Below are 288,358 nucleotides of genomic sequence, written 5' to 3'. Positions count from 1 at the left end.
ACAACTAACCCGGCTGCCTGCAAATTAGATTCTCTGCTTCCTCCACTGCTGGGAGGATAAGATCATTAATGCATATGCAGCAATGTACTTTATTGAAAGGCTTATTTACTTTTTCAGAAAACAATTATCTTAATGGATTCCTTAGGCTTCTGCATGAGACAAAACTGTCAGTCTAGTTTCCACACGGGTTTAGAGGAATAGTGATGGCAGGTTATTAGTGAATAGTGAATAGGAATAGTGATGGCTGTGCGTCTTGGCGGGTTCCTATAATTCTATAGGAAATTATGGCATCTCATCTCATCTTCATCATTAAGTGGGGACACACTGCCTGAATGCACACTGGTACTGAAGTGCTGTATTTTGAGGTCAGTATTTTTTGACCTGCGGAGAATCGAGCAACTCAAGGATGAAGGACTATGTCAATAACTGCTACAATGCTCTGACATTAAATCTGGCTGGCATCTAACACTTCTCCACTGGAGTAAGTTGGATGGTTACTATTGTTTCTGTAGTGACAAGTACTTTGGATTTAGAATTATTCTGTCCTCCTCGCAGCTCACTTCAGTTCATGGGATAGAAGTGTGAGGAGTTGGTTGTTTTTGTGCAGACCCAAGTTCTAATTAATATTTCTGTAGCCCAAACATGTTGTTCTGATTAGAGGCTCTTTGCCTAGGCATTTCGGTGTAGCCTGCCCTGTTTGAAACCCTGCCTTTTTCTGACTTCACTTCCTGAATCCGCTGACAGCACTCACAGCCAAACAAAATACATGCTCACAATGCTGTTATTTGCAAAATATTCCCTTGTGAGTACAGCTGGGGCAACAAAAAGAGTTTCTAAATCTCAAAGAAAATGGACTTTTCCTTATAGAAGTAAGGCACACGACGCATTAGGCAATTTTAATCTCAAGTTAAGTAGGTGTGAAAACTTTGCATTTCACCACATATAAACACATGCATGTCTTTCAGTACAGTCATGCTTATTGATCACCAAGTGATCTGGTAATACACTAGGAGTGCTGGGCTTTAATCTGTTCTGAAGTGCATCAGACAGAAACAGGCTCACATCCCACCACACTGTTTACAAAACAGACGGAGGTGGAGGTAATGTAAACTTACTTTGCTCCATGTCAGGCTCGATCCTCAGACATGGGATATAGGAAAGGATTCGTGCTACGTCCTCGCTGTCTCCTTGTGAACCTGTGTGACTGGCACTGAATACCACAGCACCTCCTGGGCTGGGCCTGGGCAGGTAATTCCGTGTCTGCCGAACCAGCAGCGCTGTTACTCAGTAACTTTTTTTGCCAGTGCTTCAGAATGTGGAACTGGAGAGAGAAAACTTCTAACTGCGGTGCTGAGTGCCTGTGTGCGCGTAGAAGGATAGGGTGGAGCAGACTGTCACTCAGCTGTATTTAATTAACATAGTATTTTATATAATGTATTTATTTTTTGCGTAATTAGGTGATTAAGCAAAATGCTTGCTAGTAACATCTATTCCATAACCCAGCACTATGGAGAGTTGAACAGGCACCTTTGCAGGTAATTAATCTCCTTGCCCTGCTTATTTTGCTAGTTGGCACTTGCTTAAATCCCTGTAAAACCACACCCAGAAGTGCTGTGCATTATCCCTCTGCTGTCTATTCCTACATATGGTCAAAATCAACTTACCTTCCGGGTTGCTGACATCAGCAAAATGTGCTCTTGGCAAACTACAGTATCCTCCTAGTAACCCTTTGTTTGGTTGGTGTTGTTACAAGAATTCCTCTGACAGCAGCAAACAGCATCTAAACAGTGCTGGCCCCCATGCTTGGGTTACAATGTAGGATACTGCCACAATATCACATTCTACCCATTAAAACAACCCTTCTTATCATTAACTCCATACAATTTGGGCACAAGAAAAAAAGAGTCAAAAGAAAGATAATTCCGTGCTTCCTGTGAGGAACTGATGTTTGGATGCACATCAGTTGGAAGTTTCAGGGTATCTCTATGCTGACAGTAAGTGGTCTGCTCTCAGCAGTCTGTGATGCAACCTTACACACGGCTGTCACTACAGATAAACATATTTTTTTTTTCCTTAGAATATGGATTAGGGTTGTCTAAAAAACTTAATAACATGACTTTACTAGTAGTTAGTCTGTAATATTTTCTGCTTCTGCTCTTTGCTGTTTGGCCATCAGCATCAAACAGAACATCTGCTCTCTCCTCATATTTGTAGCTATTGAAGCAAATGAATTGGGTGCCGCATGTTGGAAAGCGTGGCATCAAAATAATTCCCCCCACCAGTTGAGTAGCATGTCTCTAAGGTAGATGTTTACATTGTTGCACTAAGAAACAAGATTATATTAAAAATACATGGGAAGCACCAGAAAAGTTGCCATCATGTCTTTTCACTTCCTGCTACGTTGTTTTCCCAGTTTTCCTATTCCTAAACAGAACCTGCAGTAACAGCTGAAAGGATTTCAAAGACAACAAGTTTTCTGTTTTTGTTTTTGTTTTTTTTTCCTCACCGACAACAGCATTTTCACAACTATAAACAGAGATTGCCTTTTACTGTGGAAAGAGAACACAGGAATGAAGGTGAATATTTCTATTTTTGAAGTCTAGAGCACTTTTGTTAAAAAGAAAAGCAAACAGCCTCTTGCCTGATCCTGCTTGAGGGCATTAGCTTAATAAAAAGCATGCAAGAGCACAGGCAGCCAGCTACAAGTGCAGAGCAGTCTCACACACAGGCTTCCTACCATCTAAAGCCTGCCTAAAGCCGAAGTCAGCTGCCCCAGCAGGGCCACTACAATACACAAGCACTCCTCTCAGGTTAAGGTTAGCAACTGCAACTCCAGGACAACTCAAAAAGTTCTGTTTGTTCAGTGCTCAGGATCTGGTTTCCCCCCCTCCGTCTCCTCCTCACACGTTCTCCAGGACATGCCTGTAGTTACAGAGCGAGTTTAACATAATCCCTGCCCTTTAGAGTTCAACATAAAGGGCGTTTTCCTAACCCCCGTACTGGCAAAAATAATAATAAGAAGAAAAAAGTGTGAGGAGGAAATGCATTTTAAGTATTTTATTTTTCTTAAATATAATAGAACCTTCTAGATTTTTTTTTTTCCAGAAACAGAAACATTAAAAAAATTATACTTTATTACAAATGGTAAACTCAGAGTGCTAAAAAAAAGCCTCTTATTTACAAACAATACTGGGCAGTACCCAAATGAACAACATAAAAATAACTTACAAAGTCATGAAGTAGTTTATTGACATTAATCAACTTTCATAAAATAAAATAAAAAAGGATATGTACATACACCATTTACTTGAAGGCAGGCAGAACAGTTCTTGTTTGTTTATCAGCCTCCCACAAACCTCCCTCCCGCCTTTTTTTTTTTTTCTTAAGGAATACTACATAAAGCAATCTACAGTTTCTATTGCAGTTTAACCTTTAATACTGAATGATCATCGAATGTTAGGTCCATGCAGGTCTTGGTCAATGTTAAACGAAGATCTGACGCCTCATCAGAGCAGGAACAGCACTCCTCGGAGCGGTGCTGGCTGCTTCACCAACTCAAGCTGAAGGCTCGCCAGTCTTTCCACACATGCGCTTTGCAGCACGCAGGCAGGACTCGCAGCCTCTCAGCTTTTACCGTGAGCTTTACGCGGCCGCCGCTTTTGGTTTGTTGTTTAGTTATACCACAACATCACAGTTCCTATTTAAGTCAGTCTCTTCAAAACGTTTGCAACTGTTGTGTTAGCATTAGCTGGCACCCGCTGTTGACATGGTTCATGACCTTCTGCTTAAGCTGTGCAACCTGTTCTCTGAGCATGTTGGCAGTGGATGCCAGCTCTGAGTTCTGGGCTTTCAAAGTTTTCACTTTTTCTTCCAACCTGGCAATCCTTTCCAACTTCCTTTTCCGGCATTTGGACGCCGCAATTCTGTTTCTCATGCGTTTTCTCTCGGCTTTGATTCTCTCCTGCGACTCCATGTCAATAGGGGACAGGGGAGGGGTTTCCCCCGGCATTTCAGGTACAGTCTGAGGCTCTTCTTTCAGAGCCTGAAGCCTGGGATGCTGCACGGGTATCTGGGGGTTTATGTGATGCTGCGGCGCGTAGCCCATGCCGTTGGCGTTGTAGTTGGGTGCGGAGTTGAGCGCGTTGGGGTTGAAGTTGCTGAGATTGGCGTACACCGGGGGCTCGCTGTGCAAACTCGTGTTGAAGCTGCCGCCGCCGGCCATGGAGGACACAGGTGCCATGCCACCGCTGACAGGTTGGGCGGCCGAGGTGACGCTGGGCAGCGTGTTCTGGTTGTGCAGTTCCGCCAGCGCTCTCACGAAGCCTTCGGCGAAGCCCTCTTGCTCGTCGGTAACGTTCTTGGGACAGAGGAACTGCGTCGGGGTCGGCGTGGTGGTGATTAACCCGTTGCTGGACTGGATGATGAGCCGCTCCAGCTCCGGGGAGGCCAACTTCAGCAGCCCCACGTCGGGGGAGGTGAGGATGTCGGCGTTCTTGTTCCTCAGGTGCGGCTTCAGGCTGCTGGCCGGGTCGGACAGGTTCAGCGTCATGCTCTGCTTCAGCACCTTGGCGTTATTATATCCATAGCCGCCGCTCTCCGGCGGCGCGAAGCTGGCGTTCAGGGCATCCTCGTAGAAAGTAGGCTCCATCTTTGCACTCATAGAACAGAGCCCGCGGAGTGGCGCCGGGAGCCGCGGCAGCGCGCTGGAGCGTCCCGGCCGCCGCCCCACAGCGCTCCCGGCCGCGCGGGTTGGGGTGAGGAGCGCGCGGAGCCTTACTTCTAGCCGGGACGCCGCCGCTCCTCCCGGCGCGGGCCGGGCCCGCCGGGCCTCGCCGCGCTTCCCGGGCCGCCTCGCCTCGCCGCGCTGCGCCGCCGGGCCGGGCCGCTCCTGCCGCCGCCGCCGCGAGTACTTCCCGGCTCCGCGCTGCCGCTCGGCCCTGCCCGCTCTGGCGGCTGACTCAGTCGCGCTGCCGCCCGCCCGCCCCGCGCTCTGAGCCCGCTCGCGGCGTGCAGCCCTTCACTTATCAGCGACCGGGAGCCCGCTAAAAATAGCCCATGATGTCACCCCGCGGGCTCCCCATTGGCTGCCGCCGCCTCTCCCGGGGGAGGCGGGCCGCTGGCCCGGCCCGGTGCATAGCAGCCGGTCGCCATGGCCACCCCACCCCTAGAAGCTTCTCAGCGCCGGCGCGGGGCCTTGTGGGATGAGGTAATGCTGGCGGCGGCCCGGGGCATTGTGGGCTGACGTATTGTTTTTGAATATCTGGTTACCGCGTCCCGAGCTCGAGCGGGGTTGGCCGCCGTCGGCGCCTCCTCACGGTCCGCGTACCGCCCGCCCGCCGCCGTGCCGGGGTGCAGCACTGCCGCCCCGCGCCGCGTCCCCCGCCCGCGCATTGCATTGCATCGTGTTGCGTTGCGTTGCGTCGCGTCGCGTTGCGTTGCGTTGCCGCACGGGGCCGAGGTGCGACGTGCGGGGGAGGGCGGGCCGCGCTCCTCCGTTCGACGGCGCAGTTCTGCCCGCCGCCCCTCCCCTCCCGCCTCCCGGTGGTACGACCCTGGAGGTGGCGCTCCGGGGAGCCCTCACGTGATTTCCCCTCCTCGCCGCCGCCGCCGCTTCCAGGCAGGGCCGGGGGGAGTTGCGGCGCTCCGGGGCGGGAGCGCAGCGCTGTGGGGCCGCCCCCGCACCGCAGAGGGGCCCAGCGCCGGGCGGGCGTGCCCGAGGTGGCGGCGGCTCCACCTCGCCTCCTCCCGTCCCGGGGAGCCCCGGCGGGCGAGGAGGGGCCGCCCGGCTCCCTTCAGCCCCGGCTTCCTCCAGCCGCCGCGGTGAACGGCGCGTCCGTTCCCAGGGTCGGGAGCTCCCCGGAGTAACGGGAGAAAGCTGACGGGAAGAGAGCCGGGTTCGGGATGGGTTTCCCTACAGTCATTCTTTAAACTCGGGACGGCTTCCCGGTTGCAGAGCGCTGTGCTGGTGTTAGTGCGTGAGCGCAGCTTGGCATGGGGGGGAACGGCGGGAGATGGAGGGATCCGGTCGGGGAAGGAGGTCTGTGCTGCCGCAGAGCTGCGGGGCGCACCTCCGGACCGCAACGACTCGCAGCTCAGCTGGTACAGCTGCCCGCGGCGTGCCGCCGGGACGGGAACCCGGGGCAACAAGTCCTGCTGCTGGCTGCCGGGTTCCATCGCTCTGTATGATGTGCCAAGCTGACAAGCTTAAGTCTTGGTTTAAAAATGCGCTTTAAAATTCTCCGGTGCTATTTTTTTCTAGACGTAATAACATAATTACCTGTTACAGCATGGGAAGCAACAATGAAATAAACAACAACAAAAAAAGCTGTGAATTAAAAGTGAATATCTGAATGCACTGATAGAAGTTACTATTCCCTTTTCTATAGAATCTCCTCCCGGTCCCCCCGCTGTGCCCACCTGACTTCAGTCATTGTATTCATTTCACCCATGTGCCCATGTGTGCTGGAATCACACAGCCAATCCACGCACCCCTGTAGGTTTGTGCTAGCAGTCTGTGGTGTACGGTTTGCCCACGAATGTGGGACTTGGTGTGTGCTGCAGGTGTGTGCACAGCCTTCACGTAGGCAATGAGCACCTCTGTGCGGGTAATTCAAGCTGCCCGGCTGCCTCTGTAGCTTCAGCAGAGGTTATTGCATACGCGTAGGGAAGTCTCTCAAAGTCATCAGTTTTAGAAGCAGCTTCCTAGCTGCTTTACATAAAAGATAGATAGAGGCCAGAGCCTGACTTCTGCCACAGGACACCGAGCAAAGCTGGCAGATGGCAGGTTCAGAATGAACGAGAGAAATTGCTTGCAGAGCTGTCGGGCTGTGGAACACCTTGGCAAGAGGGTGCTGTGCAGACGGGAAGGGTTTTAAAGTGATTAGATGAAGTCACAGGAGAGAAATCTCTCAAGGGCTATTGAGTGCAGTGAATCTCTGGCTCTGGAAATCCCAAAGCTGCAAATGGCTTGTGTCTGGGAGAGCATCCCAGGGCAAAACTCCTGTGTGCGTGCCTTGGTTTTGTGTGCCTTAGGACTGCAGAGTGTCTCATTGGGCCTGATGGGGCTGTCCTGATGTTCCTGCTGTGCCCACACTCCCACTTAGACAGCCTGTGAATGATCCGGCTCTGTTGTGTCAGCATACCATTTTGATCCATGTAAAGGGCTTGTCTGTGCAAAGAAGAAATTCTGGAGAAAGGCAAGACGTGAATTTTAAACATTATGTTGTCTGGAGGTTTTTATTTTAAAATGATTTTTAAACTGAAAGGCTTTTATGTGTGTGGCTTTTGTTACGTAGGAAACCATTGCAAGTCTTTTGCTTTAGTCAGTTTTCTGTATAAACAAATAACCCCGACAAAGGATGTTCCAATTAACTGTTGACATATTTAATTTGTCAAAGTGTTGTCCTTTTGTTTCCTCTGCACATCTGTTTTGTCCTAGAAAGCCGCATTCATTCTGCATATCAGGGAGCTTGGTCAGTGTAGCTCTAACCACTCCAGCCTGGTTAAGTGGGCCCTTACAGCCTGTCCACATCATCCCCACCCGGATGGGTGCAGAATTTTCATTGGCCTCAGTGAGTGCTGGATCGGGCTGGAGATATTCACTCAAAGTCATTTAATTTCTTTGGTCTTTTTTTATCCCCAGCCCATTTTAGTTTTACTTCCTTCCTTTTACAAAGGTGCAGTTTAGGACTAGACATTCCAGTTTGCCAGAGACGTGTTGCTACTGAGGCCCATAGCTATAGGGGACACCCATCAGTCCACTCATTATGTTAATTACTACTCGCTTAAAGGTTACCTGGTAATAGACAGCCGGCTTGCCCATAAAGGTTGCGCGTAGCAGGAGAGCTCTGAAACCCAAGACCAACGCTCTTTGGTGCTCTGAGGGGATTTCAGCCTTCTGATCCCAACAGGGAATGAGTGCCAGGCGGGTGCTTGGCCATGGGCAGGGATCTCGGCTCAGCTCTCAGCACAGCGCTGGGCTCCCACCTGAGTCATTGAGCGCTGCTCCCCGTGCGTGCAGCGACAGTGATCCTCCATGGCCATCAGCAGAGGGGCTGGAAGCTTGGGGCTGTGCTCTGGTCTGTTAAACAGCTATTACTTGAGGGCTTTCCCCTCTTTCCTGATGTCCTTAAGCAAATACTCCTTTAGTAGAACGAAAACTAAACCCGTGGGTAGGGACTGGAAATTAGCTGCATATCTCTGTTGTTGTGAGAGGCAGATGCTCTGACCAGCATAATGCAGGTTTTGATTTATAAATTTCTCTAATCAATCAATATGAGATTGACTGAGGCAATCAGATAATCTGAATAATTAAATGGCTTTTCAAAGACAAATTAAAATTTCTTATACGTACTCCATCCATCTGCACTATATTTGGTGTCCCGGAATAAACAGGTTGGTTGGTTTGTTGCAGGCCTGCATCCCAGGTGCTTTTTGCTTATTTCTGGATTATTAGAAAAAAGAAATAGTAGGTTTTTACTGTTTCTGTATTGGAAACAACGCTGACAGAAGGAAACTGCTTGCTTGTGTGCAGAATAGATATATACATATATATATTAAGCTTAGATATATTATGACAAGGAGTTTCTGCATTATTCTTATAAATGCTCTCCTTCATTTATTTGCTTTTTGACCCCCTTCGTGCTTTCCAACATGATACCTGCTTCACCTCTGCATGAGGTAAGGCTGAGAATCCATGGACCTTCTCCAGCAGCTTCTTTTTTTGATGAACTGCTACAGAGCACGTCTGTCCTGCTGAGGGAGGGGAGAGTTGGAATGGGCAGAAGGAGCAAATGTATTTCTTTTGTGTTCTGTATCAGAGCATGGTGAAAGAGGCCAGGGGTGCGAGGGCACAGGGAGCAGAGTTTCCTTGGGGTAAGTGGAAGCAAAAATAATTCACAGCAGTTCCTCAAGGTGTGTTGTCAGGGCCGGTTCAAATCCACCTCAGCCTGCAGTGCAAGAGGTGTGGCAGAGCCGCCACATCGTCCACCCCCGGCTTCCGGCCCCACGGCCGCTCCTTCTGCTCTTTGCCCTCAGCAGGGCTCACGTGGCCTCGTGGGGATCCAGGAACTGCGTCTGGCTGAGAGCTGAACTTAAAAAATCATCTCTGAGGGTCCAAGGGAGAGGTGTGAATGCGCAGGAGGTCTCTGAGCTTGATGTGAAGAATCCTGAAACCAGATCTGTAAGACAAGGCGGAACACTTGGTCCTGAGCTAGCATTTGTCCATGAAAAGGGTTCCTCGGAACTACAAGCACTTGTAAATGAGTATCGTGTCCATCTCCTCCACCCTCAATTAGTCATCGCATAACCAAGCTACATGCGTTTAGTCCTTTTCATCTTTCTTCTTGTCAAGCCCTTTAGCCTGTCCCCCTCACCTACTCATCCCACCAATCATTTTAATTAATCTGTGAATTTCTTTGAAACTACTACTTTGTGGAATGGAGGAAAATGAGTAGGTTACAGAGACAAGATTGTGAATGATGGAGGTGGGGCAAAGTTAGGAGACTTTGAAAGACCTGTTGGGTTACCTCTGGGGCATGACAGCAACGCTGGATGTAAACAGAGTATAGAAGTGAAGGAGGAACCACTAGAAACAGTTGTTGGGTTTTCTTTTTCCATTTTATTATGAGTACTGTTGGAGAATTTCAAACCTTGGGTGTTTTATGTGCACCATAAAAGGAGTGAAAGATGTAATATGATTGTCTCTAAAGTGGAGAGGATGACCTTCTATTTAGTTATTCCCTTTTTTCCATTCCTTGCTAGCTTTATAGAGGCTTTGAGTTATCGCTGCAGTTACTCAAAAGTATATTTTCAAATCATTAATGAGCTGTTTTTTGTTATTCAAACAGCTGTATTTATTTGCATAATTTTTGATGAAAAACCTGGGTGAATAGAAGCTAGCTACATTGTTTAGAGGTGAAGAGATCCCAGGGTATTGCTCCCCTTGGAATTTTAGGGCTTTACAAATCAAAATATCATGCTGTTAATGCCTCTATGTTCATTATTCCTATCCCACAGCATATCCAGTGTTCTAAGAAACAGAGAATTGGGCAAAGTTCCTATCCTTTGGATCTTACACTTCAACAATCCCCAACACACGACCAAGGCTGGCAGAAAGGCAGTTGATCAACAGTGGGAGCCCAGAGAGTGAAGTGAGTTTGAAGGTAAGCTGTACAGGAGGCACTGGAGGACATGTGGCATATGGGAAGCAGAAGGCAGTGCTTGGTTGTGGCTAGCAGTATGAAAAAAAAAATTAGCATACAAATAGAAGAATACTAATGCTGAGTGCTGGAGAGGCAGATGAGCACCTTTGAAAAGATATTTACTGTGTTTGAGGACAAAGATCCCAACAGAAGTGTGCATTTTTTCAGATACAACCAAGGCACGATTTCACTGTGCAGAAATGAAATGAGCTTTCTGGCATTTTGGTATTTTGATAAATCTTTATTAGAGTAAGCAGGAACAACAAAATGCACAGAGTTATGTTGCCAGTTGTGACCCAATACCTCAGAATAACCAGATTTAACTGTTGGGAGCCGTCGATAAAATAGTTTACTTTTGATTAGTGTCTCAGAATGGATACAAAATGCCTGGCTTTTTAATTAATAAGCAATCTGGCATCTCGTCAAAGTTGACACCTCACTCTGTCTTAGCAGCTGTTGGAACAGTAGGCTTCTGGCAACCTGGGATAAAGGAGTGCTTGCAACAGGAGAAGGAAAGGAAGCAAGTCAGCATGACACCAAAAATGCCTTGTATAGAGCACCACAGAGCATAGGAATTTCCAATGAGAAATCAAGCTCCCCTTCCCTAAGCTACGGGTTCAGGCTTGCATGGACAGCGAGTTTCTGTTGCTGAGTATCACCATGGTTGGTGGCTGACAGATGTAAGGACTCCTGTGTGAATTTGAGTGATGTTTCTGGTTCTGACAATGGTAGCAATAAACAGAGAAAGCATTGAACAGTGAAAGTAGGTCCTGCAGGTTGCTTCTTCCCAGGGATTATAGTGGCAGAGCCTGTGGGGAAGTTTACCGAGTGCCTGCTCATGTCATTCAAATGGAAACATTCCCTCTGGATGACAGTCATTTGAGTTGGAGTCATGGTGTGGGAGCAGTGAGGGTTGCCAAACAGCTAAGGCAGGCACTGTAGGGAGGAAAGGGCACAGAGGAGGAAAGGTAGGACAATAAGCAGAGTTAAAGACTTCAGCTGTGGGGAAGATGCTGCTGAACTGCTACTCTTCCTCAGTCCCGTCTGATGAATAGTAAGCAGGCAGATCTCTGAGCACAGCTGACGTGTCACACAGTCCCCACTGTGCTGGCTGCTCCCACTTGAAGTGGAAATGTCCTGGTCTTGTCCACTGCAGCTTCTCAGGGCTTCTGCAGGAGGAGAATCAGGCCACTTGAAACCCTGAAAATTGCACTTACTGCCTCTTTTCTTCAGTAAAAAATCACGTGCACTCACTGACACTGCAGTATTTGTACCTTCCCTCGTTTCAGAGATGAGGCACTGACGGAAAACTCTGCCCAGGTAGTACTGATCCTTACCTGTGTTCATTTTACCTACAGTGGCTTCAGGAGCACAGCTCACATATGTGCTAGAGGAAATACTGCATGAACAGCAGGCAGTGCATTTGGCAGACACGTTGGTCAGCTCGCAGGACTGTTTACACAGTCTGTTGAGAACATATGAAACATATAAAAAACCATAATATTTGAATATATTAGAAACAAGCTCATGAGATCAAGGAAAATTTTGAGGATAAAAGGGCAACAATAAAGCAAAGGCCTGAGGGCTGTGATGGCTGCTAATTGAAATTCAGCTGGTTTTTTGGCTGTTGTTTTTTTCCAGAGAACATAACTAGAAAGACATTCCAAAAAGGACTGCATGGTATTTAGAGGTCTGGGTACCAGCTGTAATGTGCACATACTTGCAGAGGCTTCTGTTCTGCCAAGGCTGTGGACTCAGGTGAGTCACATGAGAGAGGTTAAGCACACATATTGTAGGAGCTAATGGTACAAAGTAGCCTTATTCTATATAAGCATGTTTGGTGCTGATTTCTTCCAGCCACTGCGTTCCTTACAGTCAGTGTAGGAAAAGATGTGTGGCTGGCAAATCTGCAAGCCCAGGCAAAGATGTTCTGGGTGTGGATGCTTACAACCTATTGCCAAGTGCTTCAAATAGGCATTTATGTCAAAGATCTGAGGTCAATTCAATGATAGCCAATTTCAGCCTCGGATGATTTTACAAATATTAATAAGAACAGTAGTGTATTTCACATTTATGTTCTTGGCCTGCAAAACACCTACCTAACCCTGTACCATTAGTGGTTGGGAATATACATTCAATTCAAGGCAACCAAAAGAATTTACAAGGTGAAGCAAAAATATGTTCACCTCTTTAATGTCACCTCACAAGTATAATGAGAAGTAATTTTATTTTCTGTGTGGAGAAAAAGCAGGAGAAATGAGTAAACTCAAGTGGGATACAACCACAACCTCCCCTGCTTCTGCCTCCCCACTGAATGACCTTAAGTTACTTTTGCATTTCTCTGGCTTGCTTTGCTTGCTTGTAAAACAGTCATAACTGAAGTTGTAGTAAAGCATGAAGATCCCCTTTCTGTGGGGAAAAAAAATGCTATGCAAGTGTCATGATCTACTTTTCTTTCTGAAAATGCAGTAAGGAAATAGGTACAGATAAGGGATGGAATTTCATCTGGAAGAATACCTAGAATTAATTTATTGGTATAAAATATTTGTTGGTGGTCCTGTTTGCTTTTAGGATATCAACTATTGACATTTTTATTAATTCATCAGCCTTGTAATGCATTTAGAACGTGTAGAGCACATCCTGGCACTGAGATTTATGCCATTTTCACTCTCTGACACTTTGCCCAAATATCTTCCTGCAGTTGCTGTGGACTCTTTTTTGTTGCTGTTGGGGGAAGCTGGAGGGGGAAAGCAGAGGAGGGGAAAGGTGTTAATGTATTTTTTTCCCCACCACTGTCAGAAGTTCTGACGATGATTTGGAGTTGTTACTGTCAAAAATCTGGGTAGGGGAAAGTAATACTTTTCAGTTTCCCAGTATGGGGAAGCTGGGGCACAGTGCTCGACACCTTCCCAAAATCACACAGACCGTTTCTTTGAATACAGAGTTTTGATACTTAGTCCAAAACATTGACAAGAAGATACCACGTGAAACACAGGAACTCTTCTGCATTTCACACCCCTTGGGGAAGAGAGTGAATGCAACAGCCACTCCCTGCTCGCATGAAAGGGCATTGCTGCAAAGGTGAGGCTTACAGTCCCCCTGGACACTCCGCCTAGCAAATCTGCCCCTAAGCTTTCTTGCAAGCTTTTACATATATCTATGTTTTAAATTGCACAGCAACAATTTTTAGGAAAACCAAGGAGCAGATGTAAATCAGCACAATTTACCGTGTTGTTAGCTCCCAAGTGCTTTTGGCTTGCACTGCTGACAAAAGAGGCAGTCCTGTCCTCTTCCTGCTCCCACGCTGTCCCCTCCCTTGTTCTGACACAACCATGAGGTGAAGCGTTTTGGGAAATGCATCCAGTTCAAATCTTATCCCAGCAAAAAGCCTGAATGGCCAGGGAAGAAGGAATTTCCTTCTTTTCCGAGTGTCACCAGCATACGCTGGATTAAAATCCTTGTAGAACCACTGCCTTAGTGCAGTTCCCTGGTCTGTGAGAGCCAGGAGCTTCTCTAGTTTGTCCCAGCAGCTCTTGGCTAAAGGAGAATTGTGCTGCATCTGGAAACTCAATCAAGCTGCTTTCAAAACCTTTCATTCACACGTGGTCCGCAGTTGGTTCTTAGCGCACCTTTGCTATAGGCAGTAGCGCTCCACGAGCCTGTCAACATTGTAGTCAAACAAAGGCTCGTCTCAAGACTTTGTGTTGTGTAAATAAACCTTGTGCCTAGCAGGGTGTCACTGAGTTAATGTAAAGCCTGAAGAGGGGAGGGCGTGGGAGCAGCATGCCAGTGTTAACTTTTCTGCTCAGGATTGCAACAGGATTGCAACAGCCCAGCCTATCTGAGCTGCCGCACGTACTGTAAACATGTCTGTGCACTTGAATTTGATATGGGCGGTGATAGAGCAGTATACCTTTCTGGGAAGTGCTAATGGGCAGCAAGCTTTCATTTTAAGGAAATTCTGCATAAGCAATAGCAGTTTTCTTGCTAGAGTGCTGATTCTGTCCATGAGGTCCACAGAACAGATAAACAAAGGCAATATATGTGGCAGCATTCACCAGCAGGTTGAAGTCTCAGGGTAAGAAGGAGAAATGCAGAAAATCCCATAATCATCAGTAGTTATGCTTTTGAATCTGTGGTAGCTTTGAGTACTTTTTGTGCTTCTCACAGATCAGTAACCAGGGGACAATTGACAGCAATAACCACAGTGGTAAAAATACACAATTGTTTTTTTGAACCAAACAGCGCTTCATATGCAAAGCTGCCTATGTAAGTGTGCCCAGGGTGCTTTTTGAGGCCTCATGGGAAGTTTTGCAAAGAGTTAGCTACCTTTTATAAAGTTTTATCAACCAGAAGCTTTTCTGATAGTTTCAAAATCTTCTGTTGCTTTTTCTAGGCTTACTTTTTCTTTTCCCCCCCCTCACAAAGGGTGATACAAACTGTAAGAAAAGTTTCAGGAGAGCCTCCTGTTCCCCCATTCCCTTTTCTCATCCTTCTCCCTCCCCCAAACACTGGGAGCTCTCAAAAAATATTTTAGTATCCTGGAGATTAAAGGCAGTGTCTTTAATTTGTATTTGTCTTGTAATAGCTCTGATTGTCACTGCCTCGTCCTTCCCTTTGCTGGGAGTACATTTGAATGCTCCTGCTATGTTATTTGTGCACTTGCTGTCAGGTTCAGTAAGCAGTTTCTTAGCAGGGCACCTTCCCACATAAAGATGTCTCCAGTTCTTGTCTTACCTCTCTCTTCCTCCATGTGCAAGGTCTCGACAGCAGAGAGCAACAGAGCTGAGTGTCAGGGTGTCAGTAACTCCTAGCTGATAAATGGAAATTAACTCCAGAACCTCACAGATCCACTGGCAGCTGCATACAGGGCACTTTATACATGTTCCAGTTATGCAGGTTTTGCATGGTGCCTATTTTAAGTTTAGGCATTTTGTTATTGTTGGACCTGTTAAAGTTCAGAACTGTAGCACGCCAGTGAACCTCTTAGGTAATACTGAAAATGTCGTGGTAATCTGCTTAAGGATTATCTGTGTAAATAGGAGTATCGATAAAGAGAATTGAAGTTACACGTTAATCACAATAATTGCTCCAAAGACAAACTGGCAAGCAGCTGGCTAGAAGCTAGAAATGTAGCTAGCTTTGTACCATAGATCCTAAATGGTACTGCTGTGGAATCCTGTGTTTAGTCAGTGAGTGACAACCCCCCCTTTGAGGCGTAGCACCGAGGATTTCCCCTTCCTGAATGGGTAAAGGTGAGTAAAATTTCCCAGCGCATAAAAGCATGTTACAGAAGTGGCCAGATTTTCAGTTTTGAATTAGAAGAGATACTTTCATTTTCAGTATCTCCATTAGTGCTGCTTTTTGCAAGACCAGGAGCGTGAACTCCTGTATCTGAGCCAAAATTCCAACCTAAGCAGAATGTACTCATCTAAAGTTCCCTTTTGGTTTCATTTGGACAAGATATTCTTCGGTGTAGAGTTGCTGTGTACTGTTTCAGCAGTTGCTGTGTTGGGAGCTTGGGAATGTGCTCCCTTGGAAGAGGTTACGTAAAAACCTAGACCATAATAATCTCAGAGAAACCCCCGAGTGTGGTGATTAAAAAGACCAAACGATTAGGGGAAACACATCAAAGAGTCTCTGTGAGAGTCCAAAAAGGAAAAATACTGATTATATTTGTTTTGATTTTGTCTTACATGAAGTAAAAGATGTGTGGTGTGTCCTGGGTCACCACCCTAAGGGGTGTGTACTTAAAGACAACAGAATCAGGCTCCAAGACTTGTATGTGGTTTATTTTGGTTGCAGGGCTGGGAAGATAAGATACCATTGTGCCATCTACATAGTGGTGCTATCAATCTGATAGATTATACTTTCCATACACCTCTGACCACCTCACCTGCCCTCTGCCCACTAATCTGTTTCTAACAGGGTGACTCCTAGCTTTCTGGCCTTTTACAAACTTTCGGCTGTGATTTATTTAAACGGCCACAAAAATGTTTTTCTTCTCCAAATGTGTAATTCTTTGTGATGAAAGCAGCCAGAAGCGTGAGATGGGTAACACTGATTACTGAAGCTATTGTGCTAGCTCAGGCTCAGTAAATTGTGAATCTTAGGGGCCAAAATTGTTTAGAATTCCATCCAAGGTCTGGGAATAAGAGTAGATACTCATTGATTGATAGCCTTGTTGTTCACACTCCACCGGGTTCTAATGCTGTTATTTTAGAACAGTGTTAGATTCATTTAAAAAGTTTATTAGACTTGGTCTGCCCTGGGAACCAGGTTAGAAAAGATTTGAGCTAATGAAATATGCAAAATGTGGTTTTAGGGCTCTCCTTTAATGTGGAATGGAGAAGAAAGGTTTTAGTCGGCTACAGCAAATCCAGTAAGGGAACTGTTTACTTAAGACTCTCACAGTTATTTTTCATGTGCATTTTCAGAGCTTTTCAGCTGGATTTACTTCATGTAGACTAGCATATTAATCAATATTTTCTTCTGATATTTGTTTTCCAGTTGGTATTCTGACTTAAGTAGTCACAGTCGTTTTCTTTCTGGGAGACTGGCATAGCAGATTCCAAAAACCTATGGGAAAATAACTGAGCTCAACACTGGAAATGGAGGAATATAAAATATAATCCCAATTTAGGTAGGAGTATTGCATCTGAGTTTATTTTCCCATGTGCAAAGTGATGTGGCAATAAGAATATTACAGATTCTTGATGTCAAGGCTTGCATACACGTGAGTGATGCAGCCATCCTTAGAAAATGGAAGTCAGCAAAGCCTTTGTGCTATCCTACTGCAAATATCATCTCTCTTCCCAAGTGCTCATCTGTAACAAAAAATCGTACCAGATCTACATCTGAAGATGACACAGAAGCAGCCCCTGGGCATCTGAGAGGTTCCAGTGCTTCCCTGGCTGCCTCATGTTGATGGTCATTTTAGGATTTCATATGAAGAAAAACACTGGCAACAGTGCATAATATTTTCTTACATAAACAAAAAGAGATTGAAAACAAAAATCACAGTGCAGGAACATATTCTCTTTGTGCCAATTGGGTGATATATTGACTTTGCTGGTTATGCATGTTTGGCTTTGGCCTCTTTAGAACACTCCCAAGTTTGAGTCCAAGCTGCTGATGTTGCCTTGTACTTTTTTTTAATGAGTTTTTTGTGAGTGTAAATGAGGCTGCTTGGAGCAGAATGTTTCAGGTGAAAGATCCTTGCGTTTTTCTAATCTTCTGTCATCTTGATTTGATGACATGGTGTAAAATCTACCTGTTTGTTTGACTAATCTGGGACTCTTGAGAGTAAAAGGTGAGAAACAGAATAGAGAAATGAGTAGAGACAGCAATACTTTCATTCAAACCTTGAAGGCTGTGAGACATTTTCTACATCTGGGATGTCTTGCTCTTGCACATTAGATAGGTTGTTTTTTGTCCAGATCAGGACTCAGGTCTGTTTTCCCTTCTTAAAAGAAAGACTGAGAAGAATCATTCTGTTTATGTTAGCATTTAGTTTCTGGTAGTCATAAAACCTCAGATATGTTTGGAAAGCAAATAGAGGTGCAATGGCAAAAGCAGTGGTGTTGGTTTTTGTTTTATTTTAATTTACTTAACAGCAAAACTAAAAATGTGATGCTGATTTATATGCAGTAGTATCGATTCCTATATTGTTACAGCTATGTAATCTAGAGTCTAGCTGAGCACTGAATGTTTTTTTCCTGTGTACTCTGTCCTACCTTTGTTATTCAGCACATAATGCTGCATTAATGAAAGCAGCACTGGTGTGCTTCTCATCATTTTATTCTTCCAAGTCATAGCAGCGATGCTGGAAGGAAACCATTGTCTATAGAAAACATTCTTAAGTTTTTTAAAGGCTTCCATCTAGAAAAACTTTTTGGTAGAGAAAGGCTGATGCTGTAAGTACTCATTCCACTAATGGTCTCATTTTGATTACACTCTTTGCAGGTTGCATAGTCACATTTTGAGCGAGCTGCAGAATATATACTGAATCCAAACATGACATGCTTATTTTAAACTTAAGATTTCTCTATCTGTGCTTAGGATGCTTAATTGAAGTGGTGGCTCAGAAGCAGGCTGTTCAGTCTCCAGTGACTCAGAGAAGTGCAGTGGGTAAGCACTGTTAAAAACCAGGTGCATAAATTTGAAAATGTTGATCCAAATCACATTATTATAAGTAGTGGGGAAATGTCATGACTTACTGAGATTAAACAAAGACCTGCTTAGAATCTTGTGACTTCAGCTCATAAATGGATTTCATCACTCATTACAGCTGCATAAACAAATGCATGTGGTATATATGCATGTTTTGTTTTTGGAAGTTGTTGTTTTTAAAATCCCCTCAGAGGTGTTTTTTGTTGCTTTTTTTTTAATTGCTCCTAATGAGCCAATGTTCCCCAGCTCTGGAGCGATGCCTCGTGTACCTGAGCAGCGTAGCACGGTCATTGCTTTTAAGGGAATAGTTTGCCTGCTTTTCTCCCTTTCTGGCAGCTGAGCTGCATTGGCAAGCAGGTCATTTTAAAGGAGGAATTTACAATATGAAGCCTGCTGTCAAAACTTTTATTCCTTTTATGCAAGTAGCCTTAACCTAGTGCTCACTTATGTAGTCCCAGCCCCATCAGCAATTGGAGTATGTCCTACATGATGTCTCAGCTCCTACTGAATAAGTTTATCATGTATCTAGGTATTTTTTGGTTGGTTAACATAACTTTTCCTGTTGTCTGTGTACCTGTTTCTCCCGATGGGCCTCATGTAAAGAATCCTAGAAACCAATGCCCTGTGATTATCCATGTGTAATTAGTAGTTCACCCATGTTTTCTTGCCAGTATGTTGCAAGTGGGATGTGGCAAGATTAAGCAAAGTTTTGGTCTTCCTGCTGAGACTATTACCTGAAGGCACTAATGATGACAGTGGTTTGTGATGTACAACAGGTGCTTGTCATCTGTGGCTTTAAAATGTGGCATAGATAAAAACTATTAAATCATTCACATGTCTCTGGTTTAAAATATGCCACTTTTGGTTAAAAATCACACTGCTCAGCATGTTGAGGCAGGCAATTATCAAAGATTAACCTTGAGAAACCGAGAAGACAAAATACAGGGGTAATTCCTTGAATTCCAGTTTGCCATTTCATACTCTGAACTGAGATGCTGCATTATTCCTAGGTGGGCAGCTCCAGTTTTACTTGCAGCCTCCTCTTTTTACTCCTGAAAGCTAGGCAGGAAAATAAAAAGAACAACATGGGACAAGTCGTGTTTGGGGCTCTTATCCATATATCCTAAATAGATGGATTTGGCCTGAATTGGATTACTTTGTTTTACTCCCCAGAAGGATAAAACTCATAATAAAAAGAGACGTAATTTAAAATGGATAAACCCCAAATCTTTACACTTTTCTGTCCAGTAGCACTAATTTTTAGGTAACTAGGAAGGAGCCCTAATCAGATGTGATCCTAAAACTTGCTTAAGCAACCTGCTGAATGTGTGAGGCTGTGAGTATCCTGCCTCTTCTGTTGGAGTCTGAAGAAAATCCAGTTGCTCATCACCTCTGAAAACCTGCCCTCTCATTTAGGTAGTTAAAAAAACTCCTGACGCACTCCAAGTTGTTGCCTTGAACGCCTTAAAATGTCACATTAAAATCACGTACAGTTCACCCACAAACCATCTGGCTTTGCAGATCTGAAAACGATTAATTAAGCTTCTCGCCTTCCTAATAAGGCCTATTGGAAGTGCCACACGGCCAGCAGTGGGTCTGCAGTGTGCAGGATGGCCGTGGCCGAGGTTCCCTGTGCCCGGTGGCCGGCAGAGCCTCGCCACACTTTGCTATGCTACCTAGCACAGCTCTCACAGCAGGCTGGACAAATACCTGTGTTTGTCCTTAAAAGGCTCTGCCTGCTGCTGCAGGAGCCCCAGCGCTTCCTGGCTCTGCTCAGCCACGCTCCTAAAAAGGCAGTTCCTTGCTCCCACTTCCCGCAGCCCAGCTCCCCGGGGAGGACGGCCCTCCCAGGACCAGCGGTTCACTTACAAGGAAAGCCTCCCTTACGGCTTTTGCTGTTGCTTCTCGAGGAAGCCGTTGTGTTTACAAGCACTGCTGGGGTTATCCTCTCCTCAGTGAATAATGGAAAGTGTAACAGAGTGCAGTGCCTGAGCCTGCAAGCGTCCCAGCACAGGCACGTTTCTGCAGCAGCATGCAGCCTGGAGGGCTCTGTGCAGGGAAGGAGATGCGCCGTGGGAAGCAGTTCAGAGCCGTAGTCTTGAAAGCGTATTAGGTTATGGTTTTATAATAGAAAGTAGTCAGCAGCAATATGAGCTCAAAGCAATTCATGTCCTTTTTCCTCCTCCCCTGGCTGCCATTCCTGCGCTGCCTCTTTGCTTGTGCTTGCGCAGCTCTTTGTGGGGCCATGCTGTGTTTTTGGTTTGATTTGTTCTGAAAGCCAGAAAAGCATTTTCTGCTTAGCTTGATGGTGTGGCTTCACAAAAAGCTGTGCAAGTATTAGCTGAGTGAATAATAGGAAAGAGGGGCAACAGGACTTGGTTACCAATGCCCCATAGTCTTCCTAACATGAAACCATAGCTACTGTATGCACCTTCTGGAGAAATACTCTCCAACTGCTGAATGTTTTATTAGATATTTCTACAGATTTAATTGAACGGCTCTGAAGGATCTGATTACTGGTTTATTTATTTCACATGCCAAGTTACAGGCTTAGTTACAGTCTGGTAGATTTTTAAGGACAAGTTCTTTACTGAAGCCAGATTTTGGAAAAGGCTTGAATATACCAATTCAGAAGGGGCTTTACACAGCCTTTTTTTTTGTTGTTTGTTTTTATTAAATTAACAAATCATCCTGGCTCAATTTGAAATAATTACAAAGAGAATTTTTCAACTTTAAGATCTGTGAAATTCTGACATGTGCAGCGCGCTAAGTGCTCTCGTACTCATTTCAGAAAGGGACTTAAAATAATTCATTTCCAAGGGGGTTGTTTGGGAAAGGCCAGCACCAGAGGTGCCCCTCACTGTGTTCTTTGGGGCGTGTGGGACATTGCGGTGCAGCTCACAGAGGTTGAACGCAATGTACTCAGGCACAGCAGTTTGTCTCTTCAGAGCCACACACTTCCTTCGTTTATCAGGCTGCTCCTGGCAATTCTGTTCAACCTTTGGACTTTATGGCCTCTCTCAGGATGTAGCATTGGTTCCCTAATATCTCTTCTCTCGTCTTTCGCCAAGTTTCCAGCAGGCAATGAGGCCATGGCAGGCAGGGTCACAGGTGTTAAGGGAAGTCAGCAGCACAAACAATTATTGTTACAGAATCGGATTCCGCACTTGTAAGGATGAAATACTGCTTTTCTTATTCCTGTCTTTTCTTTTTCTGAGATTACAAGGCATTTCCTACCTCATTCTCCTTTTACACCAGTGCTAGGTTAGCTCCCATGGATTATGTAGTTGAGGTTAACAGTACTGATGGTGTGGATAGAAGTAATGGCAGTGACACGCACCTTTTTAATGCACAATGTTAGCTGAGGTCTGTTATGTATTTTCTAGTATTGCTTTTATAGCTGCTGGTACTTTTAGTATGTCTGTCGTGTAAAATATGATGTGTTTGAATGGTAGTTAATGAGGTACATAGGAAGAAACAGATCAGACAATAAGGAAGAGGGTGATTAGATAGAAACGTTGATCGAACAATAAGGAAGAGGGTGATTGACTGTTGGTCTGATGCAGTGGGAGGTGGCATGTCTGACTAACAGCTATGGAATTTGATAATTTGGCAGAAGAAAAACACGCACAGCTACAGGTTTGGGGCTGTCTGGGGACAGTGGTCCCAATATACAGCATATGTGAGATTTGGAAGTTGTATGTTGTAGGGAAGATGCACACATGAAAAGGTAGTGAGAGGACTGCTGGAAACACAGCTGTTAATCTGAGTTCAGAAAGTGCCTGTATGTTCTTTTAATGTGAGCAGTAATTTTGGTGCAGAGCAACTTGTCCCCAATACAGTGTTATTAAGGGAGGCTGAATTGTCCAGATCTTAGCAGTTTCAGAACACTTTTGAATTTTAGAAAAGTTCTTTATGTACACAAAGCACTTTGATGCAACACTGCTATATGATCAGTCTGAATTAACAGCCCCATCTCACGCTTAGTAGCACCATTCTCAACCCCTGATTGTGTTGCTTTTCTTAGTCTACAATGTAGCAGCTCTGCATGGGGCTCTCACTGGTCCTTGTTTATGTACAAACTTGTAGCAGAGCAACTCTGTCAGTTTTTGTGTTGTTAATATTTTTATAGACTGCTCCAGCTGTGTTCCTTTGTGTGAGCACAGTTATAGTCAAATCAAGGACATATTCCCCTTCCAACGTGTGAATTAAGTAGGATTTTAGAAGTGTAAATCTACCCGACTTAGGAGAATTTACTGATTTACCTCATTGATAGAACAGATAAAATGTTTGAATGTTTCAAAGGGGAAATTTAGAGAAGCAGGAGCCCTTTCAATCACACAGGTGCTCTGAAGTCCCGGTGGCAGCCCATGTTTGAGCCCTGAATGCAGTCTCAGCACTTTGTTCATTTTCTAATAACCAATATCCAGTTGATGCAATGAGACCTGTAGAAAAAAGTAACTAAAAGTACCTGAATTTTCCCTTTAACCACATGAAGAATGCAAGTGCAGTTCTGATAATGCAGAATAAAGTACACTATAGAACAAGCTGGTGCTGTTATAGCCATGCATATTAAATGTAATTGGTGATCATAAAAGGAACCTTTATCAGGAAACGTCACTAAAGTTAAGCAACCTTTTACAAATAGATTATTACTTCCTGGGATAGGCTCTGTATATAGTTTATAGAAAGCTAAGATATTAGTGCTACTGTCTTTGATTAATAAGCAAATTCATTGTAGGAAGTATATTTTCATAGAATCAGAGAATAGAATCACAGAATGGCTTGAGTTGGAAGGGACCTCAAGCATCATGAAGCTCCAGCCCCCCACCACCACATGCAGAGCCACCAACCTCCATATCCAGTACTAGACCAGGCTGCCCAGGGCCCCATCCAACCTGGCCTTGAACACCTCCAGGGATGGGATATCCACAACCTCTGTGTGCAGCCTGTTCCAGCACCTCACCACCCTCTGTATGAAGAACTTCCCCCCATGTTGATGCAAACAATACAGCTCATGTATTATGATCTGTCAGTGTCATTGCTATTTAAGAAAATCAAACTTTCAGAATTTAGAATCAACCATCACAGCACGGTTTACTTGTTTCAGTGTAGTATCCTTTAAACACAGCTGCTCAGATGTGCCACTTTGCACGTAAGGCAGTGCTGGCTTCAAAAGGCACTGAGGATCTAGGTTTTTTGCACAGGCCTTAAAAGTAACCTATGCTAATACTGATAGAGTTCACCAAAAAGGCATTTTCTAGGGCTCTGCTCAGAAGAAGATGGTGCTTTCTTTTGTCCCACCTTCAGTTGTCTTTGTTGCAGTTTATAGCCCAGCTTTTAATGGTACTAACCAGAAATACCTTGAAGCGCTGGGCTGTAAACTACAGCAGACGAGCAGCTGTTGTGCAAGCTCTTTGCTTCTTGTGGTGAGGATGGGAACCTTAAAAATTGGGTAGGGTCAAGAGCAGGAAATGGGAGCCATTACGACTGTTCCAAGGAAGTGGTTCTACTTGTGAATCACAGTCCTGGTTTCTCCATGCTGTGTGGGAGTGGCGTCCTGTCCTGGCTGCTCTGCCACTGGGGAGGAGGGAGAAGGAGATGTTGGAGTTCCACCGCCATCACTTCTCAGGCTGCTGTCATTTGGGCAGCTGGAGCAAGGAAGAATCTGAACGGTTGGAGTACTCTTAAGCTTTTATGCAGCATGAATTGAGGATTGCATTCCATTGCTAGTTAGATGATGATCGGAGAGTGACAAGGAGTGCTGTCCTTTACTGGAGGAATTTGACCAAATGCCACAAACACCTGGGTTATCCTGTAGAGAACAAAATCTGCTATTGTGTGAGACAACCAGGGCTGCCAAGTCTTGCCCACCTCTCACCCCTCCCCCCTTTTTTTTTCCTGCTGTCATGAGTCACACAGCTCTGGCAGCGCCTGGAGCCAGTCTCGTGGTAGCACAGGAACCTCTTACCCTCACTTGTTCTCCAGTCCTTCCCAGAGGAAAACGGCTGCGTAGGCTTCTGCTCCCTTTCTTGCTGCATTGAATTGCTGCCACACCTCAGTTTCTTCAGGCCTTCTTGTCAGGGCACCATTGGCTTACTCATAACTGATACAGACATCAAACTCAAGCAATCTCTCCTCTGCTCTCCAAGCTCTGTGGCTCTGTAGGCCTTTTCAGTGCTGAAAGGACTGTGCACTTTGCCTGGTTTAAAACCTCACCCAGAAGCTGTTTCTGCCCGTTCTCAGGAAGAGAAGGCATAGAATATGAGAGATCCTGGCAGTTGAGTGTTGCTGTTGTTGATCCTTTCAAAGCCCACTCGTGACTAGATGATCTTGGGTGTCTTTTCCATCCTTGGTGATTCTATTAGATAAATCCCCAAGATTCATTACAGGCTTGCTGTAGCAGTACCAGCAGTGCCTGTGTGTTGGTAGCACAAGTCTTTTATTTGCAGTTTGAAAGGCAGTGGTTGCACACAATGAATGACTTGGAGAAAGGACGGACCTTTGTCTTTATCTTTGCACTGATTAAATGCATCTTCTTCCATCTCTGAAGCAAATGGACAGTGGCACAGATGAAGGAAGAATAGAATTAATAGAAAACAAGCTGTTCTGAAAGAATTGGTTTTTTAAAAGAGAGTGTTGGACCTGTGTGGATCCTGTATCCTCATAGAAAACCTGGTATAGCCCAGAGAATCTGCTAGAGGTATAAGCAAGCTGTGATATATAATGTGCACAGAGATGATTTCTGGGTTTTATAGAGGAGTTCTGCTTCTATTTCTAAACTCACTGCTGCTCTGCTTTGCTGCATTTTCACTAACATACAGCCCAACAGAACTGAACAGTAAACTGGGTGCTTCTCCAGATGTGGTTACAGGGAAGGATGTGTGCAAGGAACTCTTTGGGGTCAACTTAAGTCTCCTGGGTGAAAGAATTGGACTTAATTCTAGGAAGGGGCAGCGGAAGAGGATCCACAGTGCGTACGTAGAAGATTGAGGCTTGGTCTTTGCTCCTTCCACAGAGGCTTATTGCTCACATGGGTTCCGAAGTCAATTTACGTGTTCAGATATAAGAATATTTGCAAAAGTTGAATGTGTTCATACGGAATCGGTGTCAGCTGGGGACATCAGGTAATAATTTCTGCAGTCAAATCCAAATTTATTTGAGAAAGCATGAAAAGATTCTTCTGCTTTAAGTTAGGCTGCAAGTAACTGAAAACATTGTCTGCCTCTCACTAATTACCATTTTCTTAGATAGCTGTAGTGTCTTGGAAGTTTGTGTTTCATGATAAAAGGGTGTACCTTCTAATTTCTACCTAAATAGTCTCCCAGAGTCACACTAGGTTTACACAAGATGTGAATCAAATGATGTACCTGAACGTAAAAGCCATCGGTATTACAGGTTATTTTGTATTAGCTATTTATTCTTTTGTTAAAAACAAAGTAGTCTGTAAAGTCACAAGGAAAAGTGCTGCAAGTTCTAGTTGTTATTTTAAACGTAACAGTACCTGTTCCTGGCTGAGAAATATCCATGAGGTGACAGGTGATGGAGCATTAGGAAACATGGAGGTTAGATCAGGCCACTGATATCAGGAACTGAACAAGAGCTGTGGCTAGGATTCCTAGTGAACCTTCAATTAGATAGTCAAGCTAATGAAAGGGAGGCTTAACCTTAAAGATATCCTCTTCCTAGTGGCTTCTTGTGTTCCTGGTGCCAAGGCTTGTGGTGATATGAGTACAAATCTGCAAGTGTAGTCTTAATTAAAGGAGCTTATACATCTCAGCCATCTATCCAGTATCACTGAAGGGCTCCACAGTGCACACAGGCTGAATTAGCATTTCTGATTAACCTCTGCTTTTTGCACAGATGTTCTAAGGTGTTAATCCTCATGTCAGTGTAATGAGCTGGAAAAGCTTTGGGTTGAAATCTGAGCAGCGTCTAAAAAACAACTAATGTTTTCGCCGTTATCTTGACTGGCAGACAGAACCCAAACTGGTTGGATTATTAAGTAAGAAGTGTGCACAGACTGACAGCTTGTACATTGTTTTATCTTTAGAAAGAACTTTTACAGTCTCTAGTTATAAGCTTCAAAAATAGTAGAGGTTTATAACTGAAAGGCTGGCAGTTGTTTAGCTGTTGCAGATAAAAGTGAGGTTTAAATACAGTTATTAATTTCACATGCTGCTATCATGGAAAGCAGTGAGTAAATGTGGAAGACCAATGCGTTATAGTTAGCTTTTACGGATACCAGCACCCTAAAAAATTGTTTATATGTCTGCTGCTTATTCTTTGTAACTCTTTGTAATGCTTCCAGTGACTACAGTGACATACTTAGATAGAAGAGCTGATCAACTGAAGCCTTACCCTAGAAATGAACTCCACTAATCAACTGCTCATGACTCCAACAGATGTTTCTGTTTTTCTGACAATTGAAACCTCATGTTCTGCTGTATTTTTTAAATATATTTTTTTCTTTTCGTACTAGCAGCAAATGCCCCATTACATATGTGAGCTTCAAAAACTTGTCACATGATACCAGGAACAAATTGTTAAGTCAGTCAGCACAGTTAAGGCTTGAACTGGTGGTCCGCTGAAGGCAACTGGGTCTTAAAAGCTGGAGGAGTGCTGTATGAAACTACTGTACTGTGGTTTTGTTGTAAATGCCAGTACTCTATTTCAGCCTCTTGTACGAAATTTGGCAGTGTTAGTTGAACTCAGATCAAAACTCTTTTTTCAAAGGCTGAATCGTTTTAGGATGTGCAGATAAAATTAAGCGATACGTCTGAGGATATGAGTATTGTGCTCTTGAAACCGCAAAAACGGGATGAGAATTGTTTATATGATGTTATATAAGGACTTATCTCCTGAGGCAGATCAGAATTGGTGAATTTTCAGACATAACTGAAATACAAATGTGCATAATTTTCTATTTACTTTGATTTGTTTAGCCTGTTGCATTAAATTTACCACTCCAGGTTTATTCTTTTTGGTAAGTGACTGATGGATCATTGATCAATCAATATCTTTGTGTGATTTGGGCAGAAGGAAAAATAATGAGTGGAAATAATGATATATCGTCAACCCACAAAGATACAGCATGCTCTGCTGTCAGCAAAATCAGAGCTACTTAGTGTAAATGAACCACCTGTTTAAAGACTACAATGGAACAATTAGAACTGCAGGCAGTGGAGACACCCTTTGAGATTACAGCAATTCATTTGCAAGCCATTTTTCTGTTAGCAGTGAGCAAGTCACGGTGAGCTTTCCCCTGCCCTCATCTACCCACACTTGGCTGATTCAGGAGCCATGGCATAGCAGGGTTGAATAGGCAAGGTAAGACCAGGAAGCTTATCAGTATTCACACTTTGTTTGCTGAGTGAGATCCTAACCAAATGTGGGGAACCTTAACCACGACTTGTTCTTTTACCCTTTCCCAAGGTAAATACATTAACTTGCTGCCGTTGCTGGACTTGATTGTCACGATAAACCCAAGGACAAAGAGCAGAGTGAGTTGCAAACTGCTTGATTAAGTGAGTGGAATGAAGGTGAAAATGAAAGTATGGGATGCACTGTCTGCCTCTGCTGCCACTGTTGAGATGCTAGGTTATTTGAAACAGTTCTGTCAATGTCAGGAATTTTGTAGTAAAAAGGCATCTGGTTGATGAATGAGCCCAACTACATTGCTATCCGAAGCATATGTATCGGCGTTTCAATTACAGAGCTGCAGAGGTAGGATTTAATCAGTTAAGGATATGGGATCTGGCAAGCTCGTAAAAGGTGAATAACAAAGCCAGCAGATGATCCCCATTAGAGCATGTTCACAGACTGATCAGAGTGGGAGGAGAGGAATCGTTAAAGGAAAGAATCCTCTGAGCCAAGGGATGACAGGTCTCCGAGAAAAGCTTGATTAGAAGTGCTGAAGTTGGCTGACAAGTCACGGAGAGTGAAGAGTATTGATTTGAAACTTTGGCAAGTGCCTTTTCAAACTGTGAAGAGACAAGTACAGGAACAGAAGGAAAGTGATGAACAGAGAAGAGTTAAGGCATGGAGAAAATCAAGCCAGTCATTGTTAGAAACGAACAACAAACGTAGGGAGAGAGGCTGGAACTGGACAAGGTGTCACTAAAGTTAATTGGTAGGAGCAGATGCAAGATCACTTTGTAGTGACCCTTTTGAAGCAGTTGCTTCTCAGATTGGCCTGCTAGATGGTGATTGAGATGTTCTGGAGCCTACTGAAATAAGTGCAGAGATTCCAGCTGGTGTCAGTAGTACTGGATCAGTCTGTAGCTGATAAAAAAACAACAGCCAAAAGATGCATTGTCAGGCTAAAATAAGCATTGCCCCTACCCAGTATGAGGAGACATAAGACAGTAAACCAAAGCTGGCTGTGTCTGGAACCCTAATTACGGAGCTCTCTTAGATCTTTGGAATGGCGTAAGAAAGCACTGTTACCCTTTGCCCTGCTTCCAGGCTTGTGGCAAGGGAGATGCAGAGATTTCTCCTTCCAGGGAGGATTTCCAAAAGACTGAAGTCTGCTGTGTGATACGCTCGCAGTGATCTTGTGTGTGTTTGTGTGTACATACTGCTCCCAGTGAGAGGGCAGTGATGGCAGATGTAGTCTGCCAGGAGCCGGCTGCAGCTGTGGAACTACCCAGGGGAGTTCAATCCCTGGGGACGTTCAGTCTGGCACCCCCCAGCACCACGTCCATGAGCTCGCTCACATCCACAGTGCCAGCAGTGAGTAGTCATCTGCCGGCTGCACGCCCACGGAGCACATCAGGAAGGAAACGGCTGGTCTCTAAAAGGCAGGAGTGTTTTGAGAAAAAAAAAAAAGAAAAAGCAAGCAGCAGGCAGCCTGTGTACCAATTCCTCCCGGACTGAAGGAATCCTTTGCCCCGTGATTCATGCTGAGCTGTCCGGTCCATCCGGCAGCAGCCGTGTCAGGCAGCCACCCACTTTTAGCTGGGTGCTGGTGCTGTCGCTGCTGGCACAGGAGCCTGCAGCGATTCAGGATTCTTTTGTTAGTCAGAGCACTGGCACTTCCTTTGGCATTTGTTGGTCTGCAGGAAGGCTTGTGTTCGAGTAAAGGCGTTTTTGTTGTTGTTGTTGTTGGTTTGTTATTATTTTGTTCATTTACACATTTGGACCCTGAAGGTTTGATTCAGACATCTTCCTTGCTCTCCACTTCCTGTAGGTTGAAGTCTCTGTTTTCTGATGATTAGCCAATACCGGCTGTTCTGGCAATGAAGATGTCTCAAATCAATCCTATCCTGTCTGGCTCTCAAATCAATCCTATCCTGTCTGGCTTTCCAGGAAGAGCCACCCCTCCCCTCTCGCTCCACAGCCCCTGTCATCCAAGATTGAAATTTATCAGAGCTGCTGTGAGCAGGAAATTAGCTCCTTTACAACTTGTTCTCCACTGCTTCTCATTCATTTTATTGTTTTAACGTTTTCCAGAAAATAAGGCAGAAAACAAACCTGCTTCCTCTTCAAAAAACTTGTGCTGTTAACCTGTGAAATGCTTATTTCCCTGGCAGGCTGCTGCTTATCTTTATAGCAGAATCACGAGATTAAAATCAGTTAAAGCTGAACCGAGATAAAGAATAAAACACTGGAAAACATTTAGTCATCCTTTAGCATCCTGAAGATAAGAATTTCTGCATATAGGCATCAAAGTGGTAATGAGTGCCAAGGGAGGGATTGGCTCAGGAAAAATGGAGTGAAGGGTGCTACCTACAGACTTAGGAATGTGCCTATGAGGAACTTACTTGAAGCTGTGGGTCTTTGACACCTATGATAAATGGGCTTGATTTTTCTGAGGAGTGGAGCACCTGCTAATTCCATTCATGGGAAACTCTCCTTAGAACTGCATTCAGATAGCAGAAGGGTGTCTTTTAGCTTATTCTGTGTGTGACTTTTAACGTATGTATATTCATGTATTCTGTGTGTCTTTCCAACGCAGCACTGGAAGATTTTTCTTGAGATATGTAGAAGGAAAATACTGTCTTAATTAATGTCAGACATTTTTTGTGCTATTCAGCATTAAAAATAAACGTCTGCCCTGCCAGAAGTAAATTTGGCAATTGTGTGCTCCCTGCTGCAGGAAAACAATGTCTCTCTTCAGAGCTCAGAACCAAGCTTTGGCAATGAAATGAGGACCGATGTCCATTGATCTCAATGGAAAATCTATTATTAGAAAGATTGCTGCAACCACATCCTGCCATCATTTTGTACTGAGAACCACCACTGAGGTCAGCAGGATTTTTGTGCAAATATTTATGGCAGGATATGGCCCACTTCAGGGCATTCTCAGGGCTGAGAAGCCTTCAGATGAATTGTTCCTTCTTCTTGTTGATCCTATCGCTCTGCTAAAATCTGATCCACAAACACTTCAAAATCCCACCATCTAAGTTGATGTTGACTGAAACTGAGTAACTCAGTTTGTGCTCTTTGAAATCAGACATGAGGCAAGAGTCTGGCATTGCACAATGTCCTGACTGGTTTTACTGTGCCTTCAACACTGAATGGGCTGCATCCTTCTAACTTCTCAAGAAAGCAGCAAGGACTAAGTTGCTGTGTCAGATAGACCTGTGGCTACAGCAAGTGAAAACTGTTGTTAATTGGGTAACTCAAGAGTTTCGTATTCAGCAAATGCTTTGCATGTGTGACTAGTGCAGCTAATTTCCTGCTTGCCAAAGTCAGTTCCATCAGTGCTTATTGGAACCACGAGCTTGGATAGTAAAGGGAACGCACTCTCATTTATCCTTTTGATATGGGGAATAAATGAATTCTTTTCAGCTTACTTTACATCCGTATTTTCAATGGACAGCAAAAAACTGTGTCACTGACTCATTGTTTGATCTTGGGTAAACCATCTAATCCAGCCTATCCCGGTACCCCTGTGTACATAAATAATGTAATGACTCTCATCTGTCTATACAAACTGTTAGATTAACTTCGTTTTATAAGGTTTAGCTTTCCTTTAGTCTTTTCTGGAGTGCTTTATTGGCCAAAGAAGGCTTGTACCTAAGTCAACCCAAAAGGTTTTGTGTCCTCATCTCTGTGCTGAAACCATCAGTATCCACAAGTTTTTGCAGTCTGTGTGAATAATGCTATTACAGCTGGAGTAAATGTTTCTGGAACCTGTTGGACCAGGCTTTAAGTTTATAGCAATTTGGCACTGCAGTCATTGTTCTGATAACAGGACAACACGGCGTTCTCAGCAACACTTTTTGGAGTCTATCTGGGTTTTTGCAAGCTGGGAACATACCTGAACCTATGTTACATCTGAGCTCTGTACAAAGATTGCCTGTGAAAGGTGAAATAGGAACGATGATCCGATGCTCCCCTGAAAGAGGAGTTGTGCTCTTTCCTGGTCTTATGAAGAAACATGTTTTAATTTGCAGCCTAAAATCTATAACAGAAAATCTTAATTTCCTTGTGTGTCAACAGACATAATGAAAAAAAAAAGCTGTAATGTGACCCAGAAAGTTAAGTGAGCCATTCCACATTAGCATGCCTGCAAAACATTTTCAGCTATAGACTATGCAAAATAATTCTTTGCGTTATCATCTGTATTTTGAAGCCCAGGAATTGCATTTGGTTGATCTAGAATCTACATTCTTCTCATGTAGATTTCTGGCTGGAAAAAAAATGTCACTTGAGTGCTGGGAAAAAAATGCCTTGCTAATAAAACAGCTGTTGGTGGAGGTGTATTAGTTCCAAAGAAACTTGTTCCTTAAAATTTCTTCACTTGGAGATGAAAGTTCTGGAGGGAAAACACTACAGGATCTGAGGATCAGTGAGTCCAGGGGATGTGTGATATACCCAATAAGAGCATTTCAAATGAATGTGAGAGATAAAAATTTCCATTTTTCAATTTCAGTATTATCCCAATGCAAGAATAAAACTGAATAGTATAACCTCAAAAATGGATGCAAAATGGAATTCTTGTTTTCCAGCTAGTTCTGAACCAGAACAACTGCGTGCTTGTGGAGGGTGCTGGAGAGAGAGATTTCCTCTTAAATATTCAATGAAAAACGTAATCCTGCTACTGCATCGTGGTCAGAGATGTCTGGCTCCTTGATGGAGCTCCTGGGGAAGCAGCTTGTGTTCAACAGCACACAGCATAAGCAGTAAGAGCACTAACAGAGGCAGCTTTGTGATTTATATGCTGAGTTGTGACTCAGACTACATTCAGCTCCACCTTGCCCAGAGATTTCTTTCTTAATCTTGGGCAATTCATTTAATCTCTCTGTGCTTTGGTTTCCTGTCTGTGAGAGTTTGCCTGCATGAGGCATCAGTGAACTACTTTAAGTGAGATATTAGGATAATGCAGCCTACTGAGCAAGCTAACTACTTTAAGGTTAGCTTAAACCTATTCTGACAAAGTTCAAATTGATCTGGAATAGATAATTTTAACTTTGAGTTCCTATTTTGTTCAAATGTGTCTAAAAATTGAATCAAATCAGGATAATGAAGATGAGAGGTCCACATACTGTGCAGCAAAGAAGGTTTTTTTCTCTAAACCTTGTCTAGAAGAACAGAAACTACCTATTGTCCAGCTCCCTACAGAAGTGATCAGATAGCTTTGAGGCCTTGTGTGGGTCTACCAACAACCCTGTTAGCTGGGGCCTTTATCCTATGGGCTGCCTGCCTCAAAAGGCTTTGGATTCATCTGTGTTCTGGTGGAAGAATGAGATAGCATGACTTCAGCAGAGGCATGAACCTTATGACTGAAGTTTCTTACAAGGTTGTAATAGAAAGTGAAGGAAGTGACAGAAGTCTAGATGTGGTTCTCCATCATTGCAAAGCCTAAAACAGTGGGAATCTTCAAAATCCAATAATTTTATTGATACCCTTTGAATGAAAACGTGCAGGTTCAGTTTGTACAAAGAATTCACATCATTGAAACGAAAGGGAATATTTTAACTGCTTCCTTCTATTGTCTCGTCTTACTCTCTGCTTTACCACTGATGTTCTTTTTTTGTTGGAATGAACACCATGGTTTTTGTTCCGGAGAATAATAATAGCTGTAATAGAAAATTACCACTTTGCAAATCATTTTGGAAAGTACATATGGAAATCTTTAAGAGTGGAAATAGTTGCAATGGATGATAGTTGCTATTAGCAATAAAAATGTTTGGCTTAAGGTATTGGGAAACAAAAAAAGCATTGGAGATAGTGAAATTTCATCTAGATAGAGTACAGGCCTGCACTGAGCGTGTGATCTTTTCAGACACTGGAAGAACGGAGGGGAGATTTTGAATACCCTGAAGTCCTGACCTGCCTTCCTCAAGTCCTCCCAACCACAGGCACTAAGTGTTCTTTAGTGCAAGTCAAACCCTCTGAACAAGGAAAGAGAGAGAAATTAGTCTGAACAGGAAGCTTCAAATATTGTAAGACTAATTGAGTTTAGATAATTAAGGGGTTTTAGAGCAGTAATTCAGGGGAGAATGGGAGGGGAGGACAGTTTAATTGAGATTGCCTGTCCATCTGTGAATTCTCTGTGCAGCCTTCTGTGGCACGTCCCGATTGTCATTCGTTCTGACCTAAAGCAGTTGATGCACTTTGTATTGACCTTATTAGTTGGCAACACTGCAGGCTTCCCTTCCCTTCGCTTTGTTGCTATTCACATTCTGCCTCCAGAATGGGGCATGTGTGACGGTTTTTTGTGTTGTCCTTGACTGGAGGAAATGCCCTCCCCTGTCTTGTCTGCCCTTTTGGGACCTCGCAGAGTGCTCTGGGGTCAAGCCAGGAGTTGGAGGGATGAGGAGCAGGGTTTGAATGCTGCTTTGTAGTTCAGGAGAAGCTGTTAGCAGTTCCCTGTGTACTGGAGCTAAGTCTTCATCCCTGCCACAGCAATGGAGCCAAAATTGGAATCAAACCCTGCTGCTAGGAGCAGCTTGATGGTGATGATAAGCCCATCTGGTTCAGTAGGTGAGAGGAGATGGCAGCCAAGTCTTATTGCTTTCCAAGGGGAAAGGCTCTGAATAGCTTTGCACTTGCTGCCATTAAGTAAACAGGTTTTTTAGAGGATGTCATTGTATATTCTGGATCACAGGAACAAATAGCTGCACTAGCTGCAGTGCAGAACCATGGATCACCTCCAGCTGTGCACCTCCACGTGCAGCTGCTCATGTCTCAGGCTCCCCTGCGTGGAAGAGAGAGATCCTGTGAGGTTTGGACACCATCATCAGGAATCAGACACTGAGCCTGTGCTGCAGTGCATGAGGTGGGATTGTTGTTGAGGAACAGTGCTGAAGTGCCCACAACTGAGGCCTGGTTGCTGTGTGACAGCTTGGGCGAGCCTGGAGTGCTGCAAGAATGGTGTTGACGTCTGAATTTTGATTTATTATTGAATGAATGGAGCTGTGTTCTGCTAGAGTGACCCTCTCTTTGGCCATGTCCGCCCTACAGGCAAGGGGAGTGACTTCCAATTTTACACACATGGGTGCCCATAGACACTGCAGTGATTTACATGGGAGCACCATGCCAATGTAATCAAGATCAAAACGCTGTCGAAACTGTAGCTCCTTAATTTAGAAAGAAGCTGGCAGGTACTGGGAGGAAAGGCCTGGAAGCCTGTCAGAGCAATGACAAATCGTGCTGAACTTGTGTTTGTAAATGCAAGCAACCAACTTGGTGCATCCTAAGGACCTCTGAGAAAATAAGAAGGCACCTGGATGTGGCTTGTCTACTGTTTGCTTCTTGTCTCCTGCTCTCCTATGAGAGCTTCAGTGGAGCAGTTGCAGAAGAGCACAGTGACCCAGCTGTGTCAGAAATCTGCTTGTCAAAAACCGGGGATAACTTGAGGATGTTTTCATATGGAGAGCAGCGCTAGTGCTGTGTGCTAACCTGCTCTCATCAGGTGTTTTCCTGGTGATGTTGTCATTACTGTTCCTCTGGGACTATTTGGATATGGGAAAGTAGAATAAATACTCAAAGAGGATGTTTCTAGCTGCTAATTTTCAGTCCAATTTGATATAGGTCCAAGATTTAACACTTCCTTTCTCTGCCAACCACATACTAAAAATAACATATTTTCAGGATATTGGAGACCACTGGTAATCTGTGGTATTTGGCACTTGAACATTCCCTTTCATCTGGAGATCTCAAGGCAGAAAGCTGGAGTCTCAAAGTGTCTACTTGAAGCTGGGAGAATCTGAGACGTTATTAGGCTTGTTTGGCATGTAAATGACCAGGAGGCAAAATCTCTGAATGACTGGAAAAGTCTGAATTTTCTCGTTGAGTGACATCTATTTGAAAAAAAAGGCAGTTTTGCCTTAGCACTCTGTGCCTTGCAGCAGGGAAGATCCTTCACAGGGCCAGGGGTGGCTGCTAGCGGGGGAGCATGGATTGCCCAGCACTTACAGCCCCCATGGAGGTTGAGCAGGAAATAATTCACATTTCATTTTCTTTGTCCAGTGAAGCAAGGCTTTAAAGTAGCTTTCAGTAATCAGATTGTTAACTAACACTTCTGGCATGAAGAATATTTTTTTACAAAGTTTTTATTGACTTTTCTGTTTGTTTTTTTTTTTTCCTTCTCTGTATTAGGATTATTTTTCACTTTGGTCCTTGTAGTCAGTAAGATAGAACTGGTGGAAGCAACTTCTGAAAAAAAAAAACAAAAACCAAGAAAAAAAAAAACCATTTGGCTGGAAGGAAAGCCAAAGATTAGTTCTGTTTGTGTAGATTTATTGTAATGTTACCAAAAGTCAGGAGTGTCTGCACTGCCCAGAATACAGCAGTTCAGTGTATCAGAGGGGTCTTCTAAGGCCTTGGGAAAGCAGCTGCTTTTCCTCTGCTGGGAAAACAACACATAGGTGGTGGGATTCAGCCAAAGGCTGTGAGTCCAGTGAAGGAGCTCAGAGGCTGATCTAACAGACAGGCTGAGAACAAGATGCAGGATTCCCAAGGAACAGAAGATTTATTTGGATTCCCTCTCTGAGTGGTTGAGAGCTTTTCTCCCAAGGCTCGGGGTAGCAGCAGAGCCTCTTCTCTCCTGAGCTGAATGAGGGCTAATGATTTCTTGTGTTGAATAGTTTTGATTGCTCTGCTTATTTTGATAATTTGCTTAAGTCTCTCAAAGCAACTGTAATTTAATCAAGCTGGCAGTGGTAGTCACTTGCCTGGACAGCAGCGAGACCGTTCATCCCACAGTGGTGCAGGCAGCTGGCTTGTCCTGGCCATGTGCATCTGCTGAGAACAGAGCAGATCCTGTGGGGAATGAATTACTGCCTCCAGCACGTCACGCATCCATTGATTTTCATTTTGTGCCACCTATCCCAGAAATGGTGGGCATAGGTTGATAGCCACTGCAGTCAGAGCCTACAGACAGTGACCCACATCCTGATAATAAGCAGGGACAAAACCATGCCATTACTTTATTACTTTTGAGTCGAGAGAAGAGCAAGATGTGGTGTGCCATTCAGGTAACCTGGCCAGGCATGCACACAACATCCTGCCTCTGGTCAGTGTTACTTGTTTCCCTTGGAGGCACTTTCAGCTCCAGGTTCCAAAAGCTGCTGCAGCCAATTGACACTGTTTGTATTTGTCATTACAATGAGTTTTTATATCCTGTGTTCACTTAGCCTTCCTGATCTGCATGGACCTTTTCAGTAAACTACCACTTACAGCCTCTCAGGAGGCTGTAACAAATTTTTCTGATCAGAAAAGGCTTTTCTCACTCAGATGCTCTGTTTGCCTTGTGGCTCAGCTTGACAGGTGTCCCTGACCAACTCTGCCTGTGCTTCTCTGGGTGACTTGAAACACTTGAACTTTGTGGGATCATAGAATGGCTTGGGTTGGAAGGGATCTCAACGATCACGAAGACCCAACCCCCCTGCCACATGCAGGGACACAAACCTCCATCCCCAATACTAGACCAGGCTGCCCAGGGCCCCATCCGACCTAGCCTTGAACACCTCCAGGGATGGGATATCCACAATCTCACTGTGCAGCCTGTTCCAGCACCTCCCACTGTCTCTATAAAGAACTTCCCCCTGACGTCCAACCTAAATAAATATTCCCTCCCTCTTAGCGCCTTTTGTTACCCTACTTGGGAGGCAGAGCAGGGCTTGAAGTCGTGCAGGTACTGAAGCACTTGCCATCTCTGGGAAGGAGGATTTCTTACTTTGCAGTACTGGTAATGTGGTGGTGTAGAGATGGCTGGTGTGTGAGCGTTGAATTGTTTGGTTGGCATACGAAATGAAGTTTCAAAACTTCCCGCAACTATTTGGCCTGGCAAATCTCAGGGAAGTTACTGTTTCCACCCTGATTGCAAGAGCTCTTTTTGTTTTGTTGTACTATATTGTCTATCTGACTGTGCACTGAAGCAATTTCTTAACCCCTGCTGGCCTCATCTGGCCCCATCCTGACAGATGTGAAGGAGCACAGGTAGATAATGGAAATTTTTTTCCCTGGTATTGACAGTGAGGTGCAAGTACCAGGTCTCCGCAGAGATATTTCATGCCTGACGGTTGCATCATGCTTGGTGACCTTCAAACTCTTGCTTGTGTGGAGGCTGTGAGGACCTTTTGATTTACAGCACTGCTATTTAAGTGGTTGTACACCTTGGCAAGGGCCAAATTACTATTTCAGTTCAAGTCTGTGGGTGATGAGTGAAGAGACACATTTTGCACTCCTGTCACACGGCTAAAAGATTTATTTATTTTTGAATGTTGCAGATTTCATTTGAAGTTAAAAAAAAAAAAAAAAAAAAAAAAAAAAAAAAGACTATTGCCTAAAGAAGAAAATGCCTTGATGAAACATTTCTTTATTTCTTGCTTTATTTCTCATTTCTTGGGAGCTGCGTTGTGAGGGAACCTATGTTCTAGCTTTGCCTCCAACTTCTGATTGTTCTGGGCCTTTCTCTCCACATTAGTCATTCCTGGCTCTTGCTTGGGTTTGTTCCAGTACCCTTCTCTTCATCTTCACTTAAAAAAAAAAATAAAATCTTTCCTTTGCATCTTTACTCTCTTTTCCCTTGGCAGGAAACAAAAGGGAGGCACTGCTTGTGGAAAAATAACCACTTTGAAACCTATGAACACAAAATGAGGCTGAGAGAATCAAATGCGTTTCTGGAGGTGCTGGTGTAGAGATGGAGAGATAGTGGATGTTTTGGGGGCACCTGCACTGCTCCTGGGCTGGAGAAGCAGAAGTGAAAGACAAGACAGCTGTGGAGGAGCAGAATTCATTTCCAGCCCTCGCTGTCTGCACTCTTTGCCCTTCTTGGACGATGAACAAGCAGGTGCCTGCCCGTTCATTGCAGTGAATGTTGCACAAGAAGCTGTAGGCTGGTGGAAAGACTCCAGGGAGCCAGCTTCAGCCTACGGACAGTAGGTTTGACTCCCTGAGTCTAGACACTCTCCCAGGCACTACGTCAGCAATAATTTGTCAGTCTCTTTATTTTCCAGTGGCATGGTTATTATTTACTAGTGCTGAGATTCTCCTTATCCTCTTCCTTACTCTTATCATACAGGGTTCACTTTGAGCAGAGGCTACCAGAGATACAAGTTCCATGCTTTTTTTTTGTGATAGTAGTGATACTCCTTAGCAGAGGCGAAGGCACTGAACACAGCTGCATATCTAAGGCCCACAGAGAGGCAAGGAGAAGACCTTTTTTGAATGTTTTGTGAATTTCCACTTCCAACTGATGACCCAAGAGCCTCAGATATTTTAATAAGATTTGTGCATATTCAGATAAGTGTATCGGGTTTGGGAATAAAGGTATGACCATACGTTATTGTGACATAAAGAAAAAATTCTTCAATCTCAAAACCACTGATGCTATGACTGTCATGACTGCAAATTTTTACACCACAGATCTTCAACTTTCAGATGGGGGACATCTTCAGATGGGGACATTAAATGCAACCCATCTTTAAACATTAAATTAGATGCCTAACATAAGAGGGCAACGTCTCTGGATCCCTTATGTAGTAAACCAAAAGCTGCCTTTGCAGAAGCTTTTCAAGATAACTTCTGGTCTGACCCTCTGTCGGGGTTTTCTTGCTGGAGAGGAGGTCTGGATTAGGTAGAAGGACATTTTAAAGTAAAGCCTTGTGAAAACTGCCTTTTTACTTCCTCCTTTCTTTTTGCAACTGGGATTAAAAGTTTCAAGTGCTGACGTTTTGCACCCCAATTTCTGGACTCTGTTGCTCTCCAACAACATTACATCAGGTCTCCAAAACACAGAGAGAAGGTGATTGAACAACGGCGTGTGTTAAGGGTCTGAGAAGAAGTAAGCTACATCTACAAATACAGACTTCTTAGAATGTTTTTTATACAGTGCTTGGTTTTATAATATGCAGCAGGATAATACAAGTTTTGCAAGACTTGTCTTTAATGTTTTGGATCCACTCCCAATACTGAAAGGGCATTAAACTGTGCAACTTGCTGGTTTCGGGGAGAGGGGGGGGAAGAGAAACCCATGGAAAAATAAATCTTTAACTCAGAAGAAAAATCAAGGAACTCTCTTAAACTCTGAGGATCAATGTTGTTTTATTATTAAACCACTGTGCTGTTGTTCCCATGGAAACAAAGAAACAAATATTTGGAGCTCTGTAACACCTTCCACCAAAATTCCAGTAAAAATGTTTTGGAAAGCGTTTCTGTCAATGTGAGCCCTCCTGTTCTCTGAATGAAAGCTTTGTGCAGCCGTCTTGAACTCCGGCACAGGCGACAAGGTGAAACTGTGCACTCAACCTCACGAACATTACTTGTCTTTACAATTCTTTACAAAGAATTAATTGCATCAGGAGCTCTTTGCCCAGTACAAACGATAAGTGTGAGGCTCCAGGAAAACCCAAATGAAATGTGTGACAGCAGTGACATTTGGACATTTGCTATTGGTTTGGGTCTATTTTTTTCTCAATCCATCATTTTGTACAGATCAATCCTAGCAACGTGCCAAATGATTTCCCCTTGAACTCAGAGTGATCTGTTCAGAGATGGAAGAAAACAAAGGATGAAATACACCTGAAATTTTGGCAAAAAAAATCATATTTACTTTGTTCAGACAATATGATCCATCTTTTCATTACCATTGGGAAGAAATCTTTCCATGCTGCCAGATAGCTTTTACTTGAGGCACCCCATCTGTTTATATTTGCTGTTTGGGGTGAGGGAAGGAAATCTGATTAAACTTAGCAGGTACTCTTTCTTTTTGTTTTAATAATTAAAATGGTGCTGTTGTCTTCTTTCTGTCTGCATCAGTGCTTTCATCTGCAGGTCGACTGCCATATTTTAACAGTTTAAACACCAGCAAGTTTTCTTGTTACCTTCATATCTAAACAAGGAGTTTTGTCCAAACAAGATATGATAAAATATACAGACTTTGGTTTTCTGTATTGAATATTTTAGTGAATGTAAGGTCAAAACTGCAATTAAATATCTCACCACTGGGAAAAGCATCATACTTCTCATTTCCAGTGTGAAAAAAAATCAGTGATGTCTCATGAAGTACAAGTCTATTTTGCAACCTTTCCCTTGCTGGAAGCAGACATCACTTTTTTTTTTATCTACCCACTTAACCTGTTTTCACACCACTGATAGACATTTAATATCTCAGAAATCTCTTCTGCTCTGGTAAATATCTTTGAAATCTGCTAGTCGGTTCAAAAGCGATTAAGGATTGGTGAGGGAACGTACACATGCACGTAATGCTTTTGCACATTAGGCTGATAAGTTTCTGATATATGAGGAGACATCGTGATGAATTTGGCTCTCTTCTAAACTCAAGTTCATTGTGCCACGTTTACTGTGTAACACTGCCCATGCAAGGATGCTGAAGCCCTGCAAACATGCAGTAAAACAAATACAGTTGTCTAAAACTGTATAAATTCGAATGGATTTTTTCTCCTATTTCCTTCCCTAATGAATGTTGACAGCATTGTCCAGAAACTGTTCAGAGTTGGAAGGTTTAAATTGTAACCAGCTCTAAAGTCACTCTTTTCAAATTACAGGCAGGGTCGACTGCAGCAGCATGGGGAACCTTCCTCAGCTGTAGGGTGAATGAACACTTGGGATGCCTTTGATGGACCACACAACTGTAATACCTTTCAGTATTATCAAATAATAACTCAGAAGCCCTTGAGCCATATGCAATTTGAACTGAAGTCAGAGGGCATACTCAGCATGTGGCTTGTGGCCCTGGAATATATCATGATGGGTGGAATATACTTACATGAGAAGCTAGGAGGTAGTGCTTCTTATTTGTAAAATCCTGCTTAAGATAATTAAAGTAGTGTAGAGCAGAAGGAAGTCCTTTGCTTAGGCTAGTGGTTATCTGCATATCATGGCCTAGCATGTCTCCTGTCTCAAAGGAGTATGTAATTCAAGAAGTGTCCCCATGAAAGGGGGAAGTAGCTTTTGTTCTCAGAGCCCAGCGTTGTCGTGATTGAGGCCACATGTGCCTTTATGGTCCCTAATCAGTGTGAGGCTGATTCCTATTTCATTCCTCTCAACCACTGTTATTCCAGCTTTATGCTATTGTAAGTTTGCCTGTTCTCATCAAGTTGTACCGGAGTGACTCGACACGTCAGGCTCTAGGTATATAGATACCAATACTCCATCTAATGGCCTTTTACTGCCTTATACAAGGGAATATTTTTCTGGATGTTTGCAGTAACTGTGCCTTGAGCACTGGCTTGAGCTAGAAGCTTATGCAGCAAAGCTACAATACTTTAAAATAACAGTTTGGGCTTTGAAGAAATATGTGAAGAGGGAGGGCTTTTTGTACCAAAGGTAGTCTGCATGTTTTGAACACGTTGCAGAACTGTGAAGGATGACCACCCATCACTGAGAGGGACTCTAAGGGCTCCCATCTTCTCCTAAATGAAGATCCTGCTGCAATTGCAGAATTGCTAGAGGAGACTCTCAGCTGATCGAGATGTCTGTGTATTGATGCTTTAAACTATAGCTTGTCTTTCAGAAATGTTAATTTTTCTAGACAACACAGTTCTTATTATTTCCAGTTTAGTTCAGCTTTTTAAAAATTTATCTAATAATTGATAATCATTTATTTCTTGTGAATGAATCACTGTTTTATCAGACATTAAGGATGAATTTATAATGCTTAAAAATAACAAGTCTAATAGCAAGAGTACTTACCCAGGCTGTAGGAAAGCTGAGTTCTAGTCCTTTTTCTCCAGAGGGAACTGAAGCATCCTATCTCCAGCTTCTGGGAATGGTCTTAACCACTGCATTTTAGGACTGGCTTTTCATTTTCAAGAGAAAAAACATCGTGTTTTCTGGATTGCTCTCTGGAACTGGTCTCTTGCCCTTGTGGAGCATGTCAAGTTCGTAAGGCGGCTGATTTATAGGTCGTTCTCTGGCTGGCTTGGTGCTTGTTGAGGTTCTTCAAGAACAAGAAGGGGCCTACAAGCAGAAGGGGCTTACTGGTGCTCTAGCCCGGAATATTCTGTACTGCCTGCTTGGGAAACTGGTCCAGATGTACTTTCTGCATGTATTTGGATTCAGAGGCAAGCAGCCAATTGTCAGTTGTTTGCTCCACTGAATTTAAAAGATGAATTTGTCTGCCAAGGAGTTTTTTCCCAAGTCTTCATAGTACTAACATGAACTAAAATAATGCACTCCACAGTTGCTGTTATTAAACCCAGCATGACTGTATTTCAGCCAATGTATTTGTATTTAAACCAATGAACTAATGACCAAATCCACAACTTCTAATTGCAAGCAGTACATGGTGTTGTAAACATCACGCAGATGGCCGTGCTACTCTGCTAACTTCCAATCAAGAAAAACAAACCAAAAAATTTATTGGTCACTTCACCCTGTCTGTGTACCACCCTGACATCATTAATGTGTATTTGTTGACTGGAGGAAGGCACTAGAATATTCCTCTCTGCACTTTTCCTTCAATTATGGTGATCATTTGGAATTTGGTGTTGGCTACAGAATTTGTTGAACCTGACCATGTCATTTTAGGGAAAAAAATGAGTAGCTAGAAGTAGTAAAAATTATTATTCCTTCTCTGGCCTAAGATACTCACCTAGCAACAGTCCTAAACGCTGTCTGCTGGGCCTAAACTGATGCTTCTGTCTGGTCATTTGCCTGTTAGAGAACATACAAATACTTTTATTCTTTCAAGGATGCTTGTAGGATCTTTGTTGTTTGATTTTGATGAAGTCAGAATTTCTCCCAGCTAATGCTTTTCCTGGACTGATCCAACTGATAAAAAAGCATATGGCTAAGTATAGGAGCCTGAGTATTACCAGTAACTGCAGTATGATTCCTCCTGTACCAAAAGTTAAGGGATCATGGATATTTTGGTGGATCATAGAATCATAGAATGGCCTTGGTTGAAAAGGACCTCAAAGATAATCTGATTTCAACCCCCCCTGCTGTGTGCCAACCAGCAGACCTGGCTGCCCAGAGCCACATCCAGCCTGGCCTTGGATGCCTCCAGGGATGGGGCATCCATAACCTCCCTGGGCAACCTGTTCCAGTGTGTCAGCACCCTCTGAGTGAAAAACTTCCTCCCAGTATCTAACCTAAACCTCCCCTGTCTCAGTTTAAAACCATTCCTCCTTGTCCTATCACTGTCCACACTCACAGATGCTTATGACCTAGTTAGTGCTTTAATATGATTTTTTGTTTGGACAAGTGCTCCCCTATGGCATCTCTTATTCCAAATATAGTGCAGTTGCACTGCTTTCTTTTTTTCCCGAAGTGGAGAGTTAGGCAAAGAAAAAGCAAGCAGTGGCACGTAGGAGGAGAAGAGATGCTAGAGTGAGCAGGGCAGCTCTGAAAGTCAGGCCACCTACACAGGGGTCAGAACCACTGCAGGAGTGCAAGGAAGAAGATACGACACGAGCTGTAATTGTTGTGCTGAAATATCCCTTCCTAAAATGTGCTTTCAGATTTTGAAAGTCTGTTTTAGTTATTTGTTATGCAGCACCTGAAACACTGAACACTGACCTCTGAGTGGGACTTCTATGATGTAAACAGTGAAAAACATGGAGAGAAAAAAGCTACTGGGACAAAATGTGAGATTCCCCGTATTAATGACACTGCAAGGCACAGGAGTCTGAGTACATGTTTGACAGTCCGTCATTGTAACCACTGAAACCTTAAAAGTCCAATTAAAACCTCATAAAGAGTAACTCAGTGATGTTTGCGTATGTAAAATAAAATGCTTCGTGGCTCAGCTTTATGAGCATGTATGGACTCTAAGAATTCCGAAAACTTTTGTGTATTTTTATAAATGTCATGAACTCAAAATTATTTAGCAAATTTTGCCACGTTTTTTCTCCACAGGCTTTCACCATTGCTTACAGCCCAAACCACAAATAAAGTATTAAAATTATTGATGTGAGCTAAGCAGGAGGGCCCTTGCCAAAAATAGCAGTGTTCACTCAGGCTCATTCTATGTAGCACTGGAAAAATTATTCCCAAGCTACAGCAAAGATCACATTTTTTCCTTTCTTCACTAATAGCAAAAATATTACCTTTCAAGTGGTCTGTTATTCCTGCAGCTGGGGGATAAGCAGGTTGGATGAAGCTTAAGGTAGCTAAATGAGCAGGGCTTGCTGATGCAGCCTCCTGCTAATACAGGGAATGATTTATGAAGCTCTGCTCTCGTGGTACCTTCCTAGCCCATATTTGTGCCTTCAAGATGATGGCAAAATGAGCCAAGCAGGCAAATGAAACCCTATGTTTGATCTAGCTGAGCTCTGGAAGCATTGCTTTTGGTTCTTGCCACTTTAATGAAGGGCATGGGAGAAGTTTTAGTATACGGTTGTGCTCTCAGAGCACATTCAAAATGTTCTGCCTTGCCATGACCGAAACAAACATGTTGAAATGTGTCAGCATCCTTTTGGGCAGATTCAGCCCAGTAATGGAAAGGTACTTCATTCCTAAACACATATCTCATGTGCTGCACTCTCTTACAGCTGCTGCCCTTGGTTTGGAAGGCCTTGTTCCCCTGCATCAGCACACAGGAGGCCCTGACTTTCATGAGGATCATCCATGTACACACAGCACATCATGTTCATTGCTGTGTCTTTCAAGGCTCCAGAAGTGAAGTACCTGTTTTATGGGGTTCCAACTGCAACCCTGGGAATTGTAGTGAGTTGTTCATGGTCCCAGGGTGTTGCTGCCATTAGGGAAACCTCACCAGTGCTGCTGCTGGGGGAAGACAGGAGACTTTGAAAGAGAAGACTTTACAGAGAAATAGAATCGATCCAATAAAGTGCTGACAAAGAAGGTGACACACGTAGAATAGTGTTTTCTAAAAAGAAACTGGTGATCCCAAGGTATGTTACAGTGTTGAGGGGCAAAGAATGAGTAATGTCCAGTTTGCTAAGTTTCATTCCATAGATGCAACTTTAATTGCACTTTTCTATTTCCTCTGATCAGTGCGAGTTCGCTTTTGAGCTCGTCAGTGCTGTTTTCTGCACTGAGATCAACCATGGCATGGAGGTTCCATATCAGTTCCTAACTGATGCCCAGGTTTATCTTTTGGCACATCTGTAACTACCTCCCTGTCTGCAGTACAAGATGAGTGCAACTATTTCTAATCTTTATGATGATTTGAAGGGCTAAGTTTCTTGGTGTAAGAAGGCAGAGTTTTGAGATATTAAAATAGACTATATGAGTACAAAGAATGACCGCTGTCAGTTTTAAGACCCATCCTTATGTCTGTGCTTCAGGGATAAAATGATCATGAGCAAAAATGAGAAAGAAACCTGCAAAGCAGCAAAAAAATGCCCGGGGAGAGCAAGTAAAGGGGGGGGGCTCCAATGGCCACACATTGAGAGCAAAAGGGAAGGATGCAGGTGTGGGGCTGGGAGAGGGAAAAGCTTAATGAGCTGAGAGACCACTGGCAATAAGGGTGAAACAAACATGTAAGTCTGGGAGAGATGTGTTCCTTCAAATCCCACTGCTAAATAATACAGAAAGAAACACATGCACATTGTTGTAGGAGTTTTTCTCATTAGATCAGAAGGACAACATCACAGCAATCTGTTGCTTCTGTAGAAAACAGCATCCAAGAGGAGGAGGAGACACATGTGGGCAGCCAGAAAGCTCTTGAAAAACAACTGAGGAGACAGCACGAAGAAAAAACAGCTTATGGGGTGGTGTCAGAGCAGTCCCAATGCAGTCAGAAAGGAATGAGAAGGCAGCTGAGTGGGTGAGGACAGACACCCTGGTGGATGTTGATTGTGGCTCAGCCTCCACGTGTCCTTCCTTGGTGCACCCACTCCTAGGGCTAGGAATAACCTGTGATGCCATGGAATCAGATTGCTCTTTGTAATGGTAAAACTGCTGCTGAGAAACACAGTCTTTGTTTCCTAGTGAATGGTAATGAAACAGTAATACATGGGATTTATGGGGCCAAGTTTATTCTTCTTTATAGCAGTGCTTTTTTCCTCTACAAAAGGTTTTCCCTGTGCCATCACAGACTGGGGACCCCATGCACTGCCTGCAGGGCTGACTTACCTTCCTTAAGCTCCAGTGATAGCTGGACTTAGACACCAAGTATCCTTTGTATTCAATAATCACTACAGGAGCTGATGCTAGTATAGAGTTACGTCCACACGTTAATAACTTTCACCCCGACAACTCAGTAGAGTTTCAGCATTTGTCAGCTTCCTGTTGTGAAGATTATCCTCAAGGACCGTAGAGAAAAATAAATCTAGGGTCTGCTAAACTGCGTATTCCAGAGGAGACATCGATCTTAAAATGTAAATGACTTCCAGAAAGTAGAGTAACTTCAGTCTTGTTTAATTCTTGATACATCCATTAAAAAAAACTTTGTTCAAGCCCCCATTAAATTACATTTTTCCATGAAGAAACTGGACAGGAATATTGGATGAAAAAGATATATTTTTCTTTCCTTATTTGTCTATTAGAGAGTTTGTAGGGAGAGGACAGAATTGTTCAGAATCAGTGGTACTGTGCTGCCTCAGCTACAGAGCAAGTACTCAGATGTCTGCATAACTAGTGCATTATGAAAAGCAGACAGAGAGGTCAGGCCAACTTCCACACCCCAGGTTTGCTGTTAGATTAATTCTCTCTTTGACTTGTATGCTTGACACTTTCCTTATGACTGCATGGTACTGAGGATAGCTCTGCAACTCCAGGTGTCTGAGTTCTGTGCTGTTCGTAGAGTCCTGTCTCAGAGAGCAATCTTCTTAAAAACCTGAGAAGCAGTTGCTCTAAAGGGTAGTGAAATGTCAAAGGAGAACAAAGAGATGTGCTTTTATTTTGGTGCTGAAATTCCTTGCCTGTGCTCTCCGCAGGGCTGCAGTACCTGAACTTGGGGGTTTGCTATAGGCTTATTGAAGGCGAGAAAAAAGAAACCCACAGAAAAAAATAGTCAAATCTTTCTGTGTGTTTTCTTTTAGCAGCAGACACCTGTCTGGGGTAATGCTTCATTGCACACATTCATGAGAAGTAGGAAAGCTGCCCTGTTTAGTTCGACTTCATTAGTGGCAGACCAACTGTTCAAAAGGAGCACAAAGTTTCTTTTATCTTCGCCAGCTCCAAACAGGTAAAAATATTAACTTGGTAAAATCCATATAATCTTTAAGGCTTTCAATCACAGCAGCAAATACTACTGTACCCCAGCTCCTGCTTTTACTGAATGGTATTGTAAGCACCTTAATTATAGTGCGTGATGTCTGATGGGCCACGGAAAAGGTCGTCTTCCAAAGAACATGATAACAAGGGTGGAGCAGTACTGCTTGGTTTTTTAACTGTTGGGAAACAAGGAGCTTTGCAGAGAAGATTAATAGTAAACAGTGTTAATCTAAACATATAAAATATCACATTCTTTCAGGCTTGTCTTCTCGGGGTGCTGCTGGCACTGTGGGGATAGCTGCACAAGGACGTGTTCCTCCTGCTTGGCTCACAGCTAAAAGTGAGGAAGGCTTTGTTGTCACAGCACTACAAAGAGGGCTCGCACTCGCACTGCTTTTAGCTGTTGAGTTCAGGGCTTCCAGGTTGGGATCTAGTTCAAGGGCAGAGAAGTGAACAGGAACAAACGCAGTGACTTCATGGTGCTCTGAGCAAATTCTTCACGCCGCTGCAAAACAGAAGAATCAGACCTGGGCCTTACAGATGGATTAGTCTCTCATTATAGCCCATGTCTGCCTCTGTATATATTTAATTATTTTCATAGGTCAGATCAAATAGAAGTTGGAGCCAGTCCATTTTTAAAGTCTTAGCTGAACTCAGTACAGCAAAGCATCTGGCAGGACAATTTCATTTCTGACTCCCACTGTTAATGGCACGGCTTTGGGCCTTTGGGTAGGCAGGCTATCCTTATCGCCTTGGCAGGCTTCCAGTTCCAAATAATAATCCATTAATGTCTGCCCCGCTGGCATTCTTGCCAAATACAAGGGATATCTTTTAAATAAACATTGGCAGTTCCCAGTCGGAGGAAAGAGAAAGGGAGTAGAGGAAAAACAATCCTTGACATTTCGGTGACTTTGCAGGGCTAGCTGACACCTGGTACCACCCTTATCTGCGAGTGTTTATGCAGAGCTGCAAAACACAGCTTCTCATGTTGGCTCCTTTGCTGTCTTTAAATAGAACTGGACAGACTTATAATGATAGGAGTAACTTTCTTGGACAGGCACTCTTTTCTTTGCCTTTTTTTCCAGGCTAGGGAGACCCTGTGTTAATCCGTGCTCCTGTTTTCCTCTGAAGTTCAGCAAGCACAGTGTAGCAACCTTGTTTGTCTCATATAGTTTTCTTTCCCAGTGGATTAGATACACTGCAGCTTTACTTTCATGGGGGCATTTTTCCGCCCAACTTTCTTATCACTTCAACCAACAAATCCAACAGCCACATTGATCTGCTGGGAATCAGGGCCACCAGAGCTCACTCCATTCTTGGCGTTTCTTGGGAAGTGCCTTTTCTCTTTGTTTGCACCGTTTTGCTTTCTTTCTGTACAGCTGAATCCTCATGGTAGCTTGAGGTTTATTTTTCCAGCTGTTACATTTTGCTTACTAGCAATAAAATTACTTGTTTGGATATTGGACTGTATCAATAAATGAGCTGTCTAGATTTTATTTTTGCAGTCCAGTTAAGGTGTGGAGTAGGATTCATTCTTTCAGAATGTGACGGGAGACAGTAAGATATTTATTGTTCAAAAAACAACATAGGGTCAAATGTAGAGTTTGCAGAACGTGCCTTTGAATGAATCCTCATTTAAGGGCACTTAGCTTTGATGTCTCAGTACATCCCTTTCTGAAGTAGGGTAGCATATAAATATTTGAATGTGTTTTCAACGAAGATAACTTAATCACCATCACTGGGAACTTGTGTGTCTCCTAATTAAGACACAACCAATCTGAACGTCCTCAAACCAATCTTTGCTTTATTTGTAGTTTGGTTTATTGCTCCACCCCTACCCAGCCTGTATATGGTAAACCTTCTGCTATTTCCTGCACAGTTATTTAATGCTGGAGCCAAGCTACTTGCAGTTCCTGAAGCATAACCAAGTAAAGCAAATGTGGGTAGAATGGATTTGACTGGAAACATTCCTGAAAGATAGCAGATCTCATCCCAAGTGCATACTGGTCCACCTACAGTAGAAACAAAACATCATTACCTCTTCACTCTGTAGGCTGTGTCCTGGCTTAAGGACCTCTCGTAATAGTCTGCACTTGAAAAGAATTGTGAAGAAATGTTCAGTCCAAATGCTTGTGGCTCTTTCAGAAGCAAACTATAATTGAAAATACTGTTAAGCATCTTTGCAGTAGAAGTTATCCCCCTTAGTTGTTGAAATACAGCAGAAGTTCAAAAAGGAGACAAGGAAAGAAGCGTGTAATACTGGGAGAGTGCTTAAAATAGGCAGATGCATATTAAACAAATGTAGGTCCCTAAAGTGGATTAAGGTGACACATCCATTGCTTTTATTGTTTTATTAGTCTCTCCAAACACTCACTGCTGGAACATGTAATGTCTCTAATTTTGCTGGCCAAGAAGATGCTAAGTGCAAGTGTGCTCAGGTAGGAAGGAAAGAGGCAGCTGCAGCTGCTGTGTAGGCTAATAAAACACTTTGACAGGCATATTTACTAGGCAAGAATGCTCCTTAGTAGCATCCATTTGAATCCAAACCTGGAGCTGTTAACTGAGCTTAGGTCAGTCTATCAGAGTCCTCTCCTGTGGGAAAAACAGTGTTGTTAGCCCCTGTAAGTGTGAGGATGCAGGGTGAACAGACAGCACTGCTGCTTTTAGTGGGGAGCTGCTGGTTTGTGCCACGTGAGGTCTGTATTCTACTTTACTGAAAGCAATCCTTCTAAAAAGCGCTGCAGAGTGCTCCAGTGGAGCACTGCAAAGCTGCTGCTGGCACATGCCTCTCTTGGATGATAAAGCAGGAGTGGCACAAAGAATATGTGGCATCGTTTGCTAAAGAAACACCTGTGTTTTCCCACCAGCAATTTGCCAACCTGTTCTTCAGTTTCAAGCAAATAAGCAAAACGGAGGTGCTGATAATAAAAAAATCCTGTTTTGAGAAAATAGGAAACTGAATGCAGAGCCATGCTGAGGCCCAATTTGTGTCTCCCACTGTGGTGCCTTCGTCTCTACCCAGGTGCTGATGGCAGCAGAGGTGAAATGCTTATTAACACTGGGGAATGCACCTAGGAATTAATCTCGAGGAATAAAATCAGCGGCAACTCTGGCTTCTGTAACTCTTCTGCTCATAGAGTTAATTGTTCAAACAAGGCGTGCAGTATGGGAGACACTTTGCTTCAGGCCTTGCTCATTTAGAGACTTAAGTATTTTCTAACCCAGATTTCAAGAACAACAGTGTGTAACTGTGCTGGAACAAATGCTATTTTTAAGTTTCCTGTGGTTTGAGAAATTTTCAGATTTCTCTGTCTGAAGGATTGAGGGATCCAGAAAATGAGTTCTGAGTTTCTGGTATAAACACTGACTGAATTCATAAATGAATCGTCACCGATTTTCTGGATTGCAGTAGGTGAAAGAGGCTTAAAGATTTCAAGCTCTGCTAATGTCACTCCAGAGCAGCTCCAGCAATTTCAAGCTTTCATTAAATATTATTTAACTTACTTCAGGAAAATCCCTCTGCTACTACAAAACAAGTTTTTCCACTCTTACAAGCCATGACCCATACGGAAGCAGCCCACGCTGATAACCTGTTGCATAACTGATACCGAGTCGGTCTGCAGTGAGAGAGGCTCTGCACCTGCTGACCTGCCCAGTCTGAGCAATGTGAGCTGCCACATCCTCTGCCATTCATTGCTTGTGCATCGTTTTCGGTGCAAGCAAAGGCAACTCACATGCCGATATCTGTATGTATTTGTGAATGTCTCGATGCAGGAAGACACTTGTCCATCTTTCTGCAGAATCCATAACCGTAACATCACAGAATTGTTTGAGTTGGAAGGGACCTTTAGAGGTCATCTGTTCCAACTCCTCTTCAATGAATATCCTGGGCTGCATTAAAAGAGAAGTGGCCAGCAAGAGAGGAAGGTGATTGTCCCCCTCTACTTGGCTCTTGAGAGGCCCCATCTGGAGTACCTCGTCCAGGGCCTGGAGCTCCCAGAACAAGAAAGATAGAGCTTTTGGAGCGGGTCAGAGGAGGGCCACTAAGATAATCAGAGGGCTGGAGCATCTCTCCTGTGAAGAAAGGTTGAGGGAACTGGGCTTGTTTAGCTCGGAGAAAAGAAGGCTCCAGGGAGATCTCATTGTGGCCTTCCAGTACTTCAAGGGCTCTCCCTTCAAGTATTAGCAGGAGGGGGAATGGCTGTTTACGAGGGCGGATAGTGATAGGACAAGGGGGAATGGTTTTAAACTGAGACAGGGGAGGTTTAGGTTAGATATTAGGAGGAAATTTTTCACTCAGAGGGTGTGAACAGGTTTCCCAAGGAGGTTGTGGATGCCCCATCCCTGGAGGCATCCAAGGCCAGGCTGGATGTGGCTCTGGGCAGCCTGGTCTGCCGGTTGGCGACCTGCACATAGCAGGAGGTTGAAACTGATGATCATTGTGGTCCTTTTCAACCCATTCTATGATTCTGTGATGATTCTATGAACAAAGACATGTACACCTCGATAAGGCACTCAGAGCCTGGTCCAGCCTCGCCTTGAATGCGTTGGCCCAGCTGCCACTTTGTGGTCTTTCTTATGGAAGAATCTCTGGAGCCTCACTGGTTCTCACTGGTAGAGCTGCTTTATCAGACTTGATATAACAGGTACTGAGGCTGCACAGTAAAAATACTTCCAATTTTCGTTATTATAACAGCATGTGTGTTATTCCTGGATTTGACACAGTCCCTCTGACAGAGCCAGCCTATGATGTGCCTATGAGCCTATGAGCACATCTTCTTTGTCTCTGCTGTAAATGTGTTCCAAGCTCCATAAATATCAATAGTTATGATTAAATATAAAAGTCACTCAGTGCCAGTACTTCTGTATTGGCATTAAGGGAAAAGAGATAGCAGAAGAAGTAAGAGTTTTGTTTTTGCTGACTGAAACATTGCAGCAGCAGAAATGATGACGCTTACAGTAAAGTCACAGTCTACCAAAGAATATAATTCTATCATTGCCTGGAAACTTAGCACTTATGCAGGGATATTTTTCACTCTTGAGGAATATTAAAGTATGTCAGTGGATGAGAATTACTGTGGACATCCAGGAGATCATAGGGCTTATGAATACTTGGTGACCAAAAGACTTCTTTCCAGTGATGCCACTTGCACAGTCCCTAACAAGCTAACAGAATGAAGTAGAACTATATCCCTCAATCCCCGTGTCACTGTGTGCCCTCTGCCACTGAGAGTGCCAGGCTTCAGTGGGGCTGCGATGGGAGGCTGCTGCTTGATCTTCTGTAGAGCAGTATATATATGTACAATGCTCATGGGTGAGAAACATCTCATTTTGTGCCGTACAGTGCACAGATCCTAGAGACAGATTTGACAAATGTGATATGAGAAAGGCACACAAATGAGCAGTTGCATGGCTTAGAAAGTTCTGGTGTGGCTTTACAGTGAAAGATGACACATCTGGCATCTGGCTTTTTCACTTTTTATTCCTAACTCAATGTTCTTTTTCCAGGGGAAAAAAATAAAAGTCAAATTGCCCTAAATTATATGGTTTTGGTATTAGCAGCATACATCTTATCTATGACAGTGTAGAAAGTATCACATATACAACCAGCAAATTGTTTTGTTGGCCTAAACAAAACTGGAAAGTCTTAAGAACAACCACTGTGTAATGTCAGCTTGCCCCAGTATCTGCTTTTGGAAGCCTCATGCTTTTCTTTGAGAGTTATTATGCCAACACAGAGAAAATGAAATGGAAACTAAGAAAGCTACCATTTTCCCTCTTCCCCCCTCTCCTTTCTTTTCCTGTTGGGAGTGTTTCTGTTTGCCTGGATAAAACTTAGCCATTCTAGTACCTAACTGCTAGTCAGGATTGCTTGCCAGCTTGGGAAGTTGCTGTGCAGGCTGCCCCTGAATAGCTCGAGTCCAACTGCAGAGCACCTGCTAGTTTGGGAGACAGTAAAATTCAGGGCAAAGGCTTCCCAAACACAAAGGCTTACTTGTGGAAAAGGTCTTTGTTGATCTTGGATGAAGATGTAACCACCATTTGATGAATTTAGTGAGGCATTGTATGGTGTACTAAGTCTGTACATGTGTTTCTGTGTGTGAAAAAACAACACCTGAGCTAAACAGAAGAGACCAGAACTGAACCAAGTCTCCTCCTAACGGTCTTTCTTCAGACATATTTTATGGAGCACTCCTGAAAGGACTTTTTGTGTAAGACCATTGGAAGCTCTTTCCAAGGCTGTAATCAGAAGGAGTGCCAGAGCCTGTGGCCACTGCTCAGTTTGCAGCTGGGATCTCCCAGCTTCCCACTTCAGACACTGATCTGGCCTATAACGGTTGTTAGCCTTGTTGGGATATGGAGGAGCATGAAAAAGGAGGTTTTATTCTTCACTTCCTCAGCCCCTGTTCATGCAACTGCTACCATGCACTGCTGCACCTTTGGCTTTGCACTGTGCCTTCTGTCTGCTGGACTCTTTGAGGCATTTATCCCTTCTCTTGGAGCCAGTTGTGTGTTCTGACTCATTCAGTATTGTGTTTGTGGTTTATTTTATGGGGTGAAACAACTGGGATGACCTTGTGAAGACCAAACCAGAGTACTTTCATATGGCATATCGTTGCAGTGTTGATTTTCAAATTCATTTAGTGACAATACTGGCATTCATTCGTTCTTTACAGAAGTATACTTGTTGTGAAAGGTGGACAGCAACAAGTTTTCATGATAACATAGTGGATCTGCTAATTAGCCTATTCATTTTCAGAAATTTAGTTTAAAGGAGGCAGCTCTGAACTGCCAGGATTCATTGAGCTGTTCCCTGGAAGGCATTGGTGTAATCCAGACCCCACTAGAGTCTGTGAGCATCTTTTTGTTGTGCTGACTTGGTTTCCAGTAAAGGATTATGAAACACTTGGACATCTCTCGGTCGTGCTGACTGGTATCTGGAGGATCTCCTTGCTCCTTTCTTTTTGTGGTTCAGCTGCAGTCTGGCAGAATGATTTTGACTTTCAGAGATAGACAATTTAGTGAGCTGAGGCAAAATTTCAAACAGCATTGCCCAAAATATTTATGGGGATCAAAGCCATACCATTATCAGATATGTTCTGAATACTTACAGGATCTTTTCAGGAACCACTGCATCTCTTCCCAGCAGCTCTGCAGGGACCGTTGCTTAGGCTGGAGGAGAGCCTGCTCAGCACACAAGTGGGATCTGCCACTAGACAGGGCTGCCTGCTCCATCCATGTGTGCAGGAGCTGGCCAGGAGCCAGTAGTTAATTCTTACCATCCAGGTTACTTACCTTTTTTTAAGCATTTCAGTCAAAAATGAGTTATTTCTTACCATCGTGCAAGGCAGCACCTCTGAACTATGGCCGAGTTTGGGATTTACCACCCCATCACACACATACAATGCCTTTTACGCCAGCCAGGAGCCAGAACAAACAAAGCCACGCATGTAGATGTAAGGCACCCAGGCTCAGGTTGAGGGAAAGCCATGCAGTACACTGATCACACACAGCAAGCTGATCTTTTGCTGCAGTTTTTGTTGAAAACCTGATGGTTAGTGATTCTGAGACGTTCAGTATGGAGCAGGACAGGCAGAACTGACAAACTGGATGACTGCCCGGTGTGCTACAAAAAAGGCAGAGAAAGAGAGAGCCTTTGGTATCGTTCAAGAGCTCGACTGTTTTTTTCGGTAGGTATTTTTCCAGTTCACAGCAGGCCATTGACACTAGAAAGTGCAGCAACAGCAACCTCAGTGGTGAAACTGCCAATGTTACAATCAGAGGGAGATAAAGTGAAGTATTTGTTGGAAGGGCAGTACCAGGAAATGGCTGAGACATCACATGACGGAGGATGTGCTCTGTGTAGCACAGGGATGTATTTACTTACAGGCTAGACTTCTACCAGTCTCGACCAAAGGCTCCTTTGGCTATAAGTTATTTGACTTACCTGACCCACTCGCAGTAGGAAGTGATTATGTAGATCGCAAATACCTACCCCACCCTTGGCAGGCAGGCAGACTCTTTGCTAAAATGGTCTAGCTCAGCTTTACGGAACGTAAAATATCCCACCTTCCTTGTGAAACCATCATTTTGAAGACGTTAGAAGCTGCTGCTGTTCCAGTAAACTGCTCCACTTCTTGGCATTCGATCATCGTGGAGAAAGCCTCTCAGATTTACCTCTTACCATCACCTGGAACACAAATCATACATGAAGAATAAGCCTGGAACTTTTCTAAGGTACAAATCACATCTGCCCCTGATGATAAAAGCTCCCAGGCCCCCTGGCAGGCAGGGAAGTCGCTGGTGATGGAGGATCGTGACAGGAGCTTCACACAGCCATTCATTGAGGTGCTAAATAGAGACTCCAAGAGAATTTTTCCTGGACTTTTTTTGTTTTCTTGGAATGACAGTTGCAGCTTAGTTAGCATGCATAACACGCTTCGTGGTGATTAATTGTTGTTAATTAATGAACGGGTTTCAAATTTTAAGCAAAGTGCCTGAGACATTCTGTGTAATTTATCATTTTCAACAATCATGTTGCTATTATTGGAATTCCTAACCCTGAATTCTCTTCTGCATAAATAGATGAGATTTCACCAGAATCTGTGGCCTGTACCACAGCTGAACATTAGCATAACTCTGTGACTTCTCACCAAAACAAGATTCTGATCTTGCTTACATCAGAATGTCATTGGAAAAGGCCCATGAAATACCAGCAGATTTATGCTGCTGCAGCTAAGAACAGAATCTGGCCCAAAAGAGGTTTTAAAATAAAAGGACTACTTTCAAATTAAAACGATGATGTCCTCCTGTTGGGCTGCAGGAATAGGTGAAGAAAGAAAGGGAAGCAAAGAAGAGCTGTGCCAGGGGAGTCAAGTCCACACAGATAGTTTAATTCAGTTCATGTTTTTGGTGTATGTGAGAATTCAGGTGCTGACACTTCAGATGCTGGGATGGGCTCGAACAGTTCATTCAGCTAGAACTGAAGTGACAATTTCATTTTCTTCGAAGGTCATTTAGCAGAGGTCAGGGAGTAATTCTTCATTTTGTGCCAGAGCAGTGACTGCTGAAGCAGACCTGATCTTTCCGTGTGCGTGGGGCTCATGCATTGCTGCTGGCTTCCCTGCACACCACATGCTTGCTGCCTGGTTTAGATGGGCTTAGCAGAGAACACAGATAAGTTAAAAAGGATTTGTGCTCCTGTTCTCCTGGATCATCAGTCACGTATGGAGAGTGTTGAGGACAATGTGCTGCACTGGGCTCAGCAAAGGATTTTAATGTACTAATGCAGAGATCCATAAAGGACACGGGCGCCCAGCTCTGAGGCTGGGATTCAGAAGCTTTAATTAGGATGCTGCTTTGCCTGCACACTGAGTTGGGGGAATTCAGTGCCTTGTAATGGGGCTCATGTGAGGCGATACTCTAAGCAGGGGGATTGAGCTAGCGAGCTGGAAAAATGCTGAAGAAAAGGATAAATTGCTGCGCTTCAGTAGGCACCTAAACCCTTTTCTTGGATCTGACCCTGAAGCTGAAGTTTTAGTAATATGTCCCAGTCAGCCCGTGTTTACAATTCCACTGAGTTTCCTTAGGGAAATAAATCAAATTAAACTTATTTTCATTTGACCCTGTTATTAAAGTAAAAAGCTGAGCACCAAAGTGTACTGGAGGCCCAGTGTTATACTGGAGCTACACTTCCCTTGTTTCTATTCCATTTATGAATGCCCTTCATCGACTAATCGCTGTTTGGCACAGTATTAAATTTAATCACTGAGCTCCAAAGCGTTGTAATGTGTCTACCTACTCCATGGTTCCATTTGGATGGAAATTTTCTATCTCGTTTAAAGACTATTAAAGCCCTGTCTTTCTCGTGCAGAACAAAAGGGCGTTGTTTACTTTGTTTTGCATTATTTTCCTATGCAACAAAAGATGATTATTCTGTCTTCTCAGTGCAGAGATCTTGTGAACAAGTAGACCTCCTCTCTACTTGCTTTTCTTTCCCAGGGTGACGACAAAACAGAAATTTCCTTCATGCAGAAACTTGTGGTTGAAATGCACAAAAACAAATGTTATTTATCTAAACCTTCAAGGTTTTCCTAAGGAAGGTGTTAATTAAAAAGTGACTGTGAGTGAGGCATAATTGAACGAGGAAACACTGTTACAAGGCACAGCAGCAGTTGTGATGAGAATAATGCACATTTATGATTAAGAATGAATATTTCATGATATGGAAACATTTGTTTCGGTCAAAACCTTTCGACCTTGTAAGACAAATGCAGTAACCCCACAAACATGTATTTGATCCCATTGTTGCCATCACACTGTAACCTATGGGGAAGAGCTATTTTGATCCTTACGACTGGGCAGGCTGTAGGCAGGAGAACAGGGCGCTTGCTTTTTGAGAGCCAGCAGCCCAGTCACAGTGGGTTCATTTTCTAAAGACCCATTTATTGAATGACGCAAGGTGCAGATTATGACTCACTCTGCATAGGTTAAGTTTTTAAAAATCAACCTATATTCATCTTTCTGGCACCTACACAGCTGCATAATGCATTTATTATCTCTTGGGTCCCATTAACCCTTTCAGAGGCTTAAAAGTGATCTGTAACACAGCCCTGATGTTCTTATCAAGTGGATTTGATTTGCTTCTCTTATATCAGTGATGAATTAGTGAACAGGGCAGATTTTATTTTCTGTGGTCACAGAGCAGTTCATCAGTCTGGTTTTGGACTTTTCCTCCTTTTCTAATAGCACTCATAAAAAACATGTTGTTTGCTGTGGGTGTTTACTGATTCATGGCACTGTGTTTTCCAGGTCTCATCCAGATGAACCAGCTACCCTTCAGTCACTGAGTCCTCCAATGGTCTTGCAATGACACTGTAAGTAATCACTGTTGATTATAAACAGCTTTTCAAGCAGAAGTTTGGTGCCAGTCCAGCACATTTTATTAGCTGAAACATTTCCTTGTATTTCCCACTTGTATTGCAACCTACTTTTTATGGTAGATTTAAGAGTATGGGAGCAGTTTTGTTGTGCCTGAAAGGCCTTTAAAAGGACAGAACCACCTCTTCACCCTCTCCACCCATCTCCTTCCCCATCATCCCTCCTTTCAAAAGGAGAACATCAGGAAGTTTGGGGATTCAGATGTGGTTCCTAGACCTGTGTTAATAAGGAAGGTCTACTACACTGCTGGAAATGATGTGCAGCCGCTTGTTCCTGTATTTCATCTCTCCTTCCTCTCAGGAAACCCAGACTTCAAGGGAAGGAAGTCCCCAGATGATCCTTGTACATATCATTAGAAAAAATGGTAGTTGCTTCAGAAGAGGGTGTTTACCTTACATGCACGGCTTCATTTCTCCACCTATCCCTGTACCGTGCATGCTGCAAACAATGACAGCTGTTATAGGGAGCACACTAGGAAATGAAGCCTCTCTTTCTTTAACCCCTTATCTGTAGTTCTAACTCAGCAGAATTTTTGTTCCCTGGTAATATGGCTGGAGTAGAGGAGGGACTGTACCTTCTCTTAGTACTGTGGGTAGATGAATACTGCAGAAACCTTTTCTTTTATGTTGAATCAAGCACTGAAATTAATTTGCTTCCTCTCTGCTCATAAATACTACATGTCAGCTTTCTGCAAGCCAAGGTATGTCAACATACTTGCAGAGATTCCTATAGAAAGGAAGTGGCAAAACGGCATGTGAGATTATTTACAGCAAATTAATGTGTAAAATGAACATAGGCCAGGTACTTGTCTGTGTCTTTACTCAGGAAACACATATTATCCTGTGACATTCATGACCTGTCATTTCTAAACTCAAAATGGATGTTGCAGAACACAAGTATGGAACAGAGTGGAACCAAGTATAAAAATACATATGCTGTTTTGCAGCTCATAATAAAACTTACTGAATACTGATGAATAATAGATGCATTTAAAGGAGATTACGATCTGCTACTGTTTAATCCTTGAAAGAAAAAAGCAAATTTGCTTATGAATTCTCTGTAATGATTTATACTTTAAGACAGAACAGTGGATGCTTGCTACGAAACTCACTGGAATCAATAAAAAGACCCCCATTTTATGCCCCACGTTTGTAGCCTGCACAGAAGTCTGTTATGGCAGCTGCCACCTTTACTAGCTCACCAGGGTTCGGACCAGCTTCCTCCAGGGCTGCAGCAGTAACGAATCTTAAGTCTGGCTGAAACAACCCAGTATTCCCTGGGGACCCAGCACAGAGGTGGACCTGTAACACACTCACCTGTGTGTTACATCAGTAAGTCTAGTATGTGCCGTTCCAGTTGTAGCTCTTGTAAATTAAACAGAGAAATAAGCTGCTCTTTCGCTTCTTGCCACTGCTGAAATATGATCCAAGGCTCAGGTAGATTCCAGCTGTGATCTCGCTCCGTGGTTATGAACATACATTTATGTTCTCAAGACATTATAGCTCCTTCTACACAGGCAAAAATTGTAAAAACAAAATGAACAACGTTCTCTGTGTACAGTAGAGTTATTTAAAGCACCTGAGGGTTTGAACATAAGCAGACACTGTGTTCGCATACAATATAAGCAGGACTTCTGGGTTTTGGCATTTAAAATGACAATTAAAAATACAGCAGGCATGTTTCAGCAACTTTATGGGATGCCATAAACATCCAGAAAAGGATTCCAGACAAAAGTAAAGATTCACAGAACAGATTCTTTTCTTCTTCTCATTTCCTACCTCAGGTTGTAGTGTGGTGTGTTGCGATGCACCACAAAACTAGTGAAACAGAAGCAAAGGGCTGAAGGTGCCTTGCTCATTGCAGTCTGCTGTAAGAGGGAAGATGGATTTTGAGAGAATCAGAGCTCGTAACTTGAATGATTCTGTTCAGGTAGCGGCTTTAACTTCCTGCTCATCTAAAAATCTACAAAGGATAAAAGCCCCATACAGGTCTGGAAGGTGGAAAACACTTTCCTTCCACAACACAGAGGTGGACAGAATAGTCTCAGAATCTCTTTCTGGCACAATTTTGCATAGCATGACTCTCTTTGAGTCATGACTTTCTTTGAGATATCTGCACAGGAGCCTCATCAGTCAGCTCTTCCCACTGCAGCCTCCTGACGGCGTGCTGTGGCTCACAAACCTTTGGAATCTGTTGTGTACCTTTAAGCATCATTGTGTTTACACTTATATAGGGCACCTCCTGTTGTGACTGTTTTATAGGCATTAAGCTCAAGTGAGAAGAAGAACCTGAATCACAAATTAAGGATTTAATTACAAGGCTCTTCTTCCTCAGTAATTTTTTTCCTGCCACTTGTAAACCTTTGACAAAAAGAACAGGGAGCTGAAGGTGAGTTGGCTGCTTTGGTTCTTTGTACTTGAATACTCCTTCATCTTCTGGAAAAGTGCTTTGAAATCAGACATTGAGTGAAATTTCCTCCGGGATGCCCGGCTCTTTCCTAGCCTTCAGAAGGCAGACCAATTATAGTATGTTTTGGATAATTCTGAAATCCCTATCTAATTTCAGCCATGTCTTTTGTTCTGCACATCCATTGAAAACACATAGCCATCAAAAGAGCCACCTCCCAATACTCAGCCAGAGCAAATCCCTCCCCAGCTTCCCTGGGTTTCACTCAGTCCTCTCTCTCTCCAGCAATCACCCATGTGTAGCTCCTCTAAAGAAAGTTTTTTGGGTGTTCACAAGCAATTTACCTTCTTTGTATGCAGAGAGGCCAAGGAACTGTTTCTCTTCTTTCTTGTCAGTGGGCACCCAGTGCTGAGATTGTTTTTCAGGAGCCAGGGATAAGTGCACGTGGTGTTCCTGACAACCCAGGGGAAAGTAACACACTCATTGGTGATCCAGCATCCCAGTGAGGGCAGGAAGAAAAGGAAACATCCAATTTATGCACACAGATCAACTCGCAGTGATTGGGAAAGATATCTGTGCCAGAAAGGAGGGAGATGCAAAGTATCTTAGGGTTATATTTGTTTCCTGTGATTGTGCATTTGCTTTGTTTTAGTTTTCCTTTCACCTTCCCCTTACTATAATTCAGGACTGCGTATGTAGCAGCTCTTTCTCCCCTTTGCCTGTATGTATTTCCTTCAGTGAGGCAATAATTTCACAATCTGAGGAATCCAGAGGCAATCTCTTTTTACCTCTCCACCTTGCTTGTTGTCACCTCTTGCTCCTAACCCTGCCCTGGTTGCAATACTATGCCATGAAACAAAGTTCAAAGGTGTTTCTTTTTTTTCACCTCGTATTTCTTCCCTTCTTCCTCAGTGTAGCCCCAGCAGCAGCTTTGCCCATCGAGTGCATTCCCCAGTGCTCCTGCTGAAATCCTCACCTCCTGGAAACATGACCCTGGGCTGGAGCTCACCCCCCATAGAGGTGCTCAGCACAAAATGAAGTTCAGGCCCTTTGAAGAGCTGTTTCAGGGGCTACAGTGGGCATGAAATAAGGTGTGATGTTAACACATCCTCTGTGCAGGGTAATTTGGGTGTGTTAATTGTAGTGAAACTGTGGTGGATAGTCTTTCTGGCTATGAGTGATCTTATGTGCTTATTCGTTGCAATAGCAGCTATGTGACTTTTTCATTTATACAATCAACTTGAAACTTTCCTGATGAAATAAGGTTTGTAATTGCTGCTGTCAAAAAATCATAATAGGAAAGGCAGTTGCAGTATGTATCCAGAATGCTGTCTTGAACTCCTGTACTTTGCTTACCATTGCAGATATCTTCTGCTGTGATGGAGAAGTAAAGCTGATCTGAATGTGGAACAGATTTGAGTAAACCCTTTCACCTGTGCAGCAGGGCAGAATCATTCCTTCCTTTTATTTGCTCATGCTTTGCCCATGTTAGTCACAACCAACAAAACTTCAGCTGTTTGGGCAAGTGTACCACAGGCTAGTGCATCTCAGTCTTAGCTCGTTTATCTTACTGCTCAAGACAATTCCTCACACTCTTTGACATTTAATCCTGTGGGTATTTGCAGGCTGTTATGTCTGCCCTTATTGTTGTTTAACCTAGCTATAAGCATTTAGCTCTGTCCTCATAAATCATTTCCCTTCAGCTCCCTGCCTACAATGACTGCATTTGCTCCGAAGTATGAAAAAGCCAGGCAAAGCCTACCCTTTAAATGACTACACCCACAGGATTTTATTGGTGGCACAAAATCAATGCTCAAGCCATGATTTCATTCCTGGTTGACTGTGTGATCTTTTTTACTGGTTTCACTGACCTAAGGATCTATATCAGCACTGCTCCAAACTTTTTCCTGCGTCTTCCTACATATTCTTCGGATTTGCTCCACCTCTTCCTCCAGCTTTAAAACCACCAGTTTAGGGCCCCCTGCCCCTTCTGCTGCTGCTGGAAGCAGCCTCTGCTTCCTCTTCCTTTGTCCTTCACTGATGTGCTTCTGTACAGCCAGAAGTTGGTTCCTGCAGGGAAGCTGGAAAGTGGGCTCTCAGTGCACCACCTGGACTCAGCATCTGGTGGGTGCAGAGAAGCAGGAAAAAGAGGAGTCACAAGCTGGATACAAACCTCTGCCGAGACCTGTGTCAAGAACTCACCAGCAAGCTGGGAGTACATGGGAAATGCTTGCATTTTTACCCCCTCCTTCCTGCACCCAGTTCAATATCTCAGTGCTGGGGCTTTCTGTGCTCCTCTTTTGGGGACCTCTCTAAGCTTTGGGAGTGTCTTCTCTGAACTGCATGCATATGAGTTTCAGGAGCTTGCTGGTGAAGCCAGATTATGATGTTGATTAAGGAGTTTTTGAAGGTATCATTGCTATGTATTATCACCTGGATAGGGCATCATTCAGGAGAAATGCAAGAAAATCTCTTGGTGGGCAGACGAGCCAACGGCTGCCTACTGCAAACCTTTGCTTCTTTTGGATTTTTGGTTACAACCATAGATAAGAGAAGGACGAGAGATCTTTCATCTGTCATGTGATATCATCCCATCAGTATAGGGTATCCTACCATCACATGTAAAGTAAGAGCGTTCTCTTCCTAACTGGTAGAAGTTTGGAAGTTGCAAAATGATACTGCAAACAAGAGTCAGGAGGTGGTAGAAGAAATTTCCCTCCCTAAAAGAGTAAATAAAATTTAACCAGTCATCAAGTCCATTATCTCTTTCTTTCCTACTTCCATACTCACTGTAACTCCCCTGTTCTCACCTCATTTGTTACTGTGTTAGATGTGGCTGATTACTTCAGTGCGTTTTCTTTCAGGATCCTTTTGTCTCTGAGTTGGAATATTTGTCTATTTGGCATGTAGCAGATGACTTTGGTTCTGAATTTGGAATAACTGTTCAAAAGCTACATCATCCCTGAGCTGCAGACCCACCCTTTGAAACTCAGAACATTTATTTTTACTCTTCTGAAGTCTGAGTTGCCTTCAGACATGATTAAGAGAGTCCTATATAAGCCTGAGTTAAGTTAAACTGTGTAACCATGTCTGGGGAATTTAGTCTTGTTTAATGGCTTTGTTCAGTTATTCTACCTGTTCATATCTTTGCATAAACATTAAAATTGTACAATCATTGCATTTCCTCCCCTGAAATAAGAAGATTCTTATAGCAAACTTAACCCTGTGTGTGTTTCTTTGTTTCCTTATGAGTATACACATGCACTTCTTTATTTTGTTGAGTAACTCCTCCAGCCATAATTTTTCCACTCTGTTTGCATCTCTTCAGATGCATGGCAAGCATGGCAGAATTCCAAGTGTAAAAAAGGAAAACCAAGTTCCTCTCTCAGGTCTTCATCTTCATGGAAATGTTGTATCCCTGTTGAAGCAGATGAAGAAAAAGCTGCTGATGCTCAGCAAACTGTATTAGAATTTTCGAAGCCATGGCATCATTTTCTGAAAACTGATTTTCTTGGACTAAAAATAAGAAGGAAGAAAAAAATCAATACTCTGTTTGGGAGTGAGAATCTTTCATTTCACACTGGTTTGTAGTTTAGTAAAGCTTTAGCTACCTAAATACATATTCACCAGGGAGGGTTATTGCCATGCTCTCTTATGATCTGACACCTGTTTTCATATTCTTTGTCTCTGGGCACTTTTTTCCCCAAGTCCACAAAATCTGACCTCTCTCACTGGCTTCTTATATTCCTTCATTATGTATTGATCATGCTATGATGATGACCTCTATAGAAACTCTCTGAGATACATGCATTAAGTGTTGAGGCAGCCCTTTCACCTGCTGCACATTCATCAGAGTAGATCAGAAACAGAGCTGAAGTACTTTCAGAAAGTGGGGTTGAACATTTAGAATGAACCAGGGGAGATCTCACTGACAACATCCTTGTTATCACTGTCCTTTCTTCTTTAAAAATCGTAAAGGCTGAAATAGGCTGTCTGATAGAAACAGATTTCACACTAGTATTGCAGGAATGAACGTAGAAACAGGACAGTTTAACAATAGTTCAGGATCTGCAAAAATATGCTGTAATTCTTCTGACCTCCTTAATGAGATGTGAGCATATTATAATGTTAAATGTTGTGGGAGATAGCTAATAACCTTTTATTACCTTTGTATTGGTTTTGTGAATCTGTTCCAGCTTTTTCTGCCATGAAAACGTGGGAATCCCTGATTTAAGGCTGATCCCATGAATTGCTAAATGGCCTCATGCCCACTGACTCAGGAAAGTGTACATAAACTGGGTAAGCAACAGCTAATTACATCCCATAAAACATCTCTTCAGCCTGCTTCTGGATGAACCATTTTATCTCAGAACTAATTGAATGTCTCGTCACTTACTTTTAATCCAGTCTCTGCTGAAGGCAGTAAGAATTAATGTTCTGATATTCCTGGGGAAGGAATTGGACCCTGACTCCAGCAAGTTAGTTCCTCTGAGCAGATGGGGGTGTCAGCAGTGCAGCCAGGGCAGGGATTTTGCAAGAATCATAGCCTGATGGTAATTCTCTCAATCCTGCTCAGGAGAAGACATTTAGCAGACAGCAGAGTGGGCTGATCCATCCTTTCTAACGAGCAGAAGGATACATTACTGTGGCTTACTCTGCAAACATCTTTACCTCAGAGGCTGTACATTGAGAGCACCAATAGTTGAGGGAAGTGTAGGAAGGTTTCTGTCTACTTCTCAGCCCATTTCTAAGCAAATAATAATAACATAGTAGAATTCAGCTGACCTGTACATAAAATAGAATTCATTTAAAATGCTGCAACATGTTTAAAAGTCAGGATGCATTGAGAAAACTTCGATTTTTTTTAAGCTTTGGTTATAGTGGGAGCTGTAGACACAAAATGATTGCTACTTCTTACCTGAATTTTTGATGAGCTGAAAATGGAATCATGCATCTCTTGACATCAGACATTGCTTTAATCTGCTCACAGCTTGTTTTTTTTTCTCTGTTTCATTTCCCTTCACTGTGTTAAGTCTTGACCCTGAAAGGTGAGGAAGTGAAGGAAATGGAAGAGTGAAATTTGGGGAGTCTGACACTAAGAAGCCAAGGGAACCACGAGGCAGTCTGTCTGCTTGTGAGATGGAAATGTAAGTCGACTCCTCAAACTAATTGCTTTGGAACCCACTTACTTGTGACTGTGGACTCCCTTAAGCATAAGTTTTACATTATGTCATCGAGATGGCATTTGGGCTTGATTTATGTTGGCACAAAGCTAGCTATAAACAGCAAATGTGTGCCCATAGTTGCCCCTTTTCAAACAGACATGTTTTTAGAAACAGGAAACATGGCTGCAGCAGGAGCACACCAAGCCTCTGCTGTGTCAACAGCCTCACAACTGCAGGTATCCAGGGTCTGCCCGACGCATTCATTTTGCACCTATTTCAACTCACTCAGTAACTTGGAACACCATTACCAGAGATTAACGGTTGGTTGATGGAGCAAAAATGACTTATTAGGTGAAATGTACTCCTCTAAAGATGTGTATCTGAACGAGAACCACAATCCACATCTTAATCTTTTTCTTTCATCCTCTATTGAATCTGGGCTAGTATTTCATGGTGATAACCTCTCTCTCATTTTTTTTCTCCCTTGGAGAATGAGGCCACACTATATTAATTACTAGCTGGTTCTGTAGTCACATCATTTGTCTTTAAGAAGTTATGCTCCTTTCTGTCCAGATGAATACAAATTCTTCAGGTCGTGCTCAGGGAAGTTCAAACTCTTCAATGTTTCTTCTAGCATGTTGAAAACAATTCAATACACATAAGCATTGAAGATTTCTTGTATGAGATAGGTATGCATGTATAAATAAAGAACAAAAATTGCAGAGCATTTTTGATGACCAACATAACTGTGTTGTTGTTCCTCAGATGCATTTATCTGTATATTCAGTCTTTGTGTGAACAGTGAGCACAAATAGCTTTCTCCATGGTGCTTCATCCACTTGGATCTGCTCTGCCTGAAGTGAAATAAGCTTTTCTGTGCTTCAGGAATGCAGCACCCTTGGACATCTCAGTGACACTGACACAACCCTTGCCAGAGTGGGAGAGATGGAGGTGACCTGAGACATGAGGGCCCTGTCCCTTCCACCAGAGCAGACTAAGTGAGCTTCACTCTGTAGGAGTTCCCTTTCTTACCATCCCTTTATTTAGGCTTTGAAGAAGTCTGTAACAGAGACAACGGTGTTGTGCACACCAAACAGTCTTCTGTAAGTTTCTAAGAAGAACCAATGATGCAGAAGACATTTTTTATTCCACATAGTATATATTTCCCTCCTTTTTACCTTCAGTTGGGAGAATCCTTACGTTGGCAATTAAACAATCCAGGAGATTTTAGGGCATATCTTATACAGTGAGCTCAAAGGTCTTCATGTTGTCTTAGAGAAGCTGAGAGGAAATGGGTGTTAATCCCTAAAGACCCCCTTCTAAATAAGAAATGCTGTTTGTCAATGAAGATTGACTTGAAATAGGAACTAGGACCAAAGTCTTTTAAATAGAAATATTCTACCTTGTGTGTTGGGAGCCAGCAGTAACCTGATTGCAGCTCCTGCTCAGTGAATATAGGTAATCTCTGAGACAATTTGAGTAAGCTACAGGAGAAGGATTGTTGTGTTACTCACTGAAGATTTACAGTCCCTTCGGAGATAGTGTGAGGATATATTTCCGTCAGGAAGATTTTTCCTGTGTCTTAGGATTCCTTGCTTATTTTCTGATTGAAAGCCTGCTAAATTTGTCAAAACATTTGAACCTACAGCATGAAAATCAGTGCCAAGCTCCCTGCACTTAGCGTTTTGATGCATGGATTGTTTCAAGCCTGATTGCCATTAATGTTACCCTTGATGTCCCAGAATTGTCACTTTGTTAGAAGCTTGCTGGACTGGAGGCAGTAGCTGCAATGCTCTCTTGAGCTTGAGTTGGAATATTTTTTTCCCATTTTTTGAGAGTATTACTTACAGTAGATGCTGAGTCTGAATTATACTCTTTCGCTGTTTAAGTTATAAGCATGCTGTTGTGTTTGGGACAATATTATGTCAATAATAGGTACACTTATCAGAAAGATTGGGATACTGTAGGGCTGAGTAGATATCATGAGGGTCGGTACTTTAACGTCCCTAGATTAACGCCCAGCACAAGAGTGGAGGGCAGAAGAATATTGTCAGCATAGAAATGCATGTTGGGTCCCTTGGTGGGAGCTGAGGATGCCCCAGGGAAGCCATAATGCCATCTCTGTTTCAAGGGCAGAGGCAGCGCTGCCTTTGGGATCTGCAGTCATCTCCCTGCCAGAGCAATTCTCACAGCAGTGTGGCCTTCAGATATGGGAAGATCTGCTTAGGAGACAAAATATTTCTTTTCAGTAGATAAGAAAAATGCAATTACCAAAATTTCACCGTATTCCAACTTTTGCCATTATGACACTGCTTGAGATAAATTTTTCACTTCAAAATGTTTGGAATCCAGCTCTTGTATCTGTTACTGCTCAGTGCTCCTTTCACACTGTCTCTAAAGGGCTTACACCAGTGGGCTTTACTGGGATGATCAAGTGTTACTGCCTCTGGAGTTTGGCTTGTGCATTTGTAAGAAATCTGAAAGCTAGTTAGGAGATGCTGGAAACCAAATTACTTTCATCTGAAATAAATACAACTCATGGTGCATATTGTCCTTACGTATTTGTGCAGTGGCAGCATGGCTTTAACACTGAGCATTATTAAAGCCCCCAGCTAGTTCTCATATTTTATAATCTTTATGCAGACCAACTTTAATTTTTATATTCTGTGTGTACTTGCAATTAATTTACATGATAAATGTGGAGCAGCCAGAACAGGATATTAAAAAGGAACGTCTGGGGTGAGCATGAGCAGGACACGGACGTAACAGCTCAGAAGCACACGCTGTTTGCTGACGTTTGTCAGTAAGGGAATGGCATTATTCCTCCTTTTACCCAATTCCCCGCCTGGAATCCCAGCCCAAGCAGATGTGTTGGCAGAGGATGAGATTGGTCATAGTGTTTCCTGATGGCTTCTCCTGATGGTTTGAGGTGAGGCTAGCTGCTGCTCCCACCTCCAGCTTTGTCTGCTCCTGCCTGGCTCTGGAACGCACTGCTTCATCCCAGCCGTGCCCACATTTGGGTGTTTGTGAAGCAGACTCAATGTGAACCTAGGTGGGGAGCAGCAGCTTCATGTAACTGGACCTTGTTGCTACGTTTCTAGCCCATGTGAATAATCCGGAAGAATAAAAACATTTATACTCTTTTTGCATGTAAAGCATGGAAGATTAGAAAGGTGACCTGGGATCTGTCAGCTGTGCTGGTCAGAGGGATGCACAGGTCACTCTGGAAGGTTGCCCTGGAGCCTCTTCGACTACAGGCAGCTCCAGCCCCTGTGAAACCTCCCCCTGTGCCTCTGCACTCCCCCAGACCCTTCAATCTTCCTTATCTCTCATAGCCCTCATCTGACCCCTTCAGTCCTGCTTTCAAAGAGTCTCCTCCAGAAGCTGTCAAGAGATGCAGGAAGGCAAGCAGGGGTTATCTCTGCATGCAGGTTATCTCAGGGCTTGCTCTCAAGAAATCTGTGAGAAGTACAAGTTATCCCCAGCTGGAGACGAGCAGGGGCTGGGCTGCTCCGTTCCATGGGGCCAACTGTCTTGTGGAAACGGGTGAAAGATGAGAACTCTGAAAATAGTGCTAGGGTCGTCCCAGAGCCAGAAGGAGGTGCCTGTGATTGGGAAACGTGGAAGGAAAGATATTTTCTTCTCATGTATTTGGGGACTCTGAACACTTCCTGGGTAAGGAAGGGCTTCCTGGAATTCTTTGGAGTGATTTTATACCCAGAAGGGAATTATTTGATGCTGGTTCCAATGTAAACATGAGATTCAGCTTTGCAGTGAGACAGCCCTGTGACAACCCCCTTCCAAAATGTAATCAGTAAAGTTTTCCCCTGATGCAAACTCTGTGTCTGATTCCAAGTTGGACTCCTGCTTGCTCACTCCTCGGCTGGCTTCGCTGAAACTTCACAACATTTAGTCTTGCTTTTCCTTGCAGTGCTGAGTCACTCTCTGATTTGAGTGAGAACCATCAGGTTTGTTACTCTAAGGTTTGTGAGCCTCTGTCTGTAATCCAAATGAAAAAAACTGCAGTGTCAGTTTGCTCAAAAATAGGTTTTTGAAAGTATTGTTGATCACAGTTCTTTTGTGCAAAACACTTGTTCAAATGTTGTTTTCTCTGTCACTTCTGGCCACTTTATCTATGTCGTGGGAATCCGCACTTTGGCAGAATCAGACACTTGAGAAGCATGACCAAAGGAAAACTGAGGTTTAATTGGGTTTGAATAGATTTTTCAAGGTAAGAAGTGGCTCTTCAGAAAGGGCAGCACATCACTGTGTCTGCTAAGTTTTCTTTCGGTCCTGTGATGAACTGTAAGATTTTTATGTCTCAGCTCATTTTGACTGTTGTATAATGCACTTTTTGGGGTGTTTAGCAAACACTGGTCTTGAATTGCTCTTTACAGACTTGACATTTACCTCTGCAGTTCCTGATTTCTGCCCCAGTTCATTCTGGTCAGGCAGGAAGCTCATAAAAGGTGTCTGTAACAGATCTGTACCCATGGAATTTGGATCTCAGGGCACAGCTTTCTTTGAGCAAAAGGTGCTCATGTCAAGCAGGTGTAGCTCACATCCACTGAAACCCCGGGCACGCGTACAGACAGTGAGGGCTGGAGCTGGGGGTGCACTGGGGAGCTCTGAATGTCAAACATCACTGTGACTTCAGCAGCATCAGTGCTCACAGGGCTGGGGCTTTGTGGGGAGCAGAAAGCAGGACGCAGCAGTGCATACGCAGTGCCTTGTGGGCTGCGTGTGCACCGCAAGGATTTTGCAGGGGGCTGGGGATTGTGCAATTATAACCAAGGCCATAATTTTCAGGATTATACTCATGCACACAGAGGAAAATTTCTTTGCAGAATTCTTAACTGATGATGAACCGTAAGCCAGAAAGAACACTATTGGGTTTTCTGATGTCAGTATGAGCTGGTAGAGTTGGCAATCAGAGCAAGTATCCTTCAATTATAGGCTGAACAAGTTGAACAGAAGTCACTGAGGCATAACCAGTATGGAGACCATAGTGCTATTATTGTATTTGCCTCTTGGAAAAAAAGACATGCTTAGAAGGCTGTAAGCTGTTCCCTCTCCTTCTCTCTCCTCAGTTGAAGAATTAATCTCTTTGTCATATGTGACAGCTGCACAAGTAATAGGAACAAAACATGTAGGTGTTGGGAATAAAGTCATTAAACAACATGCTATTTGTTAAGCACATCAAGTTCTGGACAGATTTGTGCTATAGCTTTTCTGTGTCATGTGCGCAGGTGATAAAGAGTATTGAAGAATTTCCAGCAGTAAGAATTTCATTTCTTGCCTTGAATCAAATTGTGATTCAGAATGAAAATGTCACAGAGACACGGGCTGTAGTGAGAATATATGACCGCTGTTTCCAATCACCCTATAATTAGAAGGGTTTTTTGTTGCTGATGCACGAGCCCAGGCAACCTCTGCAGGGCTAGGAGCAATAACAAGAATTAAAGTTCACTTTCATCTGAAAAGACAATAGTTGATAAGCAACTGGTGGAAAAATGTTATGCTCAGTGGGTCTTGGAGGTGTTCAAGTCCAGGTTGGATGGGACCCTGGGCAACCTGATCTGGTGGGTGGCAACCAGACCATGGCATCGGGGTTGGAACGGGATGATCTTTAAGGTCCCTTCCAACCCAAGCCATTTTTTGATTCTGTGGCTCCTCATTGAAAGGGCAGTATTATTGACATAGAAGTGTTTTGTAGTAAGAATTCTATTCCCCAGGCAGTAATATGGGATGGAGACTTGTTGAGTTTTTGCACTTTTTTTTTTCTTCTAAGTAAATTTAGTAAATAAGTTTTCTTTTGAAATTTTCTGTCTATGATATGATGATGTCATATAATTATATGACATGATCAGTAATGATCATCATAAATAAAAGACAAAATATTAGGTGTTATACTTTCGTATCTGTAACATGGCTCCAGTTTTGGCTGTGGTAGCTGCCACCAAGTTGTCCAGAAGGAAGCACCCAGCCCTTTGGCACTGTTCATACAGTGGGAAAGTTTGGGAACTTCTGATCTCAGGGTTGAAGGCACACATTGACATTTTCTATATGCACTCCCCCAGGTTTGAGTCTACCTACTTTCTCTGTGGAGTTTTTAAAATGCCATTACTCAGTGATTCATCGCCCACACATGGAGGGAGGAATTCAAATCAGATGGGAAACAAAGTGACAAAGTGCTCTCCTCTGGGAAAAGGAAGAGATAGATAGGACTTTTGGCAGTGGAACAATTAGGGAAAGAAATAAAATCATTGATGGGGGAGAACAGGATTCTGTCGTTTGGTTAAACTGGAACTAGATAGGAGAGCAACAGAGAGGGTAGTGGTGGGGAAAAGGAAAAGGTATGTTCACTGAACCCTATCTATAGCAAAAATACTGGGGGACAATGTGGTGATTGGCAAAAAAAGCCTTTTTTTTTTTTTCCTGGGGACACCCAACTTGCTTTTCTGAGTAACACTTGCCCCTATAGGTCATTCCCAAGCTGGTGCTGTGTAGAAGAGATGTTGCACCATGTGGGTTCCAGCGATGGGATGAGCAATAGGAAGCCTGGTGTTGCCTGGCACACAGCTCCCTGTGTGTGATGTTTGCGCTGGCTGAGAAGTCGAAAACAGGAGGTGGAAATGAACTGCACAGGAAAAGGTTAAAGGAAAGTAGCTCTGCTCATGTAGCTGGTTGAAGGTGTTTTCCTCAACAGATTTTTAACCAATGCTTTGCCGTTTTCATGGTGAACCGACCAGTTGCCTCCTATTGCTTGCCTTTCTGCTGTACCTTGGGTACAAGATATGATTTCTGCCTCACTGTGCTATGGATTTGCTCCTGACCTGATCACTAGAGAGGAGTGCCTGGAGCTGTCTACCAGTTATCATGGCATAGTCTAAGACTGTAGCAATGAAGTGGCCTATCTTTTATGTCAGCATACAAGGATTACCACGTGATCTATGTTAACTAACCACAAATCTCAGATAACCTTTTATAAGGTTTTTCTAAGATACCTTTGAAAACAAAATCATGTAAAAATTTTGCACGTTGCCTTCTTGTTTACAAGCCTTGAGAATGCAGATGGGTCCCACTTTCAAGATTCTTCATGCAATCAGTGTTTGGGAAATTTTTTTTTTAGACATAATTATATACCTCCCAGGGCTGGATCTCATTCAACTTGCAGTTTAAATCACAACAGTTAGTAGGATTGTACCAGACTGAAATAGCTCATGGAAGAAATTTCACACATCTGTAAAATGCTTTACTTTCACTAGTTTTTATTTATGTTTGTATGTTTATTTACTGCAAGAGTGATGCCAAAGTACAAGCTATTTTGTTTAGATAAAATCAAAACATGCTCATTCTTAAAAGCAAGAAAGCAAAATCAGATTTTCTGTGTTTGGACAGATCTACAGTATTTTATATATCACCATTTCTTGAAGAGGAAGGCTCAAGTGGAAAATATCTGCTCTTCACTTTGCAATGAAACTGAAGGTCGGTCGAATCGTCAGGCAGGCTGAGCAATCTTCAGGGCTGATTTGTCCCCTTCTGTCTCTGGGGCACTGGAGCCCTGGTGGAGATGTCTACACGACTCAACCCCAAGGAGCTCTCCTCATCTCTGCCTGCCCTATTTCCTCATCTCTCTCCTTTCAGAGAAGGTTCAGAATGCTTCTTGAGTATGTTTTCTGTGTTTTGAGATAACACACGAATAGGAAACTTCTTGATCTCTTTTTTTCCCTATCAGCTCTTGGGAAGTCTTTTCCTTTTCCCTTCTCAAATTCACATGACTGTCAGAAGTTGAGGAGCAAATAGGTAAGCAAGCACCAAAACAAGCACAGCAGAGCGAGCCATCTGGTGTGCGGAGGAGGGCCGACTCCTACAGCTCTGATCTCAGCACGAACACACAGCATCTGTGTGGGGCTGGCGATAATGGGGATGTGCAGCACAATTAGGAAGATGAAGATCTGGCTCTGACACACCCTGGGGGAGGAGATGCGTGATGCCCAGGCACTTGCTGCAATAGCCAAGGGAGCAGAAGCTTCAGAGCAGCAGGAATGGGTCTGGGGCACACACCACTCTTGCAGATCCTTCCTGGGAAGCATCATTCAGGGGCTCCGCTCTCGTGATGTTGTTCTGTCTGTTCCATGGCATGTAAGGAAGCGTCATAACAAAAAACCAGCAGTGGCTGCTCAGCCCAGCTGAGCTTCAGCTTCCTTCCTCAAGCAACCTAATGGAAATAACGTTCCCCAGTGGCCCAGGGAGCAGCCAGAAGTTCCTCATTGTGGCTCTCATGGGAGCTTTGCAGGCTGTCGATGCCATGGAAAATGGTTTCCCAGCATCAGATTCCTTGAAAACAACGAGTCCAGGCAGCCCCCCAGTGCCGGCCATACTGTTCTCTGCAGCAGCATTGCCAGCCCTGAGATGAACTCGTTCACTCATCACACCTTGGCAAAATCAACCGGTTTCTGAAAAATGCTACTGCTGCTGTCTGGTTTTGGGTTGTACTCAGCCCTCACCCTACAGCTGCTGCTGAGAGAAACCGTTTCTTTATGGGAGTGAAACTGATGGTTTCTGAGACTGGGATAAGATGAACCGTCAGCTGTGGTGGAGCCAGCAGCAAAACTGTGAGTGGGCATCAAGCTGTGAGGCAGTGACACACTGCTCTGTTCCAGGTCTCTTGTCTACTTTTCTACCTCCCCTTCTTAGTGGAAATGGTGATAGTACCTAAGGATACCTCTGAAGACTTAAGTAGTTCATCTTTTCAGCAAGCTTCAGAGACAATATGGCTATGCAGTTGTAAAGTGTTATCTGCCACTTCGGAAAGATGTTCCACATTTCTTGAGATTTAAAGCAAAGTAGAAAATCGGGCTATTTATCCTACAATTCATTGGAAGATGAAGTTTCTATAGAAACTACCATTTCAGAGTTATTTACTTTTCTCTACTGAGAAACATCTTGAGAAAGAGCATTCCCATGAATGGCAAATAGGAATTACATTTCTCATAATAATATAATGTTTACAAAAGAGTGGGTGTGTTCTAAGCGTTGTTTTGGGTTGCTCTATAAATTCTGGGTCTGTTGAATATAATGCCACGTTTATCATAGCAACTGTTAAGAAACAGCAAAGAAGGGACTCAAGTTTACCCATGGGAAAAAGGATAGTGACATGTAAAAGTAATGTGTGAAAATTCCTCCGGGCCCCCTGTGGTGATGAATCTGCACCGAAACAGAAGATTGAATCTAATATCTCTGTCAGAGCTGATTCTTTAAAAGCTCGTTTCTGAGTAAAATAACAAGGAAAATGCTGACATTTTTAGCTTTAGATGGAGCATTGGTCACATATGCTTGTGAGTGCAGTTAGAATGCAAGTGTTAGTTTCTGTTACTAAGCTTTGCAGTCTTCTTCAGCTTTCCAGTTGTAATGCACTGAATAATTGTGTCTTATGCACCACATAATATAGTAGTAGTTATCTATTAGTGATAATAATGTTAAGGGAACAAAGCAAATGTAAATAGCATTTGCTATATTTGCAGTGGAAGATTGAGGAAAATAGGTCTGGAAAGTCTGATGAGCATTAGATTGCACACATCACAGTAGCATGAGTCTTCCTAGGGGAGATGGTCTTGGTCCAGTGTTGTGTCCTGCCTCGTCAGTCTCTTACTCCTCACTAATCAGTGGATTGCAGGGACCAGATTATAAAAGAAAAATCTGGTAATGGTCATAAGTTGTTTGCCCATCTTCCAATGACCAAAAACTTTCCTTCTATTCTTGAGTTCCAGTTTGTGCTGGGTTAGGGAAGGGGCTCCTCTACCCATGTCCTGAGGGGGTGAGTTGTTATAGATGTGGAGAGAAGAAGGTGAGAAGCCTGGACCACAGTCTTCCTCCTGGCATCTGGTGGTCAGCTCTTACCAGGATTTCTTCGTCTGGAGGTTGCATCCAGCCTTTTGCCTTTATCAGGCATTGGCAGACCTTGTGCACGGAATTATCTTACCCTAAAGATGAGAAAGGAATTGTAGCCAAACTGGAAACAGGAAAGCGCTTTGTGCTGAGCACATCCGGCTTCTTTAGGAAACCTTTAAATACACACCTTAGAGATTTAGGTACCTGAACGCCACTGATGTCTTTTTTGTTAGGTGAATGCTTTCAAAAATGTTAACCAAAGCATTTAATCAGACTGACAGCAGTGGAAGTCTTTGCTCCAAATGTAAGTTAACTGACAAATGCAACCCCCAAATAAAAGCCAATAAAAAAGAGGGGTCGATCTGCTGCTTCCTAAATCAAATTTGCTTCCTGAAATGGCTGAATTATATTTATTCGTGTGTGCAGCACATTGGTGCTCTCTTGACCATTCACTAGATGGTGGTGTCTCTTCCACACCTTTGTTTTGCAGTTTTTCTTGCCCAAGACTTCTCAGAAGCCTTGAGTACAAGACATAACACAGATCCTGCCCTGGTAGCAAATTGTGCAGACTTTTGTTTCAAGCACACAGCACGTACCCAGACTTGCTCATAAAATATCCATTGCAAACTCATGCGATGCCCGTCTCTCTTATACATTTTTAAGGGCTGTGTCCTAAATCCATTAAAGACTGTGAGGCATGCATAGAATAATCCTCCCTGCCAGAAGTGTGAGAAGGGATTTGGGATCAAGTAACTGTATGTACCAAATGAATCGTGAGTTTGGGCACTCCTGGATTCTGCTGTGAGAGCAGAGTGCCTCTTGCAGTCTCCGTCTTTTGTCTGAAGTGCTGAGAAGAGTTTTGCAACCCGGAACAGAGGAACTTTGTACCAAGGAAATGGAGATGGCATAAAGAGAGGTCAGAGAAATGAAATTGCAGGAATCAGAAGACGGTGGTGATGATGTGTACCATTGGAACTTGCTTTCTGATTTCAGGACACCAAAGTGGACAGACTGGTGTGTTACGATAAAAGCAATTACTTTTGCACTATCAGATGTCTGCTCTTACTTCATAAGTGAACTCTGGACATCCAGTTTTATACCTTGGTAAAAATTGGCCTTTGTTGTTCTACCCTTAGGAGATGCAGCAAACCTGGTGACGTCCCAGGTAACGTAGGCAGATGTTCAAAGGAGAAGAAGGGCATTAGTCACTCAGATTGAAAGAGAATTGGGTGTCTTCCTCCCTAGGGCTCTTTATAAAATTACAAACTACAGCTCTTGCCAGGAGTCCTCTCATCTGATCATTTCTGTACAACTGGAATGTCTTTAATTCGGAAAGTTTGCACTCCACCTAAGTGTAGGTGCCAGATACTTCTTTTTCCTATTCAGTGCCTTGCATCTTGGAATCATTTGCAGGTGCCCTCAGAGACACATTTCACCCTTCAGCAATGCCCAGGATCATCTGCAGGACTGTGGCTGTGAATGGTGCTCCCAAGCAGCTGCTTGAACTCCCCAGAAGCTGGGAGGCGTCTGCAGGCCTGGAAGTGATGCTCTTACTCCTCTGGTGCTTTTGAAAACTTTTCCCCAGAAGCCTCGTGCCATGTTAAAGGAACACAGAAGAGCTTCACATGCATTGTCAAGAGCTGTGACTGTGAACCCTGGCTTTCCCAGTATTAATTCACATTTATTCAGAAATGGATCACACTGAGCCCTTATGACTGGGGACACTGAGTTTGTTGTAAATCCTTGAGAGCAGAACCAGTATTTTTTTTTATTTAGAAGCAGGCTAGAGGGCAAAACAGCCTCCATGGTCTGGGATTTCACTCTGAAGAAAATCCCTTTGACAGAATCTTCAGTAACTAACTGATCACAAAACTTCAGAAGTAAAATTTACTGTAAATATTAATTTGGGATTTTTCTATCTTGGTCATCTGCTTTTTAAAAATGACATTTTACTAGAACTGCCTTTACAACTTGTGATTCCCTTTTTTTACTTTCAGTTTCCCTTCTGTACTGCATCACTTGTAAGTAGGCTGTGGTTTTCTCAACATGTAGCTGTGATGCTTGCTGTGCTTTCTTCTCTAATACTTCTATTTAGAAAACAGAGAAGACCAACCATAAATAAAACTAATTATTTTCCCCGTGCATTTAAGTTTCTACCATGGAGATGAGTTTAACATGCACAGTTGCTTACCAAGGTAATGTGTTTGTACCACACCGTGCTTGTGCTTATTTTGAGATTTGAAATAACACTTCATTGTTGTGTAGTTACAAATAAGATCCTTGATGCTTCGTTTGTGTGGCCGGATCCAAGTAATGTCATCGTGTTTCTGCATGGAATGGGAGCCCACCCCCCGTTTTGGCTGCTGGTCAGGAATTACTGTTAGCAAAATGCTGGGACTTTCTGCACGCTTCCCAGAAGATGGTTATTATTATTTTAATGCTTTATTTTCTGTATTTCTATTTTCAGATATTTTCTGGTTTTGATCACTGTTCTGTGATAGGGGTGACTCTTTGTTCTTTCCATTTTAAAACACTTGAGGTTACTTCAGACGCAGATTTTCTTAGTCAGTAAGTGACCTCAGGTGCTGTTATCATCAGCTTGTACTAAAATCAGCAATACCTGTTCTGCTGGCATTTCTTGTAAGGGCTATTAGATGTCCTTATAGAGGTTAGATGCCCAAATCAGGAGCATGGGATGCTGCAGTTGCTTTTTTCTTCTGTGAGTTACATTCTGGAGCTGTGAAGACCAACCTGCCTTCAGCACTGCCATCTTCCCAGGACATCTGATGTTCCCCAGGCCACTCATGGGAAGGACAAAGCGTTTGACTTTCTGCAAGGGATTCTCTTATCTGACTTCAGCACCCAAAATGTCCCTTGTCCAGAGAGGGGCACCTTCACAAGCTGCTTCATCCTGCTTACCTTAGAAACCTTTCCTTGGGGTGATGTGAGTCGTCGTCTGAAAATGTCTATTTCTCTGTAGAGGAAGCCCCAGCTGCTGTCTGGCACCTAACTTTCAGACAGCTACAGGTAGATGAAGTAAAGCCTTTCTTTTATTTGGGATTAGGAAAAAAAAATAAAATCTTTTGCACTGGGTTTGTATGTGCATTGGTGAAATTGAGTGCATGAAGAAACTCTTAAGAGGTGCCTGCCTGATCTTGAAACAATGCCTTCTTTTGGTGCTGAAGGTAGTAATTCTGGGCATTTCAGGGCAGGCATGAATCGAAGGGCAGGTCCTGCCACTCTTTGCCACATTGGGTGATCCATTTTCCTGGCCACTGGGGCAGGTTCCTGTTTTCTGTGAGGCTGCAATGCAAAGAGCCACGCTCTGGGTCTTCCTTTCTGTGCAGAGCTGCATTTGTTATTTCAGGCCGGGCAGCTGCCCCAAATGAACCATTTCCTTCACATCTCCTTTGCCTGTAGCTATCTTGAACTTGTTGACCTATGTGCCTATTAATTATTGATATACTGTTGCATTATTTAGGCTTGTTTCAGCAGACAGATACATTATTACCAGACAGACATTTGCCAGACGGGCTGATAGATAACATCCTAAAATAAGGCTCAAGTTGCATTTGTACAATCAAGGACTGTAACTTCATTACTTTCCCCTCGACCCCTGCCTCTCGCTGGCAAATTACTGCTGTGCTACCTTGGAACGTTAATAGAAACTGAAATGCAATAACAATCTCTTCAGGCAACAAATTCAATCTTGGCCTTGGTGTAACTGTGGTTCTGGTGCTGGTGAGCCCGCAACAATACAGGGGAAGTCTTTTCTTCTTAGGATGCTAGAAATTGCTTTGTTTGTCCAGCTCTTACCAAGGAAAGGAGAACTGATTTCTGCTTGGTTGCTATGAGCTGTATTGCAACAGCCCAGAAACACAGGCATAGCCTGATGTGTATCTCCCAGGGAAACCTGCCTTTGATTTTTTGAAACCTCACTGCAGTCAGATTGTCTATGGATCCAAGAAAAAGGCGTATCAAAATGAATTAGCCGTAATTTAAAACATGCGTGCTGAGCATTTCTGAACCTTTAGAACTATAGCTCCGACCAAAGCAAGAATGAAGTGATACAGTTCTTCATAGCAATCACATCAAACGCTGGTGCGGTCTGCTGTCACAAGTGACAAATGGCAGTGCTGAATACGTGACAAGCTCATCCACCTGCTGCTCCTTTTCCTCTTTCTGTGTGCATCACGCTTCATTCTGTCGCAACCAATTTCTCCTCTGATGTCAGAATCCCACTCAGTGCTCAGAACAGCATCCACGTGAAAGCAGAACAGACAGAAAAGAGGAAGGAAAGCAGGCGAAGGAGGATGCAGACAAGAAATGTGTCTTAAGTGTTACAAATTGAACGACTTGTTTGTTTTCTGTGGCCCTCCTTCAGAGACACAGTCAATTTTGGTGAAAAATTATGGGGAGATGGAGCTGCTGTTCTCAGAATCTAGCACTGGTCCTTGTTGTCCCTTGGGTACATACTGCTGCCATTCAGCATGCCGTGGGGTTTTCAAAGCTGTGTATCCCCACAGCTCCTTGGATGCCAGTGGTGAGGTCTTCACCCTTTGTGAATCACTTCTGTCTCATTTCTGATTCACTGCTGTAGCAGAGCCGTGTCCGAGTGCCTGGTGCAGCTCCCTTGGTCCAGCCCAAAGCTGGGCAATGGTTGGTCCCACCACCAAAGCTTCTTTCTTTCTCTCTTACACTCCTTACTACGTAGCCACACAAACATTTTCCCTGGCCTTGGGGATCACCAGCCACACGTGCTACCTTTTCAAAAGGGTACCCTCTCAAGACCGGCCTTAATCCCTTCATTTCCCCCCATCCAGCACACTCTTTCCCAGAAGTCCTGCTTTGTGCAGTGGATTTAATCTCTAACAGCCAGGCACAGCTGAACAGATAAAGGAAAGACAGACACATTATTTGGGCATCTGCTCAAAAAAACTTGCTTCAGGTTTGTCAACAACAGACAGAACAATAAGGGAGAGAACTTGTTTTTTTCCTCACTGTTCTGCAGTATATCTCAAGTCTTGGTTGCTCAAAAAGCAGTGATTGCCAGCTCTTTATTTTCCAGTAGTTCCCCATTTGAATAGATGAGCATCAGAGTTTAACAGTCCTCCCTTCTAATCCTGGAGACGACGAAAGAGTTTGTCCTGTCCACCCTGTGGGTTTTATTTCTGTATAGAGATGGGGAAGCAACTAACTCCCACGCTCAAATCAAATTTCAAGTCTGACATCAATAAAAGTATTAAAATCCCTAACACTGAATTCAGAAACACATTGTAGACTTTCTAGATTTTCTGGCTGGTTTACTGGAATTAAATTACATAAAAGTCATAGAAAACAGCACATTCTTATGTAAAACTCCACAAAACCAATGCCGTGGTTTTAACCGAGTTGAAAAAATACAACACGAAGTGTAATTTTTGTACAGGGCCATGTGTTAGCTTTTGAAAATGAAAAGGAAATAAATGATCCGAGTCATACAAAGCATATGCCTGCAAAATAATGATAAAACATATACTGTATCTGGACCTCATAAGTGTGGTTATTAATTCTTGCTGCTGTTGTGGCTGGAGGCTTTTGCTGTGTAAAAAAGCCCATATTACAATGCAGAATGATTTTGATTTCTACTGCATCTGGAATAATACAGTCTTCTTGCAATAACACGGTGGGTTCGAGCTTTTCAGTTGAGGGAATGCTGGAAGCTTGCAGAAACACATTGTTTGGTCGCGCTGACCGTGGCGCAGATCAGCTATTATCGCACTCAGGATATGAACTTGACTTTTGGTGTACAAAACCCTAAGCTCTGAGATGGTCCAAAGGAGCAATCAGCTGAATGTAAGCACTCATACCAGGAGTGCTGGCACTGAGCCCTGGAATTGCCTTGTTAAGAAGCCATATGAGAAGTAGTGTGTTTTTCTTCTCCTTCTTGTGTGCAGACTGCATTTTGGATGCAGGGGCTGTGGTGAAGGTTCCTACCATGCTATGAACACTCTCCTGCTATGTAGAGAGTAGGATGGCACTCGCCTATTTTGTCATTTGAAGGTTCATGCTAGGATAAACCAAAAAGTCATGCTCAGAGGTGTTACCAAGGTCCCTGCAGTAACCAAGGACCTGTCTATTGCCAGATTCATCACCACTTGGTGTCCATCTTCTGCCTGGATGTGTCTCCTACAGCTGGTGCTGCAGCAGAACCTGTTACCTGAGCTTGAAGCTCTGCCACTGCATCTGTGCTGTTCCCAAGGCAGTGCAGTGGTGGTGCATTGCTGTCTTTGGAGGCAAGATATTCAGGGTATGGGCCAAGAGTGTACCACTGTAATTAGTTTTTTCTTGCTGAGCATGAGCTCATATTGTAAGTGCATATGTTCAGCTGTCAGCTTGGTTCTTGCAACAAAAGGGAAAACAAACTGGTAATAAATAGAGAAGTTGCATAAGCCAATCTTCGAATAATGGCATTGGGTGGAACACGTGAAAGAGGAGCTGTGGCTACAAAGCAGATTGCTGCTTCCTGTTCTTCCTACGAGCACAAAATAAATTACAGCTGTTTAAAATGGTGCAGCAACCAAGGAAAATACTGAAATCCTAAAGATGCCTCTTCATCTGTCCTGCTATTCTTGTTGCAGGATTTTACACTGAGAAATGAAGAACTGAGCTCCAAGCCTCATTCTCTTCCAGTGAAAATGAAGTGGTTATGTTCCAGTGTATGAGCAACAGCACTGCAACCTCATGTTTGTATTTCTTGATGTGACAGCTGCTGGTGTTGCAGAAGGCCTTGAGGTCACAAGTCACAAAGAACTGAGTAAGCAAGCACTGACTGTTCAACACTCTTTTGAAGGAGAGGGGGAAGAGATTCCTCAAAAACAAAGGCATGGTATTACGGAAATATGGAAACATGGCTTGAAAAAAGTGCCATCATTTCAGTTTTTAAAGGTTTTAGTCTAGATTTAGGTTGTCATGATTCATTTTTGCAGCATTTTCTTGTATCGCATGATGTATTTTTAGTGAAGGCAAGTTAACGTGACCAGCAGGTGCATATTTATCTATCAACACACTAGCATTTAAATCAGTGAGTAGTTAAAATGATTAATACCATCCCAGATTTCTTTAAGCATCATCCTTTAATGTTAAGCCACAAATATCTTCTTTCTTAAAAAAGCACACAACATTTCTTGAGATGTTTGGTTTTGATAATGCAGTGGTATGATATACCTCAGCTATCAATGTGCTTACAGTGGCAGATTGTCCTTATCCTTTCATGACAGCTTAAATGCTGCCAAGCATGCATTATAAAATGTAGAATTTCAAAGCACTGAATTCCTCAGGGTTCTGTAGTTCTGTCCAGATTACATCCAGAAATAAATAGGAAGTACTGAGTTTTGACTTTTCATAGAGAAATCTTTGGCACATTTTTTCCTAACTTCTTTATGTACATTTCAGCATCACAAAATTCTGGAAAGAATATGAGAAGAATGAGTTCTTTGGGAGAGTGGTATCTAAACTACTGATCACCAGAGCACATCTCATAGCCCACGGCTCCATCTTCACCATACTTTTTCCTGAGGACTTCTCTGACACACGCAGTGTTAGAGATGCTGACACTGTGGTGGTCTCTATCATGATGAATTACTCTGGTGCCCAACAGCTTACCCCAGGCTCTCCTCTTTCTGCACGTCCCCTTCCTTGTCATGAGATCACATCTGTCCACAGTAGGCAACTGCATGTAGGAGCAATCTTCTTCCTACAGAGCAAAACAAGAGACAAAACCATTGGGCACTGTGTCTTTTTGAGGCAAAAACAGTTTCAAACCCCAAAGATTTCTTTACCATCATTTTAGGGTATTTCATCCCTAACTTTTTACAGAAGTATCCTATACTTAATGAAACTGCAGTAGTCATCCTTTGGACTTCCTTCCCTCACAGATTAGAGTTATTTTGCTTGTGAATTAATTTACATTATTAAATAGGCCAAATAATGTTCCAGATGGAAATGTGACCAACACGTTTATTGCTTGCTTGAATCTAGGCATGAACATGACCTTTGAACTTTTTGAGAAAGAATCTCATTTTTAACATAAATTTTTCACCAGGACGTCGAAAACTTAGGGATTACTTTATCCACAATTGTTTACTTAATCATCATCATCTTTGTCTAATGAAATGTTAATGTTTTATGGGGAAGGGAGGAATTATTTTCTGGGCAGCTCTGTCCTGAAGAAAAGCCATATGACACGGATATAATGAAGGTTTTACAACTACTGAAGTGGATCAGTCATTGACACTCCCTGGAAGTGGGGAATGATGCATATGCACCATCATCAGGGGTACTTGATTGAACCTCAAAAAGAATTCTATTATGCTTTTTGCATTAATAGTGCTAAAAACATCCTTCTAGTGATACCAGAGCTAATTTTTAATTGATACACTTACATCAATTTCTTCATGGACATTTGTTCATTATGAACTCATTTTTACGCGTGGCCACTCTCAAAGAAAGCAAGCTAATATTGTTCCGTCAGCAGTCAGGTGCATTACAGAAGCAATTGCTGTTCCTCTCCTTCTGATGTGTTTTGATGGTGCTCATTTCTTCTGGCATGCTTTTAGCTCCTGGTAATTCAGATGTGTCAGCTACTATAGCTGTAAGGAAACACTGATGATGGATTTATAACATCCAGGCTTCAACTTAGTGACCTGAAAAAAGGCTAAGTATTTGCTTCTGAAGCAAAGTTGGCTTTAACCATATATTAAAAAAAAAAAAAAGAGCAGCTTCTTAATTTCCTCTCTCTGTATTTTAACGAAACATTTTATCTTGCTTATAAATCATGTCTTTTACCAGGTGAAGTTTTCTCAATGAGATCTGTTTGGGGTAGTTACTGAGTTGAGGGGAGGGAATCAGCTTAGTCTGTGTGAAAGTGCCTTGTAACGTGTCCATTAAACTGTACTCTAGAATGGTTGTGACATGTCTCACTGTCTATATTAAGGAGGAGTTTGTCTAAATGTGGAGCTGCCCAAAGAGGGGCACTCTGCAGGTTGCCTCTGGGAGACAATGAAGCTCTCTGGTGATGCTGATGGTTCTAAATCAGTTTTAGAACAGCTCCTGTCTGAAATCGGGTCTCTCTGTGCTAACCTCTGAAGAGCTGTGATGGAGATCACAGCCTCAGCACCAAGTATTAACACACCAGACAGAGGTAGATTAGAAGACTGAGAGGATTAGTGAAAAAGTGCAGTCCGTGCAGGCACAGCTCTATTCCAGCAGTGCGATCAGATGGCAGGACTTCAGTGCTGCCGTCCTCACTCAACCAGAAATCCTTCTGTACTTCTGGGTGAGCTGTTCTAGCTTGAAACAATGATAGGTTATTAAATACTGAATTGGATATATCTAGTATTTATTTTCTATCTAAGTTCTTCCAGTGAAGAAAGAGCTCCCTGGGACAGTGTCAGCTCTGTGCTACTCATGCTGGATTTGCTGAAAGCTTTGCTGTGTCTCCTGAGAGAAAGAAGAATCTGCCCAACACTGTCCCACTGGATGAAGTTAGGAGATCTCAGCTCACTTTTCAGCCTGACAGCAGATCCTCCTGTGACCTTGGATAAGCTGTTGACCTCCTTTCTTTCTCAACTTACCATCTGCAAAATGGGAATGACCGTATTTCCCTCACTGATGAGTCACAGTCCTTTGCTCAGGTATTATCCTAAACTGTAAGACAGTAAGACAGATCTATTTATTATCTGATTTATTCTTGGGCTGCCTCAAGTAAACAGAGTCTCCCAAGTGTAAGTTAAACGTGTTGTCTCTACTGCAGTCCTATTTTGAGGACTATCTGGATCAGGGAGGACAAGTAAAAGGGATTTTTTAAAATGATGTCTATGCTGCAAGTCAGATTAAGTGCTTTGAAGTTGCATAAGAACATCCTCTGCTGATGCTGGACACAAAGAGTCAGATTATTTGGCTTTGAAGAACATCAGAAAGTGGCTTCTTCCTTCTCTGTTAACCACTATAATATTTCTTATTTCCCATGGGGAGAATTGAACTTCTAATACAGGCTAGCCCTGGAGCACCTTGAAGTGCATCTCTAATAGGGCCACAGGGATTTTCTAGTATATAGTGCATAACCAGAAATGCTTCCCTCATGGATAGATTCCTTGACACACCCTAGGCTGAGGGCAGAAAGCTGTGGTTTCCCTTCAGCTTCAGGAGGAACCTTCTTCTGCAAATCACCAGTGCAAATACTTGGTTCTTGTCACTACTGCTGCTGTAATGGTGAATGGGAAATATAAGTTGTTGACCACTGAGCAGGTAGAAACAGGCAGAAGGACAGCGAGATGCCCTTATGCACCGCTTTCCTTGAATGTCAGCTTTTAACCTTAAAATGCATTCTGTCTTTGGCCTCCAGATTGAATGAGAGATGCAAAGCCCTGCACCTTGGTCTGAGGACAGAGCAGAGCACTGGCAAGGCTGCTGCAGCCTTTGGGGAGCAGACAGAAATGAAAGCCGCTTGTGTCTCCTCCTCCACACTCCTGTCCACACGGACCAAACCCTCCAGCTCCTTCAGGGGGCCCCTGACATTCTTCTGTATGTGAGGAGCTGTGCCAGCAGCTTTACCTGTTTGCTTGTTTACAGCTCCCTGCTCAGACCTGATGTCTGCTCTCTCCTTTCAGCTCATCAGCAGACAGAGGCCTCAAGGGTTTTGGTTGGGTGCCATCAGACTCCTGCTTGCTTCGGCTGTGGTGTTCTTCCCCAGACAATGACTTCAGTAGCCTCCAGGCATCTCAGATCCTCCTAACAAACATCTCTCCTAACTGCCTTATTAACTGATTACTGTAGTAAGATAATAATTAACACCCTTACTTGTGTCTTAGCTCAGCCAAAAATATTCTCAAGTGGACTAAAAATGCATAAAACGAATAAATGATTTATGTTTACTATTTTAATGGAGCTACTTATTAGCAACACTCCAGCACAGAGCACCATAAAGCAATCCTGATTTTGTTACAGATTTAGAATGCGGTAATGAAATGCTGCAGGGAATAAAATGGGGGAAATGCACACTGAGCCAAATTCTGCTCTCAGTTGTATTTAAAGATCTTGCTGAGCTGAATCCCAAGGAAGATTTGGCCAGAAAAGCCTTGAAATGGAAAGAAATCTCTGTCATCTACTCATTCCAGCGTATCAATTCAGAACCTGTCCCAGCCAAGTCAGGGGTGCCTACCCTGTAAGTAAACACACAGAAAAGGCAAGTGCAGGACGTGCATATCTGCAGCAGATCAGAAGGGCTGTGCTTACACATGCTGTGTGCACTGCTGACTGTACAAGGCATGAGGCAGCGGGCAATTCAGCCCCAACGGAGGGTGAGGGAAGATGTGCTGAGCTTTTCCACTCACGTTTTCCTGGGTGCTCCTTCACAAGCAAGGCAGGGCCACAAAACCTAAAACTGAGAAGCACTTCTGTATGAAATTCGCTCTTCCAATTGTCAGAAGTCTTGAAAGCTCTTAACTCTCCTCTGCCTTGCCTAATGTAATGACTCAGGGCTCCAAACTCCAAAGCTTTGACCAAGGTCTAAGCACAGTGCCACTTTCTGGGCTTAATTCCCAAGGCTGTGTTTTGGGGACTGTTCACCTGTTGGCAGAGGGATGAGCAAAATGTCTGGGCAGACCTCTTCCATCTCAGGCTGACTTTCTGATTCTTTGCGTGAGTTTCTGCCCACATTAAAACAAATCAGTGCCAACCACGTACTGCTGGATGTGATGGCAGGTGGGGTGGTGTGCCAGCTCTGTGCAGGGAGGATATCCATGCAGGCATATACCCAGCTTGAGCTTTTCTCCTGAGATATATATTTAATATTTAGGATATTTCTTTTCACATGCAGACTATCCAGTGAATTCTACTAGTGAAGTTTTGCATAGCTGTATCAAATCATGACATACCTGTGTCAGATCATTACTCCCTAGGGATACTAGAGAATTTTCGAAACTACCTTTTCTTTTCATTAATGTGTGAATGTCCACTTCCTGTGGGTAGCAGCATTTCTTAGGCAGTCCTATCAGTCAGTCACATACAGGCTGAGGGCTCCAAAGCTGCACTTGTCATGAAGAAATACAGTATTTAAAGATAACTACCATTCCAGCCCCTCTAATGTGTCTTAAAATGAAGTATTGCTCTATTTTCTTTTTAAATTTCCAGATGTAAAAAAGTCTCTGCTTCAGGGCAGAGACGGTCTAAAAGCTTGTGCTAATAAATCTATGCAAGTTTCGTAGTGCTTAATACATATTCTGCTTCAAGTGCTTTTTAAATGTATTATCACCTTTAAGTAAATACGGTGGAAGACTGCCAAATGCCTGGATGCTCTTCTAGGTAAATTTATGCATTTCTATCATTAACGCAATGAAATGTTTAAACTTTCATTGAATTTTGCTAACTGATTTGCAGTTTGAATGGTAGTAATTTTATGCATCTATCAATTACCATTTAAATAGCTGCTATAATATTTCTGGTTAGGCAGGCAAAGCACACTCGCCAAGATACTCTTCATCTAAATTAGATTTGGTATGAAGTATTCTAGTAATCACGAAACAGAGGATGCATCCGAGGCATGAAGAGTTCAGAGCTGCTCATTCCTGCTACAAAGCAATGTTGAGCCCAGCAAAAATACGTCTGGGGGGTGGTCTCAGATTCTGGGTCTAAAGGGCCCAAGTCCTTTTGTACTGCACACAGTTTGTGATGCAAGAGGGTCGCGATGCTGCCTAGTCCATTATTCTTTATCAGTACCTTATGCCTTACTGCTGTTACCAGTCTTCCTCTAGTCAGGCAGATGTGCAGGCTTCATGTGGGCTATGATTACGTAGCTGAGAGATTTACCTACAAAATGACAGGGGGTGTAAGGATCAGTAGCTTGAACACTGTTGTCACCTCCAATAGATGTCAATACGCAGCAGCAGACTGTGTTGACAGCTGATTTAAAATCAAACCCTACCTGTTTAAGAGCCAACTTCAAGGTAGGCATTATGGAAAATTGATTTTAAAAGAGCTGTACATTGTCTTTGTAACTTTATGCTAATTTTACAAAAGGCTTCTGGCAAAATATTAAAATGTATGTTGTGAACAGTCTCTAATTTACAAGTGAGCTGATCCACCTTCCTGCATGATAATTTTTCTTGAGTTTTGTCTGAAAGGAAAGACATGCAGTGATCCCATGTATTTTTTTGCCTGTTTTCCTCAAGGAGAAGTTCACAAGCAAGTGAAGAATGGATCGAGTGCCTCATTTGAAGATACAGAAAAGCATTTTTCCATTCCTACTCGGGTTTAGTTTTAAAGTGCCTAATAAGAAGGCAGTGATTGCTTCATTAGCATGCTCTGAACTGAGTGCATAACATAGTTATATATTTCAGTTTTAATTAGGACATTTAATTGATTTGTTTTAAGTAAATGAACAGACATCAGGGAAAAAAAGATTTATGGCAGATTTTGAAATATTTTCCACATAGCCAGCTGGATTCAACTGAACAAAAATATCTGTCTAATTTCTGGATAATGTTATGAAGAACAAAAACATAATTATTGGGAAACTGTTATGAAATAATCTCGCATTTCATCGGCTCTGTCCATTATAGGACAAAAATTTACCAGCTGATTTTCATAGATTTCTCATGACATGGGTATGGATGCCTCTGGAGAGAGAGAAAGTGTGGGATAGGAATAACTCAGAGATGCTGCCATAAGAAAGAGAGTTAAGATGCAGATTTACTTTTATCAGATTGGTCAATCTGTAACTCGGTTACCCACATAGGCAAATACAAACAATATTTAGAAACCATCTTCTTCCTCCTTTTTTGTCCCTGTCTTCCCTCTGATTATTTCTGTAGTTTTGTAACCTGGCTCTTTACTTCTTTCTGACTCGGATTTATGCTAACAATATGGCATTTCACTTCTAGTTTTTAGCATGAAAGCAGAAATGCTGATACAGCAGGAGAGAAGCTCTACAGCAGTGTAGCTGCTGGAGACGCAGTGGTGGTGTTACAATACATCTTCCATCATTTTCTTTATCAAGCCTTTTGCCTTGGAGGAGAGGGAGTACATCCAAAGGAGAGCTTAGAAGGTCTGTCAGTTGAATTCCACATGCAGTGCTTGCATCCAGTTAGATGCTTTAGCTACCTGGGCTGCATGATCCATAAGACCCACAAGGGCTGCCAAAACCAGCAGCTTGGCCCTAAGGTGCATTCTCTGTCGCACAAAACTGTTTAGATCATTGAGTTTCTTTGTGAAACGTACAGTTTGTCTCATCAGTTCTGTTTGCATGGATCGTACGATACTTTGCCTCACTGGTTTCAGTACGCTCCTGTTGCAAAAACAGAGAAGAGCCTCAGAATCAGACCCATGCAAATGGTCCAGAGAAAAAATGCTGCAAATAAGTGTGCAGACAAGACATGCCTCGGAGGCAATGGTGGTTTGCTGCTCATGCATATCTGTAGTAGCTGACTGTAAGGAGTAGTTTAGAAACCTCTGGTGTGAGAATGAAGTGAAGCTGCTGAAAGTGCTGTGGTTCCTAAATTTATTCTGCTCTTACATTTACAAGAATACATGGAAATGAGTGTGTAGCTAAGTGCACAAGGAATGCACAGAGAGAAAACCTGAAGGAAAAGCAGTAGCTGGGCAGCCTTCTGGTAAAACCCGCTCTAGTTTTTAGGAACAGCTCATAATCCACTGTTTACAAACAGCAGTAACATAAATGTACAGCAGAAATGACTCATAGTAGACAAAACCAGAAAAATGAAAGCAAAGTCCCCAGATTGCCACTGCATTCTGACACAGGGCACTAAAAATAGGCAAATTCAGAATGAAAGTACAGCACAGTGCACAGCTCCCCTCCGCCAATGCGTGGGGCAGGGCCTGGGGCTGAGCTGCACTGAGTGTGTGGGGGGCAGATTTTTCTCTGAAATGTTTTCCTCTGAAATATGGTTTCATTTGAACTAAAAATTTCCTCAGGAACTTGTCAGAAGCAATTAAATTTCATTCAGATGCCTTCAGGCAAAGAGATCTTCTGATAACGTCAATCAGTTCATGTCAATATTTTCGTTCATATTTGCATCTTTCTTGGTTCCTTCAAGGAGTGTTAAGAATCGGATTTGGAAATCAGGGTGAGATGAACCCTTCTGAGCCCATAGAAATAATTCAGTTGACACATAATGCCTGTCTATTTTTAATGTCTTTGTGTGGGAAAAACAAAACAAAGCAAAAAAAAATTTCTCGCAGTCCTGGTAGTGCAAACTCAAATCCTATGGAAAAAGTATTAGTTTTAATAGAAAATCTTGAAAGGCATGCTTTGTTTTCCAGAAACGATTTTGTGCTAATTGTGTTAGCATGGAGAGTGTTGGCTGGGTCATTATGGTTCTGTATAGGAATGTAAACGAGTTTTGAAACAACAGCTTCTTGTGAAGCAGGAATCTGAGGTTATTCCTAGCAAAAAGAGAGTGGAGTTCCTAAATATCCTTTATAATACAACTCCATAGTCTGAACGCCGTAGTCAAACCATATGAAAGGCATGGGAGCCGTGCAGAGAAAACTTGTACACGTGCTGTTGATTTGCACATGGGCTGTGAGGCTTTATTTTGCTTTGCTGTGAAGTGACAGCTCGACATTTAGAACTTGGCAAACTGGGGAGGGAGCAAGGGTGTGCTCCTGGCTGGGCAGGGCCAGCAGCTGCATGGCTGGGCTGCAGAACTGGGAAAATGAGGAGACAGAAACTCCTGTTGCTTCTTGCTCTCTACCATCCCACCAGGATAGATTGTTGGCTGTCTCGTGCTTGCTGTTATGAATCCAACTGCCATTCAGGCCTGTAAGGTCAATTCTGTTGGATTTATTACTAAGATATTTTATGCTTCCGTAGAAAAAAATACAGCAAAACTGGGAAGGACTTACAAATTCAGATCAGCAACACATCAAGATCATTTCTAGCAAGGAAAGCGTTGATCCATTTTACTACTCTTTTATCAACTAGTTGCCAAAATTCGTAGTTTCTAAAATATTGAAGACATTGAGTATCTCTGGTGTAACACTGTTGGAAAGACTCTTTGTGAAAGGAAGCATATGTAGTTAGCTGCTTGTTTCTTTGGACTCTAGGAAATCCAAACTTTGTGCTTTGGTGCCACATTGCAGCAGGAAGTGAAGAGGTTTAGAAATGGAAAGTGAAAGCACCTCTGCCCAATTTGCCTCCCCTTTGGGCGAGCTGGCATACAAACGCAAACTTCAGAAGCACAAATAGCAATCAGATCTCCCCTTTCCACTGTTAATGAGTGCAGATTCCACAGCTGGAGAGTAAAATTAAAGATAGTCCTGTGTGAGCTTTTAAGCATTTGAAGATCTCTTTTCTGTTTTTACTGTAGGAAACCAATGATCTGTTTAAGGCAGAAACACTTTCAAATGAAATGTCTTTAAATTGGAGAAGGTTAAATCTCATATGGATAGACTACATATGAATAGCATGATATTGAGCTTTTTCTGCGTGCCGTTACCAAAAGTTTCTGAAATCTAAAGAGAGCTTGGTAGGGAGTAACAGCATCAGTAGTAAATTATTTTAGGCTTTGAGCAATAAATGCACTTGTGAACAGTGCCAGAAAAGCCTGTGAACCTGGCTGAAGTGAGTTTGCAATTATGAAGAAGCTGCAGTCAATTGTAGCTTCAGTGGTGGCTCACCAGTCTGCATCCTGCTGAGGAGCAGGTCTGCTTCCCTGGGAGCATGAGGATTTGTCCAAACCACAGAAGAAACAATGCGGGTAGCAGAAGCAAAGTGTGTGGATGCAGTAGCAGGGAGCCATCTGCACCCTGTACCATGGCATGGCAGTAGCACTATGAAAAGCTATCATCAGAGTGGCCAGGAGAGCGAGGAGTGTCCTGCAAAGATGTGGTGTGTTGGCTGATACTGCTGATGCATGGCTGAAGAGGGATGTGATGAGGACATGTGGGAGAAGAGGCAGCAAACTTGGGCTGAAGTCACACTGAGTATCCGCTGCAGGAGTATAAGGAGAGCCTTTAGTCTGTCTAGTCCGAAAGATGAGATCATTTTACCTCTATTAGCTGGCGCAAGAGCAGCGTGTTCTTTAGATGATGTGATATACGTGAACATTGGATTTCCACTGCTGGTGGAAAGCAGACTTTGAGTTGAGCTTTGCAGGCTCTTAATGGCAAATATGAGTGTATTATCACTCCTGCTGGAGAGACATTAAAGCTAAATCTATTGCCAAAAAAACTCTGGGATTAGAAATCTATCCAACAGGTAGCGTACTGATTGCTGGCTCTTGCAACGTTACCTTTACTTCTGCCTGTCCTACAGAAACTTTTTATTTGTATCAACCTCTCGGCTCTGGTATTTCCAAATGGAAAGGTGCTTGTCCACAAGTAAAGCCAGCTGAGGAAACTCACTTTTTGAGTTCTTTGGATAGAAGCAATTTTCACTTTTCAGAGGAACTCTATGGTGATATTTTCAGAAAGCTTCCAATAGCACCTGGCACAAGGGTAACTGGAAAATGCTTAACATCTTATTAGCTCTGCTTATTTCCAGGGAAATGTTGAGTCTCCCTTTTATTGTAATAAATGTGGCAAAATAAAATGGTCTGCTTTCAAGCTGTTCCTGAATGCATTAAGCTGCTTTGTAAGTTATTCATATCAAATAATAATATCAAATACTTCAAACTGAGGGAAAAAGTATATTTCTGGAGAATAGTAAGATATGACAGAAAAGCACAAATATTTTCATTGGAAAGAATGTTATTAATAGCCCATGTTCTTCCAAGAAATGTCACATTTCAATGCCTGCTGTCTTTTTGTTGTCAGAATCAATGCAGTAGTCGGCGTGGGTTAAGCTTCCTAACTGAAGAATAATGTGTAATTAAGCTAAGAAATGCAGTCGGAGACTCCGATTTGTGTTTAGAGATGGATGGGATCTGTACCAGAGGAAAAAGCACTTTACGTAAGGCTGGCTCAAGAAGTATTTTTGCATTTAGCATAAACACTCTCCTGGTTAGTCTTCTGTGTAGCTTCCTAATCTCGTTTAATTCAATTTGCTTTCCTCCCGTGGCTAGCTATAGCACCTCTTGCACCAGCTTTAAGGGCCGTAAATCCTGCACTCATACAATCAGCTACTACTTTCCCCGGGGGCTCGAGGGAAAGCACAGATCTTAGAGCATGTGAAATGGGGTGCTTTGACCTGCGCCAAAGAGTTAATCTGATGAAAACTGAAGCATGGCCTCAGCTGAGCTCTGTGCTCAGTTGCAGTGTTGAGCCAGGGAAGGCCCAAGCCAGTGAGCATATTCTGGCATCGGCTCCTGGAGGTTACAAGAACCTTATGTATCATTTTATGTATTTTCTTTTCATGTGTATATAATCAATTCCAGTGGCGAGGCTTGTGTTTTGGTTTATACAGCCAAGCCAGGCAATTGACTTGGCTCCATTTTCAAACCTCTTGGCTTGCTAAATGTCAGAGCCTGAGTAGGGCTTGTCTTTGTACTCCAAGCTCATACAATTGGCCTGAGCTATGTGTGTTCCCTGGGAGCACATGCGCAACTCTGAATACAAATCAAACTTCATTAGGAGCCAAACAGAGAGGTCAGCAAAGCAAACATTTTGGTCTCCCCCAACTACCTTTTCTGCATGCTGGCACAGCTTTGTGAGGCCCGAGTTTGACAAGTCTTCTAGGTCCCACATGCCAAGAATTGAAGATGAAGTAAAGTAATAATACTAACAGTGTAAATGCATTGGCGGTCTCTGTAAAAGTTCCTCAGTGACTCACTGGAATCTTGCAGTTTTGCATCTGAGGGAAGCTATAAATCCTCTGGAAGAAGGAGGCAGTAGAAAGATTTCTGTGATGGTTTCCTCAGAGTGTTGATTTTCTCAGATCTCCGTAAATAAGTGACAGAGAATACAGACTGCTGCAAACAAAAGTGGACGGCTCACCACGAGATGTTTGAATTTCTGCTAAATCCCAGGGAGCTGCAAGGTAGAGAACAAAAGAATGTTAGGAACACAAATATTAGCTTTAGATAAGTCTTATAGGCTTTAGTTGAAGAGACTAACAGATGCAATTTTGCAATAGCTTTATTGGAGCGTGGTCAGAGATACTATTCCAGTTGTGGCTGATCTGAGTCAAGAAACTGTCACTGAAACTCTCAAGATGAGCTAGTTGAAAAAAAATAAATAAGCCCAAACAGTAAGCTGACTTGAAATTGTTGAAGCTAAGCTGGATCATTCTGATTGAGCCAGATTTGGGAGTGTCTGCACATGCAGTTATTTGGCTCATTGAAGAGGGTGGTAACCCCTAATGGGGGGCAGCAGATAAATAGCTGTGGGCAGGCTGGAGGTGGTAACCTCTTAACCTGGCTCAGCTGTGGCTGGAACAACACATGGGGCTGTGCCTGAAGTTACACAATACGGGAGTTTCTTAATAGACCAGTTCTTAGATCGAAGAGCAAGCTGCTGTCCAAGTTCACAATGGGATGTGCTGCATCCCAAAATGTATGCATAAATATACATCCCACAAACGTGTATGCTAAGTGAACACTGAGTACTTAACAGCACCAGCACATAATACTGGCTCCAATTCCTCCTGTAGCCATCGTGGTTGGAGCACAGTATGTTCCGAGCAGCACATTTTGCTGCATGAGTCTCAGCTGTAGATCTCCAGAGCGAGGCTTCTATTAAATGCATCTGTACTTGTGTGTCTTTGGTCTGTATCAGATTCTCCTTAGGTTACTTAAACTGCTTCCAGACCATATTCCAGACCAGACATTCTTAACCCTCTCCTCGCCTTTGATGCATCAATCAGGACGTGCTGCTTGTCTCAGGCCAATATTGCAGCAAGCACTGCTTTGCCTTGCAGGAAGAGATATTAATTAGTTAAGCATGAAGTGCACAAGCTGAAAAGAAGGCTTTTTCACAAGCCCCTCTGAATTCAAGGAGGAATGGAGGGCTGGGTTTTGCTGAAAGGTCAGGGTGAGCTCATGCCGGCAGGAGGACAGCAGTTTGGGCTGGGTGCTGGCTGGGTGGAGGGAGCTGCCTGGAGCATTCCAGGGCTGAACTGGCGAGAGGCTGTGCGGAGGAGTGTGGAGGGAAGAGCCCAACCGCACCAAAACCAGAAGGGGGGTGAGAGGGGAGAACTGGATCTGAGGGCTCCAAGCATTGGGTAGGTTCACGTTCGATGCAAGGACATGGAAAGATGTGGCTTACCACTATTAATGGTTAAAAACTTTGTTTCATTTTTCTCCGGAGCATCTAAAAAGCTATGAAAGCAAAATGAAGAGACCAACTATATGCTTTATCATGAGGTTTATGCTCAGGCTTTTTGTCCTGTACAAGCTCAATCTCCACTCCACCGCAAGACCACAATGCCTGTGATTATGTGGAGCAAGGAAACCCTGTATCAGTCAGCCTTAGGATGTCTTCTGCAGTTCTGTGCCATAGGAAGACTTGCTGCCAGGCCCTGGGCTCACTCCGTGAGGAAAGAAGCCCCAAAGCACTGGGATGTTACATTCAGGTACAGCCTCTGGTACTGTATCCTGAGCTTTGTGTCTCCAAAATCTGCAAGTTTTGGAGTCTGTCCAGTCTTAAAAACATACAGCTCCTCCATGGTGGAGTCTTTTCTTTGTTACATTTTCCCCATACTCCTCTGTTTAGCAAAGAAAGGTCTGTTCATGAAAAAATACTTGGCAAACTTCAAATCTCTTTGTTTAACAGTGTGAGCCTCCATGGCTCCAGTTACCTTTTTGATGTGGATGTGTAACACTGCTGGGATAGGTCTCTGGAGACAGGTGAAAAGCTGTATATTTCCTTAAGGTTTACGGGGTGAAGTCTGTGCCTTTAGGTTAACAGGGTTCAGTCAGGTGTTGCTGAAAGCGTTGGATGCCCTGTGGGAGATGTTACTCTTCCCACCCATGAGTGGACAGCCCACAGCAGCTTGCAGCTCACCCATCTCTGGTGTCAGACCTGGCCCTCAGATCTAAATGAGGTTTGCAGTGATGCTCAGAAAGACTTGCATCCTTCAAACCTGCTGTACTACCAGACTTCCTAGGCACTGGTGCACCAGGCAGGGCCACGTGCCACAGCCTGCAGGACTGAATGCCTGAAGCCTTGCTGAGGAGCTGCAAAGCCTGTCAGTCCTATAGAGAAAGGATTATTTCCCTAAGTATTCAGTTCTTGAGAAAGCAAGAGAGGAAGCTATCACCCAAGTGGGAACTGATATGGGATGGGTTTGCGGACCCAGAAAGGGAGCAGGGCTTTTCATGCATTGTTTCTGAAGGCTGGCTGTATATTTAGATCTATATGGAGATAAGAACCAACAACACTGTGCAAAGCTGGTATGGTTTTCCAAACTGAAAGGCAGAGGTGCAGACTTGATATTTTCCCTTCCAAAAATGAAGAAAATAATCATCTTTAGTTGTAAAAATACAATTTTATAGGATCAGATAGTCAATGGAATTACTGCAGAAAAGCAGAGACAAATCCTTTGTGTGGTGGAGAGAACAAACTGTCAGGATAAAGCAGAGTTTCTTTTCTCTGCAGGGTGGCAGATGTGTGTAGCTCTTGGCGTAAGTTTTCTAAGTGACCTTAGCCTAGTGATATAAATTTTAACTGAAGCTTTCAGTGATGCTGAGACCGGATGGATGAAAACTAAAGAAACACAGTTAGCTCTACCCACCTTCTCTCTGTCAGAGCTTTGCTTTCAGTGCATGCAGAGGTCTTACAGGAGGATCATTTGGCTTAGGAATATCGGACGAGTAAGAATGCCTATTGTGCCCACCAGTGTGTGAGTTGCTGCCCGTGATGCTGGGTTGTGAGGCCTGAGCCTGGCCAGCCAGAAGCATGGGCACCTCACCTGGCTGGCTGTGCAGCTGGGCCCAAAGGCTGTGTGAGCAGCCCTCCCTTAATTTGGCATTCAGAAACACCGTTTTGCAGATACAGGAGAACCCCTGTATGTGCTAATTAGCTGCTTTCCTGTGAGGAGTTGCTTTCAGTGCAAATAAAAGACTAGAAGTTTTGGGGGAGGTCGTCGAGCATGTGTTGGGGCAATGGTCAATTAATCCACCGCTCAGCTCTCTCTTTGCAAGCATTTGCAGAGCATGAGGGTTTCCTATCCAATGTCATGCCTTCAAGAAATGGGTACCTTTATTTCATACCTAAAATTTAATGGTGGTTGCAGCTAATTTCACACAGCAAATCAGACTAAATACTTGAGCTGCTTCCACCTCCTGAACTCGACAGAGAATGAAAATAGTTTTTTGGCGAGTAACTTGAGAGTTCCTTGAGAGGGTTAAACGTGTCTCACCGGTGCACTCAGCTTGACAGGCCGATGCACTTTGTCTAGATGATAGATATGAAAAACTAATATCTCAGTTTTCAGAAGGGGTTCTGAAACCTAAAATCGAAACCAGATGTGCAACAAAAAAGAGCAGTGTATATTACAAAGTGTTGTGAAATAGCCCAAGGGAGGCAAGTAAGCAAAAACAGCCCTGTTCCTTAGCAACATGCAAAACAAAACAAGTAACAGCCTGGTTGGCATCTGATGGGACAGGTTTTGGTCTCTGCAGTGGAAAAGAAGAGAAAGCTCAGAATCATTTTGGAATTTCTGGTGACCCGGAAACACCTTTTGATTCGACAGAATGGTTACCTGGCATCTCTCCTCCCCGAGACCTCCTCCCTGCGAATGTGTAGCAGCAAAGAAACACCAAGGCTCTGTTCTTGGCTTCCCTACCCTGCTGCGGCCCAACGTGATGTGTAACACTGATCTTCCTTGTTTCTTTGCTTTCCCTCTTACTGAAGTCAATCACAGCCATGAAAAGTGGGTGCCAAGGGAACGTGAAAGCCCAAAGTTCAAAGTTACTTTGAAGATTTTGCATGATTTAAACTGCTAGCTGAGTTTTGGTTCCTCAGATGTGAAGGTGCGTCTGCACGTGACTTGTGTCTAGAAATGGAAAGAAGTGTTCAGTGGGTAAAATTTAAATTAAATTAAGTAAGTACATAATTAATTCATTCCATAAAAGTATTTAAATCAGGTACTGGAAGTAGTGCTCCATGTCCATTCAATTTTACTTGGGTTCTTAATTAAAGTACTGTCTTCTGCCAATGCCAGAACTAGGGGAGAACTACAATGTACATTAAAAAGCTGTACTGCCACAACTTGATCCATGAGGAGCATGGCAAAGTCATGTCTCTAAGTGACACAGCTCTGTGGGCAGACGTCGTGGTGGGAAAGAGCTTCTACCAGCAAACCAGTCTGGTTGGTGAAAGAGCTCATTCAGCTTGGGGAACTCTGTTTGCTGGAACGAGCCGCATGTCCGCTGTAGCAGTTTGCCAAGGCAGATCTACTGATATTTCTGTCTAAACAAATTCTGAGAAAATCCTTTCTAGAGCAGGCAAGCCATGGGGTGTTCCTGTAACTAGCCTGACTCCAGAACCTACAGCTCGAAGCAAAACCACACAGTTCCATGAGATTTGTAATCAGATTGTGAGAGGCGACAATTGTGGGGGGGCAGGAGGGTGGGTGGATTCTACTTGGCTTTGTTGTAGGGAGGCTGAGGCAGCCAGGCAGCCAGCTTTTTCTTTTTTCTCTTTTTTTTTTTTTTTTTTTCTGTTTTTAAACAGAAAATATTTCTTTTGGAAAATGCTGTTCTGGCAGAATTAGAATTTTGGGGGAAGTTCATCTTGATGAAGTTTTCAACGGAAACATTGATATTACTTGAGAATGAAATAGCAACTTTCATTTTGACTCCTTGCTTTAGAGTTAAGCTTTTTTTTTTTTTTTTTTTTTTTTTTTTTTTGCCTCCAAAAATTAGAGATTAATAATAGATACGGGTGGTTTGACATTATGAGATAGAAATTCTTAATGAAGTAATTTTAGTGCTTTCAGCTAAAAATAAGTCAAAGTTTCCATTCTGTGAAACATTTGATATTTTGCTGTTCTGTCTGATTAGCAGAAAAGCAAATATCAGCGTCGTAGTCTTCTACAAGATACAAATTCCTCTGTTCTATGTTTTTTCACTTTGTGCCTACCTCTACTAAAGCCTTTATGTCACTGTATTTGAAGCGGTGCCCTCAAAAGAAGGCTTGGCTTTATTTGTCTTGTGTGCAAAGCTGGAAGGGAACAAAGCTGTGTTACTAACTTGTGGTTTCTCCTGAGTTTTCCAGCAGTTCTGTAGGACACAGGGCATCCTCAGCATCCATATCTTGTTGAAAAGGTGCAAACTAAAAAGATGGAAGCAATAAAAAATGATCTCAACATATGGTATGTGGAATAGGGCCAATGTCTGATTCGGTCCTGTTTTGTGGGTACCATGGACAACATCAGGGCTCAGCTCCATTTCCACCTCAGTTCTTAAATCCTTCCTCCGGTGCCTCTAAGTGGGAGGACTGGAGCATCTCCATGGTGAGGGAACTTGTGAGGAACCTGAGGCTTTTCGGCCTGGGGAAAAGAAGATTGAAAGAGGATCTGATCGATGCATTTAAATACCTAAAGAGCAGAATAAAGACAGAAGTTGCAAGTGAACATGAGGAAGAACTTCTTTACTGTGAGGGAGCAAGCTGCACGGAATCTCCTTCCGTGGAGATATTCAGAACCTGCCTGGATGATTTCCTATGTAACCTGCTCCAGGGAACCTGCTTTAAGGTTCCTGGCAGAGGAATCTCTGGCTCAAGCCCCTTAGTAGCAGGAATCAAAGTTAAGCTTTGGGTAGGAGCGCACTGCTCTTTGCAGACGTGCCGTGATGTAAAAGTCTCTTTTCTTGATGAGGAAATGGACTGTTTTCCAGTATTCCTGAATTCTGGAAAGTTGCAGGCAGAACTGTTGCTTCATATCACTTGCATCGAGCAGGTTCGCTATTCTTAAACTCCAAAGTAAGGATAACAGTAGAATTTCAACATGCAGTCCAGGTCAAATGCGGCCAGCCAGGCAGGTGCAGCTGCTGTTGCTGCATACACTCCTTTTTTAATTGTGGGCATGTTTACCATTATCAGTGCCTGAGACTCACAATGTTTAATAAATTAAAATGGTTCTTTTCAAACAGCAGAGGGTTTTACATTAGACTTATGCTGGCCAATGAAGTCCATTAGTGCCTGAATAAGTGGTAATTAGTGGTAAGAGTCACAGCCATTAGAGTATCTTAGCTCCCCCTGACTAAATCACAATTGGCAGCTGTGGGATTCTCCAGCAGCCCTTGACCAGCACCTCTGGTAGGAAGGAGGAGTCTTTAGAGAGAATTAGGAAACTTCAAGAGAGAGAATAGTTTGGGGGAGATGCTGAGTCCAGCAGTCCTAACATCTTTACATCTCCTGATTTTGAAGGTGGGAGAAAAAGTGGCATTCGAGCCTCTCTCTTTGGTGTCTGATGCACTGAATTCACTGAGCTCCACTGTGTAAAATCATCCTGCTCCTGCATGTTGGCTTCTACATTCCCCCTAGCGAGGTTGTAAATGTCACCAGGTCTCCTTTCCAATTGTAGCTGTGGAAGGTGGTACTTCTGAAATGGTGAGCACAAGTACGGCGTGAACACCCCCCTACATGACTTCTAAAACTCATTTTACGTGGTAGAGAAGACATGGGGATGCGTTTACATAAGTGCTATTCTCTCATGAGGCAGTTGTGTCTAAATGGAGCACTAACATGCACGTTTTGTGTGGTGGGAGTCTGCAGTACTTCAACCCTGATAATGCCTGTGTAAATCAGGCAAGGGGATGCTTGAAATTGTTGTGCATTGGTGGTGATCTTGCCCCTTGTGCTTGTGTGTCAAGGATTTCTTAGAATAAGAAGCTTAGCTTAACCACATAATGACTGGTTTTCTATTTTGCATTTGAAAGTGGAGTATTTCTGTCCCTAAAATTCAGGTTTCAGGGGGTGGCAATCCTAGTCACAGTGTCATGCCAGTAATTGCATTCACTTCATATTGGTGAACTTCAGTATCTTTCTGACTATGCTGCTGTCATTCCTATTTCCAAGAATGATGAACACAGAACTGGACCTCATGACTCAACCTCAAATTATTTATCACTTCTAACACCCATAAGTTGGTTTTGGTACTTCTCACTCATACCTGGCCCATCTGTAAGAATGTGCGCAGGCATACAGGAGCAGCTTCTAGTCTCTCGCAGCTGTGTTTTGTCAGAGGATGAAAGTGTACAAGATACAGATCAGATACAGCTTCTGAAAAACAAATTGAAACAAAGAGTCTCACAAAGAGAATGGCTGCAGCCAGAGTTCATAAAAGGGCTCTATATGCTTTCTAATGTAACGAGCCTTTGTTCTGCCTGGCTGGCCCTTTGAGTAATCTTAAGAGAAAAACTGACATCTCTTTTTAGTAGGAAAGAAGAACATTTATCTTATTCCTAACGGTTTTAACAAGCCTCTCCATGATGAATTATGTATTTATTGTAACTGCACACTCCACAGCCACAAATTCTTGCCGTTTCTTTCCAGCTGAAAGCTCCAATAAAAGACTTCCCCAGATAAAGGGCAAAGGATTTGGGCCATGGTTTTTGTACTTAGATTAATCTAGTTAGACTCTGATTTGTCTGGTTTGGAGACTTCACAGACGAGGAGAGTTAAGCAGACGGTAAATGAGCTTATAAAATATTTGTAAATAATAGTTGTGCAGCTTCTACTTCAGCTTCCTTCCCCGATTCTTAGTTTTCCACTTTTCCTCATCGGTGATGGTTTTCCTTCCATTTCCTTCATGTTTCACTAAATCCAGGGGCATTGACAATTGTAGTTCATTCTGGATAGGCATAAAATGCAATGTAATTCTTTTTTTTGTTTGTTTGTTTGTTTTGAAGAAAAGATAAAAGGAGGAGTCATTCCTTTATGTCTAAAGAGTCTTGTGCCAGCTGGGCTGCAGTTCAGCCATGTGGGCAGTGGGGACTGCTCAGGGAAGCTCTGTGCCTATGGGAGCAAAAGCATTTACAAGTAGCCAGAGAGGAAGCAGGCAGGCAGTAAGAACTCAGCAGCCATGGAACATATTGAGGATGAAGGTACATTTCCATGGAGGATAGGGGGAAAAAAGGCTTTCTCAACTGTGACTAAAGAGCCTAACTCCGGTTGATCTGGTCCTATTTTGTTCTGGGAAAGAAGCTCATAAATAAAATTACACAAGTGAAATACCTGACAGTGCTCTGCAGCTAATGGAAACCTCTCAAAAGACTTGGAATATAGGCCAAGTATGTGGGTCAGTAGAGAAGCTACTATTTATATTTGGACCTGCCTCTGAATACAGTGTAAGATCCAGCTGTTGAAAATACTAAGAGAAGTTGCAGAAAAGAGAAGTTGCAGAAAAGAGAAGTTGCAAAAAAGATTGTTAGCTATAAAGTGCCAGAGGCTTTGTCAGGTGCTGTTGCTGTTAGAGCTACAACTTTACAGTCATCTCCATGAATTTAAGGAGCAACTTCATTAAAGTTTGGGAAGGTGAGTGAGGAAGGAATCTGCTCCTTTAGTAAAACCCTGCTGGGAAAACAAGATAAAGCTGAAATATTGAATGATGTACACTGAAGGCGGATCTTACTGTGAATATTTCAGAATTTCTGTTGGCTTTCAGTTTCTAAGTATTTTTTCTTTACTTACTGGTTTGTGAAGTCCATTCCTGTTATGGGAATCTTCCCACTCACGTGTTAGAAGGTCTCAGGAATTTTCACTGACTTTGGCTGTGCAGGTGAGAGGTACCTACATGTAAAACTAGGTTTTGAAAGGTATGAGCTCCCTATGCACAAAACCCCGTAAATTATTCTTGCCTTGTAAAGAACATCTGTTACAGAGTTTAGGATGAGACGCATCCCTCATAAAAAGAGGGGGAAAAGGTTGCTGGAGTCACTGATGCGATGAAATTCTGAATTCTCCACAGATGTAAGTAGTGAGCATTTAGGAAGAGCTAGGGCTGAATTCAGTTTTGGAACAAGCCTGTAGCACCAGTGAGAGCTTTCTGTTGGTAGGGCAGAGGACCGTGATTTCCATCAGACCTGTGGGCTCTTCTCTTTACTATAGAGATGGATTATGCTCCATTCACCGCTGCATCCATTGATGCAGGACAAAGCCTGCTACTTACAGCCAAACTGGGACTCTACTTTTTTTTCCTTCTGAATTCTTTTGTGATCCAAATCTGTAAGAAAACAGCTGGCATGTAATTCTGAGCTCAAAGAGAATGACTTTTTTTTTTCCATAAATGTGATTTAGACAGTAATTGGAGTTAGCAAAGCTTTGAAGGTGCAGCTGGAGGGAAAAGTTATGTGCCATGTAGAAGGGTGTAGTTGAATAAAAGAAAGCTTTTCCAGAGGACACAGGGGCCAGGAAGGGGAGAAATTGAACATGAAACCATCCAAACCAGGCCAGAGTGCAAGTTTCGGGCAGTCCTCAACAGCTTGCATTGCACTGGTAGGTTGGAGCTCGTGCTCTGTTTAAATAAGACAGTGGCCAAATTTTGCTCCCTAACATCTGTTGTTGAGCCTAGCATGCAGCATGTATCAGTGCAACCCTGTTTACTCCGGCTGGGGCATATGAAAAGGGTGAGTGAAAGCAAAGATAAAGCCTTGTATTTAGCTATTAACTCTATCTGAAAATCTGGAAGATCTGGAAAATAAAACCTAACTGGGAAATAAGAAGGAATGGAGAAAATTATGTGCAGGAGAGGTCAAGTCACCAGAGCAGGATGACGGGGTGAGAGCGAGGTCCCAGTCAGAACCTCTGCTTTGCTCTGACCACAGTGCCTGCTGTCTTTCATCCTGCCCGAAGGAAGTGGAGAAAATGATTTCATAATCCTTTGTCATGGGGTTGGAGATGCTATAGGTCACACGAACGAGGCCATTTGGTTGAGCAGTAAGAACTGAGGACTTCTCAAAAGCTGTTGAAATGTCATGGCTTCTCCTTCCTCAATAAAGCATAGTGCTGCATCCAAGGCAAACACGGACCGATCCTTCTCCACTTAATCTTGAGCACTGATCAAAACCTGCTTCTTTGTTCTCAGCAGTGCTGTTTGGATCTGAAAGATTTTGCTGCTCTTTCTGCATTATTATTTTTTTAAACACTGTAGGTAAAGTTGGGCTAAAAAGACATCTTTCTGTTCAAAAACGTTCAATTGCTGCAGATTGCTGATTTCTTTAACAGCAGCAGCACTGGTAATGATTGGTGTTTTGGAGGTTCAGCCGAGCCCCTCACTGCTAGTGCTGTTGTTGGTGTGTCCCTGTCAGTATTCCGTACTGAACTATCTAACAGCTGTCTTGGCTTCCTTCCCCACTGAAACAACCGCTGCTTCACAAAGAACACAGATAATTTTGTCTTCCTTGATATTAACAGATCAAGGGAAGCCCTTGCCAATACAAACTCATCTTTTATTTTTACAGTCTGAGTGAGACCTTTGGTAGAATTTGTTGGTCTCTCTAATTCTGTGCTTGCAGATTAGTTGACATCTACTCTTTTCATTTGAAGTGATGCTGAGTGTGGGTGGGACATTCAGAAGGGAGATTGAAACTCTCACAAAAGAATCAAAGTCCAAAGGAAGCCAAAGGCAAAACAAAAAGCCCTGCACAAGGCACAAAATGAAAGGGCTTGTTTAATGGCAGCGGAACAATAACAGCACAGTCTTCCCCTAGATTTTAAAAGGCAATAAGATGAGAGATGCTGCACTGAGATCGATGTTCATCTCCCAATGTGTCCACAAATCCCATGCTTATGCATGGGAAGTAGGGTGGTTTCATGTACCAAAGTGGAGGAGATGCTGCTGTTCCTAGTTTGAAAGCAAGACCCAGATGAAGGTTTGTAGCATCCACAGAAAGCAAAATTTCCTCCTGCTCTACAAATCCTCTCTGTGCAGTGTTCACCATGGAGGTGTTCATGATACGGAGTCTTCAGAGTGGGATAGTGAGCATGAGTGCAGCTTGCCAGCACAACTGAAACACAGCCTGTGTAATGGGCAACTGCTGGGCCTGTCCATGGTCTTTTGGTCCAGCTACAGGCAGTGGCAGGAATCCTGTTGTGGTTGGTTTAGTACCCAGCAGGAGGTGAGTGCTGGTGTGAGGTTATCAGACGTGAAGATGCCAGTGAAGGAAGGTGAAATGCACCTGCTATCAAAGAGAATTCTGATACAAATCTCTGTATTTCAGAGATCATAGTCCAGTTTTTAGTACGTCATTTAGCAGGTTATTTGGTTTTGGATAAAAGTCAGACCTCTTCAAAGTGAAAACAGTTGGGCACGGAAGGGAGTTAGAAGAAAACATGAAGTTTTAAGTGAAAGGTGAGATAGGAACAGTGTTTGTCGGGGCACTGTAAGCAAAAGTCCTGCCTAATGCATAGTATTGATAGGTTCATTCTCCAGAATGCCCCAGGGAACTTCAGGTTAATCTCCCAGTGATTCAGAGATGATTTAGGTTCTCTGAAATATCTGCTAAACACCTTAAAGACTTCTCTTGTCAGAGCTGTTCATTTCCAGAAACATGGTCTTTAGAATACCTTAAGCTATGCATTGCTTGACGATCAGGCAGAACTGAGGGCTTTCCAGGGCATTCTTACATCTGTGTGCTGTATCACAGTCCTCTTGGCAGTCCCGGAGCAAGCTGCCATTGCTTTGTTTTCCCTGTTCTTCCAGAGACACACAGCCAAAAAGTGGTGTTTTATTCCAGATTTGTTTCCCTAATGTTGCACGTGTGCAATGAAAAGATCAAGATCTGAGCCATTTTTTATTTGATTGAAGGTAAATACAGATTTTGGTGCCCCTTTGGCTTTACAGGAGAGTTTGTAATGGATTTGATTGAACACCGGACACTTCAGAGGAGTGGGAGTCTGTTTAACTCTGCCAGTTACTTGGGAGGTTTGGTCAGAGAGTTCTATTTGCGAGTTACTCCTTGCAGTCATGATGAGAGAAAAGTAGGGTAGCAACATGAGGGAAAGTCTGCTAGTTTTAGAATGGTTATGTGGGTAAACAGTAGTACATCTCGCTCCCTTACTCCTACATGGATAATGAGCTGAACACGTACTGTGAGTAATTTGTTTTTTTAAGAATTGGTACTGACCCCAGAGCAGAGCATCTGTACAATGCCAATAGTGTGGCTGAAGAAAATGAAGAGGGATCATTATTTGAGTCTGGGGGGAAGAGGCTGCATCACTATAAAATGTTCAAAGATGAAATTTTTTGGGAATATGTGGGGAAAGGATCTTATCTAGAATCTATTTATTTTTAAGGGACTACCAGAGGGCAGCAGGAAAGTGTGTTCTAATATAAGAGCCTATAGAGATTGCAACAGAAAGCATTCTTCCCCTCCTACCCCAGCATCTGTCAAGCAATTTGTATCTATTTATAAAGCAACCTCAACAACTCCAGGTATCAGAAGCTATAAATGTTTACCTGCAAACAAACAAGAGTCTGTAGATTGGAGGACTATTTAGAGAGATGTTTGTTGTGTTTGAGATGTACCTTTACTTACTTTAATCTGCTATGTGCTGTCACTTTGCATTTCTTTGTTACCTGATACAAGGGAGTGATGGCTGAGACTCTGCCAGTGAGAGGGCAGATTGTTTCTTGTTCGTATTTAGCTGATATCATTCTCCCTTTCTGGCTTTCCTCTTCCTTTATTCTGGCTTTTACCTTCTCCAGCATCTTTATTTAAATGCCTTTATCTCCCCCAAAACCCACTGAACAACAACCACTGTTGTTTCTGAACAAGTCTGCATGCTCTGTATCAGAGAGCCCTTCTGAACATTGAGTCCAATACGCAAGTTGCTTCTTTACACCTGGTGTTATTTCTGTATGCCTGCTTAAGATGCCCACCTATCAAACTAATATTTGTTGAATGACTAGTGCTAGGAAGCAAATAAGCAGCATGTAAATTATGTGATGTAGTCTGCATATAGGGTAATGTAGGTTATGTTGGTGTGGTGGTCACCATCAGAAAGTCACCTTCTGACTGTAAATACCACTCAGTTATGGCAGTTTTTTTCCTGCTGCTTAGAAGAGAAAGCTTTTTTGACAGCTTGTGTATCAGAGCAGTGCTGCTGGCACACTGTGACTTTTTAAAGGCTTTGCTATAAATAAAAGCAAAATATCTTCATGGCATAATTCCTTCTGGAAAGGCACTGGTGGTGGTTTGTTAAACAGATGTTTAGCGGAGATCATCCTACAGCACTGTAGGATACCAAGGGCCTGAGGCTTCTCCTAAGATGGTGCCAAATGGAAGAACTCATGAGTCTGCTCTTCTGCCTCTTCTCTGTGTGCTGTGTCCAGTTGTAACCCAGCCAGCCAGCTGGCCTCCAGGCAGAGACACTTGTTAGTAGGGCAGACTTGGCTCCCACACCAGCTTTGTCCTGAAGTACAGGTGCAAAGAGATCCAGTGACTTGGCTGTTAGAAGCTCAAGCCTGTTTTCCAGCACAGCTAAGAAAGATCATCTAGGCATGGGCAAGATGGTTCTATTTCAGCACCTCATCTCACATGAAAAAAAAAGAAAATGCCTAAGGGAAATTACTGTCCTACCTTGCATCACAGGTGTGAAGCTTGTCAGGTTCAACAAAAGGGAGTTGTGGACAGGATCTGGGAAGGAAAGGTGGGAGATGGAGAACCAATGCCTATGATCTTCTCACCTCTTCATTTACTCCTGTAAATCTTGACTCCAGTTTAGGCTCCTGAGCACGGTGGGACACAGGGCTCCAGCAGCTGGTGTATAGGATCTTCCCACCATTTACCATTTCTCCTAGGCTCCCTCATGCAAGAGCAAAAAAATCCAGTTTGAATCACTGACTTCTTGTTTCCACTCCTTGTAAGCACTAAAAGTCAGCAAGCTGCTTCTGACACAGCTCTGCACTGAAATGGATATGTCCATGGCAGAGCTTCTGCTCAGCTTTCTGGTTCGCTTACAAACCTTATTTCAAATTTACAGTGGAAGCACTGACATGGTGGCCTGCCTGAGATGCAGAAGACATAGCTTTGACTGAGCATCACTTGAATAGTCTGCCTGGGCACATCTCAGTGCCTGTAATCTCGTAATGGTGTCTAATAACTTGGTTTTCTTTTTTATATATAAAACGCTTAGGCTTGACCTTTCCAAAGTGCTCATGTAAAAGACAAATATACCGAGGCTTTGCAGAACTTAGAAAATGATTTCGAAGCTAGAGGGAAACAAAAAATAATAACATTCACTGCAGCTATATGTAGGAATGAGCAGTATAATTGTTTCTCTTACCTTGGTAAAAGGTGAAACAAGTTATGATTAGCTGTACCTTTTGGCAAGCACTCGGGTTGTTTGAGCTGTTTTGTTTGTTTGTTTGTTTTTTTGTTTTAAACACCTTTCAGGAGTAAAAGTTCATCCACAAACCAACAAGCTTCTAAACCACTTCATGTGCATTCAAAAATTCTCTTGCAAGTCTCAGGCGAGAAACACTGACTCATCAGAGACCTTAAAGGTTGAGTGGTTTGAAACAAGATCAAGAGCTCTTAAGACAAGTTAATTAAATACACTGAAACCTCTTTCTTCCAGAAGTTGCTAAAACAAATGTCTTGGCCAACTGAATGGTAACGTGTTATCCTCTGTGCCACTCCTGCTGCCATGGCTACATTTTGCTTAAGTCAGAAGTTTGGCCTTGAGAAAAAATAGAAAAAAAGAAGAAGAAGAAAAAAAAAAAGGATCATTCTGGTATGTCTGCCTACATACTAATATTAGCAAGCATAACCTTGAAATAGCATTGACGTTCATTAATCCGAACACTATTCTTGTCCAAAAATGTTCAGATTACTGACGTTCAACTGCAATTTTCTTCCCCATGTCACTATCAATAGCACTTTTAATACCTGCCTTTGAGTATACTGATTGCCTCAAACTGCCTTTAGGCAAATAAATTACTCTGTGATGCAAGATGAGGGAAAGGAGTTGAGTTTCCAAGTAGATTGACTTGGATGTTTTCCAGTCAGCAGACACATAGATGCCCTCAGTTGGCTGTTTACAGAGTTTCTGCTACAGGAGTTTGGTAATGCGTTTTGTGGCTATAGGTGGAAACCTGAGGGAAATTTGGGCACTTCGGGCAGATCTTCAGCTGGTGAAGTCACTGCAGCTCAGCAGTAATCAAGAGCTCTCTCAGTTGACACCAGCTACTTTGAGAAGTTTGTTTGCTGTCTTTGACCTCACAGCTCTGCTTCATCTGCAGAGAGGGTTTGGTGGTTCCATATGTACATTGTGAACATGAGGAACTATTCCCTGTGAAGGTTTCAAACGACAACCTCTCAGCTTTTTGCTGATGATGTCTTTGGTAACATAGATTTGCAGTAAATGCTAACTGCTGAAATGTGTTACTTGGTCTTCAGAATGCCTTCACTGAGCCAAAGAGAATAATCCATAACACTACAAAAACAAAACAATTAACTCCTGAGATGCAATCACACTTGTCCTAACTGGTTTCTGGAAAGTAATTGTAGATACCCACATATAAAGAGTTAATTTTGAATTTTAAGGATTATTTTCTCCTAGTGCCCTCTCAGCACCAGTTACATAAATAGATCCAGAACACGGGGGCAGGCAGAATGGACTCTGTTGTGTCTGGGTCAGCTGTGGGTTGTGCCCTGGCTTCCCCAGCACAGTGGGTTCCTTGGGATGGTGGCAGAGCCCCATGCCCACATGCTTCATTGTCACAACAGAAGCAGAACATTTGCTGCCATCCCTACCACCTGTCCTGAGCCAGACCTGGTCAGAAGGGACACAAACTGTCCCTCGGTGCACAGCTTAAACTTTGTGAAGAATTATAAATAGGCTGATCAAGACAACGAATGCAAGCGTTTGTGTTTTATGCGTGTGGTATTCCTTATGTTTGTATTCATTGCACTCAAAAACCACTTTGTGCCATCCCATATTTTTGTAGAACTCCACGAACTGGAAGGTTTGATGCTTTCGTTAAGCTGGAAGGGTTTTGGTGATGCCATATTGTTTTTAAAAAGCACGCTCAGTAAAAATACACGTGTTAAATTGTACTTTAAATATGAATTGTCAGCCTTTCTCTGCGGGAGAACACAACTCGTGGGACTTGTCCTCATCTGTTGTTTTGTCCCCGCAGTTTTTAGAACTGATGAGGTGCCTTGTTTCAGCAAATAATGCTTTCTCATTCCTGGAGCTTGCTGCTTTTTCCTGCATTGGCCTTGGAGTCTTGCATCCCTAAACGGAGCATCATAGGCGCTCATGAGTCACCAGACAGGAACTAAATGTCAAAGTTGAAATCAAGTTTACTGCCACAGTTGGTGTGAACAGTGTGACTGGCGGTGTGTCATCCTCATAGCACGGATGTCTGCGCAGGGGAGAGCGAGCTGCTCCCCTCTTACAGCAGAGCCTATGTGACAGCGGTGTTGCTGCAAGCAGGGCAGATTTCTGCCTCAGTGATCTGTAAAACATACATTTGAAGGATTCAAGAGACCTCGAAAACAAACGTTGTGACCTAAATGGCTACGCAGAGCAAAGTGCCCTCCAAGGGCAGCTCCTGTGCCATGGGGCGTCTCTGCGGACGTGCTCCCATCCCAGCCCCACTGTGTGCTCCTGGAACAGCTGCGTAGGATAGCTGAGGAGATCCGATGGTGTCCTGACTGGAGGTCCCGTGTAGATGGCAGGGCCCTGCTGGGCTCACTCCCTTGGCCATGTGCTGGAACAGTATGTGAAGCTTCTCTGTCTCAGATCCTCACCTGACCTCCTCGACAGAAACGGCGATAGCAGTTAATGGGGAGAGCTAAGCATGCTGTGCTCTGCTCTGCTCCTCTCTTAAGAGCTCTTTCAGGTCACTCTTTTTGACTCGCTTCCTGCCCCACTGTCACCTCTGCCATCACGGGCTCCCCTTCTTTGCAACTGCATTGAAAACAGGTGGAGAGTGAAGGGTTGCCAAGGCCTTGCTGATGACAGCAAAGGCAGGGCTCACTTTCTGGTTCTGCTACTGACTTGCCCAGGGAGCTCGAGTAAATTGCTTCAGAGTGCTGAGGTTGTGCTTTGTCTTCTGAAAACTGTGTGGTTTTTCTCCTGAACTATTTTGAGACCTATGGCGGAAGCTTGTTGCTTCACTATTAAGTGCTTCCAAACGTAAAATTAAAAGCAAGAAGCAGAACCAAAAAAGCTGCATTGCTGCTTAAATTAAGACTTCTTGGGAGTGCGGACCATCCTTTCTGAACACAACTGCAAATGCCTGATGACAAGTGCAAAGAGTCAGCAAAGGTTTAGAGCTGTGTTTTTAGGCTAGACTGTGCCACTGTGATGGGATCTCAGTGCCTTTGATTTCCAGGGTAATTAAAGATGCTTAGCATCTTGCAATTGGAATGTTAGATTTTTCACTTTTCTTATCTCAATCTTCACTTCCATTCATTTAGAACTCTGTAAATTGATAAAAACAACTTTTTTAAAAAAACAACAACCGACAAACTGCCTTCCTGGTATTTTTAGCTCTTTTATGGAGTGTCATTTATAGAATATTATTTATAGATTTTTGATATGCTCCCAGCTAACCAGCATCGCTGGCTCTTTGCAGAAGCCTCTGCTCTACTATAGCACATGGCAGCACCCCTGTAAGTGTCAGCATTCCTTGGCAAAGCTGGCACTTCAGCAAGGACGTGCTGGGTACGTGACCCAGGAGGTATGTATTGTCCTACATAAAGTGCCAGTGCTGAGCCTGTTCCAGTTCTATGAATTCCCATTGTCTACATGCAATTTGAACATTGTTATAGGCAGGGATTCTTTGTCCCCTTAATTTGTGCCTTCCTGGTAGGAGTCTGCAGTACTACCTAAGGACAGGAGAAGTACATAGCAGAAGTCTGAGCCTATAGAATGAAATTCAAAGGCAGGGTAGGACTCAGGTTGGGAAGCACAGTGGCAGAGACACTGAGAATGCAGATGGTGGAGATCTGTGATTCTGAAACACATTCCAAACCCAGTGCTCCCAAAGATCTGTTGTTGTGCTTTCTGGATGGGTTGCTTGCTGCTCACTGCAAGTGGGCTTGGGCCAAACGCCCCTGGTCTCAGAGTGTGCATAAGCTGCCAGGTCAGTGTCTGAGCCTTGCAGTAACTGCAGTGTGGCCTGAACACTGTTGGGATATTCTGCTTTGCTGTCACACTCAATGTCACAGTGATCCTTTGGGCACTTGTGTAAAAGCAAGGAAGTGTAAAAACAAGGAAGTCCCTCCTCTGGGACGGAGGCTTTCCATAGACTCAGCGGGCATCAGCTGGCACAGCACCCAAAGGCTGGAAGAGCCATGGATGATGTGTTAAGTGAAGTTGGGTTCAGCAGGAGGAGGCGGGAAGAGGCAACATTTCCCAAAATCTGAGACAGGGCGAAAGCAAATGGAGGTGGCACCGTGGTGCAATCCCACTGCTGGTGACTGTGGCTTGCCGTGTGCAGCCATTCCCAGCTTTCTGTTCCTTCTCTGGAGGAAGTGAAACCATATCAACCTTGAAGAAATACCTGGACATCGCATGTACCTTATTATATATGCTTACACTTTCACTTCTGTCTCATCAGACCCTAAAAATAGCTAACTTTTGTCTCCCAAGTCTTGATATTCCTCCAAGCCATGCTCTTATTGCTTTTGGGCCTCCGACTCTTGTGAGTCATACCTGTGAACTGCATGCATCAAGTTTCAGCAGTGCCCATCTCCAGCAGGCTGGCCATTTAAGGTGGAAACATTCCCATTAGTTCACATACTTTTATTTGGGCTGTGGGCTTTGTGTTGTGACTCTTTCCTATTTCTCTTTTCTGGCAGATATCAGAAATTATTTTTTGAAGTATATATATATATATACCAATACCCAGTTGCAAATTTACTCAGAACTATCGTAAGGAAAGCTTTGCTCTGCTGGCCTTTGAGGCATTATTAAGGTGTCCTTGAAACAGAAAAATGCTTTTCAGGTTCTCTAAAAGCAGTAGAGCTTGGAGGCAACAAACAATGTGAGGAGCCAGAGGAGGCATTTGCAAGCCAAGTGGCCCTGGTCCAGCAGGGCTGTGCTGGGCAGTGCTGGTGAGTATGGACAGGCATGGGCTGTGGGAAGAGTGGAGGAGCCTGAGACTTCTGCCAAGCTCTGCATGGACACCCAAATGAGATGTGTTTGCCATGCAGAAGGTAATGCAGCAAGCATGGTGTTTCCTGGAGCAGTGCTGGCATAAGGTGTCAGCAACAGGCAGAATGAGGATAATGAGTTTCTGCGTTCAAAACCAAATTTCATTAATTTGGCAAGCAGCTACCGGTGCCGATGTGAAGGCTTCTTCCAAAGTGAGAGAGGGAATTTACACCGTGCTGGAAGCAGCAATGAACTCTCGCTGCTTCCTTCCTCACTGCAGCCTCTGTACCGCGCTCAGGGCTGCAGCTCGGGCAGACAGCGGCTCTACTGCTGCTGCTTGGAGGAGAGCAGCGTAACATAAGACAGCTATTCAAAGGCTACTGCTGTCCTGCGAGTGATTTATGGCACGCAGGACAGATTCTGATGTGTCATGCTGCAGGGGGAAAGGAGAGCGGGATCGAGGTCATGAACAAAAAGGAATTTGCTTATCCAATTTCCGTCTCTTTCTGAATTTGATTGGAACTCACAGTTGTCAGGCTGTGTTTAAGCCCAGTCTTTACCCATGCCTCCTTAACTGCGGAAGGTCAAAACCAATTATTGTTTTGCCTCCAGGGACTTTCGTTCTTCAGAGAAACCTTACAGTGGATATTCTTTAAACTCTTTTCCTTCCAATTAAGGCAGCAGATTCCTTTTTAGAGGGTTTTTCAGGGGAAGAGGGGACAGTAATCAAGAGACTGATAGATTTATCAATAGCTTTGGAAAACAAAGCCTGTATGTCTCGGAAAGCTTGAAATCTAATTCCTTTCAATGCTTTTCCTCACTCTGAACTTAAAATCTGTCATTTTGTTACACCAGGAATGGAAAGCCCCTAATTTTCCCAGGCTGCAGTTTTCCTCTGTTTTTAACCCTTGAGTTCCGTGTTGATTTATGCCCCTGTACCTGATGTCTCTAAGATATTCACATGGAGAAAAATGGTTAAGCTCTCTCTTTGGTAGGAACTTACAGCTGTAGCGTCTGGAGGAAGTTGTGAGAGGCTGTACCTACATCAGCAGCTGTGCTCTGACAAGTCAGTAAGAAGCCTTTCATATCTTTGGAGTGGAAAGGGAGAAGAACATCCTGAGACAGTCGGCTTTTTTTCCTCCTTCTTTTCATTTCTATTATGGTCATCATTGCTTTCTGTGTTGTAGATGCTTTTTCCTTCTGCTCCGATCCACCGATCCCCATTAAAGCCTATTTCAGCAGATGGCATCAAGCACTGCTGTCACAGTCATATCCTTTTACCCAAGAAGGAGTTAAATACAGTGTTTCCCCTGTGTTTTGAATGTCACACCACTTGTGGGAGAAGCGAGCAGCAGAGCAGACAGAAAATAATCTCCTGAAAGAGAAAATCCAAGCCTCAGGTCAGGGCAAGGGGGGCTGCTGAAGCAGTAAGTGCAGGAAATGGTGCAGTTGCTGAAATGCTTTGCAAAAATACTTTGTAATTGCTATTTATATCAGGATGGAGCATGCAACCATAGTGCTCTGTGTGAAATGTGACCCCACGCATAACCAGGTGCTTCTGTGTGCTGTCACGTTCAGGTGGCTGAGCTAGGCTGTATTGGCTGCACTGGTTGCTCCTACAAAAATATTGTACAGTGCAGAATATTAAAGGAAGCGATGTGATCTCTATGGCCTGAGAATGAGGACAAGAGATAGATGTGAGTCTTGGTCCTGATCTGCCACAGTCTGTTTTGTAAGATCCTGGGAAAGTGCTTTGGCTACCACTTGTTAGACCTGTCTTAGATATTTCCTTCTGCAGGCCTCATTCCCTTGATTGTGTTATCCAGAGAGAGCATGGGGTGATGGCACAGGTGCTGAGGTTCCCACCTGCCTACATGTAACCAGATGATTCCTGAGTTCTGTGCCTAGTGGGAATGATGAGTGCCCTGCAGGACAAGAACTATTTGCAGTTGGCTTATAAGGGGTTAACCTACTGCGAATGTCTCAGCGATCATACACAACACTGAATAAGTCTGGGGGGTGCTGGATACATTAATTTCAATTTGCTGTTCCCATCTGCAACGTGCTTATACTAAGGGCTGGCCAGGAATTTATCCTTCTTAAAACATTTATAAATAAATCCAGAATACCAAGTGTGACTGAAGTAGTTAGGTATGACTCTGCATGCAGAAGTTCAGAGCACTTTTTTTTCCCTTTGACATGGTGCTAGCATTTGGCCTGAGATCACATCTGGGCAGACATCACAGCAACAGTGCTAAGAAATATGTTATTGGTTGAAAATAACGATTCTCTTCTTACCCCCAGAAATCATCCAGATCTAAGAATAACTTCTGCTTTTACCCAACCAGACCGGTGCAGATCATGCAGAGGAAATTTCCTTTGCAACTTGTGGGATAGCTTGTCCCAAAGAGGGCTTTTCTTTTGATAAGGTGCCTCTCCTGCCCCGTGCTGCTGAACCAGCCTGAATCAGCAGCCAGCATGTGAGTGCAGGAAGATCCCAGTCTCAGCCGCTGAGTCACATGAATAACTGGAATAGTTCTGCAAAGCAGAATTAATTCCCAGAACCTCTTCAGGCATATACCAGCAGGCACATGCTTCTGCTCCAGCACTGCTTTACAGCTCTGTGATGTAGTGGAAAGGACAGGACGGATCCTTGTAACTGAGATAATGCAGCTTACCTGGTGTTAGTGCGTTAAACCTTACAGGTTTATTGTTGACACTCTCCTGCTTCCAAGAAGGTTTAAGAATAAGCCGCAGCATAACAGAGCTATTAGGGTTAAGCTCAAATCAACTGTGCAGTGACTCAGAGCTCGGGAGTCCTTTCAAACCAAATGTTGTGGGGAGAACCTTGTTGTTATTAACTGTTGAGTAGCTTGTGGCTCCTGCAGGCTGTGCAGTCAGCAAAGATACGTAAGGAAACGTCTTTTTTTTTTTTTAATCCATTATATTTTGGCACAAAAGTGGGAGTTACAGGAACAGTAACTTGACAGCCCTGAGATTCTCATTTAGCAGAATCCTTAGTCTATGCTCCAAATTTGGGCTGAGATAGGAAATTCTCTGCAATCCCTTTTAGTTGTAAACTTGTAAAAGCTGCAAGCAGGTTAAACTTGTCTAGAGCAGCAAAGTGAGGGAAGAAGGCCCTGTAGCAAGTGCAGAATGCAGCTATTCCTCCAAAGCAGACCAGGATGCACGGGTTGTAATAGGGAAACAGGATGAGAGACAATAATAGGGAAGCAAATAGAGTCAGTGGTTAGTGACAATTTAGAGAGTATTTCCTTTTAAGCAGCATTTTATGTTGTCTAGGTAACAGTGATAAGCTGACCAAGCACACAGGGGGATGAAGAAGAACACTTGCACTTCCACCTGATGCTTTTGAATATATCATAAATGAATTCAAGGCATTGTGCTTTGCAGTCCAGTGACACTGATGAGAACTCATTTACTTCTGTCCTCCCTTCATTGTTCTAGAATATTAAAGTCAATGTTTCTGCAATTTCTCCAACAAATGCAGCCGTTTGTTAGTCCTTTAATAAACCTCATACTTTGTTACTCCTGTTATGTTATTATTGACAACCATCACAAAAGAACATGAGCTTTAGAAGCTCAACATGACTGGGAAATTATATTGAAATTATTATTGAAGAAGAAATCTGGGGTCAGTGTTTAGAAGTCTGGAATCTTTGCGTTTTGCCCACAGCTGAAAATGTGTTACTTGCTTGTGCTCAAAGCAAGTGATTTACTTGCAGCTAGGGCCGTACCTTTCCCTGTGCTGTATCTGAAATGAACGTTCACCATCAACAAGCATTACTTCTGACATCTGTTGCTTGTTTGTATGGCAAATTGGCAAGTGTTGAAGTTTGTGATAATGGTCAGAAGAAAGTAGACAGCCCAGTGGCCATGGAAACTTCATATCGTTTTTTCCTGTTTCTTTCTCTGCATTTTTTAGTGAATGAATTGCTTTCAATCCAGCTGGATGGAAGCCTGAGAGACTGCAGTCCTCAGCTTAGCCACAGCAGAGGGCAAACCTAATCAGAAGCAATGAGCTTTCACTTTGCATGTTCTTTTGAGTTTGCAGTATAAATGTGACCCCACGGTAGATCAGGGGTGGTCAGGATCTTCAGGGGTTGTCAGAGATGGCCAGGATGTTTTTGCATGGGGCCTGGAGCAGGATCTTGAGCCATTCTGGCTGCACTGAGATGCTGCTGCAGCTCAGCTGCTGACTTCTGGTGTACCATTGTGCAATGAGGGTGGGTGGGTTAAGCACACCCCACATTGTCTAGATGTTGTGCAAGTGTTTGCAGATTTCCCCAGGTATGATACCGTGGTGACGTTTATACTTACCAGCACAATACAAAGGACAGATGTACTTTCTGCCACCTATAAAATGTTTCTCAATTTTGATTTGCCCATTCTTACTTTGCAACAGAGAGCATTTGCATGAGGGCTCAGCCCAAGGATGGTTGTTGCTTACATCCACCTTTCAGTGCCTTCAGTGTTGTGCACACAGCATATTCGCTGTGACAGCAGCAGTGATTTTGCTGAATATGCTCACCTGTTCCTACAATCACTGCTTTCAAAAACTTTGTTATTCTGTAGGGCCAGCCCACTGTTATTTTCTAAGAATACAGTGAACACCTTCACTCAAAAGAAATAGTATATGGTTTCACTGCTGTCCTCAGAGGGAACTAGATGAGTCCTAATTCTGCACAGTTACTGTGTGTAGTAATTGTTGTTCATGTATTTTTTAGTTCCATCAACAAATACAAAAGATGTAACACAGTTCTGTTCAGCTTTGCCTCTTACCATTTTCTTATGAGAAGAATAGGAGGTTTGTAGCAAAATCATGAATTTAGGGCTACGTGGTTCAGACAGGAGATGTGGCTGAGCAGCAAAGCTTAGTTCCCAAATGTAGCAGGGCAGTGATTTATTATAGGAAACCCCTGAAAGGAAATAGAGGAATGCTCTTTATATAACATTTTACAATCAATTTATAGAACTTCAGAAATAAGATTGTCAAGATGAAATTTTTGTTGTGTTTCCATCTAAATCTCTTAAATGCCTATGACATTTAAAGATCTAAAGAGTCTACCTCTACATGGACTCGTCCATGATCGTGTGAGAAGTGCGTCACGCCGGAATTGATACCATCACTGGATTATCCTACTTGGATTATCCTACCTGGTAGCAGCTTGAATCTTAGTAATGCACTTTAAGACTTCAGGGGAAAGAGCTTCATGGGAATATTTGGAGAGCCTGATTCAGTTTTTAATTGGGCTGAGTCATGCTGAGTCACCAGGATTTCCATTAGCTGCATCTTTGAATTCCAACATTCAGGGTTTCACAGGACTAGAGGGGAATCAGATGCCCCCAGCTGCTGCTGATGTTCCATAGGATTGGTGTATCTACTTCCATTGCGTTTTTTGGAAAGTGCTGATTTCTGGTCTACCAGCCAACATGGCTCTGGCTGCAAAGCTGGCCAGTTTCTGGATTCTTCTGATGTCTGGTTGGCCAACTGCTTGCAAGGCAGCTTTCAAACATTATCTCCTACTTTCTGGCTTCAGCATCATCGGCATCTCTTACACATAGAGAGCTCACCACACCCACACTTTGCCATACTGCACGCAGTACTTCGCTAACAGAAGCAAAGTCAAAAACACGAGAATCATTTTCCTTTTCATTTGTAGGAAAGGCTTTTTACTCCATAAGTCAGCTCCTCGAACAAAATAGCAAAAGGCAGTGAGTAAGGCACCTGATGACTAAAATAATTTGGTTTGTGGGAAGCAGCAGAATTTGATGTTGAGTACAAATCTGAGTGGGATTCATTTCACCCAGCTTAAGCCATCTGAAGGTAAGTGTTCAACCTAAGGAAGCCATCCAGCTCTTGATCTGTTGTCAGTGGGGACAAGCAGGTACTCCTGAGAGAGTGATTCATCCCGTTGGTCTCAGTTCTGTTGGGGTGAGGTGGATTGCCCTTTGAAGTTGTTTCGTAATACCACTTCCTAATACTCTACAAAACATGATGATTGCTGATTGATGTTAGCTAAAGTTAGGTAAGATGAAGGTTAACACCAATACATTATCATGTGCAAAGGGCTGTGTTTGATAAAAGATGGGCCAAAGCCTGGTTTGTATGAAAACAATCACAGAAATAAATGGATGCTAGCAATTTTTTGCTTAACCTTGTTCCAGGCATGCCCATGTACTTAGAGTGGCTGGGTAACTTTGTTTTATTTCTTTTATAGATGTCACTTGTAGCAGCTTTTTGTTATTCCTTTTGGAGTGAAAAGAGAAATGCATCTAACCTATGGGCAACCTCATAAACCTCTGCCCCATAAGGCCCTTTCCCAAAGGAAGACATCTGCCTCATTCTGAAGTAACAAAACCACAGAATGGGTGATAGGCAGAGAATTAGCAATTCCAACTCTGGGAATAATGAAAGAAAAATAATTAGGCTACTCAGTCATAAAATTGGATGTTGGCAAACTTGGCCAAACCCATTTCTGCATTCTGGACCCACTTCATCTTATTGCTTTTTGAGAATCCAGGGAAGGATCTACAAAATACAGCAACACCACAGGGCTGAGGAAGATCCTGGCTTCAAGGATGATGAAAAGAAAACATGAAAGAGCAAATCCAATCTTTGAAGCTTATTGTGAGCAGTAGAATGTTTGACTTGAGAGAAACTAGGGGCAATTATCAGATGTAATAATAATATTTTCTTTGTGTTTCTTGTGACATTTCTTTAGTTAATTGTATCATGCATCTATTCAACATGTGAAATGTGATGCTAAAAATACTCCGCTTTTAAAATTAATAAAAACATGCAGGAAAACTAGATGTGTGATGAATAATACTAGCAGTGTTAGAAAGAATGACGACTATGGGGCCAATGGATCTACTCCCACAAGTAAAAATTAGCAGGCATGAATAAGAATTGCTGGATGACAACCATAGTACTTTAGATCTTTGAAACTCTTCACGCGCTTCCACCCTGGGGACACCTTGCAACAAAGGAAAAGGAGAGATGCAGGACTTGATCCTGTGCTGTTGCAACAAAAGAACCTTTGCCAATGACTTCAGTAGGTCTAGGATCAAACTGTGTGGTTTGCCTATGGTTGAACTGGATGTCAGGAGCAAAATGAGCTCCAACCCTATGCATTGTCCACGAGAGCATGCAACAACTTACCTTCTGGAATGGTGGTGACTGCATAAATCACTCCTGCCTTTCAGTTTCATATTCTAATGCTAATTAGAATGCTAAGAGTTTAAGAAACAACATCCTTTTTATCTTATCTACTATATATTTAAGTGCTAGACATAGAATGACTTCCTTTACCTATAAATATAAAGGTAAACAAAACCAAAGGCAGTGAAACACAGCCAGGGGAATGAAGGCTGAGGCAGGTCAAAATGGGAATGTTTAAGGGGCAGGATAGAAGTTAGTGGTGTAACTGGTGCTTAAGGGGCAGTATAGAAGTTACTGGTGGTTGTTTTGCTTTGTTTTGTTTCAGAAGACTGATGAATATATAATTCTGGAGTAAAGCCCATGATGTGAAAAGAGATCGGTGCAACTGGACAGCAAAAAAGGTCAGGATCTTCCCCAACGTTTCAGCTTGCAGTTTGTCCTCTTCCTGCTGTAGCATCTTTCAGTGATGTTTGGCATCTCGGTGCTTGTGAATTGTTATCTGGGGAGCAAATGAGGCTGACTGACAGTTTGCTGGTGTGTTCACCTCGGGATAGCATTTGCTAGGTAAGACAACTTGACGCCAACAGTGTGCTCACTTTTTGCCCTTTTGCCTGCACATGGGTAAGTCCCGTTGATGTTGCTGATGGTTGTTTGTGAAAAGTAAAGCACTATCAACATTTCAGTCTGAATTAATGGCTGTACTTACGAGAGCAGATCAAATTTGATTGAAGTCTTTCCACGGACATTACAGGGCTTTGGGTTGGGCCCTAACAAAGAACAGATTTTTAAATTTATTACCACATTGCAACAATGTTCTGCATTATTTTCTTATTGTTGCGTAACAGTTGATTTTGGAAACTTATTTTGCTGCCTATACTAGAATAAGAAACTGGAAAATCATGGTGTTTTGAACAAGACTGGTAAAAAATGTGTGATGTATTGAATGAGAAAATAATCTACCAAAAAAAACAGAACATTGGACAGTCACAGGAGAAGATTTGTCAAGAAGCAAAACTAATTTTTGACGGGTTGCACCTTTTGAGTCGGTAGTGCTTTGTTGCTGTTTTTTTGTCTTGCTGTAGATAACATGCCCAGTTTTCTCTAAGAATGGTGTGTAACATGCAGTGATACCAGAACTGTTGGAAATGTATTTCAACATCTTATCTTTGTTCATGCATACTCTCCTTAAAAAAACGGTGCTAACTGCTGCTGGGATCATTGTAGCCAAACTTTCTAATGATATAAGGCTTGTGTGGTGTTATTCCCTTTCTAGTAATGCTTAAAGATTCACTGGATACGTCAGGAGAGGGGATGAGTGAAGGATGATTGCACTGGGATGTAAGGCTTCACATTTGGCCAGATTGAATGGGGGCCTGGGCAGCCTGGGCTGCTATTAAATGGGGAGTTTGGTGGCCCTGCATGTGGCAGGGGGGTTGGAGATTCATGATCCTTGAAGTCTCTTCCAACCCTGGCCTGTCTGTCATTCTGTGATTTGTTTCAGGGCACACGGACAAGCAAAAAAATTAAATAAAACAGAGAGTGAGGAAGCTGATCTTAACAGCTGCATTTTTCTATGTATGCTGCATCCTTTTAGAAGCACTGCACAATAGCAATGTAGTGTAAGGACTCATTTTACTGGCAGAAGCAGAAGTTGGCACAGAGAGGGATGTGGGGTACTTCCAGTTCAGAACAGCTCTCTGGACAAGAAACCTGGATGTTTTTTTCCTTGAAATAACAGATCCTTTCAGTTCTTCTTACACCTTATCTGCTCTCCCTGCTGAAAGCAAAGGGAGTTTCCATTATATATCTTTAGCTTTTGCCAGTCTTTCACATCCTACTATATTTCAGATGCCAGATAAGTTCTTTTTAGGGCTTAATTCTTAGCAAATGTGGAGGTTTATCCAAATTGTTTCTAGTGCCAAATCTTTGTGCTTGCTCTATCCCTCAGTCAGTGAGAAGAGTAAGGTAAGGTGTTAAGACATCATCTCAGCAAGTCTGGGATGACTGCCTGGATGCTTGCTTTTACCCTTGATTTGTGGAGTCATGGAATCATTAAGGCTGGAAAAGACCTCTAAGATAATCAAGTCCAACCATCAACCCGTCAGCACTGTGCCCACTTGGATAAAGGAGATTAGCAGGCTTCCGTTTTCCTGAAGGCAGCTTATTTGGCATTTACTGAAAACAAAAGCAAAGCAATAAGACCACATTAAGAAGTTCTCTACTCTTAGAACTGCTTTTCTGCCCTCATGATGGAGGTTACTGCCTCCTCTTGGGACCTGTGCAACCATTTGCGATGCTGTGCTGTAAGGTAGATTATAGAAATAACGTGGGCTACAGAATATAGACACCTTCACTCTGTTTTATTATGCTTTCAATTTTTTTTATTTAGGAGTTGTGCTATGTCAGTGGTGCAGTTCCCATGCAGTTCCACCAGCAGCTGTCTTGCTACATCAACAGAAGAAAGTGCACAGTGTGCAGCAAGCCTGGCTGCTGCCATTGCCTAGTGCTGCTCTCTCCAAGTGCCTGCTTACCAAAATGCTTCGGCTCAGTGTCTTGCTTTTCTTTAACTTCTTTCTGCCTTCGTGGCTGAGGCCACCTCTGTCTTTCTCAGCAAGTCACCATAGGTACATTTCATGAAATAACTTCAAACCTCACTGAAGCTTTTTTAACATCCTGCTGTCAGGACCTGATCCTACTTCCAGTCCCACAAATGACAGAACTCTTCTGATACTGTGGTTGGCCACAAAACTGAGAAGTCATTGTAGATGCTGTAATATCAGTGGATTTAGGGATTTCCTCAAGCACTTTATAGTTATATTTCCAGCTTTGTCTTTGTTTCGCTGTTGATTGTCTGCTGCTCTCCCTAATCCTCCCTGTGCTTTCTGGAGCCCTATCGTTGCTTCCTGCTGACAGATAAAAATTGATTGCTGCTAGCTTTAATGTTCTTCACGTATGGAAATCTCATTCCTCCCATCTTAACTGAAGAATGTTTTGGTTGTTTGATTGAGTCCTGCATTGTTTAAGGATAACCCATTAATTGTTCCTATTAGCAACCTAACATCCCAGACTTTATTTACTCTGACCTTGCTATTTCATTAGTTAAGCCTTGCTCGCCAGTTTGATTATTGAAAGTATTAAATATTTTCACACCGTGGTTACTTTGAATTTTGTAAGTTATTAGCATTACAGCATTATTAACCTTTTCTTTCTAATGATGGAGCAGTGTCCCATGTTCATTCCCTACAGAGACCAAAGATGGTAAACCAAAGCCACCTGTAAGTTCTGTAACATCATCAGACATCTGACAGGGAGAGATTTAGCTCTGTGCTACTTACCAGTGCCTTACCTCAGCCTTCCCCACTTGTGCTGTCTTCTGTCTGGATCCTCTGGATCCTCCACAAGTGGTTGTTTAAATGACGTTCATTGAGGCTTGTGCACAGCACTGGCAGTGATTTTGTCTGCAGCAGAGCCCACTGTCCAAGTCAGGAATATATTAATGGTGCAGTTATTCTGATTTATTTATCGGAAGATTAAAATTCAGTGCTCTTTTGTGGATGATAATTACAGAATTTTATCTCTTATCCATTAACAGGAGATGTGGAAACAGCTGTCCTGTGTAAGTCTTTGTCAGGAGGAGAGAGGCTGGCAGGTTTCTTGATATCACTGATGCTGTGTGAATACTCATACTGAAAATTAAATACCTCCCTCCCTCAAGTTAATCTTTTTAGAGGCAGTTTACCTGCAAAAGAGATGTAGATTTGCTATTTGAAAGTAGTCAGCAAGTGCTCCTGAGGTTGTATTTGGTCTTGTAAATTACTTGTAAATTATTCTCTGGGACTGTAATTTATAAATGTTATCTCTTACCATTCCTGCTTGTTATTTGCCACTTAACTCACCAAGTATCATTTCCATGTAAGGAACTGGATAACTCCCAAACCCACAAAGACTCATTTTCCTGAGGTCAATTAATGCCACAAGAGTTGCATGAAGAGGGGGGTATGAAACTCCTTCAACTCTGAGCTGTGAAAAAGTGCAAGAGAAGAACACGGTTGAAGCAAATATGGTTTTTGTGCATGGGTACATTTTGGTGATCCTTAACTGAGGCATTTTGTCGTTGCAAGAGGTCTCTGTGAGAGAAATCCTTGAGTTTCTCATCTATGCTGATTGTGAGATGTGGAAAAATTACGGCAGTATTAGAAATGGGGTCTTCTTAAGGTTCAGCGTTCAAAACGACCACTTGAGACTTTTCCGTGATCTGATTTCTGATCTTTTCCTACTCGCCTTTGATAATAAATATCCCCCGAGGGCAGCAAACAATCTCTTGAGAATCTTGGACGAGGGGTTTAAATGATTTCACTTAAAGTGCTGTTTGTTCAGTTTTTCCACTCTGTCTGTCCCTTTCTTCAGTTCCTTATGATTTTACTGAGATATCTCCCTTCCAATTAAGTGAATGAACTTTAGAATTGAGTAAGGCTGTCATAGGAAGCAAAATGAACATGACTGATTTTTATAATATAAATTGGAAGCAATTACCAGTTTTTCATCTTCTTGCTTGTTTGGAAAATTTACACTTAACTCAGCTATACACCTTAATTAAAGGCCTATCTATCTATCTATATAACCTTCTCTTTCTAGAAAAAGTCCTTCTGTGAGCTATATTAAATTTACTGTGGCTTCATCTCTTTATTAATAACCTTTATTAATAACCTTTTTGTATATTTTCAATTAAGTTTCTGGTCACATTATAGAACTGAGGTAAGAGCTCTCTCTGACCTTTAATAGGACATGGATAATAGAACATCTTTGGCTCACGTTCTCCTTTGGTAGCACAACCTCCCACTTTTACTGAAGTCATCCATGGAATTTGTAGACTGCTAAATGTGCGTGTTGCATTAAGAAAGACTACACCAGACTGCAGTAAAACTAGATGGGCATCCGTTCACAGTCTCTGAGTTTAATAGTGCTTGAACAACCTTCCGTTTACTTGATTTTATGGCAAATACCATTGGGAGACCATGAACGACTCTTAAAGTATGATACAAATGTTTTATTCTGATTGATATTTTCCATATGGCAGGTCATGCTTCTCCCCACGTGAACTGTAAGGAGAATACAGTGGGGCAGAATGCGCTGTTACTTTTAAATGATTGGGGCCACATCGTGTTGGAATTCAATTCCTAATGTTCTGGCATTTGGACGCCCAGTAGAATTGTAATTAATGATATAGAATGATAAGGGATGTTTATGCTCCCTTCAAGTCCAAAGTATTCCTGGGTGGGAAGGGTACATTTGATAGTTAGCCAGAGCTTTGTCAATACAAATATCAGAACCAGCTGCTTTTCTTGCTGCTCTGCCATGACCAAATTAATCTGTACTTCTTTATGTCTTCATCTTTTTTTCTTGTAACCTGTACTTCGTGCGGCTCTTAGGAATTCTACTGCCAGAGGCATCTATCATGTATTTTCCTCTTGATAGGTGTTTATTATATTACTTTGCTGAGTATGACAACCTCAGCTTCTCTTCAGCTTTTTTTTCTTTTTCTTTTTGAACCAGCCTTTTCATGGCCTTTTGCTGCAGCAAATCATATAGTCAGCCACAGGTGAAAGCTGCCAAAGCACACTGGGGATGAAGTAACTTAAATTTGGCAAGGTGACATATCTCTGCATTGATGCTTGTCAGTATTTTTGTCTCCATTGATGTCTGAGTGTTTAGGAAACATCACCTGGCATGTCCACCTAAGCGGGGTCTGTGGAGCAAAGCAGAGGCAGGGTTTGGTGTTTCAGATGGAGGACCCGATCTCTGGCAGAGCCCCACACAGTGCCAGGGGAGCAGCTCCGGGATGGGCTCAGCTCAGTGCACGACAAGGTGACTCAGTTGTTCCCGCATGCGTTTGTCCTATTGACTCGACTAATTGAATTACGGGTTGAACCTGCTGGTGAATGTGCCACGTCAAGGAGCCGTGGAGCATTGTCGTGCTGAGGCGGGGGCTTGGCTTTCAGCACAGCTTTGGAATCAGCCGAGATCTGCAGATAACACCCCCAGCAGTCGCGTTACTTCCGAGGCCGTCCCAGCGGCGTTCCGACGCAGGCGTCTCGCCCTGGAGCAGCGCAGCCTCACAGTCACCGTCCGTGCCGCCTCACTCTTAGTCAGCAGGACTCCTGCTTCATCACCAGCCAAACCGAAAATGCGTTCATCATCCTCACTGTCAGTGCACCTGCTGTGATACCTGCCCGCAGCTCGGCTGGTAATTCCAGCCCGCTCCACCTGAGTGTCGGCTTATTCCGCAGTGATGGCCACGCTTCCCTCTGTGTCATAGCCTGCATTCCTGATACGAACTCCATGACTTTTTACAGCAGGCTCTGAGTCTCTGCATGCTTAGCTTCTCTGAAACTGGCACTTCAGCTTGTTTTTTTTTCCTTAAGGAACTGGATTTGCTACAACAAATTCTGTTCCAGTTCTCCTACCCTCTTTCTACTTCCCTATCCTGTGATTGTAGGTTGAGAAACAACCTCTTCTTTAGCATACCTAAGCATACGAATGTATGCCATATCATGAGGCAGATATTTTTCATTTGCTTTCACTGTGATTTTTATTATCATTTTTTTGCTCTGAAGATGGAAAGTGGGAACAGAGTGAGCCAAGGTACCTATCTGCAACCAGGGCTGCGACCAGACCCTGAATTTCCTGATTGCCTTTCACATCACTGTCCTCTGTATATTCTCCTTTTTTATTTACAGAAACAGAAACTCTGGAATTTGACAAATTTTGTGTCAGGGGTTTCTGCTGTGCTCTAAGGACTGGTTTTTATACTTGGGCCATGCCAGCTGCATTTGTGCTGAACTGTAGAAAAGGGGATTATTGTGAACATTGAATGCTTCTCTAACGATATTTTTCCTACTGTGAGTTTGCTGTGGTTGCTACCAGGTTCTTCTGTTGTTGGGAATAAGACAGAGTAGCTTAAGAGAAAGCACTTCTTTTAAAATGTGGTGTGCACTGAGAAGAGTCTCCAGGGCCGTGTGTCTGGGAATTGCACTCAGGCTTGTATTTCAGGGACATTAATGGCATGCAGTCCTAATTGCAGAGGAGGGAAGGGATGGTGAAGCAGCAAATCTCTGTTTGCAGATGAGGCACAGGAGGAAGCAGGAGCACAAAGACAAGGAGGGAGTTGCTGTAGGAGGCAGTGGTGCTCCGGAATGTAGATCCCTGACTGCGCAGAGTGGCAGAGCCATCCTGTGCTGCCTGGGGACTGACAGCCCTCTATTTGTCACTGCTTCTGCTCTCTCTCCAGGTAAATACACCTCTCTCTCCCTGGTCACTTCCACACTAGGGCTGAGCATACACTGCCAAAAGGAAAGGACAGAATGCTCTGGTAGACAGACATGCAGGATTTCCTCCCTGCTGCCCTTCGTGATGCTTTGCCAACTCCCAAGGACAGCCCCTAGCAGTCAATTCATTTTCCTGGACATAATTTTAGAAAAGGCCTGGGAGGAAGGAAACCTTTACTGTCACTTTTATTTCTGGAATGAACTAATTTCTGGATCTCATATCTGGAACAACAGTTCTGCTTGATACAAGGTGAATACAGGGGACCTAAGGTGAGGAGCTGAGCTCTGACCTCTCTCCAACATCGTCACACAGTCCTGAAATGGCTTCTGCTCTTCATCTCTCTCACTTTGCATAAGAGACCTTGGGACAGTCTGAAGACATGGTAGGAAAAGCCTGAGCACACTGTGTGAAGCAGCACAGCCTCCAACTGCTCCATGGGATGCTGGGGAGTGCCACAAAGCTGGGATGCCACCGACCCGAGGAAAGGATTTGTGCAAGGATTTGAGGGGGAGCAGATCTATCAGACAGTTTGGAAGATGGGATACAAAGGCATTTTGCAAGAAGATGGCTTGGGCTGAGTGAGAAGCCTGGCAGGAGGTTGGATTTGCTTGAATTTGTTTTCAGGAGGAGACTTATACACAGCGTTTAGTTCTTTTGTGATTGAATCTAAAATCATTTGGTGTTTTCCATTTGTCAGAAAGCCCAATTTCTTCTGTCATCTGATTATGTGAGGCTTTCAGCCTTCAATTAAAAATAATTCTACTGGTTCTTTGGGTCATAGAGAAAAGCTTTGCCACAGATAATCCAGTTTGAAAGCTGAACACTTGGAGTGCAAACTGCATCCCTTGGGGCAACATGTGGGTTTCCTGGTAGCATTCACTGTCTGATGTTTTTAGAAGTCATCAATACCCAGTCAGAGCTGCAAAACGTATTTGGGTTTTTAGGCCATGTAATTTACCTAAAATGTGGTAAATCTGTGGGAGGAAGATGGAACAGCCCAGAAATGGCATCGTTTTGACACATGGAAGACAGTGATTCAGATATTTCACAGGTACATGGACTACTGCAAATCTGCAGCTCATGAGACAACTTGACAGTGTTTAAAGAAGAAAAGAGGGTGTCAGTCCCCTTTCCATCTTGCCAGCTGGTCATTTTGTTTTGTTGTACAAGCAGAGGGCTCATGGAAGATGTTGAGCACTTGGATTTCCCGAGGAAATACAGCTGTCTTCCATGGAAGAAGCATTGTGCATGGAGCTTTAATTGACACCTCTTGATCTGGACTTGCTCTGTGAATGAGGTTAGGATCGCAGTATCTGAGGATGCTAATCCAGCACTTCTTGCTGACCTTATACTGATCTACATAATTTAAACCAACCCAATCTACAAGTGACACCATTTCTGCTGTGAAAGTGCAATACGTGCCAAAACTTCTAATGCAACCATTTTTTTTTCCTGCTTAATCTAGGATCTGATGAATGGAGGGAAAAAAAATATGTACAACATATTCCTTGCAACAAAATGTTAGAAAAGAAAATGTAAATGCATGAGCATGACACAAACTCCCCTTCTGTTAACACGCACTCTCAGAAACTTGTTCAAGTTGCCAAAAGCATAGTTAGCCAACCTACAGTGTGTATATGTGTAATTTACTGCAGGGAGGGGACAGGGCTAATTTATGCACTTGGCCCTTGGACCATGGTTTACCTCAATACTTGTCAATGTGCAAATTCTGTAAATCTTACTGGAGAAGGAATGGCTGCTCACGCCAGGCTCTGGACATGTTGAAAATGTCACTCACACAGATGATGACTTGTGTTTAATTTGCTGTTGTGGATAGGTCTGAAGCAAACTCTCTTGTTCCAAACATCTCTAAATTTGGGAGTTTTTGGCACCCCAGTCCAGTTATGAGTCAATAGTTCTCTGTGTTCCAAAGAGAAAGTATTAGGTTGCAAAGGTGGGAGCTGTTACGAAACGTGATAATATAAAAAAAAGTCTACATTAATATTTTTGTTAAGTCTCTGAGTTAGAGGTTTGCCAAGGCTTAAGTAGACTCTAGATGAGCTGGACGTATCCAATGAAACTAAGTAACGTGACTTCTTTTCGAACAAATATGACTCCTGGGTGCACATTGACTGTTGAGCACTCCAGCCCTGCTGCATCTCATCCTCAGAGGTCCTGTATTGCAGTATTGAAGCCAGGCCTCATTTCTGGTTTTGTTTGGCACTAAATTAATAGGCTCTGATTTTCAGTACCTCTGTCAGAGAAGTAAAAAATGTAGTGTGTTATTGATGGATATACAAGCCCTGGGAAGAAAACAATAAGAAATGGAAGAATTATGTGACCGTCTTCAAATTAAGTGCATTGGAGCTCCCATCTCTCTCCTGATGTCATTGCTGTATTCACAGTTTCTAAATCATGTACAAGTTTTACAAGATTTCTCTCAATGTGACGTCTGCATTTCTTCTATTGATGCCATAATTAATAACTCACATGTTATGCTGCCTCTCCTTCTCGTCCAGAGGGAAACCCTTAGCACAATCTATGCTGGGGCTCAGGTGCTGGCTCAGATGGGCAGGTGGAAGAAGAATGCCTCGAGCTACAAAGAGTTGTACCTTGCACTTTGATGTTGCACTCTGTTGTTTGGTCAAGTGCGTAATTCTGCTTTGTTTTTAGGAAATGAAGTGGATTTCATTTGTTAGTCTCCTGTAGAACACTTAATGTTATTTCGGTGTTTCGTAGTTCCCCTGTCATCACACACTGGTCTCACTCTGAGGTGTCTCCCAAGTGAGTGGGTTTCAGATTGAGTGAGTGGCAGATTAAAGAAGGATTAAAATATTGGCACCACAGAAGATGATGCCAGTCCATAACATGGCTGCCCAGCATAGGAAAGGCAGGCAGCCCCTCCGATCCCTGCAATGCCTTCCAGGCTCGCCTTGACCTTCACCTCTGCTCGCTGTACAGGGCCCCTTGCTGGAATAGTTCTTTCCAATCCAGTTTTTCCTGGCTGCTGTGAACCACGCTGCTTATATTGTGATGGAAGAAGCCAAGTTTGCTTCTTTTTTTGTACTGTCTGAAAAGCTGTGTATTTTGAATAACCCACACATGGAGCAGTGGGCAGTGTAACGCAAGCACAATGTACTGCGTGAGGATCAGCTTAGCATGTTGGATCAATGACGCTGTGCAGCATTATACAGACAGCTTATTCTTTTTCACAGCTGTTCTCCCAAGCATTTTAAGCATACATTCTCCCTCAGCATGCATGAGATTTACGTATTTCACTTCCATTGACATGGTAAAAAGGACCCTCCTCACTCACAGATTTGTTCTTTTAATAGGCATCCAGCACAAATGAGAATTGAGTACATGTGTGTGTCCACAGAGAGCAGAACAGAACCAGCTGTAGGCACACATAACTGCTTAGGAGGCCCATTTTTTAATGCTGATTTGGTAACTCGACAGCCAAAACTTCCTTTTTAGGAATGGGAAGAAGAGGAAAGACAGAGGACATCATCATCAGATTGTATCATCTGTGGAAGAGGAGAATCAACAGGGAGAGAACTCTACATGAGGTTCTCCTCTCCCTGTGGAGCAGCTGGAGCAAATAAGGTTCATTGTGGGCAAACGTGAGCTCATGCTGCCTCTGCTCTGAGCTGGCAGAGCAGTCAGGGTGTTTCGGCCCTGAGTCAACGCTGTGATAACTTGCTCGCGTGACTTTCTAGTTGAAGTTAGAGATCCTTCAAGATATTGAATATCTGTGGTGTAGGCATGCTTCTCTCAGCTTTGGCTAGTTCATACTCCAAACTCTTTCGAACCATAAATGTAAGTCAAGTGCGTGCAGATGGTAGAAAGGACAATGTGAACTTTGGGAGAGACGGGTCAGGCTCTGTACACATCTTCGCTATCAGGAGATGCAGAGGTGAGTCATCTGCACAACGAGATGGCAACACGAGCACAAGGAGCTTAGCAAAGATTTTTCAGGATTATCCACTCAAGAGGTTAAGTCTTAAAAGAAAATGGCATTAGGAAGAAATGAGTGGCATTGACTCGGGCTCTTAATTTGATGCCAATGATACCTCAGAGTAAGCAGTTTCCCAGAGGATTGTCAGACACGTGAAATGAATGAGAGCTGCTTCACAGGCATTTGTGGGCACACACACCTGCTTGCAGCAAGGAGAAAGACAGTGCGTAAATGTCTGGAATATTACAAAAAAGCTGTCTGGTGAAGTAGGCAGAGCAATTAAAATCCATCTCGCTTAAACGAACCCTGAGTGCAGGTCAAACAAATCTAATTTTTATTGTTCCTTAAGGAGATGTCTGTACAGGGGACAAAAGGAGGATGCAGCCGTCAGGTTAAAAAATCAAGATGCCTTTAAAAAATTAAACGTTCACAATAGTGCTACAGCAAGCTAGATAAATGATATATTACTGTGATGGTTTAAAACTAATTGATGACTAATGTTGTAATGCATTCGTAGCTACACTGATCTATTATATATCTTGGCCAAGCTGAAGGGACGCTTCAAGGAGAAAAATTGCTAACTGTTTTAACCTGATGGAACTTGGGGAAAAAATAGTTACTTTAAGAGATAAATGGAAAGGTTGTGACCTCCTAATGTATGTCTGGGTCTTGCAATGCAAAATCAAATTATCATTAAACAGAATGCGATCTGTGATGGAATTAAAGCAACTAGAAACCGGAGCAGAAATTTCTGTAGGGAAATACAATCGAGCAGTTTGAGCTGGGAATTTTAGCAACAGAGCTGTAAGAAGTGCCTGGCCAGAGAACTGGCGTAACAAGTTGGGATTGTTTTGCTGTAGAATGAAAGTCGGAGACTGCAGGAAAAATGTAAGCGCATTTACTCCAATTTACATATATAGGACGTTCTATAAACATTGGCTAATTAGCATATGAATAATTAACAATTTACCCTAAGTTTGAGTAAGTGTGTCCTCGGTTCTTGGAGGGGAGACAGGAAGCCGCATTTTCCCCTCCTCATTTTTGTCATGCCTGAGGCTCTTGCCTGCTGGGTTTTACCCTTACAGATGGAATTCAGAGAAGATGTCAGTCAGGCTCTGCTTATTTTCACGTCTAATTCATGCAAAAACCAGGTTTCCTCCTGAGGCAATAAACTGGCCCAGATTTGCTTCAGAGTTTGGCCTAGGTTCAGTGAATGACTCACTTTTACTAAGGTACATCCATCTTCCTGGCTGAAACACAGTATGGGAAGTGTTGTCAAAGAGCAGATACCCACATAGAACTGCAGCTTAAAGATTCAAGGCCTTAGGAACCAGAAGTAATAGCTTGTTTCGTCCCCTCGTTTCCTGTTACCCAATATTAAGGACACTGAGTGGGTGTAAGAACAACATTGTTACTCAACTCAGAGAACCAGTGAGGTTTTTGAAGGCAAAATGCACTGCAAATGACAAGGATGTATTGCTGGAAGCTGTGCTAGGAGGAGCTGCAACCAGTAAGCCTCTGTGGTCACAGGTTCTGGATTGCTGTTGCATAGTCTTGTGGAAAAAATGCAGCAACAGGTTACAGATGAAAATGTAACACTTAAAGGGTGATGCTAAAATGCAGAACACCTTGAAAAGGCCATAGCTGAGAGGTCAAAAGCACCACTGAGACCCTTAGCCTTACTTTCAATGTCTGAGTTGGTTCCTTGAATAAATAGGAGCATGACATAAAAGAAAGCAGTTTCACAAAGGCAGCCTTCACCGCGGGTGACGCTTTAATTTTCTTCTGGTTGAGAACAAGTTAGTGCAACAAGAACACCACCAGCTAGCAATACTGTCTGAGAACAATATATTCCTCTATGATAAATTAACCTTGCAGTGGGAAGGGAAATGTTTGCAATACCAAATTGCAAATATTTTCTACTGTGAAGTGTTTGATGTTCCAAAAACCCCAAAGCCTCCATATATTTAAGCCTGCTGTGTATTGGGCTTCCTTCTTTGCATTCATTCAGTGTTGGTTTGAAGCCCAATACAGGCAGCAGCTTGGAAAAACAGCTCTCTAGCTCAGGATGGAGCAGCTGAAGTCTCAACCCTGGAGGTGTTTATTCTGAAGGGGAGAATTGTTCTTGGGTGAAAATGCAAAGCTATTCAGATGGTGGAGTTGGTGTCAGTTTTCAGCAACATCAGAAACTCAGTGATATAAGTATGATTTAGAGCATACATATTTTCTAACAGGATGGCAATCAGACATATCTTCAACTCTATCTGGGATTTCTTTCCTTTCGCTCACATATTAAAGCAAAGCAAGAGTAATGGATACTTTTCTCCCATATCAAGCTGACCTCCTACATCTGGCAGAGTAGATGACTTTTCAATGGGAATTTTTAAAGCTAAAAAAAAAAAAAGCACACAAATTAGCTTTAGATTAAACTTTGAGCTGCTAGTCAATTTAAAGAGATAAGGTGTGGAAAAAGTACCAAGTAAACTTGAAGCATGGCACTTGGATTGTAATAGGTGATCAAGGAGGGTTGCAGTTGAGCTCTGAAAAATGCATTCCATTTGGTAAAAGCTTCGTTTCCCTCCCCAGATCTTCAGTTTACTTTAAGATAATGTGGGGAAAATCGAGTTATAGCATTAGAACCTACAAATGGATGTATACAAATTGCACATGCAGTTTGCTATATGCCCACCAGCACGGGGTCAAGCCCTGCCTGCAGGCTTGCTTCATAGCTACAGACCTGACCCTTGGTGGCCATGACTCTATCGAGGGAAATGCTTGCAGCCCATGGGATCATTATGTGCCATCCTAATTTCTCAGTCCTGTATCTCTCGGGATGTTCTTTCCAGTGCACGCGGTGCTGATGGGAAGGAGGTGGTGAAGACATCCCGTGGTATTTCCGGGATTGCAGCACTCTGTAGGTGAGGAAGCTGTTCCGGCGTTTGGGTCACGCTCGTAAACAACGATCCTGCCAGTTCATCACAAGGGTGGAGTTACACAACCAGTCTTGTCGTCCTGCTCTTGAAAACAATCAGACGTGAAATAGACTAAAATAAGAGTACAGCTACAATTTTATTTCCTTCCTCAAATGTTCATCTTGATTCATCACAATTCGTTGCTGTAGCTGACAGAAAGGGCAAAAAATGGCCACCTCCCACTGGACACCCACTGGACACCTCCCACTGGACCAGGGTGCTCACAGTCCCATCCAGCCTGCCCTTGAATGGTCCCCAGGGAGGGGGGATCCACAGCCTGACTGGGCAGCCTGTGCCAGTGTCTCACCACCCTCACAGTAAAGAATTTCTTCCTCATATCCAGTCTAAATCTACTCTTTTCCAGTTTGAAGCCATTTCCCCTCATCCTGTCGCTACCTGCCCTTGAGCAAGTCTCAGTGTCAGAATGTAGACAGGAAATTTAAAATGTACCTTTGATAGTTCTCTTGTGTCTACCGTCTTGTTCCACCTCTTTCTAATATTGTGTCAATAGTCTAAAGGAATTTTTGATGTGGTGCACTGGATATTCTGCCTCATAAGAGCACTCAGCAATGGGCATGTCAAAAGCTACTACGTTCTTCTTCCTTCCTGATCCAAGCTTGAGTATCTATCAGTAGTTTTGTCTCTGATACGATTTCGAAATAGCATTAATTTTCCTAGGAAGCCTTAGGCAAGAACCTGGACATCTGCTTCATGCTGTTTTGGCAACTCAAACAGTTGCAGAGAGAATGGAATAATCGCTCCCAGTTCTCTGAAAGCATCCCACTTGCCTGGTTCACGTAGGCAGGAATTGCTGAGGAAACTCCTGTTTTCTGGGCCATGACCTGTGAAGCTGCATGTTTCAGGAAAAAGCAGGTTAACCCCTGGAGGAGGAAAGTGTTGCAGCTCTGTTTCACTGATTCTATACACAAGTCAGAAGTTTTCAACACCAATGAGAGCATCAGTGTGTGCGTTCTGATTTCCATCTGTCATGCAAAGTATAAATCTCACAAGTGTGAGATCAATCCTGCCCAAAATACTTGAAGCCACCTAAAATATTGGAGAATAAATATTTTATATTTTCCTCCAGGGTTCCGAGTGTTGCAGACATTCTGTTATCATACAGTACAAGCTCGGGCAATGTATTAAGTTCAGAGTATAGATCTACACAACAAAGACGAGGCAGAACTATCTGGATCCCCAGTATCTTTCTGCTAACAGCTGTCTCTAATCATATCACTACATTTATCTGGTATTTGCCCTGTTTTCTGGCGAGCACCTACTCAGAATGTATCTGTAAGGAGCGAAGAAAAAGCAGGTAATTCTAACATCCAAGATGTTACAATACAAGTCCCGTGACATTTTTTAATATGTGAATGTTCCTAAATGACAGACTGAAACATCGCTCAAACTGTCTCCCTTACAGACCTTCCTTGTTCCAGAAACTTGGCCTGAGTCAGGAGGAAACCCCATAACTGTCCCTTTGAAGTTGAATTGCATCACTGTGGGTAAGTGGTGGGGCAAAATTGATTAACGGTGTAATTGCATGAAAATCAGAAATGCTACAACAGGGCTGAATCTGCTCTGTGTTAGAAAATTACTTCCCTAGGGGCAAAACTTCTGCAATCAGGATCATGTTTTAATTACTAGCAATTTGTTTTGGGTTGTATGCAGAACAGGAAAATAATATAACTGCATTGGAACTATCTACATATATGGTGAATTTATTCCTGTATCTCGTGCTCTTCAGTTTCTTTCTGTACGATGTGCAGGTGGGTTTATGACACTACAGATTTCTTAATATGTACTTGCATGAGCCCCTGTTGAATTTCAGATTCTGAAAGATGACAGTGCTGACTTTAGATTATTGTCATTTGTACATTTTGCAACGAGTTTAGGAGAAAGGCTGCGGATTGTTTATAATCTTGAAAGTACAGATTCCAGTTAACAACCTTACCCTCGGAGAGCAGACAGCTGTGTTTGTCACAAATTAGCAGATGCTGATGGTGTTTCAACTCTTGTTGTGTTCACAAGTGTCTGAATTCAAAGGGCAAAATAGGATCTGCCTTTTGTAGGAAATCACAGCCACAAAAGCAGACAAGACATGCTGCTTCAAGGGTTAGAGTCATTTTCTACCTTTCTCTGTGCTGTCTGGATTTTGGCATCGCTATGATACATCACCTCTGTAACGAACTACTTCGCATACGCTGGTTATACTCAATTCAAAACTCTTGAGAGGTTGTTGCAGAAAAATATTTAACCTCTGCTACTTATTTTTCATGAGATTTAAGGTATTGTGAAATTTAAGAAGCTCAAGAGATTTTCACTGCTTGGCTTGTGAAATTCATTTCCAGCTCAGCAGATTGTGGTTTCAGAATTTTGTGCATCTGGGTTTGCCATGGGTTGAGAGGGAAGATGTCTGATGAGTCTGCCTCCAGACAGAGCAGGGCCATCTGCCTGCTCCTGCAGTGAGGTCTGGTGCCTGGGACTGCAACCTGCCTGCCCACACCTGCCATGAGGCTTCTGTCCCGGCAGGCGAAGGCTGCACTGTCATAGTTGACCCTGACAGCAGTGGCCTCAGGAAACACTGAGTGTAAAGAGATATGCAAAGAGGGTAAAGGGATAAGCAAAGCTGTGCCTTGTGTGCACTGCCTGAACCTGGGGAGCAAAGAGGACATTTTCACAGGCTGGCAACGTGAGCGGTTGCAGCAATAAGTGTGTGCAAGGACTGTTGAGCAGCCCTCTACCGTGCTGCAGCAGTGGAATTCTTGTCCAAGCATTGGTGGGGGGTGTCTTCTTAATCTGTGGCAGCCTGGCAGTTTTCCCAGGGGGAGCCAGTTGATGAAAACACAACTCTAAGCCAGAACTTTCAGCATTCACATCACAGAAGGCAGTTTATAGCGGACGTGGTGTGTGCATTTTCCCTTTGTAGACCACTGTACGGCAAGCAAGTCATCCCATCTTCCCACCACACTCACACAGCGTCACAGAGCCTCGCTTATTCTTATGGCATTGTCAGTGTGGTTTCAAAAGAAAAATCCCCGAGTTCTCTGAAGTGCTCAACTGTTGGGTACCAGAGCCCCCAAACATCTTGCCTGCAGTAGGCATTAGGAAAACAGAGCAGTGCTGATTCGAGTGCCAAGTGGTTTTTTGGAAGGCTGACTCCCCTGAGAATAAAGGTTTTTGGTATCCAGCCAAGAGGGCAGGCAGGAACAGGCCTAGGCAAGACACTGGAATTTTGCAGGAGCCTGAAATATTGCATGCTTGTTTATGTCAGCTGCTGAATTTTGTATTAGAAGGTGAACTACCCAAAAGTTAAGCAAATGGCTCAGAGGTTGATGAAATCTGAATCATTTTATTAGTTATACTTAGAGCTGCATAAAGCTCTAAAGGGATTTTCCATCTCGGCTGCTCTATTGTCTAAGAGTAACTGATCATCTCTATTAAAAACAGGAAAAAGGAAATTTCCTCTTTTTCCTATGGTACGCTTCTCAGAATGTTTAGCTTTCTTTCCACTCAGAAATCCCTTGTTCTTGTGACATAGTAGCCAGTTGATATTTCCTTCCCTGTCTCGCTGTCCTGATCTGACTGCTTAAAAGCATCTCATCCAGAGCACTTCCCAACTTCAGTTTCCTACTCCAGTATTATCCTGCTTAAGAACGAGACTTCCATCTGCTTTGGGTGCTTGTATAAGCTGCACAAGCAAATGCACAATACGTGGTTCTTTGTACATCTTTTCTTCCCTTCAATTGTTATATTAATATCTAAGTAAGCAGAATTTTTGAATGCTCAGAGATGCAATCCTTCTACAGTTCTGCTGTGAGTAAAGCAATTTACTTATCTGCTTGTTTTGCTTTGCTAAATGCATTGGCTTTAGATGAGCTTTTTGGCATAGAAATTCCTGAAAAGACCATATCTAAGTGAGGAAATGGCAAAAGAGAAAGAAAGTGGTTATGTAGATGGATTATATATTATTCATTTCTCCTTCAATATAAATTTAAGAGTGATTTACAAGAGAACAGATCTCTGTGGCTTTATTTCAGTGTTGCAAAGCAATGCTATAGCTAGCATGGCTGTTCTCTTTAAGATTCCACTTCCTCTGAAAAAAACTTGGGTACTGTGAATTTGTCTTAGCAGCGCTGTTGATGCCATCCCTGGCCTCACAGTTACTGGGTAGGAATATTTCCCAGCAGCTTTCATCTGTGCTGCAATTTGGCACTGAACCAGCACAACCGCTTTTATTTTCTTGTGGTAGTTTCAGTCAGCAGTACATAGCCATGCCTTCTGATTTGGGGGCCAAAGGAAAGTCCCAAAGCTGTTCCTATTCAACCTCTGGGGCACCAGTTGGACCAAAAAAAACTTGTCTGGTACATCTGAGAATTGTGAATCCCTGGATGCAGTGATTTTTCTGCTTGTTGGAAAAGATCCAGTTGCCTTCAAAGGTAAGCTAGTATCTGCATTTCTGGTATGGCTGTGGTGGGCAATGCAGCAAGACTGCCCAGTTTTCTGCAGGGACATTCCTCTTGTGCACACGTGTGCTCCTGGCACAACAGCTCCCACCACCATTCACCAGCAGGCCAGGATCCTTGCCTTCAGGGAGGCAGAAAGATGTTTGTGTGTGGATCTCAGTGGAGCAGGAGTGCGACTTTATTTCCTTGACAAGACTGGAAAGTGTTCATTCTGTCTCCTTCCCCTTCACACACATATTTTCTTTTCTTTGTAGAGCAAGTCACTTGTCTTTATCTCACCATTCACCTTCCTATTTGATTGCAGTTAATGGAATTGTCACCTTTATGTACTCATGTGCCATTTCTCAACCTGTCTGGACTTTGGCCCCCAAAGGTTACCACTGCTAGTGAAGTAATATGATTAAGTGAGTCTTTTTGGACAGATTTATGCAAGATTTTTTCTCCAGCAAGTGTCACATCTAGTCTAGTTCTGTAAAAGAGAATATTTCAAAGATGCCAACTGTCATCTACAAACACTAAATTGTTCCGCAATGCTGGTTGAGAGGACTGCAGGCCGTATCAGAGCAAGGCTGATTTACGCTACCTGAAGTAGCTCTGTGGCTTAAAATATGGGCTTTGGGTGATCATGAGAAAGAAAAGAACATTCCTGTCTCTCAGAAAGCACATTTAGCAGGCAATTTTCATTAGTTACTCTCAGATGAAAATGTAACAGGATGCTTTTTAAGTGAATCTGGCCAAAATTTTCATCAGTGACATCGCCAGTGGGATCAAGTCATCCTCAGCAAGTTTGCTGATAACACCGTGCTGTGCAGTGTGCCCCTTTATGATCAGGGCAGTGAAGCACTGGCACAGGGCTCCCAGAGAGGGGGTGGTGCCCCGTTGTCCCTGGAGACGCCCAGGATCAGGGGCAGGGCTCTGAGTACCTGGTGGAGCTGTGGGTGTCCCTGCTCATCGCTGGGGAGGGGGACCAGATGGCCTTTAAGGGTGCCTTCCAACTTAAATGAAATATATATCTATTTTCCTCTTATTTTTGCTATGACTTGGAGGAAAAAGACCTGGAAAAAATGAGATACCAGTGTGATACAGGTATAAAAAAATGTTGATCTCTGTGCGTAACTGAGGGTGCTCAGGGAATTGTTATTACCACTGCATGAGTCAATGGCAAGACACCACTGTCAACATTATCCATGGTGGTGTGTAATGCTCACTTGGGTACAGAAAAAAAAATGAATTCTGATGGAAATAAGTGCAGTGAAAGCTTATTAGATAGTGCAAACTTTGCTGTCATGAAAGAAGTTGTAAATGGTTAATATCTAACTTTGCAAAACAAAGGCCAAAAGAGGGTTCGAACTGTGTGTACAAATGCACTGTGGGAGGAGAACAAGTGCTATTTATATTAAAAGAAAGTGTCAGCCAGCCATGAGTGTATGGAGGACAGAAATCACAACTTTTATTTTCAGTGAAATAGGATTCCAGAACAGAACAGTAAAGAAGAGAGATAGCTGGGGGGGGGGGGGGGGGGGGGGGGGAAAGAGCAAGAACTATAAACTGAAGCACGGTGTGTTGGTGGAAGAGTTTATAGAATTTGACTGTCCAGGATAGTAGAAGACTTGGGTTCATTTCACTTGGGTTTCATTTGGGTTTCATTTAACTGCTTCTCAGTTGAGCAAAACATGTGGGTAAATCACAGTCACAGCACTTTGTTTTGGATCACTGAGCTAACGTGAAACAGCTTGTGTCCGTGCTCTTTATACTTTCTCCCCGTGGCCCATTTCCCTGCTCAGACCAGTCCCTTCTGCTGCAGACGTTTTCCATGGGCCGGGTCCTGCATGCCAGGACTGGTCTGACTCAGATCGTGATGTGCACAGCTCAGGAGAGACATTTGCATCCCACTACAGGAGGTGCAGACCTCCCGGGGCGTGAAGTAGAGCATGAGAGCACAAACCCCCACGACGCAATGAGCTGACTTGGAATTACTGCCAGCAGAGTGGTATTTGTTTTTTAAATCTATCAATTCAAAGCAAAACATTTGGACTAACTCAGGAAAACAATGAATATTTCAGTGTGGGTTTCATGTCCTTTCCTGCCCTGTCAAGATGCAAGGTATTCCCAATGGAAAGTCGATTTGCACAAAGATACCAGTTTTGTAAAGTGGTGTTTTCTGTCAGAAAGTTATTCCAACGGAAAATTACCAACTGGTGCTAATAAAAAGTGACTAGCAAAGGTTTCAAAATGATTCAGTGGCCAAGTTGGAATGCGAACCCACAGCCCCTGACCACTAACCCTGTGCTCCGACCACAAGACAACACTCATCTTTCCCTGAGCAAGGTTGTTCTTGCACTATTTCTGCCTGGGCCAAAGTGGGAAAATTTTGGAAATGTTGCAAGAGAGCTTTTTGTTAGAAGATTTCCTGATGTGGAAGATGAGGAGGGTAAGAGGAGAAATCCATGGTGGCTCGCTGGGGGCTTTTCAGACAGGCTGGGACATGGGAGTATGGAGGTGAGGAACGTCGCTTCCGAACCCACATAGGCTGTGGATGCTCCCTCTCTAGAGATGTTCAAGGCCAGGTTGGATGGGGCTCTGAGCAGCCTGGTCTAATATTGGATATGAGGTTGGTGGCTCTGCATGCAGCAGGGGGGTTGGAACTTGGTGATCCTTGGAATCCCTTCCAACCCGGGCCATTCTGTGATTCATGTGGAGGAACGTGGCTGCACATGGAGGATCGTGCTGGCCCATTTTCCTTCTCAGTGGGATGGCAGAAAGCTCCCAGCTGGCAGGCCTGCTTTATCTATTTAAGAAGCAACGAGTGCAGATCGGAGGTGCTCATTTCGGACCCATCATTCCGTGGTTGCCTCCCCAGCTGCCTGCTGCTTACAGCCGAGCGCTTCAGCACCCCTGTATTCCTGCAGTGCTGTGAGGGCAGCCAGCCTACAGCTGAGACAGCATCATCCCCTTTAATAAACATTAAGACCCGAAGCCCTCTCCGTTTCATTCACTTTTAAATGGAAGACAACTACTATTCCCTTTCCGAGGCAGCCACACAGCTGAACTCCTGACCGGGCACGGTGCTTTTAAAAACACTCAGGGTCCCCAAATGCGAACCAGCTGCCGGCCTTCAAAGCCGACCTGGGGAGGCCCGGCTGCGCCTGCGCTGCCGTCCGCCTCGACTCGGGTGGGGGAGCTCGACGGCGGCGGCTTTCCCGGCAGCGGCCCGCGAGCAGGAAATCGCCCTGTCAGGAAAAGCGCGGTTTGTGTGAGCAGCTCAGATAGTGTTTCAGTTTGGACAAGTAAGTGACCGCCACAAGCCGGCGTGCTCCCTTAGGCAGGCAGCCGGGCGGGGCCGCTCCTCAGGCGGGCGCGTTCGCGTGACCCCGCGCGCGCCGCCGGCGACCGTTGCGACCGTTAACGGCGTTGGCGCGGAGCGGCGCTGCTGTTGGCCCCGGCCCGGCGCGGGAACGCTCACAGAGCGCCTGCCCTGTTCACGAGGCGCTGCTTGTTGACAAATGTCGCATTTTCTGCTTTCTAAAATAAAAATGTACTACTTTATTATCCTGACTTTAAGCCCAGACACTCGTGTGCAGCACGCCCTGCGCCGTTCCCCCCGGCAGCGCCTGAGGGTGCGTTGTGCCCTATGGGCGCCTCCTCCTATTGGCGCCGTGCTGGAGCTCCGGCTTCCCCGCTGCCTTTCCCCCATTTACCCACTCGTTTCCCAACGGCAGCGCTCGCGTGACCCGAATAGGCAGGTGGGATGCGTCCGCCTCGTGTGCCTGCTTCATCCGCTGCGTCCTGGGAGATTTTGGAGCGCACTTAAGCATCAGGGAAGGAGGGCAGGGGGCTCTCGTAGCTCTGCGGCTCCTGAAAAGTAGCAAATGGAGACATTACTGCAAAAGCGATTTCCTTGTTTTTCACCCTCGTGTTTTTCCCTTCATCCCAGAGAGCCGTTTGCTTAGTTTATTGAAATCATCTTTCCTAAAAGTGCTGATATTTAATACTAAAACATGCCGTGCTTTTGAAGTTTCTCAAATGCTAATGGTTCTCTTTTCTACGTGTGTCGGGATAGGGCAAAAAAGGCTTTGTGGTTTTTTTCCCCTCTTTTCTTTATAACTTCTTTTTCTTTCTGGGAGGGAGAGGTGCCTGGGACAAGAGGATGAAAGGAGAAAGCAGAGGGAATTGGATTCTTGTAGGTACAGCTGTTCCCAGCTGTAAGAATCAGGGCAGAAATAAATGTATAGTGTCAGGAGAGACTAAATAAACTAGTAATATGCTGGGAAGCTTTCTTGTGGACTCGTAGCCACTTCTGCTACACTGCTGTGCGTTTGTTACAGTGCTATTTGTAACTTATCTTTTGAAAATACCGGTTCTTTTCAATAAATCATCCACTTCCCCAGAAAAGATTCTCACACTGTTTGTTTCATGAATTTCCTTAGTAAGTCTGCCTTCTCTCTTCCCATAGGCTTTATTTAAGCCTTCTTTTGTTTCTGTTAAAGGTTGGCCTGCTGTCTGAGAACTTGTGGGTTTACAGGAGAGGATCAGAATAGTTGCCCTGTGTGTTCCTGCTTTGTGTCTTGGGTTTTAGTGATGATTCAAGTTGCAGTTTTTCCCTTCTACGTGCCACTGGAATATTGAAGTGCCTGGCCTGCAAAGTCAAAGCAAATCAAAGCAGTGGTGTGGTCTTTGTAGAAATGAGTTTCTGAGCTTTGTTTCTGAAGGGAAGTCTCTGGTCAGCGTTGTCTGTTTGGCTCTTGTAATACCTTCAGGTTGGTGTCTTGGGCTGCCTACTGTTTTCCCCTCTGTATTTCCACGTGTGAAGTGGAAAGTACTCAGACTGTACATAAAATGATGTTGGAAAATCTGTGACCTTCAGCTGTTTGATGCAAGCAAGTTTAGAAGCTGATGGCTTCAGAGATGCTTTCAAAAGTCACTGAAGGAAGCACACGGAAAAGCAGTGGCCTGATACCCATTTGGGTTTGTCCTTGTGGAAGTTTGAAATTACCAGTCTGATAGGATCATTAACAAGGCAGATTTTGCATGTATTAAAACAAATACCCTTCATAACCTCCCCACCTCCAGCAAGAGCTGTGTATATAGGGAGAAGGGAGGAAGAAGATTACTCACTGCATTCAGATGAACAGATGTTATTCTTAACAAAAGAAATGGATGTAGACATGTTATACTTGTATGCTGTATCTAGATAGATATCTGATTTATAGGCATAATGTATTTCTTTTAACCTGACCTAGCACAGCCTCACTTGCTCATGGGTGTTTGTGAGAGGAGCTTCAAGGTTAGTGTTTTCCATGTTGTAGACCAAATAAATGTGGAATTTCGAAGTGACAGATTACCTACAGCTGCCATTCTTCCTGTGCTCTTACCATGGAAGAGTGAACAAATACTGTATGATAAACCCTGCGTTCAGCTACTAGACGTGTTTGCTTCTGGGCTGAGCATTTTAATAGAAGTGGTTTATGGCATGTCTTTAAAAATTGATTTCACTATTGCGTCTACCTACTGGCCTAAGTGTTCCAGGATCTGCCAGGAGTAATTATAGACGGTTGGTTCAGATGTTGCTTAAATGTGTAAGCCTTGATGGGAAACACAGTGGATTTCAGCCAAAATGCTAATTTTGATGTTTTGTCATTTTGTAAAGCTATGGACTCAGAACAAATTATTTTTATACTGATCTACTGATACATAATTGCACAGCTAGGGCCAAGTTTGTCCTTGATGGAGCACTGAACACTAGCAGTGTGAAAAGTTACAGTATCAGCACTAACCTACTAATTTGATAGCTACAGTAGCATAATAACTTCATTTACCCAGGTGAGCTTATGTACCTGCATTGAAGCTCGTGATATCAAGGCTTATTTGCTCCAGAATGCATTTTAAAGCTAGAGCATGTGTGGCTACAGGAGCTGTCCTTGCCTTTTGAACCATCTTTTACTCCAACTTGTATTTTACAACTTAGGCGATATTTTCTTCGTTTGTTTTAACATAGAATTAAAAAAAAAAACCTGCAACAACACAGAAGTCACAACACAGGAGCCTGGCACTTTTACAACCAGTGAACTGGTGCTGTTCTACCTGCCCAGTGTGGGTTAAGATAGAGTGGTGGACATGAATAAGAAAGGTCGTCGTCTTCCTTAGCATTACATTAATAAGTGGATGGATCCAACCATTTGGATATGTCAGTCATTTTGGAGCCTGTTTCCTCCTTTCAGCTAGTCTGAAGCTGTTACTGCTACAATCTCTACAATAGCCAGATTGTGCTTTTTTCCCCCTTCACAGTCAATGTAAGCAAGAACATCTTCTTCCAGAGCTTCTAGCATTCTGCAGTGTCATTTGGGAGATGCCTGATTGCAAGATCATTAGAACAGCCTTCAGGGATGCATGCAGCTGCAGTGTGAAGGAGATAGTGATCTACATAGGTTGGTGTGCATGTGTTGTATGATTGTAGTTTTCAGGTTGTGGAGAAGAAAGGGTGCAGCTCTATACCCTCCTAATTCCTTCGGTTCTCCAGTGTGAGAATTGTGTCTTGGCATGGGCTGATGAATGTTTCCTCTGTTTGACAAATTGTAGGTTATGGCAAGCGTTCAAATCCTGCAGCTTGAGAGTGCACCTGTGATGTTCACAAGTATCAGGAGTCTAATCATGAACTGCTAATTCGGGAGTTTTGCCACTTCAGTGGATGCAGGATCTGACCCTGCTTTGGAAGTGATGCCCTGTCCAGGCAGGGCTAAGATAGCCCCGTGAGAGTTGGAGCTGCTGGATTTCCCTAATAGCTCATGCCTTCGCTCCTCATCTCTAATTTACGTGTTCTTGTGGTTCTTTGCTTGGCCTTCCTTTTTCCTGAGAGCTCCCGGCTGCAGCTGCTTCCTGCTGTTCCAGCAGTTAAACAAGCAGCAGAGCAGAGAGTTGAACTGACTGCTTTTGTAAGGCGTAGCTGCAAGCTGGGGAAGAAACGGAGCAGTCCTGTCGCTGTCAAGTACCAAAATCTTGAAGTGGGAGAACTAGTCAGTGTTTGTTCTGCCTGCCTGTGGCTGGGGACTGGGAACTGGGAGCATCCTGCAGCATTGTCTCTGGTGGTTGCAATGGAGGGCCTCTCAGGGTGCACTGCAGCTATGGGAGCCCTGAGTGTCCTTCCAGAGAAGACCAAGGTGAGCAGCAGCCGTTAGTCTTCTGCAGGCTGGATTCCTCTGTGCAAACGCTCCTTGAGGGCCAATGCATAGGGAATTACCCATAGTTTGAAGTCCTTGACCTTTAATAGACACCTCTGTGCTCCTGAGCACCACCTGGTGCAGCCACGTGCCTCTCTTGAACCAGAGTTCAGCATGCTATTGCTCTTATTTCATCAGTGGCCAAATGGACTGTATCTTCTAGTGTGAGCTCAAGAGTGGAACTGCAAGGGCAGAGTCGCTTCTGTGATGGTGCAAATCTGGAGTAGAGCAGACTCTACAGAAAAACAGCGCTGTTGAGCATCTATGAGTTTGATATTTGCTGACACTGGTCATGTTGACGTCTTCCTGCTGTTCTTTGGAGATCTCTAAGTAGGCATAGAAACTGAAAATAAATGAGTTCTGGATCTCATTTATTGGAATAATTTGCTTAGTCATTTTTACTTTTCTACTGCGTGCTACTTTCTTGTTTCAAGTGACTTAGCTTGGAGTGGTCTGTTAAGTTACAGCAGGATGAACTGGGGCGTGCTGTGCTTTTTGTCAGAGTACGTGAAGGTGGTTTGGCTTGAAAGGATTTAAAATACAAAAGATAGAATTAAAGGGCAGAAGGTAGTGATGAAGTAATGGTTTTGTCTTGGACGCAGAGAGGGAAAAAAAAAAAAAAAGATATGGAGAGACATTACAGAAGATTAGTACATAGTGAATAATTTATAGAGTGGAAAAAAGCAGATACTAGAAAGTAGTAGAATATTTCCAGACCTGTGGTAGGATTTATTGAGATGATGTTACAGCGCTGGGGGCAGGGCAAGTAGGAAAGCTTTGGAGGAGCAATCTGAGTGTTATGGGACTGGGTGTTGGGGGCTGGTCCTGCTACCAAAGCGAGAGCGTTCCACTATGCTCAGCTGCTTTCCCTTGTTCTATGATGTGAAAAGGCTCTGCAGAGTTTAGTAGGGATAGATGACGGAGAATATTTGGTTTACAGTGAAGAAGGCAGTGATTAACATACTAGTTCAGCATGCTTTTATTTACTCCACTTTTGTTATCCTCAAATTTTGAAATCTCAGAGATCTCCTTCGTGTGTGCCTGGTTTGGGGAAGAGAAAGGGAGGTGAGGTGTGCTGTTCTCCTTGTTTTCGTTTTGTTTGCTGTTGGAAAGCAGAAAAATAAGTGCTTGATGATAGCTATAGCACAGTCCCTTGGGCAGGGAAGGTTATTTTTCTATATTAATACTGGCTTTCAGCATTTCCATCTGCTCTCACTTTCCCACAGAAATGTACCTTTGTCTCTTCCCATCCACACAGCAGTTAAAGATCCTGGAAAAGGAACATTCAAACAGTGGTTGCCACTCTTCTACCACCAGCTCTGGTAGCTTACTGGAACCCTAGAAAGGCAACAGTGTTGCATTTCGTATGTAATGTCAAAAATGCTTCTTTCATTTTATCTCCTTTCTACAACTGACAAACACCTTTTATTTAACATATTTAGATCTTTTCACACTAAGATTATGAAGCCTAATTTGAGCCTGTTAATCTTTTTCCCAGTAACCCACAGAAAAGCACAGCTGCACTACTAAAAACATACTGTTTACCCATGATCTCTGCATCCAGGCAGCCTGCAGCGTTCCAAAGATCAAAGTTTAAAGGAGACGTGCCAGTCCTTCACAATTCCTTTTATTTCATCTCATGAAACCACGTAAGCCACACTTGCAGCTGATAAATACTTCTACTGAGCTTCAGCCTGTGTGTGTTTGTGTGCAGCCCTCTGGTCCTGTATCTTTAACAGAAAGGTACGTCCTGCAGGTTGATAACCATGAAATAAGGTAGGGTGAATGCAATTTAGTAGTTGTAATGAACAGTCATGTGGTTACTTAGCACTTATTGTTTGTATTAATTTAAAAAGACTGTTAAGGGTTTTCTCTCTTTAAAAGAAAAAACGAAAAAACACCAAAAACTAAACTAATATTGTTGCAAGTTACAGTGCCACCCCACTTTCTTTTTTCCTTGCCTATGTGGGAAAACTAGCACATTTGTGTAAAGATCAACTGGGAAGTCAGTGGTTTCCAGCATGTACATTTTGGTTAATATTTATAGAGACTAGTATTTAATGGGCCATATAAATATTTATCATATGCTGCAGCTCTTTGATCATAAACACTTGTTTGAAAAGGCGTTTTGTCCCTGCTGTGATTTGCAAAGAAAGAGACCATTGCTTTTTCAGTGTTAGGAGGGAGATTTGGCTTGTCCTGTGTTAGCAGTTTTAGTCATGGACTGTAACATAGTAAAGCTGGGAATGTCTTTTTAAATTTGCTATTTTTTTCTCCTCTTTCTGTTTGCAAGCTCAAATAATAACTTGCACATATGAGGCCCCAGTCTGCAGCAGACCAACAGAGCTGGATTGAAGTTCTGGGGGCCTTTTTTTCTTGGCCGCAGGAGTTTGCCTGCTATGTCCTACAGCTCACTACTCTGCTGCATTGCATCACATAGTTTGTTGTGTTTTTAGGAATATTGTGTTCAAGGAGTTGACCTGTGACTGTTCACCTGCAGGACTTTGTCTTCAGCTGTTTTTCTGGTTCTTTGTTTTTATTATATTGACTGCAGAAACTGTAGGCAAGGGTTCCAATAGATGCAAAATGCAACATGGAGTTTAACTGCAAAACAAAATTTCATTTGCACATGGCAATAAATGTTGGTGTCCAGATTCCAAAACAGGATGTTTGTGCTGGAGACAGAAGAGCTGGAAAGAGCTTCTTCCAGCTCACAGGTCCATTTCTTCATTTGTCTTCAATTTGGAGTCTCCTCCTGTACAGAAGGAATATTGAGAATAAGAACATTCATCTTCAAATTCTTAACGAAGTACTTCGGCTAAATATTTTCAGCCAGCCTTATTACTGAGTTCGGAGGTCCTCAAGAAGCACCTCTAGGCAGACTCCCTTGTTGGTGACTGTATGGGAACTGCTGAGTCACGGCCTGAACCTCTGATTAATCACCTGAGGCGAGCCATGAGTCAGCCAGAGGAGCACAGGTGAAGGCAATTCACCTGTGCTGCCAGAAGGGGTGGAGCCAGGCTCCACCCCTCCTAGACCTATTTAAGAGCTGGCTACCAGAGGGGAAGGATCTCTTCTGGAGATCCCTTCTCTTGGTGTCTTCTGGTGAGCTCAGCCGAAGGGTAAGCTCTTCCGCTTATTCTCTTTGTGATCATTGTCTACCTTGCTTGATTCTCTCGATTATATTGTGATTACAACATCTTGATATCTGTTGATTAAACAACTATATTGCAATTATAGCATCTTGATTATACACTTGGCGAGCCAGGCAGGCCAAATATACTGAAATTAACATCATGTCTTTTTTATGGAATTTCTATAAATGGGTCAAGGGGGAGAACAATACTCCTCTAGAGAAAATGATTCCAGGGCAGATCCCAGGATTTGAGGGATCGCCCTATTATGAGTTAGCTACTATCATTGAAAAATGGGGTCCCTTACGCGTTATGGGCAATATCTCCCCATATCGCATGGCGGACTATTTTCAAGGACTTGGCAAGGATGTCCTCATTACTAAAGAAAGACAACTGGCTGCCTCCATGGTGGCATGGCCATTATTAACTGCCTTAAATCATGCGGACTTAAGAAATAATACTTTAGAAACGGAAAATCAGCTTTTGAAAGACCGCGTTGAAAAGCTAGAGCACGAACTTGGCGTTTTAACAGGGAAGAAGCCAATTCTACATCTTCCCATAGGCCAAATTCGTAGTATTTCAATAAATGATGACCAGACTCCTGAATCAACAGACTTCGTTGATCAGGAGAACAAGAAATCCAAATCAGACCTTGAATGTCCTATTCTGACTGATCCCCTGGAAATCCGTCCTGTTGTAACCCAGAAAACAAAAAAAGTACAGGACAGACCGGCAGGGGTGCCGCCTGATCAATGGCCCCCTGCCCAGACTCATTTACATGTAACGGCACGGCCATACACGGCAACAGAATTAATGGACTTAGTACAACGATTTCGGCAGAAGCCTAGAGAAAGTGTGCCAGCTTGGTTATTAAGACTGTGGGATTCTGGGGCAGAAAGTGTCTTGGTGAATGGCCCAGAAATAGCCAAGTTGGCCACCATGACCATCCATCCTGCTCTCAGACAGAGGTTATATGTAGGTAATCAATATCGTGATGAAAACCATTCCATACTAGAATGGTTAATGGCAGCCTGCCGTATGGTATGGCCAAATAAATCAGACATACCTTTACATACAGGCATGTGGTCCTCCATGGAGGACCTTCAAAACTATATCCGCGAACTGGGTGTAAGAGAGGCCATCTATGAAGATACATTTGATGGCCCTGATATGGTTAAATTTTCAGCAGGGATGAGAGATTTAATTTTACAACAAGCTCCCTCCCATCTGTATGGCACCTTAGTCTCCATATTGAATCCCCTTGTAGCATCAGAAGCCGTAGTCCAGCAGGCTGCCCAGTTAGTTGCCGACCTGGGAGAAACAGAACGCCTGCGGACTAGGCGCAATATTCGGTTTCTGGAGGAAGCAGAGGTCCTGCCGGTAAATAAAACCAAAATGCCGGCTACTCGAGCTCCTCCATCGGGACCCATAAGGGTATCCCGAAAACAAATGTTTAATGATTTAATTCGGGCTGGGGTCCAATTTGCTAAGATTGACCGCCAGCCCAACCATGTCCTTCTCCAGCTCTGGAGACAACTAAAGGACAATCAAAAATTCCAGAGCTACCCTAAGAAATCAAGGGTAAGAGCTATAGAGAGGGTTCCAACAACAACATGGAACCTAGAAGATTTTATTATTCCAAACAGAAAAAAGAAGCCACCTCAGGTGTCTCGGGCCACAATGCCTGAGCCATCAGAAGCAAAAGAATTGGCCCTAGCCCAATTCATGGAGTGACAAGGGATGTTAGTCCCCGTAGGGCCTCCAGACGGGACCGGAGGCCCTATGTAGAATTAACAATTTATTGGTCCCGAAAAAATATTCAGAGAGTAATGGCATTGGTAGACACAGGAGCAGAAACATCAATTATCTATGGAGATCCGGGAAAATTTGATGGTGACAGAGTGATGATTGGTGGTTTTGGGGGACAGACTATTCCTGTCACCCAAACATGGTTAAAATTGGGGGTTGGGCGTCTCCCACCCCGGGAGTACAAGGTGTCTATCGCCCCAGTCCAAGAATACATCCTGGGCATAGATATTCTATGGGGTCTGGCTCTCCAAACAACTGTGGGAGAGTTCAGGCTTCGACAAAGATGTATCAGTATCCGGGCGGTGCAGGCAATATTAAGAGGCCATGCGAAACATGAGCCTGTTTGCCTGCCGAAACCGCGCCGGATTACTAACGTTAGACAGTATAGACTCCCGGGTGGGCAAGATGAAATATCGAGAACGGTGCAGGAATTAGAAAAAGTGGGTATTATAAGACCTGCACACAGCCCGTATAACTCCCCCATATGGCCAGTGCGAAAGTCGGATGGCACATGGAGGATGACAGTAGATTACAGAGAATTAAATAAGGTCACGCCGCCTATTCATGCGGCTGTACCCAATATTGCCTCCCTAATGGACACATTGAGTAGGGAGATAAAAACCTATCATTGTGTCCTAGATCTAGCAAATGCGTTCTTCAGTATTCCAATTGCTGAGGAATCGCAAGATCAGTTTGCGTTTACGTGGGAAGGCAGGCAGTGGACCTTTCAGGTCCTGCCACAGGGGTACGTGCATTCACCAACGTATTGTCACAATCTAGTGGCGCGTGACCTGGCTGATTGGAGAAAACCTGATGGTGTTAACCTATATCATTATATTGATGATCTCCTGTTGACATCCGACTCACTGGAGGCAGTAGGACAGGCAGCAGATTCATTAACTGCCTATTTACAACAGAGGGGATGGGCTATAAATCCCCAAAAGGTGCAAGGTCCAGGCCTGTCCGTAAAATTCCTGGGGGTGGTTTGGTCAGGAAAGACCAAAGTGCTACCCAGTGCTGTCATAGATAAGGTTCAGGCCTTCCCAGTCCCTACAACATCAAAGCAGCTGCAAGAGTTTCTAGGTATATTGGGTTATTGGCGTTCCTTTATACCTCACCTGGCGCAGCTGCTACGGCCACTATACAGACTCACAAAAAAGGGGCAGCTATGGGACTGGGGGAAAACCGAACAGGATGCTTTCCAACAAGCGAAATTGGCAGTTAAACAAGCTCAGGCATTGGGTATATTCGATCCTACCCTCCCAGCCGAGTTGGACGTTCATGTTACCCAAGACGGCTTCGGTTGGGGCCTGTGGCAACGCCAGAGCTCTGTTCGGACCCCCATTGGTTTCTGGTCTCAGGTTTGGCACGGAGCAGAAGAAAGATACAGTATGATTGAAAAACAGTTATTGGCTGCCTATTCGGCATTACAGGCAGTAGAGCCAATAACTCAAACAGCTGCAGTTATAGTCAAGACCACTCTGCCAATTCAGGGGTGGGTGAAAGATCTGACCCACCTTCCTAAGACAGGGGTGGCCCAAGCACAAACAGTGGCACGATGGGTCGCCTATCTCAGCCAAAGGAGCAGTCTGTCTTCATCACCCTTGAAAGAAGAACTCCAGAAGATCCTAGGCCCAGTGACGTATCACAGTGATGCACCAAAAGAAATACTGGTCGCTCCACCAGAGAAGAGTCCCGTTCAGGAGGGAAAATATCCTATCCCTGAAGATGCCTGGTACACAGATGGGTCCAGCAAGGGCAACCCGAGCAAGTGGAGAGCAATAGCATATCATCCTTCCACCGAGACAATCTGGTTCGATGAGGGGGATGGTCAGAGCAGCCAATGGGCAGAACTGCGAGCCGTGTGGATGGTTATAACCAAAGAACCCGGTGATGGTATCCTGAACATCTGCACAGATAGTTGGGCTGTGTACCGGGGGCTCACTCTTTGGATTGCACAGTGGGCCACCCAGGAATGGACTATCCATGCCCGACCGATCTGGGGCAAAGACATGTGGTTAGATATATGGAATACGGTCAAACACAGGACTGTACGTGTCTACCATGTTTCTGGTCATCAGCCCCTACAGTCACCGGGAAACGATGAAGCCGACACACTGGCCCGAGTTCGATGGATTGAGAATTCACCATCTGAGAACATCGCCCGCTGGTTACATCAGAAGCTACGGCATGCTGGACAAAAGACAATGTGGGCAGCTGCTAAAGCATGGGGACTGCCCATACAACTATCTGATATCATCCAGGCATGCCAGGATTGCGACGCTTGCTCCAAGATGAGACCGAGATCGTTGCCTGAAACAACAGCCCATCTTGCTAGGGGACACAATCCTCTCCAGCGATGGCAGGTCGATTACATCGGGCCCCTTCCTCGTTCCGAAGGGGCAAGATACGCCCTGACCTGTGTCGATACTGCAAGTGGGCTACTGCAGGCCTATCCAGTACCAAAAGCAAACCAGGCATATACCATCAAGGCACTCACTAAACTGATGTCTGCCTACGGGACACCGCAAGTCATCGAGAGCGACCAAGGGACTCATTTTACTGGTGCAACGATACAGCGCTGGGCAGAAGAAAATAACATCGAATGGCGATTCCACCTGCCATATAATCCAACGGGGGCAGGCCTCATCGAACGTTATAATGGTATTCTTAAGGCTGCCCTGAAGACAGACTCCCAGTCCCTGCAGGGGTGGACAAAAAGACTGTATGAAACCCTGCGGGACCTGAATGAAAGACCTCGAGACGGCAGACCCAGTGCCCTGAGAATGTTGCAGACGACATGGGCCACCCCGCTTAGGATCCAAATTACGGGCACTGATCATCAGGTAAGACCCCAGATTGGTAATGAAAATAATCTTCTGCTCCCTGCCCCTGAAAATTTAGAGCCAGGTACCCATAAAATGAAATGGCCCTGGAAGGTGCAAGTAGGACCCAAGTGGTGTGGCCTACTTGCGCCTTGGGGGAGACTATTGGAGGTGGGAGGCTCAGTAGTCCCTCCAGTAATAGGTACATGGCCTACTGATATTGTGGTCAACACTCCGATCTTTATTGCTAAAGGGACCCCCATCATGTCCCTGTGGCAGATCAGGACACCTCCTTTGGTGCCTGATATCGTTATGCAGCCGCAGATATCCGGCCAAAAGGTGTGGTACAGGCGGCCAGGACGTGCCCCCGTACAAGCGGAAGTGTTGACCCAAGACAGAAATACGGCCTGTATCTTGCCCTGGAGAGCAGACCTTCCCCTCCTGGTACCTGTAAAACATCTGTATTACTCCCCGTGAGTCTGTGAGCCTTCAGGACCACCGGAAGGAACAAAACGCCATCAAGTGTTCCAGTGTTGCTGTCAGATCACGTACAACACCCGGTGATGGTCTGCATGGGACTGATGGAACATAGAACGGACCTGCACCTCAGGACCTCATGCCTCCAGTCACATCATCGAGCACTGGCCCATGGAAGAACATGGACATTCACTAATCGTCACTTGTCTTGAACTGTACCAACACACGTCGCGATAAAATTGTATAAGCGTCGCGATATACCGGATCTCTGTATTAGGGAAAGCTCACCCTTTTGTTAACCTGATCAGTGGTTCACGCCGTGAAGGGGTGGAGTGTATGGGAACTGCTGAGTCACGGCCTGAACCTCTGATTAATCACCTGAGGCGAGCCATGAGTCAGCCAGAGGAGCACAGGTGAAGGCAATTCACCTGTGCTGCCAGAAGGGGTGGAGCCAGGCTCCACCCCTCCTAGACCTATTTAAGAGCTGGCTACCAGAGGGGAAGGATCTCTTCTGGAGATCCCTTCTCTTGGTGTCTTCTGGTGAGCTCAGCCGAAGGGTAAGCTCTTCCGCTTATTCTCTTTGTGATCATTGTCTACCTTGCTTGATTCTCTCGATTATATTGTGATTACAACATCTTGATATCTGTTGATTAAACAACTATATTGCAATTATAGCATCTTGATTATACAGTGACACTTATGAGCTGGAGATGACAGTGCTTCTTGTGGAATGTGAGTGGCATTCCAGAAAAGCCCTTGGCATCCACTGATGTTTTTGCAAGCAGATCAGATCCTTTTTTAGAGAAGCCATACTTTGAACAGCATTGGCTGCTTGCTGCACTTGAGAAAAGATTAACCTTTAGCCTTTTTCTGCAAGATAGCAAAATATTTCTTTGTAATGCTAGGTGATTTTTGCTTAGAGAAATACAAGTTTAAATAGGTCTGTTTTATTCACTGTTCAGGTCTGTCACACTTGGTTTCTTGCTCACGTCCATCAATTTACAGAAATAAAATAAGGGATGTTTGTAAACTGATAGATGCTGCTTGAGCACGCAGACAAGCTTGGTGTTCTGCACGATCACTCACATGTGTGCATCCTGGTTGCTTAGTAAGGAAAAAAGAGTAAATATTACATGGGCTGATTGGATTCCAGATCTCAAATGTTTGTGGGAAGAATTCAATGCAAAGCTGTAATTATAAGTGCTGAGTAGGAGGTACTATGAGCTTAATTCTCTAACATCTGGTAAATTTGTTCTCTAACCAGCAGAATACATTAATAAAATCAGTGCTGCCATACAGGGAGGGGAAGTAGTTGGGAGTAAAGCTGCGTGTGAGAAGGCAGGATACAAAGTGAAGTACTCCTTTTGCTGTTTGTGAAAAGCAAGAAAGATTTGCCTGTGTTTAAAAAAATAAAATCAGCTTTGCAACTTGTGGCTTACTCTCTTCTTATTAGTCAGCAACCAAAGGCAGTGCCAAACTAGGGGAGAACTGGGAAATGCATGAGACAGCAGCAGGGATAGTTTCATGCAATTTCCTCCTTACTGTAAACCTTCTAGCAGGTAGGTAGCAGCACCTGCAGCCAGGCTTTTTCAGCTCTAAAAAGTGATCATCACATGTTGATAAGAATGTTTTAAAGCTCCTTTTACAGCCGAGGGCTAGGAGGAAGATGCAGAGTGCTGTGAGTATCCCAGCTGACAGATGCAGTATTAATCACCGATCGCAGGAGAATTGTCCTCTTTTTGTCGGAGGCATTAGCTTTTGTCAACCAGACCAGGTCATAGAGCCAGGGCCAAGCAAATAAAGTGAGCTTTCTTGCCAATATCCCTAGGTGTTAGCCTCATGGCACACCATTATTTTTAGCTGATTGCTCATCTCTTGAGCAGATGACCCTGCTTAGCAAGATTAGTGTGTATTGCACCTAATTTACCACGCAGAATCAGGATGCTGAAGGAGAGTGGTTAGGGTTTCTATCAATACTGCAATGTACCCTCTAGCTTTGATATCTATATTTTCTAAATCTATCTTTTTGTTGGTTTTTCTTTTTTTTTTAAAGCTGATGATGTGTACAACTTGCCCTAGTAACCCTTCCTTTGTGCATGCAGAATGCTGCATGATAGCTGCTTTAGGGTACAAACATTACTGCTGAAATGGAGTGCAATTGACTTGGCTGTATGATCAGCTGTTATTGTCTGAAGATAGAAAGAAGTCTAAGAGTTCCGGGTTCCAATGCTTTTTCTATTGTGTTTTGCATATACTAAGCCAGTAAATTTAGTTATTGCCAAAAAAATCACACATAGGCTTAATTTGAAATGTGACCAACCTTATTGTTCTGCTAAGCAGAACTTTCAGAATCTTTTCCCCTTCTCCCATGTCCTTCCCCCCTAAACAACCAGTCTTTTACAAACAGATGTCATCCAGGTCACTTGCTTGGGATAACTGGGCTGATTTCAGGGACAGCTGTTTTGTTGCTCTGTAAATGACCCAATGATAATTGATATTTTCCTTTTCTCCAAGCACCAGCTCAGTTCTGTATGCTTCTGAGTTTTGGTAGGAGATTCATGCAAGCACTGATGTGGTGCTTGTGTGACCTATCGAATGCTTTGTATCAGCTCTTAATTAACATTTCCCAGATTGATTAAATGTTAATGTTAACTATTAATTAAGGACAAGCTTAGAAATTAAGTGCAGTGCATTTATCACTATATAAAAATGTCATTTATTTAAATGTGATACAGTGAAGTAAGCAATTCATTGTGAATAATTAAATCAATCGATTTAGGCTCACTTTGTTCTTTTAGGTTGCCAGTAAGCAGGCACACATTTCCTGAGGTGTTCTCATAACTTAATGAAGTAATTTCAGCAAATTATTTTCTAAGTCTTTAAAATCATGTGAATTCCTAGTGGATAGCTCTTAGAAACCTGAGCAGTTTATTTTTCAGTTGTTTTTTTTCTTTCCTTTGCAAGGCTCAAAGTTGGTTGAGATGTGCCGGATTGTCACTTAGCTATTTGAATTCTCAGCATCACACCACTTTCTGAGGGGAGGAGGGAACAGTTTTCAGACTCTGCAGAATTCAGCCTGACTCACTGTCTCGTCCAGTAGTGATTTGCCACTCCTTGGCTTGTTGGCTATATGGGAGGCATTGGCTCCTGCCTCCTCATCTTGCTTCAGTTCAGAGCTCAGTGAAACCAGGCACACAACCCCTTTCACTGCTTCAGGAGCCTAATTTGTTTGCATGGATGCATTGACATGGCCGAGGTGTTACTTCCTGTCTTTTTCACAAGTGAATCCAATTTACTGCTTGTTAGCAGCTTTCCCATCTGCCAGAATTCAGGAAAACCCAGGAGCATCTGGGTTGAACATGGAAGGTATCAGCTCCCAGTTACTGCTGAGTTTGCATCCAGACCTTTTCATTTGCTCCCTGTCTCCTTCCTTCTTTTTTCCTTTATACAGATATGATAGTGTATGACTACTGCTCAGTTCCTTGTGTGCGTGCATGAGCTTTATCAGAGCATGCATGCTCTTACGTGCAAATTCACATTTTCCTTTTCAGGAACTTCTGTGCCATGCAACTTAGATGCAGTCAGAATCAGAGAACCCTAGGAGTTGAAAGGGACCTCTGGAGATCATTCAGTCCAACCCCCTTAGGTTCCCTAGAGCCAGTTACAAACATTGGAGATAAAAACAGAAAAACTCGTCCAAGGCCTGAAAACTCAAATTAATCGAAAAATGCTGTGTGAAGACTTGCTGCAAAGAAGTTACCAAACAAGCACTTACACAGCATCTCGTTTCCTGTTCAGCATAACTTTGCTTGTCATTTTGTTTTTTTTAAGCTCAATTTGTTTACTTGTTTACTTTATTTTTCCTCACAGGCTGTATTGAAAATGCACAGTGAGAGGCAGACTTCAGTGAAATACTATGTTGGAATTGATGTTGGATCAGCAAGTGTTCGTGCTGCTCTGGTAGATGAGTTTGGGACAGTAGTGATGCACGCAGAACAACCAATACAGATCTGGGAACCTCAACCAGACCACTATGAACAATCCTCTGCTGACATATGGGCTGCTTGTTGTGCAGTCACCAAGGTACCTGAAGGAAAAGAAATGAAGGAGATGAGTTTCAAGCAGCGCTTCAAAGTTTGGAAGTTGGAAGTCTTTCGGTCACTGGCCTTTAATATTCAGTTCTGCCATGTTTCTCTACCTACAACCACCTTCACACATTCAAGGCATCTTTAGGATATGTAGCTTCACAGTGCCTGTTATCCATGTGAGGAGCAGAAGGCCAGAGTGATATAATGGAAAAGAGGAGGAAAGCCTTTCCTTTTTATGTTAGATCTAAAGGACTTTTCCACTGCCTTTGGGATTCGCATCAGGGATTTTTGTTCCACTGCTGCATGTTTTAGCCACAAACAGTTTCTCTGAGGAGTTGAGATTGCTCAGAACTGATAATGCATCCCTTTAGAGGTGTGTGTGGTGTTGCATTGCAGACAAAAAGGAGCAGTTATTATAGAAATTCAGTCTGTTTTATGGATGGTGCCTCATATGTCTATCACCTGTGATCCCCATTAAGACATCTGTCTGGTGTTATAAAACTGAAAGAAATTTTATGTATTCGTAGATAGTATCAAGCTTAAAAATAGACTGAAATAAACCTAATTATAAGGGATCCAAGGATCCACCTGTACATGCTGGTGGTAAATGACTGACCTTGCTTGGCAGACTACATGCAGACTATTTCATCCTCTGTAATAAAGCCGCAGCCTGCTCCACGATCTAAGGTTATTTTTTTAAATATTCATGACATGCTTTGTAATTTGCAGATGGGCAGTTTGCTCTTTCTCTTGCTATTGGTCAGCCTTTTCAAACATCAGTGAGCTTGGCTCTGCAGAAATCTTCTGCGATGAAGGAGACAAGTGGTGAGGGGAGGGGAAGGAGAAGAGTAGTGTGACAGGAATGACAGGGAAAGCAGCCTGATATTACAGACAGAGCAAGTTGTTTGGCTTTTCTTTGTGAATTGCTTTTTTCTTGATCTTTAAATACAATCTCATATTTAAGCGATTAAAATATGGTCTCTGGAACCTTGGCTTTACAAAGCCAATAAGACACTGGCACTGTTGCAAGTCTAAAGTCTTTCATTATAGTACTAATTAAGATAATGATATTTTTATTGTTGCTGAGAAGTGGCAATTTATTACTGCGTTACATTTTAGATGCCTTGCAACTTTACATAGCACTTGATCCATGTGGGTGTTATGTGTTTTTCTCCAGTGCTGCTTGAAGCCATGAAGTTCAGAACTTTTGGGGGTGATGAGTTTTTCAGATTATTTTCTGAAAGAAAGCTTTCCTAACTCTTGGTAGCAGAGTTTCTGAAAAGGTTTGCATTACAGTTGTATTAGCACTGCTTTAGGTTTTGACCAACTTGACAGCAATTTATTTTTGGGACCCTTTGTTTTGTAACCAAAACGATGGCACAGTATTACCAGAGCAGTTTCATAAGATACTTCACTCGTTTGCCACCTGCAAACTGAATGAAGTGATGGAAATGCATAACCCTAATCCTGTCTCCAGGTTTCATAGGCAGCAGAACTTTTAGAAAAGAAATAACAGTGCTAGAAAGATTCGAAGCCTGTTGAAGAGCTTTTCGTATATGTTTGAATACAGTTTTGAAAACCAAATTTTGACTGTTTGCTACATTTTTATTAGCATTCAGATTGAGATATTAAGGAATACTGGATCTCTAGATTTTTGTAGTTTGAGTTTGAATTTCTAACTTGTTTTCTGTGCTCATTAGTTCACATGGTAAGCCATATACATGGATTTCTTTGTATTTGTGTATGCTTTATATATTTGCAGAAAGTCATCTGTGATGTTGATGCCAGCCAGATTCGAGGCATTGGATTTGATGCTACGTGCTCCCTTGTTGTCGTGGATAAACAGTTCCAACCTTTGGCAGTCAACTCGCAAGGTAGGACAAAAGGGAGATGAATTGCTTTCTGTTTGGCATCCTAGCACCAAACTCCTTCGTAGTGGATCAGAGGGGCTGCCTCTTAGAGGTCTCTGCTCATTTTCAATTTTTAGATGTTTCATCCTCATTCAGACTTTACTAATCATGGCTTTTCTTGTCTGTGTGAATACCTGCCCACACTGGCTAAAGGAATGCTAGAAATGTAGTATTAGTGTAGCCTGACTGCCTCTTCTGTCATAGAGTTGCAAGCAGGAGGTTGAGCTTGCATATTTTTATTACACTGGTGTTCTGTCTTTGACTAGGACAGTGCTAAGCCTCTGAAACAGTCTGGTACCTTTTTCTGAAAAGAAAATAAAGTTGTTATTAATTTTTAAGTCGATACTTCAGAAGCCTTCTTTTCCCCTCACACAATCCCATTTATGACTGGGAGGCAGCTAATTCAGTAGTTACATAGCCATAATCATGGTTCTGTTGTTTTACCCTTTCTATTCTCATATTTATTTGTCATCTCCTATCCTTGTTTAAAAAAACAAACAAACAAACAAACAAACAAAAAAGCAGCTTTGTCCCCAAAATGTCCTTTGCTAAATTTAGGAAAGATTATTTTTCAGTTTGAGAGTCTTTGATCTGTTCAGTATCTGATGATGTCTGGGGCTATTTTGGTCTACTGAGTCAAATTCAGTTCTCACTTTTTGCTGTCCGATATCCTCAAGAACTTGGGCTTTAAACAATGCTATCAAATATAAGAGAAGAACAGACAGAATGCTGTCACACTGGGCATGCACTAAGCTCATTGCAGGCAGTTTGGGAGGGCTAAATTGTTTGAGTCCATATTTAGTGTGGCATTGCTCCTCATAGACCTGACTTGTCTTGGAGTATGTTTTCAAGATTGAAATGCATGAGTGGCTCTTCTGTGGAGCTGAGTATGCACTGTACTCAGCAAGAGAGTGATGTGAAGTGTCACTTGGATTGTTCCTTCACCTGTTTAGTAGGACTTTTGTAGGTTAATTTAACTCAAATGTTTTTTGCTTTTTGTTCTGATGTGTTACACAGACTTGCTGAATGCTTTTGTCTTCCACACCCAAAATAAACATAGTTTGGTCAACTACAGCCATGCAAGTATTTTTGGAAGAATTTAGGATAGTTTTCTCTTAACTATAGAATAGGAAAAAGAATCCCTTATTACTCTTTAATTAATTGACTGGCCAAGGTTATTTCAATTTATAACTTATTTGCTCAGATTTTGTCATATTTTGATGAGTAGGAATTTAAAATGGTTTTTTTTGTGTGTTTTAAAATAAATGTGTACCATGTCCAGTAGTTTGGGTTATTTGAATGAAACATACTTTACAAAAGCATAGCTTGTCACAGTTGTTGGACTCTCACAAGCCTGACTAGTTTCAGTCTCAGGGCATTCTCAGCCCTCAGCATGCCTTAAAAGTTGGCTAGAATTTTATCTCTAGCCACCTACTGTGAATTATTAGCACATTTATGTACTGGAGTTTTCCATGTAGAGGTGTAAGCGTGAAGAGCTTACAGCCTAGTAACGTAGAATATTGTGGTGGAGTTATACAGGACCTAAACCAATCTCTGTTTTATTTTATTGTCTTTCAAAGGGCAAAACAACAGGAATGTTATTATGTGGATGGACCATCGTGCAGTCAGTCAAGTAGACCGCATCAATGCAACGCAACACCGGATTTTGAGCTATGTTGGGGGAGTGATGTCTGTGGAAATGCAGCCTCCTAAGTTGTTGTGGATAAAGGAAGTGAGTGCCTCTAAGATTGCAGTGTTTTTAGTAATGATTAATATCATTTTATTTGTAAATGCCTGAGAATGATATTTCAGAAACAAAGTTCTTCGACCTTAGCGCTGAGATCAGAGATGTGCAAGGTAAGGCCAGCCTTAAGATGTGATGAAGATGTTTTGAGATTTTTTTTTACCTCTTGATTATTTAGAGATTAATTTTAGTGAGGTTCAGTTTTTCTCAGATGAAAACTTTTAATATGCTTTTCTTATGTAATTTTAAGACCAGATGTATTTAGTAGTTTCGGTGCAGGTGATGAATGTGTCCTGGAAGTATCCTAGTATTTAGTTATGGAGCTGTACACATACTTAAAATATTGTAGCTGAACATGCTTAAAAAGGGCTTAGGTTCCACTTCTGGGTTGGTTTTTGTATCAGTGTGAAAGCAGCAGTGTCTCAGCACTGGGCATCCTTGCTGGATGTATTACTGCCTTTGAGACACTGCATCCAACAGTGAGGGAATGTGTGATGCCTTCAGCTGCTCACAGGGCAGTCTAGTTTGAGCTTCATCAGCTTTCCAAGAAGGAGCTGAAGAATTTAGTTGCATGTCATCTCTAGGAAGTAGATCATCTGTAGAAGGAAGATGCTCTGTTCAAAATGCGAAACTCTGCTTCTTTCTTGTGTTTTTAACAACTGTCAGAGAAAAGGAAAAATACTCACCACTTGAACTTTTCAAAACCTCCTCTAATCTGGCTTTTACGTTTGGTGTTGATGCTTGGCCAAAGGTAGATTACTTTCTGCCAGTTTCAGTGCAGTGCCTTGTGTTGGAAGGGACCTCAAAGATCATTGAGCACCAACCCTCTGCTGCAGTCAGGATTGCCACCCGCTGGATGAATCAAAGGAGTTGGCTGCCCACGGCCCCATGCAGCCTGGCCTTGAACACCTCCAGGGATGGAGCATCTGCAACTTCAACCCAACACCTCAACAACCTCTCAGTGAAAAACTTCTTCCTGACACCTACCCTAAATGTCCCCTATCATTACCTGACCTTGTGTTTCTGGAAAGAAATTTCTAAGAATTTTCATCTAAACAATTTGAGGTATTCCTAAAGAATATCACTTATCAAATTTACTGTGAACTTCTGGAAGTAATGAAGAGAAAGGAGAAGGGGGAGGTGACCTAACTGTGCTTTCCACTTCTGTCATCTTTTCTTACTAGAATTTATACTGAAGATGACTTCACCGTGATGAGTGAGCTGAATTAATTACACAAGGAGTAGATACTGGTCTTTATTTCTTATAATTTTCCTGTTATAAATGACTTGTATTTATTTGTGGAAGGATGTTGCAGTTATTCATCCAAATTGTAAGTTATTCTCCTCAGCTTCTTCTAGATTTTCTTTTTCATGTAGTATTTTATCTGTGTGTTTCTTTTGATCGCTTTACATTTTCACTGGGCAGAGATTAGGAAGAACTAGAAAGTAGAGGCTTCAGAGCATATTCTATACATTTAATTATTTCACTTTATCACATTTTGATTTCAAATTAAGAAACCAGACTGTGGAGGACCTAACAAGTTTCTTTGCAATCTTTTGTTTGAATTGTATTAGCTTACATTCAGTTTGAGCACTGATGAATCACTTTATGCCCTGGCATCCAGTGGCTGGTCTGCATGAAATTAATTGGAGGGTCCTGGTGTCTGTGACTGAAGATAGGTGTCATGGCAAAGTCAGCACTGCCTGTGAAGTTTGCTTGTAGGTCATTTTGCAGTAAATGATCAACTGAATGCAGCTGCTGGATAAGCTTCTGGGGTTTTCTTGTCAACATTAGTGGCTCGCTTAGGAGCTGCACTTTGTTTCTTTGCTCCTTGTGTGCTGAGAGGATCCATTTAAATGTTAGATCTGCAGTATATGTAAACCAAAATGAATATCTTTCTTTTAAATCTACTTTCTATCAGTACAGTCACACTTGAATTTGGAATGTTGTCAGCTGAATTAAGAGTGTGGAATGTTGTAGATAAAGTTGGGAAAAAAAAAATATTATCCTTTCACAAATATTTAGAAACCAGCTGAAAGATAATGCTGACAAAGTCCTCCTGAACTCCATAAGATAAGTAAAAATGTAAACTAAAGTGAAAAAGAAGGTAGTCCTTAGTTACTGAATCTCTCAGAATAACCAGATAATTCTCCTACCTTGCTATAATTTCCTTAGATATCAATTTTTTTTTAGAATTATCTTGCAAGGTCTGTGGTTACTGTTGGTTCTGCTCTAGAATTAATGTTAGTGGGTTTTTTTTTCCCCAAAGGTAGCAGAAGAGAGAATCTTGTTTACTAATTTTTGGCTGGAGATTTGATTGTGGCTTGTGCCAAAACAGGAGGATGCTTGTTACATTTTTGTCATATTAATGGCATTACAAATCAGCTATTTCTAAAAAACATTCATCCCATATGCTGTGGCATATTCCAGATGGGTGGAGTGTGCTGAACTGGGAATAGGTATTTGCTTGGTAACTGTCCCCAAATGGAATGCAGTTTTCCTATAGTGTATTTTCACACCTCATATTTAAGTATGGCGAGAAGATCCTCCCTCCAGCAAAAAAAAAAATAATCAGAGTGAATGACTAGCAGAAATCCCTTGCAATTGATAACTAAAATTGATAATTCTCAGTTTATCTTCTTCATATTTTTTATGGCACGTTGTCAGTGATCTTTCACTGAGCACATCTTCAGTTACAGCCACATTTTTATGCATCATCGTTCTTTTAGTTTGTTTTTGTACACCCATGACTTGCAGCTTTATCAGCCAAAGGGATAATTTGCAGAAACAATTAAAACATGTATTTTCCTGGCTATGGAGGGGCATTAGCTTGGCAGCAACGTATTTGTTGTGTATGTCCTCTTCTTTATTGCATTTGCAGCTGTTTTTGTTTTGTTGAATGCAACTGGTAAGATTTTACCAATAAAAAGCTCTCAACTCCATGTTTAGTGAACAGAATCCAAGCTACTGGGTTTGAAACTGAACTCTTGATAAGGACTGTTTATAAATGCTTTAACAGCTTTTTGCTATCAAAATCCATACATAAGTTAGACATGTTTGCATAGATTGTACTTTGGACTGTTCAGTCGGGCTTTTGGTAGCAGTTACTAATCAAGCAAAATAGCGTTAAAAAAGAAAAAAAGAGGACTAACATCTGGAATGCTTGAAACACCTGCACCTCTGAGAATCTCTCAACTCTGCTACAATGTGATGATCTTTATGAACATTCCCACAGATTTTCCTTCATCCCTTTTTACAGCTCCAGTTAACTCAGCCTTTGATAGCGCTGGTCTGTGTTTCTGTCGTGCACGTGGCAATGCCCGACGTGGACTATGATATTTGCCTGACTTTTGGTGCTACCCCAAGGCTGCCTCATGGATTTGGAAACATCTGCAGGTGTCTAAGACAATGTCTTGTCTGTGGAGACAGTGTGATGCACCAAAGCAGAATTTTCCACCTTTGGCAGTAGCCTTATCCTTACAGCTTACTTTCTAAGGTGGCCTCCTAGCCCCAAGAACACGTTTAAGGCCTTAAGATGAATCTGGTGATTCATTTGGTAGGTTGAGCTTTTTTGGGGGGGGGAGAGAAGGGGGGTGTTGTTTGTATTGTTTGTTTAGGGTTTTTTTATCTTTTTTTTTTTTTTGAGTGCAATTTACAGTTGCAAAACGGATCAGTCTGCAGCCCTGGCTCCAGCAATGATTTTAATAGTGCCTACAGTTTATCTTGGATGTCTGAGAAGGGCTCTATCGCATGGCTTGGCATTAGTTCTGAAGTGTGGGAGATGGAAGTTCTAAGTTCTTGCTTTGTCTGAGTCGGAATAGGGTGTGGGACATCAGTTTCTTATGTCCTCGTGAGTGTGTGTATTGTCTTCAGTCTGTTCGTGCAGATTGCCTAGGAGATTGGGATTCAAAATTCAGGTTGAGTTGGGAAAAGCAGACTATTATTCAGTGAGTGTGTCTCATTTTCAGATGACTTAGATCTTAACCTGATATGGAACTTGAATGCTCATGCCAACTTTTTTTTTTTTTTTACTCTAAATGGTAAAACATCTTTCTGATTCCATCTGTCCCTGCTGGTTTTAATCTAGGTTTCTCACACACCAATTTGGGATGGTTTCAGATTGTGTGGGTTTTGACTGATAAGTAGCCATGAAATACAGGCCAATGCCCTGTGCTAAATCGTAAGCTTTACTTCAAGCCCATCTTAAATTAATCCAGTGTCCAACAGAGTTTGGATATAAAAGCTGTCTGTAAAGACATTTAATATTTTCCAATTCACATTTAGTCTGTATTAGCAATTATGAAAGTTAGGCAAGTTTTGGTGTTTGTCTACATATTTTAGTTCTGGTGTGGGGGTAAAAGCATTTTCACTACTTTTAGTTGTCTGATGATCACTTAATCTTACAAGAAAATAATATAGCTAGTAAAAGCAGAAGTTTCCAATACAGAAATAAAATACCTCAGCAAAGCACTAAAGTACAAATCTGAAAGCTCCTTTCTTGTTCTCAAGGAGAACACTCCTATGTGTTTCTGAAAAATCCTGTTGCATAGAAAAGCTCATGTGAAGTTCTACATGTGTGTGCATTTCAGCCCAACTCATAGGTGAGCAGTGTGCATAGCATGAAACAAAATTGTGCAGCATGGCTACATGATAATCTTTTGACTTGGCAGAAATGGCCTCTACCTATTTCTTGACCTCTGTACCAGTTCTCCCCACCTCTCACTTTTATCCTTCTGGTCTAGGAAGACCGAAAGGTTCTGTGCTTCATAATTCTAAAACTCATTACCCACAGTTACTTTAAAATCTCCAGATAATTCTGAATAACCATTGAGAAGTGTTGTATTTTCTCACAACGAAAAGATTGTGGAGATACTCAAGACCCAGCTGGATGCCTACCTGTGCAACTTATTGTAGGGTTGCTGCTCTAGCACAGGGTTGGACTCAGTTTCTGGAGGTCCCTTCCAACCCCTGCAATTCTATGGTTGTTTTATTTTAAATGAAAGAAGCATCCATGGGTGCCTCTCAGTTGAAAGGTTGAATGTGTTTTTTTAGCAGTGAGTTTGATGGCTGAGATGCAGGATATGAATACAGTACTGGGAATGTTCCCGGATCTTTTCCATCATGCTTTTAATGTGGTCACAGATTTGACTACAAGTAAAAATAAATTAAATTAAGTGAGTATCAAAAACATGGAGACTTTTTTAAACTTGTTTGGAAAAAGCATCAGGATATGCTATGGTTTTTGTCTTTCTTTACTAATTAGTGATGACAAAGCATTGAGATGGCAAAGAATGAATCATTTGGATGTTCATGAAACAAAATACTTTAATGTCACTAACGTGTGGCTTTTGGGAATTCCCCAAGTAATAGAATAAGGACCCAGTGAGTATCTCTGATAAAGCAGATTTGCTTGAAGGGCACAGTTGTTCTTAATCTAATATCTTTTATGATTAACACTAATAGTAAATCTACTTCTGTTGCTAAAAACCAATGCAGAATAGTTTGTATGATCGAAATAGGATGAGTGAGCTTTGTACTAAGCTAAGGAGCACCTTTGCATTTCACATACAAAGTTAAATTGGAAGTAGTAGCCATCTACATCTAGTGTGTAAGCTACACTCAAGTTTGGAACAGGCATGCAAAGCTTGTACATTTTGTTTAAAAGTTGGAGTTGCATCAGTCTTTTTTTAACACAGTAAGCTGTTAAGACTCTTAGTGTTTAATACTTTCCTAAAAATCCTTTGCATCTGCAATCTTTTATAATTGCCTTTATAATCTTTTATAATTGCCTTTGCTTGAGCTTATGAAGAGTAGATGAAAATGGTAGGATATGAAATGCAAATGCACCGTATGGCGAGCAAATCACCCCTTAGATTTCTTCAATAGAGATGAAGCCCAAAATAATTTCCCATCTTATTCTGGAGTACCTCCCCAACTCTGTCATAGCCTGCTAGATGCAACTGTTGACCAAATGTGTGTTTTTGGCTGAAACTGTGCCACCTAGCAGGTCTCCATGCCCCAGAGACCCCAGCTAGGATGTACGCTTAGATGAGCCACCGTTTCAGTCATTTAGAAAACCATTGGAGATTTTTAAAGCAATTTGGGAGGGTGAAGCTTCATAGAAAACTTACAGATTCTTACTTGCTTTGATCAACTGGCCTAATAGATTGCAAAGCTTTGTTCTGTGCTCACAGAGGTATTTGTTTTCTTCCTGTACTTAAAATTTAGAAATAATAAATATAAAATGGTTTATTTTAGAAAGTAAGGCATGGCTTTGAGCAAAGGTTTTTAAAGTGAGTAGTCTACTGATTTTGTGCCTGTCTGCTCTGACACTGAGCAGCTGACAGGGAACTGAAAGATCCCACGTTATCGATCTGAACCATGTGTCTCCATTAACTTTCTTGGGAAGCCCTTATGATCAATTTGTGGTGGGGAAAGAACTCAGTTCTTCAGACAGTAAATCATTGCAAAGTGAGCAGTGCAGGAATATGGAGAGAAATCAGGGTATTGAATTTGGAAAAATTACAATTTTCCCCACAACAGTTCTCTTAATTTCCATTAAAAGGAGGAGGTGATCATGTCTGCCCTCATATCTGTATTTCTCTAATGTTTTTTTGTTAGAACTTACAAGAGTCGTGCTGGGAGAAGGCAGGCTACTTCTTTGATCTTCCGGATTTCTTATCTTGGAAAGCCACAGGTGTCACTGCAAGGTATGTTAATTGTAACAGGATGATTTAGTCATCTGAGTCTATTTTCTTATGTGTGTTTCTGCTCTAATTCATTTTGACTGGACGTGCTGTTACATACATCTGTCTGTAATTCAGTCTGCTCCAAAACATCTTGAACCTATCTCCTGCTTCCATTGTACATTCCTGAACACAGTTCCTGTGAGCAGTGTAATTCACATATACAGTATGTTGCTACAACTGTTAGTCCATTGGTCTTATATTCTATTTAGGAACATAAATATAGTTGCTCCTGTTACTGTGAAATAAGCTCCTAATAGTGCTTTGAAATCTATTTTTGTTGACAAATTTATTGACTTTCTTAGAACTGAAACAAAATGCTTTGTTGGGTATGGAAGACATCGTATAAAATCTATCTAGAAGTGGTTACTTCATTGTAAAACACCAAAAGCATCATACAGTGCTTGCTGATAAATTAAACAGCGGTGTTTGAGAGAACTCCATTAAAATTTTGATTCAAGTGACGTTAGTACAAGTGAAATACACATGCAGATAAACAGATCCTCCAATTGAGAAGCGAGATACTGTGTCCACTTCAAAAAACAAACAAAAAAAGTCTTATGGCCCAATTCCACACCCAGCTCAGCACAGCTCACAGGTACTTCCGTTGGAGTCTCTGGAGTTGTATCTGTGCAAAAATTAGTCCAAAACGAAAGCTGTAAGGAGTTAGTTTTAGTGTTGGGGCAATGGAAAATGCATTCATATCAGATAGATTTCTTTTTGAGCATTCTTTCTCCCTGGCCAGTCTCCCTAATAGGCAGCTATTGTTAAATGCATATCTTGCATTATATAAAGATGCTGTTTGACTTTGAATGAAAAAGTGAAGAGAATGGAAGCTAGTAAATTCTTGCACAAAGAACTGAAAGATGATATTGCAAATATAGTCAGGTTCTACTGTGTTCTGTACAGCTGTCAACTGCATAGCAAAGGAACTCTCACCCAAAAGATCATGCAGTGTAAGCTGACCTGTCACCTGACCCAAATCAAATTTCAGGAGGATAAATCCCAGGCTCGCTGTTCCCTACAGGATCTCTATATTGTACAAATACTCAAGACTTCAGTTTAGAACTGGCACCCTCTGCTCAGGGACTAAGTGGAGAAAGGTAACGGCCTTTTTTTTCCCCAAGCAATTTGAGTGCTTCATAGTATCATAGAATAGCCTGAGTTGAAAAGGACCATAATGATCAATATCATATATATCAAGTGCTACTTAAATTTAGGTACAGCTGTGGGGAGAAAACTGGCTTTCTCAAGAGAGCCTTTTTGAGGCAGTTGAAAAGATATGACCTGGGAAACAGATATGTCTAAATGTCACATGTATGTGGGTACAGATTCTTTAAATTTGTCCTCTGATAAGTTTAATAGGACACAGAAAACACTTTTATTTGCCCTTATATGTAGGAACATCTCTGTATGACACATGGTGAGATGCTGATAGAAAGTTTGTACTAAGTGCAGAATTTGGCTTTGTGATCCTAGGATGGCTGATAGATGGTGTGAGAAGTGCGGGCAAATAATAAAAGGATCACCTTGTGCTGCTGGCTGAAGAAGCTAAAACAGAATATGATCCAAGTGAGGGTGGACTTCGAATATTAATTGGAATGTGCTTTTAAAGAGAGGGAGATAGTTCCTGAGAGAGTGGTGATGTACATGGAACAGAATTCTTATCTTGTTTGAGCAAAGGGATCTCTAGCATTGATGAAGAGGGTTCCTGCTCTTCCCCTCTGTCCCATAGCATCTTCTGTCCCTCTTGTTTTTAATAGAGGCAGCTGTACTGTATGAAAGAAATCCCTTTCTCCAGCCTGTTTCCTAACTTCCAGCATAGTTTAGTCTATGTGAGGTGATGGAGGGCACCTTCCTGCAGACTTTAAAATATAACTGTTGTTATTACCAATTTAGCAGTTGGAAAAAGATCATACTATTTTGGATAAAGTACTTCCCTGTATGTCATCCTTTGCTGCCTTAATGTGCACTTCCCCAAATTAAACTGATCATTTCAGCTCTACTGGAATGTCTTAGGTGATAATAAAAGGGAAACAAATAGGAAAATAGGACAAGAATTTTTTTCTTGGAATCAAACCTTAATTTTTTTCCCCATCCTCTACTTCCCCCTGTGCACACTTCTTTCTGAAGATTTGCCATGTAGTTTGAAGTCAAGTATTTCATCCTGCATATCATCTTTCATAATACTGTGGAAGTGGAATTTTATCACATGTAAGATTTTTACCACCTTTTCCCTTGAGCACAAAGGAGCCTATTCACAGGGCAAGGCACCATGTTAAGTCATTGTGAATCACACATTATTTGACCCTGGTAGAAGACAGATTTTATTTTTATTATTTTTTTTTAAATCTGTTTTGGTGGTGGTAAAATCAAGTAATTCCAGGGACATTTCTGTAAGAAGGATTTTTGCATGTGTTGAAATTCCTACTCTTACTTCCTTACGTTTTTAAGTGGCTCCTTAAAACATTTTGTGTGTATTTAACATTTAAAAACATTGCGTGGTCTTTTTGGCTTCGGAGAGATTACTCAGTGCACAAAGTTAAGCAGCGTGTGATTGGGCTTTGAAGTATCTGAAAGCAGCTATTGGTTCATGTTTCTGAGTATGAAATCATTTGTCTTTCACCTGCAAACAATTCTGCTGGCCTGAAGTACCTTGTTGCCAAGGGAAGTTTTTTTCCAGTGGATATATAATAAGCAAAAAAGTTCAGGTAAGAATACCTGAGGGGTGGAGACTTAAACATACTCTGAGACTTTGACCTACTCTCTTTAGAAGTGCTGTCTGTGTATCTCAGTGAACAGCATCTGCCTATGAACTTCAAAGAATGAGTTTCAAATCATTGATTCCCACTGTTCTTAAAAGATTGTTGCCTGTAATATTCCCTATTAAAAGAGTTCAATTCTTAGTATTTCTCATTTGGGTTAATGTACGACCATGCAGCTGTTTTGAATGATCCAGAAGCCGACTCTTCTGCATTAAAAAGCTTTTCTGGCAGATCCCTGGTTAAAAGCTTGAAAACTTTGCAACTTTCCTTCTCCTGACCCAAGGTTACATCAAGGAACATTGGTTTGGCCCCTAGGATAGTCAGGTATTATTGCAGAAGTTTTGCTGTGGGAAGAAAGCTGTTTTTTCAGGCATACTAGCAGTGCTTTCATAGGCTCAGCGCTTTTCCTCATGGTGAGTGTGACTCACTGCTATCTTCCACCCACCATCTACAACCTCTGATCACTTTATATGGTGTTTTTGAAGTTATCTTAAAATCAAAATAAATATCTGACCGACTTAGAGATAACTGTATTATGGACAGAGTATTTTTATCAGAGTTGCACTTCTGCAATCCTGTCTCTTTTCTGATGTCTCGTGAAGAATTAGATTGCAGACAGGAAGATGGCTAAGCTGTGGTATCAGGTAGAATTCACACACGTTTCTGAAGTCATGTGTACTTACATCCAGTGTTTCTGCTTCATAGCCACTTCCAGCTCACTGCCTGGAAATAGAGATGGTCTCTGCTGGATTTACGTGGTGTAACATGATTGGTAATCAAAGAGAGTGAACCTGTGGAGGAGGACTTGGAAATGCAGGGAAGAATGTCAGGCTTGACAGTAACTGAGGTGGAGAGTGTCCAGCATTGTGCTATAAGCCACTGGTTGAGGATGAATAATTCAGTATCTTAAAAGAAAATGCTGGCAAATCATTCATAAAGATTCAAGAAGTGCCAGAATGAGTGAAGAAACAGAGACTGAGGACTCTTTTAAAGTAGCTCTCAAAATTGCGGAAAAAAGTTGGAACAAAGCGAATTTTTGTACAAAAAACTAATTTTTTGTGTGTGTTCTCACACTGCAAATGTATTAATAGCTGGGGAAAGTAACTTTTTATCTAGTAGAGACGTCATCTCATACATGAGTGGTGACCCAAGTAATTTTCCTGTGGAAATACTTGTCTAGTCAGCCTTAAATTGCTAGCTTTCATGTCAGGGAAAATGATATGACATGTTTTGTTGGGGAGTCTTTTGTAAACTGTCTACATCCAACACAGATCTCAGGATCATGAGTTTGCTCAGAGAAAGTCAGTTTTATAAGAAAGATGTTCTTAGTGTTATGTTAATTACAGGCTGTAAACTGAAATACAAATGGATATGGTTCTTAAAGATTTCTAGGAACCACGTAGCTAACTAGTATTATGCCATGAGTGTTTGTGAGAAAGGGGTGTATATTCTTTTAATATTCAGTATGTTTGAATCTGGGAATCCGGGTTTAAGTCTTTTATCTCCCCTCTTTGCTTTGGATAAGTAAATTAAATCTACATTTATGGAGGTGTTCAGGCTGCTGAATTCCTTTTGAGGATTTGATTCTTTTTCATTCTTACGCTTGTTCTTCATCTGTGAAGCTGACACACAGACAGTGATGCTAGGTCAATGCCCCATCCGTGGAGGTGCCCAAGGCCAGGCAGGATGGGCCCTTGAACAGCCTGCTGATCTGCTGGGTGGCAACCAGCCCACTACAGGGTTTGGAGCTGGATGGCCTTTAAGGTCTCTTCCAACCTAGGCCATTCTATGATTCTGTGAGGTTACTTTCTTTTCCCTTTGATTAGTATTTCTTTTCCCTCTACAATTAGTAGAGTCCTTACCAAACTTTTTCTCCAGATAGGCTAAAAACTTTGGAAGTGGAAAAGCTTGGAAGAGAAGGGGATGTTTAGAGGTACTGTAGAAGAAACAGACTGCTGTAAGTTGGGTGGTTATCTGAAGGATGTCTGTGCCTTTTAAAGGATTGAGCAATAAGTAAGAAAGATGTGGTAACTGGAGCAGCACAGACACCAGATTCTGCCCTGCCCTTCCTTCCTAGCTGTGCCATGACTAATGTATACCTTTTGGCTGGGATTCTGGTGTTTGGCTTCTTGTTTATATTTTGTGCCTACTTAGAGATGCCTGATCTAAAAATTAAAACCCCTCTCTGTGAAGAAAGAGGCTTGGGAATATTCCGAAGGTTTTGCTGATAAGACTGCAGCCCATGTGGCAGTGACAGTATCCTGATTTGCACTCGGGTTTTACATCCTGTTTATGAAATGAAACCCAAGGCTTCAGACGTGGAGACTTGTTTTGAGAAGTCTCTGGAGAAGGGGGGATTATCTCAAAGGGCTGGTTGGGAGGGAAGCGGTGGTGTTTTTGTGGATCAGACAAAGAAAGTGCCACGAATTTCCTGTCCTGAAGCCAACAGCAAGTGTCCCTGTGACGGTGCCTTTGCCAAACAAGACAGAATTCCACTTCTATTCGGCTTTTAATAAATTCAAAACATGTTCTTTGGAGTCTGGTGACACACAGACTGATGCAGTGTAAGAAAATAGGAAGCGTGTAGCTGCAAAAATGATCAGGGATGTGAAGGGCAGGTGCAATGTGAGCCGTTACTGCTCGATATTTTCTTCTTAATGATTAATTTAAAAACGGCCTGTCCTTGGGCCGGCGGAGGCTGAAAGAGCTCTGTGTGCTAAATAAGAAAATTGTTAGCAGGTCTCGTTAATGTAAGCCAGGAAGCATACAGGCAAACAGGAAGCTTTAGCTATTGTTGTTGTACAAATGCCCTTTACAAAATATTAGCAAGAGAAACTTAATGTGTTTTCCACAAGAACGGGAGCCCTTCATGGTGTCGAACTGTATCTGCACAGTGAAGAAAAACAGCCTTGTCCCCTTCCAACAGCTTTGACATACATTGAGACATTGCATTTCAGGGATTTGAATTCAGATCTTCAAATATTTACTACTTTGATTTTTTTTTTTTTAAAGTTGTTAGGATTCTTAATTAGCTGTGACAGCATCTAGCCCTTAGTTTTCTATTGTGTTCATTTGCTGCTGGAAAAAAAAAGTCAGCTAGGTCAGTATAGAAAAGGATTGGGGGCAGGCGCAGTAGTAGATGTATTACTGGCAACTTGCCACAGAGACAGTGAACTCTGAGCCAACCATGAAGTCATTTTGAACTCAGGGAGTCTCACTAATCCAAGGCAATGTGTCTTAATTTGACAAAGCAAAGACTGCTTGATAAGCAGCCTCTGCTAGAAATGCTGTTAAACGGAGGTGTTTGTAAGTTTAGATTGTGGATGAGAAATGTGGCAAAATACAAGGACTCATCTTGTTTTCGGGTTCCTTACACTCTCCCAAGCCCAAAAGCAGGCTTGGCTCTGCTCTCCCCTGCAGCTCGGGCTGTGCAGTGGCTTGATGTGAAATTTGAGAAACATATGTAGTTTTCTATTTCAGGAAAATGATCTCAGGGATTGAATGTGTGTTTTGTTGGCTGTTAAGCTCTGATCTTGCCTAGTGTGGTAGTTTGAGAGTGCATGTATATGTGAGTGTCTGTGTGATGGTTAAAACATTCTCCAGCACTTTTTGGAAGTAAAATTTGGGGTTCATACATTCATTGCTGCTACAGGTCTTATTTCTGCAGTTTGAAAATACAGCATCCTACCTTGTAAGAAGCCTTTTAAATAAGAATGCTATGGTACATTAGAAAATATTTCTGTTTTTTATTTTTCCAAAGTAGTCATTAACATTTAGTTGAGCTGATGAGAGGTACACACACCAAGTTTTCCATGAAGGCAAAGGAGCTTTGCTTAAACAACCCTTTCATTGTTGATCCTGTGCAGGAGCAATATACACATGAACACTGTAATTAATAGCTTCTCTAAGGGTCAGATAATAATCTTCCCATAATAACGTTTGCAAAGAGGTGGTTGGGAGTCCTTCAGATCCAGCTTGCTGATTTGCTCAGTAATGGTAGCATTGGATAACTGTGCTTCTCTGTAAGTGTGTTGTGTGTGGGGGGGGTTGTGATCTTATGGCACTCAATTCTGGGGAAGGACGAGGCAGAAACCACAGAGAGGCTTGTTGTTTTTCAGTTCTCTTCTCTCTTTTTTTTTCTTTTTTGAACAGTCCTCGTGGTTCTTTGCTGTTATAGGCTGCATTCAGGGGGTGTATGTTTCCTTTGCTTTAGCTTCTGAGAACACCATCAGGGATCAGACCCCGATGGTACAAGACATGTTATAAACAATCTGTCATCTTCTTTGAACTCGTGCTTATGTGAAACGTTGTGGAAAGCCCCATGCAAAGCCCTTGTCCCTTGTGAAATTGGGTCTCCATTCAGCAAGAACTGTGTAACAATTGCTTTCTTGCATAAATTTGAACCAGATAAGAAAATAGCCATGTTTATGAACTCCTGGGTCATTTACAGCCCCAGGAGTGTTTCACTGTGCACATATATAATGCATGCATTCACAGTAAATTCTTAAAAACCACCCCCTGAAAACAATAACATTCCAGAAGTGTTTTCATCCAGTGAAGGAAAAAAATAAAGCTATGTAGGGTGAAGTCTGTGCATTGCACTGAGTATATATTGTGCTTAAAAGTATTAAAACTCACTTAAACTTATTGTTCCGTTAGTCTTCTCCTCTCCTTCTACTTCTTTTTATTTAAAAAAGGAAGAAATAATTTACCCTTCTGCCATACCTTGTATATGAAAGAACCTTAATCATTTCAGCCTTAGAATACTCTTCTGAAGTAAAAAGGTGGCATGGTTGTTTTATGGATGGGAAAACAGCCATGTGATTTGAAGGCTAAGATTTTTGTAAGCGTTGAGCTGGGTGTCCAGCTTTCTGTCTAACTTACAGTTACAAATGATGTATGGATTTTTATAGATCACACCAGAAATTATTTGTTTGAGACCAATTCTTTCTCCAGGCTTCCCAAACAAACGCTTTTTACCACTGGAATGTTCCTGCCACCCTTTTCACTGTAATGCATGGTTGAAGAACAGCCTTAGACTGGAAGGCAGTTTAGTTTTACGTTTGCTTTATTTTTGTTGGCTGGCTGTCTAAATCTGTTTAATGTCAGTAACTTTCACTGGAAATTCTCATCGTGCTTTAGGATGACACTGATGATGTCAGGGTTGATTTACATTATCTCTTTAAAGTAGCATTAGCTTACATAGGACTTTTTCTCTTGTTTGTTTTAGCATTCGTATTGTCCAGAGAGGAGCCTTTTAACTGTGAGATGTAAATATCCTGACAACCCAGACTTCAAAAGAAGGTGATTCTTTGTCCATAGAAGTGATGCTACTTCTTTGCCAGCTCTGTAACCTTTATAATAGTGTACTTTTATGCTTGACCTGTCATCTGCATATAAAAATCATCTTAGATCAGTGATACAGTGCATTCAAGAATGCTTCTAAGGAAGGCAGATGCTTCTACGTGTTCTGTCATTTCTTCTTTGTGGTAGACCATCTGGCACATTAAGTAAGATCTGGCAATTGATTCGGTGCAAGTCCCTGGCTTTGCCTTCTGCTCACATTAAGATAGCAAGCACTTTTATTGTAGCTTACAAATTGATGTTCCCAGATAGTGAGCCCAGTGCTATATAAATATATAACGTGTTATATGAAATCGACAAGGGTTTGTTTTTCCCTTCCCCTGTTCCTTTATTCCAGTGCTGTTCCATTAAGCTGCTCGTTAGATGAAAGCTTGTAATTCAGTTTTCAGTGGATGAAATGTGTATGTGCTTATGGAATCAAAGACGTTCCAAGGAAGGCTGTTTATTTTCTTACTACCTTTAATTAAATTTTGATGGTAGGATTCTGACTGTCTGACTTGGGAGAAGAAGACAAAGCAATAATGATTGCAGTGTGTTACGCTAAAGATGACTGTAGTTATTTTTACCATTGTTAAGAAACTTAAATCTGCTGTGGGCAGAACAGTTAAAACTTCAGGTTCTACTGTGTCTGTTAGCTTCATTTTAAAGTGAAGGGAGGGAGTTCTGTATTTTGTCTTCTGGTACTAGCTAGCTTCAGGTAGTATTTGGATTTTAGAGAGAGAAAGAGGAATGAGCAACTTAGTTTTATTTTTTTCTCAGTTTACCCATATTCAGGCTTAAGTTCCCTCAGAGCTGCTAATATAAGTTAAAGCCTTGTGTTTGTTCACTTTATTTTAGTTCAAGTTCTGCTATCTCAGATGCGTCACCCTGAGTTATGAGCTTGTTGGTGCTCTGCAGTTTGTATGCATCCGTCTGCTCTTCCTGAGTGCACATTTGGAAACAAGCAGCATTCCTCAGAGAGCCTGTCCCTGTATTACCTGAGAGGTTACAGCCAGCTCAGATTTGTAGGGGAATCTGAGGGGAATTCTGATTCTGTGATTCTGTGTTACAGCCAGCTCAGATCTGTGGCTCTCCTGCTGTCACTGCCAAAACACTGCCATGCTCCCTCTGCCTGCCTGTAAGTGCAGGAGGGAGTCCATAGAAGCAGCCTTGCAGTTGCTTTAAGTACCCACACACGGTGACTTGTAGTGGGAAAGAAGGGCTTTTGCGGGGCCCTTCTTACTGGATAAGTTGCTTGAGCAAAACTTAATTTGTTGTTTTGTTTTTAAATGAAATGATAACACCAAACAAATTGAAAAACAAACAAGAAAAGCCCTCTTAACCGACTTGTGTTTTTGCAGGCATAATACGGTTTTGTTAAGCTTGAAGAAATAGCTCCTGTTTTCACTCACTCTCCTCTGAAATTTTGAGGATGGTGTCTTCTTCCATCCTTACTGTCCAAGAATTTTCTTTCAATGGATGAGACTGGATCTGCACATTAGCATGAGAGGGAAGAGCGTACCACTGCAGAGAGCTATTTCTATTTCCTGAGATTCCTGCCATGAACCTGTAGTTGGGACTTGTTTGTCCTTTGTATACAATGTACTTACTAAAGTCTCCTTTGATAAAAGCGGTATTATGATATTAATTTAGTTTCAAGAAACGAATTGAGTGTGCTTCCTGTCTTAATGGGAGAAGTAGGTGTGATGTTGTCCTTAAATTCTGGAACACAGCATTTGTATGTGAGGTTAATGTTGGACTGAACTTTGATCTCCCTGTAAAGAAGGGAAAATGGGGTGTGTATAGAGCACAGTTATCATCTTCTCTTCAAACTTATCCCCATCCACTGCCATTCTTACCCTCTGCTCCTGTCCCCCAGGCTCTGTGGAGATACAAGCACAGTTTCGATTTGGAAAGGAGTAGTGTCTGCAGTCTACTTAATGAATAGTATCTTGTGTCAGGTTGGGTAATGTTTGCATATGTGATACACATGTGTGTATGTACGTATCTGTGTGTGTCTCAGGCAAATGAGAGTTCTGTATTGTTCACCATTCCTCATGCCAGTATCCCAGTAGCACCAGCTATGACAATAATGGGAGAGCTCTCTAGATAAATTCCTGTTTGTTTCAGGTTTTTGTATGCTTTATCCTGTAGCAACTGTTCATTTTGAGAGTAAGGACAGTTCATAAACAGATGTTGGAACTCAACATGGTGCCTGGAATTTACTGCTGTTTCTGACATGCCTGTAACAACACAGACAATCCTTATTTATATGGGTTAGCTCCACTAGTAATCTATCAAAGTAAATTTCTGATTAACTCTTTGTTTTTTGGGTTATGTTATAGATCAAAAGAAAGTTATACCTCACTAAAAATGTTAAAAGTCAAGGGATTTTTAGTTGCCTAACCTATCATGAGCTATTATGTATTTAAAGCAGGTACTCATTTGATTTAAACACAAACAGAACCATAGGAAGAGAAAGGAGGAAGGAGAGTAAAAAGAGTATGTCCAAAATGACATGGCACCAACTGCACTGTTACTGCACTGATTTTCCACTTGGGGAAAATCTCAAGGCTTTGTGAAGCATCTCTCTTGTGCTGATTTCTCTGAAGGGGTTTTTGTGTTGCTGTGTCTGCAGGCACACATGCGTACATGCAACAAGGGATACAGATTTTACCTTATTAAATTTGAAACTGTGCTTGGAGGAATATTGCTCAAGAGAATCACATCGCGCCAAGCTTTTGAAAATGCAGACTGGTTTGGAGAAAGCATTTTAATATATTGAAGCCTCAAGCCATCTACCTCTCTGCTCCTGAGAGCTCTACCTGAAAACTTCCAGGACTGAATAATTTAAGGTTTGGGGTTTTTTAATCTTTCTGCAAGAAGTGCTAGTCTGATGTTTTATTTTCTTTAAGTCTGAACTCCACATAACTTTTTTTCAGAACTGTTTATCCTCACTCCAGACATGAACCTTGGAAAGGTGGCAGAAAAAACAAACAGCTGCTGTGTTTTTGGGCAGTCTGCATTCCTTTCAACTCACTGAGATCAGACTTGTGCTGAGATTTTCAAATTATTTGTCCTAGGGCTTAACCACTTTCACTCCTGCTTAAAAGTGAGGAAGTTTGCCGTACCAGTGCTTGTGAGAGCTGTCATGTGGAGCCCTAATGATTCAAGAGCTATGAATATATTATGTGTTCTTAGGGCTTTTTATTATTGCTTCATTCCAACTTCACCTCCTTCCCTAATCATCTTTCCATTTTTGGACTCTCTAGGTATTTTTTTAACTTAATCATTTTTCTTAAGATATTCTAGGGAATTTTGTTTTCATTTTCTTTTTGGGCTAAATTTGATGCATGTAGAAGTGTTATTAATGGCCAAGGTGGAGCTCTTCAAAAGCCAATCATGTTCCCAAAGCCCACAGTCGGAAGCAATCTCCTCCAGGCTTGGGATTCTTTCCCTCACAGGGGTTTGCTGGAGGAAGAATATGTTGTGTGGAGCTCGACATAAGAGGTGGAGGAAAAGGACAATGCAGTGATGTGTGGTGAACATTCTAAAGTGCTGGTGGTTGGGGCCGCCTTGTATGTTTGCCTATCGGAGGGACATAAGAGTGTTGCTTTTACTTGCATCTTATCAGTAGCCTTATCCCATCGCTATTTTTGTGATGAAGGTTAAATATGTTGGGCAGGATGCTGAGACCAAATGTGTGTTTACTAGCAACTAGAGTTAATGGAAAAACAAAGCAGTCAATCCAATTCCGAAGGGCTTTTCAGTTAACTATGCTCATTCTTCTCTTTGGGCCTTTTTCCAGCAAAGCACTTAGGCACGTGCTTAAAGTTAAAGCATGTGCTTAAGTGCTTTGCTGGTCTGGGTCCTTTGTTTGCTCAGCAGGCACGTTGGTATGAACAGGCTGTTGGTTGTACGAATGTTTGGGGAACTGTTCTTTTTACACTATTGATTTTTCTCCTCTGAACTTTTTGTTACTTAATTGCTCAGAAAAGATTTGTAATTTGAGTACGATATCCTACATGACACAAATAACAATTTGCAAACAATCTGCAGGCTGTCGATGGAGATTAATAGGCAGAGTTTATGAAGTAATTGTGTGCTTGGGAAAAATCAAGGGCAGCCCACTCAGAGGAATTTTCATTTGATGCCTTACTCCAGCTGAGTAACATGGTTGGTAGTGCTTGTGATCCAAGGACATCCTCAGGAACTGGAGGTACCTAACCATGGGTATGGCACATCCTTCTTCACTGCCTTTTAGGTGAACATTCTTCTTATTTATGGATTTGATAAGCTGTTTGTTTTTGCTTTTCATTACTGCAGGGCTGCAAATCTTGTGTGCCATCCTCTTTATTCTTGTACCATCCATAGCAAGTCAAGAGAAGAGAACTCACTTAAATTCAAACCTTAGGATTTCAGTCTGCTTCTCACAACAGTGAAAGTTGCTCGTTTCACCTCTAGAGCCACTGTAGAGCAGAAGTGCATTAATTTTATTTTTGCTGTCTTTCTTAAACTGCAAACCTCTTTATACTAAGGAAATGGCTTAATTATGCAGAATGCTTATGCAAAGAGTGGCTTGCCTGATATAAGTGCTCCAGTTGACACTGAGGGCATTACATTGTTCGTTCAGGTCAGATTACATGTGCCTAAGTCTTGGCAGAACCAACCTCATGGACAAACAGAATTTTGCATAATTGCATTTTTACAATTGGTTCTTAATTCTTCTGACACTGAAATGTGCAGCACTTCTATGAAGTGTGATCTTTTTAATTTCATCACTGAATTCTTTTTTTACAAGTATGGAAACTCTTGCATGGTTTTTTTCTTTGTAAAGATATAAAGCAGTAAAGAAAGATCAGGGCATTGTGTTTTTTTTCTGGCATGTAACATAACAATTTTTATTTGACTCTAAGTCCATTCTCTCTTGCATTTGCAAGTTTATTTTCTGCAATTTTTCCCTTTCTTCGAGAAAGGGAAAGGAATACTTGAGTGTTGTTAGAACTGCATGAAGGTTCATTAGAACTGTGGTAAGCTCCACCCTTCTAGTTCACCCATCACCTTTCACAGTATTTAATCTGAGGCAAGCTCAGGCATTACCCAGCTTACCTGGGAGGGTTTGCTCCATCTCTGAGAGCGCTGTGGATGTTTATTCCCAGATCAAGCTGTTTTTCAAGATTTAAATGAACGTGAAAACCGCTGATGTCCACCTTTCCTGTGTAACAGGCTGTAAGCATCTGAAATGAGAGCTGTACCATTCTTATACCCATTCTTCCAAGGGACCTGTGTTGATTGGTTTTATTGTTAGAACAAGTCAAAGAGGAGGTTCATTTTCTCCCAGTGCCTTCTGTCCAGCAGTAATTGTATCAGAGGGAAAAACAAGGGAGGAATTCTAGAATTGCCAACAATGTTGACTCCCTACTGGAGGGGGGGGTGTTGTAGTTCTTTTGGTCAGGCTGAAGTAGTGAGGGTTCATATTCTCCTTTGTCATTTATCTCTGTTATTATGATCAGGACTACTGCAAATTTCCATGTACCTAATTGTTAGTTATCCTTTTTTTTTTTTTCTGTTAAAGTTTTGGGCCCAGTAATACCCATATCCTGTTACAATTGCATGATCACTTGTTTTGTTGCAGTGCCTTAACTGCTGCATTCTGAGTAATAATTAACCTGCACAGCTGACTTACCTGGATAGCAGCCTTACTTATTGTCTGTATTTGTGTTCTTACCAAATAAGTTTGCTTTTACTCACCTCTGTAACCCATTTCCCAACTCCTGGTGGTTTTATAGTCTTTGTTTAATGTGAATGCAGTTGCAAACAACTGTAAACTATAATCTTTTTTTTTATTTTTACAATGAAATATACTCCAGAAGTAGGCTGAGAGCAGCATGTAAGAGATTAAAGTACAAAGTAGCATGTGATGTACATGTTTTTCATGTGATTTAAATACCCTGCATTTAATATAGCCATAAGAAATGTTTTTAAGTTTTGACCAAATGTGTTTTGTACTTAGGAATGACTTTTGATTGTTCAGATTATAAAATATGTTCTTAAACTGAGCTGAGTTCTGTGACTGGAGGTGAAACCACACCTCATTGCATGTGCAGGAATCTCTGACATGCATTTTTGATTCAGATCCACATGGCAGCCAAATCCTGTCATCTAACTTGAATCAGGCTCGAAGGTGTTTTGTCCATGTAAAGGATGGTTCAGTACTGGAGTTTGGAGTGTGAAATCTGATCGGTCTCCATCAAAACGTAGTTACTAAAACTTTCTTTTATTGCGTTCCTCTTGGCAATTTTCCTGCTTCTGTTCTGGTTTCACTTAGCCTTTGTCTGGCCACAAGTGCATGACAGCCTGGGTTCCAGTTCAGCACATGCCTGACAAAGCTGGTAAAAACTCCATTAACTCTGCTGACAATTCTTCATATGCTTTAAGTGCCATGCTGAATTAGGATCTCAACAGTTTTAACTCGAGGAAAAATGCGTTATGTACTCGTGAAGTGGTAAAGTCTTTCTTTCTAGCAAGTTTGAGAAATATTTCTCAAAATATTGATCTTAGGTTGTTCCTGCTACCCTAACTCGATGGAATATTATGAGAACAGCTCAAACCATATCACAAAGTTTGGCATTGTTCGTGTCAGATTTGCAGTAGCAGAGGATATCAGTGTGTGCACTGCTGCTGGCCAGACGTGCTCTCAGCATCGTGCCACGCTTTCCAAACCTGGAAGAGTCCAAAATAGCTCATCGTTTGTGCTCCCTGAAGAAGAATGTTGGTGGTGCATGTCCCACATTGACTTTTCATGTGGTAGGGGGATATCTGAAGTGTCACGGTGCCAACAACTGCAGCCTTCCTAAAAGCTGCTGATGCTGGTTCTGTTGCATAATGAAGCCTAACACAGCCAAAAGATAGGAGGGATACGTGTGGCCATGTGAGGACCACTGGCTGAAGCAGCAGTTACTGCTGGCAGATGTGTGAGGTGATGTGTGTGGATGTGTGAGTAGTGGTGTGCTCCTGCTTATTGTGTAACAGGAAACAATATATATATTTTAAATACAGCCTCTGTATTGAAATAGGTATTTGATTTCCTACTGTTTACTTGAAATGCTGACCTTGAAAGAGTCTGTTTTTCTGAAGTGCTGCTGATGCTGCATAGTGGCATAGGGCTGGCTGGAAGGCAAGTGCCTGATGGTCATCTGGGTGCATGGGCTTCATTGCCAGTTTTGCTGTTCATTTGCATTGTCATTTTGGGATGATTTTTATAACCTCTCCTTTGCTTATTAAGGTTTTAAAAACTGTGGTGGTAGATATAGATTTATTTGTGTATGCTTCTTATTCCTCTCATGTCTGAAGCTTCAGGCCATAGTTGTGCATAGGAGGATTTCTGGTATGTTCAGCATGATGGTATCTGTCTTTCTGCCCAGGTCACTGGACTAAGTCTCAGGATTCAATTCAGGGCTCTGACTGATGGTTATCCTTTGACCCTTGGCCAAATCTCTCCATTTCTTTTTCCTCTGTTTGCCATTTTTTCATGGAATGGATTAATATTTCCAGCCCCACATGCTATGTCTGATTTGTCTAGACAATACATTTTTGTGTCTAGGACTGTGCCTCATTATGTGTTTTTCAACAATGCCGAAGACAATGGGCTTGAATCTTAGTTGGATGTCTGTAATATAAAACAGAACAAAATTAATTAAAAAGAAAAAAAGCAGTCTGACTGCTTGCTTCCCCTTGCCTCATGACGTGGTGAGGCATATGTGGGTGGATAAGATATTCTTATTTTATAGTTTTTCATCCAACTCAACATGCTTAGCTAAATGCATCCCTGGTAGGAATCCACTGAAATTACTGGATATGCTCAGGGGATTCATCTGACTTGCCATGCTGCTTTTGGGATGGGTGTTTCCCTTCAGGCCTGATGACATAACTTCTAGGAAAACTGAATTTTAAAATCTAATGCTCTAAGGCTTTTAATAGCTTGTTCCTAAAGAGAAGCATACTTTTTTTTTTCTCAATTGGACTCTGTTACAAATAGTAAAAGAAATACCTTCTCATTTAACTTTGAGGTTCATCTTCTCTTGTATGACTTTATTTGACATTTGCAGTGTTTGATGTGTTTGTTTATATTTACTAAAGACAGGCTTCAATAGATTCCAGCAAACAATTACAGACATGTACATCTTCCCAATCCTAAGTACATATCTGTATGTATATAAACACATGTGTGTGTTATTTCAAACCTCTGGCAAGACGTACAAAGGTTACATTCTTAAGGTGCCTTAGACAACCCAGGGTTTTATTTATGGGGGCTGATCCTTAGAGTCTGAGTGTCACAGTATTGCTTTCCCCAACAATATGTCATTGAGTTTGAAGTATTTCTGTATAATACAACATCAATCTCATACCTCTTCTGTAGCACAGACAACATCTACACTTTATATTTCTCAAGAGACTTCTGAGCCCATTATAGTGGCAATTAGAGGTCACTCTGAGCTCTGGCTGGGATGGGCAGTTGATAGTGCAATTTAAAGGACATTGCTGATTCTAAATCTTATGCTGCTATGGAGTCTTTGAAAATGATCCTATTGTTCTGTTGTTTTCTGTTTGTTTTTTACTGTCAGAGTGGCATCCAGTGTTTAAATATAACATGGAATCTTGTCAGGGAGTGGCTGTAATCAGAGGAGATTAATTATAGCTGTGGGTGTAGAAAATTGCAGATGTGTATTGTATTTTTCAGGCAATAAAATCTTTCCCTTTAAGTAAGCAACATATTTGCTCGGAAAATTCTGTAACGTAAAAAGCTAGCCAAAACCTCCTGAGAGCTACAGCATAAACACCAAATTCTGCAGTGTAGTTTCAGTTAATTACTTTTCCCACCCTTTGCAAAAATAATTGATCTCTCTTCTTTTAATTTTCAAATTGAAAAACTTTCTTCCCTGCTCCTTATTGCTAATGGCCCTGAGTGAGACTTCATCACAGATCAGTGTATGCTCAGAGTCCTGCTTCTGTGTGCTGTATCCTGGCAAGAGGCCTGAAAGCCCACAATAATACATCTGTCTGCCTTGAGATGTGTCCTCACTGAGGTCCTGGAAAAAAACTGCGAGGAAACAATGTTATAGCTCTGCAAGCAACTGTATTGTATTTTCTTCTTGGATGCTGTTGGGAACATCTATGACACTGAGATGAGATCTGGTCTAATACCTCTAACTCAGAAAAGAAACTCTCATCTCGGTGGAAATAAAACAAAACTGCTGCCTATTACAGCCCAGTGCATTTCCTCTTGTGATAGAGCGGGTTTTAAACACTCGTGTGATGCCTGGGTCTGTTGGTCAGAGATGTGAAGGAATCCCAGTGCCTCAAGGGCTGTCTCTAAGAGCATGGCTCTTTCATAAGAGTATGGTACTCTGTCATGGGCTGTGCTTTGCCAGGAGGATTTATGGTAGAGGAAGGGAGATGGACCTGTTTTACATTATTGAAGGAAAGTTATGCCCCCAGTGCAGTGAGGCTTCTAACTTTCCCAGGTGCAAGAGAGAGCAGAGCTGCTGAGCAGAAGGCCATGAATTTTTGTTTCCATTGAGCTTTAATCTCATTGATTGTGAGGGAATCTCTGAGCCCCATATGAATTCACAGAACGGCATTAAGGAAAAAATGGAGAGCATACACGGTCTTTGCTGAAACTCAAATACTTTCAATGCATATTTTAAGGAAAGGCTGTGCAAAAGATGTAGCAGTATATCTGAGTCTGAAAGAGAAATTATGCTGAAAGTGTACAAGGTCTTACTCAGACACTATGTCACTGCATTAGTTTCAATGTATGCAGCTTAGAGGTCCCAAGCTGTTTTCCATCCTGGCTGCTTTGGTGGATTGGTGGCTTCCACCAGACTTCCCTACTTGCAGGAAAAAGTCTTTCCTACTAAAACTTTTTTGATACTGAAGTGCTGTTTCCTTCAAAACTCTAAATGGCAGGCAGACTACTTTTTATTAGAATTATTATTAATGTTATTCAGAGCATAGAAAGGATGAATCCAGCAGAATTTGTCACTAATTAAAACAATATCCTTGCTACCTTTGTTGCAAAGACCTCTGAGTGCAATGGGAATGTGTCTGCTAGTTGTTCCAAACTTGCTTCTCCATCTCTTTCTTTTTGGCATGCTTAATGTTATGTTAGAAGGCAGTCCTTGTCAGGAGTCACAGAATCACAGAATGGCCCGGGTTGGAAGGGACCTCAAAGATCGTGAAGCTCCAACCCCCCCCGCCACATGCAGGGCCACCAACCTCCACATTTAATATTAGACCAGGCTGCCCAGGGCCCCATCCAACCTGGCCTTGGACACCTCCAGGGACAGGGCATCCACAGCCTCTCTGGGCAACTGTTCCAGCACCTCACCACTCTCTCTGTAAAGAACTTCCCCCTGACATCCAACCTAAATCTTCCCTTTCTCAACTTAAAACCATTTCCCCTTGTCCAGCTGTTATCTACCCTTTCAAAGAGTTGACTCCCCTCCTGTTTGTAGGCTCCCTTTAGGTACTGAAAGGCTGTCCTCGTAGGGGAGGTGCTCCAGTCCCCTGATCATCTTCATGGCTCTCCTCTGGACCCTCTCCAACAGCCCTCTGTCTTTCTTGTACTGGGGGCTCCAGACCTGGACACAGTACTGCAGATGGGGTCTCACAAGAGCAGAGTAGAGGGGGACACCTCCCTGTCCCTGCTGGCCACCCCTCTGCTGATGGAGCCCAGGATACCATTGGCTTTCGCACTGAATCGCATTGAGCTGCTGTGCTAAGACAATGGATTTGGGCAAGCAGGAATTTCATAGGATTTAAATCAGAGTATTAATAATAAAAAGTAGTGGGGTGCTGTAAATATTAGGAACTTGAGATTTGGATGATTGGGTAGATGGAACAGACCCTGACATGTTTTGGTTTGTCTACATGCAATTAAAGAGCTGTTGAATAGGTGAAATGAGTAAAATGCAGACAGCACATGTGAAGTGGAGCACACCCAGACTTGGCCCTGTGGTTTAAAGCTAATCTGCCCAAGAGTTCGATAGTAGTGACTGAGTGACAACAGGTGCAGCTCTTCTTACACTGCTGTGAACTCTGCTCACAGCTCTTTGATTCTTTTTAGCAAGCACTTGATGTGGGCAGCATGCCATACATTTTATACATTCCAGGTCTCAATGACTAGATGTCACATTTTTTTTTCTCCTATTCCCTGGGAGGTATTCCCCTAAGACAAATTACCCTCTTCTTTTCCTGTTTTCCCCTGAAGTAGCCAGATACAGCAGGTAGGCAGAGACACTGGTATGACAGATTAACAGGGATGTATATGGAAGTAGTAATCTGGTTTTATTCAGAAGATCATGTCTTAACATACATGACATTAGTTATATGGAGCAGAGAATAATTGCACGTTATTACTCTGTGATAATGTCTGCTGTATTTCAAGCTCTTGAAGCAGCCTAGTTCTGCTTAATATAAGGCCTGGATGGTGGGAGTGCGTGTGCTATGTCTTAATTTTTTGTCTGGAACATTTTTGTAAAAACAACAAAACTTTTTTTTGGTGAAAAAACCTCAAGACTGGGATGCATAATTTGCAAGGATATTGACAGCTTGGTCCAGATGTCAGGATGTGGAGAAGTTTGAGCAGAACCTAAGCCTTGGGTTTCAGTTTGAATTCAAAATCTGTTTTGAATTTCAAGTTTGCATAACAAAAGGAAAAATGTTTTGATGTTTTGACAGTTGCACTCCATTGTTTCAGATCTGTTTCTTGCTTTTAGAACCTCATATAGCTTTCTCAGCTGTTGATTGCTTGTGGCTTGAAGTAAATCTGTCCAACAGACTACAGAAAGTTACTTTATCCTACTGCATGGCATTGCTTTTGGGACCTAGCCGTGCTTTATCGTAGCTTCTGCAGGGCTTAGTTTTGGTTGCATTCCTCAGCAGGTGCAGTTGGTTCATTACCACGAAGTCTCTTTATGTGTGACCCAGATTGCAAGGGCTTTTTTTTTCTTCATTAAAATGATCCGTATTTTGTGCTTAAACTCTTGCAGTACTAATGATGCCTGAAAAATCAATTAAGTTCATTAGTTTGAATTAATCTCTAACCTGCTTGGATGAATGAAGCAGATGCTTCTCCTTTGGAATCAAGAGCAAAGCTTCTATTCACTTCAAGGTGATCAAGATAAGAATACTTGCCTTTTAAAGCTGGTAGCTGACTCGTGTTGCAGGCTAACTAGCATTGTACCCAGCACCTCGAATGGCAGATCATGTGGGAATACCTTATGAGGTCACTTTTCAGGGAGGAAACTTGTTTTGTTGTTGCGGTATTAAAGGTAAGCGTTCTTGATGACAGGACTTCTATATTAAGTCTTATACCCCAAGGTAGGAAGACATCTAGAAGACCCCTGCAATTACAGAATATGGACTGAAATGTATTTTGTTGTCGAAGACAGCAAGTGCTATCCCAGCAAAGAACAGACCAATGCATAAAACTGTGGCAACTCTTAAATAGGTAATATTCAAATCATGATAAAGCTTTCTGTAAATTATTTTTAGATGCATTTTCATGCAGGTAGAAAAGACCATATAGTGTTTCCCATTTTTCTTTGAGTGTTTCTGATTTCCTTCTCTCCAAGGAGCAAGACAGAGTATGAGAAGAATTCTCAGAATGGGAAGACAGTGTGAGCATAACCCATTTATTTTAACTACCTTTGAGTACCTGAGTTGCTTTGGCTGTGAGTCTAGTTTGCCTGTATCTTTTTGGAGGTTAATGAGGGCAGCTGGTTCCTTTCAGACAGCATTCTGGGAGGTATCAGCATATGCTCAACCACTGCACTTGGAACCTCATGTTTTTCTTATGAGGACATACTGAGATTCTGGTCGTACAGGACATCAGCACATCCACAGCCAGTTCTCAGCAAGAGATGTGCAAGAGCTCAAAACTAGACAGTAAATAAAAGGGATTGTGTAATATGCCACGCTTAGCCAAATCTACTTTGTAATGAATGTGGCAGTGATTTTTTTTTTTCCTGGGGCTTTTGGATGCAAATAGAATCCTATGGTTCTTTGTAGACTAGAGTTTGTTTGTTTGTTTGTTTTAAAAAAAAGAAAGCAACCAACCAAACCTCTAACCATAAACATATTCCTGTTGAAAATATCATTTACATAAAATAAAATTTTCCATGTAAAAGTGCTGCTTATTTCAGTGGGAATATTCTGAGTGAAACATCTTGTTCAGAGCAGAAAAGGGGGAAATTATTTGTATTTGGAATATGCTTGAAGGAAAGAGTCTTCTCTTTTCAGTGTCTGTCAGCCTGGCTAAATATGGCCTGTGCTTCTGAGGGGTTCTGCACCATCTCTTCTGAAGTCCTGTGCTGGACGAGGCAGCCAGGAAAGGATGGTTGCCTGGATTATTACTTATAAACTCAACACCTTTGAACCCAGTGATTCTGATAGTAAAATAAAAGGGAGATTTAGCTTCTATCAATCTCCTTCTCAGGATCAGTTGCTGCAAGTCTGCTATTTGTGACCAAATAATTGAGGTAGCGCTGTGAGGTAGGGGAAAAGAGGGAGTATGCTGCAGCAATCATAAGTACCTTTTCTGTTTAATGTCTGGCCTTCATCTCATAAAATCTAGGAGTTGCTGGTAATGTAAATGCTTTGGTTCTTCCGCTTCCTCTTTACTGATCAGTCTTTTTGGATGCAGATTTTCCAAGTCACCATTTGAGCTATTGCTTCATTGTGGGGATAAGCTGGAGGGGAACTGCCAATAAAACAAATATGTATTTATACTGTTGTATCAAAAATGTGAGGAAACATGAAGAAACTATCCTGTCTGTGTGTATAGGGGCTCTCCAGGCTGTAGGAATTGAGCACATCTGTGTGTAATTGTTAGAGCATCTTATCAGGCAAGCAGCAGGGACTTGGACCAATGCAGCTACGTTCTTCTGAACCATGTAGTAAAGTTAATTGGTCATTGTGAGCATGTCAAGCAAATCCATTAACTGAGATTCTTGAGCTGTAATTTAAGAGAGCAGACTGCCCTTCTGCAATATACAACTTTCTCCTAGATATTAAGAATCTGTATAAGGCTGTGGATATACTTAGCACAGGCCAGTCTGTCCCCTGTTCACAATGTTTCACTGAGCTATATAAATATAGTGCTGCTTAGAGTGAGCTGCATGGAAGAACTGGCCCCTGCAGGTGTAAAACCTGCTCTTCGGGGCCCAGCGAGCTGGCTAAGTTTCTCTTTGGATAAGCGTGGAAACTCAGAGGGATCTGCTTTATCAGCTTTGAAAGTGAGAAGCCATGACATCTAGTTGTCATAGGGCTTTTTTTCAGGATGTGGCAGCTGTTCATAACATTGGTGTAATTACAAAAATGCATATTCTGTTTTGATGATAATTTGTTATGATTTGGTACTTACTGTGTTTGGGAAAACATAATGCACTATTGTTTCACTCTTTATATGTACATTTTTTCCTAATGTCATGAAATGATCTTTCATTGAAGTTCTCTGTCCTAATTTTTCCTTTCAGTAAGAGCTGATTTGGGGAAAATACCATTATTAATGCCTTTTAGCTTACTGACTTATGAAGAATGATTGAATGCTGATCTGAGGTAGTTCTTAGTGTTTAGACAGGCAGCAGTGTATTAAAATACTATGTCTCCTGGAACATATTTTGGAGGGAAATGGTATGTTAAGAGTATGGATCACTTTAGGAGAAGTATAAATGTTTGTGATGCTGTACTGTCGTGGTGAAGTTCATCATTTACCATTATCAGCAATGAGACCAGAATCAAAGCCTTTAATGTTGCATTCACTTGCATCATGGCTAATGCTATTTCAACATTTCACTGAACTGTCATCAGCTTCTACTGAAACGCAGAGCTGATGATAGTGGTACTTAAACACATGCTGGACAGAAGCTCTGACAGTTCTGTGCAATTTACTTGAACACATTCACCTGGCAAAGGCATTTTTATACCTGCAGGTATTGAGGCAGTGCCATTTAATTATCAGTGCATGCATCTTCTGCAAATTGTAATTCAGCTTGCATGTAAGAAATAGGTTTTCTAAGAACATACTTCAAGCAAAACATTTCTACTTAGGTACAGCCTGGAGAAGCAACAACTTTTCCCTGAGCTGCTTGCTGAAGGGCTGTTATGTTCATGCCATAGAAGCTGCATGGCTGCACTGACTGATTGATGCAATCAAGTGGCTAGACAAGGAGCTGTTACAGCAGAAAAGCATTTTAAACATCAGGTTTTTTAAAGGTGTCTCAAGGCTTACACTCCAAACATTAACCAATTTAAATAAATAAATTGTTAGCATTATGCTTGGGACTTTTGAGCAGTGATTAAAGAGATAGTTTTGTGCAAACACTTTTAAAATGATGTGTTCTCTCCTTTCAGGTCCTTATGTACGCTAGTGTGCAAGTGGACGTACGCTTCAGATGGAGGTTGGGATGACAGTTTCTGGAAGATGATTGGCTTGGAAGATTTGGTGAAGGACAAATATGAAAAAATAGGTGTGTTGGAGGGAAAAAAATGCTTATAGCTGCTATTGTTAGCATGTTTGTAACCCATACCAATGTCCTTTATAGTAATTTTCCAAAAATGGACTTTTCCTTGTTAGTATCTTCATACTGTTTCTCCACTTTCTTTGAGCCTGAGTTTAATTAGAATGGTAGGCTTGCTAATAGCAATTCCTACAGCAGATATTCATTAAAAGTCCATAATGTTAATATACCAGAAAATTTCCAGGATAACTTTATTAGACTTTCCCTGTTAAGTTAATGGACTTTTAATGGATGTCCTAAGCAGACATGTCATTAACAAGAATATTACCAGACATGAATTAAAATATGCTCGTTCATCAAAGTTAATTATCTGAAATTTCCTTTGATTTTTTTAATGTCTAGTACTTTGAACAAGTTTGTACAGTAGTTAAAATGCAGCAACATGAAATAGAAATGGCACGGGGAGGACTGTAGTGAAATGAAACATAATGAAATTATGAACTGTTCTGATCATCACAAAATATACTATAAGCTATTTTCACATAGATAATTGTATCTGAAAACTTCCTTGAGTAGATTTCAGCATTTCCCCCTGCCAGTGAAAGTGCTTACTCAAAGGTATAAAACCTACTGAATATAAGGTTTGTAGCTTTCTGAGGTTTTGGTGACAAATGTTACAGGAATGGTATTCAAACATGTGGCTTTTAGCAAATCTTCTACTGCTTAAAGTAAGACTTGCAGCAAATACATGTTTTTAGCAGAAAATAAATGTCTCAGCAGCTGATGGTCTTGTGGAATAGTATTTTTAAGATAAATTATTTACGAACTGTAAGTTAAGGCTTTAATACAATATTTATGCAATACACTTAAAAGGCAGCGCAAAACAATTTGCCTCTTTAAGTAACTCAACATACATGTTTCAAGTAACCATTAATAAAAAGGACCTTTTTGTTGTGATGGAGGCCTCATAAAGCTGATCTGTGCATGGCTCAAAATTTGGCAATACGAGAATAATGAATTTGCAAGATGAGGTTTATAATTTTTTCAAAACACAATATTTACAGAGCAAATCAGTAAATTAGCTTCAGTTGACAGGTGCTTCTTGGAAAAAAAGAAATTATTTTCAGTTAACGGGAAAAGCATCTGTTTACTTGGACACTTGTACTGATTTTCAAACAAATAACCATCAGTCTAAACCCTGTCTTATAGTTGTCTCTGTACTTGTGAAAAAGACAGTTATAACACTGTTCCAGTGAAAATTTGGGGTTTTATTTGGTTTATTGAATGTTAAGTGTTACCTAACTTACTAGGGACACTCTTAGTGAGCTCAGCTTTCCTTTGCTTAATTTAATGAAAGCAGTATAGGTCCATATACCAGGGAAGTGCCATTCATTGACTGCAGCAGCACTGGTCAAGCTGCAGCAGGAACAATCTTGTATTATGGAAGACCCCCTGGCAGCTCCAGAAGTGTCAGCAGTATTGGTGAGGAAGCAGCATCACATAGACCTCCTCCCAAGAGCCAAGGAATGCTGCTCTAAGCACAACAAATAAGGGATCAAGCCTTTGACAATCTCAGTTGAGTCTGTATTTCTAATACTGCTTCAGGCAATGTCCCATGAAATGAACTACCTCAGTTCCCATTAACTTTAGCATGTTATACAAAACGAAAGCTATTTGTTTAAGTAACTCGTATGGTCAGCAGTGTGTTTATAATACTGTGCTGTGCCTAACAGAACAGAATGCTAAGCAGTACATTTAGCTGCCTTACAGATTAAGGAACTCGAAATTGACAGATAACCTGGGTAGGAGTAGGTTGGTGGGAAACTGTACAAGGTCAGAAACTCCTCTTCAAATAAAAATATAAACAAGACCCTAATAAGTCTGAAGTAATTCTTATGGAATTTCCCTTTTTGTTCTCCTGTAGAGCTTGCCCAAGCCCAAATACCTCTGCTCAAGGTTTCTTTAGCTCAAATAAAAGGATGTATTTTAATGTCTGGCCGTTCCCATTGAAAAGAGTGATAGGACAGATAGGGGAGCAAAATACCACTAAAAGATTAGAAGCACTAGGCTGTGAATAATTTCTTTCTAAAGAAAGCAAAAATCACAAAATAAAATCAGCTGAATTTTCTTATTGTAACAGAAATATGTAGTTTCCCAGTTTTCAGGGCGGAAATGTTATTCATTCTTAAATCTGTAATTGAAGTTGGTGTTGCTTCCAATCAGAGGATGAATAATTATGACTGGAAGGTTTTTTGAAGTATCTTTAACTTTCATGACACTGAAAATATGTATGGAAATTACCTGAGAGAAACTTATTTAATGTACTTATTTTTTTTTATTCTGATAAATACGCTTTTCAGCATCACTTTAAAAGGTCTTGCCCTTTAAGAATCTGTTTACTGTAATCAGAGCAGTGCTTGTGGTTCCAGGTACTATGCTTCTTGTAGTTTCAGTTTAATATAACGTATAACCTTGTTGATTAAGGATGACCCTCACTTCTGACCTTTAGCATCATCCACAGACCTTTCCCACATCAAAGTGTGCGTTCACATATGAAAATTCCCAGGCCTTTGACATTTTGCATTTCTCAGAGCAGAGTAATCTTTCAGGGACTCCACAGAATAAGTTGTCTGTGTACATTGTGAACGTACCAATCGCTTTTGTGAAGGTAAAGATTTGTATCTGGAAATATTCTAAAATTTATTGATCTCATTAATTTGCCCACCAAGAGAGCAGAAGATGGCTTGTATTCAAAACCACTGTGAAAGCATTGCGTACTACAAGCATTAGCATTTATCTGTTGTGGTGAAAATGCATGACAAGTATCTCTTTGTGGTATTCTAAAACCTAGAAGGACATTAACAATTCCTTTAAAATTTCATGTGCTGTAGACCTCTTAGGGTACTGAAGTGTGTATTCCATTTGGAGGAAAAAGACTGATAAATTTTCATCACAACTCTCTACTTCAGGGGCTACTTAAGGGACCAGATAATGATTTCTTATTGAATGGTAATATTTTATGCTAGGTCTGTTTTTGTTTGAAAATGGCTCAATTTACCTGGGAGAACACTGTGTGTACTGCCCGGCACTGTTCCTGTGTGTTGTGTATGGAAGGCTGACACGTTGTTGACAACCCTAGCTCTTTGCCATCTCTTGACCATAAGCCCTCCCTTCATTCCAGGACACTGAGACCTGGAATTTTGATGGTTTCATGTGCTTGCCTAGGCCATTTCTGAGTGTCCTGAAAAGTAAGATCTGTTGAACTGCAGAAATATGTGAATATTCATATCTAATGTTCTTTAATTTGTATCACTTACTCATAAATTAATAATAAAGAAAACCTTATCCAGTTTAGGATTTTGACAAGGTAGCTGGGACTCTTTTGATATGTTACCACAGAATCACAGAACTGTAGGCGCTGGAAGGGACCTCTAGAGATCGAGTCCAGCCCCCTGCAAAGCAGGGCCCCTACAGCAGGCAGGTTATCATTCTTACTGTGAGAAAGCTTTACAATATGAGGGATTTTCAGATGTAGGTAAGTGAAGCCTTTTGGTCTTTTAAGCATTCAAACAATTAAGAAAATTATGAGCTTTTTGTTCATGAACATTTTATATGAACAGTTATAGTGTTGCATATGCTATTATCTACTTCCATATACAAAACTAACAGAGGTAATGATATTGTGTACTCCGTTGTTTGCACTTAGCATCCTTTTGCTTTTGTGTTTTGTTGGAAGCAATCCATTTTAATCCTTGTGAATTCTATTAATTTATTTACATTTTAGGGTGAAAACGGAAGAATCAGCGCAGGGTGGGAGAATAGAGTGAATATTAACTTACAGTGCAGCAATCTATTAGTTCAGCCAATTTTCTAACTTCTGTAAGGCCTTTGATGCCAGGTCTTCCAAAGTTTATGAGGGATTATCCTTGAAGGCTAGAAGAGGCAGATGATGATTTTTATTCAGGTCAACTCATAACTGCCAGTTCTTCACAAAACTGGGTTTTAAGAATGAGCTTTAAACATCACACTTTGCAAATAGTAGACAATGGTAAGTAAAACATTTCTCTTCCATATGGAATCCTTTCATCTTTTTTGTCTTCTCCTACTCCCAATAAATTAAAACAGGTTACAATTTTGAACAAAGTTAAAACAATGAATCACAGGATATTTACACTTATCTGTGGAATTTACAAGTGAAGAGTGTTCCAGATGTATTAACATTTTTTTTCTGGCTTCCTGTCACTTCAAACCATCCAAGAGCTGCAGCAACTGTGAAGGAGGTGAAATTGGCACAGTGCAAAGCAGTTTTAGGGTTCCTCCTGCCTCGAGGCTTGAGGCATTTTCCATAATCTGTGATTCATCAGTAACAAGTTATTTTTTCTTAGAAAAGTGACATTGACCGTTGACTTCTACTTTTTTTTAAGTGTTGAGGTCACTGAATCACATGAATGGTTGAGGTTAGAAAGCATCTCTGGACATCATGTAGTCAGAATCCACTGCTCAAAGCAGGGTCATCTGCAGGAGGTTGCTCAGGGCTGTATCTTCAGTTTTGAGTATTTCCAAGGATGGTGACTCCAAAGTCAACCTTTTCCAGTGCGTTGGCCAGCCTTTCTCAATAAGAATGTTTATTCTTATGATTAAATGTATTTTCCTGTATATCAGCTTGTGGGCATTGCTACTGCATGCCACTGAGAGGAGTCTTGCCCTGTAATAGAAATTTAAGTAGAAACCTATAAATAATACAAGCTATACAATTGTGCGTGCAATCCTAGTGACATACTGTACCAAACCAGACTCTGATTCCTGCAGCTTTGAAAGTACAGCAGTAGTCACATCATCTATACTGATGATGCTTGTTGAGCTGCAGTATCTAGAGATGCTGTTACGAATAACGTACTGTAGGTTTCAGAAATACAAATGATTGGTGTATTGAAATTACTGATTACAAGCAAAATGGGAGGTCGGGCAGCTGACTTTAAATGCCAACATGTTACGTCTAGGTACTTAGAAAGACATTTAAATACCTGTGCTGTATACCTACATGCATGTCAGCTTAATGAGCAGTGAACCATGCATTATAAAAGATGTTCATTCTGCACTATTTCACTGAAATATGAAGATGACAACTCAGTCATGTCCATCAGCATACATGCTTACTGATCCAATGATGCAGAATGTTCTTTCTCTTGACCTCTAACCAGGAAAGCTTCTCATTTCTCCATGAGGTAGCTCTCTTTCATTTGGACAAGAAGAAATAGTATTTATTGAAGTAGACTCCTATGGTCTGCAAACCAACTTTTCAGCTTAATGAATCTAGATCTGCCTGCACTTAGGTTGCTTTTGCCAGTATTTAGCAACCTAACGTGTCTGCCTTAAGTAATTATGTGTTAGGTAGTTGAGATGTAGCGCAGTCAGAAGCATAAGCTGTATGGAAGGGTGGGATGGAAAGAACCCGAATGAGATTTGCCTAAAGCTACTATGGCAGCTCACATAGGCAGAGATGAATTTTGAACTGAAGAAAGCCCAAGTGTTTTTGTTTAACCGAGTGGTTTTCTCACTTTAAATAAGCTGCCCTATAGTAATTTGTTTTGATTTTTCTGGAAGAAAATTCTCATGTTTTCAACTATCAACTGAGAAATTTTACCAAGGATATTTCCATATTTAAAAAGTAAAAAATCTGACCATTTATAACACTTTTTTAACCACCATACCTTTAGTCCTAAGAAAAAATGAATACTATTTTTGCATTAACATAACTGTCCTGCTACATTCTTCTCTGAATGTTAGCCACTTCTGCTCTCCAGCTAGATTTAAGAATTGTATTAAGTACATTCATCAGTAAAACATGATTATTGTATGTAATGGTAACTTATTTTATGTCAGATGGGGTTTTGATGACAACAGTAGAACTATATTACTCAGATCCTTTGCATATCCCAGAATTCTGGCATTCAGTGATTATTATATGAAACAAAAATTGGGAATTGCCTGCAAGCATTGTAATGAATTCACTGTGTAAATGGGCTATTCCAAGTATTAGCAAATCTTTGGAGAAAATGCTCCACAAAGCTTCTACTACTGTGGCTCAGAGGAGGTTAAAGGACACCTGTGTTTTTTATTCCTTGGATTACTCAAATGGGCAGTGCGTCTTTCTACTGATGCCCGGAGAAGTGGTGTGTGCCCCATCCCTGGAGGTGCCCAAAGCCAGGCAGGTTGGGACCATGGACAGCCCGATCTACTGGGTGGCAGCCCTGCCCATGGGAAGAGGCTGGAGCTGAGTAGTGGTCCTTAGGGTCCCTTCCAACCTAAACCATTCTGTGATTTAAAAAGTATTTAAATGACCTGTTTTAGGGAGGTGTCTGTGAAACAGAGACAGAATGTATCCTTTATTTTTCTTTCTGAGGGATTGCTATACCCCTTCAACTTTGTTTGTGTCAAGTTAGTGAAGAAAAGGAACAAACCCTTTTCCTTTTCTTTCTTCTGTATTTTTATGCACTTATACAGCCAAATTTAATTGCATATGCAGTGCAGTCATGTTCTGCGTGATGGATGAAAAGCTGTTCTCAAGTGGATGAGTATGTCATGACTGAATTAGCTGGCCCCCTGCTTTAGTTATTTTAAAAAGGTCTATGTACTAAAAAAACTAGTTCTGTTAAATATTAGCAAGACTGTAGAAAGAATTCTGATCACTGAAATTGACTGAAGATGTATTGTCTGCCTTGTGTGTTACGTCTGGTAAATAGCTGGTTGCTGTGGTGACTGCCTAAAAGGTAGAGGGTCATTGGTACCGCATAAATTCTTTAAACAAAACTTGATCATAGCAAATTCTAACATTAGTCTTCAAAAAAGGATTAAAGAGGAGGAAGAGATTCAGACAGCTTTTTCCTTTTGTAAACTTGCTGCTTTATAGGGGAAAAATAGCTAGAAATAATATGTCTCGTACGAAATGAAAAGGTTGTGGATTAAGGCATTGCCTTGGTGAAACAGCTGTACGAATGTGAAACAGAAAGTTCTCCAGCTTCAGCTATTATGGGTTTGTTTGGCTAGGTCTAATTTTGGAAATCGTTATAGCAAAGGTAAATGACTTGCACAGGAGACTACTGTAAACAAAGGACTCGATACATTTACTTTGGCAGGAGGCTTGAGAAGACTCGGTCCTTTCACTGCCTCTTTTTTACAGCCTCTGTAATACTCTCACTGACTGCCTGTGTACGCGGGCAGCTCATTTCCCTTCCTCCCCCTCTGGCAGCTTCTTTTCCATGACAGGTAGGATTTAAGGGTGGCAGCACCTGCTGTTGAATTGCTGGTGAGTAGCTGTGCGATGCCTTTATTCTTGTGGTAGCTGTCCCTTGACTTCAAGAGCCACTGCATTTTGTTCAAGTAAGAATCTCCATTCTCTACAAGCCAAGTACTGGTGTACAATCTGTTTCAAATACTTTGCTTTTCAATTGTGGCTCCTCTGTTTGCGTTGTTACATCTTTTACCTTATCTTTTAATAGCTTTATAGCTACAGACTGTAGGTATACCGGTGCTTAGCTGAATTTCCTACTTTTTCAGTGAGGATTAAAGCATGGGAATAATAATTCCCTTCCTAGGTCTCTGCCCATTCCACACCTACTTACTCACTCTTGTGTGGGTGCAAGAAAGCAACTCCTGTGATGACAGAGGCCACACAGAGCCTGCTTTGCTCTTTTATAAAGCTCTTTAAGAACAGATCGTGTGCATGTAGGAGAACATACACTGATTGCTAAAACTGAAAGGATGAAGTAGAGGGTCACAGTCAATATTCTGTTTGCTGATTTCCCTGATTGCTGGAGAGTCCCCTTTGCATTCCATGTGAGGGGGATTTCTGGGTGCTGTCACTTCCCATATTGTCTGGAGGTGCTTTCAATCAAGGAATAATAGCTCAGCTTTTACCTTAACTCATAAATGAGGCGGGCTGAACTCTACCTTGAATTCATTAAAACACAATGTTGTTATGTTGTGTGTTCAAATCACAGGAAACCCATCCCTGGGCACTCTCTCACACATTTGAATCCTGTGGAGGACTGTTGCTGGTCATTCTGGTACATCACTTGTACCAACAGAATTGATGGGGTCATTTTCTGTTCCATTAGAAGAGAGGATTCTCCTTATACCTGGAAATGCTCCATTAGTGCTTGTTAACTAGAAATACAGTAATTGAGGAGCTGGTAGGAAAAGATTTTTTAGTAACCCTGATTTCTAAATTGGAGCATAACCATATAATAATTAAACATGAAAATATTTAACCAATATGACTGATACAAATAAGCCCCAATAAGCCAACAGTGAAATTGAGTGCCTGGAAAGATGTTTTGATTCAAATTATTTTCATCTCATGCTGTATATATAATATATCTGTGTGCTTTCATGTCATGCAGTTGATTCTGGAGAAAAAGATGTGGTTTTAGCTGCATGAACTCTTTTGAACTTCCTTCCACCTGCATGGTCTTTGAATGTCAGGTGAAGCATGCAACTTCTGTTTTACTTGTATTATTTTCTGATGTCTTAAGAAATCAGAAGACAACAAAAAACTTAACTTGAAAAGAGGCAACCTGCTCTCAAATCTTAATGCGGGGAAAAAAATCACAAGACATACATCTCTTGTAAAAGCTAGCACAGTGAATAAGAATTAATAAAATGTAGACTTTTTTGAGAGAGGAGATGTGCAGATGTTATCACATTCTTCTGCATAAGTTAGTGGAGAGCTGGAAATGATGACTTGTGGTTACTGCCCCTAATGTTTGAATACAAACCTAAAGTCAAGCCAGGAGTTTTGGCTATGACAGATTTGTTGCAAATTTCCAGTGTAAAATCCAATCTAATATTTCAGAGGCAGAGGTGTGGCTTCAACAGAATAGAAACTCTTGGAGAAATGAACTCTAAGAAGTTTGTGTGCTGTCTAATCACCAAGTGCCCCATGCATTGCTTCAGTCAGGATGTGGCTGCCTTCCATAAAGTGAAGAATCAGTATCATCTGCAGCCAAGCCTAAGATCAACTACCACTGTGATATATAGACAACCCATTTTCCAACTGTGAATTTAATATTGTAACCTTTTCATTAAACAATGATATAACATAACTATTTCTAGAACGTAATACTCATAGGCATTTGTGTATTCCTGCTAAATAGCAATATGCTGCTCCTCTTAATTAACCTCTATTGTGGACAGTGTTTTGCTCCCTTTATGCACATTGAAATGCTCTATAGGTGTAACGTTCTCTATTGAAATATGTTACATTTCAGCAAGAAAAAAATAAATATGCATTATGATAGTGTAAACCTATGCTGAGATGATATCTGTCACTCCTAGTGACAAGCCTGAGAGAGGAGAGTTGCACTGGTCGTGTTTGGGGTGGCCACGGCATTCTTCACACCTCCAATGAGGACTCAAAGATGGATGGTTAAACCTATGAGAAAGTAAAGCTGCAACAGTGCAGTAATTTGCTGGTTTCTCTTTCAGAGTTGCTGTTACTGTAGCCAACTCATTGTTAGTGGAAGCTCTTAGAAAGGATGGAGATGGGGAGGGAGGAGGAGGTGGAAAGGGAGAAGGTCTTTTTTTTTTTTTTAACAGGATCAGCTTTCAGTGGTGAGCATGGGCTGAGCTGAGTCTCATTCCCCTGCATAGAGAATGGCTGCAGGCAGTGTATGCAGCAACTACCACAGGAACTTGGAATTTCTGTACGAGTATTTCATATCTCTTGGAAAGCTGCCAAGCAGAATTTAATTGCTTGTGGTGAGATTTTTCTCTGTGGCTAGACAGGGCATTGAATGCTTTTGAACTTTCAAATTACTATGGAGCAGCCTGATGTAGCGTGGTTGTGTTTAACATAGAGGTACATAATGAGAGATATTTCTTAATCAGATAGAGTTCTTTGATGCACTTTTTAGAGTTACGTATACCAACTAACTTCAGGGAGAGGAAGGGAGTTCTTGTAATAACACACATGTTTGTTTTTCTGTTTAGTAAATTCACAGGTGTATGGTTTTTCTTGTGTCTGCCCAGGAAACCACGTCTTGTCTCCTGGAGAGTCTGTTGGAAAAGGTCTAACGCCAGAAGCTGCAAAAGAACTCGGTCTCCCCGAAGGGATTGCAGTAGCAGCATCTCTCATTGATGCACATGCTGGAGGACTAGGTACTTAGTCACATATTTACTGTTCTGGGAAGCAGGAATGTATTGAATTAATTTTAGCTTTTTTTTTTTTTTTTTTTTGCATAGCCAATTTTATATCCAGCAGCCTTCTCAGATGCTGTTCTTATAAAATAGCATAACTAAAATTAAAAACAACAACAACAACAAACAGTAAGTACCAAAATTGAATATCTGTTTATAGATAGGCCCTCAGGTATTGCTGCTTATTTCTTAGCAGCTGGACTTCCAAATTGTGCATTAACTCTTGTCGGCTCCACTTTGAATTCCTGAGCTGAAACACCTTTGGGCTGGCAAGGCAATGTGATGAGAGTGCACATCTTCTACTGCTCAAAATTTGGGGGATAAGAAAGAAAAATAGATACTTTAAACTCCAAGTAAGAAGTCTCATGTCTAAGTTGGTTTTCATTCCTGCTTTTAGGAGATATTCATCCTTTAAATATTGCAGTGGGTACTTTTTCATGGAAGTTTATGCTAGCAGAATGCTGGATATGTACCAGCAACAGTGCTTTTGGTCTAGGAGTAAGATTAGGTAAATACTGTTCATCTAAACTAGCAAACAAGAGTAGAGAAAGAGGTGGCCTATGAGAGGCAATCCTCATCTGAGACTTCCAGCTTTTTTCCACAGCTGGAGTGTGGAAGGCCTAATGTTAGTGGTTTTTCTTTTCTAGCACAATATTCTGATGTGCTCAGTTCCAGATACATTGAAATACGTTTGTATTTTTCTTACTATACTGTTTAGCTTTATCTAAATAGAGTAAAAAACAAAGTGATTCAATGTCACTTTTTCAGCAGGAAATTGAGGTTTTTGAGTTTGATAAGTTAGAAAAAAATCTTGCCTCAGGAAGTTTTGGTGTTATTGAAACAGTGCTACCTTTTTGATAACACTATCCAAAATTCTTAATACAAACTCATGCCTGCCTGTGCTGAGCAGTGAAAAATAAAGCATAAGTAAAATACTTGCAGCTTTCTGCTGCTCCCTATAAATAAGCCCTGTGTATGTCAGCTGTGCTGCTATGTAGTCACAAGCCAACTAGGATGAAGGGATATGAGGACATATCTTTAAAGACACTGATTTTTTTTTTGCCCTTGATTTTCTGATTATTTAAGTAACTTTCAACCATAATTCTGTGATAACCATGGTAACCATGATAAGAGAAGACCCAGCAGACAGATTGATAACAGAATCTTGCAATTGTGACCTAAACAAGAAAGTGTTAAGCAAATGTAGCATACTAACCACAACACTTGGCACCTTTCACTTCGTAAAATCTATGGTTTTGAAAATATAAAATATCCATCACATGTTTTTGCTATCCTTCTAGAAAGAGAAATATTATTATTTATGTGGTAGGATTGCCAAACCAGTCTCTAGACTGCATATTATCTATTAAAAAATAATGGTCAAGAAAACATGGTTTGTTATGTTGCTGCAATGCCATGCAAGCAAGAATACAACTTAAGAAGAGAAGGGAGGGCAAAATTTCCACTTCAGCCTGTCCTTAACTGATTTAAGCATAATCAGATACGTGGTGAAGTTTCACTGCAGATCTGCACCATTCTGGAAGCAGTTCCTGGCACTTCTCTGGCATCTCCCAGTATAAAGTTCTGCTGCAGGCTGAGCGCTTGCTGTATGTGCCCTCCTTCCTGTGCTATCCTGCATGTAGAAGCTTCACGCAGAAAATTACAGCCAAGAATGGCTCCTCGTAGGGAAGGACTAATGTGTTCTGTAGATAGTTCTGTCTGACACAGACAGCAGCAGCAGCCAATACAACAGGGCTGGCAGCCTTCCAGTCTGCTGCCAAGTTCTCCCTTTTACCAACTCATCCCCTGACAAAACACATCAAACAGTGTGCGTGATAAACTGTCAACAAATAAACATACCTGCTGTGGTGCCTTTCCTAGCAGGGCGGTCTTTTTCTCTGTATGTTAGCACGCTGCTCAAAGGAATGAAGGTCAGGTTGTAGTTGATACAACGCTTAAAGATCATGATGATAAACATGAACAAGAAAACATCTTGTGTCCTCATGCATCTGTAATAAAAAAGAAATATTTTATCAGAGTTATTTTATAGCTTTGTTTATTGAGAAAGTAGAATTTTATGATTTGTGGTAGTGGTGTGAGATATTTGGCAATTATTTGTGCATGGAAAAGCACTGTTTTGTGAGGGTTGGCTTGCTCTTCACTAAAATAGCATTTTGATTTTATTTTAATAGGAGTAATTGGAGCAGATGTGAGAGGACATAACCTGCCATGTGAAAACCAGCCAATTACATCACGAGTTGCTCTGATCTGTGGAACATCTTCATGCCACATGGGGGTAGGTTGTATGTATAGTCCTAATTTGTAGAGAATATAGTAACTTATGTGTGTGGAGGGAAAACTGACCTTTGTGCCTCTCGTCCTTTCCCTTGATTTTTTTTTTTTTTTCTGTTAACTCTGTCTTTACCTTTGGTTATTAATTATATATTACCATGCATTTAGCAAGGACTTTAATAGTAGTAGAAATCAATAGTGAAAAATGACATGAAAAGTAGAAACCACGATGCTAGAGTGGCTTAAAGAGCAGGCTGAAATCTGAGCCAGACTCTGAGCTTGAGTTATCTGTGACAAGCCTGTCACTAATGTGTTACAGAATAGTGTCTTTGGAGAAGGAATGCGTGTCTCCAGTCACAGCCCTTTTCCGCCACCACTTCACTTAATCAATATAAATCATTCTACCTCTGTAAGTTGCCATGATCTATGGAATTACAATCTGTATCGTGACTAAAAAGAAAGAAAAACCTTGATAAGCAATTTTCTCTTCGCTAATTTTTCTCGGTGAATTAATACAAAAGCTTTTTCTGAAATTGCAATTAAAATTTAGTGTCTGCTTTTGAAATTTATACCTTTTTAAAATGTATGAGTCTGAAAGCATTCCATTTAGATAAGTACCCTTTTCTGCCACATTTTTTATTTAAAACTCATTTCACTCTTAAATTTAGACTGATTATTGACTTGTTTTTTTTACTAAATGAGCAAATGGCAGTGGGAGTGCTATTGAATTTAGAGAGGTCTAACATGCTTCATGGAGAGAGCTCTCCTGTAGAGAAAAAGAAAGGAAGCAGATAATAAAGCATCAGGTTTAGCAGAATCTATAAGTTGCCTCTGTAGTAACAGCATGCATTAAAGTGATCTTGTCACATGGATTGTAGTGCAGCAAAGCATTTAGGCACGATTGAATTTAAAGATAAAAATAATCCCAGTATTGTGAAGCAGAGATTTAACAAAAGCTTAGATGCTGTAAAACAATGGGGAATATATTTGGTTTCGTTCCTAAGCTGTAGATTTGAATATCTAGTGTGCTGCTATTAGCTTACTTTGTCTCTGAAAAATCACATTGGTGTCTATACCTATTAAGGTGCTGGAATGGCACCCTGCAAACACCAGCTCTGGGGCTGAAGTTGCCCTTCCAAGCATGCCCTTACTTTCACTGTTTGCAGTTCATTTGGTGAAGGTCCTTCAGAAGAAGCCATTTGCGTGAACTCTTCCTAACCTGTTTCATTTAGCTGAGTTAGTTTAAATCATTAAAATAAGCTGGGTTAATAGATACATAATACTGGGCTAAAATGAGCTAAGAACCTCTCAATCAGTTTCCCCCAAAAGGTCTGAGGGCAATGTTGAAGGGCTGGAAACGAGCCAGCTGGCTGTAACTTATTCCTTTAGAGTAACTCACCCTGGAGGAGGACATGTGTATGGTTATTTATTAATTTTTAAAATGTGTGTATTGGTAGATTCTAACATGGTTCTGAACTCAGTTCACAACTGCAGTTTGGGGAAAAAAAAAACCAACAAATTGAATGAAAGCATATCAGTGTAAAGACTTTAAAAGCAGTTTTTGTGTGCGTACTCCAGATGCTGTGAGACGTGGCCCCGTTAGCTGCACTAATGTAACAGAAGTGGCATGGCAACATCCATGTTGGTGTTACTCATTGTTCTGTTCTGTCATTAAAGCTAAACTGAAGTGTGCCTACGCTGTGCACCAGAGACAAGATGGAACCTTTCAAGACTCTTAATCATTTGAATGCAAACTCAGAAATAGATGCTTGTGCAGTGTTGGGTTTATTTAGATGTAACTACTCAGCATTTTATAATCATTTCCTTAACTACCTTCCTTCGCTTATCTGATCAGAGGTATAGCAATCTTTAGCAGGCAAATTCTAAACTGCTCTGCATTTAATCTATGGAAAGATTTCTGTTTACTGTTATTTTATCTATTACCTACGTACACTACATGAAGTGAATGCCGGGCACACAGCACAGTTGTATTTGTGTTTTAATGAGACCTATATGCAGCTGCATTTGGCTGGAATTAGCTGTTCCTTTTTTTAATTAGGGCTATAAAATGAAAGTATATTATACTTGTGTTTTGATAGAAATATATATTTGCTCTCTCTGTGTGCACCAAGGGACCCTCAGGGCTATAGAGATTAATCATCGAGTTTAATTTAATGCAGTGGGAGAGAGACCTGTGTGGTCAGGCGGGCATTAAAAAGTGCCTTTGATCTGCCTCAGGTGCACTGAGCCCCAGTGAGCCAGCAACAATAATACCTTTGTGAGATGATCAGAGACGAGAGAGGGAGAAAATGGCCTGTGTGGAAACTCAAGGCCGTCCTTTGTTGTGGTTCTGGCAACCGAAAGAGCCAACTGTCAGGAGAACTTCAGCAAACAGAAAGCAGGGTGAAAGTACGGCTGGATTTTTTTCAAGAGATTGTAACAGGAAACTGTTCAAAATCATCTGCTATGCCTCTCTCCCCTCCCTTCCTCCTCTTGGTGGGGGCAGGAGCATTACTGCTGCTGTGTCTGTTGGTGCAGTATTTCCACTCTCAGACCGAATCCTCCATGAGTCACAGAGCAGGTATTGCTTGAACATGGCATTGACTTTAAACTTTTAAGAGAAACTGCTCCATGACCCAATTTTTATTACCTCAAGGACTCTAGAGATCTTGAACAAAAGACTTTACTAGTTATGCCTTTGGTATTTTAGAGAGTACAAATGGAACCTAATTTTACTCATGGCTGTAATAGTTTGTGGTAACGCTATCACTTTTAAGAGAAGATCCACTTCTAAGAATTAACCAGTGACAGTTTTGGATGATCAAGCATATGCAAAGCACTGTGTTTCTGTTGAGATACTTAACTGGCTTGTGAAAGAGGCAAAAAGCACAGTGTAATTAGGAACCATGGCCAGGTCCTAGCAGGTAGCTGCTAAAGTCACTGCCACCTGAGAGCTCATCCATTATCCGTGCTTGGGGGCATGGGGACTGATAGTGTTTTGAATATTTTGGAGCAGTTATTCATTTTACGTGATATTCTGCTGCCTCCTTTGCCCAAGGAGAAGTCATCGGTGCAGCTTGCTTTTGAAATGGCAAATAAGCTGTCCTTTTGCTTTTGAAGGTCGGTCCCTTAGTGTAGGGCTGGGATTCATTTGCTGTGGCTTTGATCTCTGAGCAGTGTAGGTATTCCTTTCAAGTGATGGTACGCAGTGGCTGGCTGTTCTGCGTGGGCTGCTGCCGCCCATCGGGCTTTGTAGGAAGGGTGTCTAAGCTCCAGCACCCACACTTACTTTTGAAACTTAAAGGAAACTTTGCTTGTGCCGCCGCGGCAACTACACAAAGTGTCCTGTATCACAGAGCTCCTAGTATTCCTTGCATTAATTAGCAGTACTGCTGCTGCTTTCTGATGGATGAACGTTGCGATTTCCCGTACCTGGTAAAGAATAGCGCCTTCTCAGGGACACTAAATTCACCTTTTCCCCCCTCATAATAACATGTATTGTGAGACTGTAAGCAATTTGAGAGTACAGGTTGCAGGACAGTTGTTCCATTTGGGAAATATTTGTTATCCTTGCCCTAACACCTTTCTGAATTCATAGCTGGAGGAATTAGACAGAACATCATCTAATGGGAGCATTGTCTGGGCTGAATTCAGCTTACTGAGAGAGGGGGCACTGAATTTCAAAACTGCCGTTTTGAAATATGATGGGTTTGTCCCTTTCTACTTAGGGTCTCTGTTTTGGTGTGTTGTTTTTTTTTTTTTTCCATCCTCATTTAGTGATATGGTCATTCTTCAGTCATTCTGTTTTCTTTATCAGTATGCAACACTTACTTTTTGGGATTGTCAGGGAGTCTTTTTTGGTTTGAATGGAGTCTCTTCTTTTACATCTTTTTGCTATTCCTCCATCTTTGTCACTGGGAGCTGACTCATCTTCTGTGGTGCACAAGTTATTTTTTTCCCCTGGTGGTAATGTATGTGTGGTTTGAAGTTTAGAATTCAGTCCTTTTTTAAAATTTGAGAGGCACAAGTAGATTGTTTTCTATCTTGCTTATATTCATTATGCGATCTGAGGAACCGAGTTTGAGCAGCAAAATGGGCAATTTGTTTTGCTGTTCCAATGCTTACTATGGATTATTTTAGGAAGAATATCCCGTATTCTGTTTTACCAAGCCTGACTAGTCTTTGCCTGTTTTCTTCTAAGGGAACTTCAGCCCAATTTGCTTCTTCTAAATTTGTTCATTTGATTCTCGTGATGACTGGCAAACACAATAGAGCTTCATTGCTCCACAATATCCACCCAAGCTGCCAGCTTTGTTCACACAAATAGAGTGCAAAGCACGTTTCCACCCCCAAAGCATGCACAGTACGTGTCCTTTACAGTACATCCTGGAGTGGAGGCTGCAGAGACATGCTGGCTCGAAGTGTTCTCATAGCCTGATCTCTGTAATCTCGGTGGGAGCCAGACCAGCAAGTGGATTCTGTATATTTTGGCTCTGATACCAGAGTCTCCTCTTCAGAACATGCCACGTTGTTAAAGCAGCAGACCTTAGAGTAATTACTACAGGACTCCTCAGCTGCTTGAAATCATCTGCGATGAGGGGAAAACTTGCAGAAACAAAACAGCCTGGTGCTTGCTCTCCCAGCTATATTTAATCTCATCGGATGGCACTGAGGAAAGTGTTTCTGGAGCGGAGAGCTGTGAGCAGCGCTTCAGCCTCGCGCCCTGCAGCACGGCTGCACATGTGGCCCTGCTGTGAAACGTGCAGTCTCCGTGGGGACAGGGCCAGGAGCCCTCAGCGAGGAGCCTGGGTGCCAGCTGGCTGTGACCCAGGTTCAGCAAAGGCAGCAACTTGTCCTTCTGCTGACCAAGGAAAAGGGGCTGGGTTTGGGAGGGTGAGATGAGAGAGGAGGAAGGCAGGAGGGGGAAAAAAAAAAACAACAAAAAAAAAACAACACAAAAGCAACACTTCTGAGGCTGAGGCAATCTGAAGAAGCTTTTGCAATGACCTGTGCCTGCTTTTGAAATTGATAAGTGCTTGCCCTCCTGCTTTTTTAATATTCTCCTCTTCTGTAAGGCCAGTTCTACACATGAGTCACAGAGCTGGTGTCTTTCAAATGGGAGGACTGAATTAGTGTCACAGGAACCTCTCCCTTGCTCTGTCCTCATTCAGTTCAGTTCTGCTAGCTTATATATCGAGTTTGGCAGCAGTCACAGTGCTGACTTCCCAGCTAATGAAGACATTTTACATTCAGGGAGGGCTGTGTGAGATGAAAACCACATTTTCTTCACGACTGTTGTTACAGGTTGCCCATCCTTGCTCTATACAGATTGTGTCTTCTGAGGAGGTCACTGGGCCTGCTTAGGTATTTTTCAATCTATGGCCCTGGAAGGGTTACATAGCCATAAAAATGCCTCCGCCTTCTACTCATCCCTCAAAGAAGTTCTCCACACCCTTTTTTAATGAGGCTGCCTTGTTCCATGCTCTAGCATCTTTGGTTTGCAAAAGAAACAAACAAAGCTGTAATATCCCCTGCACTGGCATTAATTTGACATTGTATGCTTTGTTTGCTTTGTTTTGTTTATAAAAGGCAAGAAGTAAAATATTTCTGCTAGCAGGGCATATAAAAGATTGTTGCTTTTCTGACCTCATTATATTAATAAAAGCTAGGAAGAATTCAGTAGTGGTGGGACATCATGTGCAGGCAGCCTCCAAAACCCAAAGCACTTACTTGCAGAACTAGTAAACCACAAAGCTTCAGATCTTAAAATGTAAATAGGAAGTTGGAGAGTTTACTTTAGAGCCAGCAGTGGTGAGTCTGTATCATGTTTATTTCTGCTTGCCTCCCAGCCTTTTCTGAAGCTTGGCAGAGATGAAAGGAAGGGTTTTTCAGAAAATGAGTTATTAAAAGTTTTTGTTATGAGCAATATTTCTTTGTTCCTGGCCTGGCATAATTCAAAGCTCAGGTAAGCTTTGGTGGCAGGGAGAATAGGACATTCCTATTCACTGCATGCCTGTCACAGAAACCCAAGTTTTGCATCGCGTCACTTTGTGGGCAGTCAACCTGTTCATGGGATGCAGCTGAAAACAGTACAGTCACTATATTGTACGTGCCCTAGATAATGCTTAGCAGCATTTCCAGAAAGCTGCAGTCCATTCTCCTTTCCTTTTGTGAACAGATCATTTGAGTTCAAAGACTCGAAGAATAGATGGGGATAGAGCAAATGCTTTGAAAAATATTCCGCTTGGAGCCTATAAGAGGACTGATATTCTACAGGCGTCTCACTGACATCAGTGAAAATGCTTGCTTTGAAAATTCCAGCAGATGCAGTGGTTTTCATGCTGCGGTTAGCTGCAAACCGTCCTGTGTGACATGCAGCCTTACATTAGGATATCTGTTCCATAATACTAAGCCTTTCTGCAGTGCCTTCTCTTTGGTGGTCTTTGCAACGTTGAATGAATGGAGTAAGAGAGTGGGAACTACTATTTCATTTTTATTAGACAGGAGACTGAGACACTTTGTAGTTTAGTAGATTTTTAAATTATTAATCTTTACTCTTACAAACTGCACCTATACAGTGCTTTGGGACCGTAGATTCGAGTGAGAAATTTTGCTAAGTATGTTTAAGCATGAGAGATTTTTCCCTGTTCTAAAACAACAACATTTATATGCTGCAGATGACACTGTGTTGCCCTGTACAATAAATGCATGAACCAAAGATGTTTTCTTCCTTCTCTGGGTTTTCTATTCTATGACATGAGCACAATGGATGTGAAGGCTTATGTTGGACTTCCTCCAGATATGTCCCCTAATAGGGCCCATCTCCTGTTTGTCACTGCTTGACTCGTGTTTTGCCTTAGAAAGCATGAGCTTCTTACCTAGCTATGCTGACACTAGTAAGATTTGTGTAGTCTGCCTGCCAGAAATACTGTCACCTGATTTGTACCCTCTACTGTGGCATTGAATGTTACCTGTAAGAAGCTCTGGCAGCCACCACTTTGTATCTTTAATTCTTAACTGTAGCTCTTATGTATTTTAATAGGGTTTGGGGTTTTTGTTTGTCTCTCAGCAGAGGGAGACTAGATTCTACAGCAAGAAAACTTTTAAAAATCAAATTAAACTAAATTTAAAAATTGTTGCTTCATTGGTGTATAGATATCACAGTATTGTAGGGAAAGGATAAAACAACTTGATTCTGTTTTATTGTATTATTATTATGTTCACAACAGTCTATCAGCAACTGTGGCCCTCCTTTGTAACAAAAGATTTTCCTGTTTTCTATATTCTTCAAAATGATGATGCCAGACGTGACACGTATGATATTTTATCAATGCTGCAAACTGACCAACTCTGATTTCTCCCTTCAGCCCAAGAAGAAAATATTAGCCTGAAGCTCGTAGTCTTGAGTGTCTTACTGGCATTCCTAGGACAGACAGATGGGGACTCCTTCAGATCACGAGCATGTTTCTGTATGATTAATGGTCTTTCCAGTTGTCTTGTTTACCTAGTTTTTGTTTGTGCCATGAATTTGTCAAGCAGCCTGCTCTCTTGGTGTATCAGGCACTGGAATGGACTGCCCAGGGAGGTGGTGGAGTCACCGACCCTGGGGGTGTTCAAGGAAAGGCTGGATGTTGTGTTGACGGACATGGTTTAGTGGGAGCTATTGGTAATGGGTGAATGATTGGACTGGATGATCTTTTAGGTCTTTTCCAACCTTGGTGATTCTATGATTCTAGATCTCATGGTGAACCAAAAGGACAAGTGATGTCCTTCTATGATGCTAGTCTTTTTCTCAGAAGAACTTAGCTGGACTGTGAAGGAACGATTAAGATTCAAATTGTAAGGGATGTCCTTATTCATCTGCTGGGATATCTCTGGGCCTTGGAATGAACAGTTTTCAAGGGAGTACAGTAATAGCATGAAAAACAACTTCATTGTTTTGTGTTAGCTTTAAAAGTTTGGATGTAGCAGTATTTGTAGCAAGTATTATGGGATTTGGGATCAAAAAATACATTGCTGGTGTCCCATGTGATTCTGCCTGATTGCATCTGTTCTGCAGTTTACCCTCCTTCAGTGACTTAGATGGGGCAAGGTTTGTTAGCAAGAAAGTCAATCTCTTTTCATACAATCATTCTGGATGCAAATGAGGAGAAACATTAGCTGCTGCTTTTTTCCCAGTGTCAGCTGGGAATCACAGTTTATGCTGAGTTCATTGTTTATAACTGTGGGTGAAGGCCTGAGGTTCTCTCCCAGTGTTTATTCTGACCTTGGGAGTTTGTCTCAGTAAGTAAGGGCTGAATAAACACCAACTAAGGTTCTCAGGATTTACCCATTTAGCTATTCAAATAAAAGCATGTTTAAAATAGTGTGTGATGGCATATCCCACATAATGTAAATCTACTTCCATTAACTCAGAGGTATTGTAAAAGAAGATTAGTTTTACATGTAAGTTTGATACTGTTGTTGGTAGTGGCCTGCACTACCAAACAGTGAAAAAGAAAAGAGAAACATCTCTCTAAAATGTACTGCATTATGCAGTAAATATCTTAAGGTGCATGGGAAGGGCATTCCAAGTAGATAAATAAGCCAGACCTCATTTGAAAAGATTTTCTTTTCCTTGATATTTTGCACTAGTTGCAGTGAGAACTGCAGGTTTTGAAGAATAATTCAATCCTGTAAATAATAAGGAATGTTACATTCATGCAAGAGAACTTGGGCTACCTGTTTAGGTACCACCTGGGATTTGTCTCCCACCCTTCCCTTAAATTTCTGTTACGTCAGCTACTGAGCTTCAAGTTCTTCAGGGTTGTCACCATCTGATAGAATGGGTTGGCCAAGTTGGGTTATCAAGATTTCATCTACTTACCATGCGTATTAGAGATGACAGTGAAAATACTTTCAAGAAAAAGCAAAGGTCTTATGATACAGTCAGTGGGGAAGGATGTAAAGCAGGATAGCTCATATCTTTCTGCAATTTAGCAGTTCTGCCATCAGCTACTTGTGGAAACACAGCACTCAAACTCCCTTATGGACAATGTATTCGTGTGCTGCAGTCCTTTAGTCACAGTGACAAGGAATGGGCCCACTTCAGACTACATTGAGACAACCTCAGGGATTTTTAAGTGTTATTTGAAGACAGAATTGTTATTCTGTCTGGCATGCGAGGTGAGCAGTCACAGTATTTGTATCATAGCTGTTCTGTGTGCACGTTTCCTAACCTTTCAGGCTGGGGCAAGGTCTTGCTGGTGTCACAAAATGAGGTAGTGCTGCAAATCATATCTGTAGCATATTTATTTAGGAATGAGAACTGAAGCTGAGGGACTGCGAGCTGCAGGAATAGTGCTGAGACATTAAAAAAAACAAAAAACAAAAAACTCCCATGTTCTTTTAAAGACTTATACTGATCTTTAAGTCAGCATTATAATAAATGCATTTTCTAATGCACAAATGAAGTTTTTACTGAGAGATTTCTAGTGTTCATGCAAGATGTGCTTTGTGAGCAGCCTCAGTCTCTTCTAAAGCTTTGGCATCTCATGTGGGTTGGAAGTGGGAACAGAAATACTGGAGCCTGGGAGGATACTTTGGGGAAGGATTATTCTATGGTTGCCCTGTGCCTATGGTCTTCCCTAAGCCATCTGTTGTTAGCCACTGCAAACAGGTGACTGAGGTATATGGATCTTTTGGTTTGACTTTATTTTTGTTGTTAGATCACTGAAAGGAGATAGTTTCTGTTGTGGTAAACTTTCAGGAATGTAACTTAGCATAGCAGCGAATTTAATCTTCTAAAGTGAATATTTAAAATGTCCCGCAGTGAGTTGTGTGTGCAGAGAGATTTATAATCTTCACATCAAGTGGCATTTTGTGACAGTGAGAATCTATCATTGGAAGAGAAGTAAAAATAAATGAGTGGTATAAATTGTTCCAGCTCATTTGAAGCCCCATATCTCCAGCAGCATAACTTTAGAAGAGTGTTGAATAGCATTTCAGCAGAGGATACAAGTAGAAGCTATTGTGTAACCAGACAACCTTTCAGTCCATTTATCAAAATGCTTGTAGTTCCCATTTCAAGAAAGGCGACACAGTAAATATGAGCAAAAAAAGGTTAATCTGTATGTCTATATCCAGACATTGCACAAAAATAAAACTAAAATAAATCAGTATGGTACTGTTATTCATTGCTTCGCAAAAAAAACTTATCAATCCATGAAGAATGTGGGCTTTTTTTCCTCTTTTGGACATTGAAAACAATTTAATAGATTAAAACTCTTTTTTTCCAATTTATGTAAGAAACCATGGCCTTTCAGAGTGAAAAGACAAAAAATCATACACTGCTGTGCACCTACTGTTTGCTTTACCCTGCAGTAGCACAAGATGTGCCTAATGTTAATGGATTCTGAAAAACGACAGAATTTAAATATGAGTATTTAAGCCTGGTACAGCCAAAATGTATCTAGTTTATAGGATTTGTTTCAAAGCTGAGCATTTGGTTAGGGTCTCTGAGAAGAGATTTGACGTTCTTGCATCTCTGATTAAGGCAGATGGAAATGGTGCAGACTGAGTATGCCTGGAATGGTTACTCATGAATTCATTCTTATTTGAATTTTTCCAGAGTTGAAACTGTCTCAAGTTGTCCCAGGCTTAGCTCCAAGTTTGCTTCCTGACATAAACATGGGAGGTTAACCTCACACGTAACAAATAAATTTGAGGACAACAGTGTTGTTTTTGTGTCTCAGGCAATTCAACCCAGAGACAGTTCTAGATTTGGATACTGTGCTCAGATTTCCCGCTGCTCCCATTCACTACTTCTTGAGGCTTATCTCATCTATGACTCTGAATGACCTGTTTACCTGGAAGTACTCTCTCAACTTTCCTAGCCTCTCCTGGTACTGACACAGAAGCCATTTGATCTGCTGGTCCCAGCATCTCTCTAGGGGCAATTCTCAGGTCTTGGCACCAGTGTCTCAACCAGCATAACCAACCAGTGTTCCTCGGAAAAGCTTTGTATAAATAAAATGTCATTTTTCTATAAAGAAAACAGCTCTATCATAGCCCTCCAACACCTTTTTACTTTGTGATACCTTTTTAGATCATCTGTTGAATCACAACCTCACTAGTCTATTGGTTTCAGGAATCCTTTCCAAGGATGCTCAATTCCAAGGATAGATCTTAGTGCCTTTATTTTCTGTTCGTGAGTTTCAGTTCTACATGAACAGCATTTGGGGTCCAACTTCCAAGATGGTAATGCAACCAAACTCCAAACTGCCACCATCTTCCATCATGTCTGAGGTCAGTGACTCTAATTCAAAATTATATATATATATATATGTATATATATATATATACACATATATGTTCCTTGGAGTTTTGTAGAGTCACGTGGGTGCATTACTCACATGAATGCAGATGAGTCTGCTGCTCTCAGTGGGTCAGTAGAGTCATCTCTGAGCCATCAGGAGATGGCTGCCAGCTCTCTGCAGATCTCATAGGAGGCTGAGAAGTTTGTATTTATTCATGGACAATGGCTTTTCTTTCCTCTCTCTCTAATTGCTCATCTCACAGAGTGTCCGTATGTAAGTAGTGTGATATGGATACCATTAAGCCATGCCCATCTTCCAGCTTGTGCTTTGAAGTAGCCAAGTACCAAACACTCATGTCTTGTTACAGCTCCAACTTTCTCAAACTGGCAAATTACAGCGTAACTTGTCATGAGACTTGAGGAGTGCATTGTTCAGATGTAGTCCTCTCACCTTTTGTGGTCAGAGCACTCCTGGTTAAGTAAAAGATGAAGTGACAGAGAGATGCATTGCACTTCATAACAGTGCCTTGTGTGTTTTTCCGTGGTGCACCCTCCTCATTAAATAGTGGGTTGTGGATCACAATTAGTTTGTGATATCTCTTTTCCTGCTCATAATGCCTTACTAATGGCACCGGGAGAAAAATGTAGCTGTAGGCTGTCTCTGTTATTATCATAAAGTATGTGAAGGACGCTCTCCTTATGCAGAGCTAGGAAAATATTTGTTTGAATGGGGAGGAGCTGCAAGGACATAGCTGTTGGCCTTGTAAAAGTTCAGTGCTGAAGTACTACACATTGTGTGGATTTCCATATCATTTCTGAACTGGAGCACCCACTCTGTTTTTGTTCCCTCTTTGTGAGAAAGAAAATAGTAGGGAAGGCTTAATGCAGCCCTAAATGCAGCGAGCCAAATTTAACTTTCTTACAGTTGGATTGCCTCGCTCTGATCAGGTAGGCAATACAGAGTGAAAACAAAATACCCCCCATATTTGATTTAGTAGGTAGGTGCTATTTTTGCATTGTATTTTCCCCTCAAGAAAAATGGTAGTCTGGTATAATATGAAAAATATTACTGATTAAAACAGGTCTCAGTTGTTCAGCTTTCCCGGTTAACGCTGAACAATTCTCTTAAGGCTGATATCATTGCATGTTTGCTTTGTAAGACTGGTATCTAAAAAAGAAAGGGAAGCAATTTTAAAATCAGCATAGACAAAGCAATTGCCAAGTTGGTAATCAAGTAATTAAGAGTATAGGCATGTGAAGAAATTAACTGTGTAATCTATGGGGTGTATTTGCACGCTGTCAGCGACTTTGCAGTAGCACTCCTGGCCCTGGTTTCCTGTGGAATGTGCAAGGTCCCTGGGATTTGTCACATGATATGCCACAGAAAGATGATGAGTAGAGGTGGTTTTTACCAGGCAACTGGCCTCCTATTTTTGCCTGTAATAATTTATTCATGTGGCAGTACCCAAGATGTATTGACACCATACTCACTGTTGGCTGAAAACTGGTGCGGTATGTGGAGAAAAACATGAAATACCCACAGTTAGCACAGCTGAAGAGGTTGGAACTGGTTGGTATCTCAAAATGGGTTGCCATGTAGAGGTGCCTGTTATTCTGTTAAGGGCACAGCGAGTTCTTTTAGCCCCACAGCATCCCTTTGTCAGAAGGTTTTCTCAGAAACACAACTTCAAACTGGCTGCTGGTGGCAGAGCTCCAGGAAAGCTGCTTATGGGAGTGCAGTCTGTGAGCTCTTAGAGTCCCAGCTCTTGGCAAGAGCCTTTTGTATTGCATTTAAGAAGATAAAAGAAAATACAGCTGAATAAAAGTTTCAGGGCTTTTTTGTTTGTTTGTTTCTTGGTAAGTTTAGAAAAAAATTGTTATCGATTGCAAGTAATGTTTTAGGTGATGTGTTTCACTCTTTTGAGAACCGGGTTCCTTTGGGTGAGGAAAGGAAACCCCCAAACCCTGCCTAATCATTTCAGCTGGTGGCTACATTTTCAACAGTAAACGTGTGAGTAGGTCGTCATCCCCCTTGAGTGAAGGATATGTCTGGTAAAGTCATGTCCAGCCTTTGGATTTTGAAGTGTGTATCTGCAGCTAGACTGATACTCTTAACAAACAAAACTGACTGCACGAGCTGTCTTTAAGTATTCTTATTCCCTACCTTTTTTTTTATTTGAAATAAGGAACATGGGCATGCAGAAGCAAACAAATTCCCTTTTCCTTTGCTATCTAACTGTATACCGTCTCCCATTCAAGGAGATGTCTCTCACCTTTGTGGACATATGCTAGCTTTCTTAATTCTAGACACTTAAAAGCTAGGGCCAACATACCCTCCTAAGGGCGAGTGCCTGAGTCCATTCTTGGATACCTAAAGAGAAGACTTCATGTTCTGTGTTCCAGAAATCAATGGGAGATGCGTGTCTCTGGCATTTTGAAATCAGATTACCTATATGTGTCTAAATAGTAGTGCTAGCCCAGGTTCAAGCAGTGTACATCAGCGTAATCCTGAGGAAGCTGGTGGTTAGCATGCAGGTTTGAACAAGTTAAGGCTTTGGCTTCCAAGGCCAGGAGCACTGCTTCAGACAACTTTATCTTTGTGCATTTAAATATAAAGTTGATTAAATGATATTATTGTGATTCAAAATATTCTTTCATTAAAAATCCTAAGAAAAAATGCAAATACCTTTCTCATTTAGCCTTGAATAAAACTCTCACGGTGAAAATGTTACTAATTTCAGTGAAATTTTCCTCTGATTAATTCTTGGAAGATATAAAGCCAGATTGGGCAATGTATAATCCCATCATATAAGTCACCTGGAATATTTTCAGAGATGAGGTGGTTGTCCTAGGCATGTATTTCTTTCACTGGGCATTAATCACATACCTTATTTGGTGTGTAGGTTGTAGACCAGTCAGTGTTCTGTGGAAAATTCAGAAAACCATCTGTTTCTGATGATTTTTACTTAAGGGTGTTGTGATTGGTGTGGTTGTGATTAGTTTGTGATGCCACCAAGTGAAGAATAAGCAGCAAAATCAGACAGGTGTTCGTGTGTTTCTGTGTTGTCGTGCATGGCCTGTGTGGATCTGTTGCGTTTGCTAAGCTGCTGCAAGCTGTGCTGGCTTTCAGCATTCCTACTACAGGTCGCACACTGAATCATACCTGCCTTTCTTGTCTGTCTCTTTCAACCTTGGCTGGCTCCACAGCCAGAAATCTTATCTGTGGTGTCTTTTACAGAAAAAATATCCTTGATGCCTTTGACTGAGGGGTGTTTTTGTCTGTTTGTTTCTTGTTTAACCTCCACAGATGTAACTGGTCAGTTTGGTTTTGCTTTAATTCATTCTCAGTTGCTAAGGTTTAGTAACCTTCTAGGTGTCCTTGATAAACCCATGACGTAGCCTTTGCAACAAATGATGGTGTCCATGCCAACAGGGCATTTATGAAAGTGATTGCATCACATAAATCAGAATTCTTAAATCGCCTGTAAATAAATTCCCCAAACATCTGTGGTTGGATGTGTTGAGGCAAAATCCCAAAGTCCATATTCTGCCTCTGTGGTCTTTACTCAATAACTGCCATGCTTTCAATGGGTTAAAGTTAGCTCTGTGCAAAAATTGTTGTGGCCCAGTCTTGTTGTGGCTGGAGAGCAACTCTATCCCTGTGGGTGGCCACGTGATGCCAACCTGTCACAGGGAGGAGAGCTATGTCACTTGCCACCAAAAGCTATGCAGCTACATTGCAAACCCATGATGGTCAGAGGATAGAAGTTTGAACTATAATCAAATAAATAACTGGTGGTATGTGACCTTTAGGAGTTGGAATTCCAACTTCAGGAGTTGGAATATTAATTAATTTTAGCTTTCTTTGGGTTCTGAAGTACATTTTTTGTGTGTGTTTCAAGACCTTATTTGCTGAAATATCAGGCTAAAGCTTGAATATTGATGTGTCTTTACTATTTAATTAGTAATTATATGCTAGTAATACTTACATTGAATAAGTTCACCGAATTCATCATAACCTTGACCAGGAGAATTGCCCTCAGAGCTATGGGGAAGCTAAGATTTAAACCTGTTTAGTGCTTGAGAAGTAGTGCCAAGATGGCAGTCGTACAGTAGGCATCAGTACTCTGAAAAAAAACAGCTGTGCACCCCAACCCTGCTCCACAATATGCATCATACATCCAGTAGCTATCAGAATGACCTGAATTTGAACCCGAAACCTAGAAATGAAACATTCTTGGGTTTCCCTTTGAATTCTCTCTCTCTTTTTTTTTTTTTAATTAATCTCATTCTTTGTCAGAAAGTTGTGGCCAAATGGCTGTTTAAGACCCATCTGTCAGCAGAAGCAAAATGATGCAGTTTTCTTAATACAGGATTTAATGCATCAATGTAAAACCCTTGCATTGGATGAAGATCAGTATTCTTAATCTACAGTAAGATGAAGTTTGGAAGTTAAAAGTCAGCAAAGAATTTAATGAAAGCATTTGACCTGTCGATGATCAAAATCCAGACCTGCAAAGAGCATTCATTTGTTGGTGACTGATACAGTGCTGTGCCTTGTTTCTTACCCTATTCTCCTTTAGTGTCTTAGATTTCTTTTTCATACCTGCCTTAGCATAACGAAGGCAGCTGTTCTGAATTTCTGGCTGTGGAAACTGATAAGTGAAATGATTTTGAAACAACTTTTCTGAATTAGCTTCTCATTATTAAGCCCTTACTTCAAATAATTAGTGACAGTAGAATGCAAGTTTAATTTGGCTTTTATAGGTCACGAATAGTTTAATTTTTGTCCCTGCATGCTGTACTGCAAGTTAACAGAGAATCTTATGGCTGAAATCACAGGCACAATATTAGGAAAAAAGAAAAGACAATGAAAGGCTTGTATATTTAGCAGCATACCCTGTTAATACAAAGATTTGCTTTTCAAGTAATAGCCAGGTCCTTCAACAATGTTGTCATTAGGAATTTTTTTTAAGCTATTAGGAGTTTTTTGTAAGCATATAACAGCAACAGAAGGTGTCATCTAAGGAAGAAAATTGTGTTGGAATTCATGCTTCCATAAAACTGCTCTCTCCGGCAGGGCCTGTTTTATTTTATCTTGTTCTGATTACTGTAACATTTACGCAGATCTGATGAGGAAACACAAGCATGTGCCCAGTCATTATGGCTAGTCTAGCAAAACAAAACAAAGTCAAATAAATCTTGCTTTTTGTCTTGCTAATTTCATGGAATAGCCACGTGCCTTGGTGATTCTTTTGTGAAGGTCTGTGTTCTGTTCCATTTTCTGTCCCAAATGACATTTGGGAAAGTTAAACTTAGTTTGGATTAAATGTTGTCATTCTCATTATCTTACATTAGCTGTAAGTTAGCTGTAGGTAGTAAGCAGTGGTTTTTTAACCCATCTTTTTCAATAGAGTTGTTTTTTTTTTTTTTTTTTTTTTTGAGGGAGTGGCAAGTGGGGGAGGAATAAACCAAATATGCTTCTACCCTTGTACTGCTGCCATTTGAACAGGTTCCTTCGTTCTTTAGCTTAGTTCCATATAGCATTATCTCTTTTAAAGATATATTTCATTCCTGTGAGCTGCCAGATGTGCTGGTGATGCGTTCTTAGATCTCAGATCGGTTGACATTGATTTTCCTAGCACACACCATTGTAGAAATCTGGTCTGTAACTCATCCAAATGGTCTATTCATAACAAAAAGTGCCTTCTGGCAGTTGCACTGCAGCTGAATACTATTAAACTGAATTCATCATTTGTTTCTGATTGCTCTATATGTTTACATATCTTACATATTAGTACGATCTTTTATAGAGCACACACTGAGGTTAAGTCCTCCCAGACAGAACCTCTTCCTCCTTATTTGCCCTTTCAGATGTTGAACTTCTCTTTTTCCATTAAAATGAATGGAAACGTTGAAACTTCTTAATGCTTTCCTGTACCGAAACGAAGGGTAAGATATAGCAGTGCACATGGTTAGTGGGCATGGTGATGAGGGGTTGGCAATTGCACTTGATGATCTTAATGGTCCTTTCCAACCTTTACGATCCTGTACTGGGGAGATGTGAAAGGTGACGTTTTCCTGCACAAAAGAATTCTTCCCCGTCCAATGCCAGATGAACTGTGGGGTACAGTTATGGGGTATAATAATTCCATAAGTAAACACCATCATAGATGGGGCAATAGTCTGTGGGAATAGGATCAAATGCTTCTCATCTCCTGTCTTCAATTGCCTGCTGCAGTAATTGTTGTGCAGAGAGCATTCTGACACCCAGCAGGGGGCAAGTAACTTGACCCTCTCTGTGTTTCAGTTTCTCTATATGTAAAAAATAATAAACAGTAACATGTCTCACAATAGGAGCGTGTTGCAGGGTGGATTTAAGTTAAATAGAAGGAAGAAAATATGAAGCTTCTTTTGAACATGTATTTTAACTTTCAAAGAAGGATGTCATCTCTTATTTGCTTTAAAAATAAAAATCAATTGCCCAGAGATCTAAAACAGATGTTGTTTTCTACTAAAAAGATTAAGGATTCTCTTAAGCTCATTAAAGGAATAAAGTGACACCACATTGATCCATCTGTATCATCATAAGTATGTCTGAAGGCAATAGAAAACTCCGAAAAGGCCCCTTCCAGCCCCTGTGATTCTGCGACATGGTATTAGTGGCACAAAAATAACTGAGTCTGGCACCCTGTGCTTGTCTTCTGAGTTCTATGGCACACTTTTTCTCCAACCTTATGCTTATGTGTACTCGTGTTTTAGTGGGATTGAGTGGTATGTATACTCAGGCAGAATTTAGAATTTACAATGAAAATACAAACACCAGCTGCTGCATGGCTTGAAAAATTCAAGCGTCCGAGTCATATCAAGGAGGGGAAATGGAAGCTGTTTGCTGTCTTTTACACACGTATCTGCAGAACAGTGTTCACCGTTTCTTCTCGAAGAGCATGTGCCTGATTTTGGGAGTTCATTACTGCACTTCTTATCAATAACCAGGCACAACTGACCTAGAATTAACCTACCCTCCGGATGGCTGCAAAATGTGGATTGAATTGTTGAAGTGAAGGTAGGAAGAAAAAATAAATAAATAAAAAAACTAATCAAATTGAGCAATGCCACCTAGAGTGTTAATAAATCCCAGCATGCTAGCCAGTGTTCTTTACTTTGGAGAATTACTGCAACTGAAAAATAATGATAACCTGGTATCCCACCTGTTATATCCATCCATCCATCAGTGTGGAGCTCCCTTGTTTGCTCTGTATGGGTGTTGAAAATTTGCTGGAATATATACAAACTACTTCAGTAATAAAATGATAGGAAAGTCTCAGTGCAATTTGTGAAAAGCCAGCGTGGCAATAGACTGTCCTGGCAAATGCCTGTGGGTGTCCAAAATGCCACGCCAGTATGAGCTCCAGGGACACTTTGGTCCTTTTATCAATCTAAACCCTAAAACCCAGTTTTATCAGACATGCAGGACGACTTGATAAATGGTGGAGTAAGGACAGAAGAAAGATAGATGTATCTATGTATCTATATAATGTATTTAAACTATTGTCCTTCTCTATGTTTGTAATTTCCTGTATATTCATAAAGCATCTTTGCGCCTCATATCCTTAGAGTATTTGGTCTCTTCCCACTATGCAACAGTGTGTTTAGAGAAGGCTTCAAACAAGCAGACCCTTATGCCCTGAAGGTCCCTTCCTACCTACAGTAAGGTGTGCTGTGCCAATGCCTTGGGTTGGAAGGGACCCCAAGGATCATTGCATTCCAACCCCCTGCCACGTAAATGAGACAGGATGCTGGGATTCTCAGTGTGCTCCCATCATCAGTTTGGAGCAGTTAACATTTGGCAATTTTGATCTTGTGCTGTCTGTGTTCTCAGTAAAGTTGGCAATGTGGCATTGGTTTAAAGATCAGTTTATTTTAGGTTTCTAAGTTTTAGAAACATTTAGCCAATACTTTTTGTTGCACTTCTTTTTGTTAGTGAAATTGTAAGAGAAGGCTTGCCCCACAGAGGTGTTGAAAACCCAAGGCTGCATTAATTTGTAGTTTTAAGAGAAAACAAAACAAAACCAAATGTCTTTGCAATGTTTTTGACGTAGCTTTGTCCACTTGGAGTCATAAATGCCTTTTTAAATTCAGTGCAGCTATTCTTGCTCTTTAATGGGTTTAGTCAGCCAAAACGTTACGCAGACACACAGACACATGTGCAGGCATACCTCTTCAGTGAAAGTAAGTCAGTGTCCTATGGCTGATAGGGGGGATTGAGCAGAATTCTCTTCTTATTTAGATGCGTTCCAAAGAGAAATGAGGATAGCTTGAAACTGTCATGATGTATTTGGAGCAACCAGTCTTTGCTGCTTTGTTTTTCTACTTTATTTCATGACGAGAATCAGCTGTAATGTCAGACGATGGCTAAAGCAGACTATTGTTTGTGCAGAACCCTCCCTGCTGCTGGTATATTTACTAAACATGTGTGATACACAAATGCCAGTAAACTGCATCATCCAGCATATTCCCCAGTTGCCAGCAAAAACTGTCTTTAAAGTTTGGCCTGTTTAAATATACAGAGAATGTGCATTGAGTGGAACAGAAACAGAGCTGAATTTTTGTTTACTGTTCCTTGAAGCTATTTGGATGTGAAATCCTGGTGTTATTGAAATCAACAGCAATCCACAAGCATCCTTCAATGGGTGCAGAGTTTTTCTAATACAGAACAAGCTCTAAATACAAAAAAGCATTGTCCCATTGACTGAGACCTTTCTTAATTTTTGTTTCTGTGTTGCAAACGTGCAGACTCAACATTGTTAGGGAATTCTTGTTTCCTCCTCTTGGGGCATTTCCTACCTTCTAGAGAACAGCAGCTACAGATTTACTTCATTAACACAGCTTAGTGGGCAGTGCATTCATGCACCATCTGATGGTGTAGAACTGTACTGCCATCTTATTTTCCCATTGAATTTATGGCTGCATGTACCTTGAACGTCTCAACCTGTTGGTTCTGGAAGAGGTGATGTGAATCATTCTCCAAATGAGAGGACAGGTCATCTACCTATGGCAATGGATGAGCTGTCTTCTCCAGTCCCTACTGCAGGAGTAAGTCATGTTCAAACAGTGCAGAATGCTCAGCTAGCTGCTATGGCAATTTACTGCTGATTTGTCGCATGTTCTACATTCTGTGCCTTGCTTGCTAGCTTGTCATACCTCCTTACCTTTCTTTCTGCACTCAAAAGAAAGTATAGAAAGTTTATCTAGTCTATTGACAGCTTTAGTAAGAGGAAGGAAAGTGCCCTCCACCCTTATAAACTGGTAATTGGCATCTTTTGAAGCAGAGAAAGGAAATGAAAGTGTGTCCCACATCCTGACTGATCTATCCACTGAAGTGCTGTGCAGGGACAGGACATCACTGTAGATATGGATGATCTATCAGTTCATGAAAGAGAGTGCTGCCTTGATGTAAGGATTCACAGAGGGAAGGAAAGTTTTCTGTAATTAAGTTAATTAAGCCTAAATAAAATAGGGAACCTGAAGCTGACCCAGGCACGTGTTTCCTGTTGACTTGGGACAAGCAACTCCCTGCCATCCAGGCCAGGTTTGCAGTTTCCACACAAGGAATCTGACTGGGAATGGTCAGCTGGGTTTCCCTTTGATTCTCAGCTATAAAAACACACAGGATGAGTGCTCTGTAAGCACTGCTGCCTGGCCAGGTTAGCTGTGTTTTCTGCTGATAATCAAGCACAGAATGTTTTATCCAAATGCTCATTTTAACTAGAGTGTTTTTCTGAAGGAGCAAAGCACTTTCCTTCTCCATATGAAATACAGTTCTTATTCCTGAAAGTTCATTCTTTGGTGTGGCCAGGCCTGTGGCCAGGCCCAGCTGCTGTGTGAATGGGTGTGAGTGGGAGAAATAAGAGTTAGGCAGTCAGTAGCTGCAGCTGTATCATGTCATCTGAAAATGATGCAAATGGGGAACATATTTCTCCACATTCTCCTCAGAGTAAATCTCCACCTACACATTTTTGCTGATGATGGTAACTTCAGTGGAGGAGCACAAATCAGTATTGGATTGTGACAGCTGCCAAACATTAGCTGAGAAGCACCTACTTCAACAGGTCACTGAGGCTATTTCTTACTTTTCCAGATCAGTGAAACACCCATTTTTGTTCCTGGTGTTTGGGGACCTTATTTCTCTGCCATGGTACCCGGATTGTGGCTGAATGAAGGAGGTCAAAGTGCTACAGGGAAGCTGGTAAGTGTACAGAAGCACAGAGCTTGAGGTGGGAGCTGACTGCAATCATCTGAGATAGCTTCACTGCCAATTCAGCCAGAGCTGTGCCTAAAGCATCCTTGTAAGATCAGAGCAGAAAGCAGTAAACAATTGGTTGGTTGTTATGTCCTTACAGCCTGTTCATTTCCATTCTGCTAGGGGATTATACGTGGGGCGGAGCTCTAAGGGCATGCAGTCCTTTCTTGATAATTGCAGTGATGATTTTTATAATTCTACAGGCAAGTAAGCTTTCATACTTTGTAGTAGCAAGAGGGTGAGGTAGGCTTTGAGATGAGGAAATGTACACGTGAGGTCAAGAAGACCTCAGTGAGTGCTTCTGTGTTTCTCCATGTGTCTCTCTGCTCAATCAATATGATCTGCCTTTGGTGGCAAGGTGCCAAATTCCTGGTGAGGAACCACAGGAAACAGGGCCTGGTCCTGCAAGGACAAGCTCTAAGCTCCAAACATACAGGTGGGTTTGGCTTTCTGCAAATTGCAGCCATAATTGCTGTCTTACTCAGACTTAGCACCACCCATGTTTTTAAAATCCTCGTGATCGATGCACGTGTCCTGGAAGTAGCAGAGTTGGGCATCACCACATTTATGCATTCCATATGAAACAATCACGGTACAAGGAACAGAAATAATCCGGGATCAGGAAGCCCAGATAGACCTTGAGTGGTGAGCTGTGACTTGATGTTCCCTCGTGCGTGCAGTCCTTGGCCTCGTGAACCTTTGGTTCCTGTCTGTACAGTGTCACACATTCAGTGGGACACTCAGCACTCTTCCCCAACTGCACCTCCAGTTCCCATCCCAGGCCTGCACTGAGCCTCGTGCATAAATCACTCTTGCAGCAGGTGGGATGTGTGTGTTACATTTTTCAGGTCAAGACAAGGCTGGAACCAAAGCATCCCATTTTACAGGTAACAGCTACAGCCAGAAGTAAGATTTAATTATCACTCACAACAACACCACTTCAAAGGGAAAATGGTAAATCTTGTGCATACTTCATAAAAACAGTTTTGAGAGAAGTGTCTGTGTGCTTAACGCAAAGTGGGTGGAGACATTTAACCGAGCCCAGGAGAGGATACAGCAAATCAAATGTGTCTTGTTGGCTGCCTCATGGGGGTGTATCTGGAAGATGATTTGAAAGATCCTTTTCAGCCACTGCTGGATTCCATTCTGGTACCAGAGGACAAGGTGTTCCTAAGTCATTTAAGAAAATGCTGCAAAACCTATGTGCTTGTTAGGGACACTTAGCAAAGGTCAACTAAAAGTAAATAAAGGTATATTACAAAAGCTATCTTATTAGAACATTCTTAGAATATTTAGTGCCATTTTGTGGAGGTTGCACATACAGGAAGACATGGTTTATGTGTAAAGTGGTGTGGAAGATAGATTGCATTCACTATCATTATGGTTTTAAAGCTGTAGTCATTGCATTCAGGACATTTAAATATCTAACTTCATTCTAACAGTAACACTTCTGTTTAAAGCTTTTTCATAACACGTGTATATATGATATTTATCTATAGATGTATTTCTGGATTTATGAGTTGTTCCTATGTTCTAGGTGACTATTTAATATTGCAATTAGGTCAGAGCTTTGTTCTAATGCATGTTTGAGTTTTGTATTTGATGTAAATCTCAGAAAGAACAGGCGTGTGTTATTTTTATTCCTGTGTTCTGATGTATATGCTTCATTATAAAGGTTTCTCTACACTGATTACGGTCTAGACACAGACTGTGAAAAATACAATACATAATGTGTTTTACAGCCAATATATACTGCCAAATGCAGTCTGTGCTCTTGAGTAGCTCTAGTTTTGCCTCCTTACTTTTTACTGTCACTTCAAGAGGCCGCAAAACACTGATTCTACTTGATACTTCATTATGTGAGTAATGGTAGTCGCCGTGACGTGAAAGGGCTGGATGATTTATAAATACAGCACGAACAGAACCAGTATTCAGCTTTTTTTTTTTTCTTTAAGCAATAATTGCTTGTCAGAGGAAACATTTTGTTTCCTGCAATGAACATATGGAGCGCTTATCCAGATGACAACACACCTTGTGTTTTATTGTAATGGTATGATATAGAATGACGTAGGGATTCGAGCCAAGAAGATGCTCCTGGTAGAGTTCCAATGAAAGCATGCGTGCAATTGAGTGAGAAAGATTAAAGGTTGAACTCTCAAGTATTGCTGGGCAGGAAAAACTTCCATCCTTTTGGTGTTACTCTTCTGACTGAGGCACTGCATGCTCAGCATATTGCCTTGCTTGGTGCATTGCTTTTTGTTACCATTTTAAAGCAAAATCTTGAATCCTGGAATGTCAGTGGGAGTTTGGCCATTGGCTTCACTTGGGTTGGGACTTTACACCTCATGAGTAACTTAGAAGCTCCCTTGTCTTTTTAAAGTTAGGAAACTGCATTGCTCCTTTCCAGGACTGAATTTTAAAGATATAATCATTCAAAAAAATGTTGCTTTCCTCTTTTTCAGATAGAGCATGTGGTCCAAGGCCATGTTGCCTTCCCGGAATTACAATCCAAAGCTGCAGCCAGGTCACTGTTCTTATTTCTTCATCACATGCCTGCCTTATCAACTGACATATTGTATCCCCAGCACTGAGATATCGCTCTGCTGTGTATATATTCTGGAACATGGGAATCAACAGAGCAACAGTGGATTGGAAGTATTTACAAAGGCTTTTCAGGTGGTTGTTCAGAGAGGAAAGCTTTAATCTCCTCTCAGATATTTTGAGGGTAGCTATATGGTGATACCAGCTTCACCAGCTTCCTGCTTTTCAGCCTCTGTTTTACCCAACCCAGCATATTGGTACCATAGCATCAGCCCTGTTCAGCTAAGCTGTGTGCCTTAGGCTAACGATGTCTTAATTTGTAGGTGATCTATTGAGCTCCAGGGGTGAAATAGAGCTAAATTAGGAATATATTATGCAATATTTTTGGAACAAACATCTAAAGGAAGTTATAACCACTGTATGGAACTCCTATGTGACAGCACAAATAGAACATAGAAAGCCAGGATACATTTTCAGACAAAACTTAAGATGTGGGAGTGTATTGCTGGTAATTCCAGGATTCCTTGAGCATGCAGATATGAGAGATGTCGAATTTTAGTTTGATCTACTTTGGAAGTGGATGAGGACCGCTTCCATCAGATCTGAATTTTCTAAGACCAACTTAGCTGAACAGTAAAGTACATTGGATGAAAAATTAGTTATCCTAATTATTTTTTCTCCTCCTTGGATTAAAGACAGAAACAGTGAATCTGTCCTTTAATCTCCAGTTTATCACTGTGATGTAAATGGCAAGGGCCAGTCCTGAGAGATGTATTAGAATTCATTCAGTTACAGTTAGTCCTCCCTGGGGGGATAAAGCTACCTGGTTTCTCTGGATGACCCTTTCATAGTTTTTAATGTTAAATGGCTTAATTATTTGCTGAGACCTTGACCAGAATTCTCAGAAACCTATTGGACTTCTTTCAATATGGAATAGATTCACGCTTCCTAGAATTCTCTTTGTTCTTTAAGAAAGAAAATCAGGAAACAAATGCATCTGTGTGTTTGGAATAAGGACTGATCTTTGCTGCTTGGGTTTTTTTCAAGATTTTGGCTTCCAATCCATTTTTTTCCCATGCCCCCATGTGAAGCATAAGCTTAAGACAAAGAATTAGTTTGATCTCTGATGACTTTTTCTGTGTCTTGTTAAAGTGAGTATGCAGCAGCTTGCTTGTCCATACTAGGTGTGATAGTGTACTGACCAGAACTAATTTCATAGGGCTAAAAGTTTGGATTGTGATCTGGATAGGACACTAAATACAGAATTTTGGGAACAGAACTCCACATATACTGTGGATATGGTGTCATAAACATGTGATGTCAAAAATCTGTGCCTCTCACTTGCTACCTAATTCTGCCTTCCCAAGCCTGTCCTTTCCTCTCCATCTAGCAACGCTGCTCATAAGTAGGTTCAGCAGTGTCAAACTGCCTGCTGAGCAGCTGGTCTCAGAAGCTTCACTTTTCAGATTTTTGTTCCTTTGCATCCACCAGCAGTGAGACTTTGCATGCTGCACTTACCACTATTCCAGCTGATTTGTGGTAGCTTGTTAGGGCATGTGTGGCTTAAATGGGCTTGCCAGAAACCAGCTCCTGCTGACCACTTGTGCAGCCTTCCCAGCCTTATTCCCATGTTCTCTTTTCCCTTCTCTTACTGGAAGTGAAGAGGTTGAGTTGCATGAGGGCTGTCCGAACAGCTGCAAATTTAGCCTTTGGTCTAACCCATAGATGTACTCTGAACAACATGCTCCTTTTTTCCTACTGTTCATGAGTTGCAGAAATCACTGTAAGAGACATCATATTTGGTGTTCAGCCTCTTTATTGTGTGGGTCTGACATCTAGCCATCGTGATATGGTAAAATCCACTCTGTGTAGTCTAGGGTAGGAGATCAAAGAACATCATTTATGATTTTAAGTCTGAATACTTAGCTTCCTGGTATCACAGTTCCAAAGCTCCTGGTGGAAGAAGTATGTTTGCCATCAAAGATTCCATGCTCATTGGTGCTTTGCAAAGAGGTATTATTTTAGGACAGAATTTCTTTTCCTTTGCTTCTCAATGCCATTTCTCCATCTAAAGACATGGCTCCTCAGGAGGGGGGGGGAAAGCAATGAAGTAACACACACATCATCTGTCAGCTCTTCTGGGACCATTCAAGCAGAATACAATCATAGTATTTGACAGTTTGCTATACCTGTATATTTTTATAGCCTTATTTCAAGTTCAGAAATGGAAAATTTTTCCATTTTTTTCTCAAAGATTCAAACTGACATCTTCTAGATTCCTAAACAGATTAACTACCAAACTCTTGTTGCTTTCTGAAATTCTCTCCTCACTAAGGACATCATCCTGAGCAAACTCATGTTCAATTCTTATTCTCCACTTTCAGCATTGTTCGTTTTTATTAGCTTGTGCTTAGCTCTGCAAACCAGATCCAGCTGCTACTGATAGCTTCACATGGAACTGGATAGAAAAAGCTCCAGAGAGCTCATGCTGTAACATTACGTCCAGCAGAGGTTTGGTACAAACTGGAGCTGGCAGAAGTTTGAAGGATTTTGCCAATCGCTCACACTCGCATCTTGTACAGACAAAAAAGAAGAAAAGCTGTGAAAAAAAGCATAATGCCAAGGTGATTTGGGTGTTAACGTATCTGGGTGAGCTCCAGCTTCTTTTGTGCAGTCTTCTGTCAGGGGGGTACGAACAGCTGATCCTTGCAAGAGTGGTCAAGCAGCACAGAGATCAGATAGAACTGAGATGTCTGCCTGGTAGATTTCTGGATGAGTGAAGCTTTCTTTTCTTCTTCTTCCCACCATCAAAGCGTGATTTAGCCTGGAAATACAATGACTTTGTGTTTAAGGTGTGCTGCTTCCCTATAAGTAAGTTTTAGAGATGTAGAATACAGGGCCACTTCTGCAAGGGGGGGGGGGGGGGTAAATGGTGACCTCAAAATTACCATAATTCAGGTCCAGGAAGACACACAAAGCACATTTAAAAGTATGTGAATAATGATGTGAATTAGTTATTTTAATGTCTTCCAAGTGTACTTCATTTTGAATGATATCCTCTGATAGCATACACATGGTAAGGTATAATTGAAAAAACATGCAGCTGAATGGTTGAATGCAAAGTATAAATATACAGCTGCTAGCAGGTCAGAAGTCAAACTAGTAAAGCATATGCCAAATTCCCTTAGGGATCTCATTAGTGTGTGATTGAATATACATGTAGAGGCTAAGTGAATATCACTGTTTGGGTCTATAGTGGATGAGACAATGACTAATCAATCGTAATTAGGGTTACATGCTATTATTGACCCACATGTCTAGAATTAAATGCCCCACTTGGAGATTTCCAAGGGGTTGAAAAATATATATGAATCTGTTTATGATATTATGAGTCTTTGAAAAAGTATTCTGAGCATAATTGCAACATTTTTTAAATGGAATGTCACTGGAGCTATTGGAAGCCAAAGCACTGAAGAATTCACTGTTAGACCAAAGATCACCGTTGGTCCAAGAAAATGTCTGTTGGATATTGTGGAGCTGGGTGTATCTGAACTGAGATGCAAGCGTGTTTAGGCCCATGTTCGGCTCCTCCCTAAAATAGCAGCCACTTGCTTTCTCTCCTCCACCCTCAGTGCTACATTTTAATCATAACACATATTGAAATAATTATGGTTTAAAAAAGGAAAGCTGAAAGTGCTATTGATTAATCAGAGAAATTGTCTAACTGCTGGAAAGGAATTTTCATTTCTCTCTGGAATCCTCCTCGTTCTTCTCTCTCGGCTTTCTTTCCTCCAGCTTTCCCTTTCACCGTGTCAGCACCTTGCTGTTAGAGACAAGCATCATCAGACCCCAAAGTACCCAACAGCTTTGGCTCAATTAGGGACCTATAGGAAGCGGTGTGCAGGCTCAAGATCACAAGCTTCCAGCTCTCGTCCTGCAGAACTGAGGCATGCAGATAGGCATCCCTACTGCTGCACACTGCGGTGCTTCTCCCTCTTTGTTTTACTTCTGGGATTTGGGATTCTTTGTTGGGTTTTTGTGCTTTTGATAGTAGTACAAATGTTTTATGTTTGATGAATAACCTCCCCCACTCATTTTCCGACTTGTTTTTCTTCTAGTGCTCAAAGTATATATACATACTTGAACAGTCACCTGGATCTGATTAAGAAATCCTTGCCTGTGGGTTTCCTCACTGTTGATTTACATGTTTGGCCAGATTTCCATGGAAACAGATCTCCCTTAACAGATCTGACACTAAAGGGCATGGTAAGAAACAGCCTGTCTTTGCAAAAAGGTCAATACAGGGTAAAAAAAAAAAAAAAAAAAAAAAAAAAAACTTGGAAGGAGATTTAATTTTGAACATACTCCTCCTTAGCTATTTAAACTGTCCCATAGGATTTGGGTTTCTTGCTGCATTTTGAAGTGTGCTAAAGTTTCAGTAGAAAACCAGAGATCATTATAGTTCAGATATTATTACAACCACATTTATTTCCTAAAAATAAGGAGAGTGTACATCTCCCAGGAACCTTCCTAGAACTTACACTTCAGAACTCTGTTAGCAGCGCCCACAGTTGTCATTAGCTCACCTGTCTGCCTAATTTTGCATCTCAGCACAAATTAGAGTATGTCTATGTGGGAAAGGAATGAAACAAATGCAGGTAAATGTTTGGTAAATGAACTGTATTATAATTGTTGGGTGTTAAATCTCAACAGAAACTAAAGGCTCCTCTGCTTATTGTTAAAAATGGCCGTAGATGCTGTCGTGCATGGAAACGTGCAGTCATGGTGCTTCATAGGTCTTTGTTCAAAGCTGGATGTGGTCTGATGCTTGCTTCTAGTTTTAAAAATGCTACTTTCAGAACTCACAGGGCTTGAAGTACTGTGTTCTGCACAAGGAAATTTTCAGAGCATTGCAGTGTGGAACCAGAAAGCAGCTTTTGGAAGCTCACCAGAGATGTTCTGCTGGGGACCTTTTTCAGCCCATCTTTAAAGATTTGGATGATTATTTCTCTTCATGGTTGCTGACTGGATAGCTAGCAGGCCAGATGTAATTGTGCAGGGCTGGAAAGCTATCAGAAAGGTATCATTTGATGATATCAAAATACCTCATGAGTAAGACAAAAATTTACTTCAAAGTGGCATCGTGTTCTTGTAATGAATACCTCAAGCTACTCACCAGCACCAAAATCTGCTGTGCGTGAGGCTGAGGTAGGAAAGGGAGTTGTAAGCACCACCACACATTTTAAACCACAAACAGAGGAAGCATCAAAAAATAGGTTACTTATCTGCGGAGTTCCACTAATACCTATATGATTTTATGAAAGAATTCTACACTGCAGCAGATTCAGATTTTCCCTTGGTATGAGAGCTGTATGCAAACAGTGGTAATAGCAGTCATTTTCTCTGCTGGTGCTCACATCTGGCCTATGTTGATATTAACCCAGAGTAACTACAGTACGGTATTTATTTATTTCAGAGTAATGAAGGCGAAGGTGTAGTCTTTAATTATTAATTGTCTTTCAGTGTTATGGCACTTGGAAGTGAGAAGTGCTTTCAAAAACTTGTTTTTATGTGATAACATTTTCATATTATTACATAAAATACATTCACAGGCAATGTCTGAGTCATAGCATAAAACTGTCAGAGTTAATCTATCTCTAATCTCACAGTATATGCTGCTTGTTCTTTATTTCTTTGCAAGCATAATAACAATTTATGTGGTTCTTCCCTAGATCAAGAATAACATGTTTGACATAACGTTATCTGTACAGCTCACAAAAATAAGGCTTAGAATTATCACTTAAACTTGTTACAACAAGAAACCATAGAGTTTTACTTTGGCTGGATTTGTATGCTTTCTCTTTGATCTTTGCACAGGTTGTCGGACTGACGCTGTCTCGGGGTCTGGATGAACTTGCCCTTATCTACTTGGCCACGATTCAAGCAATTGCTGTAAGCCATTTTAAGTGCATAAAAGAACAAATGAATTGTCTTGTGTTCTGTGGCAGACTGATCATTCCCCTCCACTAAACAGATTGCTAGTAATAGATGAATTCACTTAATGGACTTCTTAAAGGAGCAAGATATTGTTTACCACGTTGCTGACTACTCCTCGTTGTAGGAAATGGTGTAAAGAATATGTTCCCTAGAAAGATTTCCCCTCATGACAATTCAGAGCCTTTGTTTCTGGTGCATATGTGAGAAAGAGGCTGATGCTATGAGGGGCAGTGTTGGCATCGTGGGCTGTCTAGAGCGAAGACGAGATAGTGGAGGAAAAAAAGCACTGACTTCCTTTTAGGAAGGAACTTGCTCTCCCCAAATTTACCTCAGCTTCAGACTGTTCCTAAATGCACAGACTTCCCCTCGTTGTGTGATGGGAGAGTCAGAACCTCATTGCTGAAGTCTGAGTGGGTCTGTATCTCTACGTACTGAATGAACCATAGCTCATTCCTCTCATGGTCTCCCTGTTGGAAGGCAAGCAGTTGTCTTATATATGACAATTGCAATCTGAGGCTGTGTTTCTGTAAAGCAGAGAGACCACCTTTATGAAAATGGCACAGAAGTTTGCTAGCATGCACGGATGGGATATGTGATAGGAATACTTCTGTTTCTGCCCTCATTTTCTCAGATGAGAGACTTTCCAGAAACCAGGATTTCCAGTTCATGAGAAGTTCTATTTTGACACGAGAACCTGGGTCAAAGGAGTTGTTTTGAAGCACTGGCACAGGGTATCTGCGATGGGGCATGCTATCCCTAGGCGTTCAGTGACTGCAGCTGACATTCCTTTGACATCCTCTTTGTAATTATAAAAAAAAACAGAACTTGTTGAACTTGCAAAACATTAACATGTTGATGGATTGGGGAGTTTTCCTGACAAACCTCTATTTGGCTGGAAAACTTCCAAACTCCTCTACTGGTTAAACAGCAACTTTGCTAGGTTGGGTCAGCCATCTGGGATACAGGGTGGGCGGCTGCTGTAAATTCACTGTGAGCTGTGCATGTCGTGTGTTAACCCTCCATCTTCAGCAAATAACTTGGGTCTGGAATGGATGGTTGTCAGTTCTGATCTTTTTTAGGATGTATGTAGCTGGGTTCTACCTGATGTTTCAGTCTAATCCCACAGTTTGAATAAGAATGTGTAGGAGAGTTTAATCAATGCCAGCTACTGATACAACCCTGAAAGAAACTGAAAACTTCCCAGTATCGAACAGGTGCTCAGGTATTGTGCTGTGCTAATGAGGTGGAAACCTTCTCAGCTGGAAATCCTGGGAAAGTCACCTATTATCTCATTGTACAATGCAACTCACGTTTTATTGGAAAACACACATACTGAGTTCAGCTCTGCATTCAGCATTTGTGATCGTTAATTGCCTCGATCGTGTGATTTAATATCAAAAGGTCATACAATACTTTTCATTGTAAGTTAACAGAAATTAATTTTTTGGTAAACACTATTCAGGTAGTAGCTGGAAAGCAGACAGCAGCGGCCTTGGGTTTGGTGTGATGTATTTACCAACTGCTGATGCTGTACCTGGAAATTTTACATTTCCTCCCATGTTCTGCCACTCCCAGGTTAGCTTTGCTTTGCAGAAGCACAGCCCCAGTCCCGTACCATTAACCACTGCAGCAAGACATCCTTAAAGCTAAGTAAAAGTCCTGTACAAAGTGTAGGCCTGCCTGCAGAATGTTAATCTCTGGTTTTCTTTTCAGCAGGAGACGCTTTTTTTCTTTTCATATAAAATTTGCATTTCAAGCCCCTCCATTTGCATTTTCTCCAATCCAGGATTAAATTAGTTCCTCCCCCCCCCCCCCCCCCCGACCCACAGTGAAATAAGTCAGGCTTTAATTTAAATTGCTCTGTGAATACAATTTTCCAGGCAGGTAAACACAAAATAATTTTCACAGCGTGTCCTTTCTCAGGATCTTTGGCATGTGTACGTTGGGAGACAAGTTGTTCGTACATTGGAATTTCAGAAGTAGTGAAAGAGAAAATCCTTCTGACCATTCACTGCAAAACGCGATGCGCCAGTTGGGCCTGTGAGAACAGAGATCCAGCCGTGGCCATCGAGCCCGGTCAGAGGAGACAGACTTTCTCAAGTAGTTTTTTGGGTTTTTTTTCCATAAATAATTTGGAAATGAGCTCTCTGTGTCAATAGGGAAGTGATGGATTTAGTCAGCTGCGTTGCGGCTGCTGAAGTTCCTCGTAACCGCTTGCCTTAATACTCAAAAATACATTTGAAGACCTGTCCAGGATTGTGCCAGTCACAGCACATGGCTCAATCTGCAGAAAATCTGCTAGTTTCTGTTTCAGTGGAGTTTATTTGCAGAGGGCTTTATTGCAGGCAGCAGACCTCTTAGTGAACCCGCAGCAAAGCATAAAGAAAACATAAATAACGGTTTGTCAGAACGGGACCAGATTGTGTTTGGTGGGGAGTTTGCCTAAGAACGGCCAGCTTGGGTTGAAGTTTTGACTTGGATTTGGTATTTTGTCAAGTTTGTACTTCAGAATTAACTTCCAGGGTATTATAATGAGCTGGGAATTCAGGGGGACAGACGGTCAGTGAAACTGGAAGAGAAAACAGAGAGGGCTGGCTTCAATGGCAAGCAGGGGCAGCACAAAGAGGGAAGATTTTATTGGCAACCTGTTTGCTTTTGTCATTTACAGAACAGAACACTGACCTGTTCTAATATGAGCTTCTGAGAATAAAGACTTTGAAATGAAAAGTTTAAAAATATACCCACATTTTAGGCATGTTTCAATTAATCCAGGCATGAAATGGAACATTTTCTTTTGTGCAGGGCAAAGGCCAAGAGAAATAGTTGAGCCAATAGAAAATTCCTCAGGTTTTCCTTTTTGCTGAAAAGACAGAAAGTACAGGTTTATCATTTGCTCCTTTTTTGTTTTATTTTGTTCTGTTTTGCCAGAAATCTCAATACTGAGAGTGATACTGAGATGTATCTGTAGAAAGAAAACAAGAAAACAGGAGTTTTTGGTGGGAGTGTCTTTGACATATAAGGGTTATGGAAACCTTTTCTGTGTCGTGCTGCTCATGGTCACAAACAGCTGCTTATCACTGCCATCAGTTTAGCTGGTGCCCATTTCTGTCTTCTAGTAATTGCAGTCTTCACCCTTGTAAGTACTTCCCTGCAAGCCCCTTTTTCCCCAGCACTGTAGAGTGGAAGTTACCTTTTCCTGTTTTCAGCCAGCCCAAGGATGCTCACTGCAGTGTACTGTGCCTTTGTACTTCTGAATTCTCTGTGCAATCTGCATGATTTTTCTTGTCCTTAATCACAGTACCATTTACTCTTTCAAGCTAAGCCAAGTCTGTACCCTTCTGGTTTACTCCCAGCCCTCGGGTTACTGCTAGGGGCAGGTAGTGTCTCTACATTTCTGTCACACTTTGTAGCACGTTGTTCTTCTGTTCCTGTGGCTGCTCTCTTGTGCTCATCTGTTGAGTTTTTGTTTTTTCTTTTCTTTTTCCCTTTTTCAAGTTAGGAACAAGACATATTTTGGAAGCTATGGAGGCTGCAGGCCATCATATCAACACCCTGTTCCTGTGTGGTGGGCTGAGCAAGAACCCTCTCTTTGTGCAGATGCATGCTGACATTACTGGTAAGCGAGAGGAAGTTTGGGTAAAGGAGTGTCAACTGCTTTATTATTGTAGGTGGCCAAGTGCCTCGTCTCTGGAAAAATAAATACTTCCTTTACATAGAACTGAATTTTGTTGGTTGGACAAAAATATTGGAATGAAATATAACTTCCTGCAAGACTGGATTTCCTGAAATTTAAAGGCATTAGAATAATACCGAGATGTGGTGCAAATAAAGCTCCATAATTTGTATTGTTAGAAAATGGACTTTTGGAGGATCTTCCAACTTATTTCTAGTTTGTGGATCTTAGCCTAAGATCCACAACTTCCTAAGAAAGTGCAGTAGAATTAATATAAAAGCTGTGTGGAATTTTCAAAACCAGTAGGTGTAAGTTATGTCTGTGATGTTCCTCACTACCAGATTTATAAAAAGTATTCTAGGCATGATATAAAAATTCTTCCACTTAATCAGATTACAAGAAGTTAATTTGATGAGGATAATGCGTGGTACGTTTGATGAGTTTGTTACTACGTCAGATGTGCTTTATTTCTAGTGAAATCTCTGTCAGGTTCATCCTATTTCAATTTCTGCTCATGCTGGACACACAATGCATTGTAGAGAACAAATCCATTCTAAATTACCTTTCATATGCTTTAGAGGGCAATTTCTGCATCCCTGCTCCTGCATGATGTTCCATTTAGTTTTGTACAACTACTGATAGATGGAAGGTGCTGGGTTTGTGGCTTCAGTGCTTCTGATCTCTGTTAGCCTGTGTGCACTGCTGTCTTAGCACACTTTTGAGTCAGTTGAATATACTTTTAATAACAGGGAAAAAATAACAAAATTTAGTTTAAAAGACTTCAGAATAACTTTGAGCAGTATGTGTTTAGAGAGTATATCATGTGAAGACTGTTTGAGCTGTCATGAGCACAGTGATGCTCAGATTTGGGATACTTGGTTAGGCGATCTGTCTTGCCCTAACATCAAACCACATTTCATAACCTTGATGCAGAAGGGAAGACGAAAATATTCTTTTTTGTAGTGAGTTGAGAACAGAAATGGAGAAGTAAATTATAATGCCTGTTGGCCTTACAATTCACTGAACGTGTTGTGGTCGAGGTGGCACTTTGTGAAGAATGTTGAGAGGTGCATATCTTTCCATGCGTGACTCAAATGTTTTAGGTGAATTTCAGCATGCAAAGTTTGGGAGGCTGATTCCTGCTGTGTAAAACAAAGGATCTGTGAAAACGTATTCCGATTAAAATGTAATCAGGAGTTCTTTGACTGTAACTAATGGCCAAGTACAATTCAGTACAAAAAGGCCCTTTTGCAGTCTGGAGTTCTCCCCCATTTGTAAAATCTGTGACTGACAAGAGATGTCAGAGTTCATCTAAGTGAAATGCTCCCGGTTGCGTTGAACTCATTTGAGCCTATCAGATAAAATAACTAACATTCCAGGATCAATCCCCCATTCTTTCACGAGAGGAAAAAAATCTGAATATATTATTGTTAGCTGCAAATGCCCGTGACTCAGCCATGCAGACATCCAGTAGATAACTTTACAGGCCACTTAAAAAGTATCTTGATCTTTTTGTTTGCTTGGTAAGAATTCTGCATTCATTCTGATGGTGCAGGAAATGTGCAGTAAATTTTAGAGCGTGCTGAAAGTTGCTTTCTGCTTCAGCGCCCGGCGAGCAGCCGCGTGGCTGTGAGCTCAGTGTTAGGCTGTCTGTGTCTGATCCCAGCCAGCCCAAGTCCCAAGCTGTGCTCCATCTTAGCAGGAGGAGTGCTCACGAGTCTGATTTTGCACTCTTGTTTTCACGGTGGATGTGTTTATTGTAATTCAGACAAACACACGAGGTGCTGTGGTCGCATTGGCTCACGCCTAGTAGCCATTCCAGCAGTCCAGCAACAAGCCTGTGCTGTACCTGTTTTCTTTCTGCACCACGCTGCCTGTGCTAACTATAAGAAAAAATGGCATGAAGAGTGCTGTGGCACTGGAAAATGATCGTAGGCAGCTTTAAACTGAGAGAACAGAGCAAAACCAGCATGTTGGCAGATGCTGGGGTGCAAGGTGAGCTTGCTTTGCATTGATAGTTGTTTTTTATATTAATAATTTTCTGTCCCATTTTAAAAGCATGTATTTGGCTTTTCCTCTGTAGGAGTTGTTCAGAGCTTTCTTTACATCTCCCATTTCAGCTCCTTCTGATCTCGTAGTTGGCTTGCAGGAGCATCATATAATTGAAGCTATTTGGAAAAGGAAGTCCTCCTCCCACCTCCATGTTTGCATCATCATGCATCCAATGAAATTATCTCAGTAATGGAAATTTACACACGTGCCAAATACTGTAGGAATATACAATTCTTGGCTTTAGTGGGATGAGCATCCAGAGTGCAGCTAGAGGAGTTGTTACACAGTTTAGGCATCTCTAAGAATTCAGAAAGCAGGCAGTTTTTAGTGGTTCATTGCTCTTTTTCCTTCTGATTTTACACTGATAGTGCAGGTCTCTGAAAAATTTGTGTGAACTGAGGAAAAGTATGATGGCACCCATGGGTGATGAAACTGGTTTTTTTTACTTCTTTTGCAAAATATGCAAAGTTTTTCATTGTATTTTATTTTATTTTTCTAAGGTTTTAATTTTCTTTTTCAACTATATTGTATTGGAAGATAAGATTTCTCTTTATTATTTCATTCACAGCTTGTGAAAGGTCACTATTTATATTTTTCTGCCTTCCAGCAAAAACAGACTGGCTTTGTTGGCATATATTTAAAAACAAACACAAACAGCCTTCTTGTTTTTTTGCTGTTCATTACAAAAGAAACAGAAAGGTTACCACTCTATTCCCCTCAAGGTCAACTTGCAGTTTTCAGGTTGGTTTGAAGGGTGTGGGTAGCAGGTTACAGCCAAGTGCTTTGAGCTGAATAACCACTGTTCTGCATTTGCTTTAAGTTCTGCATTAATATTACGTTGAAATTGTTTTATTTACATTCTGCTGGGTTTTTTTGTTTGTTTTTTGTTGTTTTTTTTGGGGGGGGGGGAGGGTCCTGGAACCACGCAGCACAGGTTAACCTTTATCTGCAGTGGGTTGTACTGTATAAATGGAGTCGTGAACATGGATTTTCAAGTCCTTTTTCACTCCTCCTTTCTTTTCCTTTAATTATTTATTGTGCAGCTACTGCTGCATTGCTTTATTCTTCCTAACAGATGTGTGACTTTTTCCTGTATAGGCAAGCCTGTTGTCCTGTCCAAAGAAGTGGAGTCTGTTCTTGTGGGTGCCGCTATTCTTGGAGCTTGTGCTTCTGGGGATTTTGCATCCATACAGGTATGCAGTACCTGATTTTTTTATTTTCAATTATGTCTTTTAGAATTGTATTTTATGTTTGGAAATTTGGCCTTATGCACAGCCTTTGATTCAAGTGGAAAAGTTTGCAGAGCCAGGAGGGAGCCAGCATCGCTTTCTGTCCACCCTCATTCTTTAACACTGTTACTTATGAGCACAGAAGATTCACTAATGTTTGGCTGTGGTGACATGCAGTATAAGCTGTTCTCTGTAAGTTAGGCCATGTAACCTTACAGGCAGAAGAAGGCATTTGTCAAGGCCCTCTCCTGCAAGAAGGCCACACTTTCATCTCAGCTCCGAGTCCCACTTCGCATTGAGGAGCATTAAATGTCAGAAATACCATAGCACTTACAGAGTTAAAAAGAACAAAAAACACACCTACACCTCTTGTTTTGCTCCCAGTGAATTCAGAGTTAATAACGAGAGTGGAACTTCATGTTTATTTGTGTTATTTCAGTCCCTTAATGGTTGTAGAAGTGGCAGTAATGCTTTTATGTTCAGTGGATCAGCCAAAGCATGACTTAACTGTGTTTATATAAGTGACAGTAAGACACAGAAACCTGTAGAACCATCTGTGTTCTCAGAATCAGCTGTTTTCCCACCTGTCCTTGTGCTACCATAAGGCACTTCCTCTCCTAGCAGAAAGCACAGCTTCCTTTCATAAGAATTCTTCCATTAAAGTTAATCCCCTTGGAACAAATATATTGTACAATATGCATTTCTACTTAAAAATTCCAATGCTTCTATGGAAATCTTGATTGTTTTGATGAACGTAATTTCAGTAGCAGCTTTTGGTGATGGGAACTCATATTTAATTCCTGCCTTTCTGTTATCTGTTTCATTTACAGCAGCATTTCATTTCTAGTTTAAGATACCTTACACTACTATGCAATCAGTGACCATCTCAAAACTCTTTAAATTAAGTAAGTCTGTCTTCATAAAAATATGGTCCCTTCCCATCTTTTCTTGAATCAGATATAATACCAGAATATAAAGAAAATAATACCAAAAATTAGAAAAAAAAGAAACAAATCCCATTTCATTCCAGTGCCTCAGGCTGCTTTCTCCATTCGTGTCGGGTCTGATTGCAAAGCTCTTGCTGGCCTGCAGGGCGATGCCTTTTTTTCACTGAGTTGCAGGTCAGCCCCAGGCACTTCCTTGGGATCCCCCTGGAACAGAAAAGGGGAAAAAAGTTTGGAAACAACTGTTGTTGTTCATCTCACTGGACATTTATGACATGTTTCTTTCCACCCCACTGCCAGTGGTGTTTGCTGGGAGCCAGGTGAGGCCCCATCCGAGACACCAAACCTACAGTGGGAAGAAGCCACTCTCTGTGTTTTGACTTCGTGTCTGTTCAGAAGATTGTAGTTAAAGAGGTGACACCAATGGCAATATCAGCTGTATCGTGCAGCAAACGTTTTCAATTATGTTGAAATATTTTCCAAAGAATTCAGGTACTTGAGATCAGGAACAGTGTAAAATATAGAAATGTTTTTTTTGGTGTAAATGGGTATCTAATATTGCAGTTCAATAACCTCTTGTTTTTCTAACACTTTCTGCAAAGCAAAACCTTTTGTAGAGGTGCTGCTGCAAGCATTCAATGTCATTGTAGTTTCTGCAAATAGCAGAAGTTATTATCTGTCTTCTGATAGATGTTTCCTACTTATTGAGTTTTCCAAAACTGTTTGTTTGCTCAGTCTAACAGTAAAGGAGAAAAAAATACAAATAAAACCACCAAACAACCAACCCTGTGTGTTTTTTTTAGCAGTAGCCTCTTTCTTTATGACTATGTTTGTTTGAAGGGAATTTTTGCTGTATTTGTCCCAGTGATTTTGGTCACATTTCTCAGAATGATTTTTGGACATGTCAAAATCAAAATGCTTAAAGGCAATCTGGTTTTCCTGGCTTTGCTGTTCTCTCTTCTCTAAAATCCAGGCATCTTTAGGAAAGCTTAGAAATAGGACCCAAAACCAAGGTCTCTCAAAATACTTCTGGTAATCTTAGTCTGGATTTCATAAGGTCTGCTGACTACATAGCAGGCAGGTAAAGCACACCAGTGCCAACCATTAGTAGTAGTGCTGCTCAGAGTGATGCTTCAGGGAGCTGATGAGCCTGTGGAGCAGGGCTGAGCTCGGGATGTGTCTGCACACCGAAGCTGCAGCTTTGGGATTGCAGTGTGCATCAGGTGTTAGAGCTGCCCTGCTCACGTGTTCTGGTGCTGTGGGCTTTTGGGGGGCACAGGGCACCAAGACAGAGCCAGTGCTCTGACCATCTGCTGTTTGCTAGGAAATTTGGTACACAGGTAGGTGTGTGGTAAGGAGAAATGGTATAGAGTAAGAAACATATGGTAACCGTGTACTGTAATTAGTGTTAGACTTCAGATTAATGGTTGGGAAATGGATTGGCATTGCCCGTTGTTTCCTTAGGGGTAAAGTAGGTGGTTGTGGTGGTTGCTGTCACTCCCATAATCCTGTACTGTCTTGATCCTTAGTCCTGTTACATTCCATCACTGGGATTTGGAAATGGGGAAGTTGCTGCAGAGAAACTGGGGGATTATTGCTCCAGGAACAGGGAGTGATTTACCTACAGTTGTTGCATAGTGAACCCAACCAGCACGTTTATGAAGCAATTGGATTCTCACACTTCCTCTTCTTGGGCAACTGATTATAATGGTTGGAACACAAATATGCTTTTCCCTAAATGAGTTTCTTCTCAGAAGGAAGCAAGTCTCAGTGCACCTCCCGACTCCTTCCCTTTTCTGTAATACAGCAGTGGCCATTTACAGGACGTGGTACTTCCTTATAATCCTTATTTCTTTTATCTTCTTGAGTGATTTGGACAGAAAAGATTTTCATGCTTTTTGTTCACCACATCTGTATTTGTCACAGAGTTCTCAGCATGCTGAGCCTTCGCAGGAGGAAAAAAAAAACACAACAGATTGGAAATGAAAGTTACTGTAAAATTTGTAGCCATTGAGGTTAATTTGCTGGATGTGTGTGGTTTTAGGAGCTCGAGCCCCTTGGAGCTGCAATTTAATCTTTAGGTAATTCTATCAAGGAAAGATTTATAACCTCCATCTCTCATGCCTGGCCACCATATGTCGTTCCTTCAAAGAATGTTGACTTCTCTGTTTTCCTCTTCATTTATTCTCTCTGCATTTTTCTCCTCTGTGGTAAAAGAGAATTAAAACAATTGGTTTATCCAAAAAGGAAAAAAAACCACACGCGGTGTGGTGAGAGTTACTTCCCATTTCATCTTTTGGTTATTTAGTCTCCAGAGTCTCCGGGAAAAGGAGAAAATCTGAATTTCTTTGTGCAATTTGCTTTATCTTTTCATTTGCCCCTGCTACAGCTTTTTCCTTTTGGAGGTTTTATAATACCTTGATTATTGCTCCTGTGAACTGGAGCTCAGCCTGCCCGGGTCAGCGCTGACACAGAAGATAGTGCTGTGTAAAAATCATATGACATAAGGATTTATGGAACATATACTATAGTTTGGGGGATTTTTGAAACACGTGCCTCATTCAGTGAAATAACCTTACTGCTTCTGGCTTAGATGGGTCCATTTATTGGTTCTCGCCATTCCTTCCATGTGCAGCAGCAGGATCCTGGTTTTTTTTCTATGTGATTGTTTCTGTAGTAAAAATATAGTTTCCGGTATAGCAAGCCAGCAATTCCTTCTCAGTAAAAATGTTCAATAAATAAATGTCAAAGTTTCCACTATATCCTCATTAATCTGCTTCACTTGTATGTAATTGAAAATGGGAAGAAGGTGCTGTTTGATTTGGCAATCATCCAGCTCTTTTCTTTTCTTTTTTTTGGATACCCGACTCTTTGGGACAAAGCTGTACACCAGGGAACAGGGTTATTGCCTTATAAAATTCTGCACTCCACTGACTATTCCTTAATTGCATATTAAAGCAATTAATAAAATTGCTAGTATGAAACTAAACTGCCAAATTTATTTTGGAGCTGGTATCTAATGTGGGTCGCTCTTACTGGTTAATATGGAAGAGGAAGAACTTCATCTGGTTTGATAAAATACGTTTCACTGGTAACTTTCTGCATTCATTTTTGGTGTAAAACGTTGAGCTAGAAGTTGGTTCTTTCTAGTACAATATAGTTAGTCCACAGCTCTGGTAATGGACCAACTGGCAATAGTGAATTGACAGCATTTCTTAAGAAGACACATAAGTAGTAACTGGACCTGCTCAACTTTTTGCTGACAGAAGGAGCAAGATGGGGCTGTTTTCACTTCTGGATCAGGCTGTCTCTGCAATTTCGTGTAGCTCCACTTATGTCCGTGGACATGCTTCAGTTGATGATCTGATCCTCTATTCCTCTTCCAAAGTATTACCTGTCAGGTCATGGATTGAAATTAATACAGGTGTTCTAGTTGATTTTCATATTTTCAAAAGGAAGAACCAAGTGAAAGATCAGGGAGAGGACAGCTTTTTTTCCTTAGAAATGGTAATAACTTGGGAAATCAAAAGAGGAAATAAAATGACTTCTCCCTGTTGAATTAGGTAATATTGCCTTCCTTCATCTCATTAAAAATGTAAAGCGCTCTTGTTTTTGAGCAGGGTAAATTAGTAATTAAGTGCTATAATCAACTTGTGTAAACATAATAATGAAGGAGAGCAGCAAATTAATCATTTCGTTGGCTTGCCTTACCCAATTAATGCACCTTTTGCTAAGGGCCTTCGTGTTACATTGGGATGTTTTTCTCCTATTTTCTTAATCAGGGTGTTTTGGAAAGTCAGAAGAAGGAGGTGGTTGTTCTTAGATGCCACGCTGTGTGCAGATAGCATGCTAAGGTGCTGTGAGCTTGCCTTCCTTTTCTTTAGAAGCTCCAAGTTTGTTCGTCTGCGCTTTGAGTCCCTGGTTCAGTGGAGGCCATTCTTGGGCAAGGTTGGGTGTTGGCTTTTGCTTTTCTTTGTAGTATATTGGCTGGGCATGGCACAGCCACATCTTTATGTCAGTGATTCTTTTAAATTCCATCCTGGATACGTTCGTCATCAGTCTCTATGGAAAGGGCATGTGCTCCACGAAAAAAATGCCTTGAAATTTTTGTGCATAGCTGGTACAGCTATTGTTAGACACAGTATTCTGGTGGTGAAAAGAGCTGAATCTTCACAGTCCATTCATTTTGCGTGTTCTCACTTCTGACTGTCAGCAAAGCTATCAAGTAATGTCATGGACAGTTTGTGATGCAGACAGTACAGCTTGCTGAGAACCAAGCTGTTGTCCACATAAACAGCTAAGATGTTCAGTGACTGTGGTCATTGTGTTCAATATTTGCAGCCAGGCTTGAATTCAAAGCAGTGATTCAGCAGTAGAACTCCATTCCTTTACCTCTCTCCATGGTGTTTTGACACTGAAATACATCTTTGCCTAATTGAAATGGTTTGGGTGGGTGTTTTTTTTTTGCTTGCATCGAAAAGGTTGGATTCAATACAGCATGCATGAAACCACCAAGATGCTGGCAATGCCTCTGGCTTTTGTATAGAGTCAGCTGCCTTCTTACCAGAAATCTTTAGAGAAATATAGATGAGAGGGAAAAATTAAAAGGCAGTGATTTGATGGCCACTGTCCAGTTCCTTGTGGTGTAGTGTTTATGGTACAAAGAGTGCCTTTTTAGTTAGCATATTTTGGCCTTTGTGTCAGAAGTCTTAGCAGCAAGGGTAAGAAGTGGATGAATCAGAACTACTCTTCTGCCCTAAGGATGATCCTTCTGCATTAAAGCTGAGAAATATAAATGCTTGTCTGTCTCTGCCAAGCACACAATGAGCTTTCAATTGGTTTGAGAGCATTCAGTATGATTTTTTTTTTTCACTTTTCAAAAGCCGCAATAAATATATGAAAACATTTCTACTTTCTTTCAGCCGACTTCAGTGGACAGTATTTATGTGTGGTTGGAAGTCCACTCTTGGCGGGTGTTAAATCACACATACAAGCACCACTGCTCAGAGACAAACAGCTGAGATGGAGCTGAGAGCATGATGCTTTCACAAAGCGCTCAGCAAAGTACCCTCTGTCTTGTTGCTGTTTACGGACATGTGATACTGGTTGACATCTGTTGCCCTTCTCATTTGAGGACTGTTTGCTTTACTAACTTTAACATTTCCACATTGCTGTGCTGTTGAAGTGCAGACACACAAATCTCCTTGGAGTCCCCGAGGTCCTTTTAGGAGAAGCGGGACTGCCCTCATTTGATATCATGCTGCTGGCTGCTTTTTGTACTGGAGTTCAGAGAAATAATTCCGTGGCTGTTAAATGTTCTTGGTGGAGTGCTGTGGGTAGTGCTATATGTTGTCATACATTTGATGAATTATCAGATCAGTACGTGCTGTACAGCAGTGTTTGGTTAATTGTCACCTTAGATGATTTGTAGCCGTTTTATATCACTTGAAATTATTACAGGTAAAAACTTGTCTAGGAAAATGTCAAAGTTTGTTGTAGCAGGTCATGTAGTGACTCAAATGACAGATGAGTGTAGTCCGTAATCATAATGCAATATTCTCAGTTAATGTAAATCAGCATTACTCCAGGATTTCAGAGCAGTGACACCAGTTTACTCTGGTGCCCTGATCCAGTCAAGCACTCAGGTACATCATTTAACTTTCAAGTAGGCCACAAGTTCAGTTGAAGACAAGCAGGGCTGCCCATCTGCTGGAGTACTTCGCTGGATCAGAGCCCAAACAGGAATCTGACACAGTTTGCCTGTAGATGACACATCCTGAAATGATAAAGGCTATTATGGCTCTTGCAATTGGTTATTACCCATTCAGATATGAGTTGTGGATACTGGAGGTAATAGGATACGAAGGCAATGTCTTCTGTTCAGTGCTGTCCTTTTGTGCGGACTTAGCATGTGCCAATGTAAATGTCACCCAGGACACAAATGTTCAGATTTGGAATTTCTTGCTAACTTTTAATGACAGGGAAAGGCAGCTGCAGTGACAGAACTGCAACCATGTCCGTTAGCTGAGTATCTGGCACAGAATCACTGAAGTTGGAGACGACAATCTCAGAAATCCAACAGATAAAGATGGGACCATGTTATTTTTCTGGAAGTAGGTAACAGAATACCAGACTAATGAAATGACACAAAGCATGGCCTTCTGTTTGGCCAGTGGTGGAAGGCGCTGTGTCGGGAAATCAGTGGGCTTACCTGTTTATTAATTCTGTCTGAGAACGGCGATAAAGGTTTTGTTAGCTATTTCCCACATTTATGAGGATGGACTGAAAAGACATTTAGGGCCTCCAGCGTGTTCGAATGACCCACAAAATTTATTTCATCTTTGCTGTTTATATTGGAGATTCGTCCAGGTTTGTGCATTGGCACAATTCCACTGGCTTCACCTGACTTTTATATCTTGCATGCACATGCCCAATGACAGTATTAGAAGCGACCATATGTGTATAAACAAAATCTGTTCTGTGGGCTCAGCACTTAGATCGTCATGCCTGTTAGCTTTTAATAAACTCACATCAGCTGATGTTGGCAAAGAACAGGAGTTAGAGTTTTGTTAATCTGCAGAAATTGAGCCTCTTACTAGCCCAGTAGCGCTCTTCTTACCAAGACCTGTCAAACAGGAAGAAAGATGCTGACTGGGACAGTTCCGATTCAACCGGTGCCCGTCTGTGTAACAAGACCCGAAATGATGGTGCTGGAGTCACTGCAAGAAGATGTACAATTTGTTGATTGTTTCCAAACAGACCAAGACTAAGATCACCTTGTTGAAGAAATTATTGTGTAATATTGCTACCTTGCAGTTATTCTAGTTTGCTGGCCTTGTCTTGAGGAAAGCCATAAATATGAGGAAACCATAAATGTGTCTTTATAGTAGACAGATGCTTTCTTTAAAGCGTACAGTAACCCATCTCCTTTCTATTTTAAGGCCGGATTTTACCACATGCTCAAAGACATGGCTGAAGTCATTTGGACCTTGGACACCCTTTCTGTCCAGGCCATTTAGACAGGAGAAAACATGATAGCAATATTTTATAGGAAGGATGAGTACAAAGCAGGATACCGTGGATCCTTTGTAACTGTCGGTAGCCAGTAAGGTCCTTTTCAGAGCATCTTGCCTAAATGATGTTAAAGATGTCAAAAAAGTTAAAGGCTTTTTGCCCTCGCCTCTTCAAGAGCTGAGCAGAACAGCCCTCAAGTTATGCACCAGAGAATTGGAAACTCAATCTGGCTATGCTGTGAGATAAATTTTCCATCTGGGATTTGCTCTCTTGCTATGTCAGTGCAGGGGATCAGGCTGTTCTGTAGCAAAGCACAAGCATGCAGACTCTGCAATAGCTGTCTGAAATAGCTTGTGTGGTTTCTTTTTCAATAAATTTCTGAAGGACGTTATGATCACTGAGTCATGGGACTTGGTGCCGGTAGTTTGTATCATCAGGACATACCTGAGCCTTCTTATATCTGAAGACGTTTTTTTACCTTGTTGTACTATGTTGTCATTTCTCCTATAAGTGCCTGGAAGGTTTTGTTTCTCAAAATTTGCCCTATCTGTATAGTTTGATGGCTGCTATGATCTAAGGACTTCCAGTACTTTCCATTTTGCTGTAGTTAATATTAAGTAGACTTTTCTTTCTTCTCTTTTATGTAATCGTGGATCTGAAATGTTAAAGATCCCCTATTAGTTTTATTAGCAAGAAATCCCAGTGGCTTTATTAGCATATTGGCTTTCCTCATCTTCAGAATTGGAATCCAGTTCTCAGTCTCCTTCTTGGTCTCTTTAAGCCATGGGTATTCGTTTCCTTTGTTTCTTGGACATGGATGTACAACAATCACTCCCAACTCTTGCTTACTTTCTTGTTCTGAAACAACTTTTCACCCCCACAGCACTTATTTCTGAAACACAATTTGATACTAGAAATTGGGCAATGAACTGTAGAGAGAGAATCCATATAAAATTGCTTCTTGGTTCTGATTTGTTTTAATTGAGACAAATGTCTACGTAATGACTAGCAAGACCATGACTGTAATTCTTGAGGGAAATATAAGCAGAGGGGCTAACCAATAACTAGGCATGGAAAAGCATAAGTTGCAGATTGTTGCACAAAGATAATCCTCCACGTCAGGGTTGGAAAACAGTGGATAAACATGAATAAGGAGAAAGAAGCATTGTGTCCATATCTTGCTATGCCTTGCAAGGGTGGATAAACAGCAAAGCAAGTTGTGTTGTTAAGTTTTACAGGTGTAGTTTTCAGCTAAGAATGATGTATAGGGAATGTACTTAATGTGTTGCAGTACTGGGGGTTGCATTCCCATGAATATTTTTAACCTTCACTATATATAATAAGTTTTGATCCATGTAGCACCTGTTTGTGTGAGCACACGCTGTAGGTTTTTCACACGGTTTCCACTTAGTCCTTGACCATACAGAGATCTTCTGAAGGAGCATGAGTGGGGAAGCCGTGTTGGAGGCACCATGTTTTATCAAGGAACAGAGTGGTGGTGATAATTGGAAGATGATATTTATGTTGCATTTGGAAGATCCTTTCGTTTCCCAGCCCTGTAGCTCAAAACTGAGCTAAACATCTTGGATATATTCAGCGAAATACTTCTGAGTCTAGCAGCCTTGGGTCAGACTCCTTATGCTTTCAAAATGTCTGATAAGAATGTTTGTGAAATTTTCCCAGACTGATGTCTCCCTGCCTCTTATTAAGCAGTTTAGGTATTGAATGCTGTGTCTTTGGGCTGGACTGAGAGAAACTGTGCTTGAGTGTCTTGCAGCTGATAAATGAGGTATGTGTTAGTCTCTGGGTTGGAAGCTGGCACTTAGCTTAGGTGAAAGAGATGAGTAATGGCCGTAAAGATGCTAAGCTGTTTGAAACTCTTCTAATAAATGGGGTCTTTTTGTGATGAACTATCCTCACTTTCCTTGACTGTTTGGTATAAGAGCTTTGAATATACAGGCATATTACTCATTATTTACTGGCCACGGTTGTAAGGTTGTTTAATTTTGCAATAGTCCCATCTAAGGGATGTTTCTTGTACTGCATGGAAGGGAGACAAGGCAAGCTTTGCTTTTCATTTTGTTTGTATATCTTTGCCCCCATGGAGTGACTGGGTAGCCAGCACGTTTGGTGCTTCCTCAGTTATATTCTCAAGGGTTGTAGTTCTTTGGTTAAGCATTGTGGTGCATGCTCTTTTTTATGGGTGCACATTTTATCCACGCAGCACTGTTAGCACTGGCTATGCTTCCAGTGTTGGGCTGGAAGAGGAAAGATTTATGATGGCATTGATTGCAGTGCTAAAATAAACTGCCCTCCCTTAGCCAGAGGAATATGAGTTTGTAAATGCCAGCATTTTATACACAAAATGAAGGACACTGGCTAAGGAAGCCAGCTGCCTAGGTTAGCTGTTCAAGATCTGAAAATGGCAAGTCTTTAAAAGCCAAGAGCCAGAAAAAGTCATTTATATTAGAACAAACTCTGTCATGAGTCATTTGACTTCTTTTTGTCTTGCACGCAGAGTTTATGTCTCAGACCTTCTAAGGCCTGAGTAACATCTGATACTCTTTAGGCTGAGCTAGCTCTAATAGGAGTTCCTGCTTCCAGTTAGAGTACAACCGACCAGTTACAGTGTGCCACTCAGAACTCTATTTAACCTAAGTCTTCTTGTGTTTACAGGCTGAAAGCTATTACTTATTTGCTGTTTTTATGGTAGTAGAAAATGTTGCTTGTCTGTGATTCAGTTCCAGCCACAGTGTTGAACAGTTCGGTGTCCTGAGCCACAGCAGACAAAGAGTGACCCAAGGGGGGCTTTTACTTCTTGCCTCGTTCATTTTTCTCTTGCAGCTTCAGCCATGGCCCAGGGTGACAAAGTCTGGTTGTTGTGATGGTGTGGGAGTGGAGAGCTTGAACACACGTGGAGTGGAGCTTCTTCCCCAAGGGCGAGGGTGTAGCTTCACAACATGCTCTGATCAGGGAACATCATGTACATCGTGTAGTTGCATCTCCCTATAGGAAGCTGAGAGGGATGACGTGAAGCAGAGAACTGCTCTCAGTAGCTCCTCCCTGCTTACTCCTGCCTTCTAGAAAGCTGCATGTCTCCTTTTCTTGAAGCAGCACTTGTCCAGCCTCTCAAGACAACAAGGAAAGTGTGGGCGCAGGTCCTCTGCCATCCCTCATTTCTTACTAGAGTAAGGATTCTAACCGTGTGGGCTGTGTGGCACTCTGCATTTCACACACAAGTTTACATATGAGCTGTGTGTGGTTTTTCTTCTCTTTTACTTTAAAAGAGTCAGCACCAAAACATATGCTTTGTCTTTTTTGCCCTTTTTCTTCATCTGTGCCTCTTCCTTTTCTTCTTCCTGTCCCCTCTGTTCCCATGTCTTTTTAAAAAAATATTCTACCAGGTGCTTCAGATGAAAAAATAGGTTAATTCCAGCTACATAACTGCTTGTGCCAAGGCCTACACAGACCTGAGGGCCGAAGCTGAAACACTGCTGAACGTCAGGAAAGCTTTGTCCCACCTGAAAGCTTACAGGGAACGTGTTGGAGCATCCCCAGCCTGCTTGGGAAAGGATAACCTTGCAGGCCCACTGCTAAAAGTGAACCTACAGCTTAATTAAGCAGCATGACTCTTGTTCCCCCTAGCGGCTACTTACGCAGGATCTCTTTCACATGAGCATTTCATTTGGCTGCCTTTGAACTTTCTGCCTGATTTTCCTCCTGTTCACATTTTTGCCATGTTTTGAAATTTTCCTAATTCTCCTGGAGTGGTCAGTTGTTATTCTTCTGATTGTGACTTCAGGAAGCAGGAAAATGTGGAAATAACTTCATCTGCAACCCAGCCATTTAAGGTTGTAGAGGAGAGGAGAATTTCTGTACGTTTTCTACTGGATTTGTTTTCTGCAGCAGTAACAGTAAAGGGTTAAGGGAGAAGGACTTTTCTCTGTTTATCACCATCACTGTTCATATTGTAACTCCTTAAGGATGAACAGATACCCATGTCTAGAAATGTTCAGACACCTCAGATCAGCAGGCTTGTTTAATGTCCTTGAGATAAGTACTGAATTCCCTGGCTCTGTGGGTCAAACAAATGCCATATAAACTGCAGTGTGGTATTTTGTAGTGATGAGGGGAAGAGGAGCTGCGTTTGCCAGAGAGGAGCTTATTAGCAGCCTGCCAGTGCAAGGTAACAGACATACTGGTGAAGTTCCGCTATCAGCTGTACTACTTCAAATGTCACATCAACCACTGAGGTACCAAGTTCTTCTGAATTTACTTTGGTATAAATAAAAGCCAAATTTTGCAAGCGAGAAAACTTAAAATTACATGATGAGAATCAGAGTGCATGGGCTTTTATTTCTGGCTTTGCCACCTACTCTGTCTGTGACTTTGAACAAACTGTTTCATTGGCTCTTTATCTGGCTGATCTTTGAAGCAGATCTAGGGATCTCTAAGTATTTTATCGGCAGGCTTTATGGTTCCATTAAAGGCGATAGGATAAGAAGTGCAAAGAAGATGTATAATGTTGTTAATGATATTGCTCTGATGGACTGAAGGCAGGATAAGAGTGGGAAGGCCAGTAGACTGCTGACCCAGTTCAATTTAATCAGAAAATCCTTCGACTTTGTTGGAAAACAAAAGCTTACATTAGAAGTGGAAATAGTCTTTTTCTGTGGTCGTTTTCATTGCTAATATACAATATGAGAAGTGGCTCATGTAGTATGGTGTGAATAGCACTCAGAAGTTTACATCAGGTTTTAATACCCATACTTACATCACTCATGATTTTTAAAGGTTGCATTATACGTTTACAATGAAATGCACTTGCTATGCAAAACTCTGGTTTAAAGAAAATATTTGGGTAGCAATGGGAAACCACATCCTTCAAAGCACAAATTCAGTCGCAGGTAGAAACAACAAAGCTTAATTCAAAAGCAGCGTTTTCTGTAGCTGCAGGCATCAAATGCTGCCTCTAAGCAGTAATGGAGGGCTGAGGTGCTCCTTTGGCTCAGGTGCTGAGCCCTCCTTGCTGCAGCTGAAGACGTGCAGGAGCCTTGTGCTAATCAGATGTTACCCTTTTTTTTTTCCACTGCAGTGGGATTGGGGTTAGCACACAGAGCAGGCACGTCTTGCGTTGCATGGCTCTTTGGATTTGTCTCTGAAGCTGGTTTATGACAGATCAGTAACCCAGTGAACGTAATGCAAACCAGGATAATACCTCCTTGTTATAACTGTATCCTTTTTCTTGCATGTCTGGGTTGTATTTTTTTTCATTTTAATCAAGTTACTGAGTTGTAGAGTGGCCTGCATTCCTTCTATTCATGTAAAAATGAGATGACTGACAGCTTTTCAGTCTCTCAAGGTCCCACCATTTGTTGGAAGAAGAGGGGATGGGGTCCTACCAAAACTTTTACATTTCCATTCTTCAGCATGAGCCAACAGCTTCTTCACAAGCATTTTGTTTGTGGCCCAGTCTGATTCTGTACAGATCTTGACAAATTATTCTAAAACCAGAAACCAAGCCAGAGCAGAACAATGGCTAAGTGCATTTCATGTTGTAAAGTTAAGGCTTCCATCAGGCAAGTAACTTAATTTCCCTCCCCGTTCTAGCTTTGTCACAGCAAAGAAATATCTTTGAACAAAAACTCTCTTTTTTACATGTGCTGTATAAAGCAAAGTACAAGATTGCTGCTAATAGAAAAGTGAGACAAATCAGAGATTTTGAGCTAGTGCAGTGTTCATGCAAGTAATTAGCCTTTACAAAAGGAGCATTCATTTTGAAATGACAGATAAGCATTAAGGACAGGACTGAAAACTGTAAATATGTTAGCACTTTAAGCGAGAGCACAGCTTCAGCACTTGCTGCACTCATCAGCTGCTGTAAACAATATGGATCTTTGAAATGATCTCTGCTGAGTTCTCAGCACAGTAGATAATGATAGAGTTGTTCATTTTTGCTGCTTCTCCTCTGTTTTACTTTCAGAAATTATTCTCTGCAAAAAATAGGCTGTGCTGCTGCCTGCACACACGCTTCTCTTTGTCTGTGAGTAGGCCCAGTGAGACCTGCAGGACTCTGGGGAGTGAAGGACAAGCCTGCAGAGCTGGGCTCTGCCTGTCCCAAAGAACAGTATGTGCAGCTGCAGTGCAGCTTTTCCTGTCGTGCTCGGCCTCTACCACAGCCTGGAAAAGGCTCTCTGAGGTCATCCAGGCTCAGCTCACAGTTTGTACACTTCTTCAAACAGTTTCAAAAGGGAATTTGCTCAGATAGTGCTAACACTGTCTCTCGTGCAGCTTTGCAAAGGGTGAACAGTTTCTGAGCAGTAGAGTGTTTCGTGTTGTGGAAAGCGTGTACAATAGAAATTAATTTGAAACCAATAAACCACTGTGCAAAAGATGTTATAAAAAGCTTGCATACCATGATAACTCGTAAACATCCTTGCTGAGGTTCTGCTTGGTGACCTACGAGTGGAAAGCTCCATGATCTGAGTGTGTGCTACTCTCCCAGCTTGCTGTGTTTAAATACAAGGCCGGACCCTCAGCAATAGGAATTGGCTCAATCCTGATAATCAGATGAATTGTAAATCACAAGGTGGGTTTTTTTTTCAGTTGTATCTCACATTGGCTAGATTTCCCTCCTACATCTTTGATATCTAATGGTGTTAATTGATTCCTATGGAATATATGAAAAACAGAGGTGCAGAAGACTTGCATGTCTTATCCGAGGTCAAGATGCAGGAGCTGACACATCCTGCTGCCCTCCTCACAGTCAAGAATTTTGCTTTCCCCATAAGTGCTTTAGGGGCTGAACATTAGAAATTTCTCATTAAAATAAAAGTGAAGGGCGAAGCTTGCTTGGAAAAAGGAAGCACAAGGTGCAGCTCCATGGAGGCTTCTTAAAAAGCAGGAAATGGGATGGGGCAGCAGAGAGCCCCATCAAAATAGGAATGGTGTCCAACTGGGTGCTGTAGGGAAAGCTGGAGTTACAGGGTTCACCTTTCCTTGAAGGTTAAAGGCAGGTTATAAGCAAGCTCACCAACCTCCCACCTGGCCAAAATTTTGGGGGAAGAGGGGGAAAGGTGTGCAGACTCCTCTTGTCTATTGTGCTCTACTCTGCAAGATCTCAGCTTTAAAGATAACCCCCAGAGCAGGATGGTGCTCTGTTAGATCTCGGGCTGTGAGCCAGCAAACTGCTACCACTCAATGACTCACTCCCTAACATGCTAACTGCACTTTTAATTCTAGCTGGTGTGTTTTCAGACAGAACCAGCTATTGTTTTGGGCACAGTCAGTTATAAAGTTTGCTCTTTTTCCGTTTGCCAAGTGAAGACAAATGCTTTCTTAGAAGGTTTCCTAAGGAAAGAGATGCCTTGGGTACCTTTAAACATTCCTGCTGGCAGTGGTGGGTTCTGGGTGGCAGATTCAGATTTGAACATTAAAAAGGGTTGTACGATATCCCTGCAGCCAGCGGCTCCTTTAGGCTCTGGGTGAGGATTAATAACCCTTGCTTTTGTTATTATACACAAAAATGCCAGGCTTGACAGAGGGCTGTAGTAGTGCTACAGTATTGTAGTAGAAGGTAGTTTTTCACACTCACCCCCAAGAATGGCTTCTTCCCAATGCATTTGTGTAAGTTGGTGCTTTAATGATAAAGAAAAATACAGTTATCGTTTCCAAATGGTCTCCAGCAGATACAAGCCAATGTTTATAGGAGCAAGGGGATCAGAACAAGACAAGGTCACATCTCAACAGAGAAGCAGACCACGAGGAGTTGCCAAGCATTTTATTCTCATTTTCAAAAGGCTGGTTTGAGACCTACAATCTTTGGAATGTGTGGGATGCATTCTCCTGCCCTGGCAACACCTGCAGAGCTCTTTGTGCTGTTTCTGGTCTGTTCATTGTTTTCCCTCCCCAGCTCTGGTTTGCCCAATAGGCAGTTCTGTAAACAATAGAGAACCTTTCTGTTATACAGCTGGATCAGAGGTAGTGATGGAGGACGCAGAGCCAGAGTCCCATGGGATGCTGAAAGTATCTTGGGGCCAACTGCCCTTGGTGGCCCAGCAAATCCTCCCCCAATAGTCTTTGTAGTGCCTGCAGCTGCATGAGAAGTGCTGTGCTGAGGGCAGGGGCGCTGCACAAAGTGTCCTGTGCCAGGCACAGAGCCCAGGGTGCCTCCTTCAGGCCCTGGCCATGGAGAGCTGTGCTGTGCCAGGCTCTCCTTCCCCTGGGATGCTTTAAAGACAGGCCAGCACCAGCACTCCTTGACTGGAGCAGTTGTAGGAGGAAAACCAACTGCTCCCTGCAGATAGACAGATACTTTCCCTGTACTGTGTTTCATGGGGCAGAAGGCTGTGCAGTCCAGTTCTGAAGTTGTAGAAAATTGCTGGTTTCTTCAAGTTTCTCTGCATTACACCCTTTGGATACTTGAAAAACACCGGTGTTTCTTGGGAAATATTTTTGTTGTGGTTGCAGATAGAACATCTGTAAGGCTGTCAGAAAGGTTCTTCCTATTTTTATGCAGTTTTACTCTATTTTAGCAACTCGAGCTTCTATTGGTTTGCAGTTGTGATAGGCTTTATTTTTTTTAAGGCCTCTTGTATTTTATGAGCCCTGACCCAGAGTAATTTCTCAAATGCAGTCCAGACTGAGTAAAATGTAAGCATATATCTGAGATATATTTTTTTTAATAGTTAGCCACACATTGGATTAATTAGTTAAAAAATAATTTCAAATCAAAACTCTCAGTGGGATTTTCCCTCATTAATCTCGGGACATACTGGAGCATAGTGCAAAATAAATCTGAAAGGTGAGAGAAAAAGGAATGCCTCAGAACTTTGGAAAGATGCTGAAGAATAATTAGATGGAAAAGAGTGAGATGTTGCATATAGGTTTGTTTTCTTGATGGAGTAACCATAAAGCAAAGTGTAGGCAGGAATTGTTTTTATGACCAAACCTCAGCCAGGTAACCCCAAAGTGCTGAAGCTTACTGAGGGGGGAGTGAACAAAGAGATGTGTGCAGATTAATTAGATCGAAAAAATGTTTTGACAGCATAAGTGAACATATGGAAGGAATTGAGGGAACCCGATCTAGTTCCCCACGTGTAAATGATGCCTTAGCCATTGCTCATAAAGCAAATACAGATGCAAAAAGAAAAAAGAAAAGCGAAAGCCCCCATTCCTACCCCTCCCTCTGGTAAATCCCAACCTGTTGCCAGATGACAAATAAAAGCTCCAGTTAAATGCGCAGAAAGCCTTACCCTGAGCATGAATGTGAAAAGAAATCAGCTAAATAAATCTGAATCTATCACCTTAAAGGAAGTGCTGCAGTTTAACAAAATATTGTGTCAAGTACACAGCTGAGCATCAGGATATCCTGTGCAGATGCTTTTCCTTCAGCTTCTCTGTTTTACCTTCCCCTGTGCGAATGACTCCTGCTTTCTGTCCAGCTGATTTCTTTTGTTCTGCAAGTTAGTATGGAGTCACACACCTGCTCTGCCTGCCCCAAAGGTTTTCCCACCTAAAACTGAGGATATGGAAGTGTTAAGACAGTACAAGAAGGGAGCAAGAGAAGCAAAGTAACTCGTTCCAGGTTGTGCAGCAGAACAGTGCTCCCATACTCCAATAGAGCTCCATCACCAGCAGCAGTGAGTATGAACAGGGTTGATTTAGCTTACAGCTATATTGCAGTTCCCTACGTTAGGCTCTGATGTAGGAATCTGATCTTTTGACTCCCAGGTGAGCTTGCTTTCTGTTACACGGAGCTCCCTGCCCATTTCCAAGCCCCCAAGTGAGTTAAATGCATTTATTTTCTTGCGTAGTTTATATGGACAAACCTTCCAAGTCTGTTTCAACAGTTATGCTGTGTATGGTTAATAAATGTATTCCACCTCAGAAGGGGCTGAGGGAAACATACTGTCCATGCTAGCTGGTGATGTGCTCAGGGACCCTCTGCTTTGGTGGCTGAGCTGCCAGTCAGGGCAAAGTCACCCACAGCATGGGAGCAGTGAAGAGGCCAAGTGTGCTCCAGGTTGTGGGGAGCAGCTGGGTGGGCATAAGGCACAGCTCTGTGCTGCTGTGGTTGCATCACAGCGGTGTCTGCTGTCTTGGACCTTCACCTGCAGGCACTGGGAAGTGGGCATGCATTTCATGAATGATCTTGTACGGGCTAACGTCTGGTAAGTGTGGCTGAGCTGTGCTCCAGTCCAGTAAAGGCTGCTTAGATGTTGCCTGCAGACTGTTGATTCATGGCGCCCAGTGCCAGTAGTCTGTGAGACTGAAACAGGAGCTAAACATTTGGGCTCTTTCCATTGCCTGGGAAAGCTGAAACCCGTGCTAAGCTGACAAGTTTGCATCCAAACAGCTTTGGACACTAAGAGTTGCCAGCAGTGGAGCCCTCACAATGCAAACTGCTTAATTATTTGATAGTCAAAGGCAAGTTTGGAGTGCAGAGTCAGATGAACAACAAAACAGCCTATATTTAGTAGCAGTGTGGCTGGAGCTTAGACCCAAACATAGTTTCCAGCTGATAGATGATGTGACAATCATAGCTGACCCTCATCCCATTCTAAATTTGGTCTGGAGAATAAGTAATTAATATCATTGCTAGCACGACAAGCCACCCTTCACAGCAGCTGCATTGCCACTGCTGCTCCTCTTACAGCTTTGTTGGCTGGCCAGCCTGGCTAAAGCACAAATTCTGTGTGACACAGAGCTGTGGTGGCCACAATCCGTCTGACACTCAGAGCGGTCATTTAAGCAGGATAAAAGTACCTCAGGAGGTAGAGGTGGTGCGGTGGCCTTAGCTGCACTTGGCTCCTGTTACGTGATCTTTTTTTTCTATTTGTTCTTCTCTCTGATACTGAGGAGGGAAAGCCATTCTCCTGCATCACAGGAGAGGTCGAGTGATATGTGCTTCAATCAGGCACGGAGGGCAGAGTAGAACTAAAGCCTCTGTGTCCCACCCATGGCACAGTACTAGAGCTAAACCTAATGTGCAAACTGTGAGTATAACTAATCAAGCCTGTGGGAAAACAATGGGCACAGCCCATTTTAGAGAGGTAACTGAAACTTAGAGTAAATTACATGTTGAAAGTAACTTGGGGAATCTTTTGCAAACCTTCTGTATCCTGATTTGGTGCCCAAACCAGAAAACTACTTTGCTTCAGTTCTGAGTGACCCATCCAAGGCCGGTCCAGTTGGCCCTGTCAACTGCAATTGGATGGGTGTAGGAGTATAAAAACATTGGGCATCTTCTACCTACCTGCCTGATTCTCCTCTACCACAGTAACAGTCTTTAATGAACAAATGGATCAAATATTTCTTTAGGATGGGCCAATGCTGCTATCTATCACATGGGTAGGGAGATTCAAAGGGCCAGCAATTCTTCCTGGAAGACAGAGTAGAACTGAGGCCCAGATCTGCTGTCCTGCTTGCTGGTGGACCTCCACCCTTCCATCCTCTTCTTCTCCCTCTTTCTCTGTATTCTCTCTCTGAGGTTTGATCCTAACACAAAAATCCATGTTGGAATAGAGCAAAAGAAAAACACAAGCTTGTGTGAAGTTTTCTACCTTTTCACTAAATGAATGAAAGCCAAATTTTCACCTTTCGGTCGTAGGTGTGAAATTTTTGCTCGGCTCTCCTATTTATCCTTAATGTGTTTTAAGACTTGGCTCACTCCATGCAGAATGCCACAGAGAACTGAGTTACAGATTTGGGGCTTTGTGCACGCTGCCAAGATCTTCCCCTATAACTCAAACGTATTTAAGGGGTTGGGGGAAAGCCACTAGAAAAATATTGTGTATGGATCCATCATATACTTCCTTCATGCAGTCATATACCACTAAAAAGGAATGTTCTACTGGGGCTCTGTTACATAACTGAATTCATGCAACTCCTGTAAGCGTAGATAAGATGAACTTTCCATCTCCAGGCTATTGGGTAGGCAATCCCTACATAAAAGCCTGTAAGAAAACAGCAGCCTTGCTTAAAAATCTCAGCACACTTCAAAAGTATTTGTTGAACATCTTGAACAATCATTATTGCCCTCAAATCCAAATACGTGTGACTAGATTCCTTAAAATGATGTCAGTGTCTGTTAGTCTCAGCTTGTGTGTGGAGATGGGCAAGAGAGGTTCTTCACTGCTGAAGAAAATAAAAATTCTAACTTATTTACTGTACTTACCATAAGGACTTAAAAATGCAAAGGAGGCCAGTCTGTTCCTTTGGAGGTAGGTATTACTGCTGCCAGATTCTACAAATTGGGAAAGTTGACTGAGAATTTCAATCTATTGTAAATAGAGCAACTTTTAAATTATTTTCCTCTGATGCTGATCCGTGTCAGGAGAGCTGCACAAAAGCACAAGAGTCAAGGCTGACCTGAGCGGCAGTCTGGATAATGTTGTCTGAGTAACTAAGGGGAAATTCACATTTCAGAGCTCTGCATGGCTTGGAATGGAGGCTGATCTTCCGTACATACACTCCTGTCTTTCTCAGGAGTACCTGATGAACCATATTTGCTGAACAGCTGTCTCATTGCTTGGCTGTAACAATGGCAGCTTTTGATCACTTGCCTTCTATTACCACAATACAACTGAGTATAATTTCTGTCTTTTCCCTAAGTGCTGAGGTAAATTAACTTTGGCTTGGGAAGAGAAGCAAGCCGTGCATCTCATTCCAGTTGTTCTGAGATTCCTCAATTACTTCTGTTACAATTTCTGGTTGCAAACTGATTTACAGCAGTTAGTTGTCATCCTTCGTGTCTTTCTTAGATGATTCATTCTTGATGCAATGGCTGTCACTGGACAAGCTATAAACCTGCACCATTCTGAGAGAAAGCATGCTGAATTTGCACTTGAGTGCACCTCTTGGTTTTCATGTTGCCTAAAGATTCCTCCTCCAAGTATCTGGCCACGCTGTTTTCAAAACTGAAGCATGGTGTGTCCAAACAGTCTGGTGAGCTTTGATGTGTGCTTTTATATTTACAGGCCAAATGCTTCCATCCACTGAAATTGTGCAGTCAAACTTCAGATAATAATTGGTTTTACTGTTAAAAAGGACGCTAGTTAAAAATCCTAACATTTCTTGGGGTTTTCAAATGAGTAAGTGGAAAGAGCGCAGCTGAGAAATTGCATTTGTGCCTGAATGCCTCATCCCTTTAACTTTGGATGCAATTTTAAGGTACCTAAATAGAGCATACGTGTAAATTCTGAAGGGATCTGATGTTCCCAGGTCATTCATTTCAACGAGATTTAGTTACTTGATGACTTTGGTTTATCCTAAAAGCTATGGCTGAGGTATGTAAATCTGATTTCTCATTTGTCATATGCTTTCAAGGGCCTACATCCCATTAATTTTCAGTAATACTCAGCCACGTAAGTCCTTGAGTCTCTATTGAAAATTGAACTTACAGACTATTTGCAGGTAGGTTGATCTTCCTGGGCTCCCTCAGCAGTCCCGAGGCAGATGGGCTGCTCCTGTGGGATGGCACAGGATGACACTGGATGCTCTGGAGTCAGCCCTTGCAGGAGCTGATTGACTTGGGAATCAGAGGAGAGCAGACTCCCAGTCTAGATAGCCCTTGTAAGCACCTCTTGTCTGCTCCTCCTGCTGCTGTGCTGACATTTTTTCCTGGTGTCTCCTGGTATGACACAGCAGGTTGCTGCCATACATCTGCAACACAATGTCAGAAACCTTTTCCTTTCCATCATTAAAAGGGCAAAGATTGAAATTTCCAGCATGAGCCGTCAGCTGGACCATGATATTACTGGGAGATCTGCTGCCTGTGGAGGCTTAATTTTAGGCTCTGCCCCAGGTGGTGCTGAAGAGCAGAGTTCAGCCACCAGCGCTGAATGAATGGATCTGAACAACTGACTTTCCAGAGGGGCTGCAGAACAGCACCTTGCTTTGAAACACTGGTGGGCCCTGGAGAGTTTGGTTTGCTGGGCCTCTGCCTTCTGCCCTGCTAGGGTAGTGCTGTTCAGTTAACTCTCCATGGTAAGCAGAGTGTTTACTGGCTTCTGTCTGTCTCAGCTTTGACACTGTGACAAAAGGTTAGAAATCATGAATGCATCCTTTTATTTCTGCTCCACAGTGCCTCTCTTTTTTTCTGTGTAAACCCTTCACTTGCCTCTTGCCCAGCCTTTAGAAATGATGATCAAATGCGAACTTTCAGGGTTTATTTATAGCATAGCCTTTATGTAAAGGGAGAAAAGAAATGATTAAAAAGCAGTTTTACAAAATATTTTGTTTTAAGAGAGAATTCATTATGTTTAAATCGCTGTATTCATTGTGCTGTCTAGACTGCCAAACAAAGAAGATAGAGCGTCATTCAAATCAAGATTGTGAAATTCTTGGTGACTGGAATTATGGATTTGGATGTCAAGCCTCAAACTATTTCTGAACAGCAGCATTATCGCTTTGCTATATTTAAGGCTTTGTTGGAGACAGAGCAGTGCACAAGGTTGATCTGATTGAGTAATGCGATTCTAATGATCCTTTGTTTCCAGTTTCATTATAAATTCATATTTTCAGTGTTCTGTTCCTCTTTGTCCCCAGAAAATTGTTGAAAAGAGTCTCCTCTGAGAGCAAAGTATTTGTTCAAACCAACAAAGAACAAATTGACCAGATTAAGAGAGGAATTCATGTATGATAGTTTGAGCAACCTAGAACAAGTTGTTGAAAATTGCTGGCTGCGTGTTTTTTTTAACATAGCATTTGGCATTGCTGTGGTGGTTGCTGTGAGAGCCCAGTGCTGTCAATTCCCCAAGACTTGTAGATATTTAGTAGATTTAAAAGTACAAAATACGAAGCTGACTGCAGAATCACAGAATTACAGGAGTTGGAAGGGACCTCTAGAGATCAAATCCAACTCCCCTGCGCAAGCAGGTTCCCTACAGCAGGTAGCACAGGTCAGCCTGTGTCCACATGGGTCTTGAATATTTCCAGAGAAGGAGATTCCATCACCTCTCTGGGCATCTTGTTCCAGTGCTCCATCACTCTGATGGTAAGAATTCTTCCTTGTGTTAGTATGGAGCCTCAGTCAGGTGACATGGCACAGGCAGGGAGTTAGAGGATGAGCCGCGGCACCCGCATTGGCTGTGTCTGCTCGTGTCAGCACTGATGTCTTCTCTCTTGAACCAACCTGAGAAGACCTTTAGTCAGATGAGTAATAGTGTAAAAATAAAACTGGGCTTACTGTCTGTTTGTCTCACAAGGTTGGCTTATCTCCCAAAGAAGTGATTAGTGCATTTTTCAATGCTGAAAGCTGTAAGAGGCCCAGAGTAAAACACAACGTTAGTGGAGAGTATTTATGGCAGAGGTAAAACCTTCCTGGGGAGCAGAACTGTTTTCTCCTAATGTTCCCCAGTAGGGGAATTGTGCACAGAGGGGGTGAGCAGCAAAGGCTCTCCCTTTCATTTTTCTTGCAGTTGAGAGAAAAGTTGATTTTTCTGAGACGTTTACAGCCTTTCAGGTGTCCCTTTTTTTCTTTCACTGGTGTGAACAGTAGCACCAGGGCAATTCAACAGGAGTTGTAAAGCAGGGAATTGAAAGCAATGTGACTCTTCCCATTAGTGAGAAAGTTAGGAGGGGCTTTTCTAAGCAGTGTGCCCCTTTTCCTTATGTTTCTTGTGTTTTTCTTTTAAGTGAGGAAACTGTCTGAAAAGGCATTGTTGGTTATACAAGAGGAAATTGTCTTTTGCTTCTTTCTTTTTTTTTTTTTTTTCCTGTGCTCATTCATTTTGTGGGAGCCTTCAAGTCCAGCTGGCCATGTAAAGGAGTTGAAAGAGATGGACAGTTGTGCTTGAGTTAGTATCACCTGTTAAAAAACAGAGAATAAGCACTCATTTCTCTTACTGGGAAAGATACCAGGCTTTCTGTGTCAGCATTTTAATCTGGCTGATGAGCGGAATCACTGTGCCAGCAGATTCATGTGTCCCAGAGAAGAGAACACGCTATCTCACTGGAAGTGTTACTTCAAGTGTGTTTCTTAGGGAGTCGAAATACAACCAACTTCTGCATGCGCGAAAGAGTACAAGCATATCAGTGCACCAAAACACTCCTCTGCTGTTTTATCAGAGTAAAATGCTGACCACCATCACTGGCAGTGTGTCTTGCTTTGGTAGACCTGCGACTTCAACAGTATTTAATCTCCTGAAGTTGACAAACATAGAAAATATGTGTTTCACATTTTGATAGGCAGTATGAAAGGATCTGTTGATGCTGAAGGACAAAGCAAACACACCCGGAACACGGCAGTAATGGCACATAGGGACCGCCTGCAGCTCTGGCACACGTGTGGCATCCCAGGCACTGCGTGCCTTGCTGGCCAAACACTGCTGCCAATGGAGGCAGGGTAGCTGCTGGCCTCACGGGCAGGCCACGTGCATCCTGGCAGTTAGTTCATGATGGCGTTTCTTTAACGCACTGGAAATCAGCAACCAGAAGATGTAAGGTCTGCTGCTCACTTGCTTATCTTCAGAACCTTCCTGCTTGCTGTGAGTTGGTGACACTGTGCTTTACGTTGCGCATCCACATCGTAAAGCCGTGTGAGTTCTTCAGCTGTAAAATGCTGGATTAGTGGAAAGCAGAGATTTTACTACAGTACACAGGCTATAAAATCATCCAACCCTTTTAAAAATCTGGCAGTAACCAGAGGAGGAGGAGGTGGCTTCCAGCAGAAGCAGCTTGGCACAAGCGGCTGTTGTCCAGAAGTCACTGAGAATTTCTGTGTTGTGCTTTAGGCACTAGCATTAAAATGGACTTAAGGTCCTGCTAGAAACTATGAGGTCTGATAGAGATTTAGTCACTCACTGTTTCTTGAATCCTGATATTTTATGTTTAATGCCTTTCCCTTTGAAAACTTAAGCTCTAATGCTCCTTGTGGAAGAAATTCCGATTAAAATAGCCTTAGGCTGCTGCCTCCTCTCCTGTTCAAGAGCTTGAGCTTGAGCTTGGCTCCGTGCTCACATTGGTGGTCAGTCTCATGCCAGTGGGACTGCTCAGGATGATGATAGAAAATCAGGATCTCAGAGACTGGGAAAGGAACCAAACAACTTGATCCTCTCCCACCTGCACACGGCTGTCCCAGAGATTTCTTCCAAAGGGATCCATCCCTTCCTCTGTCTTTATTTTGGCCAAAAGCAGATTAGGTTCAAAATCTGTTTCTGACACTTTTATCTTGGAATGCGAGGGCAGGACTTTGCAAGATTTATTGAGCTTCTGAAGCACTCTCAAGTCCTTCCTTGCTGCAGGGAATTGATATTTTAGAAATATGATTAAGAGATCTCATGTAATGTATCGTTTTATTTGAGAAATTTCCCCTCCAGGGATGCAGTGTTTAACATTTCCTTTGGTTAGTGTAAATAATACAAGATAAGTCTGTTCTGTCTCAGACTCTCAGTAAGAAAGAGGAACAGATTTTGGTTTACTGAGAGGTCTGCACTACTTTGTTCTCATGACTACTATATTATGGGATTGAACATATTTTAAGCCATCTGGCCTGTTCAGTCGAAACAAAATACATCAGTAATGTTCCGATTGGTTTTGAAACATCTTGTTCTTGTCAAAAAGTATTTTAAACCAAAACAGGCTTTTCCAGCTTGTGTTTGTCTTTTACTAGGAGGCCATGGCAAAAATGGGAAAAATCGGGCGAGTCGTGCGACCGAACCATGAGCACAAAAGGTAATGCTGATGTTTGCGTGTTCACCTACGAGAATTTACCTGAAACTGAGTTGCGCTCTGTCTTTCTGGCCCTGCTTGAATGCATCAGCATTTATGACCGCCGGTTTTTAAAGATCACATGGGCACCCAAACTCTTCAGCGCGGTGAAGGTGGTGATCTACTCCCAGGAAGCCCCTCACCCTATAGATATCTGCCCAGGCCCGCAGCTTGCCACTCGCGGGTGCCGCTCGCAGCGCGAGAGATGAGCTGAGCTGCTGGGGAGGTGCCTGCAGGCTGGGACGGTGCGAGCTGCGCTTCAGCGAGCGCCTGCCCGGCCGAGTCCCGCGGCGCTGGCAGCTCGGCGCCCGGGCTCGGAACGGCGCTGGGCGGAGGGGCGCGGGCTCCCCCTGGTGGCCCGGCTGGAGCTGGGAGCGTCTGGGGGGCTCCGGGAGAACTGAACATCAGAGGCGGCTGCGGGGAAACCAAATGGGCGGCTGTAACTTGGAGTCACTCGTTGCGTGGAGAACGCTCTGGCAGTATGCAGGACTCATCCGAGTCAAGCTTGTTGTTAGAGTCAGAGCTACTTTGATGCTAAGTATGCATATTACAAGGGATTTAAATCTTAAATTCTCAAGCTTTGTTGAAATTTACTTGTTTATACAGATTCTATGACAAGAAATATGAAGTATTTTTGAAACTTGTGGAACATCAGAGAGAGTATCGCTCCATCATGAAAAGCTCCTAATCCAGTGGCATCCTCTGGGAACGGCAGGGATAAATGCCTACGATAAGGGTAAATTCATCTTACTGCACCATGCATTGTAAAAATACAATTTTATCATTTGAAATGTCCATTTTTGTTGTTAAGGAGCAATAAAATGCACTCTATTCACTACAAAGTACGGGGCGTTTTCTACCTGTCACCATGCACACCAGGCACAGTGGGGCTGTGCAGAATCAGAGCCAGCTGTGGGTAGCGCGGTGCTGCTGCTTGCAGGCGGCCTCGCAGAGCAGCACGAGGAGCAGCGCCGCTGGCTCGGGTGGATCTGAGGCCCTGTGCTGTGCTTTGCACAGGTATTGCACACGTGGTCCTTGTAGTGCCTGCTGCAGCTACAGCTGAGACATCATTTCCATTGGAGTGTTCTGTTTCGTATTTTTTTTACTCTGATTATAGTATATCTTTGGTGGCTCATACTTGGACATTGTTTTTGCAGCTGTGCAGTCTTTCCTTCTGCTTTCTTGTTTCCTGCTCTTTTTTCTGTCTCAATTCTTGCAGTATAGTAGTTTTGCTATTGATAATTTGAGCCATTTTGTCTCTTGCAAGTAACCTGCTCTCAGTGCATGTGAATCTCTGTGCAGAAGTGAGCCGGCCCGCTGTTGATACGGAAGGATGAGGCTGTGCAGAGTTGCTGCAAACATGTTCATAATGCAGGAGCATTCCTTCCACCCTGCCAGCTGCATCTCAGCCCTCAGTCCTGCAACAGTCCAGTTCTCCATGCCTGATCTTACCACGTTGCTACACACAGGCTCAGCTCAAAACCTGTGTATCTGCACACTCACAGGCACAGAGCTGTGCCCAGTGACAGCAGGTGCAGAGAATGCAGAGGGAGAGAGAGACTTTCCTTCTTTAGACTTGCCTTTGTCTGTGCCTGGACATCCTCCTGGCTGCCTGCTGGCCAATCCTGGTCAACAAGAGGCTTTCACTTTGTTTCAGGTGATTTTAAATACTGTGCTGGACAGTTATTCCTATGGGAAGCTGCAGGGCTCCCAACATCAGCTCACAGCATGGCTGGCCATGGCAGTAGAGGGGCTGGATGCTCTGTTTGTACACTGCAGAAACATTTCACCTCGGAGAATGCTATTTGGATCTTGCAAGATCCAAACACTGCCAAGACCTTCAGTGAGATTCTCCGCAGTTCTTTCTCTGCCCTTTGTCTTTTACTTCTTAGTAAAAGATGCTGTTCTGTTTGGGGGCTGTAACTCTGTCAGAGGTCACTAATGAGAGGCCTTCTTTTCTCCAGACTGCAGTTTGTAGCCCTCATGGCGAGCCTTTATTGTGCCACAGAAACAACTTATGAGCCCACAGAGTGAACATTCATAAAAATGGACTCCATCCTTATACATTTCAACTGATAGCAAAGCCACTCTTTTCTATTGGCATAGGCTTTTATTCCCAGTTAAGTGCAAACAGAAGTTAGACAATAACAAAACTACACTTAGAGAACTTGGAAAATACTGGTTTCTGAGGTTTACATGTTTGTAGTCAGCACGCAAAAACATCTGGGAATTTTTTTTAAAGAAACAATGCACTTCCTGCCTTATACTTCATGGAAAAGCAATTGTTGCCATTTCCAAAGTACCCATTGTTAAGAGAGACAGCTTTACAAGTTCAGGGACAGAATTAAAGACAATGAAAGTTGATGGGAATTAAATGAAAAAAAAACCATCATTACAAGAAGAGTCTAAGAAGCAAGAGAATAACTGTGACATACTGCTATATCATAGCATACAGTAAAGGGTACAATAAAATATGTCAATTGAAAATGTGTAAAAAGAAAAAAAACAGTTGGAGACCAGTGTATTGTGAACAATAAATATTCATATATTTTAACATATCAATTTTAATATACAACTCATATGTAAAAATGAAGTTCACTGACTCCAAATACATAACAAATGTACAGATTGTACAGTGACAGATGCTTAGGCTTGTCTGGCACACTACCAGCATTTTTAACTTGTCACACTCAACACACACAGCAACTTCAGCAGATTTTCCATAAACTTCTTTATCATCAGAAATGTAGCCTTTATCTCTCCCTAAAGTAGTACCAAGACTTGCAAAGAAAACACAAGGAGTGTATGGAGTCCACAGAGGAAACAACCATTCATACTGACTTTGTTAAAGCTTAAGAGGACAGAGTTCACCAAAGCTGTAACTTTGTGTAGGTTCAGACAAAAGGCTTACACAGAGATTTGCCCACACTTCTTGCATGATCCTTATATGCCATTCTCCCCTTGTAATACTTCCATTTACAGTTGCATTTTTGCTCCAAGCCAGTATTACGATCAGGTTCATATTGTCCAATTTTAGAATCAGGACTGTACTCATAGCAGAGCTGTAAAAATCTGTATTCCATTGGATATGTAATCAGCTGTGATAGCAAAAAGTACCAACACAAGATTTTGCAGAGGTATTATCTAACGTTACTTGTGTTACTTGAGACCTAGCAAACAGCAGTTTGCTAAATTCTCAAATTAAATTGTATTCAAACTGAACCAAGACATGAAATGTCAAAGCTTAAAAGTTCTAAAAATCTCAACTGCCAGCTGACTGGCATTGTAATTCTAGGTCCTGTTGACAGGCTTAGGCATTTTCAATTCAGGCACTGCGTATGAGGATAAGTTGGAGACACATGAAGCATGAAAGAGTCTTGTAAATACACAATGGCACGGCCTTCTAAGCAATCGCACATCGAATCACTTGGCCATGCCAAATATCACTTGAGCCCTGCTTCAGTCTTTGCAGCAGAATGACAAATCCGTCACATGCTGCCCCAAATGGAGGAGAAGCCTGTCACTGTTTGATTGAGTTTGATTGAGAAATCAAAGTTTGAGTCCCTCAGGATTCTGACAGCATCCTCTGAGCTGCAGACCTTGCCATATTTACCCCGTTTGTTGCAATTTGCTGACAAATGTTTATCACACAAATGAGAAGAAGGGAAACAACCACCATGTCATCAGCTGTTCCGAGCGTTCTACAGAGAGGCCCAGGCATCGTGTCAAAAGGCGACGATAAGCATATGATTGTTCCGAAGGAGCAAACAACAACTCTTAGGAAAAAAATGCACATGAGACCACCCCAGGTGAAGATTCCTCGCAAGGCAAGAGTCAGGAACAACGGCATGTCATAGAGGTAATCTGCAAACTAAACATGCAGATGAGTTAAGCTCTGCTCCATTCTAATCCATGCAGTTCTTTTGGTTGCACGAGTCTTTAAGGCACTTCTAGATTCAAATCTCTTGAATGCAAAGCCTTTCTGTGCTGTCCCAGTTCACCAAGGCAGGTCAGTTATTTTGCAGAATCTACAGGCACACTCCTAAGGCAATCCTCACTTCCCCGGCACTTTGCACAGAGCATTATGCTTGACACTTTGGGAAACTGGTCCTTAATGGCTGTCTTGAGTATACGTGCTCTCTTTAAAGTCTGGCATCAAGTGTGTGCTATCAGTACATGAAAAAGAGGCCTCAAGTCTCACTTTAGTGTGGATGGGAAATGTAGGACTGAGTCATTATAATAATCATTCCTGCTCGTTAATACTAATTTGTTGGGTTGGAAAATAACATTCTTAAGCACAGTGCTTAGCTTAGTCCACAGATTAAAGCAGACTCCACAGTCCTGTTTGGGCCCCCCACTGGGATTTGACAGGATAGGAAGATTTGCTTTGGTGATATTCTGCATGCTGTCAAGAATGGGTCTCACATGTGCCTCCAGCCCTCATCTTTCACATCACTTCCAGTACCTGTCACGTCCCCACACCATCTGGGATTCCAGCTTTAATGAAGTACAGAGGCAGTGTAGACTGAATTTGGCAATACCTCAGTAAAAAAAAACCAACAGCTGCTTTCTAAGCTGGGATCTGCTTTGGAACAAAAGACTTAGATGTAATTTAAGCTCCTGGAGTCCAAATATAAGTTCAAATGTGAAAGTTTTACACTGACTCTCTCTAATTCTGCTTCACTTCCTAAGTGTCATCTTGCACTGCCTTCTCCTCCCTGCTAGGATGATTGCAGAGTGATTTCTCTGAGCTAGAAACTCTGAGAAGCACCATTACTAGAAGATGCTGTCTCCAGCAGCGAATGTTAACACTTCCCCTGTAATATCATCAGTGAGTGTATAAAAAGATAATTCACTGAGACAAACCAGCTTTCATTGTTGAGTCTCTTGCAATCCTCTGTGTGTTATGCAGTGCTAACTACATAAATGTACATTCAGAAATACTTACAGGTCGAGGTTGCCCTGAGAAACGCTTGTTGTACGCTCTGATGTCGTGAACAGTCTGTTTACTTGGCTTATCGTGTAGCTTTTCACAAGAGATGTTAACCAGAACCACCACCTTCATAAGGAAAGAATACAGGCGTTACCACTGTGTGTTTTAATCTTCAGTATGAAGGATAGTGTTTAGTAGCACGTCTCTTCATAGGCTCTTTATTGCACATTGACCTTTGTACAGTTCCAGCAGTTCCGCAAGAGCAAGAACATCTTCCTTTTATGACCTGCATCCAAACTGCCAGTACAGCAGGCAGGCTCTGGCAGCAGTCGAAGGAGATGAGGGAGTCCCATGTCCTGTATTGCTTTTTACGGAATGTTATCCCAGAGATTCAATAAACTATACAAAAGTAAAATGCCAGAGGCCTGTTTAATATTTGTTGCCTGATAAGATGTGTCAAATTATAAATGTGATTGGCTGCAGAGTCATTCAGCTGTGAGTTTTGAAATGCAATGGAAAATTAGAGGATGAATAAAGTTGATCCTAAGAGCTCAAGCTTGTCATTTTCTATTTATTGTAATGCAGATGTATGCAGGGAAGATGTCTTACCTTCTGTCTGCAGAGAGGGCAGATTATTGCTCCTAACCAAGGACTATGTTTCCAGTATGTAATTAGACAAGAGCCTACAGAAAAAAAAAGTTAAGATGCATGGAGTATATTTGAGGATATTCAATGTTTATAGAATGTTATCAGAATTAATAAGCATTCTTTCTACAGTTGATTGCAGAAATGAATGTAATTCTTTGCTTTCATTTTAAGATGTGGTTTAACTCTGCAAACTGTAAAAATGGAGCTGTAGATCTGTGTTGATATATACAGCAACATGGAACTTCCCCCTAACGAAGACTCTGAGTGTCTTAGTATCTTATTCTTGCAGCTTCCTTGATTGTGGATGAAGCACTCGGGAATACAAGGACCCTTCCAGTATGTGTACATACATGTATGCATTGCACAGTACTGTGTGTACACTGTGGAAGAGTTAATTAATGCATTCTTTTTGATTTACCAGAACAACTGCTAACTAATTTCCAAATGCAGTGCCATCTTAACAGCAAGCTCTCAGGTGCTGAAGAGGGCAGAGTCTGAGGACACTAACATTAGCCTGTGCACGTCCCTGATAGCAGTGCTTGACACACATGAATATCAGTGCTGGTACTAACAGCAAAAACAACAAAAGATAAATAGCATCTAATCAGAAGTAGCACAGCTTGACTTTCAGCTCCCAGGTTCGGTGTGACAGTCAAGAAAAAGTATCTCTTAACATGTAAACTGATCAAATTTGACAAAGATCAGAGTGAAAGCAGCAGTGGAACACTGTATTGCCATTTTGTTGGGATTGTTTTATTGCATTGAACAATGGTGTTTGTTTTTAAAAGCAACCAGTAAGTAGCTTAAGAAGTATTACAGAAGGAAGTCTTCAGGAGCCCTTACTGCAGCCTTTTTTGTACCCAGACTTTATTTCGCATTGTCATTGAAGAGAAGGGTTTTAGAGGAGAAACGTGTCTGAAGTCAAGTATAAAAAATGTTCATGTCAGTTACCTCCTAAAGAGGACATCCCTATATTAGGGATGATACATTTGCCCTAAGGATATTTTCATGAACCTTGCTCTGACTTGTGCGCTTTGTTTTTATTTCAGTGCAGGGTTTTTCTTTCAGGCTCTTCTAGTTTGTTTGCACAGACAAAGTTAGCTGGGCTCACGGCTGCATTTATATCTAAATCCTCATGTGGTATATATGAACTCAGTCTGGAAACCAGCTTCAAGCCTTTGCTTGCACTTTTGCATTTGACAGCCATCATGCCTGACTTCAGGAACTGCTTTGACCCTCTGGATCCGGATCCTGTATCATGAGCCACACAGTTGTGCCTGTACTCAGTCCCAGTGATGACAACAGGGTACTAATGGATCTCACAGTTCTTTGAGGGCTTTAAAAATAGAACCCCATGGAAATTAAAATTTGCTACATGCAAAATCCTGTGTTTAGTGGAACAGGAAGGGAAGGACTCCTCTGAAGTTGACCTATTTGCGCTTTGGTGCATTTTTCATAAAATGGGCAAAATCCTGTTTTAATCTAGCCTGCTACACAACCTTCTGAGGGAGTCCATAGGTTTTTCTAAAATACCTTTGAGGTTTTCGTTAATTAGAAAAAAATAATATTGCACAAGGATCATTTTTCAATTGAACTTCCTGAGCATATGGTTCAAACTGAAGCTGAAAAGGAAAACTTCAGGACAAACTGTATGAATTACTACTAATAATAAAATCAAATGTTTTGTTTTTCTTTTTATAAGCCCATATTAATCTTCTTTAAAAGCTCTGGGTTGACCACATTTTTTAAATAAAACTTTTACTGGAGTGGAATTTATTAAGAGTGCTCAGCATTGCCTTAGCTCTGTTCCATGGGGTACTGGGAGAAGTTTTATTACTGATTTCAGTCACAACAGACTTAGATCTATGCAGAATGGTTTTGATAAGCCCAATGTAAAATTTTATTGGTTTAAGACATGAAAAACAGACACGTTACGCTTCTACTACATCAACATAGTCAGAGCATGGATAATGCACTGCACTGGAATTTATGCTTCAGAGTGTAAATGATGATGTATTTGGGGAATGTAAAACCTATTTGGGGAATGTAAAGCCTATTTAAATAGATACAGCTAATGATAATGTATACCAAGCTTATAGATGGTACTTCTCCACAAATCTCAAAATAAAAATAAAGCCCAGATCATTATGTCTGTAGAGTAACTGTCAAATCACAGCATGAAGCACTGATGGAGCACCTGGGGAAAGGCCCAGTCAGCCCTGGATGCACAGGTGAAGGCAATTCACCTGTGAGACAGGAAGGGGTGGAGCCTGGCTGCACCTCTCTTAGACCTCATTTAAGGGCTGACTGCCCCAGGGAAGGGTTTCTGATGGGAGAGCCTTTCCTTGTGGAGTCTTTTCTGTGAGCCTGGATCCTTGGACGTGGGTGAGTACTTCTCCTTTGTAACACCATTGCATTTGTGCTGGTCCTTTTGCTGTAGTGCTTGTCTATCACCTTTCCACTGTGCTGACCTTTTTGATTGTAACAGTGTCATATTTACAAAGGGGAAATGGACAATTAACTAGGTCAGAGAAGGAGGAAAATTAATGACATCTGTCATTGTGTCTATCTTTGTATTTGAAACTGTAACTTCTGTGACATTATTTGAAACATGCTTGGAGGCCATAAGCTTACTGTTTCTTCTGGAGTGAGTTTTATTTAAACTATCCTTTTCCTTTGTGGTAGTAGTGTGTAGTAAAAAAAAACATGAAAAAGTTAAAGCATAAAATGGTGTCATGCATGTTGTAGATGGGCCCTACAGCATGCCTGTAGCTGTTCTCACCCCACTGATCTGTTTTGGCTTCAGAGGATGGAGATATTAGCAGTGTTGATGAGGGGCTGGTCTGAGAGAGCATTATTTCAATCTAGAGAAAAATGACACTTCCTAAAAAAAAAAATAATTCTTATTGTACCGACAGGTGTAATACAGGGCCTTGTTTTCATTTCTGCTTATGTCTTTTTATAGCAGTCTTACACGATGAAGAGAGTGTCAGTGGCTTGTAATTATAAATTAAACTTGCTGTAAGGTCTTTGAAAAGCTTTATGTTTTTGCCCAGTGCATTTTGATATGTTTTGCTGCTGGAGAATCAGATATTACTGCCTCCAGCAGCCTGGGTGACCTTCTGCCAGAGTTTACTGATGTTATGCTGCACAGGAGCACTGAACTGCCTTCAATGGCAGTTTCAACCTCATCAGATCATAAACTCCAGTTCTTTACTGTCACCCCCTGCAGTGGTGATGACAGCATTCAGCAAGGAACTCGATAAGCAGCTGGGGCAGTAAGGTTGTAAACTTTGCCTGTAAACTCACTGGAGTATGTATGTCAGAGGTCTGAGAGAAACTAAGTTCATTTCCACATACTTGAACACAAACTGGGTTTCTAGGCCTTTTAGTTACTCCATGAGTTTGTGCTGTAACTTAACAGCACCTTACAAAATTATGTTGCTTTTTGTCTTGTGTCTTCCTGGGCATTTCAAAAGTGGCCCCTTGTATGTATGAAGGCAATAAACAGAAAAAGATTAAACTTGTTATTAGTGAGGGAATTTACTTCAGAAATCATAGAAACATATCCTGAGATGGAAGAGACCCACAAGGATCATTGAGTCCAACTTCTGGCACTTCGCAGTACCACCCAAAATTTAAATATGTCTAAGACTGTTGTTCAAAGGCTTCTTGAATGCCTGAAGGCTTGGGGCCATGGGCACTGCCCTAGGGAGCCTGTTCCAGTGCCTGACCACCCTCTGGTGAGGAACCTTTTCCTAACCCAGCTGACCCTCCCCTGACACAGCTCTGTCAGATCCTGCTGCTGTCACCAGAGAGCAGAGATCAGTGCGGCCTCCTGCTCCCCTTGTGAGAAAAATGTAGGCTGCCATAAAGCCTTTTCTCAGCCTCCTCTTCTCTGAGCTGAAAAACCTAGGGACTCAGCTGCTCCTCATACCTTTAGTTACTGGGAGAAATGCTTAGAATGGTTCCTGCACAGGATTTGATATCTCCGTGGGAAGTGTGCTGCATTTAGTAGCCTTTATAAGTACTGCACTTTCAACTCAGCAAACTTACCACAGAATAGATGTCCACAGTTGGTTTCTACTGGCAGAGTCACTGTTTGGAGACAGATGGGGCAGCTGAAGTCACTGTGATTACTAGGTTGCTGAACTTGGAGTGATTCCTGAAAGAGAAGTGGTGCAGTCTTCAGTAAAGTACTATTGCAATTGACACGCTCAGTTTAGCAAAAATCATTTATTATGAATTAGCAAAGAATCACAGAAGCTAAATAGACGTGTTGGCACAACTAATAGTTACCTCAGCAGATGGTGAAAATTGGGCAAAGAAATTATTTCTGTAATCCTACAGAAAGGACTGGTGTCAGAGGTAACTCAAGTCTAATAGAGTGACAAATGACCTCTGGGCAAATATCTTCTGACACAATATTATCTAAACTCCATAAGCACTGAACAGTTCTGTATTTTGCTTTCCTATGCAGTACTAGTATAGATTAAGAAGTGAATTATTTCAACTGATATAAACTGTAATAGTTTATGTCAGCTGAGGAACTGCTTGGAGTTCCCAACCTCTGTGTCTGTAAACATATTACATATGTATACACATCCATGTACTACATCAAACTGATGAGGTAGCTATGCTATTTCTGTGAAGTACTAACACACTTTTCTTTGTGCACGTTCCTTTGTCTCACAACAAAGCAAATGTGTTTCTGATTATCTTGAGTCAAGGGAAACCCAGCATTCCCAGACTGTAACTGATGGAAGTTGTGAGCAGCACTCTTGCCCTCTGCAGTCTCAACAAGTTGAAACTACTTGTGTATTTTGTATTAGAATGTGTTGTACAGCAGTTAACATGCTATATGATTCCTAAAGGATGAATGATTATAACTTTTGCAATGATTCATCTTCTGCTGACTTAACATGGACAAATTTGCAGAATGGAGTTTGTGCTATTCAGAAAATGGGAAAACTGAATGTTGCTATGTTACTGTATGATACCAGTTCTGGCTGCTGAAGTAAGTTCCTCATCAACCAAGTGTTGAGAAGCTCTATGCTGAGAACATGAAAGTTAGGGCTTTATGAATTACAGCAAGGAAACAGCCAGTGATCCTCTGATGGTGACACCCAATGAAGAATGTCTGCATGTACAGATGCAGAAAAATCATTTGAATGTCACAAAGCAGCGACTTTGATTTTCTTGTAATCTTTCTCTTACTGAATGAAGCAATGTGGGAAATTTGTCCAGCTCTCGTGACTGACAGGTGTTAGGTTCCACGAGAAGAAATAGGCATTTCTTTATATAGATAATGAAGCAGTGAGTGGGCCAGAATGGATGCTGGAGATTTGAATCCAATAGGTACTGGGCATCGCGTGCTGCTAAACACAAAGGTGGTACCTCTGACTGAAAGAGTGTTCTGGGGAAGCTTCATAAAACTGCCTGTTTCTTTATTCTTCTGTAAATATCCACTGCAGCACACAGGGCTAAGTGGGCCTGGTGTGACCTGGTGGGGGCATCTTTACAGTAATCAAGTGATTTGAGTCGCCTTCAATGAAGATGTCAGTGCCTTATGCTTGTCCCAGGTAGACAGGCTAGGAAAAACAAGTTGAATCTTTCATTATTTGAATAGATTTTTGTGCAAATAATCAGTTTTCTGATGCATTTAGTTCAAATGCTTGAAGCTGCGTTTGAGATGGCTTTGTGCTGGTTAGAAGAGGACTGTCCAGATGGACCTGATAGAAGGCAGTCAATATCTGTACGGATATTTATGTGCCAGAATAAATTTCCCCCTTCCAAAATCTTGAGCCAGCCTTGGAACATTTGAATTGAAGACTGAATTAGAGATTGAAGCCGTGATTATGGCAGCCAGCATTTTGTGTCTTGTGCCTGTTTGTTCTTGATGGCACTAAATAGTCATAACAAAATACAACATTTAGTGTGACTGGGCCCAAAATAAAAGACCTCTAAGGATCTTCTTCTCGTACACTAATTCAACATGTAATCTAGAAACAGCGGAATTAAAACTGTCACTTCTAACATTCCAAGCAGCTTTAAGTTCTGCTACAATCAGATCTTCGTGTTTATGTTCTTTTGTGCACTTTTTATGCACCACAGGTGTTTTGGCTGTTGGGGTGGAACTCTCCGTGGGAGTTCCTGATCAGAGCTCAGGTTTTGAAGCCCTTCAAAACAGAAGTTCCCTGTGTGACAGAGTCAATTTTTCTGAGGGGTAGGAGAGGGCAGGGGAAGGAAGAGGTCTTCTCAAATTTGATACAGCTTTTGGCTCAAAAGGGAAAGTGAGCACTGCAGGGAAACTTTGGTAGAGCAAAATCAAGCCTGTATTACTAACATGTCACTAGACTCGGTACAGTTTCATATTTGTATGTAAGAGAAAAATGCAAAATCACAGAGTAATCCTATCATTGATTATAAAGCCAGAAGCTCCTAGGTGTAACAACTTTATTTCTGCAATACAGCTCAGCTCACTGCACTTTCAGTTTTCCCACAGCGATGCTTTTAAAGATCACTGATGAGTCAGCCTGTTTGAAAACAAGGAATTTAAGTGAAAAAAGCAATTAACAGAACTGCTTCCTGTGATAGGTGAGCAGTTGCTTCTTGCCTTGGTTACAGGACAACTGAGATGATCAGTGATGATGCATTGGACAGTTCATTATTTAAATTAGATCACAAGTAAAATAAGAATAAGATGCTTTACAAAGGAGAATTTACCTATACAAATTTTCCAAAAGTAATTTAATGATTAAAAGTATTAATAATACCTCAATTATTTATGAATAACCATTCTAATAAACATTTCCTGCCTTGGTTCAGAAGATGCACATAAAATTTAGCTTACCATTCCTCTTTGTGGAAATGTTTGAGAGGAGCTCAGTAAGTTATGCCAGCTGTCAGTGTTATGGTGTGGAATCATTCATGCAGGCCTGCTGGGTGTCATTGTCAATTATTAACTTGCTTCCCCATGGCAAGAGTCTCTCAAATGTTCTAAATAAGGTTATGAAGGAAATGCGAGGGTTTTTTGTTCCCTTCAATAAAGCAAATCTGCTTTAAAAAAAAAAAAAACAAACCAACAGGAGTCTCCTGGGTAAAACAAACAAAAGCAACTCTAAATTTTCCTCCCAGGAGATATTGAACATGAACAAAAAGATACCGGAATGTAATAAAAATATTGCGTTACTATTTTTAAATATTAACTGGATCAAGGGCACGCTGCAAGGTAGTTTGATAACCTGAAAAAATAGCAGCCTATCAATTGTGTGGACAAACCATTAACTGTAGTACTATTGTGAAAGAGGCTTAAAACTTGCCAGACACTTGTGGTACTTTGGTATTGCAGCAGTGCAGAATCAGGTTGAGTAACACAGTATCATCCAGTGAAGCAAGCAAAATGTAGAAGTTAAGCAGATCTAACTTGTTAAAATATTTTTAATTTATCAGCATATATACTTCATAAGGTATTTATTCTTTGTCATTCTCTGTAGTCCTTAAGAAAGGCTTGATTTCCACAAAGATGTTCTCCAATTTACTGAAGCAAAACTAATAAGGAAACCTGTCAAGGCCTTGGTTTTGTGCAGTGCTAACCACCCTGATCCTGACTCAAGAAGGCATTGAAGCACGTGCCTAATTTTCAGCCCTAGAGAAACACATAACCTCTTATGGAGAGGTTGAGTGGGAGTCAGTAATATTGGAATAGAAATACGCTTAGTACAAAAATAATGCCCCAGGCATTCCTGCTGAAGCACTGATAAGCTAAACAAAACACTTTTCAAAGACTAATAACCGGATGGGATTTGTAGCATAAACAATGCTCCTTGTTAGTCACCAGTCCCTAGGGCATCTTCCTCGCTGTGTTAGAGATAAATTGGCAACAAATGAAATACTGTATGTGATTTCCTGCCCTGGGTATGCATGCATGCTTGCATGACAGTGTGATAGCTGTCATTTATTATTTATCTAAGTATGTATACAAATCTACAGTGTGATTTAATTACTTGTTGAAGGTGCCAGACTAACAGATGCAGAAGCCAGAGCTGTTTCTTTTTCCAGAGAACTGACGTGGGTAAGTAGTGGCATCCTTTCCAGGCTGTTCTACTACAGTGCTTCACCCCACTGGACTCCAAGTATCTGAACGGAGCTCATTTTCTCCAACATCTTCCCAGCTGCTCTTCTCTGCTCAGCATATTAAATCCATAAAGGCTGATAACAAGGATGTCAGTCCTTGTAAAGAGTCTGGGTTTTTTGGTTTTTTTTTTTTTTTTTAGACAGGAAGATTATTCACTGGAAAATTGATTTGAACACATCAAATTATTTTTGCTAGCTCACACAAGTATTTCATTACAGCTTAGTAAAGAAAGGATTGGGATTGTTTTAATACCAAAACTCCCCTTGACAAAGTAATAGCAAAAAGACTGTGGACTTTTCATAAGGGTGAAATAAACCCAGATCTCCTTTTACTTGCCAAGAGCTGTACGCATTTGTGCAATGTCTCTTGCAGTTGCTTATTTCCTTATGGACAGGCTGCTCTTGGAAACTGGATGATAAAAGCTGCATCGTTTCAATAAGCAGGATTTTGTCTTCATTTTTTAATAGCACTCAACCTATTATTCCTTAGTTACCATTAGAGTTCAAGTGGTCAGGTTTCATCAAAGTCAACAGTTGGCTTCAGTTGGTCTGTTCATGCCAAGCCCTTGGATTGCTTGCATTATTAATTCACAGTTTTCCACATAAAGCTTCCTATTCTACTTCCCAACTAAAGTTGGGATTGAGACATAAAAAGATGTGAAATAGCAGAGTTTTGGAGCAGAGCCTATTGAATGACATTTGACACAAAGTAAGTAAGGGGTTCAAGGCTGAGATGGGATTCGGCATTATGAATTCCCAGCATGTCCCATCTGTGACCTAATTCCATTCTGGGGAGTAAGAGTGGTGAATGCTGGCTGCTGGATACAAAATATGTAGGCAGTGCTACAGTGTTCTGCTGAAAGGAAGATCCAGGCTATCAGAGCTGCTTTTGACATGGCTCCTAAGCAAGAGGAAAGCATGTCAGACCTGCTGTCACTGAATTGCATCAGGAAAGCAAGGGAGAAATCTTCTAAAATGGAAACACAAGAGAATGACTAGCAAAATCAGTGTATTTTATCTTAAAAGAATGATCCAGGCACAAAATGTAGCTTTGTTGGAAATGCCAATTAAAATAGTTAACTGTTCTGCTACTGCTTAAGAGTAAACAATCTGGTAAAAAGAGGCTCAATCCACTGCTGCAGGAGTTGGATTTCACTCTGCAATACAGAATCTTAAAATCTGAATAAAAATGTGCTCAAGACATTTGGACAAATTGAAGCTTATTTTTCAAGGAAAAAAAAACTTTGCTATAAATATGAAAGGAAATTTGAACTCCTTTTTGACTCACGCCTGCTAACTTGCTGTGTTCAAAGTGCTGTGATGAGCAACAGAACAATCCATGTTATGCTTTACATATCTTGCCCTGTTCAGCTGTGGTTGGGCTTGGGACATTTGTGTCACTTGATAGCAAGTGATAGCTATGATATTTTCACCAGGTGTTTTGTTTTGAACACAGTTCTCTTCTTCAGCTAGAGAGTACTATTTGAATACTCTATTTTTAAAGCATATTTTTTAGTGAATTATTTATAACAGTGTATAGATGTTAAGAATAGTTAAACAGAATGGAAGCAAACAGGTTATTAACATTTTATTCAGCTAATCTTGAATACTGATGATAATGTTTCTTAATAGTAAGTAATATGGAACATAGTTTTGAAAATTTTGTCTTTTGAGAGATCAGATATTTTACCATAATTGGTTTGTGAGTGCAAAACTGTATGTCAGTACCCTGCCACAAAATGAGTCTTAAAAAGATTGCTCCTTGTGACCTCGTCCACTGTACACACACATACGCACACAAAAGATAAGAGTACCAAAATAGAAGTGCAGATATGTGTGAAAAAGTAAACAAAATGCCCAAAATAGAGAAGAGCAGATAGGAGATTGACAAATGTTAGGAAAGCAACTGAGGAAGGTAGAGAGCATGGTGGGAAGGGGAGGCTACGATGAAAAAGTGAGGTCCCATTGGGAAGCAATGATGTTAGAGAGGTGTAACAATTCTGCTGAAGTTGCTGCTCCTGACAGCTCCTCCTTCTGAGATATTTTCCTGAGGAGATGCAGGTAGGCTGTGCCTTAAAGATTATAACCATTTTTTTCTCCTTCTGTATGAAGCCAAAGATACAATGTTTTCCACCTCTGACTTTGTTCCCAGTGTAGTTTTTTTTATGGAATTTTGGGAGATATCAGGACTTTTGCTTCTGTGGCATTATCTCCATGCCTTTTCAACCACTCCTTGCTTGGGGGTGATGGAACACTAAAGCACATGTTATCTGTCACTCACTACATTCATCTTTTCTATTTCTTTGAGGAGTGATCATGGAAGGTTGTCTCAGTATAGTGTTCCTTGTCTTCCTGACCCTGCAAAGTGAATTTCCTCCCGTTTCTCCCACTTCAAGAGAGAAATGAGAAAAGAAATTCAAGGAAATTCAAAGGAAAGAGCCTCAAGTGGAGAAAGTATTTCCAACAAATATGAAAGTATTTGAAAGGCACTTGTTCCATGTGGAAATATATCTACCTTTCAGAAAAGCTCAACTACAAGACTCCTTTGAAGAATATGCACTCATAAGAAAAATTAAATTTAAGAAATACTTAAAACATCCAGAATTCCTGATGTTTTTCATGATGAATGCATTAAAATGCTTTTCATTCCCTGTAACAGACGAAAATCTTTTGAAGTATTTTACAAAACACGTACTTCAGTTACATAGAAAAAAAAAATAATTAGATTCATAATAATTACATTGCTCCTATTTCTGAGGGCATAATTGACCTGGAAAGTATTGCAGAGCATTCTCAAAGAAAAATCAATATAATGTTCTTCAAACACCTGAGATACATCAATATAGTAGCACAGTAGTCAGTCATGCTGGTATCACAAGCAAAACAGGCATAAGGTCTATATTGTGTATTTTCCCCTCATAAGGGAGTCATAGATAACAGAATCTCCTGACCTCACCAGAAGTCATACAAGTGCATAGACCTGTAGCTTCAATGGTTGGCTACCCTGGTCAGCATTTCAGTCATCAGTACTGCCTCTTTTTACAGTTTCTTTGATTTGGTTTTGTTTTTCCCTTCTTTTAATCTCCTCTGGATGTTTGTTTGCTTGTTTGTTTTTTCCTGCTAGAAATAAGGAGGTAAGTCAGACAGTGGTAAGGTTGTCTCTGTACCTCCCTTTCTCTGGGAGCTGCTATTCTTGTAAAATGCAATTAATGGTGAGATTGGAAAGCAATAATGAAATTAGCTGTTTCCCCATTCCCTAAACCAGTGCCCCAGAGGAGTAAGCAATAGATTGGTATGGCTATTCCAGCTGACATAGGTCTGTCTGGTAACTTTGTAACAAAGTGTCAGGCCATGGGGTGCAGCATTGATCACAAGACACAGCATTGGTTGCCAGTGACCTGTGGTTCTGTTTATTGAGCAATCAGGACCCATACCTGTGCAAGACCAGTGAGGTATTGAAGAAGATTTTCAGTCAGTTCAATGACTTTACATTAGAATAATGTGCATTTTCTTCATATTCTATGATTTTAGGTGTTCAGTTATGCTGAACATATGTTTATTACACTAGCTTCTAAACTGGCCACATCTTGAGGATAAATGGAGATAAAGTGTTTTTTTGTTTTTTTTTTTTTTTTTAATGAAAATACTAAAAACTTCCATTATAAAGAGAGCTTGATTGATTAGGCAGCAGGATATGTATAGCGTAAAAACTATGACAGGACATGAAGGGACTCATGGCCCAAGAAATACAGTATTATATACTTTGTATCCTGTAATTATTAAGTGCATGCAGTTTGGTAATAGGTTAGTTAATACTTTTTGCATCTGAAGCATTCAAATATGCCTTCGCTCCACAGCGTATCAAGAAGCTTCTTTGATGTTTGAAGCTTTTGGAAGATGGTAGGTGTAGTGGAAGTACTAAGTCATGGCCTGAACCAGTGATAGAGCATCTGGTGGGAAGGCAGGGCCAACACAGGGGAGCTCAGGTGCATGCAATGCATCTGAGTGAGTGGAAGGGGTGGAGTCAAGATCCACCCCTTTCCAGACCTCATTTAGGGGTTGGCAGTGGAGGTGAGGGCACCTTTCCTGGGGATCCCTGCCCACCTGAGGCTTTCTGTAGGTAAGCAGCTCTTTTCACTTCTGCATCCTTGGCTGCTGCGTTTGGGTTTATTCTCATTTGCTGTAGCTAAGGACTTTGTCACCCTGCTATTATGCTATTGTAGCATTACAGTAGGGAAGTGCATACTTCCATAAATTGTGTCTGTCAAGCTACTAAATATGATAGAAAAGCTGAGATTTGTTTTTCATTTCATTCTAATGTCTAGGAATGTGCATGTTACATAACTAGCCACCAAGTGTCACTGTTTGGTATTTTTCATTCCATTGTCTTTGTTTCCAAGTGCTTAAAAAAAATCTGTAAAAGCTGCACTCCTTTAAGTGAGGGTTTTTGAGCAAGAACAAGAATATCTGTTAAACCACAAAAGGTATGCTTATTTGCCATGCGAATCACCAAGACATACTGTCCAAACTAAGCATTCAAATTATTGGTGATATTGTAAATGCTATTGAAAATCAAAGGTTTTATTTTTATGCCTCCCAATTTAAATTACTGCAGGAAATGCCATTCTTCACTGTTACAAAAAGTAGCCCTTTCTAAAAGACTGTCAGATACTTCTGTCAAGAAAGCAAAGGAAGCATCAAAAAGATTGAACATGGTTTAAATAAGTTCCTATTACAAGAAGTAATTTATCTTGACTCTAAAATGTAGGTAATAGCAGACATAAAATGTCACGAGACTGAACTACAATACTGGTGTGAGGTGCCAAACTAGATTGGAATGTTATTACAGGTCGTAGTCTTTCATCTTGATTGGCACAAAACTGGAATTTTCAAGTGTGCTGAAGGTTGCAAATAAACTTCTAGCTAGGATTAAAAAATAAAACCTAACCACCTCAACTTTGCATAACTTAAACAGCTCCCCCTTCTTACTGCTACATCTACTCCATCATCGAACTTCGAGCATGCCTTGCCCATGCTGTGGAGTTCCTGACATGCCTTGGTACAGCTGCAACTGGGAAGATACAAAGTTGCACAAATTTGTATTGCAGTTCTCTGTACAATTCCTTATGGCTTCAGTGTAACATTCCTTGGAAACACTGTTATTTCAGTGAGCACTCCATCATAGAGTCAGACATCTGAGGAGGGCACAATAGCCACACAGCACGGGTGTGCAAATCTCTTCTGATACAATCCCAGGTTACTGAACCTGTGCATTTTGCCTTTGCAATTAGCATCTGTCCTACGGATCTCAACCAACCTCCCTGTACTATATACAGTCTGTATTACCTTTCCAGTATAGCCATTCCATATGAATAATTTTTTGATACTTGTGAACAAGAAACAACTGTGAATAGGGCTACTAGACCTTGGTAGAATCAGATGCTTCCTTTCTTCTGTACTATACAGCCCTCTAGAGGAAAAGTATTTTCTGCAGTCTTTTCTGTATGTATGGGAGATGACCCCACTGAAAGTAGAGCATGTTGTCAGGGCTGTGAGAGCAGTAACAGGCCTTAGTGGCCTC

General features: G+C 42.0%; 3 protein-coding genes across 3 annotated transcripts; 1 reads left to right on the top strand and 2 right to left on the bottom strand.

Moving 5' to 3' along the window:
• Nucleotides 1-3,715: 3,715 nt before the first annotated feature.
• Nucleotides 3,716-4,660, bottom strand: JUN (Jun proto-oncogene, AP-1 transcription factor subunit; the record flags this gene model as incomplete). Its single annotated transcript, XM_079535527.1, has 1 exon — nt 3,716-4,660. One exon carries the CDS (start codon nt 4,658-4,660, stop codon nt 3,716-3,718), a length of 945 nt encoding a protein of 314 aa, XP_079391653.1.
• Nucleotides 4,661-121,202: 116,542 nt separating this feature from the next.
• Nucleotides 121,203-269,748, top strand: FGGY (FGGY carbohydrate kinase domain containing; the record flags this gene model as incomplete). The annotated part of the gene is made up of 18 exons (XM_079535467.1): nt 121,203-121,229; nt 127,554-127,752; nt 129,932-130,023; nt 159,560-159,772; nt 161,540-161,651; nt 163,268-163,419; nt 170,054-170,142; nt 193,704-193,819; nt 203,840-203,968; nt 206,200-206,303; nt 227,737-227,844; nt 230,361-230,422; nt 234,558-234,705; nt 236,317-236,391; nt 239,932-240,052; nt 243,260-243,354; nt 268,963-269,024; nt 269,667-269,748. The coding sequence occupies 18 exons, from the start codon at nt 121,203-121,205 to the stop codon at nt 269,746-269,748; spliced, it is 1,986 nt and encodes a 661-aa protein (XP_079391593.1).
• Nucleotides 269,749-272,625: 2,877 nt separating this feature from the next.
• On the bottom strand, nt 272,626-281,569 carry LOC306946436 (E3 ubiquitin-protein ligase RNF170-like; the record flags this gene model as incomplete). The annotated part of the gene is made up of 5 exons (XM_079535466.1): nt 272,626-272,931; nt 274,009-274,119; nt 274,603-274,676; nt 278,698-278,806; nt 281,495-281,569. 5 exons carry the CDS (start codon nt 281,567-281,569, stop codon nt 272,626-272,628), a joined length of 675 nt encoding a protein of 224 aa, XP_079391592.1.
• Nucleotides 281,570-288,358: the final 6,789 nt, after the last annotated feature.

Source organism: Tetrao urogallus (genome assembly GCF_951394365.1).
Source record: "Tetrao urogallus genome assembly, chromosome: 5".
In the NCBI taxonomy this organism is placed as follows: Eukaryota; Metazoa; Chordata; class Aves; order Galliformes; family Phasianidae; genus Tetrao; species Tetrao urogallus.
This window is presented reverse-complemented; position numbering and strand designations above follow the sequence as displayed.